The sequence below is a fragment of the Phacochoerus africanus genome, chromosome X, assembly GCF_016906955.1.
Source record: "Phacochoerus africanus isolate WHEZ1 chromosome X, ROS_Pafr_v1, whole genome shotgun sequence".
In the NCBI taxonomy this organism is placed as follows: domain Eukaryota; kingdom Metazoa; phylum Chordata; class Mammalia; order Artiodactyla; family Suidae; genus Phacochoerus; species Phacochoerus africanus.
This window is the reverse complement of record NC_062560.1, coordinates 113,347,228-113,635,585: the sequence shown is the minus strand read 5'-3', so window position 1 is coordinate 113,635,585 and position 288,358 is coordinate 113,347,228. Positions and strand designations below refer to the sequence as shown.

At 47.5% G+C, this 288,358-nt stretch overlaps 1 protein-coding gene across 1 annotated transcript; it reads left to right on the top strand.

Annotated features, from left to right (window-relative positions):
• Positions 1-63,989: 63,989 nt before the first annotated feature.
• Positions 63,990-178,279, top strand: GPC4 (glypican 4). The gene is made up of 9 exons (XM_047764864.1): positions 63,990-64,162; positions 137,325-137,483; positions 152,573-152,964; positions 167,883-168,048; positions 173,179-173,309; positions 173,417-173,563; positions 174,484-174,620; positions 175,488-175,663; positions 175,763-178,279. Exons 1-9 carry the CDS (start codon positions 64,003-64,005, stop codon positions 175,963-175,965), a joined length of 1,671 nt encoding a protein of 556 aa, XP_047620820.1. The 5' UTR covers positions 63,990-64,002; the 3' UTR covers positions 175,966-178,279.
• The last annotated feature ends 110,079 nt before the right edge of the window (positions 178,280-288,358 follow it).

The window sequence follows — 288,358 nt, the reverse complement described above, 5'->3', positions numbered from 1 at the left end:
TTTAGAAGACAGGCCTGGCCTATCTACCAGGCGAACAGACCACACATAGGTCCCTAAACGTCCTTAGTGGGGCGGGGGGGGGGGGGGGACATCTCTGGGTGTCGCTGATGTGTCAGAACAAAAGTCTCAGGTTGTTTCTGTTTTTTTCCTCCTGAGCAGGCTGTACAAGATGGTGTGTGAGAGGTTTGCCTGAGGAATTGGGGTTCCATGTGGGTCCCTTCCTGTAGTCCCCTGGCAGGTCCTTCTATGGAAGAGCTCCTTAAGGCTTGCGAGGTTAGGAAGAGACACGATGCAATGATGCAACAGAGAAAATAATTTGTACGTGAGCAGGAGGTGCAAATCCCCAGAGAGCCCATTGCAAAAAGAAGGAATTCCAAGTCGCTGGGAGGATGTAAATACTAGCACTGCGAGAACACAGGGCCCAGCATATGGAAGAGCTTATCAGAGGCTGGGACACGGCGCCCAGGCTCCAGAGACACCTAGGTCTGCTCAAGGATTAAGGTTGGGACGGGCCGGGGATGGTGAGAGGGCTGAAAGATGTGATTAAAGTAAATCCTCCCAAGATGGGAACACGCTGGGCTAAACGGCTTCTTCCTGTTCTTAATATGCGCTCGCATTTTCCTGGAGGTGGACACGGGCACCCTGGGTGATATGCTTCGTGCCCGCAGCTCCCTGTCCTTCCTCCAGCGCTGGAGAGATCCTTTTGCCTGCAAATCCTGGGCGTGGGTTGCCCCTTTCACAAGCAGTCAGGGCTGTGGGAGGGAAACGCAGCTCTCTTCGAAGCCATGCTGGGCTCGCCCAGGCCAAAGGGGCCTCTGGGCCTGCCTTGCACAGAACCTCGACTGTAAATCACCACTAAGCAGAAAGGGCTTCACCGGGGCTGTTTCCACACCCACGGATCAAGTGCTGAGGAGAATGAGAGCAGTCAGAGATGCAATTGAGGCCCAGTTCACAGGGACCGGGAAGAATAAATGGGGACCAAGAGGGTTTTTTTCCTCTCTTCGGTCTGTCTTTCCCTTTTGGTGTTTTGTTTGGGTTTTGGCCTTGAAGGAGTCAGATAATCCAGTCTCCACAGACCCTCCCTCTCTCCTCAGTTTGCCAGGACGGCCGCCACCAAGGAGAGTCTTGGAAGATAAACAGAATGTGTCAACACATCCAAAATGTTTGCCTCGCATGGCTCCCATCTCGCACGTCTTTCTAGCACTGGAGCCATGCAACGTTTCCATGCGAAGAAAGTCTCAAAATAGCAAGTAGTAAACCGAGCCAAGGGAGCCTGACAGGGCTCTGCCCTGTGCCAGCCCTCCTCAGACAGCTACGCCAGGCTACAGGGTCAGATAGAGACATTGGCAGGTGTCACGCCCTGTAACAAACCTAAAGGAAACAAAGGGGAGCACACCGAACATTCCAGGCTTGACTGCTCAAGGAGCAGTGTTGGCCGGCACGTCCCAAAGCAGCCCCGGGTGGGGGACTGGATCCTTAAATCCCAGGTGCCCTTGGATGGACGGGCACGACGGCGAGGGGCGGACTGGAAGGGGCCCCGGGGACCGCTCCGTCGGGGAGGCTCCGGCCAGCAGTGACTGGGCCGAGACAACAGCCATGTTTATTCAGCTCACGGCTTTCATTCTTTCCGAAGTCATTTCAATGAGTTCAAGAAAAGCAATCATTCTACTGGATGGAGTCCATCGCTAAATATTTGGGACACACGCTGAAAGGTTAGAAGCAAACTCCTGCAAAGAAATGATTGCTGGAATGAGGGAGTTGGCTACCAGAGGAGGCCTGGGATGAAGGCCAACAATGACCCGGGAGGGAATCGAGAGCAGTCAAACGATCCATGAAGTTTCTTGGCATTTTCCAGCACTCCTGGAAAGAGAGCGGGCTCATCAACCTCACTGAAGAATCTCCAAACAAATAGCTCAACTGTCTCCGTGTTTCCCAGCCTCCGAGATGGGCTGGGAAACGCGACCAAAAGCTGTGAAGGGCTTGTTTCGGGTCTGGTGTCTGGGACTTTCTCCTGCGCTTCAGGGGAGCTTCACCGTTTGCCCTGACCTTCGAGGTTACAGGAAGGCCACTTGGTGTCCCCAGGAGGACAGCTTTTCTCAGCCCTGCCTGGAACTACATTCTCTCGGCCTCCACTGTTGTGTAGGAAGGGATTTGATCTCCTTTGCCTCGAAAACAACAAAACAAGGAAAACCAAGCCTGGGAGTTCCCTCAGTGGCACAGTGGGTTCAGAACCCTACTGCAGCAGCTCGGGTCACTGCAGAGGTGTGGGTTCGATCCCCGGCCCGGCACAGTGGGTGAAAGGATCCGGCGTTGCCACAGCTGGGGCTCAAATTCAACCCCTGGCCTGGAAACTTCCCTATGCAGTGGGTGCGGCCCGAAAAAGGAAAAACCTAACCCACCCAAAATACTTCAACTAGGGCTGGACTGATTTTCCCACAGAAACATCACGAAGAAAAGAGGGGAGTGGAGACAAGAGGGGTGAATACAGGCAGTGTGTCCTGTTAGATCAACCTGACCCCAGCGTTAGAAGAAGCATCAAGAGCAAATGTCCCATTTGGGGGCCTCTGTTTTGCTTCATGAGAGGAAAGCTGGTGCCCGCGGGAGCAAGGGGTCAAGACAGCTGTGGGCACTCTCCTCCAGTCCCCAGGGACCCAGGCCATCAGTCCTGGGGTCCAAGGCAGAGGAGGATACACAGGATGGACCGGAGCTGCGACAAAGAGGGGCACCAAGAAGTAGGCTCAGGAACGAGCCCCGCTCTGCCGCCCGCCACAAGCCAACAGGTGCATGAGAAGCAAAGCTGGAGAGAGTCCACAGACACCGGCCCCTCCTGTCTGGGGGCCCAAGGGTGCCGAGAGGGATGCACTCCTGTTAGGACAGGAACATCGCCAACAAGGTATCTCACACGTTGTACCCACGGAGGTGGCCACTCCCACCCCCAGAAAGATCACGGTTTCATCGGCGGGAGCGCAATGCTCGCAAAAGCCCTGGAAGCACCCGACACAAGCCTGGACATATGGAGGGGCAGGTGCAAAGGCCCACTCACCGATACTCCCCAGAGCAGAGCTTGACCGCGGGGCGAATTTCCCACTGAGAGGCTCAGGGGCACTTTTAATCTGCAGGAGCACGACGAAAGGCGCTTCCATCTCAGTTGCAAATCCAGGCTTGAATTTTACTTTCAATGTTTTATGATAAGGGATACAGAGTCTTACTTAGTGCACTTTCTAGGGATTTCTTCCACTGAAGCAATTTGTAAATGTGGCCGGGGGTCAGAAGCATAGGCTTTAGTGACGAAAATAAATTGTGTTTTGAAATCCCAGGTAGCACAGGGCTAGCAGGTATCAGTGGAAACATCTAACAGGAAGGGAACGTCTCTCACTTCCCCAGGTCTCATCAGGACTGGATGACTTCAGACTGGGAGGCCATGAGCAACAGGGCTTTACGGCCTCTTCTCGAAGTACTCTAGGGAACAGGTCTCTCTCTTTGGGGTTCTGCTATGTGGTAACAAGGGGAGCGGTGGAGCATGAGCAGCAGACTCGGAAGCAGAGCGAGAGCACGGGCGGGTCACCCCACTGCTCCCTCCCGGGTCCCGGCCTCCTTAGATGTAAGTCAAGGGGGTTGGACTAGAGCCAGAGTAGGCCAACTTTTTCTGGGACGGACCAGATAGTAAGTAACTTAGGACATGTGGGCCACATATGGACCCTAGCGTATTCTTTTCATATGTTTAACAGCTTTGTTGAGGTAGAATATGTATATCATACAGTTCACTCATCTAAAATAATGAAACTTAGAGGTCTGTCTGGGTATTCACTGTGTGGTACAACCATCCCCCCCTTTTTTTGGCTGCACCTGCGGCACATGGAAGTTCCCAGGCCAGGGATCAAATCCGAGCTGCAGCTGCAACCTATGCCACAGCTGCAGCAACGGATCCTTAACCCACTGCACCAGGCCAGGGATCACACCAGCATTGCCACAGAGTCAAGCTGGGATCATTAACCCACTGCGCCAGAGCAAGAACTCCTAAATTTTTTTTATTAAAGTAGGTAAGAGTATGAGCTAAAGGGTTTTTTTTTCTTTTTCTTTTTTTTTTCTTTTTTTGCCTTTTCTAGGGCCGCTCCCTCGGCATGTGAAGGTTCCCAGGCTAGGGGTGTAACCGGAGCTGTAGCTACCAGCCACAGCATCGTGGAATCCGAGCCGCATCTGCAACCTACACCACAGCTCACGGCAACGCCAGATCCTTAACCCACTGAGCAAGGCCAGGGATCGAACCCGCAGCCTCATGGTTCCTAGTTGGATTCGTTAACCACTGCACCACAATGGGAACTCCGAGGGTTTTTCTTGATAGGGGAATAAAGGAAAAAGATATACAATCCAAAGAAGTCAGTCCTTGTTAATTGGGGCGGGGGGGGGGGGAAGCTACCAAACTATACTTTAATTTAGCTTTCTACTTAATGATTGTTCTATAGCAATATCATCTTTACCCAGAAATAAACCCTCACTTCTATAGTCAGTTGATTTTTTTATTTTTGATGAAGGTACCAAGACCATTCAATAAAGAATAGTCTATTCAACAAATGGTGCTGGGAAAACTGGGTATCTACAAGCAAAAGAATGATATTGGACCCTTACCTTATATCATATACAAAAAGTTAACTTCAACAGAGCAAATACCTCAATTTAAGAGATAACCTACAAAAATCTTAGAAGAAAACAAAATCTGCATAACTTTGGATCTGGTAGTGGATTTTTTTTTTTTTGTCTTTTTGCTATTTCTTTGGGCCGCTCCCTCGGCATATGGAGGTTCCCAGGCTAGGGGTCTAATCGGAGCTGTAGCCGCCTGCCTACGCCAGAGCCACAGCAACGTGGGATCCGAGCCGCGTCTGCAACCTACACCACAGCTCACGGCAACGCCGGATCGTTAACCCACGGAGCAAGGGCAGGCAGGGACCGAAGCCGCAACCTCATGGTTCCTAGTCGGATTCGTTAACCACTGCGCCACGACGGGAACTCCTGGTAATGGATTCTTAAATGTCACCAAAATCATAGGCAAAAAAAGAAAACAGAGATAAGTTCAACTTCATCGAAATTTAAAACTTTTACACATCGTACACTATCAAGAGAGCAAAAAAAAAAAAAAATAACCCACAAGTGGGAGGAAAATATTTGTAAACCACATATTTAATAAAGGTTTGATATCCAGAAGAATATAAGGAAACTCCTGCAACTCAACAACAAAAAGACAAACATCCCCATTAAAATAGGCAAAGGACTGGAACAGACATTTCTCCAAAGAAGATATACAAATGGCTTATAAGTACATGAAGAGTCATCACTGCACTTCACAGAACCTAATAGGATGGCTACAATTTTAAAAATGGAAAATACGTGTTGGCACAGATGTAGAGAAATTGGAACCCTCACACAGTGCTGGTGGGAATGTAAAATGGTGCAGCCTCTTTTGGAAAGCAGTTGAGTGGTTCTTCTAATGCTAAACATAATATTACCACATGATCCAATAATTCTACTGCCAGGTATGTACCCCAAAGAATTGAAAACAGAGACTCAAACAGGTATTTGTACACCCACATTCATAGCATTATTCACAATAGCCCAAAGTGTCCATCAACAGGTAAATGAATAAACAAAACTCATACAATGGAACATTGTTCAGCCTTAAAAAGAAATGCCGTTCTAGCATACACAGCAACTTTGGATGAACTTTGAAAACATTATTATAAATTATAGAAGTCAGACATAAAAAGCTTGTATGATTCCACTTACATGAAATATCTAGAATAGATAAATTCAGAGAGATTAGATACTAGAGGTTACCAAGGACTGGGGGAAGCAGTACTATTTAATGGGTACAGAGTTTCTGTTTGCAGTGATGAAATATTTTGGAAATGACAGTGGTGAGAGTTGCACAACATTGTGAATTTAATTCATGCTACTGAATAGTACACTTAAAATGGCTAACAACAACCCCACTCCTAGGCATATACCTGGAAAAAACCATGATTCAAAGGGATACATGCACCCCTATGTTCACTGCAGCACTATTCACAATAGCCGAGACATGGAAACTAAATGTCCATCGACAGAGGAGTGAATTAAGAAAGTGCGGTACATATATACAATGGACTACTCCTCAGCCATAGAAAAGAATGAAATAATGCCATTTGCAGCATGGATGGACTGAGATTCTCATACTAGGTGAATCTAATCCAACCCCTTCAGTGATCAGCACTTGCCTATGGTCCTAGCTCTGATAGAAGGTACCTTCTTATTCTCAATGGTGACAAAACCAAGCTGTAAGCGCCAGTCTTTTTAAAAGAGAAAAAGTTCCCGCTGTGGTGGAATGGGATTGGTGGTGTCTCTGCAACGCCAGGACGTAGGTTCCATCCCCAGCCCAGCACAGGAAGTTAAAGGATCCGACATTGCCACAGCTGCAGCAGTGGCGTAGGTCACGACTGCAGCTCGGATCTGATGCCTGGCCCTGGGAAACTCTGCTGAATCGTGGAGTGGCCAAAAAAGAAAACAGGTCTCTTAAAGGTTGTTCCAGGAAGCCAAAAATGATCCAGGGATGATGAAAATCCCAAGAACACATTTTACCCCCAGTTACTTCTAGAGACACACATGGTCCCCAAACAATCCCTGGCAACAGCAATGGTTTACCCAACAGACTAATTCAACCCATGCTTGGGACTCCTGTGAAGCGATGCACCCCAAAAAAGTAGATGAAAGCATTTGAGATTTCGGTATTTCAAAAATAGAATTCTATAGTCACTATGGGAAAACCAGAACTTTTGTTGGGCTTCCTTACACTTATTTTCAGTTTAATATTAGTTTTTAGTTGATTTATATATAATATCACGGAGACATCATATTCTCCTCCATATTTAGGGTCTCCTAAGGGTTTTTTGTTTTGGGGTTTTTTTTTTTTTGGTCTTTTTAGGGCTGCACCCACAGCATATGGAGGTTCTCAGGCTAGGGGTCAAATCAGAGCTGTAGCCGCCAGCCTATGCCACAGCCACAGCAACAGAGGATCTGAGCCGTGCCTGTGACTTACACCATAGCTCCCAGCAAGCCGGATCCTTAACCCACTGAGCAAGGCCAGGGATCGAACCTGTGTCCTTCATGGATACTAGTCAGATTGGTTTTTGCTGAACCATGACGGGAACTCCGCCAAAGGTTTTTTTTAAAACCCCGGATGGCCACTTTGTTACAGAGTTCTGTGGATGCCCCATAGTCCCTTTGGGGTCTACCTAGGCCATGGGGACAGAGGAGAAAAGTGATGGAGTTCAAAGATGGGTGAGGTCCAGGTTGAGACCTTAGCTTCAGGCCTTCTCTTGGGTACAGAAGCTGAATAATTGAAATTCAAAGCTCAAGCAAGGCTAAGACCAACAGACATCCAGATTCAGGTTTCAGCGAGTCACAGAAAGGCAACTGAAGTTCAAAGAATAGGGATTTGGCTCCATCTTTTTTTTTCTTTTTAATAAAAAGCTCTTATGAAAAGAGAGTTAATTTCTGTGACTCATAAGCAGAAGATCTCCAAAGCTCCATAAGGTTTCTAGGCAATTATGTCAGAAGGACTTGATGAGAAAGTAAGTAATTCCATGCTTCCTGCAAGTGTGTCCATGTCCAAAACATGCAGTCGTGAGAACAGGGTTAAGAACCAAGGAAAGAAGGGGGTTCGTTCTGGTTAAAATAACTAGAGCATCTCCATGTGCACCAGGGCACCCAAACTTGATTGTGTCTGCAATTGGCTGCTAGCCACATGGCAAGAGCATCTCCGATGTTGCTCATTCTCCAACCCGTAGGTACCAAGTTGGGCTGCTGAGTAATTTCCGAGGTGAAGTCATCTGAAGATTTCTGAGACCCTCGGCATGAGGAAGAGAGGACAGCAGATAATGCCCTCTGGGGACCTCGCGGCTCCAGGATAGAAAATGGAGCATCAGAAAGGAAGATTCCAGCAAATATCCAAGAAAGACTCCAATATTTACACATCATTTTACTTGACTTCTACATGTTGCTACAGCATCACAGGGGGGAAAAATCCCTTCTGCAAATATGAGACATGTCACCTCCAAAGACAATATTAATTGAATGCATAGGTTCAAAGAGCATCCTAATTGCAGTCTTCCCAGCGCTTTATCCCTACAAGTTGTTTCTGAAAGTGATGCCAAGAGCCAGTGACCCTGAGGGAGCTCTAGGCTGACTGCCACCAACCGCCCTCCACCCAGCTTTGGCGTTTAGCCTGTGCCTTCGCTCCCAGGCCTTCCTAAAGGTAAAAGACATGTCAGCGGGGCCTAGAGGTGGGGAACTCTAGAGCAGCCAAAGCAGCACAGGGAGCCTTGGATCTGAGGAAGGCAAACCAAGACAGGCCAAGGAGACAGGAGAGGGAGGAGGAATCTTGGCTTCCTCAAGACTGAAAGATGGATCCCGTGCCTATGTCCAGCTCTAGCCCGGAGAACAGAGGGAAGGAGGAGAGGCCCAAGCGAGTGACTGGGGCCCTGCTCCACAGAGCTGCGTGGGCCCCGACGCTTGGCCAGTCAAAGATCAACTCAATCAATTCTGACTTCATGGAGCCAACTGGCTCGTCCACTTTTCCACTTAAGATGTCCGATCAGTTCCTCAAATTTACCATGCCGACACCCCAGCTCTTGCTCTTGGTCTGCCTCCTTCCCCAAACCCACTCATGACCTTCTCGAGCTCTCTAAATGCAACCTCTTTCTCCAGGGGCAGAGATCAAAGGCCTGGGCATCTTTTTTGCCTTTCCTCTTCCACCTCCAATCCAACCCCTCAGCAAATCCTGTTGGCTCCACCTTCAAACTCTATCCAGGATCTGACCACCTCTCATCTCCTCCACCTCCAGCATCCTGGCCTCAGCCACCATCATCTCTGGCCAGGAATGTGTCAATAGCACCCTCCAGAATTCTACCTTTATTTTCCCATGCTCTCTTCTGAAACAGCAGCCAGCCTGATGCTCTTCGATTTGCAGGTCAGATCACATCACGTCCCTCCCGTGGCGGCACTCCAGCTCACTCGGAAGCAAAGCCCAAGGCCAAAGCGTGGGCCACAGGTCCCCACGCAATGGTACCAATAAGTACTACTTCTTCCCGCTGCATGTGCTACTCCAGCCACGACAACTTCCAGATTGTGCCTCGAAAATGCCAGGCACACTTTTACTTTAGAGCTTTTGCTCAGACTGTGCCCTCTTTCTGGAACTCTCCCCCCCCCCCGACCCCAGATCTCCCAAGCTTGCCTCCTGTTCTCCTTCAGCTCTCCACTGAAATGATACCTTATCAAAACGACTCCCTGACCCTCTGTGTAAATTTAGGGCCCTTTCCACACCACTCCCCTTCCCTTTTTTTTTTTTTTTTTTTCCGGCCACCGCCGCCGCACATGGAAGTTCCCAAGCCAGGAATCGAACCTGCATCACAGCAGCAGCAACACCAAGTTCTTTTTGTCTTTTTAGGGCCACCTGCATGGCATTCAGAAGTTCCCAGGCTAGGGGTCAAATAGGAGCTACAGCTGCCGGCCACAGCCACGTTAGATTCGAGCCAAATCTGCGACTTACACCACAACTCACAGCAACACCGGATCCTTAATCCGCTGAAGGCCAGGGATAGAACCCGAGTCCTCATGGATACCAGTCGGATTTGTTTCTGCTGAGCCACAATGGGAGGTCCGGCGCTGGATTCTTAGCCGGCTGCACCACAAGAGATCTCCCCTGCTTGACTTTTCCCCACAGTGGTTATCATTCATCTCCTTTTTGTTTGTTCTTAGGGTTGCATCCGAGGCACATGGAGGTTCCCGGGCTAGGGGACCAATCGGAGCTACAGCTGCCAGCCTACCCCACAGCCACCACCACGCGGGATCTGAGCCACCGTCTATGACCTACACCACAGCTCACGGCAACGTCGGATCCTTAACCCACCTGAGCGAGGCCAGGAATCGAACCCGCCACCTCATAGTTCCTAGTCAGATTCATTTCCGCTGTGCCACATGGGGAACCCCATCATCTTTTAGTTCATTGAGCTTTTATTTCCGCCGGTGCATTTGGATCCCGAGATGGGAAAAGTTAGGCTGCCTTCTCTGCAGAAGGCATTTCCAGCTGCAGTAAACAGGGCAAGAGGGGCAGGAAACCAACCTTTTCCCCCAGAAACAGTCGTCGGTCTCAGGTGTCTGCTGCGTCTCCTCGCAGTTTGGGGTGGGGTGGGCTCCATTAGCCAGGGCAGATCCCAACTGGGAAGACTGAGCCGAACAACTTCCAGGCTTCAGATCAGCGAGTTCCACAGGTTGGGCAGGCCAGCTCTGGCCCCAGACACCCCGGACCCGCCCCACATTTCCTCTGTCCCCTCTTGTCCTAAGGCTGTAAATTCTTCCGGAGAAGGGTCCCTCGCTGCTTTGTTTGCTGCTGCATCACCAGCACCTAGATCAGGGCTTAGTACGTAGTGGATGCTCACTAAGTATGTGTTAGCTAATCGAAAGAATGACGGAAGCACTGAAATGATCAAGTTTTCCTGCTCCCCGCCTGCCTCCTCCGCTCTACCCTGCATTCCGCCTCATACCCCGACTCTTCCACATGTCATCCCGCAGCTCGGCCAGTCCCCAGCCCCACAGCACAGTTGGCAGAGGCCTTGACAACAGCCCCCATCTCCTGCTTGCTGGAGGGCCTACTGTGTGCCAGGCGCCATACTCTGTGCATCACACACACACTTCATCAGCTCCATAGGATGCCGCATGGACGGAGATTTCCAAGCAAAGCCAGCCACCCTCACATGACGCCTTCTCCCTCCGACCAGGCGAAGGGCGTTTTTCTGCCCTCCGCACACTGAATGTCGAGCGGCCTCACTGCCCCATCCTGGCCTTGCCTTCCACCGTCCCAACTCAAGGGCCTTCACGAGACATCCCTCCGCCCAGCGCCAGCATCCAACTCGCTCTGCTCACTGCAAGGCCCCAGTTCTGACTCCCAGGGTGCCATGCACTGAAGACACCTCAGGGATGACCCGCAAGGCCTGGGTTTGAGCCGACAACTGTAGCCAGTGTTCCCAGAACCCAGACGCCCATCCTGCTCTCGAACAATCCCACCCAAGGGACCCACATCCCTGTACAGCTGGTCCTTAACCAAAGACTTAAAAATCCTTGCCTGGGAATGGAGTGCAAAGCATTTTTGGAAATATTTGAAACATGCGTCTCTGTTCCTCGATGAGAACCAAAGCGGAGGATGTGACGTTTATAGGACATGTCAGTGGAAAAGATTACTTTTCTTAAAATACATTTGTTAAGTGATAGGTAAAACAGCGAACGGGTGGGAACCTACAACGGGGAGACATCACAGGAAGAGGGAAATATGATTTTTATTATAAACATATGCATTTTATTATGTCTCCCAGTGCGGATCGGGATTGGGAATCCGCAGCTGTGAAAGGGCAAGGAGACAGCAGTATTTTTAGACCTGTCACTTTAAAATATACCTTCTCCTGCTTCGCTGCTGCCCTATTTCTCTAAACAAGGCCCTCTTGGAGCCTGAGCACAGGCGAAGATGAATATACACGCGGAACAAATGACTAGAAGGCAGGTCCCCTCGCCCTCGCAGACGACACCCTCAGAAATAGAGCTTGGCTCGGCCCTGTCCCCAGCCAGGACCGGCTCGCTCCCCAGGCTCAGGCACTGGGGCCACTGTTCTTCCCGCCTGGCACTGTGAAGCTCATGGGTGACACCTCCCCGCAGCCTTGGTCCGACCTTGTACGACATCCCGTGGGTTCTTTCTCCAGACGTCACCTCCAAGGAGCAGGAAGCAAACGAGAGAGGTCGCCTCACTTTACAGAGAAGGAGCCTGAGACTCAGTGAGGAGAGGTTTCCGGCTCAAGGCTACACAGATTGCAAGGGGTGAAGGCAGGGGTGGGGATTGGAACCCAGGCAGGTGGCTCCAAAGCCCTTGCCTGTGCCCGAGCTGCATTGTCACCCCATAGTCCCAGCCCCCCCGCCCAGGCTGAGGGCCAATGCGTCTGCATCGCGGCGGCGCCTCCCGCCCCCCGACTCCAAGTCCTGCATACGGAGCCACAGGCCGCTGCAGCAAACGCGTCTTCCTCTAGGAAGCCCCTGTCTCTCCGGGGTCTCCTCTGCTGCCTGGGGATCACATTCCAAAGTCCTAGCCGTGGCACTGACCCCTCCGCCCCAGAGCCCAGCTTCACCTCCAACGTTCCTCCAACCGTTCCCCTCCCTCGCCTCATCCCCAGCGACCCCATACTGGCCATGCTCGTTCCTGCCTCCGCGTCTTTGCTCAGACGGCAATCCAACGGGACCCACCACCTTCCAGCCTCCTCATCTCCTTCCCCAACCTTCACCGATGGCTCCACGAGGAGGCGAGCCCTCTCCCGCTGTAAAGCCCACTGCTTTACGTCTATGCCTGGCCTAACGTTTTCTAATTGTATTGTGGTCTCCCTTCTCCCCTGGTGTCCGACGTCGTATTGGTTCCGAACAAGAGGCCAGTAGACGGTGGCCTCTCCTGACCGGAGTCTCTCAAGCGCCACACTAATGGGGTTTCCCTAAAGAGGGGGGCCTCATAGGAAGGGATATAACTCAGATGGAAGCCACCTTTTTGTCCACAGCAACGCCAGCAGCATCTCGACAGCAGTCAGAGCTGGCTGTTCTGAGAGCGGAAAGCACTGGATCAGGCCTTTCAATCGGTGATTCAGGCCACTTGTGCCCTTGGGTTGAGCAGTCCCTCCTTCCTCATGGCATCCAGAGCCAAGGGCCTGACGCAAGTGGGAGTGACAGGCACTTTATTACTGACATGTCATCGCCTACAGGGGACGGCTCTGCCAACAAGAAGGCGACTTCTCCAGCCACTTTGCGAATGCCTGAATTATGGGTTTACTCAATCTTTCACGCTGCCAGGCTCAACATTTTCATTTACTCCTCTTGTTACCCTTGGCAGGCTTTCCGCACTGGGGAAGGCAGCACTCTCCCAGGCTCACATCTCCCGAGGGACTCTTCAAAAGAAATACCTGGCCTTGAACTTAACATCTTCTCTGGTTCATAGCCATCTCGAGCCCTACCCCGGGCACAGGCCCAGGCCCCTGTTGGGGGCTCAGGCCTGTAGAGAACATTGGAGCCCGCATCCACACATTGGTCCTTGTTTTCAAGCCATTTCCTAGTGAAATATTGTCATTTTGGGAAACAAGGCTGTCAGGAAGTCATTTCAGGCAAAAATCAAATCCACAGCACTCCACACAAATAACAAACAGCCTGCAAAGCCCTTCCGTGGGGCTCCAAGAACTGCCATTTGGAAGGGAGATCCGGACGTGGAGCGTAAACATCTGGCTTCTAAAGGGCTGGCCTGGGAGCTGCATGCAGATGTGAGAAGCCATGGGCCCTGAGGCCTGGCCTCTGAGTGCCTTCTATTCCCCCAGCCCCAAACCGACTTTTGGCCACCAGGGTACAGAGTCACCTAGACCTCAACTAACCCTGAAAATGCTACTCCAGCAGATGGACTCTTTAGCAAGGTGATGGGCCATTTTCACACTGACCACCTCAAGTATTTATTCATTAATGAGCCAACGCGCTAACTTGCTTAGCATTTTTTGGCATGACGGGCCGAAAGGTCTTTGCATCTCCACTTGGTCCCTTTTGTCCCTCACGTTCCGAGGCACGCTGGCTCCTTGGGCGTTTTGCCAAAATGCACTAACCTGGTAGAGTCCAGCACCTTTCTTTCCCAACACCAGTGGGGAAAATAGGCACTTTGGCTTCTGGAGTGTCTCAAAAAGAGGGTGACATTAACAACGGCCGACGCTTCCCAAACCCCCTTTCACTGAACTAGCACAGCGTGCTTCCCAAATGCGAACTACTTAAATCATCTCACACACCTGCATCCTGCACAAGCACCATCCAGCGAGCTCTCCCTGGAAGAAATGTAGTCCCAGCTAGGGTACAATTCCCAGGCGGAAGCAATAATTGCTGGAGTTGCAAGTTGATGGACAGTCTTTGGGTAACATCCAAAACGTTGCTAACACTGTAACGAGATCTTTGCTGGAGGTCTCCCTGGGTCAAGAGCTCTCTTTTTCCCCCCCTCCCATCGAATCAGAAAGATGATGCTTCTAGGCCTGTGTTTCTCAAGGGTAACCTATGGTCTGCACGTTGCCTTCACTTTTGCACCAGCTGGTTTCAAATGCAAGCACAGGATGTGCGGATGGCTGGGTGAGGATCCAAGCCAGCACAAAAAGCCACTGGGAGGTGGAGGCACAGGCTGCCTGAAGGCGTTCTGACTCGACTGCCCAAAAGTCCCCTGATGTCACGAAACCTGGGAGCTCTGCTACACTGCTGCTGGCACTCACCTGGGCAAAAAAGGATGTGGCGGGCTCCCAAGACCTATGGCAAGGTAAGGGAATCCAGCCACAGGGATAAGGAGAGGTGATCAGAGCAGGGACAGAGGAGACACGGAGCTGCAGGACGTCACACCCAGCGGGGCCTCGTTTCCTCTTCCCATCACTCACCACCACACTGAGCCTTCCCCCAGCCTGCCTACCTCCCCATCTGAAGCCACTTTCCCTGGTACTCCTTCAGCAAAAGGGCGGGGCTGGGGGAGCTCCGTAGGAAGGGGAAGCCAAGGATGTTGGCCCCAGGGCAGTGGCTGGATTTGCTCATGGGTTTGTTTTTACCAAGGCTCTCCCTCCATCCTCGGGGAATCTTGACTTACTTGGTAGCTAAGCCTGGAAAGCCTCCAAGGTTACTCTGCAATCTTACCGTTGCCCAGAGTCGTCTGTGTCTCGTATTTGCCACCATGACTAAGCCAAGCCTTGCCACCTTTTTTTGGGGGGCCACACCCACGGCTTGCGGAATTTCCGGGGCGGGGCCAGGGATCAAAACCATGCCCATTGGAGTTCCCGTTGTGGCGCAGTGGTTAACGAATCCGACTAGGAACCATGAGCTTGCGGGTTCGGTCCCTGCCCTTGCTCAGTGGGTTAAGGATCCGGCGTTGCCGTGAGCTGTGGTGTAGGTCGCAGACGCGGCTCGGATCCCGCGTTGCTGTGGCTGTGGTGTAGGCCGGCGGCTACAGCTCCGATTGGACCACTAGCCTGGGAACCTCCATATGCCGCAGGAGCGGCCCAAGAAATAGCAACAACAACAACAAAAGACAAAAAATAAAAAATAAAAATTAAAAAAACAAAAAAAAAAAACCGTGCCCATAACAGAACCCAAGCCACAGCAGTGACAAGGCCACATCCTTCACCTGCTGAGCCACCAGGGAACTCCCAAGTCTTACCACTCTTCAAATTCCCACCCCACCTCTGCCTCCATCACTCTTACTTAGTAGGATGCCTTGCTCACCGAGACACATGCCATCAAGGATGAACGGTTTATTCCTTCTCCTGTCTTCAAATTTATCTATATGTACATGTTTCCAAACCTATGCTTTCTTCATTTTGCTCCAGTGTCAGCAAGGGCTGTCCTACCTCATCTCCAGTTATCTTGCTGTCAATCCTTCCCCACTTCTGCATCCTTGCATCCTGGCTCATCATGTCTACATCCTATGCCTTTGACCTTTTCCTTTCTGCCTGCTGCCCGCCCCCAACCTATAAGCATGCTTAGGTCTCAATTAAGGGAAGGTTGCCTTCTTCCATTTTCCTCTTTTTTTTTTTTTTTTTTGGTCTTTTTAGGCCCACACCTGTGGCATATGAAAGTTCCCAGGCTAGGAGTCAAATCAGAGCTGCAGCTGCCAGCTTATGCCACAGCAACACCAGACCTGAGCCTCCTCTGCAATCTACACCACAGCTTGCGGCAACACTGGATCCTTAACCCACTGAGCGAGGCCAGGGATTGAAACCTGCAACCTCCTGGAGACTATGCCAGGTTCTTAACCCCCTGAGCCACAATGGGAACTCCCATTTGCCTGTTAAATATGGGATTCCACAGGGTTCTGTCCTGAGCTTGCTCACAATCTCCCTATTGATCTCATGCACTCCTGCTGTTCAGATGGTTCCAAAACACCAAATATCCCTCAAGTGATATCCACAGCTCCCTCCCCTCATTTTCTTAGGAGCTCCAGGCCTGTATTTCTAAAGGCCTAGGGATGATAGCCCACCTGGACAGCCCATAGGCCTTGCAAACTCAGCACGTCCAACTTGGAGACATCTTTTCCCACCTCCCACTCTCAACCTCTTTCTTTACCCATGGCCCCACTCTTAGTTGCCAACCAGAGCATCCACTCAGACACCTGGATCCAAAACCTGGCATCACCACTGATAACTCTCGGATTTTCCACGTTCCGTGGGATGCCTCCCTGTGCCTTCCACTCCCTTAGTATCACTGTAATTCCATTCCTTCTCGCCACCTTTTAGGAGTTATTTAGTCACGTCATGTCAATGCCATTTTGCTCTTTTAACAGTGACCTAAGCGGTCTCTTTGCTTCCTCTGGGTCCCTCCAGTCTGTGCCCCAAACTGTGGTCAGAGCGAACTACTCCTTCCTCTTGACTCATGAAGCACATTATCTTTGCTCCACGATAAGTCAAGACTTATAACGGCACATATTGTGTGTTGTAATCGTCTGTTTATATATCAGTGGGTTTCCCATTGGATTTAGAGCTGCCTGACTCACTCTTTAGTTTGACTCACCTTTAATTCAGAGTAAATGAATGCACGTGATGCTCTTTGGCTGTGTCAAATAGGAGGGCAGGAGTTCCCGGCATGGCAGAGCAGAAACGAACCCGACTAAGAAGCATGAGGTTTCGGGTTCGATCCCTGGCCTTGCTTAGTGAGTGAAGGATCCGGCGTTGCCGTGAGCTGTGGTGTAGGTCACAGACGCAGCTCGGATCCCACGTTGCTATGACTGTGGCGTAGGCCGGAGGCAACAGCTCCGATTCAACCCCTAGCCTGGGAACCTCCATATGCCGCAGGTGCGGCCCTCAAAAAACAAAAAACCCCCCAAAAAACAGGAGGGCAGCAAAAGACCATGTTGCCATAACTGCCAGAATGGCTGAAATTTTAAAAGGCAGATAATACCAACTGTTGAAACAACTGGAATTTACATTGCTGGGCAGAGTGTAAACTGTATAAACCCAGTGGATAATTATTTAGCAGTATCATAAGTAGAGATAGGTCTTATGAAATGAGCAAAATTCACTCCTAAATATATTCCCCACATAAATGTATACACATGAGTACTGAAAAGACATACATAAGAATGCTCAAACAGCACTATTCGTAATAGTTCCCAACTGATAACAATACGAATATCTATAAACAATAGAATACTATACAGCAATGAAAAAGGAAAAACCGATTTCTATTTAAAAAAACCCACACATGAGTAAATCTCAGATACTGTTGAAGGAAAGAAGCTGGACAAAAATAATACACATTATAGAATTCCATTCATATGAAGTCAAAAGACAGGTAAAATCAGAGTCACCATTGTGGCTCAGCAGAAACGAAATCTGACTAGTATCCATGAGGACTCAGGTTCGATCCCTGGCCTTGCTCAGTGGGTTAAGGATCCGGCATTGCCATGAGCTGTAGTGCAGGTCACAGAAGCAGCTGGGATCCCACATTGTTGTGGCATAGGCCAGCAGCTGTAGCTCTGATTGGACCCCTAGCCTGGGAACATCTGTATGCCTCAGGTGCAGCCCTAAAAAGACAAAAAAAAGGTGCAGGGGCAGGCACAATTAATCTGCAGCATTAGTTGTCAGGTTAACAACTAAACTTGGAAGGGAACAAGTGACTGGGAGGGGACACTAGGGGGCTTCTCGGATGCTGGTAATGCTGTTTCTTGATCTGGGTAATCGCTACAGAGTGTTCAGATTGTGAAAACTCATCAAACTGATACTTATTATTGTGCACTTTTCACATGTACACTATACTTCCTTTAACAGTTTATTTTTTTATTTTTTGTCTTTCTGCCTTTTTTCTAGGGCCCCTCCTGTAGCATATGGAGGTTCCCAGGCTAGGCGTCTAATGGGAGCTATAGGTGCCGGCCTACACCAGAGCCACAGCATCATGGGATCCAAGCCGCATCTGCAGCCTACACCACAGCCCACGGCAACGCCGGATCCTTAACCCACTGAGCAAGGGCAGGGATTGAACCCGCAACCTCATGGTTCCTAGTCAGATTCGTTAACCACTGCGCCTCGACGGGAACTCCTAAAAGTTTACTTTAAAAAAGTGTATCTTGAACAATATTAGATGTCTTTTCAACTTTTTTCCCTTTGGCCACAACCACAGCATGCAGAAGTTCCCAGATCAGGGATCGAACCTGTGCCACAGAAGTGACCTGAGCCACAGCAGGGACAATACCAGATCCTTAACCCACTGAGCCACCAGTGAACTCTGATCTTTTCAACTTTTTTATAGCTCCACCTGTGACATATGGAAGTTGCCAGGCCAGGGATTAAATCCGAGCCACAGCTGCAGCAATACTGGATCCATTAACTCACTGCTCCAGGCCGGGGATGGAAGCTGCATCTCCACTGTGACCCAAGCCACTGAAGTCAGATTCTTACCCCACCGTTCCATAGCTCCAACTCCTGATCTTTTCAATTCTTAAAAGAGTTCTTCTGGAGTTCCCGTCATGGGCACAGTGGTTAACGAATCCGACTAGGAACCATGAGGGTGCGGGTTCGGTCCCTGGCCTCACTCAGTGGGTTAAGGATCCGGCGTTGCCGTGAGCTGTGGTGTAGGTTGCAGACGCGGCTCGGATCCCGTGTTGCTGTGGCTGTGGCGTAGGCCGGTGGCTACAGCTTTGATTCCAATTCGACCCGTAGCCTGGGAACCTCCATATGCCAAGGGAACAGCCCTAGAAAAGGCAAAAAGACCAAAAAAAAAAAAAAAAAAGAGTTCTTCTGTTTTTGAAAATCTTTACATATTCCCTTCATGAGCTGCCTCCTGAAATCCTCTTCTCCATTTCATATTTCCTGTTCTCACCTCTTACTCCATCTACCCTGCTCTCCAAACTGGACCGTCTGCCTCAGTCTCTTTACTGCCACACACGCATATTTCATGCTTACGAACTCAAGCCTACAGCTCATCATAACCTACCACTCTACTCAAACTCTTTTTTTTTTTTTTTGGTCTTTTTAGGGCTGCAGGTGAGGCATGTGGAAGTTGCCAGGCTGGGGGTCAAATTGGAGCTACACCACAGCCACGACCACAGTGGATCCAAGCCACATCTGCGACCTACACCACAGCTCACGGCAACGCCAGATCCTTGACCCACTGAGCAAGGCCAGGGATCGAACCCACGTCCTCCTGGACACTAGTTGGGTTCATTTCCACTGTGCCACAATGGGAACTCCCTCAAAATTCTTTAGGGACTCCACTTCACCGAACAAAAGTCATTAAGATGCGGCAACCGATTGGAAGAGGGAGGCCTGACAGAAACAGGAGTCAGCACGGATTCTGTCCAAGTGGGCGACCTAGGGGTGGTGGTCTAAGCAAAAACAGGAAAGGCAAGAAGGTGGGTGGAGGGAAACGACGAGCTCAGATTAGAGCATCCCGAGTTTGAAGCCAGTGGCTAACAAAACGGAGCGGAGAGATGGCTCCATTTTTAGATTGTTTGATCTAACGAGCTAATCCAAGATGGGTGAGACGGGAAGAGGCTGGAAGACCTCAGGCCAAAGCTATACAAAGGGGGACCCATCTGAAAGAATAAGGAGCAAATTCTCAGCAGATAATCGGACTCCGAAAGGAAGCTATAGCGGGTAACACCTCAACGCCCCAAACATTAGCCCTGCCCCACTCCTCACCTCCGCCGTCAGGACCTGCAGCTGGAGGGGCCACCCAGGAGCCGCTGTGACTCCCACTGTCCTGCAGGTCTCTCTGTGTGGCCCGCCTAATCCACCGCAAACTCCAGGGCTGGGACTTCCTCCCAACAGAGTCTCTAATAGCCAGGAGTCAGCAGCAGAAACCACAGCCCAATCCCGAATCCTCAGCTCCTCCCCAGGTATTTCGGGCTGAGAAAAGACACTGTTCCCTCTATGTTCTTATGCCAACAAGGAGAGGGTCTTGAGGCCCTTCTGTGGACCCCACCCTCAAAGGCACCACCTCTCACCACCATCCCCCCCCCTTAGATCAGAGTTCTCATTTTTCAGCCAGTCTTCAGCAAGCTCGCCAACCCTTTATTCCTAAACCCAGAATAGCTCTTTCCAGTGTTTTATTATATATTGCTAAATTGGGTTGGGGGGAGAAGCAGGTTATAATATATCTATAGTATGTTCCTATTTTTGTTATAAGAAATATACATATTGCTATGCTTATATAAGCAGATTTGGATATATATACACACATCAAAAACTAGAAGGAAATAAACCAAAATGTTAACAGTAAGGATTATTTTAGAAATGAGATTATGGGTAGTTTTATTTTCTTTGTGTTCTCTGTCCCATCATTTTAAAACATATATATTAATTTTTTTTTTACCTAAGGGTAAATAACCCAATGTCCTTTGTATCCAAAAATTGAAAAGAGTTTCCACTTTCAGGATGGTGGAATAAGGTGATAAAAGAACAACCTTCCTAAAGAGAGCAAAGGTAAATTCTGAGGACAATACTAAAAAATAAAATTAAATTAAAAAAAAAAAAAAGGAGGCGTTCCCATCGTGGCTCAGGGGAAATGAATCAGACTAGCATCCATTGAGGCCATGATCCCTGGCCTCGCTCAGTGGGTTAAGGATCCAGCGTTGCCGTGAGCTGTGGTGTAGGTCGCAGACGCAGCTTGGATCCGGTGTTGCTGTGGCTGTGGTGTAGCCTGGCAGCTGTAGCTCCAATGAGACCCTTTAGCCTGGCAACCTCCATATGCGGTGGGTGTGGTCCTAAAAAGATGAAAAAAAGAAAAAGAAAAAAAAAAGAAACCTAGAGATTCTGAAGAGTTTCAAAAAAGAAGGTGGCATATTTTGGATAGGAGCCCAAACTGGGAGAAAGGACTGAAATGTGGGGTTTCCATTTTCACAGCTTTGAACTGAGCACAGACTATAGTGGCAGCATGGCACAAGACAGCTAAAACTCCAGTAGAAGATGTGCCATCTTTCTAGCCTGAAGAGCCAGGCTAACTACAGCCACTTGAAAAGGCCAGGGGAAGCCTGGAAATGAGACAAGCAGAACAGGACAGCCCCATATTCTCTGCACAAACTCAGCCAAGGTCCCTGGCTGATTCCTGGGCCCTGGAACCGTGCAAGCCTGGGGCAGACTCAAGTCATATTACAGCCAGGGCTAAAAGATTTGAACTGATAAGTGAATTGATGACCTCTGTAGGTGAAACAGAGTCAACAGCCTGAGGCTAACCAAGCAAGCTGCCTACTAAAACACAAGACATCAACACTTTTTAGAGAAATATACTAGAATCCAGAACCTTCACGACCTAACAATTGCAATGCCCAGTATATGATGCAAAAGTACCCAACACAGCCCTCCCCCCCCAAAAAAAAGGAGAGAAAAACCTACCAGGAAAATGGGACCCACTGATTCTCAAAGAAAAGACAATCAGTTGAGCTCAGGAGTTCCTGTCATGGCTCAGTGGAAACACGAATCCAACTAGGAACCATGAGGTGGTGGGTTCGATCCCTGGCCTCGCTCAGTGGGTTAAGGATCCGGTGTTGCCATGAGCTGTGGTGTAGGTCGAAGATGTGGCTTGGATCTGGCATTGCTGTGGCCGTGGTGTAGGCTGGCAGCTATAGCTCCGATTCGACCCCTAGCCTAGGAACCTCCACATGCCGCAGGTGTGGCCCTAAAAAGCAAATAAATAAATAAATCAGCTGAGTTCAACCCAGAGATGACCCAGATGTTGAAATGATCAGACAAGGGCTTTAAAGGAGCTATTTTAACTATAGTCAACAAGGTAAAGAAGGAAATCCCAAGAAAGGAAATAGAAACTTTAAAAAAAAAAATCAATGAAATTCTAAAACTGAAAAATACACTAACTGGAAAAAATAAGTAAAAACCTCAACGGACTCAAGAGGAGAATGGAAAACAATCAGAACAATCGACACAGAACACCAGCAAGAACGATCGATAGGTGTTTTCCAATCTCAAGAAGAAAAGTTCCCTTGTGGCACTAAGCATCTGGTGTTGTCCCTGCAGCAGCTCAGGCCACTGCTCTGGCACAGGTTCAATCCCTGGCCTGGGAACTTCCACATACCATGGGTGTGGCAAAAAAAAAAAAAAAATTAGAAAAGCAAATAAGCGTAGACTCAAGGATCTTCAGGGCAATATCGAAAGATTTAACTTGTAAGTAACTGGCCCAGGAGAGAAGAAAAAAACATTTTTTTAATAAGGACCAAGGGAATTCCTTGACAGTCTCGTGCTTAGGACTCAGCACGTCACAACTGCAGCTCAGGTTCAATCCCTGGTCTGGTAACTGAGACCCCACATCAAGCTGCTCTATGCTGTGCCCCCCCCCCCAAAAAAAAAGAGAAAATAATTTTTTTCTTTTTTTAGTCACACACTGCAGCATATGGAAATTCCTCAGTCTGGGATTAAATCTGAGCCAGAGCTGTGATCCATGCCATACTTGCAGCAACACTGGATTTCCCCCCCACACACACACCTCTTTTTTGACTTTTTAGTGCTGCACCCGCAGCCTATGGAGGTTCCCAGGCTAACAATTGAATGGGAGCTGCAGCCACCAGCCTACACCACAGCCCCAGCCACGCCAGATCTTTGGCCTACACCACAGCTCACGGCAACACCAGATCCTTAACCCACTGAGAGGGGCCAGGGATCGAACCTGCCTCCTCATGGATAATAGTCGGATTCCCTACACCACTGAGCAACGACAGGAACTCCCAACACTGGATCCTTAACCCCATGGGCAGGGCCAGACTTGAACTGGCACCTCCACAGAGACAAGCTGGATCATTAACCTGCTCACCACGGTGGGGGAACTGCCATTAAAAAATTATTGTTTTAAAAATGGCCAAAAATTCCCCAATTTTTTGAATGCTACATAGGATAAATATGAAGAAAACCGTGCCTGATATAGCATAATCAAGTGGACGAAAGCCAAGGATAAAAAGTCAATCTTGCACATCATAGCCAGAGAGAACCAAAAGATTATATATATTGGAAAAATGATTCAAATGACCATAGATTCATTGGAGACCACAAAGGCCAGGAGACCGTGGAGTAACACCTCTAAAGTGCTCAAAGAAACATCGCCAACCTAGAATTCTGTAGCCCGTAACTTCAAGAGTGAACAAGGAGTTCCCACTGTGGTGCAACAGGATTGGCAGCATACTGGGAGCACTGGGACGCAAGTTTGATTCCTGGCTCAGCACAGTGGGTTAAGGACCTGGGCTTGCTGCACCTGTGGCTCGGATCGGATCCCTGGCCCAGGAATCCCATACGCCACGGGCAGGCAAAATAAGAAAAAGAGAGGAAAGAAGAAAAAAGTTCCCTGTGGCACAGTGGATTCAAGCTCCTGCATTGCTGCAGGCCGCAACCGTGGCACGGGTTAGATCCCTTGCCAGGAAATTCGACATGTCTTGGGTGCAGCCAAAAAAAAAAAAAAAAAAAAAACCTTTCAGATAAAAGAAATCAAGAGAACCTATTGTCAGGAGGCCTGCCCTATTTTAAAAAAAAAAAAAATAGAAGTTCTTTAAGACAGGAAATGTCAGAGGGAAACTCAGATATTCAGGAGAGAATGAAGAACATCAGTAATAGCACCCAAATATAAATTCCCCATCAGAGGAGTTCCTGTTGTGGCGCAGTGGTTAACAAATCCCACTAGGAACCATGAGGTTGCGGGTTCAATCCCTGGCCTTGCTCAGTGGGTTAACGATCTGGCGTTGCCGTGACCTGTAGTGAAGGTTGCGGACGCGGCTCGGATCCTGCGTGGCTGTGGTTCTGGCATAGGCTGGCGGCTACAGGTCCAATGAGACCCCTAGCCTGGGAACCTCCATATGCCATGGGAACGGCCCAAGAAATGGCAAAAAGACAAAAAAAAAAAAAAGAAAAAGAAAAAAGAAAAAATTCCCCATCAGAAAGTCTTTATTTAGTCAAGTATCTAGGCATAAAATACTGAAAATGGTTTAAAAGGCTTAAGGAAGTTAGCAAAAGAAGTTACTGAAAAAAACAGCTTCCACAAGATCAGTAAGGCCATAAGCAACATCCTACTCTTGAAGCCATTTTTGTCTCCCTTCTTCCTCACTATAAATTTTTGGAGGCTTTAGCCAGTGAGGAGGATGTCCCCGAGCTGGTCCAGAAGGGATCACTTCCTATGTGCCTCAAGGAGGTCTTGTCTCGTGATGACTGACCGGGGCCAGGATAGCAACTTCTCTCTTCAGGGCCATTTTTTACTAATTGTTAAATACCGCTTTTTGCCCTTGTCCATAGGAGGTACATATGCATGCCTGGACACCTGTAAACTTCTAGATTTATCATCTATGGTTTTTAAGATTTTTATTTTTTCCTTTATAGTTGATTTACAATTTTCTCACACTATCCTCCATCATGTTCCATCACAAGTGACTAGATACAGTTCCCTGTGCTACTCAGCAGGATCTCACTGCTTACCCACGCCCAAGGCAACAGTTTGCATCTATGAACCCCAGACTCTCAGTCCATCCCACTCCCTCCCCCTCAGCAACCCCAAGCCTGTTCTCCATGTCCATGAGTTTCTTTTCTGCAGAAAGGTGCATTTATGCAATGTTAGATTCCAGATGTCAGTGACATCATGTGGTATTTGTCTTTTCTCTGACTTCACTTTAGGATTGAGAATCTCTAGTTCCATCCGTGTTGCTGCAAATGGCATGATTTTATTCTTTATGGCTGACTGGTATTCCTCATCTAGGTGTTTTGTTTGTTTGTTTGTTTGGTTTTTGTCTTTTTGCTATTTCTTTGGGCCGCTCCCACGGCATATGGAGGTTCCCAGGCTAAGGGTCGAATCGGAGCTGTAGCCGCCGGCCTACGCCAGAGCCACAGCAACGCAGGATCCGAGCCATGTCTGCAGCCTACACCACAGCTCACGGCAACGCCGGATCGTTAACCCACTGAGCAAGGGCAGGGACCGAACCAGCAACCTCATGGTTCCTAGTCAGATTCGCCAACCACTGCGCCACGACGGGAACTCCCTCATCTAGGTTTTAAAGTCTGCGTCACATATAGAACTCAAACGTGTCCATTAAATTTTACTGAAATGGAATTGACGAAATAAAGAGAACATTTGCAAGAACAAACAAATAAAAATGTTAAAACACAATACTGACAGAATTGTGGTTAAAATGTCACCGGTATACAATGTGTATACAAATTGATTTAACATCCTTGAGATGCAAAATGTTATCGAGAACTAAAAAAATGTTCATCTCTCTCTCCTGGAAATTGCACTCATTGCAAAAACTAAACTAAGGTATTCATTCCAGTATAATCGTGAATAGTGCGAGGCTGAAAGCAATCATTCCCAGTAAGAGGGAAATGATTAGCAAATGACTGCCCATTAATGGGAGAGAATATTAGAAAACTTTTGAAATAGATTATGTGAAAAATAACATGTAAAACTATATACTGATGCTCAGTGAGAGCAAATTCTAAAATTGTGTATTTATCATGATAACTGTTCACATCCATGTATTAATTCGAGAAAACAGAACACTTCACTGTGTACCAGGTGTGGTGCTATGTACAGGGAACACAAACGTGAAGAGACATGGTCCCCTGCTTTCAAGGATCTTCAGTCCAAGTGGCAATTACGCAAGCCAACTGAAAGGTGCCATGATTCACAGAATGCTTTTGGGGGGGGGGAACATTCAAGCCTCTGAACAGGTAAGGGATATTTCACAAAAGGGGTCGAGACATGTGGACAATAATGCAAGCGAACAGCAAAAAAAAACATCAGTCGTCTTAGGGCAGAGAGATGAAGAGTCATTTTATCTTTGTACTTTTCAATTTTCATATAATGTTCGACGTTTAAATGTTTTTCTAAGAAAAAAAAAATCGAGGATGTAAAAATCAAACCTTCTATATTTGGCCGCTGTGGGAAAGGTTGATGTGAAATAAATATGTGGTAAAAATAAAGAAATTACATTTTTAAAGAAAAATCAAAAGAGACTCCTTGGACCTTCTCCCTCCCGTCTCACTTCCCTCAGGGAGGGGTCAGCACTAAACATCTCCTGGGCCCCCCCACTATGACACGACACTTAAAATAGCCGCCCCAGATGGCCGCTGGCTTACCTCCTTGCACTGGAATTATTATTAATAGTCTAGAGTCTTTGTGGGATTTTGTTTTTCTTTTTTTTTTAAACCTGAAGTTAGGAAGTAGCCATGCCAGAACGCCTCTGATTCCCATGGCAGAATTCCACCACAGTGGGTCAAATGTGCTCTCCCCCCAATATATGTCCACGTCCTAACATCTAGAAACTGAGATGGTGGCCTTATTTGGAAGGAGGGTCTTGGCCGATGTAATTAGGCTAAGCATTTTTTTTTCCCCCCACATGCACCTGCAGTATATGGAGGTTCCCAGGCTAGGGGTTGAATCGGAGCCATGGCTGCGGGGCTGCACCACAGCCACAGCAACGTGGGATCCAAGCCACGTCTGCAACCTACATCACAGCTCATGGCAACACGGGATCCTTAACCCACTGGGCAAGGCCAAGGATCAAACCTGCATCCTCATGGATACTAGCTGAGCCACAATGGGGACGCCCTAGGCTAAGGATCTTGAGATGCGTTCATCCTATATTTAGGATGAGACCTAAGTCCAATGACAGGTGGCCTGATAAGAGAAAGGCAGAGGGAGATTTGGGACACAGAAGGGGAGAAGGCCCTGTGAAGACAGAGGCAGAGATTGGAACCATGCAGCCCCAAGACAAGGAATGCCTGAAGCCACCAGAAGCTGGACAGGCAGGCAAAGAAGGTATATGCTAGTTCATTTTACATGTCACCTTAGCTGGGCCACAGGGTACTCAGACATTTGGTCAAATAGTCTTCTGGGCGTTTCTGTGAGTGTTTTGGATGAGATTAACATTGAAATCAGCGGATTCAGAGGAGAGCAGATTGCCCTTCGTAGAGGAGGTGGGCTTCTTCCATAAGAATCAGCTGAAGGCCCGAATACAGAACCCAACAACCAGGCTCCTCTGAGCAAGAGAGAATTCTCTAGGAGACAGCCTTCAGACCAGATCTGAGAACCCGGCTCTTCTAGAGCAGACTGCCTGCCCACTCACCCTGGAACACGCGATCCCGCGAACCTCCGGCTTGCTGGCCCGCGTTGCTCCCTCGGCAGCCTCCGTACTCCTCATTAATGGATTCTTTGAGAGGTCGATTCAGAGATCCTATGGGTTCCGTTTCTCTGGAGAAGCCCAACTAACACAGAAGGATCTGCCCCCTAGAAGTTTCAGAAGGAGCATGGCCTTGCTGACACCTGGATTCCAGACTCCCGGGAATGCCATGGTGTTAAGCCATCCAGTTTGTGGCCTTTTTTTTTTTTATAGCAGCCCCAGGAAACCAAGCCAGTCACCATGGCGTCTGGCTTTTGAAGGACCTGGGCCAGGGGACCTTTGGAACATTTTCAGAAACATGGACTCCCCTGGGTATCTTTTCGCCCAACACAGGGGTGAGGGGCCTATGCTGAAGTAAGAAAGCACAGTGTCCTAGAAACACCCACACAGACCAGGATTCAAGCGCTTACCATCTGAATGGACCGAGAACCTCACCGCTTAACCTCTAGGAAGCTGTGTCCTCAGCCAAGCAATGAGGCCGCCTCCTATCTTCGCGGGCTCCTGTGACCAACAGAGCCTAGATAAACCAACCGGCCAGCAGCAGCAAATTGTCTCTCCTTCCCCGCCTCACCTCCAAAAGAAAACCCTGCAGACAATGCTTCTTCCAATCCCCTTGAGCCGGACGCCCCTCGACTCCAACCAGAAGGCCTCAATCCGATTTTCCCAGCACGTGCGGTGAGCCCCCTATTCCAGCCTCAGTGCATCATCGTCGAACCCCTTGGCCCCACCTAGCCAAATCCTCAGGCTCCCCTGCTCCAGGAAGTTTTCTGTCAACACCTGGCCCAGGGGCCACCCTCTGTTCTCCGAACTGCTGTGACGCACGTTCTCGGCGCGGCCCCTCAGACTTGGTGAGGGACCACTTCCCACTGCCTTCCCTCCTCTCCCTGCAGCCGGTGCCAGCATGCCACCGCGCACTGCTTGGGAATTGGAGAGCCCTTCCCATAGAAACAGCCTTAGGGATTGCAGTCAGACTAGCAAAACGTATGCTCAATACTCTATTGGGCTTTGAGCTTCTGGAAAGCAGGCCTTGCAGCCATTCCAAGTATTATAATTATGATCCATTATGCACAAGGAGAAGCAACGGAGACGGTGCCCCCCTGTTCTGGCTGCGCCATCCTGCAGAGCTCCCTCCTGGGCCCGCGTCCATCCAGTCCCTCCCAGGAAGCCTGCCTCTTCCCCAGGGCCTGCTGCCAGGCAGCTCCGGGACCAGACCACCCAGACAGGTGGCTACAGGTGTCAAGAGAGAGGCCACCGACCCAGCTGGGTGCCTGGCACAGACTCCAACCAGCGGCCTGATGGGCAGGAAGTGCCGCCCAGGGCCAACCGAGAGGAGGGGGCCTTGTGGCCCTTGTCTGTGGCCTCATACTCGTGGCTGCCGGGTGTGGAAGGGCCCGGAGAAGGGCAGGCTTGGCCCACGTGGAGGCCACAGGGAGCCCGGGCGTCTTTCCTGGGACAGGGCCACCTTGTCAGCCCGACCCAGGCCTGGCCAATCAATCACTTGCCTTGCAGTGTGTGAGGCTGTTTGCTGGGCGGTGGCTCCTCCTGGGGCGCGGGCGTGCAGAAAGGCAGAGAGCAGTACTCTGCGTGAGGCTGGATGGGCGAGACTGCGGTTTGGGCCTGCGTTAGCTCCTTTATCTACCCGATCCTGAAACTAGCTTTACTAGCATCACCTGGGAGTGTGTGCGACCTGCAGCCTCCCAGCCCCCACCTCCACCCCTACTAATTCAAAATCTGCATTTTACTAAGATCCCCAGGTGATTCGTATGCGCGTTCAAGTTTGAGACGCACCGCCTTAATTGTTCAAGGCAGAATGGAATGAACCCAAAGGAAACCTAGATTTGCAACTTGAGGATTTGGGACAGCGGTGGTGGGTTCCAGCCACGGTCAAAGCAGAAACACTGGAGCAGCCAGGCTGGTGTGGATTAAAGCCCAATTCCCTAGAGCCCAGCCCAGCCTTCCCAAACTCCCTGGGTGGTGCTTCAGCTGAGCTAAATAAGGGGTTGTGAGGCCTGTCCGTAAACTGGGGACTGCCTGTGTTTAGAATGTATTGGTTTTTCTCTTCTCGACTAGACTAAAGGGTTAAAAGGTCAGGAATCATATTGCAGATGGACGAGGGTACGTAATGAATAAGCACCAGCTCTTCAGTAGGGAGACCTGCCTCGTGGGCTCCGCCCGTCCACCACCTGAGGGTGTGGTCTCAGCCAGGCCTTAAGATCTTTTAGAGACTTTGCAGGACCCCGTCTCCTCACCCGTAGTACCAGGATTGTTGGAGGACGAGATGAGTAAACATCAAAATTGTACCTGGTAAATAACAGGCTCTCGCGGCAACAGTCACGCCTTCCCCTTTGAGTCTCCTACCCCCCAGCGCCTAGCTCCAGGCCAGCGCGTTTTAAATGCTAAATAAAAATATGCTCGGTGATTGATTACCTTGATGGGCCGGAATAAAATGCTTTTAAAATAAATAACTCTTGCTGCTTTCTTACTGTTTCGCCAAATATCAAAGCAAACCATGCTTGTTATGGAAATGTGGGGAAAACACAGGCACGTCTTAAGGAGAAGTCTAGCCCTTTCCCTATCACCCCGCCCCCCGTCACGCCGAGGCAGAAGCTCCGGCGAGTTCAAGATTTGGCTCCACTGGTAACCCAGCGCCAGGGCCCAGGGAGGTACCGGTGCTGGTGGAGTAATGGACCTTAATACCGCTTTATAACGAGAGGGGCTGACACCGTCCGTGCAGGATGGCTGGCACGGGGACTTCACGCAGCTGCCAAAGCCCATCTTTGGAAGCTTGCATCCGACTGTGATGAGCCTGTGTATGTTGAGTTGGTGGAGGCCCTTTGTGCTGAACACCGAAGCCACTTAATCGAACCTGGTGACTGCAAGAAATGAGAGGCATGTGTGGGTCTCTCTGTAAAACGGACTGAGGCACCCCCTTGGAGTGGTTGGGTGCAGCTGTGAGGTAGTTAAGGACCATGGCAAGGAGTCTTAGGCCAAGGATGTCGTCCAGGGGGAGTACTTCAAATGCAAGAAAGGAACAAACGAAAAACTTGGCTTTTGTTTCTTTAAAAAAAAAAATCTGCAAAATGTTGCTATAATACCACCGCCCAGCAACATAACATGTTGATGCTAACATTTTGGAGTAGTGCCTTTCAGATACAGAGACAGAGTGAATATGAAGGTCATAATAATTATTATTGTTGTTTGGGTGTTTTTTTGGTTTTTTTTTAGGGCCGCACGTGTGGCATATGGAGGTTCCCAGGCTTAGGGGTCAAACTGGAGCTGCAGCTGCCGGCCTACACCACAGCCACAGCAACACGGGATCCTTAATGCACTAAGCAAGGCCAAGGATCGAACCCACATCCTCATGGATACTAGTTGGGTTCAGTTATCATTGAGTTACCATGGGAACACTTCTCACTGTTGTTCTATACAGAAGTGTGTTGGCCTCTGACGACAATGGACCAGCTGGATTTCCTTCCATACTGAGCGCCGAGTGTAGGGGTTCTGGAAACCCAGGCCTTGCAACCAGCCCAGCTAAGACCTTTCCCTGGTTCCGTGGCTCACCTCTGTCACTCAGATCACTAAATGACATGTGCAGCACAACCATACTTTCGAAGACCCTGTGCAGAATAGAAAGGCATGAAATAAGAACACATCTGCATTGGTGACCAGTCCAACATAATCTATGTTTTCAACCCAAGGCCATTTTTTTAGTGAAATAACGAGGAGTGGAAACAAGGGGCTAGGAGACAGTGCCTTTGAAACTTTAATGGGCTTTGTCCACGACAAACCATCTCAACCTGGCAGAGTTGCCACTTTAATTGGGAGAGAGGGAGGTGGTGCTGGAAACTGAGCAGGAGACACATTCTGTCATTGATCTGGGGAAGAGGAAAGCCTGTTAGGCAAAAATCCTTGCAGTCTCTCATTCCCTATGCTGCCCTTAGCGGGGTTGCCATCCTGAATCAGACAGCGGCCAAGTTCTAAGGCACCCGGCCTTCAAATAGCTGAGGGTTTGGAAATCAGCATCCTTGCTAGGCCTTGCTCCACAGTCAGCAGGAATAACCTATTCAGCTTCAGGCTGGGATTCCCGCAGCCCTGCGCCCCTGTTCCCCAAAGCATTTGAGGATGCGGGCCTGACCCCTGGGGCTTTCACGATTGGAGAAACGCTGTCCCTCTTCCCTCCTTGGTCCAAATCTTACTCCTGATCCTAAAGGTGTTAGGTTTGAAGTAGAAAGGCACGGTTTCAAATCCTGACTTCGATCACTTGTAATATACATGAGGCCTGGGCTGCTGCACTGAAGCCCTTGGATCCCGGCTTCCACATCTGTGCAAGGAAGCTCATGATATTACTAGGCCCCTGGATTACTGTGGGGATTCACAGAGACAGCCTCTAAAAAGTGCCTGGGCTCAGGGACCCTGTTCAATCAACGAGAGGCAGAGAGGGGCTTTCCCTCCCCCTTGTACCTGGGGGACTCTGTCCTTTCTTTAATCCAGACTTCACTTCTCTTTCATCTTCTTGCCAAATCCTTGATGCTGATTTCTTATCTGGAGTCCAGCCTCTTTTGTTTTCAACTGGTAGAAACTGCTGCTTCTAAACACTACGGTACCTTTGTGGTTTTTTTTTTTTTTTCTTTTTAAGGCCGCACCTGCGGCCTATGGACGTTCCCAGGCTAGAGGTCGAATCAGAGCTGCAGCTGCCGGCCTACCCCACAGCGACAGCAACACGGGATCCGAACGGCGTCTGTGACCTACACCTCAGCTCATGGCAACACTGCATCCTCAACCCACTGAGCGAGGCCAGGGATCAAACTCACATCCTCATGGATACTAGCTGGGTTCTTAACCAGCTGAGCCACAATGGGAACTCCTAAACTTGGTACCTTTTCCTCATACCCAAGGCTAGGACCTCAACAAGGGGGCTTGGCTCCACGATCGTGCCCCTCCCAAGCTCATGCCCGACTCCCCCGTCCTGTCCATGGACAACTTACCTTCACGTCCTCCCCTTCACCATTTCTCCTTTTTTTTTGTCTTTTTGCCTTTTCTTGGGCCACTCCTGCGGCATATGGAGGTTCCCAGGCTAGGGGTCGAATCGGAGCTATAGCCACCGGCCTACGCCAGAGCCACAGCAACGCGGGATCCGAGCCACGTCTGCGACCTACACCACAGCTCATGGCAACGCCGGATCGTTAACCCACTGAGCAAGGGCAGGGACCGAACCCGCAACCTCATGGTTCCTAGTCGGATTCGTGAACCACTGCGCCACGACGGGAACTCCCATTTCTCCTTTTATTTTTGGGGCTATGCCTGAGGCATGTGGAAGTTCCCAGGCCAGGGATCGAACCCGCACCACTCCAGGGACCCAGACCACTGCAGTGACAGCCAGATCCTTAACCCACTGCACCACAAGGGAACTCCCGCCACGTCTCCTTTAACATCAATCCTGGGACAACCTGCCGGTTTTTATTCACTAAGCCATCTTCTTTCAAATCGCACTTCAAAGGGCTTGCTTAAAAAACAAAACCAGAAAAAAACTAGTAATCAAACTCCAAGGGTGGCAGGTGGGCGGGCAGTGTTTGTTCCTCTCACTGTCAATCAAAGCATATTCACCCTGCAAAAGACAATCAACATTTTTAAAAAGCTGCTAGCCTGTGTTGGGAAGGGTGTGATGAAAGAACAGCCTCGTGTGCTGTAGGTCAGAGTGGGTATTGGTTCAACCCTTTGGAAAACATTTGGGCAAGATTTATGGGGTCAAAAACATGTTCATACTTGTTAACCCCATATTTCAATCTCTAGGACATGACTTTAGGGGAATAGTAAGAAATTTGGGTGAAAGGCGTTATGCTAATGTATGTTCCTTGTGGTGTTAGTTACGATTGAGAAATACTGGAAACCACCTAAAGGGGCAACAACAAGAAAATTATAAAATCAGAAACAAGAAAATTGTAAAAGAAGTGACACTGAATCTCCTAGGTGGAGTCCACAGTTTTAAAATAATAACTACGAAGTAACGACCTAGAAGAGTTTACAGTGTGAAAAGCAAGGTACAACAAGTGTGTGTGTGTGTGTGTGTGTGTGTGTGTGTGTGTGTGTGTGTGTGTGTAGAATGAAATAGGGAGAGACTTAATTGCTTTTGTAAAACAATTTTTTTTTAAAAAGTACTACCAGTGTCTGTCTTAAGGAGCTGTAATTAGGAATAGAGAGGGATTTTCTTCTTTAATTTTCAAAGGTTCTGTAATGTGGTTATATTACTGTTATAAATATATATAAATTACATATGTTATTTTTATAAGTATATGTCTGAAGCCTCCCTGGAATTAAAGAATTTAGAACAAGAACCCAAAGAAGGACCACCACGCACGCACAGCCCTCTACCCAAGCCACGCTGGGCCAACCCCAAAAAGCCAAGCCCCCAAGGGACCCCTATTTTGGGACCCACTAATCCCAAAGCCAGAAGAGCCTGGAAGATGAGCCAGATCTGCGCCCTTCCTCCACGGGCAGCACTTGCTAAATTTTGGGCTTGCAACGCAACACCTGGGGCTTGGGGCCAGGAGGCCGAGAGGAGCTCGGCCGGGCCGGGCCCTCCCCCAGCCCCTGGGGGAAGAGACTTCGACGTGGAGTCCGGGAAGAAAAACCTGTGACTACACACACTTAAGAGACGCTGAATTGGGGCAAACACTTCCCGGGAAGAAAGTTTTAGTGGCCCTTTGGAAAACTGAAAGAAGCAATTCAGGTGTGTGTGCTCCCGCAGCGATTGGGAATTAGGGCTTTTTCCAAGCCGTGGACTGGATCCTGGACACAAAGGAACTGGATTGGAGCCAGAGTGTTTTCGGGCTGGAAAGACTTCAAGAGGATGCCAAAAAGGAACTCAGGTTTCCTGAGCGCGGGCTACTATGTGGCAGACACTTTATAAACAGTATCCCCTTAATCCTCGGGATGGCGCAGACAGGAAGGTATTCTTGTCCTTGATTTTACTGGGGAGGGAACTGAGGCTCAGAGAATAACTGTCCAAGGTCACCCGCCGGCCATCGGCAGAGCCCAGGGGCAGACCTCCAGCTGCCCGGACTCCAGAGTTGTGCCCTTTCCTCCAGGGCCAGGCCAACCCCTTTCTTTTGACGATGAAGAACCTGCAAGTCCGGGAGCTCTTCACGAAGTGGGCAGGACCTGCCAAAGCCCTTGTCCCCAGCCCAGTGCTCTTTCCACTCCCCGCTCCCCGCCCGCCCCCCGCCTTTGCCAGGAGGCTTCTGCCCCGCCTGCTGCTTCTATCTAGGTCCTAACTGGATTGCCAAGTCCAGGCTGACAGCTCCCTGGGTTCTTGGCAATTGGGGACTTGGGAAATCACGATTGTTTTTATTTCATTTGATTGTTCACTTCTGTATTTCCTCCCAGGCTGGGAGTATTTGTGGAAAAGCATTATCTGTGAAGTAGAGAACATGTAACTGAATATATAAAAGCTGTTTGCCCTGGGGGTTTATGTTTGAAACTGAAGTCAGCACGACCATTGAGTGTATTTATCAGGATGATATCTAATACGACCACTTTAGCGTGTGAGAATGAACCCTTTTCTTAAAAGAAAAAAAAATCAGAAAAGAATATTGACCTTCCTAATGTTTCCCAGCACAAAGAAATCCATCTACTGTAGATTCCAAGACAGACCAGACCAAGATGTTGACATGCTGGGCTCAGATTTCATTCCTGAAAATCTGGACCCTTAGGCTGTATAAATAACGTGATCTTTTCCGTGGTTCGAATCAAGGGGGAACACAATTGCTGGCAGATCTCAGGCTTTGGCCCTCCCCGAGTGTCCCCACAAGTCCTAACTTGCTACCCACAAGTCCAGATTCGCATATTTTCACTTGAAGCATTTTGAAACATTCTGGAAATCATAGGGGGAAGAGAACCAAATCCTCCTGAGAAATAGAGTAAGGGGAATTTTTTTTTTTTTTTTTTTTTGGTCTTTTTAGGACCTCACCCGCGCGGCATATGGAGGTTCCCAGGCTAGGGATCTGATCGGAGCTATAGCTGCCGGCCTACACCACAGCCACAGCATCGTAGCGTCCGAGCCGTGTCTTTGACCTACACCATGGCTCACGCCCGGCAATGCCGGATCTTGACCCACTGAGCGAGGCCAGGGATCGAAGCTGCATCCTTATGGATCCTAGTCAGGTTCGTTACTACTGAGCCATGACGGGAACTCCAAAAACTTTTTTTAAAGAAAGAGCATAAAAGGAAATGTCTTGCATATATAAGTGTATATTGAAGCATTTCATGGGACTTGATCAGACATTTTCTAGCATAGCTTTTGTTGGGTAGAGAAGCACTGTTAGATCTATCCTCTTTTTCCAGAAGAACCAGCTGGTGCAGAGAGAGGATACGCCCAAAGCCATAGACAGAAGTGGCTAACTTTCACTTCTGGTCATGTTCTCACTTCTTTGTGCCTTTCAGAAGAGCTAAATGCCAAGGCATTTTCACCTTGGCACAACAAACCTCTGTCTAAACTCCTATTATTTCCTGGTAAAAGCTTTTATATTACCAAAGTCATTATTAGAAGTTGTTATAATTCTATACATGTCCTGGAGTAGTGTTGCATTTACTACTGTGGAAAATACAGCCAAACCCTCTGATCTATTTGTAGATTATTCAAATAACAAAAGAGTTGAGGGCTGTAGCCAAGCCTTATTCTTCTCTGTATTTCCCTGTGCCTTGCACCAAGTGTCATTCCTATAAACCAGTTAAACGAATGGAAATTAGCCTCTTGACCCATTCCTGGGCTGTTACCTGTGATGCATTCTGAGAGACAACGGAAAGTACTGTAGAGATCAACCTTGGTAGGAAGCTGAGTGACCTTGAATGAGTGACTCCCATAAATATCCCGGGAGTACAAGCAGGGTCCCGGACACTCCACTGATTTTTTTTTTTTCCACACAGACTTACTCCCCTCTAGTGCCTTCTCACCAGTATGCCTTTTGGTGTGTCCCCACTGTGATGAAGATCGAGTCCATGGAGTTCCCATTGTGGCTCAGCAGTAACAAACCTGACTAGTATCCATGAGGACACAGGTTCGATCCCTGGTTTCACTCAGTGGGTTAAGAATCCAGCGTTGCCGTGAGCTGTGGTGTAGGTTGCAGATGCGACTCGGATCCCATGTGGCTGTGGCTGTGGCATAGGCTGGCGGCTACAGCTCCGATCAGACCCCTAGCCTGGGAACCTCCATATGCCATGGGAACGGCCCTAGAAAAGGCAAAAAGACAAAAAAAAAAAATCCTATCAGACATTTCAAGATCTGCCAGGAGTCCTCACCCATCCTGCAAAATAGCAGCCTCTCAGAGAGACTAGTTGGCTTATAGAATGATGGGGGAAGCCAGGATCCAGAAAGATGAGCCAAGGTCACTTACTATCTTCAAAGTGGTAAGACCATACTTTTAGGAAATAGGGTTTTATGACTTTCGATCATGTTAAAGATATTTGGTCTCTTGGAGTTCCCCTTGTGGCTCAGTGGCAATGAATCCAATTAGTGTCCATGAGGATGTGGGTTGGATCCCTGGCCTCGCTCAGTGGGTTGGGGATCCGGTGTTGCCGTGAGCCATGGTGTAGGTCACAGACACGGCTTGGATCCTTCATTGCTGTGGCTCTGGCATAGGCCAGCAGCTACAGCTCCAATTCCACCCCTAGACCAGGAACTTCCATAAGCCGCAGGTGTGGCCCTAAAAAAAAAAAAAAAAGAAAAAAAGAAAGACATTTGGTCTCTTTAGTAGGGCCAGTTCACCATTAGCATACACTTGATATAACTTTGACTTCCAAACCTATTATCATAGATATTCTAAAGCAGGAATGTCCAGTAGAACTTTCTGAAATGATGGAATTTTTTTTTTTTGTCTTTTGTCTTTTTAGGGCCGTACCTGTGGCATATGGAAGTTCCCAGGCTAGGGGTTGAATCAGAGCTTTAGCTGCTGGCCTGGGCCAGAGCCACAGCAGTGCGGGACCTGAGCTCCGTCTGTGACCTACACCACAGCTCACAGCAACGCTGGATCCTTAACCTACTGAGCAAAGCCAGAGATCAAACCTACATCCTTATGGATACTAGTTGAGTTCATTAACCACTGAGCCATGATGGGAACTCCTGAAATGTTCTATATTTGCACTGTTCTATATAGTAGCTATATGCACAATTGGTTGATAGGCACTTAAAATGTGGCTGGTGCAACTGATGAAGTGAAATTTAAATTTTTAAAAATTCCAATTAATTTTTTTTAATGAGACCCCATCTTTCTTTTTCTTTTTATAGCCTCACCTGCAGCATACAGAAGTTCCCAGGCTAAGGGCTGGATCAGAGCTGTAGCTGAGGCCTATACATCCCACGGCAAGACGGGATCCAAGCTGCATCTGTGACCTACACCACAGCTTGTGGCAATGCCAGATTCTCAACCCACTGAGCGAGGCCAGGAATGGAACACACCTCCTCATGGAGACAACATCAGTTCCTTAACCCACTGAGCCACAGTGGGAACTCCTATTTTTTAATTTAATTTTATTAGAGTCTGGTTGACTTCACAGCTGTTCTTAGTAGTGGTTAGCATAGTGGACAGTACAATTCCAAAGCAAAGCCCAGTGAAGTCCCCAATCCACTTGACACCTACCGATCCGGATCCGTTTGCCCCTGGCCAATTTTCTCTTAGCAAAGCAATTTGTAATTGCTTGTAGAAAAAGTAATATAAACACCTTCCTGAAAAGTTGGAAAATAAGGAAAAGGGAGAAAAGTCTTTTCCCCTAATCTCAGGATTGTGACAACCACCGATATATTTGGGGACATATTTTCCCCACTTTGCTCAGCTTGCTTATGAGGATCATGGGCCTTTTGTTAGTCGGAAGGTCTTTGTGGGGCAACAGCAGCCTTGTGCTCTTCAGTGGAGCCCAGGGACCCTCGGGGGCAGCCGCGGCTGCTTATCTGTATGAGTGCTTCCAGAAGGGCAAGCAGCGGGGCCGATGAGGCCGCAACCATCACGGCACCCCAGGTTTGATTCACTGGGAGAAAGGTCTTCCGTGTTCCAGTCTCAGGTGCTATCCTATCTTGTAACTTCTAGAAACTCTCCTCAGGAGGTAAATTCTGGAATACAGGAACCAGAAAGGTCCCTAGCAATGAGCTAGTCCAGCCTACTTAGGGTGTCAGTGAAGAAAGACATGGGGCCAGAGACTGGAGGAGCTGGCTCTCGGACTCCTGACTCCCAGCCCAGTGCTCCTTCCCCATTCAGCAGCCTCCCGCATCCAGGGACCAGGGCTGCCGCCACCTCCTCCCCCTGGCACTGTCTCCACCAAGTAGGAGCAAGTGCCCATAGCTACACCTGGCCTCGGTCCTTTGGGAAGCCCGAGCCAGAGAGCGAGGCCGCCACTGCCCCTCCTCCTGGCCCGTTCCCACCATCCCCTTCTCCCTGGGCCTTCTCAGAGTGGCCTGGCTGAAACCTGAGCCCAGCTCTTTCCCACACGGGCCAGCAAGGTTCCCACGGTGGAGGGCATCTTGTGAAAGGCTCCCCGCACCCCAGAGGGAGGGCCGCCTTCCCCCCCCCACCCCCCGCCGGAGGCCAGTCCCGCCCGGACAGGGCAGGGTGCCCGCCCTCTCTTGCCTCTTGGGGGGGAAATCCCTCCAGCGAGGATGCACAGTCACCGCTCTCCCGCCCTCTGAGCTTCTCTCAGAGCCCCATTTGCTCCCAGTAAATTTAAACAACTGCTGGTCCCCACAGTAGGGAAGGAGCGACCTTTTGAATAGGAGGATTAACACATTAGCACATAGATTCCTGCTTCCGGGGAGGGTTGCATTCTAGGATAAGAGCTCCAGCTTGTAGAGGTGCAGGGGGGAGGGGAAGCCAGCACACTAGAGACTCTGTGTTCCCGGGGTACCTGGGGAGAGGCCGAGAGGCCCCCGAGCCGAGCTGCCGAGCAGCTCCAGACCCTCCCCAGTTCAGAGCTGGGCCTTAAACTGCAGACATCCAGGAAGGAAAAGCATCTCCTGTCATCACCTCTTTCTTCTTCGCTGCCAGGTAGCATTGGGGCAGCTGGCATCCTGCAGCAAAGCCCAGAAAACACGGGAGCTCTGAAGCTGGATGCACAGGAGTGCCTGGAGAGCTAGCTGTGTGGCCTTGGGCAGGTGCCTGCACCTCTCCAAGCCTCTATTTCTTCATCCCTAAGCTAGGGGAATTAACATTCCTCTCGCCAGGTTGTTAGGAAGATTAAATGAGATAACATAAGAAAGCACCTAGAAATGAATAAGTAACACCTAGCAGGCTCTCAACAAATGGAAATGCCTCTCTCTTCAACATCCTCTCTGCCACCCACGTTGGCAAGAATTTCTTCCGCAGATTCCCCACTGATTCTGGCCTTTGCCTCTGTTTCCAGCTATGTCCCAGGACAGTTGTCCCATTAATGTCCCTGCCCTGGCCCATTAGTAGAGCAGGCAAAGTAGAGGTGGTTGGGGCCACTCTCCCAGCTAATGCAGTTGGCCCAAGTTGGTGATCAGCTCCATTTTTTTTTTTTTTTGCTTTTTAGGGCCACACCCTTGACATATGGAGGTTCCCAGGCTAGAGGTCGAATTGGAGCTACAGCCGCCGGCCTACGCCACAGCCATGCCGGATCCGAGCTGTGTTTGCAACCCACACCACAGCTCATGGCAACGCCGGATCCTTAACCCACTGAGTGAGTGGTTACTAGTCAGATTTTTTTCCCCCTGCACCACAATGGGAACTCCCGATCAGCTCCATTTTGCTGCTACTCTTCACAGAAACTCATGGAAAAGTTCTTTTTTTTTCTTTTTCCTGCACCTGTGGCATGCGGAAATTCCCAGGCCAGTTATCGAACCCACGCCACAGCAGTGACTGGGCTGCTGCAGTAACAACACTGGATCCTTAACCTGCTGCTCCACAAGGGAACTCTGGAAAAGCTCTTGAAGTCCTCACGGGTCACAGGGAGGTGATGGTGGCTGGGAGGGGACCCACTGGGTCTTTGTACCCATGCATGAAAGTGCACTGAAGTAGGCTCTGAGCCAGCAAGAGACGAAGTCAACAATCAAGGGGCCTAGGTGACAATTATTTAAAAGAGAGCCAGAGGAGTTCCCTGGTGGCACGGCAGATTAAGGATCTGATGTTGTCACTGCTCGGGGTCGCTGCTGTGGCTCGGGGTCACTACTGTAGTGCTGGTTCGATCTCTGGCCTGGAAACTTCCACAAGCTGTAAGCAAGCCCCCCCCCCAAAAAAAAAGAGAGAGAAGTTAGGACATGACTAGTTTTCAACTCTTCTCTATTAGATGAGAAAAAAAAAAAAGAGAGAGAGAGAGAGAGAAACTAAAAAGAACCCCAAACTTAAAGACTTTTAAATAATCAAAAAGAACCTGACCATAACACAGTCTTTCTCAAATCTAACAAAAACAACCACGGAACTCAGGAAAGTATCTGGGTAGTTGAGTTACTGAAATAATGAAAGGCTTGGAGTTCCCGTCGTGGCGCAGTGGTTAACGAATCCGACTAGGAACCATGAGGTTGCGGGTTCGGTCCCTGCCCTTGCTCAGTGGGTTAACGATCCGGCGTTGCCGTGAGCTGTGGTGTAGGTTGCAGATGCGGCTCGGATCCCGCGTTGCTGTGGCTCTGGCGTAGGCCTGTGGCTACAGCTCGGATTAGACCCCTAGCCTGGGAACCTCCATATGCCGCGGGAGCGGCCCAAGTAATAGCAAAAAGACAAAAAAAAATAATAATGAAAGGCTTCTCCTTTACCTCTAGGGTAAGATTTGAAGAGAGCCGCGGATGCTTCAGACTCCAAAGCTGCTGGACAGCCTCAACGCTGCAGCGGAGCGAGGAGGCAGGGTGCAAAGCAATTCGAAGGGACTGGAGCCCAAGGCTGCTTGCCCTGCCACAGATTTGTCTTCCCCAGGGCAGCATGGGGCCAGTTCATGGTCGTGGCGTCTGCTTTCCCTGCTCAGCTCAAGCCTGGCAGATAAGGAGAGAGAAAAACTCGCTCAACATCTGGCAACCTCAGTGTCCTCCTCATCTGTAAACCGTGGGTGGGTGACACCCCCAAGGGACAGTGGGGTGTGCTGAGTCTTTCCGCCTTTAAGTCCAGGTTCTTGAAAATCCTTTGTTATAAAAGGATACCCACTCCCCTAAAGGGAAAGTATTATTATGGAAAGTAGCCCGCAAGAGTCTTGAATGCTTTCTTTAAAATGAATATTCATCTAAGGGCTAAATACACTTAAAACTTAGATGGAACTCAAGAAATAGGATGTAAATCTGCCTGTGCAAGCACACATCCCTAGGTTGAGACTCTGGGACCGGATTGGCTGGATTCTGCTTTGTGAATAGCCACTCTTTTCAGAGAATGATGATTTGTGTAGGGTCAAAGATCAAGAATGCTAATTTCATGTCTTTTACTCTTTGGTACCTTTAGGGGACCAACAAACTAGTGAAAAATGGTTTGGGGTTTGTCAACATCTTGTATTTACTTGCCAGGCTTGCTCCTTGGGGCAGAAGAATGGACTTGCCTTGGAGAGCAACTGAACAGGAGACATGCTATAGCCAGAGGGCCTGCCTGGCACCCGGAAAGCCCAGAAACAGAGGGAGAGCCCAACACCTGGAGTGCCCCGCTCCCTGAGGGTCAAAGCAGGAGCATCGTCGGGAAGTACTTGGTCTGGAGCCACGCCCCCTCCAGGAGACAGGCTTGGGGGACCCTACTTTGATTTCTCAGGAAAGAAACCCCCATTGCACCAGCTGGAACTGGCATTGGCCTTGGACCCAATAGCCACTGAGGTTAGGATGCCCTCTTCTATTAGTATTAGCGTTTAGTCAGTTTGAGTCATTGGGTGGTTAGGACTTTGGTTTTGCAAATTTGGGCGGAGAAGCAGGATATGTGGTTAGGAGGACTCAATCAGAAACTTAAACACTTATCCACATGGAGAACTCATTACCTTAGCAGGCGGCCCATTTAGATTGTAACAGCTCTAGTGGGTTAGAAAGCTCTTCCTTATATAGCCTTGAAATTTGCATCCTGCTAACTTCCACCCTTTGTTTCCAGTTTCTCCTTCAGAAACCACATGGATTCAATCTGCTCTCTTCCCCCAAGAGGCCTTAGGAACATTGTTCCTTGGCTCTCTGATTTGGCTGGGCATTAGCTAGAGTGATCTTCAGTTGGTTAGATAGATGCCTTTTCATCCTTATGCGTCTATGTGGGAAGGAAATTGATCCTAAAAGGAGACATGACAGTCCCGAAGTCACCAAGTATCTCAATGGCTTCACTAAGAATCCTTCCTGACTCCCCTTATGCTCTTTTCCTCTAACCCCTCAATACGAAAAGCTTCCCTGAATTTCCATTATCAACCACAACGTTCTGCTTTGGCAAATATGACCAATGACTCCTCAGCCAACAGAAGCAAGTAGCACACAAAACCCTTTACTGCATTGGGAGCAGCGGCAACCAAAAGATATCTGATGTCTACAGTTTAAACATCCCTGAAAGGGTTAGGCTTGGAGTTCCCATCATGGCTCAGTGGAAATGAATCTGACTAGCATCCATGAGGACGCAGGTTCAATCCCTGGCCTCGCTCAGTGGGTTAAGGATCCAGGGTTGCTGTGAGCTGTGGTGTAGGTTGCAGATGCGGCTCGGATCTGGTGTGGCTGTGGCTGTGGTGTAGGTCAGTGGCTACAGCTCCAATTCGACCCATGGTGCGGCCCTAAATAGGCAAAAAAAAAAAAAAAAAAAAAAGAGGCTTTACAAAATAGACAGCGGTCCCCCCCCACTTCCACCCCCCCTTACCTCCCCTTCCCCCACTCTCTTTGGCATCTATCAGTTTTAATAGACAGTTTGCTGTCCAAGACTCCATTCCACAGAAGGTAATCTGGGCACGTGTGGTAGAGGTAATTATACCCAGCCTATTGGAGGAAATGAATGAACCAACCACTGCTCTTTGCCACTTCCCCACCCCCATCTGTTCACAGCTGGCTTTCCAGCCTGAAGGACCCTGGGCACGTTTGCCCTTGGTGGCTCCTTTTGCACTGTTTCAGCCAGCCAGCCAGCCAGCCATGGTCACCAGTGAAAGCCCCTTGACACAATTTCAGCTGGAGATTCTCACTAGCCTGTCGACCAAATCCCCAAGGTCGGACAGTCAGCAACCCCTATTGAGCCTCTGCCGTATGCTGAGCACTCTTCCAGCAGCCTGGAGAGGGAGAGGGAAACAAAAGAAATAAAAGCTAGGGCCCTTGTCTCCAATGGGTTTAAGGGCCTAATTAGCGACTCTCTTGAGAAAAGACTTAAGGACACTTACAAAACCACAGACAAGTAGATAGATAGGCGAGGGAGGGGAACAAGCCAAGGGGAGATTCTAAGTCCCTTGAGGGAAGGGCTCTGCCTTTGTGTCCCGCTAGGAAGGAACTCTCCACTTCCTCACTGACCTTTTGTTTGGAACAATTAAAAAGACCCTGAGGACCAGCCTCCTCTCTCTCTCTGGTCTCAGGCTCCACGATCAAGTTGACAACTCTGGGAACTTCATTGACTTCCCATGGGGGTATTTCAATATCTTGCCAAGGTGGCTGGATAGGCCTTTGATGTCCTGGGCATCCTTTTGGATCTCTGCATTCCATCAAGGACAGGAATGATAAAGCTTTCCTCCTGAGCGCCTTTCCCTAAGTCTCCTGCTTTATCATAATAATAGGAGCCGCTAATTATTGAACACCTACTCTAGGCCAGCCTCTTTACATATGTTATTTCATTTGGTACAATAGAAAGGATGATTATTAAGTTAAATGAAGACAGTACTATCAGTATTTTGCTTGTTCAGAAACATTAATCTGAAAAAACCACAAGGCCTGAGTCCAACCTGGAGTGCTATTGCAGGATGATGAAAAATAAATCTGAAGAGAATGCAGAAAGAAAAAACACCAAAGGAATAAAAAGTTCTAACTACACAGATGAGCTCCTCCTCTAATACCAGCCATTGCAGCCCCACCTCCCCCCAGCAAAACACTGCCTAATAATCTCGGCAGTAGTACATTTATGAAAGCAATATTTAGATCAACAGAAAATGACATAGATTCTTCATGTTTTTCGAAACAGATTTTAAAAAAATCAGTAAGACACATTGAGATTAAAAAATGAAGGGAGCTAATATTTGTCATCCATCTATGATGTTGAAGACACTGTCAAGCTTCATACGCCCCCTTTGAGGAATGCCTTGTTTTTATTCCCATTTTTCAGATGAGGAAACTGAAGCCTAGAAAGATTAAATATCTTTCCTGAGATCACATATGAACAAACGCATAGGATTCAAACACAATTTGAACTAATTCCAAATCTAGGATTCTTCTCTCTATGTCATGTTGCCCTCTGGCAATGAATGAGTTAACCCACACAAAGAGACAACAGAGGAAAAAACTCAGTAGCATCCATCCAGCCTCAGCAGAATGCTGAGCTGCTCTCTGCCTCTCCAAGCACCCCAGGAGGAGCCCCCAGCCCTCAACTGCAGCAGGAGCCACCGCCCAGCAAACAGCCTCACACACTGCAAGGCAAGTGATTGATTGGCCAGGCCTGGGTCGGGCTGACAAGGTGGCCCTGTCCCAGGAAAGACGCCCGGGCTCCCTGTGGCCTCCACGTGGGCCAAGCCTGCCCTTCTCCGGGCCCTTCCACACCCGGCAGCCACGAGTATGAGGCCACAGACAAGGGCCACGAGGCCCCCTCCTCCCGGTTGGCCCTGGGCGGCACTTCCTGCCCATCAGGCCGCTGGTTGGAGTCTGTGCCAGGCGCCCTGCTGGGTCGGTGGCCTCTCTCTTGACACCTGTAGCCACCTGTCTGGGTGGTCTGGTCCCGGAGCTGCCTGGCAGCAGGCCCTGGGGAAGAGGCAGGCTTCCTGGGAGGGACTGGATGGACACGGGCCCAGGAGGGAGCTCTGCAGGATGGCGCAGCCAGAACAGGGGGGCACCGTCTCCGTTGCTTCTCCTTGTGCATAATGGATCATAATTATAATACTTGGAATGGCTGCAAGGCCTGCTTTCCAGAAGCTCAAAGCCCAATAGAGTACTTGAGTTTCCCAGTCAGTCTCACACACAGAGGCACACACGCACACTGTAAAGAGCAGGCCAAAGTGTTATAAATAAAACTCTAGAACATGAGTGGGAGGAATAAACAGGAAAATTTCACTGTAAGAGATGAAAATGCACCAACTCCTTGTAGGATGGATTTGCTCTGACAGCCCACAGTTGTGCCGTTAATCAGAAAGCCGGTGAGATCTCTATGGCTGCTTAGCTCGGCTTTTTCTCCTTCTCTGTGTCAATGCACGTTAAATAAAGTATAAATCCTGTTGGTTTTCAGGGTAAAGCTAACAGTAAGAGAAAGGAGATAATCTTCATTGGTCCAGGGACAGAACATAACCTGATGAGCGCTATGGAAAACAGTACGGAGATTCCTCAAAAAAAACTAAAAATAGAATTATCATTTGATCCAGCAATCCCACTCCTGGGCATCTATCTATCCAGAGAAAACCATGACTGGAAAAGATACACGTACCCCAAAATGTTCACTGCAGCACTCTAAAACATGGAAGCAACCTAAATGTCCATCCACAGAGGAGTGGATAAAGAAGAGATGGTACATACACACAATGGAATATTACTCAGCCACAAAAAGGAATGAAATAAAGGCATTTGCAGCAACATGGATGGACCCAGAAATTATCATGCTAAGTGAAGTCAGTCAAACAGTGAAACACAGATGTCACATGTTATCACTTATAGGTGGAATCTACAAAAAGGATGCAACGAACTTCTTTGCAGAACAGAAACTGACTCACAGCCTTTGAAGAAATGTATAGTTACCAAGGGGGACAGGTTGGCAGCGGAGGGATGGGCTGGGGAGTTTGAGATGGAAATGGTATAAAACTGGGTTGTGAGAATGGTTGTACAGCTATAAATATAATAAAATTCACTGAATTAACCAAAAAAAAAAAAAAAAGAGCATAACCCAATGTGGGGCATTTACACTGCCAAGCATCCTTTCCTCTCAGCCAGTCGGCTCCACACTACCAAGGCCAGAGGTTCAGCTCACCTGCTCCTCTCAACTGGTTTCCACACTCCCCACAGGTTGAAATGTCCCCCACGCTCCTCCCTCTGCTCCTCATCGTCTAGGCCTTAGTTCAAGGCATCGTGGGTGTTTCTCTGACGCGGCCCCCCTCCTACCCCTTTGGGGCCTCTCGGGTGTGGATAACACCCCCCTGCCTGGACCCAGCTCCAGAAGGCCCAGCCAGCTGACCCCTCCTTTGACCTTGAGGACCACTGCTGGCTGTCGGGATCAAACACAGCCTCCGCTGTCCCCAGCAACAGCAGACGCGCCCGGAGGACTGGCCAGGGCTGTGGCTCATTCCCGCTTCATAATATGTGATTGACATGTAACATTTTTCACAACTTGAAAAGCAGAGGCATTGTCCAGGATATGGTCTTTTTTGTTTGTTTTTCTTTTCTTTTCTTTTTTTTTTTTTCAGGGCTGCACCTGCAGCATATGGAGGTTCCCAGGCCAGGGGTGGAATTGGAACTGCAACTGCTGGCTTCCACCACAGTCACAGCAACACAGGATCCAAGCCACGTCTGTGACGTACACCACAGCTCGCAGCAACACCGGATCCTTAACCCACTGAGCGAGGTCAGGGATCAAAATCACATGCTCATGGATACTAGTCTGATTCTTAACCCACTGAGGCACAACCCGAACTCTCAAGGTCCTTCTTTTTGTGTTAAGTGTGTGTGTGTTTTAGGCCATACCCGGGTTACATGGAAGTTTCTGGGCCAGGAATCTGAGTCACTGTGACCTATGCCACAGCTGCATCAAGGCCGGATCCTTAACCCACTGTGCCCAGCTAGGGATGGAACTCACTTAGCCACAGAGACAATGCCAGATCCTTAACGTGCTGCACCACAGCAGGAAGTCCACGTGGTCCCAGTTTTGATGGCTTTAATCAAAGCCCAACACACTTAACTCATAGCTGCATACACCATTCATAACTCTTTTTTTTTTTTTGTCTTTTTAGGGCCGCACCCACATATGGAGGTTCCCAGGCTAGGGATCGAATTGGAACTGTAACCACCGGCCTATGCCACAGCCACAGCAACGTGAGATCCAAGCCGGGTATGTGACCTACACCACAGCTCACAGCAAAGCTGAATCCTTCACCCACTGAGCGAGGCCAGGGATCGAACCCGAAACCTCATGGTTGCTAGTCGGATTTGTTAACCACTGAGCCATGATGGGAACTCCACAATTCATAACTCTTGTGATAATTCCTCTATCAGTTTATTCTTCTCTTATTCACACAACCCCCCCTCCCCCACCCCTGGCCTTTGGCTTCGTGTTTGTGATAGGCCAACAATTCATATTTTTCAGGCCAAGGTAGTATTTTTTAAAACAACTCAAGAGGAATTCCCGCTGTGGCACTGCGGGATGGGTAGCATCTCTGTAGCACCAGGATGCAGGTTCAATCCCTGGCCCGGCACAGTGGGTTAAAGGATCTGCCATTGCCACAGCTGTGGCACAGATCTGATCCCTGCCCTGGGAACTCCATACGGTGTAGGGTGGACAAAAAAAAAAAAAAAAAAAAAAAAGAAAAGAAAGAAAAGAAAAGAAAAGAAAAAAGAAAATCACTCAAGAGTCAGCTCCACACCTCTAGAATTTCTTTTAGCTCTTAGATTCTACAAGCCCAGGAAATACACACATGGAGATTGCTAGGAAGGAGCGACTCTTTTTTTGTTGGGCCGCCACAAATGAGAAATAAAAGAGCCCATGGGAAAAGACTGGTTCTGGAAGGCTCAGAAGAACTCTTAGAGAATCTGCTAAATAATATTTTTGTCTGCTGTTTGTAAATGTGACTCGCTTTGAAACCATCTGTCATGCAGTCCTTTGCAGAGAGCTGAGAAGTATTTAAATCTGTGAAAATGAGTATATTTTGGTATATACCAAAGCAGTGTTTTAATGGGCCCCTGCTGCATGTCGTCCAGAGCATTCTTTGAAATGTGATTTTATCCAATTGTCAAGTAACATTTAAAATGGAATTCAAAGAAGGGACGCAGCAATGAATGCGGGGGAGGGGGGGCTGTGGAATGAGGGGAGAGGCGGCGGCAACGCAGGTGGGAGAGCCTCGTTTCTTCAGGGATCTGGTGTAAAATTGGAATTTTTGCTGTTTTTTTCTTTCCGTTTAGGGAAGCAGCCTTCCCCGGGCCAGGGGAGGACTGGGGCCAGCTGCTCCTCAGTTCCTAGTAAGGGGCTAGCTTTGGGCCGCCAGCTTTGGGCCGCCAGCTTTGGGCCGCCAGCTTTGGGCCTGCTGACAGCGCAGCACTTCAACCTTCATAACATTTCTCTTTTCACTGCTGCCCTGGTCCCTAGGGGTAACATCCCAACTTAACCGTGCCTAAGATGTCTAAACTACTGGCAGCAGCAGCAGGTGTTGCAGCAAAAAATTGAAAACCAGAGTTCCCATTGTGACTCAGTGGTTAACGAATCTGACTAGGAACCATGAGGTTGCCGGTTCGACCCCTGGCCTTGCTCAGTGGGTTAAGGGGCTGGGGTCGCTGGGAGCTGTGGTGTAGGTCGTAGATGCGGCTCGGATCCCACGTTGCCATGGCTGTGGCGAAGGTCGGCGGCTGTAGCTCCGATTGGACCCCTAGCCTAGGAGCTTCCATATGCTGTGGGAAGTGGCCCTAGAAAAGGCAAAAAGACACACACGGAAAAAAAAAAAGAAAGAAAACCATCAAAAAGGCTTCTTTAGGTTGAGTGGAGAAGGTAGGTAGAAAGAAGTACTCCTTTCTCTGAACACCTGGAAGACTCATTACAGCTCTTTCACACATGCCATTGTGGGTCATCAATTGTCACTTAGGGGACATGTCCTGTTTGCCCAGTAAAACTGTACATTTCTTGAGGGCCAGGATCTTGTCTAGGGCCTGCGTGAGTGTCAGGGCTGGAAGGAAGTCCAGAGCCCAACTCTCGGAGATGAGAAAATGGGAGCCAAGGAAAGTGGTAAGTGGCAAAGTTAGGACGCATCAGAGGCCTTCAGATTCCTAGCCCAGCGGCTTATTGCTACGCCATTCTCCATGATCTGCCAAATATAGACCCAGAGGGCAACAGACTAGAACTTTCGCTTCTAATACCCGGACACGATCCATGATAAAGAACGTCTGTTAACACCCAAAGAATTGGAAACCGGTACTTAAATACATGGGCACCCATGTTCACAGCAGAGAATGAATGAACGAACAAATCTGCAGCACATACACACAATGAATATCTTTATAACAGTTTCTTTACACATCTCCTTGGTTATTTCCTTAGGATAAATTCCTGGGCATGTAAAAAAAAAATGGAAATAACCCAAGTGTCCATCAACTAATAAATGGATACTTAAAATGGGTATATTCATACAATGGAATATTATATATTATCCAGCCATAAAAGGAAAAACGGACTGATGCATGCCACGATATGCTTGAACCTCAAAAACATTATGCTAAATGAAATGAGCCAGGCACAAAAGAACAAATATTGTATGATCCCACTTATACAAAGTGTCCAGTCTAGGCAAATTAATAAAGAGGAAGTAGATTAGAGGTTACCAGGAGCTAGAAGGAGGGGAAAATGAAGAGTTACTGCTTACTGGGTAAAGAGTTTCTATTTGGGGTGATGAAAGGGATTGGACCTAATCGGATGTGGTAGTTGTATACAATATTGGGAATACATCAAATGCTACTCCATTGCTCACTTCAGAATGGGTAATTTCATGTTATGTGAGTTCCAAGTCAATTAAAAAAAAGAAGGACGTCAGGATCTTAGCTCAGAGGTCTCAGCAGTGGCTGACCATCGGCTGCCTCAGCAGCCCGCAGGGTCTTGCTAAGATGCTCATAGTGTCGAATGGCAAGGCTGCTGGTGAGAAGCAGGGTTTCACTATCAGAATCGGGCGTAGGAGTTCCCGCTGTGGCACAACGGGATCAGTAGCATGTCTGGAGAGCTGAGATGCAGGTCTGAGCCCTGGCCCGGCACCGTGGGTTAAGGACCCTATGTTGCCGCAGCTGCAGCGTAGGTCAAAACTGCGGCTCGGATCTGATTCCCTGGCCCAGGACCTCCATATCTGTGGGGTGGCCAAAAAAGAAAAAAAAAAAATTTGGCCTGATTCTCAGCTCTGCCATGGAACAACTAGGTGCCCTTGGGCAAGTGAGTTAATCTCCCTGAGCCTCAGTTTTCTCATCTGTGAAATGGGATTCAGAACCTACCTCATGGAGTTGCCACAAAGATTAAATAACACATAGCAGGTGCTCAACAGGTGGTAAATAGTATTTTTAGGGAAGGTGTATAGATGAGAACTCAATAGGCAGTAGCTGTTAGCTGGGCTAGGGCGGCGACCGCCCACATCAGCCCGAAAGAAGCAGCAAAGGAGCCAGACGAGTTCTGGGCCTTAAATGCAACCTCTAACAGTGTTCAGCTCAGAGGATGTGACTGGCACACTCGAGTATCTTTAAGTAGTTTGACAGCCAGGTACCCCGGTCCTCCCGCTTGTGAAGGATGGGCCCTGCTCAACACAACTTGGAACTTGTACTCTCGACTTTCCTCCTTCGTTTCCAACCAAGTTCTGCACTTAGGTAGTTTCTACCTTGTTTTCCATTTTCAGCTCAGTCCTCAGTAGCTGGGAATACCACCAGTGCAGCCCTGGGATGCGGGTGTCTATACAGCAGTCACTTCCTCATCTTTTTCTCTTTTTTGGGATGCACCCATCACAGGCAGAAGTCCCTGGGGCCAGGGATCGAACCTATGTCACAGCAGTGACCCAAGCCGCAGCAGTGATTTGACTTGCTGAGCCACCAGAGAACTCCTTATTCTGCAGGCTCTCATCTCCCTCCAGGACTTGGTTCATTTACTCTTCCAGCTTGTCTAGCTTCTGAGCATCCTGGGCAGGCCTTGCCTGGATAATTTGTCACCATATTCTAATCATCCATCGGCCACATCCTTGCCTACCTGAGAACCCCAAGGTGTTAGATGTCAAGAGTGGCTGCTGGGTAAATGCTTAAGAATAATGCAAGAAGAAAGAAGACTTTCGTTTCAGTGAGCTGAGATATAACGAACTAACAGCCAGGGAGCATTAGGGAGGAAAGAAAAAAGCAAGTAAGAAAAATGAGAGGAGTTCCCATCATGGCTCAGGGGAAACGAATCCGACTAAGAACCATGAGGTTGTGGGTTCAACCCCTGGCCTTGCTCGGTGGGTTAAGGATCCGGCGTTGCTGTGAGCTGTGCTGTAGGTTGCAGATGTGGCTTGGGTCCCATGTTGCTGTGGCTGTGGTGTAGGCCGGCAGCTGTGGCTCCAATGGGACCCTTAGCCTGGGAACCTCCACATGCCGCAGGTGTGGCCCTAAAAAGCAAAAAAAAAAGAAAAAAGAAAAAGAAAAAGGAAAACGAGAGATTCTCTTCGCCAGGATAGTGATGCTCATTTTAAAAATATATTTATAAGGGAGCTCCCTGGTGGTCCAGTGGTTAGGATTCGGAACTTTCACCACTGCAGCCCAGGTTCAACCCCTGGTCTGGGAACTGAGATCCCATATCAAGCTGCTGCACGCCAGAACCAAAAAAAAAAAAAAAAAAAAGGGAAGGAGGGGTGGAGTAAATTAGGAGTTTGGGATTAGCAGATACACACTACTATATATAAAATAGATAACCAACAAGGACCTACTTATAGCATAGGGAACTATATTCAATATCTTGTAAGAAAGCATAATGGAAAACAATATGAAAAAGAATATATATAACTAAATCACTTTGCTGTACACCAGAAGCTAACAAAACATTGTAAATTAATTACACATCAATAAAAATATGTTTATTATTGTTGAGACTGTAAAATTCACACATATTTACTGTAAAGCCTCCAAAATTTATTATTTATTTATTCTTTTTTTTTTTGTCTTTTTGCCATTTCTTGGGCTGCTCCCGCGGCATATGGAGGTTCCCAGGCTAGGGGTCCAATCGGAGCTGTAGCCAGTGGCCTATACCAGAGCCACAGCAACTCGGGATCTGAGCCGCGTCTGCAAGCTACACCACAGCTCATGGCAATGCCTGGATCCTTAACCCACTGAGCGAGGCCAAGGATTGAACCCGCAACCTCATGGTTCCTAGTCGGATTCGTTAACCACTGAGCCACGATGGGAACTCCTAAAGCTTCCAAATTTTATATATATACACACACACACACACACATATACACACACACACACACACACACACACACACACTGACCTTTACATTGAAAAAAATTATAGTTGTGGTTTGTGGTATCCCCCCTTTTGTATGACACATAAAGTGCATAGATTTTAAATGTATAGCCTGATGAATTTTTACATATGTACACATTCATGTGACTCCCACGTGTATCAAGATATAGAACATTCTAGCTGCCCCAGAAGTTTTTCGTGAATTCCTTTATTCATATTAACTAAAATATTGCCTAACCCCAGCAAATTTTAAAAAGCATATCATTTGTACACATCTCTTAAAGGTAGACAACCTGGAGTTCCTGTCATGGCTCAGTGGTTAGCGAATCCGACTAGGAACCATGAGGTTGAGGGTTCGAAGGTTCGATCCCTGGCCTTGCTCAGTGGGTTAAGGATCCAGCGTTGCCGTGAGCTGTGGTGTAGGTCGCAGACACAGCTCAGATCTGGTGTTGCTGAGGCTGTGGTGTAGGCCAACGGCTACAGCTCCGATTGGACCCCTAGCCTGGGAACCTCCATATGCCACAGGTGCGGCCCTAAAAAAAAAAGACAAAAAGACAAAAAAAAAAAAAAGGTAGACAACCTGACAGGACTCTATACTTCAAAGGATGTAAAGTTACAAGTTAGAATTTGAGACGACTTATGAAAATAAATTTTTCTTGATACTTTTTTTTGGGGGGGGTACATCCATGGCATGTGGAAGTTCCTGGGCTGGGGATCAAACCTGTGCCACAGCACTGACCCAAGCCACAGCAGTGACAATGGCAGATCCTTAACCGCTAGGCCACCAGGGAACTCCCCATTTTTAGCTGCCTCCTTACCTTGACCCTGCGAAGCTGAAGGAAGGAAGGCAGGGTTCTCTTGGAGGCGGTGGAAGTGGAGAAGCAGGGAAAAGCCTCTTTCTCATCTCTTCTAACTTGTGTGCACCTCTCTCTCTCTCTCACCAAGCCCCATGCATGCTGGACCCGACAGTGTGCACTCAGAGATTAAGAAAACGGTGGTTAGAATTCTCGCAAGTCAGTCCGGGTAAGGGAAGCTTGCACCTGTCAGCAGAGAGGGACAAGGGAAAGGCCGAGCCCCTGTGCCGCGGGTAGAGCCTGGATTCAGCGAGATGCTCGGCGTGTCTGTCCAGGTTTAATGGTTTCCTTGCTCATTTGAATGTGTTATTGTTCTAGCAGCAGCCAGAGCAGCCGTTCGTAGACATGACCCATCACTGGTTAGAAAATGACAAATGTCAAACTATGTCTGACCCTAACGCTCTTGAGCTCTTTTTATCTGCGGTATCTCTTTGGAATAAAAATGCCTACTCCCTGCTGGGTCTTCTTAAAAATGCACATTGTCTCATCACATAAAAGCAGGGATGGCGGTGCTAGGGAAAAAGTAGAAGAAAAAGAAGAGGAGGAGGAGATGGAGAAGAAAAGGAAAGAAAAGACAAGAAAAGAAAAGAAGAGAAAAGAAAAGAAAAGGAATTCACTCGGACTTCTCAGGTTTGATGTGCAAGTCCAGAAACCTGTTGGGCCAAATGGTTCTTCATTAAGAACTTCCTTATATTCCTTTAAAACATTCGGTCCCAGAGTTCCCTTGTGGCCCAGCGGTTTAAGGACCTGGTGTTGTCACTGCAGCAGCTTGGGTCACTGCTGTGGCACAGGTTTAATCCCTGGCCCAGGAACTTCCATGCACCGCAGCTGAGGTCAAATAAAATAAAATAAAACATTTTGTCCTTTTTTTTTTTTTCTTTTTGGCCACAGCCAAGGCATGTGGAAGTTCCCAGATCAGGGACTGAATCCCATCTGCAGCTGCAACCTAAGACACAGCTGCAGCAACACCACATCTTTAACCCACTGCACTAGCCTGGGGATTGAACCCATACCTCCCATAGTGACTCAAGCTGCTGTAGAAACAACACCGGATCCTTAACCCAATGCACCAGAGGGGGAACTCCAAGATCCAAATCCTTAAACCACTGTGGGGCCAGGGACTGAACACCCAACAAAGCAGCAACCTGAGGAGTTTTCTTTGTGGCTCAGCGGTTAACGAACCCAACTAGGATCCATGAGGATGCGGGTTCCGTCCCTGGCCTCCCTCAGTGGGTTAAGGATCCGACGTCGCCATGAGCTGTGGTGTAGGTCACAGACACGGCTCGGGTCCTATGTTGCTGTGGCTGTGGCTGTGGCTGGCAGCTACAGCTCCGATTCAACCCCTAGCCTGGGAACCTCCATATGCCGAGGGTGCGGCCCTAAAAAGACGAAAGACAAAAGACAAAAAAAAAAAAAAGCAGCAACCTGAGCCACTTCAGTGACAACGCTGAATCCTTAACCCGCTGAGCCACACGGGAACTCCTGTCCCTTTCTAACTGGGCCCTGGTTTTGTGGTTCCATGTTCTGATCTTCAGGGAAGACTAACAGTTTTCAGAATGTCTGGGGCCAGCACCAAGGAGGGTGGCCTTCAGCTCCTTGGAACCCCATGAAAGTGAAGCTGCTGCCTGACAGCTTGTCTGTTTCTCCAAGCAAGGTAGAGAATGAACGGAAAGTGCACTAGGCAGTACCACGTGTCCCTGGGTGTCCTTCACGGTCTGGAGCCACGGTGTACCTGATACCTGGGGTGGTCTCTGGTGATATCCCGAGCGGAAGCCGCAAGGTTGGAAAAACACCATGACCAGGGCTGCTGTTCTAGTCAGAACCCATGTTTTGCCTGTGACGGTCTCTCACCGGCTTGAAATTTCAAACAGAAAAGGAAAGGTCAAGTTTGAGGTGGATGGACTCGACATATGCCAAGGTCCCTTCTGGATCTCACACTCTAGCAGCCTCTGCTCAGACAATGCTGGCTTTCCTGCCTCCACACCATCTTTTTGCCTGTTCGATTCTCTTATCAGCTAGGTGGGATGTGGAAAGGTAACATGAACAATTTGGAAAAATAAGTGTTCCGGAAGCGCCTTCACAATCTAAATGCCAGCCACAAAGTATTGTATGTACTCAAAACGAAATGAAGAAGTAATTTTCCTTCCATGAATGAACCATTTATGTCCAGTGGGTAAATTAGAGAAGGAACGCTCTCCCAATTACATTGAAATACACATCTTCTATCTAAAGCTGTAGGTCAAACCATGGGCAACAAGCTAGAATAATGAATATCTATGGCAACCGTTTTGCCATCACATGGAAGTGGGCGTTTGTTTCAATAATTAGAGATCCTCCTTATAAACCAGACCATACAAAAGAGCTTAGGTGTGCAGAAGACTAACCAGATCTCTTCCTTTGGTTTTTATTCTCCTTGTAAGGAGGAGACATGAGTCGTGATTTTTACAAACGCTACATACATCATGGAGCCTTGTGCCCCAGTAATAAAGTATGAGAAAATATCAATACCCAGTATGTGATCATTGCATACAAAGGCCCATGCTCCTCTTTGGGTCTCAGTTATCTCATCAAGACCATGCAGATAATGAAAAACACCTTCCCCGTGTGAGGGAGCCATTCGGTACGAAAGTAACTCCGAGCCTTCTCTGTTCTACAACTTGCATGAGTCTATGCTACTTATGGACCAAGACGGATGTAATTCATGTATCCCCATACAACATTATTAGACCAATTTATTAGCATGCTAAATAGCATTCGACCCTGGCAGGGCTGGCTCTGAGCAAATTGTGAAGGAGACGGAATTTATGAGAACCACAGTAACATTAGTATTAGCTACTATTGATTGAGCCCCAATGTTTAGGCTCCAGTTTAATTCATAAATAGATTTCCAAAGCCTAAAAGAGTGCTGACCTTCAAGCAATACTTGTCGAATGAAGGAATGAGCGGATGAAGGCTTTGTGCCAGGCACTATGGTAAGTGCTTTCTGCTTACTTCAGTATAAGTGCATTTTCTCCTCCGTGCCTGGGGCTGGCGGCACAAAAAGGAATTCGACGTGCTCCAGGCTAAGAGGAATGCTTTTTGTATATTTTTCCCCTCTTGGAATCTTCATGGTATAGGCATGACACACGGGAAAAGCAAGGCTCAGAGAGGGTAAGTTACTTATCTAAGGACACACAGACAGGAAATAGAGCCAGGATTCAACTCGAGGTCTGCCTGACCCTAGAGCCTAGCCTCTTTCCCTGGGAAACACTGCCTTTCTTCTGTCTTTTATTTATTTGCTGCTCTTCATGCAGAATCCCCGGATAAGGAAACATTAGGACTTCATCCTTTGAGTGAGAAGACACCAGTGGCCTAACTTTCTTTTTTTGTCTTTTTAGGGCCACATCCGCGGCATATGGAGGTTCCCAGGCTAGGGGTCGAATCAGAGCTGCAGCTGCCGGTCTACACCACAGCCACAGCCACGCAGGATCCGAGCTGCATCTACGACCTACACCACAGCTCACGGCAACACCAGATCCTTAACCCACTGAGTGAGGCCAGGGATCGAACCCGTGTCCTCATGGATCCTAGTCAGGTTTGTTTTCCCTGAGGCATGACGGGAACTCCCTAACTTGCCTCTTTCTATCTCGTGCCTCATTTCCTCACTTCATTCATTTGAATGTGCTACTGGCATCTTTCCTCTCTCTGCTCATGAGCTTCAGTGTTGATAGGCTTAGGATGGCACTGCGCTCCCAGGGTAACGTGCCCTCATTCTCCAGCACCCTGTTTCATGACAGTCTCCCAGATGAACCTGTACTGGGTCAAGATGGTGTCTTCACTGGCTTCCACTGGCCTCATTCACCCCCACTCCTCTCTGCCTGGTGGTTCTGCCCCATCCTTCATGGCCCAAGGCAGTCCTACCTTCTCCATGTCTCTCCCTATCAGCCTTGCCCTGTCTTCGAAGTTTTCCTGGACCTATTTTGGGCTTGGGCCATGGTGAGAAGTGGCTGTGTCAATGACCTTGGACTCAGAGGGCCTCAATTTAAGACTGTGAACCAGTTTCCTTACCCATAAATTATGGAAAATAATACATCCTTCACAGATAATACATGTGGAAGCAACTCCTAAACTCTGCAGCACTAAATGAATGTGTTATTAGTGTGAGCTTGTCTTCCCGTGCAAGACTTTTTTTTTTTACCAAAGGGTGTGACACTTAGAAATCATGCTTTTGGAAGACTGATTTGGTGACAGTCCCTGAGGGGCTGGATAGAGAGAGAGAAGTTGTAGGCCTGAAGATCTCTGCGGCGTTGGCTCTCCAGTCCAGGCCAGAGCTGATGGAACTGGGACAAGGGCTGATGGCCACTGAATGGAAAGGAAGCCTCTGTCCAGGCTGTTAATGAAGAGACAGGAAGTATGGCAACTACGGCCCTGGGTAAAAGTGGACAATAACTGGCACAGACTGGAGAGTGTGGTGGCCAAATACCCAGAGTCGGTGATTAAAGCTGTAACACAGGTGCGCTCTCTGAGAAAGAGAGGGAAAAGCAACGCAAACTTTAGGCACCAGAAAAAGAATTACTTTTTTTTTTTCCTTTGCCTCTTCTAGGGCCGCACCTGCGGCATATGGAGGTTCCCAGGCTAGGGATCGCAGCGGAGCTGTAGCCGCCAGCCTACACCTCGGCCACAGCAACACGGGAGCCGAGCCGTGTCTGCCACCTACACCACAGCTCAAGGCAACACCGGATCCTCAACCCACTGAGCGAAGCCAGGGATCGAACCTGCAACCTCATGGTTCCTAGTCGGAGTCGTTAACCACTGCACCACGACAGGAACTCTGAGAAAAAGAATTCCTAAGGGAGATAAGGGATAAGGAGATAGGAACAGACCACGCACATCAACCTCTTCAAAGGGGCTGATCCTTCGATTACTGGTACTTCTGGAAATTTCCAGAGGGACCAAGAGAAGAGTGGCAGCTGTGAAACAAAGAGCTCATTGCCATGCATGTCCCTTGGGTTATCTTTGCCCATGTCTTTCTCCAGGGAGATATGGATCCTTCCTCCCTCAAGCACGGTGCCAGCTCCTCAAAGGCCTCTGGCCTTTCAAGTTCCAGAGCCTTCGCAGAAGCAACTTTTGTATATTGTAAGTCGTCAGAAGACCCTACTTGCTTGGTTGCTTGAAAAGGAGAGGTGTGGGGCCAGGGGGGGGGGGAAGTCACTTTGTGATATGTAGGCTGAAGACAGGCTGAGTTCATCCTATAGCCTTTTCAGAGCTCTGAAGCCGTCACTAAGATATACACATCAGATTTCAGATAATATTGAATGTCTCCCCCCCCACCTCCGGGAAACTGCCCATCCGGTGAACCTGTATCCTCGCAGGCAAGAGGCATTCAAATAAAAATAAAGCTAAAAAGAGCGTTTGGAGGCTGGGGGATGAGGAATCCTCAGAGAAATCATGGTCTCTGCTAAGCGCAAGTGTGGTGGTCATTCTGCTCTGGAGGCCTAGAAGCAGGAGCGGTTGGCTCTGCTCGGGGGAGTCCAGGAAGGTTTTCCAGAAGAGGTGATAGGTCAGCTGAGTTTTGATGGATGAACGTGAAGCACTTGTCCAAGGAACAGAGGGGAATGGGAAGATAGTCCTAGTGGGGGCAGAGTAGGGGAGTGGGCAGGATGGAGAACGATGAGGCGTTCCGGTGGGCGGAGCACAAAATACAGGGTTGGGAAGGGCCAGTAAGAAAGACAGCAACATAGGAGTTCCCGCTGTGGGTCCTGGCGCAGCGGAAACGAATCCAACGAGGAACCATGAGGTTGAGGGTTCAATCCCTGGCCTCACTCAGTGGGTGAAGGATCCGGCATTGTCGTAAGCTGTGCTGTAGTTTGCAGGCGCAGCTTGGATCTGGCGTTGCTGTGGCTGTGGTGTAGGCCGGCAGCTACAGCTCCGATTCGACCCCTAGCCTGGGCATCTCCATATGCTGCGGGTGCGGCCCTAAAAAAAAAAAAAAAAAAAAAAAAAGATAGCAACAGAGACTATGGCCTGGCAGCAAAGATCCAGAGCTCCTGAATGACCTGGAAATTGATCTGGAAAGCAATGGGTACCATGGGGAGAGAAGGGCAAGCTTGAGCAGGAGAGGGCTGTGGTTCGGGTGAGGTCAGAGGCTCACTCTGCTGGCTGTGGGAGGGCTGGTCTGGGGAGTGGGAGAGACGACAGGGCTGCAAGTCAACCAGGTATCCTAGGGAGGAAGGCACAGCTTCTTCCTCATCTGCGTATTCGGCAACCGAAGTAGGTCCCCAGCAAGCTGAGAGAAGGGTCTGAGAGAGGAGACCTGACTCAACTAGGTCTTGGCTTGGAGGACAGCAGCAGCGAGCACACACTGCGTTCCCTCTGCATCCACCAGCACGTGTACCCCAGCATCAGGTGACATGCCTCACCTGGGAAAACCAACTATACCATGGTCAATCTAGGTAAGCCTTTGCCCATAGGCCTTACCCAGTACATGAAACTGCAAACTCCTCTTGGCTTGTATATCTCCCCTCCCTCTAGCGCTGAGCAGCATCTGGCACATAGTAGGTGCTCAATGAACATTTATTAATCTGAAATAGGGACACTCCTACGGGATTCAGTCAGAGGCCTGATCTTTTTCAGTCTTGGTTGAGCCACTCAAGCTCTGTGGCAATGTGGACAAGCCACAAAACTTTGGGGAGACTCCGTTTGCTTATCTATTTATTTTTTCTTGTTGGGGGGGCCACACCTGCAGCATATGGAGGTTCCCAGGCTACGGGTCGAATAGGAGCTGCAGCAGCCAGCCTACACCACAGTCAGAGCAACGCCAGATCCGAGCCGCATCTGTGACCCACATCACAGCTCATGGCAACACCGGGGCCTTTAACCCACTGAGCAGGGCCAGGGATCGAACCTGCATCCTCACGAACACTATGTTGGGTTCTTAACCTGCTGAGCCACAGTGGGAACTCCTCCATAGCTATTTTAAAAATCACTAACATTTTCTAAAAGTATGAGAGTGTACCTGGAAGCATGTTGCCAACTCTAAAGTACTGTATGGCCCAAAGTGGTATATCCATAAAATGGAATCCTATTCAGCCAGAGAAAGGAGGCGCTGTTATGTGCTACCACATGGATGGATCTTAAAAAAAAAAAACCCATGATGCTAAGTGAAAGAAGCTAGGCACAAAAGGCTACCTATGACATGACCCTTTTTATATGAAATGTTCAGAATTGGCAAATCTCTAGAGGCAGAAAGCAGATTAGCGGTTGCCAAGGGCTGGGGGGGGAGCAGGGATTGGACTTTGCTTAATGTGCTTCCTTTTGAGATGAGGCAGATATTCTGGAACTAGATAGTGGTAATGGTTGTACACCATTGTGAATCTAAGTGCCACCAAATCGTACACATTATTTTTAAAAATATTTTAAACATTTGTTTTCTTTTCTTTTTTGGCTGCCCCGCGGCATGTGGGGTTCCCCCCACCGTACCGGGCCAGGGATCTGAACCTGTTTCAGGGCCCCAGAGACGCTGCCGAGCCCATTGCACCACAGTGGGAACTCTAAATCATACACTTTAAAATAGAAAAATTTGGGAGTTCCCGTCGTGGCGCAGTGGTTAACGAATCTGACTAGGAACCATGAGGTTGCGGGTTCGGTCCCTGCCCTTGCTCAGTGGGTTAACGATCCGGCGTTGCCGTGAGCTGTGGTGTAGGTTGCAGACGCGGCTCGGATCCCGCGTTGCTGTGGCTCTGGTGTAGGCCTGTGGCTACAGCTCTGATTCAACCCCTAGCCTGGGAACCTCCATATGCCGCGGCAGCGGCCCAAGAAATAGCAACAACAACAACAAAGACGAAAAAGACAAAAAAAAAATAGAAAAATTTGTGTATTTTATCACAACTTTGAAAAGCCCCCTCCCCAAGGGCTATATGAGAGTGAGGGTTAATCATCCTGAGAAGTTACTGATTCTTGCATCCTACATGCAGCTCCCAACCCATTTTTCTGGCATTCAGAGTACTTACAGAGTAGGTGCCTCCCCCCCCCCCCAACCCCAGGAGCACAGAAAAGCTGGAGTGGGAGTGGGGGAGGGACGGAGGAGCCCTGGCAAAGGGAAGCGGGATGGTATTTGTTTCGTAGATTGCCAGTTGTTCACCCTGTTTTGTATTTAAATGAAAGGAGGCTTTGAAGTGGGAGCCGCCTCTGAGCAGGGCTTGGGGTTCCTGCCTGGTGCGGTAAAGTTCAGACTTGTCCAGATCCGTTTCTAGCCAGAGGTTACTGTTTTTGGTGGAAAAGACTCAAGTTTTGGTTAATAATACATGAACAGGAAGAGCCAGAGTAAATGGGGCGGGGGTGGGGGGGAGACAAGGAATGGGCTCCTCCTGGACTTGGCATGAAAGGAAGCTTTCTCTGATTTGGGCTTGGCAGTTTTCTCGCTTAAGGTGGCTAAGCTTCATTTTATTATTAATGCTGGTTGTATCTCAGATCGTAATCTCTTTGGTAAAGAACATCTTTAAGTAAATGCATCAATCAATGAAAGTTAAAAGTGCTGGGCTAAAGCCCTAGCAATGCCTTGAGGACCTGATGGTTATCAGTTTGAGGAAAACCTGGACCATTTGAAAGCACCTCGAAAATGGCAGGAAACTCATCTGTAGTTGAGTCTGCATATTTAGAAAGACTCCTCTCCTAGCTGCAGAGTGAAATGTTCTGCCAACCCAGAGAAATTGGAAATTCTAAGTCCCACTTCTAGACGGGTCACAATCTGTCTGTTTACGCTGACGATCTCCAAGAGTTAATAAAATGTAGAAGAGTCTGCAGTGGGCTTTCCAAACAACAGCTACTAGTTTCTACAGCTCCTCACAGCCAACCATGTCAACGCAGTTTACAAACAACAGTGGAAGAAGTCTCAACAAACCCTATGAGGGCGATAATTGTAATGATGGTTCATATCTTCACCCTATGTAATTTTATGGGAATTGAGTGTCTAGCCAAATAATAAGTTCCAGCCCCTTTTATCTGCCCAGTTCCCAGCACACTCCCGAGGTGTCTGAGGCACTTCTCACCCTAACCTCTTACAGCAAGATTGTAACAATAACAACGGTAATGACAAGTTCCCAATCTGCACAGTTCCCTTCATTAAAGGAGCCCTGGGAGCTTCAAAAACACTCATTAATGGACTCTGACAAAGCTTAGAAGGTTGGAAAGACTCACCCAGTTCCAGTTTTCGGGTGGCTAAGTGGAGACGGGGTCCCAGAGAGGTGTGAATCTCTGTCAAGAGGCTTAAGGGCGGAGGGGAATGGAGGGTCTGAGCTACCTTCATTCCAAGGGACCTGGGAGTCAAGTCCCGGATTCTAGACCCGCCCGCCGCCCGCTGTTAGCCTCAGTTTCCCTGAGAACAGGAGGGTTTGGGCCAGAAGGTTTCCAAGGTTAACCGTGACTTTGTCCACCACCTCGTGGTTGGAGTGGGGGTGGGGTTTCTCCCACTTGAGGGTTCGATCAGACTTGCAGCCGCAGAACCAGGCTGCGGGGGGGTGGGGCCGGGGGTGCTGAGCTTGCGGGCCAGGCTCCCGAGCGAACAGGCAGGTGCTCCGTGAGCCCCTTCTGATGGAGAGCAGGTCTGAGGAGGCCAGGTGAGGCTCTAGGGCCAGCACGGAGTTTCGAGTCCCTCTGGTGCCCGCAGGAACAATGAGCGTAATGTCAGCTTGTCCCCTCCTACCCAGGAGCCGGGCGGTTAGGAGCGTCCTCCCGGCTGCGGGGCGGCAGCGGCGGGGGGTGGAGGTGGGGGTAGGTATCTAGGCGGGAGGGCGCCATCCGGCTTTAGCCCGCGGGCAGCGGGTCAGGTGGCCGCGCACGGAAGGCCTAGGACTCTCGAACGTGGGCTTCGGGACAAGTCCCCAGCCTCTAGGTCCCCGGGGACTTGGGCTCTGCACCCCGGAGAAGTTAGCCTGTTCTCGCCGGTGGGGGCGGCGGGCGGGCTCCCCGCCTCCCGGGAGGCAGGGAGGAGGGAGGAGCCCAGCGGGGCGTGTTGCGCGAGGGAGCGCCGCGCGCCCGGTGCGGCCCCCTAGGAAGTGGATTTGGCCGCTCCGGATCCAACCCTGCTTCCAGGTTTTCTCCCGTCCCGGCCCTGCGTGCTCCCGCCTGCCTCCGGCCCCCCCGCCGCCCGCCCCCTCCCCCTGAGTGCCGCCCGCTGGGCCAAGTTTGTCGAGCGTCGCCGCGCACGCCGGCCAGTCAATCAGCGGCGGAGCTGAAGAGGGCACAGCCGTGCGGCCGAGGACAGAGCGAGCCGAGCCGAGTCGAGCCAGCGGAGCGGACCAGCGCCGGGCAGCCCGAGCCGCGCGCCGCGAGCGCCCGCCGTCGCCCACGCCCTCCTCGGCCCCCGCGGCGCCTGCCACCTTCCCCTCCTTCCTCGCGCCCCAGTCCCGCCGCCGGCCAGCTCGCCCCGATCGCTGCCGCCGCGGAGCCCCGAGGTCACCGGCCCGCGCCTCCGCTCCCCTGGGCCGCGCACCGCCTCCACGTCTTCCTCCTTCTTCTCTCCCGGCCGGGCGCCTGGCACCGGGGACCGTTGCCTGACGCGCGAGGCCCAGCTTCACTTTTCGCCCCGCGTCTCCTTCTCCTGCTGTTCTCCAACTCCTCCAACTCCCTCGTCCTCCGTTCGGGAGCCCCCGACTCCGCGCCCGCCCGCCCGCCCCTTTCCATCCCTTCCCGAAGGTGGGAGCGCGTACGCCCCGGCCCGCCCCATGGCACGGTTCGGCTTGCCCGCGCTGCTCTGCACCCTGGCCGCGCTCAGCGCCGCGCTGCTGGCTGCCGAGCCCAAGTCGAAAAGTTGCTCGGAAGTGAGACGTCTCTACGTGTCCAAAGGCTTCGACAAGAACGATGCCCCCACGCACGAGATCAACGGTAGGTGGGAGCCCCCGGGAGGCGAGCGCAGAGACGGGCACCCGGGAGCAGGGGCTGCGGCACCCCCCTCGACCCGCCGCCCCCCGCCCCGCGCCGGACGCAGGTAGCCGAGAGGGAGAAATGGGCAGGCGCGCCGGAGCGAGCCGCGGCGCAGAGCGTTCCCGGGGGACGAGGCGGCCCCCGGTACGCCGCTGGCGGAGGGGCGCCCGCGAGTGGCCCGGTGCCCCTCCCGCGGTCTCCCGGCTCCCAGGAAGCCCCAGAGGACTCTGGCCCGCAAAGTGTGTGTCACCGGCTCCCTAGCCTTTTCCGGGTTGAACTCCTTACTGGGCTCCCCGCTTTGTTGTGGGGGTGACGGGAGTTCGGGTGGGGTGGGGGCGCCAGTGGGGGGCCTCCTAGAGCTTGCCGGATGCCGGGGGGCGCAAAACGTGGAACTCGGCTTGATGTTTCATTGATGTTCTTTAAAAACCCACTCCCCGCCTCTCTCCTACCGCTGACATGGATTAGGAGTTGCAGTAGTTCCAGCGGCTTTAGAAGTCGCCTTTAAAAAGCAAACGACTCCCCTACCCCTCCAGACCCTGACTTTTGGGAACTCTCCTGCTTTCCGGAAGGTGGCGGACGGGAAGAATATTTTTCTCCTCCTTTCTTTTTCTTTCTTTTTTTTTTCTCACCTCATTTTAAGGGTTAATTGCACTTTAAATTGTAAACATTTGAAAGGACTGATTACAGGAAACCTGAATCTCAGTTTGGAGATGGTTATGCAAATGGAGACGGCTGAGCCTGTGAAAAAGTTCTCCGGATTTCGGCGCTCGGGGTGCGTGGGGTGTTTGTGAAAGCCCTTCTGGGAGCGCTGGGGAGGCAGCTTTCCGGCCGGTGCCCTTCGCCCCTCCTCGCCAGGCAGGCGACGGTGGCGGTGGCCGGGCCGGTCCCCTTTGGGTCGCACTCATTCGCAGAGGCCAACTGTTGCGCGCAGCCCCGCGGGCCGCGCTGGGGCAGCGGCGGCGCAGGTAGCCTGTTCGCCCCGAGGGTTGGGCAAGAACCGCGAATCTAGCTGGCCGATGGCCAGCGTAACCTAACGGAGAAGTGAGCGATTGGAGCCCCGGGGGCCAAGCCTCCATTCCGAACCTTTCATGGAAGTGAGCAGAGCGCGCCTTTGCCTCGAGGAGTTGGTCACCCCGGTGCGGCGGGCAGGGGGCCGGCAGCCAGCAAAGGAAATACTGTAATTTCAACCAGGAGCTTCCAAAGGCTTAGGAAGACTTGGGGGTCATTTTTTTGGGAAGGGCTATTAATAACCTTGGAGATTAAGTGCAGTCATCAATTGCATATAAATTACAAAGGTAATTGAGGGAAGTCGCCGGGCACTTTCCGAGTGTGACCAGCATCTATCTCGAAATAGAACCTAGGAAATCGTTGGAACAGCCCAGGAGCCCACGGCACCTTGGCAGTTATCAAGTAACTGGCGCATTACTGATTAGAGACTGTCTGCCCTTGAATTCAGCCTGTCTTTCTGGGAGCTCCAGTCTGTCTTCACAGTGGCATGATTTTATTGGTTGTAGAGCCCTAAGCAGCCCTCTCTCTCCCCCCTCTCCCGCCCCGCCCTAAAAAGTAAAGTTGAACCAGCAGCCACTGAAGCTTGGGGGCTCCACAGGTCAGACCTGGGGTCTTTGTGCCCTGCAAGGCTTGGGCCGCAGCCCAGCCGAGATGATTGGCGTGAAGGCTACAGTTGTCATTCCCACATTTAGAGGGCATAGATGCAGCGATGCACTTAATGGGAATGTGACAGGTTTTCACAAGATGTGCCTTTGAGGTGGACCGCGGTGTTGGGGAGTGGCTTGTGAAATGGCCCTCCCCACTTTGTCCAGCTTTGCTTTGTGCAGCCTGGCAAAGGCAGGCCATCTTCTGCAGGAAGTTGGAAGGGTGCTCAAGGACAGTGCAAGGTGTTCCCTATGATTGTCACGGTCTCCAGAAAACACCTGAGGAATATTTTCGCATACACGTCTCTCTGGACACATTCCCCCAGACAGATGGGAGAGTTATGAGTGACCAGCAGCAGGAAATGGAAGCTCATGTGCTCACACCCAAAACATTTTATTCTTTTTGTCTTGTCCTTCATCTCCCTCCCAGGGCTGCTGCTTTTATTTCCCCTTTTGAATGACCTACTGGACTGCATTCTCCCGAGGAACAAAGGAAGTGCCTTTTTAGCTGGAATCCTTGGAAGACCACCAAGGACTTTAGCTCATGCAGTGCGATTTCGCACCACTTTCAACAATAACAAAAATGCATGACTGAATGGCTCAAAAATGTGGAGTGTTAGAGGCATTCATTTGAGTCTAGGACACTGTCACAACACAGACAGACCCAAGTAAATACCTTTCGGCGGCCCGTATAGAAACAGCGGTAATCCTTTACCATCACCCTGGCCTCTCCAGATGCCGACATTGTCCTTGGCTTCCCCGGGCTCCACTCAGATAATTTCGGTCATTTTGGAGAGCAGAGTCATTGTAGCAACTTGACTAAGTGAATTGCCAGGCACTTTCCTTGGTCGGAGGGGGTATAAGGTCCCAGATTGTTTTCCAGGCACCAGGGTCACAGCGTCTGGGTGCCCAGCTCCAGGCTTAGCCCCAAGTTGAAGGCTTGATTCCCCGTGGCCTTGCACTTGCCTTCCAGAAGCTTGAATGGGCGTTAAGCACACTCCAGGTTCTTAAGGACTCCAAGTCTTTTCAGATCATAATTAAGATAAGTTGATGTGCTCTCAAGGGTGTCAGGGAGTGCCGCCTGTTGACAGGGCCTCCAGCTGAGGTCCTGCCTTGCCTCTCCACTGGACCCTGGTACTTCACCAAATGACAACGGGTGGCCCAGATGCCATGATGAAGAGGGATCTGGAACACAAAACGTAGGGTTTTTTGGTTCAGCTTTCAATGGGCAGATCTTTTGGAGCGCCTACTGTGTGCACCATTCTATGCTCAGCACCGGAGAGGCAGCAAGGACAGGAGGGCCTCCTCGGCCGCCAGGACTTTTCTGGGTCGTAGGGAGATAAGCCACAAGTACACACACACACACACACACACACACACACACATACACATGCACACGATTGGAACAGAGCATGCTGTGTGCTAAGTAGCACACCAGTGATGCAGATGAGAAGGGCGTGCACCAGGAGTTCAAGGGAGAGGGGATTTGGAATAGGGTCCTAACCCGCTAATGGCGGTTCAATAGTAAAATTCATACCAGTGGTAACTGGAAGTGGTAAAATCCTACCCTCATTGTGCCTCGCTCCATAAGGGCAGGATAAAGGATATGACACAATTGGCATTTTATTCTTAATCTAATCTTGGTTTGACATTGTCGGGAAGAGCTAAGCCATTAGTTAGAAACCTTCTTAGAGCTTGCCAAAGGGCCCTACCACAGTGACATTGAATGATACTAGGGAGAACTTTGCATCACAGTTGTGATTTTGGAGTTGTTTTTTTTTTTTCGTTTTGTTTTTGTTTTTTCCCTGTTCCCATTCAGGTTCTCGAGCAGTGCACCTGTGATCGTAGGCAGGCTCGCATGCACACCTGAAAGGATTCTGGGGATCACATAAGCTGTGTTAGGATTTCGTGTGTTGGAAAAGTGGGAATATTTTGTGATACTGCGTCAATTGTTCATTGTAAGACCTGGCCGATGTCTTCACGAATCGTATTCCCTCTTCCCTACTTGAAGTAGATGGGTTAGATTTTGCAGAGAACTTGTGATTTTTCTCTTCTGTTGGAAGCACGGGTTGCTTTGGCTCTCTGTTTCCCTTGAGAAGAGGCTCTAATTGAGCCACAGGGCCTGCCAGTATAGAAATTACCTCAAGGAATATAAGAACCATCGCCTAGGTAGTCTCCATAAAGAACTTGGTAAACGTCCTGGCATCTGCAGTTCAAGCTCTAGTTAGAACATACAACTATAAAATGTTTGATTCGGCATAATTACTCTTTTCCTTTTTTTTATTTGACTCGTACCGGGTTGCATGCAATTTCAGGATTAGCTGGAGACTAGACTGAGGGATGAAAAAGGAAATTTAAAAAAGTTTATTTTTAAAAAACCTTATTGGCGTATACTTGGCTTACAGTGTCTCAGGTGTACAGCAAAGTGAATAGTTACACATAATCTATATATCCACTCTTTTTCAGATTCGTTTCCCATATAGGTAATAATAGAATATTGGGTAGATTCCCCTGTGCTGTGCAGTAGGTCCTTGTTACTTATCTATTTTATCATATATAGTAGTGTGTATAGGTTAATCCCAACCTCCCAATTTATCCCCCCTGCCGTATTCACCCTTTGGTAGCCCTAAGTTTGGTTTCTTAATCTTTGAGTCAATTTCTGTCCTGTAAATTATTTTGTAATAATAACTTTTTAAAAATTAAATTCCTCATATTAGTGATCTCGTGACTTGTCTTTCTCTGACCGCACTCTGTATAATCATTTCTGGGTCCATCCATATTGCTGCAAATGGCATTCCCTCCTTTCTTCTGGCCGAGTAATATTCCATTGTATGCATGTACCACGTCTTCTTCATCCGTTGCTCTGTTGATGGATATTTAGGTTGTTGCCAAGTTTTGGCTATTGTAAATAGTGCTGCAGTGAACATTGAGGTGATGTATCTTTTTGAAATACAGTTTTCTCTGGATAGATGCCCGGGAATGAGATGGCTGGATCATATGGTAGTTCTATTTTTCGTTTTTAAGGAACTTCCATAGTGTTCTCCATTGCGGTTGTACCATTCTCACCAACAGTGTAGGAGGGTTCCCCTTTCTCCAGCATTTATTGATTGTAGACTTTTTGATGATGGCCATTCTGACTGGTGTGAGGTGAACCGAGTTTGTTTTTTTTATCTCATCAAGGGAAACAACTTCAGTGTTCACCTCAATCAGCTGGAAGTGAGTCTCAGGCTCCCCAACAACATGAACTGGTTTAGCACTTAGGTGGTTCCCATATACGTTCCCCTAAAAAGCATTTTTCCTCATGAAAAGAGCGAGTAATTATTTAAGTGCTTTCCCTGGGCCTGGTCCTAAAATGGATATTTAAAGTCCACAGCAAAACCATATGAAATCAGAAGGAGTATACATCGTCACCCCCACTTTACAGATTAGGAAACTGAGATTGAAAGGGATGTATTCTTTTAATTAATTGATTGATTGATTGATTGATTTTTTTTTTTTTGGTCCGTGCCCATTGCATATGGAAGTTCCCAGCCAGGGTCGGAACCTGTGCCACAGCAGTAACCTGAGCCTCCGTGGTGACAGCACCAGATCCCTAACCTGCTGCACCACTGGGCAACTCCCGTGGCGCTGTTCTGATGACTGTAGTAAGCAGGATCCAATCCTGTCCTTTGCAGGCAGAGTGTAGACAATCTGTATAGTGTAGTAGACAACCTTTTTAAAATTGTTTTATTTTGTGATTTTTATTTTTTCCGTTATAGTTGATTTACAGTGTTCTGTCAATTTCTACTGTCTAGCACAAGTGACCTAGTCACACACACGCTCACATATATTCTCTTTCTCACATTATTCTCCATCATGTTCCATCATAAATGACTGGATATAGTTCCCTGTGCTATACAGCAGGATCTCATTGCTTTTCTACTCTAAATGCAAGAGTTTGCATCTATTTTATTTTATTTTTTGCTTTTTAGGGCTGCACCTGCGGCATATGGAGGTTCTCAGGCTCAGGGTTCAAGCGGAGCTGTAGCCGCCGGCCTCCACCACAGTCCCAGCAGCGCAGTTTGCATCTATTAACCCGCCTCCCAGTCCATCCCATGTTAACAGGAGGAGGAATGAAATTGTCTTTCCTGGGTCATAGGGCGCCAAGGATAGTTTCTGAGGACGGGATGTCATCGCTCTTTCAGGAAGATTAACAAGGGGTGCTGCGAATGAAGGGCTGGTGAGGCACAGGGACGTTAAGGCAGGGAAGGTGGTTTCTGGGAGTCACTTCTGAACGCCCCAGGGGAATGAGCCCTCTTCCTCCAAATCTCCTCCCCCCACCTCCCACCCAGCTTGATTCGGATCCATGATCTTTGTCTCATGGTGAATCGCATGAGCAGGCCCTTGGGTGTCTCCTCGCCTTGGCTGTGGGCAGGCTGAGGGCAGATGGCAGCTCCTGGCGTTTTGTGTGCCCAGTAGTACCAAGTGCCCTGGCGCAGTGCAGTATTTGTTCAACAAGTGGGGGGATGACATAGACAGTTCTATCGCATCCTCTGGCAGGAGGAATGGGATTAGACTGCCTTGCTGATAGATTGTCATTCCCCGGCCTTGCTCTCCTGGGAGGCTTTTGGGTCTAAACATTCTGAAGTGAAATAAATTTCGAGTAAATCTCCTAGAAATGTTGTTATAACTTGGAGAATGTTTTTATTCTTTGGGGGGAGAACTTGTCTTTACCACTTCATTAATAACCGAGTGCTACAGGAATTTTCCAGAAGGATTCCGAATTCTGCTTTCTTCCTGCTTTGAGATACACTTCTTTAAGAAACAAACAGCTGAGACGTTTGTGATTCGGCAGTTTAGGGCCAATGTAGAAGAGTAATTTAACACCTGAGATTCAGCAGACAGCACTGTTCAGTGCACACGAGTGACCTTTTTAAAAGTCGTACCTTGCCTGTCTTTCCCAAGGGAAGAACACAGGCTTCATAAGGATAGCAGGATACTTTCTGTAGGGAGACACACTAAAAATACGAGCAGGTTAAAGGTAGCATTTTCAACTCCATGCGCTTAAACATCTGTTGCTTACCATACAGAACATGAAAGTATAGAAAATTCACAAAGCGATTCCGTTCTGGAGGTAATTGGAAATATTATATTTAAGTTCTGATGCATTTAATTCAGCAATCTGGTGGGAGCAAAAAATCAAAGCGATCCATCAGCCAGGTATTCAACTCTTGAAAAAGAAACTCTTAACAAATGTTAGAAATTAGGGGGAAAAATTTGAATGGGAGAGTTACAAAAGTCAATAACCTCCAGGAAACCTGCAAACTATGTAAAAACATCTTATTGGAAGCCCAGATAAATGTGTGCCAGACATCAAAAAGACCAGCTGCTTGAGGGAAGCAAAAAAGAACCGGGCATGACTAACTGGCAGAGTGAAAGAGGCTGCTCAGGGAAAAAGGCATCTTTCACTAAATGGAAAGAGTTTAAGCCAGGAAAAGAGGGAAGTCCACAAGGTGTAGGGCAGGGCAGGTACAAACAAGAAATTAAGTGCCCTGAAAGGGAATCGGAGGTGAACCTTGCCAGGGATTTGAAAGAGGGCCCATGTGATGATAACGGCGCAGAGTGTGATCTGAGTCCAGCTGCTCGGAGGAAGAGCAGTGGGGCTTCTTGAAGGGGAAGCCATGTCCCATTAACCCCCCAGGATTCATCGAGGGGAACAAGAAAAGAAGCCAGGTGGCTGCAGGCAAACAGTCAGAGCTAGGTGAGATTTTCAAGAATGATGCAGTGGCATTCCGCAGCACAGTGTATGCAGAAGATGCATTTACTCCGGGATGAGTGGGGATACTGTTGTACTGAAAAGAGGAAATGATGGGACACGGGGGAGAAACAGGAAATGCCACTGTCCCAGATGGAGTAGGTTACCTGGGGAGGCCATGGTTTCTTGGAAAGAGCAGCTCTAGCCTAACTCCGTGACCCAAGAGTTGTCTGATATCTTTGGTGAGGCTCTTGGTCCTTCATTTGAACCGTGGGAGTGGGGTTGTTGGAATACTGGATTCTCGATCCCGGCTACGCGTTAGAACCACCTGGACAGCTCTTAAAAGTCCACTAATGCCTGGGCACCACCCCAGACCAATTAGATCATACTTTCTGGCAGTGGGGCCAGGTTAATGGTCCTTTTTTTCAAAGCCCCTCAGTGGTTCGCACGAGCAGCCGTGGCTGAGAACCACCACCCTAGAGGATCTCTGAAACCCTTTCCATCCCCGAGAGTTTGGGATTTCTCAATTTTCCGATGAACTTCGCGCCAGTGTTATCTCCGGAGAGCGCCTTCCTTTAGACTCAGTGTGTGCTTGTTTTCATTTTGGCCGACTTGGATTTAAGAGGAAGGTCTGTGCAACTTGGGGAAAAATATTTTTGAATCAAGGTGCAAGTCTGTGCCATAACCAGGGATGCTTTGCCGAGGGTAGAGATATAAGCCTAGGACATTGAGAGTACTTTGGAGAGAATTAGAAAGGAATCCAGCCTTGCGGTTGCTTATTGATTAAGTGTCAGCGTGCTCGGTGCTATTTCTTCCCTCTCTCTTTATTGGTAAAATTTTTAAAAATCTCTTTATCCCTTACTTTAATGTCCTCTTTGCCATGTGTTTATTCTCTTCAAGTATCTTATCAAGAAATAGAAGTACAGTAAATCCCTAGGCTTCTGGCCGGCCCAGCCATCCAGAACACAGCTGGGAATGTGGAAGTGAGCAGAAAAGCTAAATGGATGGAAACAGCTGTCATAAAGCCCATATGCATTCTACTTGAAGAAAAGGCGCTGCAGAAAGTTTATCATCCGCATCCATTGATGGAAGAGCTCTCCTACCCAGGAACAGAATGCTAGGTGCTGGGGATTCTAAGAGCTACTTTAAAACCAGAGAATCCAGCTGTTTTGAGGCACTTAAGATCAAATGAGGTAGATAGGGTTTAAATGTGCGAAGATAAAAAGCTTAGGTTAATAAAAAAAAAAAAAAAAAAAGCTTAGGTTACCTGGCCTCCCAGGCCAAGGCCGATTAGAAGTGTGGCAAGCAGTGCTGGTTGGGTCAGGGGAAGGGATGGTTCCAGAGGCTGGCAGGACTGCACATGGGAGAGGAGCGAGAGATGAAACAGGTTGGGGGGCCAGAAGCTGAACAGCAGGGCCTCTATACCCCTTGAGGGCACTAGTCTAATAGGAGCAGCATTAAATAATCGTGTTGGCTTAGATTCGGATTTAAAAGTTTAGAGGGTGTGTTTTAGAAAGAGTGGACATCTTCAGAATACAAAAATTGCTCTTGGGGAGTTCCCGTCGTGGCTCCGTAGTTGACGAACCCGACTAGCATCCGTGAGGACGAGGGTTCGATCCCTGGCCTCACTCAGTGGGTTAAGGATCCAGCATTGCCGTGAGCTGTGGTGTAGGTCGCAGACGCGGCTCGGATCCCGCGTGGCTGTGGCTGTGGTGTAGGCCGGCGGCTACAGCTCCGACTGGACCCCTAGCCTGGGGACCTCCCTATGCCACCGGTGTGGCCCTAAAAGACAGACAAAGAAGAAGAAATTGCTCTTGAAAGCGCATCATCTTTGGAGAGCACCTAGTTCCCCAACAGTGCCAGCTCAATAAAGAGTCAATTTTCTGTGTCACTTTGTCCTTTTCTTTAAAAAAAAAAAAAAAAAAGAATAGGTTAAAGGCAGTGTAATAACTTCAGTGGTTTACTGGGTGCAGAGCTTTTGGTCAGTGATTTTGTTCCTCTGCACCTTTTCTCCTAAGCCTTCGAGAACATCCCAGGTGGAGTTTTGTTCCCACTATTGTTAACTGCTGTGCTCAGCTTGGGAAACTGACATTCACGAAAGGCAAGGATTGGTTTTTAGTGAGAGGTGCCAGGTTTCAATATGGGAATGTTGATTTCCCTTTTAAACATTTACCAAACTAAGTAAATGTATAATCATATTCAAAGAAACACTAGAGGTTAAGGACAGGAGTTGTTGTATTAAGACCAAGGACACATTCGAAGCTCCTTGTCCCCCACCGTAGTCCCGGGGGCTCTTTGAACCTTGGAAGGAAAAGCAGCCTCCCTGCCGGATCCGCGAGGCCGTGTAGCTCCAGTTTCTATCACACTCCTCGGCACGTGGGAGGCGTTTGAGAAATGTCTGTGGTTCACAAATGAGTTAAGCATGATTTGTGACTCTGGTATTCGTTCTCGGAATGGGTATTTCGATTCAACCCCCTTTAATTCAAGTTATCTTTTGCTCTTTATTTTAAAGTTTCGAATACATTCGATCCCAGATGCCTGAGAAAGAGAAAAGCAAGAAAGCATCTCTCTCTTTTTTTTTTTTTCCAACCTAGAATGTAGTGTTACTACTGCTTGGCTTCCTTGGAGGCGGGGGAGCTATAGGTATTTCATGTGCTTTGTGTAGACACGTGGTTGCTGCTTCTCAGCGCTGTCTGTTCCAGGCATTAGCAGGACCTCAGCTGTACCTGCGGAGGTGCCTTGAGGAGAAGGGGCCTTTGCTCCTGTTCCTTGCTGTAACCTCTCAGCCAGGTGCTCCCTTCTCTCTGCTTCTTTCCCAGGCAGCTGACATCCCCCCTCTCCCTCTCCCACCCCCTCCCCCTGCGGGGTTACTGGCTTTGTCTAGTCTAGCTCAAGGTCACCTGGTTCCCCCCCCACCAATCCCAACCATTCTTTAAGTGCTAGGCCTTTCTTCTCCCAGCAACGTTGCCCATTGGCCTTGGCAAACCTCTTGAAGCCTGGCCTCTTTCTTCTCATTGGGCTTCTGTCTGCAGGAGCAGCCCGGGAAGTGGTTTCTTTGAGAGAGCAGAGGTTTCCTTAGTTCTCCAGACCCTTGACGTCGGCATCTCAGCAAGCATTAAGCCACAGACACATTTTTTTCCCTGCAGTTATTGTTTCGGTTCTACCACCCGGGTTTGTCTCTGTTGAGTTTTCAGTCTGGTGTTTGGTTGGAGCTGAAAACAAAGCACTGTGTCCTTGCAAACTGCAGTGTGAAGCATGTGGTTAGCAGTTACCACTTGCAATGGTCCAGCCTGAGTGGGAGTATCATTTTTCTTGGCAGTCACTTCACAGAAAGTCCTGTTTCTTTGGTGCCAGAATAAGCAGTCATTACATTCCTTACAATTTATAGTCAAATTATTATCTACTATTGTTAAAATTGCCTTAATTATAGAATATTTCCCCATGCTAAGATTTTAAAAAGCAATGCAAGGCACCTTTTCCCTGGTGGACTTCAGAAATGGGCCTTAAAAATGACTCTCTGGAGTTCCCGTCGTGGCGCAGTGGTTAACGAATCCGACTAGGAACCATGAGGTTGCGGGTTTGGTCCCTGGCCTTGCTCAGTGGGTTAACGATCCGGCGTTGCCGTGAGCTGTGGGGTAGGTTGCAGACGTGGCTCGGATCCCGCGTTGCTGTGGCTCTGGCGTAGGCTGGCGGCTACAGCTCCGATTGGACCCCTAGCCTGGGAACCTCCATATGCCGCGGGAGCGGCCCAAGAAATAGCAGCAACAACAACAACACCACCACCACACACACACACACACACACACAAAAATGACTCTCTGACTGGGGCATGGGAGGCCGTTTTTGTGTGTATGGGATGAAGTTTGTTTTGTTTTTAAGGGGGAGGAGTGCAGTGGGTTCACTTTAAAACTGAATTTGAACTCTGCGCCCCTAGCCGGCTGGTTGGTTAATATTCTGCCTTGTTTATCCCCAGTTTGGAACTAGTTTTTCCCCTGCCCCTGCAGGTCCCACGGGCCTGCATACCTACTGGGAAGAAAGCTCTACTGGTGGGAGGTCGATTGATTGATCATTAGCAGGGTGGCGATGCTTGGTAGAATATGTATCTTTCAGGTTGAAGGGCACACGAAGAAATCAGAACTTTCCAGAATAGGAGAGTGTCCTTTTGTGGGGGGGAGGGGGGGGCCTGGGCATATGGGGTCAATTAGAGCTGCAGGGGTCGAATTAGAGCTGCAGCTCCTGGCCTTCACCACAACTCAGAGCAACGCCAGATCCTTAACCCACTGAGCAAGGCCAGGGATCGAACCTGCAGTCTCACGGACGCTAGTCGGGTTTATAACCCACTGAGCCACTACAGAAACTCAGAGACTGTCCGTTTTCTTGTGATTGGAGCGCAAGCGACTGGGTGTGGAATGTTCCTATTTAGCTTTGTCCATTCTCTACCTTTGGACTCTGCTTTCAAGGTGGATCCAAGGATCTGTCCCCCTCTTAGCACCTTGATCACCACCAGCCTCATCTCTGTCTATCACCTCGTACCTGGCTTAGAGCCGTGGCCGCTGACTAGTCTCCGCTCTGGCTTTCGCTCCCTCCTCCCCACCCTCCCACCGACCCGTCTACACTGGCACATCCGCCAGGGCGACCCTGTTGTGTTAAACCCCACTCAGATCACACCACTTCTGAGCTCACAGTGCTCCAGTGACAACCCTCACCCCCCCAGACCGAAAGCCAACGCTTGGGAGGCCTTGCAGGGTCTGCGTCCTGCACCTCCAATGCCCGCCCACCCTGTCCAGGGACATGCAGGGGCCTTTGTGCTCATTCTCAGAGCCTGGACCCCTGCTCCCAGGGAGCGGCGGATGGTCGGATGGTCGGAGGGCTTGCCTGTCGCCTTCCCAGAGAAGCCTTGCCGGACGTCGGTGTAAAACAGCACCCCCTACCCTGATCCGCGTTGTCCTTCTCCCCCGCTGCTCTGTTCCCTGCAGTTCTCACGAGCTGACCTGAGGCCGGGGACTTTGCTCGGGCCCTCCAGACACTCCAGACCGCTAGTTGAATGCATGCGGGAGTGGGTATGCCCTGCGAGGAGGGTGCGAAAGCGTTTTCCTGGAGGGGAGCATCCTGCGTGTGAGGGTGAGGCTACACACGGGACCCTCCGTCTGTAGAAAGAGGGCGCCGAGGCTGAAGGTTCACCCAGCGTCTCTTCACTGGGGCCTCTGAGGCGACAGGCGCTGAGCACGGGGCATAAACGGCATGGGGCTCTCACCCTGGCAATGGTGAGGCCGAGGCCGAGGCGGCCATTCTCCAAATCGCCATTTCCTCAGTGACCCTTGTGTGAAGTCTCTCGGAGAGGGCCTCTTGGTGGACGGTGATCAGAGTGAAGCCTGGTGTTCTGGAATATCGAGACCTCGCGTTTAGGCCCCTGGGGCCCTTCTCATTTCCTAGGAGATGGCGTTGGGCACCATCACCAGCAAACCACCCCCCCCCCGGAATTTGAAGAGCAGGGTGCGTTGCTGTCGGTGGTGCCGCAGCGCAGCACTTGCACGTGGAATGCTCTTCCCCGCTTTTATACCTCGGCTGTCATCATGGGGGCGGGGCTTCCATGGGCACCAGGAAAGGCCCAGGGACGGACCTCTTGCGTCACTTGGCACTGTTGTTTTCTGTTCTCTGACGGGTCTGCAGGGGAAACCAGCCACTGCTGTGCTAACGCAAGCCCCCAGGTTTCTTTGAAAGCTCCGCGTCCACTTTTAGTCCCGTAGAGACCACAGAAATATGAGTGTTTTCGATGGAATACTACTCAGCCATAAAAAAGAACAAAATCATGCCATGTGCAGCAACATGGATGGAACTAGAGACTCTCATACTGCGTTTGAAGTAAGTCAGAAAGAGAAAGACAAATACCGTATGATACCACTTATATATGGCACAAATGAACCTTTCCACAGAAAAGAAACTCATGGACCTGGAGAACAGACTTGTGGTTGCCAGAGGGTGGGGAGGGAGTGGGATAGACTGGGAATCGGGGGTTCATAGATACAAACTATTGCATTTGGAGTGGATAAGCAATGAGATCCTGCTGCACAGCACAGGGAACTCTTATCTAGTCACTTGTGATGGAGCATGATGGAGGATAATGTGAGAAGAAGAATGGATATATGTATGTGTGACTGGGTCACTTTGCTGTACAGTAGAGAATTGACAGAACACTGTAAACCAGCTATAATGGAAAAAATAAAAATCATTTTAAAAAAAAGAAATCTGAGTGTTTTGAACAATGAGTGGCCCCACAGTGACGGTACAATTCAAGATCAGCAGAGATGGACCAGAGCCTCTGGCCACTTGGCCTTTCTCTCCCCAAACCAGGCGTGCCCGTCTGCAAGAGGACGACCCTGGCTGTGGGGGTGAGCACAGAGGCTGGCCGGGGAGATAGGACTGCAAGCAGATGCAGCCCGAGTGATAAGTCTCCTAGCGGTTATCGTGGCACAGGGAAGGGGCCAGCGTTCCTGCTGTACACGGCACCCCTCAGAACAGGGTTGTCCCCATTTCAGGAAAGCTTGTTTTGCAGAATTTTATGTTTTAAAAATTGAAAGAGATTTTTTTTTTTAAGTTTGGATATTAAAAAAAAAAAAAAAGAGTTCCCGCTCTGGCACAGTGGGCTAAGGCTCCGGTGTTGTCTCTGGTGCGATGCGGGTTCGAGCCCCAGCTCGGCGCAGGGGGTTAAGGATCTAGTGTTGCCACAGCTATGGCATAGGTCGAAGCTGGGCTCAGATGCAGTCCCTGGCTTGGGAACTTGCATATGCAGTGGTTGTGGCCGAAAAAGAAAAAAAATTGAAATAGAGTTGATGGTTTATCAGAATTTTAGGTGAGGACTGTGGATAGAAATGGGGCCTTATTTTTGTTAGTACGTTCAGAAATTTCCAGCTCTAATGGAACCCTGAAGCTGAATTATGTACAAGTATCACCTCGGATGTTGGCACTTCTACCTATGAGATCCCAGTATTCCCAGTGTTTCCTGGTTACAAACCAGTGGTTTTTGCCACCTAATCTAGACCACCTCCTGTTAGAGCAAGGGCAGACTATTGCAGGCTGAAGCCTCAAGCTCCCGATTTAAAGCAGTGAACTGACCGCATCTGTAGTACATTGGGTGCATGTGTTTGCATGCAAGGGCCAAGTCTTGCTTAGGTAGGCAGATTAAGGTGTGGCCTATTTTATATGTGACTTGAAATATGAACATTTCGCCATGTCTTTTATTTATTTATTTTAAAAATACATTTATTTATTTATTTTTATTTTTGCCTTTTAGGGCTGCACCCATAGCATATGGAGATTCCCGGGCTCGGGGTCTAATTGAAGCTACAGCTGCCGGCCTACACCACAGCCACAGCCGCGCCAGATCCGAGCCGCATCTCCAGCCCACACCACAGCCCACGACAACGCCAGGTCCTTAACCCACAGAGCGAGGCCAGGGATCGAACCCGCCACCTCATGGTTCCTAGTCGGATTCATTTCCGCTGCGCCATGACGGGAACTCTGCAGATGTCTTATTTGAAAAGTATATTTCAAATATACTTTGTCCTGCCATTAATATAAGGAAGAGTTGCCTGATTAAAAATAGAAATAAGCTTTTCGTTACTTGCTGTTTCAAGCAGTTGGCCCGTGTGCTTCTATGAAGACCAAGATGTGTGCATCAATGCCAGGGCAGAGCAGTGGTTCGCTCTCTCAACATAGCTTTTAAGTTTGGGGAGAAGTGATTAATTGTCTCAGCTTTTATTTTTAAAACGGAGACAGCATGGACCATTTTCACCAGTAACCTCTTAGTGTTTCTCTGGGAGCCCTGAGATCTGTCTTGGTTGCTTCTGAGCTTGAGAATGAAGTTAAAAGACAGTGAGATTCTGGGATAATGAAGCCTGAGGCTAAGCTTGTTTATCTCTGCTGGGTCTGTAATAAAAGGGTTTGCTAAGCAAGTGAAGGATGGAAGTACGAAATTGGGAAATGTTTAACACCTGCATAGGGGAGGCGAGTATTGCCAGGAACAGCCGTTTTAATCGAAACCGTTGTGTTAATTACAAATATATCTCTGTTTATTGAAGTGTAAGTCTCTAAGTTGCGTTAAAATTTTGCCGGGGTTGGGGGGGGGAGGTGGGGAGAGAGGTCACTTTGTGTTTAAAAGTGATAAGTCTGCGTTTCTTGAAAATAATGCATATTTCAACCCATATTCCCTCCAATTAGTGAAATTTATAGAAGGCATTTCTATAATTGACCATAGCAACATGAGCGACTAATGGCAGTTCTGCTGTTAGGGCAGGATATTTGTTTTCCTTCTTGAAGTCCCAGCAGCTGTTGTATCCTCCTATTTTGCGAAAAAAGGAGAAACAACCCCCAAAATTGAGATGTGTTTTTCATGTGAGAGGAATGCAAGCTGATCCCTAAGAATAAAGGGAAATGATTGCCTTGGCACAGTTATTAATTTCAGAAATGTTTTTGAATCTGTACTATATGCTGGAGTGTTATGTCAGTGCTTTGTGACTTCCTGGGGTGACGTTTAAGAAATGTAAGATTTAGATCCTCTGTTTTGCCAAATAGAAATGGCCTCAATTATTAAGTATTTTTCCTAACAAAAAAATCGGTTGTAAAGGAATTTTTCACCATGCTCAAGTTCCTTGGTGTGTGATCAAGCCTTAAATTTTGGTAATAGTGTATGTTTAGTAGGGTTCGCTCTTGGGGAAGACAGCGTATAACCCCCACTGCAGACAGCTTCAGGGGACCATTACAATGTGCTTAGAGTAGTTTACCTGTGATAGTCATTCTTTGAAAGGAAGGAAGATTTTGATCATCAGTTTGGAAATGGAAGAACAGCAGGGCATTGTACTCCAGGTAGTGTAAAATGTTAGCGATTTCTTCAAATCTCACATTAACTTCAGTATGTTTTTTAGTTGTATTGAATTCTGTGCACTGGGGCAGGTGACTTTGTGCTCTTGTTCCTTTTTAAACAATTGCTTGTAACCTTGACTGGGCCTTTTTCATCTCCTTTCTCTTCTCTTCCTTTCCTAATATTTGTTTTGCTTAATCGGTCAATATTGATACTTTTTTTTTCCATTTTACAAAAACAACCAAGAAGAGCCTACCATGATTTCATCAGCCCTCTGATTGCTTGACTAATGGAAATCTGTTGGTCTCTTCAACATCAAGGGTGCAGTTTTAAAAGGAAGGAGTTAGCGATTCTCCAACCATATGTCTTTAATTTTTAAGAATCTGGCAGGGCCTGAAACATGTCTTTTTCTTCCAAGGTTTAAAAAAATCCAACTGTAATATAAACCCTACCTACTTAAGATTATTTACTCCACATTCAATGAGTCCTACAATCATAGTGATTATTATTATTTTAGTTACAATCGATAGCATTCACTGAGCACTGACTGGGGGTCTTTTTAGAAAACATCATGAGGATTAGCCCGTTTAAAAAAAATTTCATAGATGTCTACTTGATGTACACTGTTAACTTCTGCTGTACAGCCAAGTGGCTCAGTTCTACACAGATGTATTTTTTCATACTCTTTTCCACTGTGGCTTATCACGGGATATGGAACACGGTTCCCCGTGCTCTACAGTAGGACCTTGTTGAGGATTAACCCATTTTATTTATTTATTTATTTATTTTTGTCTTTTTGCCTTTTCTAGGGCCGCTCCCGCGGCATATGGAGGTTCCCAGGCTGGTGGGCTCATCGGAGCTGTAGCCGCCAGCCTACACCAGAGCCACAGCAATTCAGGATCCGAGCCGTGTCTGCAACCTACACCACAGCTCACGGCAACGCTGGATCCTGAACCCACGGAGCGAGGCCAGGGATCGAACCCGCAACCTCGTGGATTCTTTAACCACTGAGCCACGACGGGAACTCCGAACCCATTTTATATAAACAGGGGATAAAAAGACATGGTGGAAGGAGGCTGGAATGAGGAATTGGAACGGCGAGGCTCTGCCAGTGAGTGGGCCCTTGACCACTGGGCTTTCCAGGGAGCGTGTATCTGATAAGAAACCTGACCGTTCTTCGGACCAGACATTTTCTTGCAACTAAAGCTAGAAAGAATTTATTATATAGGTTCTTCCATAAAAGACATTAAGCAGTGTGATCGTAATAACAAACATGTCGTAAATGTGGTTTCTTGTGCTGATCTCCCCTTAAACCCAAGCCACACCAGTTGAGAAATTCAGTCCGGCTTTCAGGTTCCTGGCAGTTTCTTCAGCCTGAAGAATTCAGCTCTTTCTGTCTTTATGGGTAACTGCTTCCTTTTCGTGTATGAACTCCTATCTCTTGGTGTGTGAGTCAGAGCTCTCCTGGTAAGTAGCTCACAACGCCTGCAACGTCCAGAAAACCAGCCAGAGTTACATACACACCAAGGGAAGTGCGAGCCTGTGGGCTGAAGCCACCTTAGATCTGGGAATTGAAACCGTTTGGAGGAGCTGGACAGCATCTTTGCTTGACTCTTCAGCCACTTTTCTCCCTGTCCTGATTAATTCTGCTCTCCGGACTTTGTACCTGGCACTTAGAATTGTCACTGTGTCACTTGGCCTCCAGAGATGACTGTTTATGGTCAGTTAAGTTTCTTTGCCTGTTTATGGTCAGTTAAGTTTCTTTGCCAGTTGAAAAGTGATATAACAATAAGAAAGAGTGACTTCTATATCCTTTGCACATCCTAGTCCAGTCCGGATTCACATGTACGTGTTCTGATGGGGTTTATTTATTTATTTATTTATTTTAAGATTTTGCAAGTGTTTTTTTTTATAAACTACACATATTTATTTATTTTTTGGTCTTTTTGCTATTTCTTGGGCCGCTCCCGCAGCATATGGAGATTCCCAGGCTAGGGGTCTAATCGGAGCTGTAGCCACCGGCCTACGCCAGAGCCACAGCAACGCGGGATCCGAGCCACGTCTGCAACCTACACCACAGCTCACGGCAACGCCGGATCCTTAACCCACTGAGCAAGGGCAGGGATCGAACCCGCCACCTCATGGTTCCTAGTCGGATTCGTTAACCACTGCGCCACGACGGGAACTCCCTGATGGGGTTTAAATTGGGGTGCATACTACCTGGCGTGTCTGCTACTTTTAGCATCACATGAAAAATGCTTCTCTCGTTCTTCCAGTTCACATTTTCTGATGGCCGTGTGCTATTCCCTGGAGTTGATGTACCGTAATCTTTTTATGTACCGCATGTGGATGTTTATCCTTTCTATTTCTGGTTTTTTGGGTGTGTTGGGATTTACATTGAGCGCAGAAATGATTGTCTTCATCCCCCTGTATGTTTGACTTCTGCTCAACAGCTTTCCGAAGTTAAATTTTATGTAGGTTTCTGGTGGTTTTTTTTTTTTTTAAGTTTCAAAATTTTTGGTTTTGTTTTAAGAAAGGAAAAACAGGCGTTCTCATCGTGGCTCCGTGGTTAATGAATCCGACTAGGAACCATGAGGTTGCAGGTTCGGTCCCTGGCCTCGCTCCGTGGGTTAAGGATCCGGCGTTGCCGTGAGCTGTGGTGTGGGTTGCAGACGCAGCTCCGATCCCGCCCGCGTTGCTGTGGCTCTGGTGTAGGCCGGTGGCTACAGCTCTGATGAGACCCCTAGGCTGGGAACCTCCATATGCTGCAGGAGCAGCCCTGGAAAAGGCAAAAAGACAAAAAAAAAGAAAAGAAAAAAAGAAAAAACCTCCTCCTTTCTATAGCCTGATCGCAGCACACACCAGGCTCCTCTGTTCCAGGTTTAGCCCAGGGAGTTGGTCAGCTCTAAAAGATCAGGGTTTTTTGTCCCCAGCGTGTCCCAGAAGCACCCTCTCTCAGCTCTTGCCAGGAACCTGCATGTATGTTGGTTTCTAAAAACCTAGTTCAGCAATATTCCCAGACACAGCCAAAATGTTGGCTGCTGGGTCGGGGGTTCTGCCTGAAGGCAAGTACAAATTAGCGCTTGAAGGGCAGTGCCTTTTTCTGTGGTTCTTCTGCCTTTTGATTGGAGGAGACACTTCTACTGTGTGTCTCACTTAAAAAACAAAACAAAGGGGAAAACACCCAAACAAAGCCCTTCGTAAGACATTTGTCATCTATACAGAACTTCCTAGAAAGCAGTGTCCTTGTTTCTCAAAGGAGGGGCTCGTAATAACCCCCATTCTCCCTCCTCTCCCAGTTTTTTGACAATGAAAAGATTTTATGACTGTTAGTTGTGAAATGGCTTGATTCAGCTTCTTATTCTTTATGGAAACTAACTTTGCTATGCCTGGCGTCTGTCTCTAGTCAAAGGGCGGTCCCCGCGTCGTTGGCTTCCACGGTTTGTCTGCTTTCGGCTTTGTGGTCGGGAGGGTACAGTCTCGCCTTTTAAACTGTCCGCTTCATCTTTGATCTTTCAACAGGTCCTGGGATGAAACCGTCCACCGGCTTCTTGGCCAGTGTCCGTTTTTGAAAGATCCGCGGCTTGCTCTATTTTGACAGGTGGCGGGTGAACGAGGTGCTTGCTTGCAGGGTGGGGTGTAAGGGAGGAGGGGGTGCAGGGAGAAGGGAGAGGTCGGCTGCTGCTTTGGGGACTTTCTGACACATGGCGAGTCCTCACGACGCCCTTTCTCCTCCATGGGGTCTGGAAAGAGGAGTTTGCCGAGGCCCGCAGTTGGAAGCCAGCTGTGCCCTTGTTAGGACCATTTCTGGGTCTTTTTCCTGAGAACGGAATCGGGATCTCGAGAAGATGCTGCTGTGTCGGTCATCTCCTGTGATGTTGAACAGGAGTGATACATCATTCAAAAGCGGGGGGCCCTTATCCGGGCGGAGCTCAGCCCCAGAGGCCAAGCCACATGGTGTCTCAGACGGTCTCGGCACCCCTGGTGTTCAGGGGATGTCTTCTAGGAGGCCTGGAGCTTCCTGAGATTGTCCCTTCCAGGGTGAATGGGCCTTGATGGTGTCCTCCGAGTTGCAACTATGTGTGTGTCCCTGCACATCTTCTGGACCAGACCTGCCCTCTCTCTGTCTCCTCCTCTGGCCCTGACTCTTTCGTGATTTCAGCGTCTCCCTCTCTCTCTCTCTCACCCCCGAGCCTTCAATTCAGTTTATGGCTTGTTTCATTTGCACAGCCCAGAATTACACGATAATATTCCCGGTGGTTTGAAGACAAGTCGGAGAGTGTTTTCGGAGTGCCATGCCCCCTTCCTGGGTACTGGAACAATTTTTTTTTTGGTGGTGGTGGTGTTGACTAGAGTACATTTAACAGATTAAAGCCTGTTAATAATTGAGAAGGAGATGTAAGGTTTCAATGGGTTGAAAGAATTAACCCGTAAAACGGCTGAAGCTAAGACCCGTACACAGCCGAAAGGATTTGGGACCCAGGAGGTTCTTTTCCAGACTCCCTTTTCTTGCTCTGCCCCAATCCTGGCTTTCAAGTGGCCTCTCGGGAGGAGACGGAGGGAAGGGGAAGAGTGAAAGCGGGAGCCTTGCCTTTTTGTGCTAGAACACGTTTGGAACAAAGGCTGCTTGGCAAGGGGGCCATCTGCTGAGGCAGAGAAAGCTTTTCTGTCGTGAAGGGGGATGCTTGTCGCCTGGTGTTTGAGGAATCGACTGTAAATGACAGAGCCTTGATATTAAAGAAGATGGCTCAGGCTCCTAAGTGAAGGCAGATGCTAGCAATAACCGCAAGAAATAGCAATTAAAATTTGATTAGGGAGGGGTTTCGAGAAACCTGACAGTATACGTAGCTTTTCATTCCCTCTGCTGACCTTTGCAGAGGTTCTAAGCTACTTCTTGATGCTATCGGATTTCAATATTTACATTAGACTTTAGGCCGATTTGTTTGGTTTTGTTTGGGTCGGGTCGTTCCCCCCGCCCTCCCAAGCAAGCAAGCGGACACAAGCGACAACGTAAACCCAGGAACACAGCACTGCCAGGCAGGGGAGAGCCTCCCTTAGACCGCGCGTCGAGAAGCTTGGGTTCTGCTCCCGGCCGGGCCCCTGACCAGGGGCTGAGGGGCACCCAGTCCGTCACCCCATCGGGCCCTTGTTCTTGGTGTTCAGGAAAGGAGGGTGATGAACTCGCCCCGATATTCCGCGTTTGCCGGCCAATGTGTTGAGAGCTGATGAGATGGTCTGGAAAGATACGGGGACCCTGAGGGAAGCCCATTGCTCATTGCATATGTATTCTTGAATACAATAAAACCTTGAAATGAGCAGTTCTGGGTAACTGAGCTTTCTGAATGGTTTTTGTCTCCCCCTCTGCCGTCAGCTGTCATTCTGTACTGCTGTCAGCGTGCGCTTTTGGCTTCCCTTGTGGTCTTAGAAACTGTAGCATTACACTCACCGGAACTCTGTGCCAAGTAAGTGTACAGAAGGAATGAGGGGAGGGCCTCGCCTGTGGCCCCCAGCCCCTGGACGTTGGCTGATCAGAGCCTTTGGGGGCTGATTTTTAGGTTCCAGATAGGCGATGTGTCCCTCTAACCCTGTTCGTCTCAGGCTAGACGTGAGTGTAGTGAACAAGCACACGTCTTCTGTGTGCTAACCAAGACGAGTAGGTGGCTGAGAGGAGGCACGGAAGCACTTAGCCTGGGGAGGGGGCAGGCTGTGGTGTAGGCCAGCAGCTCCAGCTCCAGTTGGAGCCCTGGCCTGGGAACGTCCAAATGCCAAAGGTGCAGCCCTAAAAAGAAAAAGAAAGAAAGAGCAGCATGTCCTGGGTGTGCCTCTCTGCTTGCAGTAGGATGCTGGCCAGGACAGGCTGCCTGGGCCGGCGTGTGTATGTTTAGGGTTTGCTTGCCTGGCTGGTGGCTGGAATCTGCACGTGGGCTTCCGGAAGGCCACAGACACTGCTCTCCGTGTCTCAGTGTGTAGTCCCGGAGTGGGAATTTGAACCAAACTGTTCTTCCATCAGAAAGCTCTAGGGTAAAGCATTCGCATCCAGATAGGCTTCCTTATTCCGAATTTTCCTTCAGTTCTCACATGACGTACCTTCAGTGCAGTCTCTCTGGCCATCAGGCCAGTAGCGGTGCATAACCCACAGTCCGGAGGCCCTCTACCCCCACCCCCATCTTTCTACCTTTTCTGTCCCCCCTTATCACACCTGCCATGGAGCCAACCCAGACTCCTCAGCCCCCAAGAACAGCTGAGATTGTCATGTTCCCTCCCCCCCCCCAACCTTGGTACATGGGTTCTTCCTTCTGCCTGAATGTACCGCTTCCTGCTCCCATAGCCTTTTGCTAGGAAGGAATAGATGGGCGAATGAATAGACCTTAGAATAGATAGACATTAGACTTATTCTTTTATTTATTTATTTATTTATTTTGTTGTTGTTTTTTGTCTTTTTGCCATTTCTTGGGTTGCTCCCACAGCATATGGAGGTTCCCAGGCTAGGGGTCTCATCAGAACTGTAGCCACCGGCCTACGCCAGAGCTACAGCAACGCGGGGATCCGAGCCGTGTCAGCTCAAGGCAACGCCGGATCCTTAACCCATGGAGTGAGGCCAGGGATCGAACCTGCACCCTCATGGTTCCTAGTCGGATTCGTTAACCCCTGTGCCACGGCGGGAACTCCTAGACGTATTCTTTAAGCATTTATGAAACATCTTCTATGTGCCCAGCAAAGTGTCAGTTCCTAGAGATATAAAAATGAATAAGATGGATCCCCTCTCAGTCCTCAAAGAAATAATCCTCACCTTCTGTCAAAATGGGCTCTGGGTTTTATTACCTGTCCAGGTTTGGAAGCTCCCTGAGGTCCAGCATCCCGTCTTGCTCAGCTTTATAATCCCCCATCATGCCTTGCACACAGTTCAGGGGCTCAACAAGCGTTTGTTAGCTAGATTTGAAAACCACCCAACTTTTTCTCCGGGAAAGAAACAAAAGGGCATACATTCCCAGAAGCCCTTTCCAAAGTGTCACCTTTGGCGTGGCGCTTTGATCTAACAAGAGCAGGCATGTTAGACTTTGAAGCCCCATACTTCTCTCGACATCAAGACCCGTCACTGCCAGGTACAGGAAGGGTCCCCTTTTTCCTGTGAAACCTCCAATGGAAGGACTTCTGCCCATTGATACTCCTGGATAAGTGCACATTCCAATCCGCCACCTCTCTTGTTAGGCCCAGAGTTGCTAAAGTGCTTTAGCTTCCAACAGGTACCTCTGTTGAAAAGATTCCATGCCATCTACTCAGCTGTAGCAGAGCCCAGCAGAAGAATTGTCCCAGGCAGAATGAGGCTTTTAAGACCCACCCACCCCGCACCCCCTGGCCATGTTGGAGAAGAGAGCTTCCAGTGGGCTAGTTCTTGAGCTGAAGTCTAGTGTGAAAAGAACATAGCTTGTGTAAATGGATGTCCAGAGTTAGACACTGAAGCATTTACTGGGGGGATTCGGCTCCAGCATTTTAGCCCTTTGCACCTGTGCTGCACACAAGCGTGAGGAAGATGAAGGGCTGCGACCTCGCAAGTCTTCCGTATCATGTGATTAATAATCAACAAACTTTTCGAAGTATGATGATAAAATTAAATCCAGCTCTCATCTACAGGAAACCCTGCCTCTAGTACAAATTATAGACTTATTGCGTTTATCTGGCAATGCCTGTCCTTTAAGTGCTATGTAATTACTCCTAAACCTTTCAGGAAAGAATTCGAGTAAGAATATTTTAAAGCCGTAAGCTGTAATTCACGAACAAGGTGGAAATCTCATGTAGTTTTTGGTGCTCGCTCGCTTGCTTATGTGTGTATGTATTTATTCAGTCATTTGATCGTCACAAATTAACCTTTACTCGCTAGACGTGCTTCTCCTTCTCTGCCGTTTCCACTTGGGCCGACAACTATAAATAACCTGGAATTGATATCGGTGCAAAGTGCTGCAGGACAATCATTTGCAGCCTCTCATTGAAACCCACGGCTGTTTTCATGCCGTGTTACTACAATGACAGGAAATGCTGGGAGACCAAAGGAGAGACTTTGAACGCACCCCAAGGATCACCGCCAGCCCCCTCCCAGAAAGCCACTTTGCTCTAATGAGCGGAGGCCGGTGTGTTACGGCCGAGGGGGAGAGTGAGGGGACCTGTGCGAAAAGAGGCCCCTGTCAGGACACAGCAGCACAAGTCTCCTCCCTTCAGGACTGCAGACCCCAGCTTCTGCCACCACCAACAGGCCGGGCTGCATGGAATTTCCTGATTGAATCTGCCAAGGGAGGGACCCGAGACTCCTGGCTGCTGCAGTCCCCCTCAAGCCTCACAACAGAATCTGAAGGCCATAAGAATTAGCTTGGGGGTCCAGAAGCACTGGGTAGATGAACGTGCAAGTTATTTTTTATAAAATCGATTTCTGCATAAAACGAGCCCTCGTCTCAAAAACATACACCAAACCGGACTAGAAACAGGGGCGGGGTGGGGGGGGAAGCACAAGTCCTTTGTACTTGGAGAATAGGTGCTTTTCCTTGAAGTATGTCAGCGCGAATTAGGACTATTAATGCTTTGACAACTCTGCTCGCTATTGAGCGGGTCCTTAAAACAAGGGAGGCGAGGGGAGATGTGAATAGACAGATCTCTGACTTAATAGCCACTTCTCAGGTTGTTCTTTAGTCTCTGAGCATATGCACCTGCCTCCCATTTCCATTACTGTCATTAAGAGCCGCGTATCGGGTGTAATACGGGACCATCAGGGGCTTTATTGCTGTTCTTTGAAAAGGAATAAAATCATGTCCCTTTCATTCTCCCAGAAACGTGACGTGTTAAAATGAAGAGCCCTTGGGCTTTGCCCAATTACTTTGCAGATAAAGTTTCTTGATAATGTGCCTGGCCGTAATTTTAATTTAAACAAGCCAATACGTCATCTTCGTTTAAACATTTCCCAATTCCATGTGTGTCCCTGGTAGAATCTTCTGAAAGAACTGCTTCGATTTAAAAAAAAAAAAAAGAAAGAAAGAAAGAAAAAAAGAACCACCCAAACCGAGTAAAAGGGACCCCAGTGCCCTTCCTGCGTTTTTGTAACAGCCCACTCCCTCCCCACGCGGCGCTCACATAAAAAAGCCACTGCACAAAAGAACAAGCATCAGGCCCTTAACAAAGCTGAACTCCCAGGCCTAGCCCTCCGCCAAACTGGTATTATTTTAGGAATGTCCTTTAATTGTAGCATTAGCTTAATACTGCATACACATACATAACCCCTCCACAAACCAAACATTAGTTTGGGCCCCCTCGCTTTGGGGGATGTTATCAGGTGACCTGCGTTTTACTGCACCGAGGACCTGTTCTGAGACAAGCTTTAGTGAATCTTAGCAGCCACTTCACAAGCATCTTAGAAGAGGATTTTTTTTTTCCTTCCTTTTTCTGACCAGAAAACTGAGCCGCAGTTTTCCTAAGTGTAAAATGCAATACTACCTTCAGGGCTTAGGGTGAGGACGAAAGAAAATCATGTATGCGAAGGTCCATTATAGGGATAGCTTCTTGGGAGTTCCCGCTGTGGCGCCTCGGGATCCTTTGGGAGCCCTGGCGTGCAAGTTCGATCCCCGACACAACACAGTGGGTTAAGGATCTGACATTGCCACAGCCGCGGCTTAGGTGGCACTTGGCAGCTCTAGGTTGCACTTGCAGCTCAGATCTGCTCCCTGGCTCAGGAACTCCATATGCTGGGGTGGGGGGGGGTGTGAAAAAATAATGCCAGCTACTTCTGTTCTGATGATCCCTGTATACTTTCAGGTGAAAATCAAACCCATACGAGCCCAACCTTTTGGCTGTTGCTGATGTGTAACAACGGAGCTCTTCCTTGTGTCTGGTATTTCTCCTAAGACCATGTTTCTATTCCTTCTCCCTAACCTGCCGCCCCATAAAAATGTGTTGGTGGACATCACTGCCCGTCCCCCTGTTGGCAGGCGACCTTGACTCTTTGAACCATATGCTCTACAGCAAAGTCAAAAAGGACCTGTTCCTGTGAGGCAGAGGCTGTGTGTTACCCCTAAATACATTTTCTTTATTCCCTCAGGAGTCAGAAGGGTGCAGGTATGGGTAAGGGAGTCATCCTAGGCTCTTGGAGGCATCAGGTACCTGTATTCAGATACATGCTGATATTTTTATGCCCACAGATGTGCACGGCTTCTGAGCCCCGCCTTAGGGGTCTCTGGCCCTGATTCCCGAAGGCAGGTGCTTCCCCAGCCGAGTGTTAGAGACACGAGAGAGAGAGGACCTTGGTTTTCAAGCTGGGTCCAGATATTTTTCCTGCTGGGTGGCAGGTGAGTGGCAGGTCCAAAAGGAGAATGCTTGGCTAGAAAGGGCTTTGCTGGGGCCAGGGTCGTATGGACGTGCCTGAGACGTGACATCTGTGGCCAGTAGCTTCTCAGGGTTCCTGGTTACTCTTAAGGTCTTTGGGGACACCCTTGGGGAGCATTGTCTGACCTGGGACCTCTCAAGGTTCCTGCTTGTACCCGTGGCCCAGGGCCTTCTGAAGCCTTCCGGAAATGCTTTTCCTTGTGCCAGAGACAAGGCCCAGAGCCTGCTCTTGGTTTGGGCTCTCACTCCTAGTCAGGTAATTGTGCATCCTTATGTAACCTTTCAAACCCAAGACCGAGACGTTTATAGCTCCTTTTTTCACAGTTTGAACTTTGAGATCCTGGGGGGTGGGGGATGGGAGAGAAAAAAACTTTTTTTTTTTTTTTTTTTTTTTAAAGAAATGACTAATTCACTGCAGAGTTAACAACCGTGTATGGCCCTGCTCCCAGCTTCAGCTGGAGGACACGGCTTTGTTTGACAGAGATCCTTGAGACTTACTAACTTAAAAAAAAAAATTGATAGCACGATTACTTCCAGGAAAAAAAAGAAAGATTGTACGGCTCCTTTTCAGAAAGGAGTCAAAATTGTCACGATTAGTTAGGCCTTTTTTAGTTTGTGCATGGCCATTTGCTCTGGGTAGTGGGTTCATATGGACACATTCAAGTGCAATTCTCTGTGCATTTTTAGTTCTCTGAAGGAAATTCTCATGTCGCATTGTCACAATAATAAGCATAAATGTTTTTGAAAGGGCTTTTTAACTTTGATTTAAGAGCAACTCTTTTTTTTGGGGGGGGCCCCTAAGTTCCCTGGGCCAAGGATGGAACCTGCGCCACAGCAGTGACAATGCTGAGTCCTTAACCACTAGGCCACCAGGGAACTCCTAAGAACAGCTCTTAATATTTTTTAATGGAGTTTCTTTTTTAGAGCAATTTTAGGTTCACAGCAAGTTTGAGCAGAAAGTACAGAGAGTTCCCATGTCCCTCCTCCTGCCTCCCTGCACGCACAGCCTCCCCCACCATCACCATCCTGCACCAAAGTGGGCCATTGGTTACAGTCAGTGAGCGAGCCTACGTGGTATCTGTCGGTATCACCCCCTGCTCCTCCTTTGCGTTAGGTTCCCTCTTGCCTTGGTACGTTCGGTGGGCTTTGACAAACATACAGTGACCTGGACCCACCACTTGAGTATCACACCAAGTAGTGTCACTGCCCTCAAACTCCTCTGTGCTCTGCCTCTTCATCCTTCTGCCCCCCCTCCCCCTCCCCCTGCCCAGCCCCCTGGCAACCACTGATCTCTTCGCTGTCTCCATAGTTTTGCCTCTTCCAGAATGTCAGATAGTTGGAACCATAGCGTATGCAGCCTTTTCAGGTTGGCTTCTTGCAGTGAGTCATATCATATGCATTTAAGCTTCCTTCGAGTCTTTTCATGACTTGATAGCTCATTTGTTTTTTGCACAGAATACTGTTTCATTGTCTGAATGTACCCCAGTTGACTTATCTAAGGGAGCAGGACCCGGGGCGGGGGGGCGGGGCCCTTCCTGGGTGCATCCCCCATATCCCCTGTTGTAGCGCCTCTGAAATGTAACGTGTATATTGTTGGAGGTTTACAGCAACATCCTGACCTCGGTGGGCGGCTACAAGAACAAAGGAAGGATTTCTGCACCAAGAAGTTTGCAACAACCAATCTCACCTCTCCCTCAGCTTGCCTTTCAAAATGCTTTATTTTGAGCAGTAGCCACCCATCTCCTCGCAAGGCCCTGCTATAAACCTTTCTCTGCTCCACATGGTTTGTTGGGCCTCGTCGAGCACACGGACGTGCGCTAACACTTGGCCATTCGCGTGCTGAAGGATGTACTGGCTGCTTCCAGATTTTGGTAATTATAAATACACCTATAAACGTCTGCGTGCCGGTTTTTGAAGGGACCTAAGTTTCCAGCTCATTTGGCTAAATACCAAGGAGTATGAGTATGTGTAGTTTTGTAAGAAACTTCCAAACTGTCTTCCAGAGTGACTGTGCCTTTTTCCATTTCCACCAGCAGTGAATGAGAGTTACTTTTCTTCCACATCCTTACCAGCATCTGGTGTTGTCAGTGTTGTGGATTTTAGCCCTTCTGACAGGTGTGTAGTGGTATCTCATTGTTTTAATATCTGCAGTTCTCCCGTGATGATGTGGGGTACTTTTTTCAAATGCTTTTTTTTTTTTTTTGCAATCTGTTTATCTTTGGCGAGATGTCTGCCTAGGTCTTTGCTTCATTTTTAAATTAGGTTCCTTTTCTTATTAATATTTTTTCCTCCTATGGCAGATGTTCATTTCTTCTCTTCTAACTGGCATCTGGACATTGTGATTTCAGTTCCCTAGATCACCTAAAATACATAGGGTTTGGAGTTCCTATTGTGGCGCAGCGGAAACGAGCCCAGCTAGGTACCATGAGGTTGCAGGTTCGATGCCTGGCCTCGCTCAGTGGGTTGAGGATCCAGTGTTGCTGTGAGCTGTGGTGTAGGTCGCAGACGCGGCTTGGATCTGGCATGGCTGTGGCTGTGATGTAGGCCGGCAGCTACAGCTCCAATGAGACCCCTAGCCTGGGAACCTCCATATGTCTCGGGTGGGGCCCTAAAAAAAAGCAAAAAAAACCCAAACATATATATATATATAGGGTTTAAGGCAGAGCATGGCCGGTATATGTTCCCCTGGGCTTGCCGAAGTAGTCACTTTTATTAACCTGATTCTGGTGAAAGGGCCAGTAAAAAGTTAGTGATCAGCCAAATGTGCAGCTGCCAATTAACCTACTCGATGTATAAACCAGGTAGGAAAATCTAATCAGTTCTGCTATAACAACATATTCTGAAAAATCACTGGGCTATGCAAAAATCGTGCAGTAAAATCATAGGCCTTATGGGAATGTTGGGGTTAGGGTTCAACGCTAAAAGTCGCCAGTGGCACATTTGAAGAACAGGAAACCTAATAAAATCAGTAGCATAGTTTGGGCCATGCTAGATGGTTAGGAAGGATATAAAAACTACAACATCAATACAATCAACTCTTTACCTTAAAGAACCCCTAAAGTTTGCATGTGGACACAGGGGTCAGGAGGGTGGCAGCCTCTGAGTTGAGAAGTGGTGGAAAGAAGGTTGTCTGGTTTCAGAGGAGAAAAGTAACACTAAATGTGAATGGGTGCGACCTAACAGTGGCCTGGGGAGCTGCTGGAGGGTTGCGTGTGTGCGCACGCGTGCATGTTTTGTAGCAGCCTACATGGTCTATTTCAGCTGGCGGCAGTCTTCTGCTTTTACCTGGTGTTTCTTGAAGCTGAAACCACTGTGAGCTGTGAAATTCACATTCTGCCCAAATTGCTTCCTAATATATCAACCGTAGGGGAAGAAACTCATGTTTTCAAAATCAGCATTATAGCACAGCAGGCTACATAGTTAATATCCTTGGTTGATTTCCTGGGCTGGGCTCCTTTCATGCTCAGAGTAGCTGCTCACACATGCCCTCCTTTGTATGTGCTGCCCAGACGTGCTGCTCTCCAGGGCTCGCTGACCAAGGCTCTTATCACCAATCTGTTCCCCCACAAGGGGCCTCTTGTGCTGCATGGAAGGACCGGTTAGCATTCAGAGTGACTTCTGGTTTTATATTGATGGGAGACGGCTTGCTCAAAATTGCTGGTGTGGGTGAGGCGTTGGCCCGTGTTGAGTGGCAAACAGGCTTCCCTGGAGCCGGTCTAACTAAGGCTGGCTGCATACTTGAGCCCTCAAACGGACTGTCCTCTAGAGTAATTAAAAGCATATTTATTGCAAGCTGGTCTTCTTGCCAGTCGCTGGCATGGATTGGAACAGGACTGGATTCAGTTGTGTTGGCAGCTGTGTGCTCCTTCCCCCTGCCCCTTCTGGATTTACAGCAGTCCTCTCTTGCTAGGGAAACTTTGTATCTTGTCAAAAACTGGTTCTGGAAGGGAAAACAACACCTTAGAGAGGAGTCTATTTTCAAAAATAGACATTCACTTTGCATATAAATATACAGACAAGAGCTCTGATAACAACAACAAGATGCCACCCTTCTGTTCCAGGGAATAAATACATTGTTTCCAGTTTGGAGGGAGGGGTTCTGCACCAAATACAAATGCTTGGTTGCTCCATGTGTGTTATTTCCTAGAATCCCTCTCTCTAAAGATGCTTTGGACTCAGTGGCTCTGTTAGTCTTGGGAAGCTTTGGGTTTTTCTGTAGCTTGGCTGAGATAGATGCTTAACCTTGCTATCTGGGAGTTACATCAAATTTATGGGGCTGCTGGGCTTGATGGGGAATGGGTCCTTGAAATTAGGACCCATTGTTTTTAAAAGGTTTTTGGAAGTAATTTCAGAACTCTCCCATCTCTGGGTCAAATGAGTCTAGTTTTCCTGGAGCCTCATATTTTTTTTGTTATTATTTGCTGTTTAGGACAGCTCTTATCTACAGAAACTCTACTGTTTCAGCTGATTTTCATGTTACCTCCTTTAGTCCTTGTAAAACACTGTAAGATTACTCCCCCTCCCCCATTTTTCTCTTATGGGAATGGACCAAGCAGCATGTGATTTGAATCCAAGACATTCTTTTTTTTTTTTTTTTTTTGGTGTTTTTGTCTTTTCTAGGGCTGCATCTGTGGCACATGGAGGTTCCCAGGCTAGGGGTCCAATTGGAGCTGTAGCCTCCAGCCTACACCACAGCCACAGCAATGCCAGATCTGAGGCGCGTCTGCAACCTACACCACAGCTCGCGGCAACGCCGGATCCTTAACCCACTGAGGGAGGCCGGGGATTGAACCTGCCTCCTCATAGACACTATGTTGGGTTCTTAATCTGCTGAGCCACCACAGCAACTCCTAGAATACTTTCATGTCAAAAGTAAAACCTTGTACCTCTTAAGCCACCAATCTTCATCTGCACCCCCCCCCCGCCGCCAACCCAGCAGTCACTAAGCTGCTTTCTGTCTGCTTAGTGGCTGGAAAATACCCCATCATGTGGATGTACCACATTTTCTATCCATTGTTCATTGGACGGATGACCTGTGGGTAGTTTCTGCCTTTTGGCTCTTTAAATGGTTCTGCCGTGGACACTCTGATAGGCTCCCAGGAGGATGGAGACAGACCCCCCCCCCCCCCCCCCCGCGCCTGTGACTGTTGACCTTGGAGGCCAGCTGCAGACATGGGTGCGGTCCAGCACATGATCTACACCCTTCCCCGGAACGTGGGGCGGAGATTAACCACGTACAAGCATTCACTGCCCTCTGTCCTGGGACCCTCTACCCCTCCCTGGACCTTCCCCCCCTCCTCCTCCATTGCTCCAGCCACAGATTCCCGCCACAGCGCCTTCATGCGCTCAGCCCCTCCTCACCGTCCGGGCGGTGCCACCTTGGGCTCAGGCCGGGCCCCTCTGATGCCTCCATAAATCTCTCTTGCTTTACCAGCTAGGCCTTGCGTGTTCCTCCCTCGGCAAAGCTAACACATTCGTGTGCAAGTTTTGGCCTGAACACGGTTTGGGTTTTCTTGAGTATATATCTTGAAGTGGGGGTGCTGGGTCATATGGTGATTGTAAATTTAACTTTAGGCGGAGCCGCCAAACTTTTCCACGGCGGCTGCACTGTTCGATGTTCCCATCAGCCAGTGTGGTGAACACAGGTCTTTCTGACACCAAAGGCTGTGCTCGTTTTCTTAGGCCACACTGCCTCCTAATAACTCCCCCAAAGCTCCAGCAGCCCCCTGCCAATCTCACCTCCAGCCAACAACAAAGGTACCTTTCAGGGTCTGTCATGTCGCAAGAGGAAGTTGTTGGTTATGTGACTTTGGCGTGGGAAAGAGCAAGTGTTTGCACTATGTCAGGGGACAGTCTCCTCTTCCTTAGTGTCAGGTAGTTGTTAAGAGTGTAAGCTCTGGGGAGTTCCCTTTGTGGTTCAGTGGTTAACGAATCCAACTAGGAACCATGAGGTTTTGGGTTCGATCCCTGGCCTTGCTCAGTGGTTCAGGATCTGGTGTTGCCGTGAGCTGTGGTGTAGGTTGCAGACACGGCTCAGATCCCGCATTGCTGTGGCTCTGGCGTAGGCCAGTGGCTACAGCTCCGATTGGACCCCTAGCCTGGGAACCTCCAAATGCCGTGGGAGCGGCCCAAGAAATGGCAAAAAGACAAAAAAATAAAGAGTGTAAGCTCTGAGCTGCTGTTTTGCCTTCTGATAGCCCACACTCTGTTTATAGAGTGTGTATCTCTCAATGAATCTACTTCTTATTAATCTATTTTGGGAGTTCCCACTGTGGTACAGTGGGTTAATGATCTACCTTGTCTTGGGGGGGGGGGCACCAGTTCAATCCCTGGCCCAGCACCGTGGGTTAAGGATCCGGGGCATTGCCGCAGCTGTGGCATAGGTTGCAGCTGCAGCTCATATTCGATCCCTGGCCTGGGAACAGTCCCCTTCCCCCCGCCACAGTTTCCCTATAAAAACTTCTCCCCCATAACCATTGGGGAGTTCAGGTCTTTGGAGCCACCCGTTCTCCTTGCTTGGCCCTGCAATAAACCTCTCCCTGCTCCAAAACAACACACAAAACCTCCAGACCCCCAGAGTGTAGGCTCTGGCACCACATAGTGTATGATTCCAGATGTAGGAAATGTCCAGAATGGGCAAATCCATAGAGAGTGGGAGCAGGGGCTGCCTAGGGCTTAGGGAGTAATAACTAAGGTACAGGCTTTCTTTTTAGGGATAATGAAAATGTTCCAGTGTCGACTGTGGTAATGTTGCACTAAATAGACTAAAAACCATTGCGTGGTACCCTTTCAGTGGGTGGATTGTATTGTGGGATGTGAATCATGTCTCACTAAAACATTCAAAACTAGTGTCGGCTCTGGAGCCTTAGCTCTGACCTTGGTCCGGTTCCTTAGTGACTCAGCTCCAGGGTTCGCACATGTGCAAGGGGGTAACATAAGAGCTTGTGTACCTACCTCGCCGAGTGGTGAAGATCCAGGGGGCTCATGTAGATAAGAGGGCGCTTGGCGTGATGCCTGACACGTAACAAGTGCTCGGTGCTGGCCGGTAACTGTGAATATTAGCATCATAAAATAGTTTTTGAAGAGCCACCTGATAGATGGTGTTCATGATGGGACACGGGGAAGACAGGAAAGAGGCAGAATCCCTCTTGACATTTAAATTCTGAGTTCAACCCTGCTGCTGAGGGCAACGAGCGATACGGCGCGTGATACAGGATCGCGTAATGAGGCAATAATTCGGATCATGATGGGAGAGGAGGTCATGTGGCAGGGGGGTGTTGGGTAGACCTGAGGGCTAGAAAAAGGATCTTGGTGCTGATGTGGGAGAGGAAATTGTATTAAAAAGGCTGCTCTGCCCTCACTGACAACAGATGTTGGGAGGTCCTGGGCTCCGGGCTCCAGGGCCTCTGACCCCCTTGAAACTCTCTCCGGTTCCTTTGGAGGTCATGATCCCACAGTTGGAGGAGTCCTGGTGTAGATTAGCTCCCTTGGATGTGTTGCCTAATGCCTCCCATTCCCCAGAAATCTGGAGGTAGGTGCTCATGCTTGTAAAGGCGCCAGCAGCTTTTCAAGGGCAACAGAGGAAAAATCTGGGATTGGCTGGAAGGCAGGAGTCAAAAAAGACAGGGATCTGTGAGTGCAGAGAGAGCAGAAGAAAACTGCCCAGTTGCTCTGCTGATCTCAGGCTGAAGATCCCTCTAGAATCCCGGATGGGGCACACAAGAGCAAAGAGAGCCTCCCTCCCCTTGTACTTGAGGAGACAGACCCAGAGCCAACACATGAAGGGAGTGACAGTTGCATCCAGAGAACAAGGTCATGAGTGCAATGATCAGGCTGGAAACCCAGCGTGTAAAAAGTGCCGAGCCAGTCAACATGGTAAATGGTTTAGTGCTTTTCTGCCCTCCCTGCGCCTCCTTTCCATCCACCGCCGCCACCACCGCTGGCCTCGACCGGGACTTGATGGCATTTTACAGCTGGGAGGGAACACCCCTGGCCCGTCTTGGAGCGATTTGTCACCGGGAGGCCGCTCAGCATTGATTGATGTCTGCTTCTGCGGGGGTATTTGTGTGGGATTCTATCACGGGGGTAGCAGTGCCTCTGCCAGCTGAAGTCGCGCCCGCCGCGCCCAAGCCGGTGCCAGATAGGGGGCAGATATGGGGATTTCGTTGCCAGGAGGCCGCGAGTGTGAAATGCCTTTGGCAAAGACTGGGGGCCAGCGTGGGCAGCCGTGTTGCCCTGGGGAGGTGGTTGTGGGCAGCAGGAGAGGGCCCTGGGGTCAGATGTGCCCTGGGGTCCGAGGTGCAGCTTCTCCCTGCTGGCCCGCCCCGCCTCCCCTCCCCTCCCCAGCCGGCTGTCTGTCCATCAGCTGCGGGACCCGAGCACGCGGGCTGCTCTGCTCCTTGGCTTTGAGCCAGGGGCGAGCTGGGAGCCTGTGACTTTGAGACTTGGCCCTTTTCAGTTCTCTTTGTTCAGAAAAAAGTTTCATCCTGGCTCTCCGCAGTGGCTGCCCGGGATTAGGAGAACCCCGGGGAGACTTGGCTCGAGGACAGCCCTCAGAGCTGTGCTGGGAAATTTGAAGAGGGGCCATTTCTCTCTGTCTTATTTCAAGTGACATTCTTCTCTGCCTTCCTAAACGAGTTTTTACTGTTGCAAACCCTACGGCGTAATCCCCCCGTGTACTTTGGTGATTCTGCAGCTCTGGAGGGGATTAGGCCAGTATCTGGACCAATGCAATATGGTCAGGACTGTTGAAATGGACAGTGTGCAGGCAAGTTCACATCTGGGCGCTTGTGTTTAATGGTTGGACCAGTTAGAGCCACTGCTGGCTTTCCTGGGGTAGCAGTTCTCATTCTATTTTTTTTTTTTAAGAAAGTCTGCTTTTCACTGCCTTGGAGAGGAAAAGAAAGAAGGGAGGCTTTGCTCTCCTGAACAGAGCTTGAGAATCGGATCGCTAAATGGCCAAAGGCTATGGGTTCCCAAGTACAAGTGGGCCATTTTCAAGAATGTGTAACTACTTGTACTTTCTCAAGTTTAATATTCTTAAGAAATGGAAATTGCCTCAGTTGTAAAGTGGTTTCGTATTAAGCTTTCTTTTATTGGTGTCGGTAGCTTTTAGCTTTGCAAAAACGCTGTTTATTCCATGACTATGAATAAATTGGTTTTTTCGAGAATCTGATTAGTAAATGAGGTGGATTGATTTTTCCATTTTCCGCAAACTGCCCTTTGGTGTAAATCTACAATAAAAGCCTCTCTCTGTCTTGTTACCACGTTTCTTTTTGGTATCTTGGGGAGAACTTGACTGTGAACTGCTTCCATTAGAATTATTTCCTTGAGGACACATTAACAAATCTAAACGCTGTAGATGACTACATATATACATACCAGGGGCGCATAGTTCGGTTTCTGTAATCCCACAATACACAAATGTTGGCAGAATTTCAATGATTGTATTAATCCTGAGAGCTACTTCGTCATGCATGCTAGCTGATATTTACAAATTGAGGTCTGAAATGGTCAGAAGCTTTGAAGATGCTTTATTATGCAGTATGTGGAAGTGTTTATATTACTCGTTTTAGACTACATCGGCCAACCAGGCAGCAAAAAAGATACAGTCTCTCAATAGGCTGCAACAATTTCATAACAAACCTGATGGTTCCTGGGGAGTTTTTACAGCCTAAACCAACACGTTTTTGTCAGAGGTTTTGCCAAGGTCTTAAAACCCTATGGATGGGTTTTTGGTATCTGCTGTGAAAAGTTAGTCCATTTATATGTCATCCGCATACCCGCTGAATGACTTGCGTGGTACATTTCTGTATCGCGAGCTCAGATGGAATACGATAGTCCTGCTACAAGGAGCTCCTGGTTCGTTAAGCGTGCCGCTTGATTAATGAGAGAGGATTTGAGCATAATTAGGAATCACATTGCGTTTGAAGACTGGAAGTGGAAGCCCAAGAAGGGTCACTGATGTGTTCTCAAGGTCAGAGACTCAGATTGACTCTCTGGGCCTTGCTTTCTCCGAGTGTATATAACCGACTCCATGGAGGATGCTTTGCATGCGCTGCGCCCCCCCCCCCCCCGACTCTCCCAGTTGGGTTCTTGGAAGGTTTTTCCACAATCCAAGATGGTCTTGGTTCACCCGGCCGTGCTCTTTGTGACTTGGTGTGTTTCTCTCTTCTTTCCTCTTCCCACCTTCGCCTCGTTGTCCCTTCATTCCTTCCACTGGGCTTTCCCTTTCATTCTGAGCTGTATCCAGGAGGTTTCGGATAGCATGTGATAGTCTCGGCACATGTGAATCGCCGCTTTTGTGTGGATCGAGGTGGACTTGCAGAGTTCCCTGGTGGCTCGGTGGGTAGTATGTTCACAGAGTTGTGCAACCATTACAGACGGTCTGTTTTGGAACATTTTTGTCACCCAAAGAAACCCTTTTCCTGCCCCTTAGCCCTAGGCAGCTATGCATCTGCTTTCTGTGCCGAGTGACCAGGGCCCAGTCTCCGGTCACTTTCCTGTGATGAGGGGTCATGCGGCTGCTCCCTTGCCCACCTTGACAGTGACCTTCCTAATTTTTGCCCATTTTTTTCTCATTAGCCTGACACGTCACTACTTTAGAGCCCAATAAACTTGGACTTGCGTGTGCTCCGGAGTGGGACCTTGGAGATCTTCTTTGTTGAACTCCCTTTCTGATGTCTCACTTCCTGCAACCTTGTTTTTTGTCAGATGACAGCCTGCCTTTTGCTCCTGAGCCCTGGAGACGGAAAAGCCCAAGACTGGAAGCTTCCTCAGGGCAGGGACTTTTTAACCCCAGCTCTGCGCCCCGTGGCTGCCTGCCGCATAGGAGGTGCTCTGTGTATTGAATGAGTGAATTTATGCACTGGTATTAATGAGGATTAAATTATCCTAGCTTTTGGACACATCCCTGTCACTGTTAACGAATAGAGCTCATTTATGCTGTTTTTGTGCGTGTGTGTTTTTAATAACCCAGCGATGGAATCATTTAAAAAAGAGCATGTAAAACTGATGTCAGAACAAATTTTGGGGTTTGTTTGCCAAGGAGATATATATGCTGTTCTCTCTACCTTTTGTTTCTTGGCTTGTGGGTCTGGTTCCTATCAAGAAAACAGTATGATGCTGTTTGTTTTAAGGGGAAAAAAAAAGATAGAAGGAACACTGTCGGTATGATTAGTGTTATAGAAATCAGTACCCCAGGTGTCTGCTTGGGTTCTGCAGGAGTTTATTTTTTCTACTTATTTATTTTTAAATTTTAAAAATTTTTTAATGGCCATACTCACAGCATATGGAGGCTCCCGGGCCAGGGATCGAATCTGAGCCACAGCTGCGACCTCCGCCACCGCTGTAGCAATGCCAGATGCTTTAACTTGCTGCACCAGGCCGGGAATCAACCCTTGCTGTTACAGACACAACACCGGATCCTTAGCCCACGGCACCACAGTGGAAACCCCTGCTTTGGTTCTTTTTAAGCTCTTTTCTTCTTTGTCTGAGGATGAGCATCTGGAAAGGAATGCTTTTACTTGCAATCGAGTTCGTGTCTGTTGGGCAGTCAGAAAACACGTGGGAGTGAGAGATTCTATCTCAAATCCTTCCGATTGCCATCACAGCGGGTCTGGCGTAGACATTAAGAAAGTGTCAATAAAACATTAATGGGGAGGCTTGAGGAGTTCAGGGCATTTTGAAGCTCAGCATATGTTCACATCCCTCTGGTATCTGAATCTGGCGAAGATTCCAAAGTGAAACCTTGTAGGGTCATTTGGTTTTAATGTTGTCCAGCAAGAGGATATTAAAAGCCACACACTAAGGAGCAGAATATTGAAAATGGCTTTGAACTTTTAAAGCCTGCTATCTCAACTATCCCGGCAACTTTCAAAACGTGATAAGCAGGAAGTGCAGCAGTTTGAGAGACATGTGCTTGCTCTTAAGCACACGCCTCAAACGCTCCTAATTTGTACCAGAGACCTTATCAAAGGGCTTGGCAAAACTTCCAGTTTGGCAATTATGAGTATGAGTTGAGCTTAACCTCGGAGTCGTGGGGCGGGAAACGATCATTCCATTCTGCTCTCTAGCTGTCAAGGCAGGTGGACCTTTTGAAGCCAACAATGGACGGGTGGAAAAGGAATTGGTTAGCAAAGGGGGCGGGGGGGGGGGAATTTGACAGGATCCTGGCACAGCTTTCCTCCCGAGAGCCCTGTCCCTACTGGGCACTGTAGACCGTGAGAGCGCATAGAGCATCAGAATCCCAAACCCATCAGTGAAAACTTGGTTTCATATTAAGCTTTGGATTTTCGCCCCCATTTAGCTATGATAACCACTAGGCACCAAGCCTTCGTATTTTTTTTTTTTTTCCCTTTTTTGTTGTTTCGGCCATGCCCGCGGCATGCAGAAGTTGCTGGGCCAGGGATCGAACCCCAGCCACCGCAGTGACAATGCTGGATCCTTCCCTCCTTGAGCCCCGAGGGAACTCCTTTCCTTTTTAAAACATTAAAAAAATTTTGTTACTGAAGTCTAGTTGGTTTGCAATGTCGCGTTTCAGGTGTACAACAAAATGATTCAGTTTTACATACATATGTATCCATTGTTTTCAGATTCTTTTCCTACAGAGGTTATTACAGAATATTGAGTAGAGGTTCCCGACATATACAGTAGGTGCTTGTTGGTTATCTTTTTTACACATAGTAGTGTGTTTATGTTAGTCCCACATTTGTTATCTATCCCCCCCCCCCAGAATTAAGCCTTTTGAAAGAAATTGCTTTTGTGGTTAATTCTCATTAAAGGATTTTTAACAATCTAGAAAACAAATTGTGTTAGGTCAATAAATAAACAACACGTATCTGGGTGTCTGACCTTGAAGTAATGACCTGTTTTCCTAAAAACAGAATCCTAATTTCCTAACAGATTCTAACAGATCCTAACAGATTCTAATTTCCTAAAATTAGAATCTCTATCTCTCTGTCACCCCACACCCATGGCATGCAAAAGTTCCCGGGTCAGGGATCAAACCTGAGCCCATTGCGGTGACAGTGCTGGATCCTTAGCCCATTGAGCCACAAGGGCACTCCAGAATCTGTATTTCTTGAGATGCTTTTAAGCAGATTGTCAAACACTGGGTCAGAGGGTATTTTATTTTCCAAGATGCAAAGTATTTAACTTTGTGAATGTTTAATTGTCAGCAACCAGACTTTTACAACTTTTACAATAATGCCATCGTCCTCAGGAAAGATGAAGGGGTAGTGTTGATCAGTAAAGGGAGACTACAGCTGTTTTTCTCAAACATGTGGCAATGGAATAAAAATCTTATTATGTTTTGGCATTTAGAAAAATGCTATAATTTGCTTTTTTTTGGGGGGGGGTGTCTTTTCAGGGCCTCACTCATGGCATATGGAGATTCCCAGGCTCGGGGTCGAATCGGAGCTGTAACCACTGGCCTACACCACAGCCGCAGCAACGCTAGATCCGAGCCGCTTTGCGATCTACACCACACAGCTCAAGGCAACGCCAGATCCTTAACCCACAGAGCAAGGCCAGGAATCGAACCTGCGTCCTCATGGATGCAGGTCAGATTAATTTCCACTGAGCCACGACGGGAACTCCTGTAATTTGCTTTTTTTATGTGAGTCAGGAGGGCGACACAGTCCATGTGTCTCAAGTTTTAATCATTTCCAGAAAATGTAAGAAAAGAGAAGAATTCTGAAGGAACTAGTAAGTTGATGGTTTGCATGAACTGTCTCGTGGTGTTTTTGCTACATTTGCGGGGCCGGCCTTGTCAGGAGCGGTCCTGAGGCTGATTGACTGTGGAGGGTCCTTGGTCACAAGCAGGGGTAGATGCCTCTGGAGAGAGGGCTCTAGGTGTTTAGCTTGAGAGTGGGTCAGGAGATTGCTTTCTAGAAAATGAACACCTACACATTACGCTTACCCTTAATTTATACCCTTGGGGCCTCCTCACAAAACAAAAGGGCTTTCTGAAAAGCAGAATTTGGGCTTCATGTAATCTCTTTGGAGCTGTTGAGCCAGGGTCTGGGTGGAGCAGCTGGGGGTTGAGCTGGGTGTTGAAGGAACGAATGTCTCATTTAGGGTGGCGGCCACACTCATGTCTGCGAGGTCACCTGGAACTCTTGGCTCAATTTTATTTTTATCGTTTGTATTTTTTTGGCCACATCCGTGGCACGTGGAAGTTCCCGGACGAGGACTGGAACCCGTGCCACAGCAGTGACCAGAGGCACTGTAGTGGCAAATGCTAGGTCCTTAACCCACTGTGCCACAAGGGAACTCCATTGGCTCAATTTTAGAACGACTTCTAGAATGTCCTGGAAAGTAACTTGTCTTGAGGCCTTAGTGTCTGTCGGGTAAACTAATTGCCTCTACCTGTGAGAAACCTTACAACTCATAATGGCCTGAGGTTTCTTATATTTAACCAATTTGCAAAATAGAAATCAACTCAAGCCTATTTTTTTCTGCTGAAGAAATGGTGTGCCCATTAAGGACAAGCTTCATGTGTAAAGATGGCTTGATTTATAAGTAGAAATGATGGCTGCAGGCTTTTCTTTGATGAGTTTGTTTAGCTGACAAATCGACAGCATGTTTCATTGGGGCAGGGGGGCTACTGATTTCCCCCCAAAGACAATAAGTGATTTGAGTAAAGCGAAAGAGTTTGAAGTAATATGCACATGTGAGTTTTTAGTCCTGAAACTGGAAGTAATTTATTTTTTTTCAATTTATTTTTTCAATTTTTTTTTAGTCTTAATGGTAATCAATTTTTATTTCCCCAATACATTTTTTTCCTACTGTACAGCAAAGTAACAAACACCAGGATTCAAAGGACTATGCATTTAACAACAAGGTCCTACTTTTTTTTTTTTTTTTTTAAAGGGCCATACCCGTGGCATGTGGAAGTTTCCAGGCTAAGGGTTGAATCGGAGCTACAGCTGTGGGCCTATGCCACAGCAACACTGGATCCTTAACCCACTGAGCGAGGCCAGGGATCAAACCTGCGTCCTCGTGGATGCTAGTTGGATTCGTTATCACTGTGCCACAACGGCAACTCCCAAGGTCCTACTTTATAGCATAGGGAGCTATACTCAATATCATATGTATATGACATTGTAATCAACCTTACTTCAATAAAATAATAATAAAACATACACATTACCTAATATAACAAAAAGGGACTGCATATTCACCTTAAGAATATCAGTGAGTGTGAGTTGCTTCTTAGCAACTTGTAGTTATGCCCTGTCTTGTTTGTTCCAGAGGTCATGACAGACTCTGAGAGAAGAGATATTGAGGCTGGTTTAGGCCTAGGCTTTTAATTAACAGTTTTAAAACTTGCCATAGTTTCCAATTACGTTTATATTTGAACAGTAAGAAGGCTTATTAGGACTTCAAGAAAAATGATGCTCATAAAACACACTGAAGAGGAACTTGCTTAAAGACTAATTTCATATATGTGTGTACACACACACACACACACACACACACACACACACACAAGCACACAGAGCAGCTAAATTGGGATGCCACAGCTTGATGAATTTTTCAAATATTTTAGCAAAGGTTTCAGAACACTCATGAAACAAAAGCATTAAGGCTTGCTTGTCATAGCTAATAACGTTTGCTTGGATCTCACTTAATTTTTCTGCTTCACTTCACAAAGTAATTGAAACTTCCTTTTTGCTTCAAGCTCTCTCCCCCCTCCCAAGAGCTACAGTCTTAAAAGAACATCTCTTTGGTTAGCGATTTGATGGGATTTTTCTAAATGTAGTAGTAGGTCCTCAAATAGTTATTGAGCTAGTGGTCACTCAATCCTTAGAAGGGAAATTAGTTAAATCTCTAAGCGAGGCTGAAGAACATCCAAGGAGGGGGTGAAACAAAGCTTACTGCAAGCAGAGCATTTCCAGCATCTCTCAGGTAAGCCTGGAAATGTGACCCAGGTTGAAAAGTAGAGATGATGGAACTGTTGCCCTGGAACAATGAAGGTGTGCAGAAAGAATCTGCAATCTACCAAAAACCTGAAGAACTCAGGTATAGGAACTGCTCACTGACGCCAATCAGTCCAAAGGATGAACTTTCCCAGCGTTCCATGTCTGCTTGTTTGCTCCTTTATTTTAAGTGGTTCTCTAGAAAATTGCTTTTCTCCATCAAATAAACCAACCCGGAACTCTTAACCAACTCTTGCAAAATAGCCTCTCCCTCCCTCCTTTCCAACCAAACAGGAACAGACAAAACACACTGTTGACTTTCCCAGAAAATTTGGCGGGGGGGGGGGGCGCGCATGTTGGCTGCTCTGGCTGCTGAGGTGAACGCAAACCTCAGATTGCATGTCCTGTGTTCTCGGGGCAAAAACCCTTACTTGGAGCGATGTGGGTGGGTTTTGAGGCGCGCTTCTGTTTTTGTTTTAAAGCATTTCGTAAGAAGACACTTGACTTGGAGCTTTTATTTTCGTGTGTCCTGGCTGGAGCGCCGTGACCTCCCACCTCCACTCACTCCACCTTGTCAGCTTTCATTTTTAACTAAATAATCAACGAGTTGACATAACTTGGTCTTATTTTAAAAGCAATCATATGGGAGTAATTTGGCCCTTTTTTTTTTATCAAGTTGAGTGTTAATTACTTTGATCTGCCTCTTGAATGGTGGGTTGTTAATAGTAATATTAGTCACAGCTGGGCCGTGAGTGCTCGACTCCAGATTCCTTGGTTGACTGTTTCATAGGTCACTAAACAATTTTCTGATGAAAATGATTTATTTAAGCCCTAATTCTTGACCTCTGTCTTCCCCCAGTGCCTTAGCATAATTAAATGCTCAGTACTGTACCTCTGGTTTCTTGCTCTTTCAGAATGCCTCGTTTCAGTGTTCGTATCATATGTAGAAAGAATTACTGATCCTGGAAGGAAAGCTTTGTAAATATCGGGGTGTTTAATTCAATTTAATTTCATCTTGAAGAGACTAGGACCATGGATCAAATGACAGCCTCCTAAATCACTGTGCACACGAAGCGCTCGAAAAGTATTTTGACATTCTCTTTTGTTTGTTTTTGTCTTTTTGCCCTTTCTTGGGCCGCTCCCGCGGCATATGGAGGTTCCCAGGCTAGGGATCTCATCAGAGCTGTAGCCACCGGCCTACACCAGAGCCACAGCAACTCAGGATCCGAGCCGCATCTGTGACCTACACCATAGCTCACGGCAACGCCGGATCCTTAACCCACTGAGCAAGGCCAGGGATCGAACCCGCAACCTCATGGTTCCTGGTCAGATTCGTTAACCACTGCGCCATGACGGGAACTCCGTATTTTGACATTCTTGACTAGGTTTCAGGACACTCTTTATCAAGTGCATCATAGTAGTAGGTTCGGTTTCTTCGCTTAGCTCGCACTGTCTACTGTGCACAAGTTGAATCGTACTGAAGACAGACTCTGGTTATCTCAAGCCGCAATGGCTCTGTGAGAACTAGAACTTAAATAGAAATATAAGAAAAAGGGGAAGTAGGGTCCCAAGCCCCCATAGGGTATAAAAACCTTTCTCGAGAGGCAAACTTAAGAGATACGCTAGTTTTTAAAGAGCACTTTATTGGCGTTCCCCCTGTGGTGCAGTGGGTTAAGAATCCCACTGCATCAGCTCAGGTTGCTGAGGAGGCACAGGTTCGATCCCCGGGCCTGTGCAGGGGGTTAAGGATCCGGAGTTGCTGCAGCTCGGATTCAGTCTCTGGCCTGGGAACTTCCACATGCTGCCGGGGCGTCTGTAAAAAAGAAAAAGAGTCCTTTATGTCATGGAGAAAGGTAGTAACCGACTAAAAACAGACAGAAAACACTGATAAAGATGAAATTAATTGTATGCGCTGCGTTTGGGGGGATTAAAGGCTGTGGCCTTACATAAAATTATTTAATTATAAGTAGGATGAAATGTCCTTGTTTTTGGCATATCAAAAGGTACAGATCTTCCTCAACTGAACAGGTAAAAAACGCTTTTAATACACATAACCTACAGAGCATCATGGCTTTAGCCTAGCCTCCCTTCAGCGTGCTCAACACACTTGCATTAGCCCAGAGCTGGGGAAAATCATCTGACACAAAGCCTGTTTTATGATAAAGTGTGGTCGTACGTCTATCAGTGGTTTTGCCTCGAGTGGCTGCCGCTGCCCAGCATCACCGGGGGAGTATCTTACTGCATTTCCCTGGCTCAGGGAAAGATCAACATTCAAAATTTGAAATGCGGGAGTTCCCTGGTAGCCTAGTAGTTAAGGAGCTGGCATTGTCACTGCTGCGGCTTGGGCTCCAGCCATCAGCACAGCCAAAAAAACCCCAGACAAACTGCCCCCCACCCCAAATTTTGAAGTTCGGTTTCTGTTGAATATGAAGCACTTTGACACCTTCATTGAACGTTTGTAGTTCAGGGACCTTCTGTTCTGTATTTTCTGACACATTGCAATGTATCCATCGATGGATGAGTAGGTTTTATGCTTGGGCGTGTGAACAAAATCAAGAAGTCAGGTCACAGTATAAAAAAGTGTCTTCCAGGATTAAGTGTTCTCCATATTATCTCAGATGAGCAAATCCCCACTTTATCTTAAGATAAATTGGAATTTAGACTAAATTTAGATTTTGAAAGTGAAGTTCCAAATGAGTCAACGAGATCTTTGAATTGATAAGTCATGAGCGTAGAGTACAAAACACGTTGAAAGGTGATTCATTTTATCGACAGAGCTTTTGCGAATTGAAAACATCCCCTTAGACCTCAGTGTGGAGGCTGGAAAGAATGAGCTGTGTTTGGCTTGGATGTTGGGAGTACGGCATCACCAGCCCCAGGGTCTCCTTTTCAGGGGGGCCAGCATCCTTATGGAAGGGCCTAGATTGGCCACCCAGATCACTGAGATTAAATTAAGACCTCAAATGTGAGAAAAAGAATGTATGTGTGACTGGGAGTTCCCGTCGTGGTGCAGTGGTTAACGGGTCCGACTAGGAACCATGAGGTTGCGGGTTCGGTCCCTGCCCTTGCTCAGTGGGTCAAGGTTCCGGCGTTGCCGTGAGCTGTGGTGTAGGTTACAGATGCGGCTCGGATCCTGCATTGCTGTGGCTCTGGCGTAGGCTGGCAGCTACAGCTCCGATTGGACCCCTAGCCTGGGAACCTCCATATGCCGCAGGAGCGGCCCAAGAAATGGCAAAAAGACAAAAAAAAAAAAAGAAAGAAAGAAAACTGACAGACCTCTGTACACTAGCTATGATGGAAAAAATTAAAATCATTAAAAAAAAAATTGAGACTTCAGGAGTTCCCGTTGTGGCACAGTGGTTAACGAACCTGAGTAGGAACCATGAGGTTGAGGGTTCGATCCCTGGCCTTGCTCAGTGGGTTAAGGATCTGGTGTTGCTGTGGCTGTGGCGTAGGCCAGTGACTACAGCTCCGATTAGATCCCTAGCCTGGGAACCTCCATATGCCGCGGATGCTGCCCTGGAAAAGGCAAAAAGACAAAAAAAAAATTTGAGATTTCATATGCTGCCAGGAAAAATCATAGCATATCCATTTCATCTCCAATGCTGTTTCACGATGATTCACATGGCATGGAGTTTAACCATGCTATGTGGTTTTTTTTACACTTTTATTTGAAAGTGTCTCAGCAAATAGATACTTTACTTGACATATTAGAGGTAAGGGAAGGGCTCATTGTTCCGGTCTGCTCAGCACAGTCCGGGCTCACACCTGTTGTCCCAGCGTAAATGTTAATAGCGCCTCCCTTCACTCTCAAAAGTGTCCTGGTGCAGACTGTAATTTACGGTCACCCTGAGGACAGGAAACGGTATAGGCACGCAAAGAACTCGGTAATTAAAAATGGTTCAAAGTAGTTTTGCTCCCCCAAATGGGTAAGTGACCTTGAAATGCTTTCCTGGATGGGACTTGGGCTGAGGTGGATGAATGAGGCCACAGCAGGTCCATGTCGTGGCTAAAGGCAGGAAGAGGCCAGAAAGCCCTACAGACAATGTCTAAAAAGAATCAGAATGGGGATTGAGTCCCATTCTGATGGCACTTCAGGGCCACCACACTCAGCAGCACCTCCCCTGGCCCTGGCTGGGCACGCAGGCGCAGTAAGAGTGAGAGCTCACCCCCCCTCCCAGGAGTTTAGGGGACCCTCAGTATCCGCCTCCCTGCTTCCATGTAGCTCCTGCCTGAGCGTGGGATGCAGACTACACAACTGCATTCCTCCAGGGCACGCCAGTGTTTTTGTTTTTGAAATGACCGATAAAGCGAATCTTTTATTCTTTGTGAACCTCTTTCCCGGGAACAACAAAGAGCAGCAAAGGAGCACTCTCTTCTGTTTTATTTGTGCCTTTTCTTTCTTTAAAAAAAAAAAAAAAAAACTGGTTATAGGGCTAAGGGCAAACTATGACTTACGATTTTGTGCCCAGTGATCAAATCTCACCAGCCTAAGCAATACCATAATACCCAAATTGCACAGAAACGTCCAAATAGTGTAGAATAGGTGATTTCCCATCCGATTTATGTGTTTATTATGATGACATGGTGGTTTAGTGGACTTGGAGCTGGGAGACTGATTCCCGGCTCTGTTGGACGACCTTGGATAAGTCACTTAATCCCTCTGTGCGTTAGGTCCCTTTTCTACTTTCTGAGGCTTAACAAGGCCACAGAAATCCTCTTCTGGGGGGAAAGGGGAGAACTGCTTGCTTCCAGGAGATGCAGCCACTGCCTCGGCCATGTGTCTCACTTGCTAAGACAGGACAGGTCATGGAGGGCTTTCTAAGTGCCTTCAGCTCCAGGCGTTACCCTGAGCAGGATGAGGTTGAGAATGCGGAGAGTTCCCGGACAAGAATGTGCAACCTAAGTGTAGTGGGAGGTAGGGAGGCCGGGGACTGGCCAGCCCACAGGCCTGCAGGACTATTTTTAGTTCTGGGGCACCGGGGTGGGTCAACTCCTTTTCCAGGGCAGTGTTTTAAACTAGAGCCTTGAGTGGCAGGCCCCTCTGGGGAAGCTTTAAGTCAGGCCCGGATGGGGCCCCAGGAACGCTTTAGTTATTTGGGCAGAAGTGGCTCGGACAGTTAAAAGCTACCTACCAGTAGAATATCTGGGATGGGAAAACTCCATCGCCTTGCAGCAGTGGGTGCGTGCCGCTTACGCAGTCTGGTTCAGAGAGCGCATGCCAGAGAAACCAGGGCAAGTAGCTAGGATAGAACCATGGATCCCCACGGTTTGAAAGCTCCATAACGTCCAGAATCAGACCATCTCAACCGGGCACCCCACAGGGTATAAATGGAGCTTCACGTGCGGACCTCGATGGTGATGGGAACAGGTGATGTTAATCATGCTGAGGTTTGGTTTCCGTGGTGATGAGAGTACCAATTTCTCAGCATTTTATTACCAAACTCAATTGCAAGTGATTTTCCCTGGACTCTTTTAAATGAAAAATTACATAGAGATAGACCATAGTACATTAGAGCCGAAGGTAGCCTACAGGGGAATCTGAGTCGTCGTCCCGTCCCTTTCCCCCTCCGTCCCGCAAAGGTTAAGTACTTTGCTTGCATACAGTTCATGGACTTGGTCCCAGCCACTTAACCTCTGTCCTGCTAGGCTGGCACTGAGAGTAGGGTCGTCTGGAAGTGGCCCTGAGAAGAATGTTTTGCTTCACTCGATTGATGTTCAATTTGTTACTGCTTCTCCGTCCTTTACCCTTTGATAGAAGGGGAATCATACCCTGTTTGTAGGTGGTAGAAGTTAAAAATTGGCTCCCAAAGCCAAAGTCTGCAAAGGGACCCCGTTGATTACCTTTAGACATGCCCCCCTCCCCTCATTAGCCTTGGCAGGCTTCCAGCCTTGCAGACGTAATGGATTGAAAAGTCTGCTGGTTCCCAGCTTTTGGCATTCATACACTGGGATGTACAGACGGAACCACTGCACAGAGGTAGACAGAACTTTAGTCTCAGAATTTATAAGAATGCAGCCTACTCCGTGTTAGCTGCTCCTAAATGCAGAATGTAGTAGTTGCCATTGAGCCCAAAGAGGCGGAGTTAGGAAGAGGAGGAGGTAGCCTGCAGAAGGAATCCGAAATGCTCAGGAGGCTCATTAGTCAACCTCCATTGACTACGAGATGAGCGCTTTTGTCCACACCTGTTGCTCTGAAGGCCCTTTGCAGCCCTCCTATTCACCCAAGGATTTACGGAGAACAATTCCGCCAGGGCCTGTGGCTCTTGCAACACTCAGGTGAGTAAAATAAACCATTGGCTGCTGGAGGAACGAACACCTGATGGAGGGAGCTCATTTGGGGGCTGATGCTTGTCAGCTCTGCCCTCCACCGGAGGTCCCTGGGTGTCGCTGAGAAACAGAATCATGGAAGCATAAGATCTTAGGGCTCCTATGAATGCTGGAGCCAGAGGGGACGGTGAGAGATCGTTTCACAGATGAGTCATTGAGACCCACGTCACCCAGCTGCCCTGCGGCAGAGTCCGCTCGAGGACCAGGGCTCCTCTGCCTCTTCTCCGTCACTCCCTCTCTGTTTTTGTCTTTTTGCTATTTCTTGGGCCGCTCCCACGGCATATGGAGGTTCCCAGGCTAGGGGTCGAATCAGAGCTGTAGCCACCTGCCTCCGCCAGAGCCACAGCAACGCGGGATCCGAGCCGCGTCTGCAACCTACACCGCAGCTCATGGCAACACCGGATTGTTAACCCACCGAGCAAGGGCAAGGACCGAACCCGCAACCTCATGGTTCCTAGTCGGATTCGTTAACCACTGCGCCACGACGGGAACTCCCCCTCTCTGTTTTTGGCCTCAACAGAATATTGGTTTGGTGTCATCCGTGGTGACCGTTTGAGTTCCCAGTGAGAAGGGCTCACCATCCTTCCCTAAATAAATCCTGTTGATCGTTTGTCTCGTGCAGGAGCTCACGGAGGTTGACCTGCCACGTTTCCTGCCCACACAGTCTCGTGAACTGGCAAGGAACGTTTTATCCCCTGCTGCGTCATGCGCAGCCGTGCTCAGGCTAGAGAAGGCCATCGTGAGTTCTCTTAAGTGGGACAGTATTCAGCGGGCAGAAAGCACGTGGCAGCCCTAGAAATCCATAGATGTTTGGAAATACCTCTCAGACCCAGAGCTTGGGAACCGCTGAACTGAACCATTGAAAACATGTGTGCGTGTGCTTTAAAGGACTGATGGCATTTGGAGCTTTGGGCTTGGAACTTGATATTATGATCTGAAATGCTTTTAAACGTGAATCATCTGCATGCATAGCTGATTCGTGCCTTCATGACATACTTGTGACCTGAAATGCATGAAGCTGATAAGGACTTGAGAAGGCTGCTCTGATAGCACGTGAACACTTGGCGGGCTCATGGATGTCCGGCTATCCTATTATATCCTTTCTGTCCATCTCTTGAGGGATCGCCTATTACCATCTCATCAGCCAATCATTTGCCATTTCTGATCTTGCTGTCTAGAAAGGATGCCCTCTAACCTAACACTCAGTACAGGATGTTGCTCCATCTTTTTGCAGAGAACAGCATGCAAAACAGCTGCAACTATTTAGGAAAGATGAGTAATGCAGAAAATAGTGCATATTTGCAGGTTTTAACAGGCTTGTTTCCTTTTCTGACAAGAAAAGAAAATCGCAGTCTGTACGTTTGGAAGACCTTTGAAAATAAAATCATTCTAACTTTGGTGTATGACGTGAGGACAGAAGTTCTGAAGAGATCCCTATCAATGTTCCCTATCAATATTCCGCATCAAAATAAAGAATTGAGTAATTTGAGTGTGGTCGTCAGAGGGTCTTCTGGGAACTGGGGGGCGTCAAGACAGCCAGATCTCAGATTCAGCAGCCTCTCAAACAGACCGTTTTGACATGGAAGGTGGGTAGGTTATTGTAGTGACGGGGATGCCCATGGCAGTGGCAGGGGGTGGGGGTGAGTTGTGGAGTAATTCATAGTAGACTTCGAGCTCCTTTTTTATCCTCAGGCTCTGTCACCATGCCTGGCATATACTAGATAGCCACTAAATGCTCATTGAGTGACTAAAGAAAGAAAAGGTAGCTGGTGGAGATACAGGTAGAGCCAGCATGGTAGTGGTGAAAGACTGATGACATGGGGATACAAAGGTGAAATTCTAAAAACTCGGTGGAAACTATAGGGTGAGTCTACGGCTGGCCCCCAAAACTGTAGTTGAAATGGAATGCAACCTTAAGGGAAAAGAAATTGGGGAGGTTGTTTAAAAAAAAAAAAAGTACCTGATTTGGCTTTGGGGCTAAAATTCTGCAGCCGAGATCAGGGAGAATGCTCTGCCCAGCAGCCTGAGCAGTGAACAAAAAGAATTTTCAGAATGCAGATAAATCAACAAACTCTGTGACTCTCTACTGAAAGGCCAGTTGCTGCCCCCAACCAACCCTCTTTGACATTGTACCCAGCCAAGCCATTCTCCTAAAATGAGGTGATAATGTTTGCATCAGGGGGATCTTGTTGGAGAATGCGACTTGTCTTAAATTTCTCGCTTACTCATTTTGGAGCTGTGTTAGAAACAGTGGATATTCTTAGATTTTTCAACAGCATTCATATCTGGCTATCTTTGGGCTAATGTGTTGTGTTCTGATCCGGAAAGTTGGCTGATGTATTCATTCTCCCCTTTCTGAAAGCTGTAATTCATAGGAGAGTTGCTACAGAAAGGAGGGGGTGTCCGAATCGTATTTACTATTCCATTCCACTTTTACAATTGTGTGTGTGTGTTGGAGTTCGGAACGCCTTGGCTGCATTTTAGGATGAAAACAGGAAGCAGTGACTATATTTAAGTGTTTTCTTATTTGAGGGATTAAAACCCGTGTTTTGGAGTTTGTTTTGTTTTGGTCATCACTCCCAATTTAAATGTCATTGTTGTTTCTGGTGGCCAGACCAATAACTTGTGTTAAGCTTGTATGTGAGGCCATTTCAGATGGAATTCTTCGGTCCAAGACGTCCGTGGGTGGCATTCGACAAACATTTTGTCCTGTCTGACCCAGCAGTTTCCTAAGAGAATTGAAACCCTTTGGGCAGAAAAAAAAGAAAAACCAAATTGAGATTTTAGTGTTGTAAACACAGGTTCCTATAAATGTTTCTCTCCAGTATCAAGATAAAAATCTGATATTAAATATGGAATTTCTAGTGGAAGTTCCCTTGGTGATTCAGCAGGTTAAGGATCCGGCATTGTCCCCGCCGTAGCATGAGTTCCATCCCCGGCCTGGGAGCTTCAGCCTGCCGCAGGTGTGGCCACGAAATAAAAATAAAAATAGATGAAATATGGAGCTCCTGTTGTGGTGTAGTTAGTTAATGATCCAGCTTGTCTCTGTGGCGTTGCTGGTTCAAACCCCAGCCTGGTGCGGTGGGTCAAGGATGTGGTGTTGGATTCGATCCTTGGCCCGGGAACTTCCATATGCTGTGGGTGTGGGCAAAAAAGAAAAAAAAAAAAAAAAAGAATTTTTTGGGGGGTGAGGGAAATGTTTTAGAATTGGTGCTGATGGTTGCAAAACTCTGAACGGTCCCAAACCCACTGAATTGTACACTTTATTTATTCATTCATTTTTTTAATCTTTTTGCCGCGTTCTCAGCTTGCGGAAGTTCCTGGGCCAAGGATTGAACCTGAGCCACGTCGGTGACAGTACCAAATCCTTAACTGCTAGGCCACCAGGGAATTCCCACTCGGACACTTTAAGCGGGTGAAGTGTATGGTGTGTGAATTATATTTGGATTTCCAGAAGTTGGGGGTGGGAGAGGAAAGCAGTTAATGTCATTTCTTTTTTGTCTTTTTTGTCTTTTTGTCTTTTTGCCATTTCTAGGGCTGCTCCCGCGGCATATGGAGGTTCCCAGGCTAGGGGTCTAATTGGAGCTATAGCCGCCGGCCTACGCCACAGCCACAGCAACGGCTGGGATCCGAGCCGTGTCTGCGACCTACACCATAGCTCACGGCAACATCAGATCCATAACCCACTGAGCAAGGCCAGGGATCGAACCTGCAACCTCATGTATTTGGATTCATTAGCCACTGAGCCACGACGAGCACTCCCAGTTGGTATCATTTCTGATGTCCAGCTCTCCTGTGGTTAATGTCAGGGTTCGCCCGACTGATGGGGTAGGAGAATTACCAGCTGGACAACAGGAGTCCAGAGTTCTAGCCCTAACCAAGTAAGTCGTGCCACCTTGGCCAAGTTCATCCACATTTTCCGGGAACTCCGTTTTCTCTTGTATAGACTGAGGAAATGAGACCCCAACGTCATAACGCCCTTCCAGTTCGTAGTGATTGGAAACTTTGATAGTATTTACTTAACCTGCAACCTTATTTCACTGTTTTGCATCCTCAGAGAATGCAGGCTGATGTTGTGAGGTGAGTAGTGGGGAAAATAGCATATCGTTTCCATAAAAAAGGATGGAGCGAGTCTAGGGAAGGAGGAAAGAAAAAGGAGCTTGTCTTAGTCCAAGGTCAAGGTGCCAGCTGAGTCAATGTGTGATGAGAGCTCTGGGATTTTTCTTTTTCTTTTTCTTTTTCTTTTTTTGTGTTTTTGCTATTTCTTGGGCCGCTCCTGTGGCATATGGAGATTCCCAGGCTAGGGGTCTAATCGGAGCTGTAGCCGCAGGCCTACACCACAGCCACAGCAACGCAGGATCTGAGCCGTGTCTGCGACCTACACCACTGCTCACCACCACAGCTCATGGCAACACCGGATCGTTAACCCACTGAGCAAGGCCAGGGATCGAACCCGCAACCTCATGGTTCCTCGTCGGATTTGTTAACCACTGAGCCACGACGGGAACTCCGGATTTTTCTTTTTTAATCGGGGCACTAATCCCACTTAAGAGAGCAGCACCCTCATGACCTAATCACTTCCCAAAGAGGCCCTACCTCCAGATACCATCGCTTTGGGGATCAGGTTTCAACAGGTGAGTGGGGGTGTGTGGAGGCAGCCTATAGCAGAGCCGAATGTTTCAAAACCAAACATTTCTCAGACCCTTGGCCTGGGACGTGCATGTGAGTTTAATTCCTGTTACTGATCCAGGCCGGGTACTGACAATGATTCACCCCGGCCCCCCTTGGCCTCTCTTTAACGGCATTCCCAGCCCTCAGCTATGCCTCAGCCTTCCGTCCGAACAGCAATCCATCACCCCCATTTGTTTGTTTTTATGGCCACACCTGTGACATGGGGAACTTCCAGCCGGGGATCGAACCCGCACCTCTGTCTTGACCAGGGCCCCTGTAGTCAGATTCCTAACCTACTGTGCCACAGCAGGAACTCCCATCACCCCCATTTGTTTTACCAAAAGGAACCATAGTCCCTGCCCGCCTCCCCTCCTGCCCTGAGCCTGACTTGGCTTACCTGGTGTTCGTGGTGGGAGATGGGAGCTGGAGGGGGACCAGACCCACAGCCACACCCATTCATCGCTCCGAGAGGAAACAAGGAGTTTACAAGCTTTTTACTGAAAACTCATCATTGTGCAGGTTTTCATGGAATAAAGATGGTGTGAGCCATCACAGAGGGCTGTTTTCAGGACATCCCTCACAGAGGATGTTTGTTCCTCTCAGAAATTCTGGCAGCAAGTAAGCTTTTTATCCCTTCTTTAGCAAGGCATTAACTCGAGCGCTTTTAGCGTCTGATCCTGCTAAAGAAGTAGGAAGTGTTAAGAGGGCATTGTTCTAAGGAAATGATCTCTGAATATCAGTGCTAAGTGCCATCTATGACCCACACACGTGTCCATTTATAAAATGCCCTACGAGCCTAGGAGCGGTGATGGGTTTATATTAAAGGTCAGTCTCCAAATCAGGGCCATTTTAAATGGTTCTTAACTTGTCCTTAAAAACGTAGAACATTTGTATTGTGTTTGTGTTACGTGTGGGGTACAAATGTGGCAGGTGACATTTGGTAGCCTGGCACTTTCAGAATGAGGACTGGTGAGCTACTCTTTTCTCCTGCTGCTTCCTTCTCTGTCCGTTCTCTTGCAGGTTTTGTTGTTGTTTTGGTTTGGTTTTGGTTTTCCTGACTTTTATTTTTTAGCAAAAAAAAAATATCCTTTCTCCTCCAATAATTTTTTTAAATTTCCCCAATACATTTTTTTTTCCTCCTGGATACTCTCATCCTGAGCGAAATAAGTCAGAGAGAGAGAGACAAATACCATATGATATTACTCATATCTGGAATCTAATATACAGCACAAATGAACCTGTCCACAGAAAAAAAAAGTCATGGGCTTGGAGAATAGACGTGTGGTTGTCAAGGGGGAGGGGGAGGGACTGGGAGCTTGGGGTAAATAGATGCGGGGGTCTTTTTTTAATTGCATGTTTTTGTTTCCATGATTGTATTTAATTTGTTGAGGGGGCGGGTCTTTTCCTTACTCAGAGTCCTGCCTTGTCACTTGTTCTCTTTTGTGAGAGATGAGCAACTTTGGCTTTGGGGAACCACTAACGTGAATGAATGAATGGTGGAATTTATGCCATTTTGTTTTCCAGAAGCCTTGGTTATTTTTGGTCTTTGATAGTACTCAGATTTTCTTTCATTTTCCTGCAGCACGTCGGAACAGCAGTGGTGCTTTTCTGGTGTGTACAGTGGCTTGTTCTAAGGCATATGGTTTGAAAATTGGCTTTACTTAAAGCATCTTATTTTTGCTTTCTCCTTGGACATTTCAAATGTGTTTTCTTCACCAGGACCAAGTCGTCTTGAGAGAAATAAAAAATGAAGTACAGTTTGCAGAGTCTTTCTTCCCAAATGGAAAAGAATGTGTTTGAAGGGGTAAACAAGCCCATTCTGAGAAATAAACCTTCTGTTCATGCTTCCTTAACTTTTTTCTTCTAAATCTTCTGGGATTAATATCTTTGGTATGAATCAGCTGTTTGATGGTCCTTTTTTTTTTTTTTGGCCTTTTTCTAGGGCCGCATTCGTGGCATTCGGAGGTTCCCAGGCTAGGGGTTGAGTCGGAGCTGTAGCCGCTGGCCTACGCCACAGCCACAGCAACGCTAGATCCAAGCCGTGTCTTCAACCTACACCACAGATCCTGGCAACGCCGGATCCTTAACCCACTGAGCGAGGCCAGGGATTGAACCTGCAACCTCACAGTTCTTAGTCGGATTGGTTTCTGCTTTGCCGCGACGGGAACACCTGTTTGATGGTCTTTGAGAGCAAAAACAACATTAGCGCCTGGGCCAGCTCTCTGGTCAGCTGTGGAGGTGGCAAGAACCCCATACCCAGGTGGAAGGAAAAGAGATATCCTTTGGGGGCACAGAAAATCTAAGGATCTGAATGTATACAAAACAAGCCCGTTTTCCTTAATAAATCACCCCACTGGCTTACTCTCTCTGAGTACATCTAGAACTTTCGTGAAGCTCTTGAGTCGCAACCTCTAACCACTGTTGGCCTTACACCTGTGGCATTAACCTGTTATGTGTCCGGTGTCCTGCTTCATCTGAAAAGGCAAAATTTTGAGTAACAGTTGTTTCGAGATCATTGTTCTTGTGCATAGCAAACGTTGCAAAGTGTTCCAAACAGCTCTGAAAATATTTCTGAAATATTTATTCTCCTAATTAAACAGAATACTAGAAACCATAGTTAATTAGTTAAGGAAGACCCAGGATCATTACGAAAATCACTTCCTAAGTGCCCCTCTGCCACAGTGATGCCCTTAGGGCTTTGTGAAGTATGAAGAACTCTCTGCCCCCAAGCGAAATGGCCCCAGACTGTTCTGCCTCTGTTGCTTCTGCCTCCCTTTTCAGCTGTCACTTGAGCTGTCATTGATTTGGGTTCACGCTTTGTCCCTTTCAACCCAGGGCAGAACCGCATGGCTAGAAATCAGACAGCAGAGGTGATTAAATATGCAACTGGAGTATTTGTGCGCAAAATAAAGGCTGTGTCCCAGAGGGGGGGCTCCAGTATTTTACAGTAAATTTCACAGTCTTTGAAGGTCTCTTTTTTCTTTCTTTCTCTCTCTCTTTTTTCCTATTAAACCAAGGCTTCCCTTGCTCATTGGGTTGTCTCAAAAGTTGAAGCAATGTGTAAGTGAGCGATTGCTGTGCCTCTCGGGTTGTTTCTTTTTGAATAAGTTCAATATGTCAGGAGTCCATAAAAAGACGGCTTTTAAAGCCTCCCCATGTGCGCGCTTGAAAGACATAAGATTCCCATCTTTCCACCCGGAACCTCAATTTATTCTCCTTTGTCTCCTCGGCCTCTCTTCACTTCTTTTTATCTCACTTTGGAGTTTTGCTTATCTCTTTGGTATCTTTTAGGATTCCCTGCCAGTACACAGTAGCAGGGGGACGTGATCACGCTTAGGTTTCTAGCACCCTCCGTAAAGTATATATTCAGGGTCCCGTTTACTCACATGCATGTTCTCTTTGCATCAGCAGCCCACCAGCTCGGGAATTTTCTCCTTGGCTAAAATCCTGGGTGTTTTCTCTCCTCCCACACCTTTATTTTTGACAATCTGCAGTGATGTCACCTTGATACGGACATAAGTCCCACAGGGTCTCAACTTCTCAGCGTCCCTTCTGGAACCCTCGCTCTGAATAGGAATCTCACGGACAAGCACCAGGCTCTCGGGCACAGTGGCTGTTTGTAAAGACCGGCCTACACATGTTGGCCAGAACAATTTCACCCTTGAGTTGCTTCCAAGCTGGCTGGTGGAGGCCATCTGGCCCCAGTGATTGATCTACTTACTCCTGGTTTGTGATTCGATGCCGAGCATCGTGTTTAGCACTATTTGATCTAGTACCTCTGACTTGCCGAGTTCAGTGTTCTGGTTCGGGTGCGCGAGTCTCCTTACGAGACAAAGCATTCATTCAGTGATGACGAGGCTCCTGCGATGCCCTGAGTGGCTTTCCCCTTTTGATAGAAAGAGCCTCTTCCTCTGTTGCCTTTGCAATCTCTTGCAAGTTGCTCCTGCCTGATTTTTATTTTGGGTCTGACCTGCTGTGACCGTGGGGTTTTCCTCTATACCCGGGCTGGGACTAGCTTTTTATTCATCAAAGATACCTCCACTTGTTTTTCCTCTGGCCTTTTAGCCATGCTGGTGGTTCTCTTCGCTCTCCCCAGCCTTCTCCTCAAAACCGAAATAACACTCAGCAGAGGTCTCCCACCCCCTGCTTTCAAGCCAGTCTCCAGGCATCTTGCATGGTGTTTACTTTTTGAACCTTTTTTTTCCTCTCTCGGTAATGCTTGGTTTGGGCATAGCTTCTTACTCTAAAATGGGCCAACTCGGGAGTTGGCGCAGTGGAAACGCATCTGACTAGGAACCATGAGGGTGCGGGTTCGATCCCTGGCCTCGCTCAGTGGGTTCAGGATCCGGCATGGCCGTGAGCTGTGGTGTAGGTCGACGATGTGGCTCGGATCTGGCGTTGCTGTGGCTGTGGTGTTGGCCAGGGCTACAGCTCCGATTCGACCCACATAGCCTGGGAACCTCCATATGCCGTGAGTACAGCCCTAAAACAGACAAAAAATGAAATAAAGTGGGAAAACTCCATGCACTGCGCTTTGAACTTTCCAGTCCCTCTCCAGCCTGTCGTTGAATCTCCGAGAGCTGTGATCCCCGTTACCAGCCCGCTCTCCACTTCCTTGGCGCCTCAGTTCTTTCTATATCCTCCTCAGGACCAAGGCCAGGGGCTCTGAGGCCCCTGCTCTCCCCCGCCCCACCCCGGAGAAACGTTTGTTCGGGAAGCATTTTTCATCTCTCCAAACCTTGGCTGCACATCTCCGCAGGTCAGAAGGACGATGACAGATTTTCCTTTTCTCACTCCTGTCCCTAAATCTTCCACAAAGTTGTAAGGGGGCGATACAGGGAAATCTACAGCCCCCGTCGAAAGCCTAGCAGAGGAAAGACCTATTTGACAGAAGTATTCAAGAAATAAAGAGAGTAGAAGGAGGTGATCAGGTGATAAATTGACAGACGCTCTGAGGTCGATATACTCTCATCAGCAACATCAAAAAGTCAGCACTTAAATGCATCACAATTGTGCAGGGAGCTGTCATTTCCATCTTTGTTCTCCGTTCCTTTGATGTGATAGGGAACAAACTCCCTTCATCTCAGGGTGGGTTTTCTTTTCTTTTTTCTTTTTTTTTTTTTTAACACACATTTATCCTTAGATACTCTAAATTTCTGAATCATCCACCTTTATTTTATAGAGCAGAGACTACTTTCAACAAAATGATTGGCTCTTAGGGAAGAACTGATCATTTGTCCGGATAGTGCCATTGACCGAGTCTGTACTCTCAGCATGCCTATTTTTTAAAAAGTGAGATGCATGTTTAAGTAAGTAAATAGGAGTGTCTTACTTCAATCTTCCGAGTGCAGGGGTTCTAGAATGCAGATGATTTTATTATACATAGAAATACTCAGTTTATATATAGAAACATGCAGTTTATATATAGAAATACTCAGATGCTGATGCAAAGTTGATTCCTCAAAATATTAGGCTGGACCAGGTGCTGTGGCTGATATTTCACCTTTTGACCTGAAATCATGGCAACTTCCTGTGAGTCAGCCTTTATTATTGTGTTTTTCATTAATCTGCCAATGAAAGCCATTTCTCTAGCCTATGACCCCAAAGTGATAATTGCTGTAGCCTGAATTTTTACCAAGGGACAGTTTGTGTTTCTTGGCTAAATAAAGTTAAATGGGGAATTCCTGTTGTGGCTCAGAGGGGTTACAAACCCAAGTAGCATCCATGCGGATGCAGGGTTTTGGTTTTTTTTGGTTTTTTTTTGGTCTTTTTGCCTTTTCTAGGGCCGCTCCTGCAGCATATGGAGGTTCCCAGGCTAGGGGTCTAATCAGAGCTGTAGCCGCCGGCCTACACCACAGCCACAGCAACGCGGGATCCGAGCCGGGTCTGCGACCCACACCACAGCTCACGGCAAGGCCAGATCCTTAACCCACTGAGCAAGGGCAGGGATCGAACCCGCAACCTCATGGTTCCTAGTCAGATTCGTTAACCATTGCACCACGACGGGAACTCCACAGACATTGAGTTTTGCTTCCGTTTGGAGATGGCCTTTCTCCCTTCCCTTGAAACTGATTCCAGAATATGATTTACAATCTTGCCCTGTGCTAATAATGCATGTGCTCCTGTGATACGGGCTATAATTTGGGATTATGCCCGTTACAACGGAAGATGAGGTCGATTTGTTTTTAACATGTGACCTTGCCCGGTAACTATATTATCAAGGCCAACGAGGACAATGTGAGCTATTCTTTATTCCTTTAAGGACCCTGAAATGTTTACTAATGGAACAAGATTCATACGGCACCACCCACTCGTCATCTTTAACACACGATGGACGTGTCACGTCCCTTGTTCTCATTCTCAGAGACAGTTTTAGTGGGTTCCTGTGGGGTCCGGAAGAACTAGGAGCTTGTGCCAACATAAGTGTGTTGGCAAAGAGAAGGTTACTCTCGTTTTTTTTCTTTTTTTTTTTTGTTTGTTTGTTTTCCCCTTTGAAGTATCTCTGAGTATATTCTTAAAATAGATCCTGCACCACATACCATTATTCGTCTTTCACATGGGATAAATCATCTTCAAGGAGAGGAACCGAAGACAAAGCCTATGAACCTGACGGACTCTTTTCTGGCACACAGTCCTGGGGCGAAATTGGGTCCCTGCATTTTCCAAAGCAGGCTGTGTATTTATGGCCTTCCTTTTCTAAGAAGGGCCGTTTTAATAATTTTTGCTATCACATCCAAGACTTTTCACAATAATTATAGGCCATAATTGCAGTCGTAAGGCTGTGTGCCTTCTGTAGGCGCCGGGTAGTGAAACTCGAGAGAAAAATACGTCCCACTGTTTGAGGGGAGGCACCGTGACCTTGGGGCCCTGGTGCCAGATCGCCACTAGCCTCAGCTTTAGGTGGCCCTCCCACTCCTCAGCCCTGGGTCGTATCCCGGCTTCCTTCCTTTCTCTCTCCTCAGGCCCATTTCTGTTCAGCTCGTCATGTGTCTCCGAGACAGATTGAACCTCACTGTCTCTGGTGGTTCTTGCTTCCTCCTGAAGTAGCTGCAGGGTCGCATTCTGGGACTGGAGGAGTAGCTGACCCTTCTTTGGGGTCAGCTCTCTGCCCCGTTCAGTTGCTTTATGAGCGAGTAGTTGGCCCCTGACCCAAAAGACTGATGGAAGGCCAGTTGGATATGGAAATCGTGAAACAGGTACCTACTTCCCCATTGCTCCAGGCTATGGAAGGCGGTCTGATGCTTTGAATGTGTGCGCATCAGGTCTCCGGCTTCTCAGCCCGCCAGATGCTGATTCGCTGCTGTCTCTCTGAGGTCTTGGACCAGGTAACACCATTCCGTAGTGACTCCACACTTGGCCCTCTGGCAGCAGTCTTCCTTGCTTCTTAGGGGCGCAAATCCGAATGGCTCCTCTCCTTTCATCCCCACCCAGAGCAACCCCTTTATTCTTGGTTATCTGCCCTCCAATGCGCTAGTTGCTTCCTGGAACATTCAGATCTACCTCTGTGGCCCTGGGGTGACTTAAGGGGACTCGGATCTGGCAGGGCTGTGTCTGAGGATGATCAGGAACCGAATAGGCCTGTAGGGACTTGAATGCAGAGCCAATGACGGGTTTCTCTCTTCCTTGTCACTTTCTATCTTCTGTGTAAATTTTGGTGTGCGTCATGAATAAGTGATCACGTTAATCTGTTACTTTACTACCCAAGGTCTGCCCTGCTATGTTGCCCCTTCTCTGGGATACTTCAAAAAAGCCAGAGGAAAATGGTAGGTGGCTGGCAATGGCAGCCCAGCTGAAGAATTTCCTAATTGATACCTTGCATTTCACCTCAAATTAAATCGGAGTTTCAGAGCCCAGAACAAACAGGGATTATTGCGAGGGAGGTAGGGAGGAACGGGTAGTAACTCAATTGGAGTGTCAGTCACTTGGGGACATGGAGATTGAATGGGGTCGCACCATGATGTCTTGACTTTTGGAATATGAGGTTAAGGAAACTCATCATCAAGTGGCCGGACTTAGATTTAGACTGGAGGGAAAAAAATCAAAGCATGAACATGGTCTGAAAGATGGGTTTTTTTTTGCCTCTTTTTCTTTTCTTTTTTTTTGGGGGGGGGCAGTCTTTTTAGGGCTGCACCCAAGGCATATGGAGGTTCCCAGGCTAGGGGTCAGATTGGTGCTGTAGCTGCTGGCCTACGCCACAGCCACAGCAACATGGGATCCAAGCCACATCTGCAACCTGTACCATAGCTCACGGCCACGCCAGATCCTTAACCCACTAAGCGAGGCCAGGGATTGAACCCGCATCCTCGTGGATACGAGTCGCATTCATTAACCACCGAGTCATGACGGAAACTTCAGGGTTTTTTAAATTAGAGTGTTGAGTGACCTGATTTGTCAAGCCCAGTAACTAAAGCGTTTGTGTGAGAAGTTTCTGCTTTGTGGATTTTGCTTTGTTGACCAAGAAAGGCAGCAGAGCTCGATCCCCAAGGAATTTGCTCGTTGCAAGATTCTGCTTTGAGTCCAGGCTAATATCTCCTGTTAGTTTTGAAGGACTTCAGAAGGAATGGCCATGGTGTATCTGGCAATGTATAGATTGTATTTGAGTATGTGCATCTCTGCCCTTTGCCCAAAGGCACCTCCAAAGGCAGCCCAGTTATAAGAAGCGTGGGTTGGGTGGATTTGACTGGGATAGTATCACCTCTTCTCCTGTCTTTTGAACTTTTTTGAGTTGTTTTAAGATACGGTCAGAGGACCGCAGAGATCTCTAGTGTTGTAGGGTGGCGGTGGTGGAGGAATTCAGAAAATACATAGTGAGAGGGAGCGAGAAAAAGCCTGTAGAAGGATCATAAAATCCATGTCTGTTCATCTTGTAATTTTCAAGAGGGCAGAGACGAGCCTTTTGCATTTTCTGTACTGAGGGATCACATCTAGCATGTAAGAGGCACTAGATAAATGCCATATTAAGCATCAGCCATTTTTGTGTAGTGCCAAACTGGGTCAAAGGTTAGTTTGGAAGAAGTGAATTACTTCTTTGATACAGACTTAGGGAAAATTTTAGGAACAAGATTCTGTTTCCAGATAATCTCTTGATTTCCTGCTGGTCGAAGCAGTAAGTAAATATACTGAATTTTCTAAGCCTGGAGAGCAAAGCAAATGTAATTAATCAACAGTTCTTAATCCCAAAGGAGAGATTCTGAAAGGTGAGATGGGGGAATTGAATAGCACCAGGGAGATGGCCATGAGAATAAATCCCAGTGCGACCTGTATGCCTCACTTAGAGAGGCAAGCCGGTAGAATCTGTAGTAAAGAATGGGAATCCTCCCTTTGTCGCTCAGTGGAAAGAAACTCAATTAGGATCCATGAGGATGCAGGTTCAATCCCTGGCCTCGCTCAGCGGGTTAAGGATCTGGTGTTGCCGTGAGCTGTGGTGTAGGTCGCAGATGTGGCTGGGATCCCGAGTTGCTGTGGTTCTGGTGTAGGCTGGCAGCTGTAGCTCCAATTCGACCCCTAGCCTGGGAACCTCCATATGCCACAGGTGTGGCCCTAAAAAGCAAAAAAAAAAAAAAAAAAAAAAAAAAAACCAAAAAAAAAACAACAAAAAAAACAAAACACTGAAAACTTCAGCAAACTCAATCTTCTAGGAAGGGCAACATCATTTCTATAAAGGGAATCTGTGCTTGGCTGATCGCCTTGTGTTTTTCAAGGGACTACAGTGAATGTGATTTCTTTGGGCTTCCAAAAAGCTCTTCGTGGGATTGTACAGTGAATGTGATTTCTTTGGGCTTCCAAAAAGCTCTTCGTGGGATTGTACATTTAAGCAAGGAACCTTAAAATAACTGGCATCACCGCAGGATTGTGGGACTATTCCCATCAAATATCATGAGTGATCTTGCGGCCGTGAGCATAGGGAAGGGGGTAAATAGGTCTGTCTGGCCACAAGAACTGTGGCATCCTTTCCAACGTTAGGATGGAGACGCAATTTGTTTAAAACTCCAATAAATGGTCTAGAAGAGGAAAGGGCCATTGAAAACTTTTGTCAACAAGTTTTCAAAATGGGAATGAATTTTCGGGTGTCTGCTGGAGAGGAGCTTTGTTGGAGGGTTGGGGAAACTCAGCCTTGCAAAGTGAGGGCTCCCTCTCTGGGCCTGCTTGCCCCGGCCTAAGGCCTAAGAAGCCTTCTTTTCTCATGTTATAAAAATTAACCCCTGGGGGTTAACGAATCCGACTAGGAACCATGAGGTTGCGGGTTCGGTCCCTGCCCTTGCTCAGTGGGTTAACGATCCGGCGTTGCCGTGAGCTGTGGTGTGGGTTGCAGACGCGGCTCGGATCCCGCGTTGCTGTGGCTCTGGCGTAGGCCGGTGGCTACAGCTCCTATTGGACCCCTAGCCTGGGAACCTCCATATGCCGCGGGTGCGGCCCAAGAAATAGCAACAACAACAACAACAAAAGACAAAAAAAAAAATTAACCCCTGTTCAACCGTGACCCATGTCCCTGTCCATGTCAGTGGAGACACAGTCCTTCAGTGTAGATCTGTGTTAAAGAAAGCCATAACTTATTGGGACCTACTTTGAACAAGAAGGTAAGTGGTGGAGTTCCTATCATGGCGCAGTGGAAACGACTCCGACCAGGAACCATGAGGTTGCAGGTTCGATCCCTGGCCTTGCTCAGTGGGTTAAGGACCCGGTGTTGCCGTGAGCTGCGGTGTAGGTCGCAGATGCGGCTCGGATCCTTGGTTGCTGTGGCTGTGATGTAGGCCGGCGGCTACAGCTCGGATTCAACCCCTTGCCTGGGAACCTCCATATGCTGCAGGTGCGGCCCTAAAAAGGAAAAAAAAAAAACCCAACAAGAAGCTAAGTGTTTCTTTCCCCTTCGCCATTTCTTCGATGCTTGGCTAGGATTTTAAAGAATGGTTCATGCAGCTTGAAGTCTGATGTTAGACGATCGTTTTTCTTTATCTGAGCCAGTGAACTTTGCTGTCATCTCGTGTCAAAGCTTTCTCCGTAGCCATTTGGAGAAATTGTCTTTAGGAGAATTCCTGATGAATGACTTTGTTCTTCTTTAGGTATATTTTCCTAGAAGGTCGATTTACTGAAAACCTCTTCTCGCGCTGTATTTTGGAGGGAGGAATTTTAGGAATGTCATGAAAGGGGGAGTAAAGAGAAGGTAAGGAGGGGTTTATTTTTCTAGTCTCTCAAGCTGAAAAGCAGAATGAAAAGAGGAAAATAATGTTCCAAATGTTCATACCCACACCACCCGTGACGTGTAAATCCCCAAACGTAGTAATATTGGTTTTTTTTTCTTTTTTCATTTGTTTTTTGTCTTTTTAGGGCCGCACCCACGGCACATGGAGGTTCCCAGGCTAGGGGTCCAATCGGAGCTGAAGCCGCCGGCCTATACCACAGCCATAGCAAAGCAGGATCCGAGTTGCATCTGGGACCTACAGCACAGCTCACAGCAATGCGGGATCCTGAACCCACTGAGCGAGGCCAGGGATCGAACTGCATCCTCATGGATGCTAGTGGGGTTCTTTAACCACTGAGCCACGACGGGAACTCCTAGGAATTGCATTAGAGCAAATGTGTGAGCTTGGCAAGCCTCCCCGTCCAACTGCAGTCCTGTAAACTTGGTACCCAGCTGTGGACCTGGACCCGTTCCAACCTTGCTGTGAAACCTAAATGGCTGGGGCAGGTTATCTTCGAATGGGGCTCCTTCGAGATTATTAGGAAGCAATAATAAGGAAAATGGCTCCCAGTTGGACATCTGGAAGGAGGAGGAACACGGTGTTGCCAGGGTTTTTCTGAGGGTCCCTCCCTCCCTTGTTTTCTCTGAGGTCTGATTGTTTTCTGATTGCCCGCAGGAGACTGTAGGCTAAGGGGTGCAGAGAAAGGACAAGAAGCTGGTGGCCAGCATCCGCCCAGCCCAAGAATCCCTGTGACCCTCTGAGCCTGGTCTATTCGCTGTCTTAGAGATGGGCCTTCTGAGGCCCCGGTCTCCCAGGAATTAGGACACATGGCTTAGGTCCCTAGGTTCCAGAGGCGCTATTGAGGACCGAGAGGAAAAAGATGGAGCTAACGGTCTTGGCTCTCCAGGCTCCTTTTTATTTGTAGCTGACCGTGTCACACACAGTCCTTTGGACTCAGGCACACTGCTCCATTACAAGCCCAGTGGAGATGAGTCATTTGCACAGAAAGGCACTCCTGAATCCTTGTCCGGAAAGATCTTCTTTGTTAGTTGTAAGTAAGAGAGCGCCTTCTTTTCCTGCCTGCCCCTAGGTCACCACCACCACCGCCCCTGCCACTCCCTCCCCTGCCCCCCCCCCAAAGGGCTCAGAGCCTTTGATTAGCTCTGAGTGTTGAGGTAGTACTTATGGCATCCTCAGATTGGTTGAAGCGACTTGGGTGAATTGCCAGTATTATTATGCCTGTGGAGTCCTGGACCCGGACTAAGTGGTTGTAAATGTGCAGAATAGATGCGGTTGCTCTAGCTGCTCGAACGCGGTGGTAACCGAAGGTCAAAGCATGCATTTGAGGCCATTGGCTGATGTACCTTACTTTCATAAATCTTTGGTTGTTAAAATAAAGTTTGAAGATGATCCGATAAAAACTTTGCTTCATAATTTGCTTATCAGTGTAAAGCAATAAAGAGCCCTACTTGATTTTGATCTGGAGTGGATTTTAAAACCGTCGCAAGCTCACTGAAACCCAGTGTGGCGTTTTAAAGTAGCAACCCTAACACTTCCAACTACACTTACACGAAGTATTCTTAGAAAAATATACGAAAACTGCTTTTTGAAATGTGTTTCTGATTGGCCTTTGCTAGCCTACCTTGCAGGATTAGTGGACCTAAAAATAATTGGCAGTTAAGCCCTCCAGAGCTATATTTTGGCAAGGTTTTGCAAAACGCTAACTAGCTGCATGTCTCCTACTGATTGGTGGGTGATGGCAAATCATACATCTGCATGATGACTGTAATTTCTGGGCTTTATTATTATGGTTTAGGTCAAACGACTTGAGGCTTTGGATGTACGGAGCACATGACATGCAGTAATTTCACTCCTTTTTTGCAACGGGAGGGAGGATGGACGCATGTATACGTTCTCCCATCCCCACCCAGTGGAATTATTAAAACCCTTAAGAGATTGTCTTTGTTCCCATGAAGGAGAGCTTTGTAATTTCTCCTGAGGGCCTTAGGTAGCTAGAGGGGCTGGAGTTAACAGCAGCCTGTTAGCTCCCTTTGAGGCTGCATGCATTTCGATCTAGAAAGTGAACAGAAACAATTTTGGTCACTCTTAGACCAAGTGGCAAGGAACTCTTACTTTCAGAACAAATAAAAATTAGGCAGAGAGTAAAGTAGCAATTGAGGGATTAGGAAAATTACCCCAGCAAATAATAGCTTAATGCTGCTCCCCAATATTAGAATTACATCAAGTATTTGATATCATGCGGAGGAAAGGACCCCCCCCCCCACCCACATGTATCCTTTTTACTTTGAAAACCCAAAGCTTGCTTTTTTTAAAAATAGAAGAAAATAAACTGTATCCTGGAAGAGTTAGATTTACAGAATTTGGGGAGATAGCGCAGAGTTTTCCTATATACCTCATACCCAGGTTTCCTTATGATTAACACCTTACATTTTTGTGGGACATTGTCACAATTGATAAACCAGTATTGATGCATTATTATTAACTAAAGTCCATTTCATATTACAATTTCCTTTTTTTTTTTACCGTTTCAGTGAAATAGGATTCAGATCCCAAAGGCTTCACACCCATTTGAACTGTACAGTGGCTCTTAATATAGCCAAAGAATTGTGCATTTATCACCAAAATCAAATGTAGAACATTTTCCTTATCCCAGAAGGAAATCTCCTACCTTGTAGTTGTAACCCCTCCCTTACTTCGTTCTGCCAACCACGGCCTCCCCTCCCTGTGGTTTGCCCTAGGCTAGACATTTCATATGAATGGCATCATATAATATGTGGACCTCGGGGAGTCGCTTGTTCACCCAACATGGTATTTGCAAGATTTCGCCATGTTGGAACTTGGTTCCGAACTCCATTCCCTACTACAGCTCGGTGACCTTTCATTTTACCGACACACTAGTGGGCATTGGGCTATTGCAACTATGCTGCTGTGTGTGACTTTCTTAGCTTTCCCCAGTGTCTCTTTCTGTTCCAGGAGCTTGGCCTGGGCACCAGCATCATGTCTCCCTTAGGCTCCCAAGGCTTTGCTTTTGAAGTCCCTTTCGACAATGCCTGTGCTTACTTGTCATCATTCCCCACCACTTATGCTCGCCACTCAACTCCTAATTGATAATGCTCTTTTTTCTGGCTATCTTTACTCCCTCGAATTCCACCTCCAATAAGAAAATGTCCTGAACATTTCTCTGGGAGAAAGAAGATGCTGCTCTCCTGTCCCCTCTCTCACCTGCTGCAAGTCATCAGATAAGTCTCGTCCTGGACAACCTCAGTCACTTAGCGGTTAGAACAGAGGCTCTTCATTTTTGTCTTGGTTTTGTAATTGCACTGAGTTCACGATGCCTCCTTCTTTCCAAAGCGCTTCTTTAGGCTGCAGTGGGACTTTCTCAAGAGCTTACAGCGAATCAGCCAGCTGAGTCTTCTTAGCCCTGGGCTACATTAGGTCTGCAGAATGGAAGACCTACCTAGTATCAAGTATCCAGAAACTTTTTTTTTTGGGGGGGGGGGTCTTTTTAGGGCCACACCCATGGCATCTGGAGGTTCGCAGGCTAGGGGTGGAATCAGAGCTGTAGCTGCCGGCCTATGCCACAGCCACAGCATCGCCAAATCCGAGCTGCATCTGCGACCTACACTGCAGCTCACGGCAATGCTGGATCCTTAACCCACTGAGCATGGCCAGGGATTGAACCTGTGTCCTCATGGATGCTAGCCAGATTCATTTCCACTGAGCCACGAAGGGAACTCCCAGTCTGTTCTTAAAGGCCCCTTGCTGCAGCCCTCACCCATAGGGTCCAGGTTGTGTGTCTGTTATTAACCAAAGGCATGTGGTTGCCTTTTTGGTAAACTCAGTTTGGGGTTCAGGGGATGTCTGCCTTCCCGATCAGCCAGTCCGGAGAGCCTGGGTTCTGTTCATCGTGTCCCATCTAGGACTCGGGTTGAGAACTCCCTCGAGATTTACTTTCTCTCCTACAGGTGGACAACGCTGACCACCCTGGTGCTAACTACAGATATCCCCATCTCCCCCCCAAAGGAGAGCGAACCCCAGAGACATTTCTTGGTTTCTGGTTGGACTTCAAACGAATTTTCCAAGAGAGACAGAGCAAATGATTGTAAGACACAGTTAGAAGCAGTCAGGTCAATAGTAAGTAGACTGCGAGCTGGCCTGAGAACCTGTTCACCATTTATGCCATTTTCTCTGGGCAGGTGGGTTGTGAATAACTGGAAAGAAGTAGACAAGAGCTGCATCCCGTCTGTACATCAGAGCCAGCCTTTGGTGGGAAGAGTAATTGAAATAAAATGAGAAAGCCTGGCTGTACAGTTTGCGGGCCCTCTTAAAGGACAGACTGTGTTCTTCCCATTCGAGGCCAGCTTCTTAAATCATTGATGTGAAGGGCTTCGAGAAAGTAGTCCTTTATAGTGATTGTCTTTGTTCACCTTTGAAAACTCAGGCATTGGTATTAAGACTAGGAGTTCCCGTCGTGGTGCAGTGGTTAACGCATCCGACTAGGAACCATGAGGTTGCGGGTTCAGTCCCTGCCCTTGCTCAGTGGGTTAACGATCCGGCGTTGCCGTGAGCTGTGGTGTAGGTCGCAGACGTGGCTTAGATCTGGTGTTGCTGTGGCTGTGGTTGGTGTAGGCCGGTGGCTACAGCTCCGATTCGACCCCTAGCCTGGGAACCTCCATATGCCGTGGGAGCGGCCCAAGAAATAGCAAAAAGAAAAAGAAAAAAAAAGACTAAAGAGAAATTACACAGAGGTGGTGTGATTGAAAAAGGTTTGGCTCTTTCGAGTGATGTGTGTGTGTGTGTGTTTAATGCCACAGAGTTAAGCTTTGAAAGCACGCTTCGTTGAATCTCATCCATGCCTCCGAGGACAAGGCTAAGGCACCTTTTCTCTTTTGAGGGCCACTGACCCACAAAGAAAAAACCTAATCAAGGGCCATGTACAAAAAGCAACTCAATTTAGGTGCTTGCTTAGAAATCCATAAAGCCTTCCATTCACCTGCTTTTAAAACTATGAACAGAGATCTCTCACTGAGTATAACAAACAAACAAAAAACCCTTCGGTTTCATGTTAGGAGCAGTTTTTACAAGAGGTGGGGTAGGGAAAGAGAGAACAGGATGAGTGGAGTAAAAAGAGCAGGATGCAGACGGGACAGGTAAGGAGCTAGAGGAGGCACATGGAGAAGAAAGTCACAGAGTTCCCATCGTGGCTCAGTGGTTAACAAATCTGACTAGGAACCATGAGGTTGCGGGTTCAATCCCTGGCCTGTCTCAGTAGGTTAAGGATCCAGTGTTGCCGTGAGCTGTGGTGTAGGTCGCAGATGCGGCTCAGATCCCGCGTTGCTGTGGCTGTGGTGTAGGCTGGTACCTGCAGCTCCGATTCTACCCCTAACCTGGGAACTCATATGCTGCAATGCAGCCATAAAAAGACATCCCCCCCCAAAAAAAAAACAAACTAAAAATTGAACGTGGACTCTTAGGTTTTGCCAAAACCAAGATGTGCTCTAGTGTTCAGATAGGAGCAGGTCTCTGGTAGGTCCTGCCGAGGGCCCCCAGTGGGCAGGAGGTGGGTAGGAGCAGGGGCCATGCTGGGCTGTGGGTGCTGGCGGCTTCACTGGATCGCCAGTAAAACTTTGATGGCTGGGACCCATTTTCGAAGGGTTTCTCTTCAGTGCAGAATTCTGGGTGCGCTTAAACCCCTCAACATCTATCACCTTCTTAAACCTTTCTATGTTATTCTTTCCTGCTGCTGTCTCTGAATTTTCTGGCTTTAGGTTGTGTGTGTGTGTGTGTGTGTGTGTGTGTGTGCGCGCGTGCGTGTAGGCATGCACGCGCAGGTACACATGAGTGCGTTGAAGGTGCGGAAAAGTTCGTAGACGCCTATCTTGATACGATCCAATACCTGACCCTCTAGTTGATTATACACACGAACCTTGTTAAGATTAGGTGACCAGAGATTCTTTTCCAGACCGGAAACGCAGATTTTTGGAAGTAGATTCTTTTCCAAAAGTTGTTTTTGGACGAGGGGCTTGCAAACCAGCCAGTGGTGGATTTCAGCCGGTGACAACCTTCAAAAGTAGCTGCTCCCTTCGTATTAGTCATGGACATAGTTTTGTACACCCCAAGTCCTCCTTCTGAGCATTTCATTTCATTTTCGGTGTGGGGTGCGAGTGTCGTGTGGATTACTTCATACAGCTGCACTTTACTAGTTGGGGGCCTTTGTATGCTGTTATAAGGTGTGAGGATTATGCTGGCGGAGATCCTCAGCCCTGAAGCCAGGAGACAACTGGATATTTCTTTGTTAGTTACACGTCCCAGTACCAAAGGCCTCCTGTGAACTTGTTAAGCCAGGGAAGAGGCACTTTTGGTTTGGGTTGTAACAAAGATGCTTTCAGAAAACGGAGCCTTCGTAAGCAGCCCTTCCACTAATGAGATCTAAGATACTCCACAACCTCACAGCTCTAAACTCTTTCACCTCCTCCCCCAAAGCTTTTTGTTAGGATTATCTGTTGCCCAAGGGTTTCCGAAATGGCAAAAGCAGCTTTTTAGCAGTTTCTGGATTAGGAAGCTCCTTGAAGATGGTTGGCCTTCACCACTTCTTTAAATAGTCCTTTAAAGCTGTGTACTTGTTTTTGTGTCTCAGTAACACTCTCCCCACTTTTCAGTTGCCGGGAAGGAAGAGAGATCAGGAGTCTATCTGATTGTGTAATTATTTGCATCCATGAGGCCAAGAAGCAGCAACGGCCGGCTCCTGGCTCTCTTTCCATCCACGGTTAGCGCTGTTAAAAAGATGGGCTGCTCTTCATTCCTCAACCCTCGATTTGTTGAACACGCTCGCCCTTGAGAGGCTCACACATCTTCAGTATACTCCTCTCTCGTGGTCTTGGGTCTTTTCATGGAAGGCGAATCCTCATAAACATCTGCAGAAAACTGCACGAGGCTACCTGTCCCCCACCAGTAAATCGTGGAGTAATCAAGGTGCCAGTACCCTAGTGGGGTTTTTTTTGTTTTTTTTTTTTTGTCTTTTTGTCTTTTTGCCTTTTCTAGGGCCGCTCCCTCCGCATATGGAGGTTCCCAGGCTAAGGGTCTCATCTGAGCTGTAGCCACCGGCCTACACCACAGCCACAGCAATGCGGGATCTGAGCTACATCTGCGACCTACACCACAGCTCACGGCCACGCCGGATCCTGAACCCACTGAGCGAGGCCAGGGATCGAACGCGCAACCTCATGGTTCCTAGTCGGATTTGTTAACCACTGCGCCACGACGGGAACTCCTAGTGGGGTTTATTTTCAAGTGGCGTCCTATCTCTTGGTCTTTGGGAGGGAGAGGTGTGGTCTGTTCAAAGCACATCTTTTGTTCTGTGGCAGAGGAGGAACAGAGTCAGGGTGGAGTGTGAGGTGTGTCATGAGAAGTTCCAAACCACAGACACAAGTGCAGTTGGGTGGGGAGGGAGATGATTTGTGCCTTTGACCTTTCCATTGACCCTTAGGACGACATAGAGATTGCATTTATTGGAAGCTCTCAGTCTGTGTGTGGCTGAATGACTGCATGAACACCAGCGTAAGGTCGACGGGACGGTGGCTGACAGCGGTACCGAAGGCGCTGGACGAGGACGCCTTGCTCCCGAGCGTCCCTCAGCCTCCTCACCCCTTGTGACTTCCCGTAGACTCAGACCCCAGCGTGAACGCTGCGGTTGCCTCTTCACTGCCAACTCCTTGAAGTGCCCTTAATCCTTATCCATTTGCTCCGTTTTGGGTTTTGTTGTCACATATTGTACACATCATTCTGCATTAACAGGTATCCCCTCTTGGAGCGTAAACAGCCACCTCTCAAAAAACCTTGCCTCCTTTGTATACTTTGCACAGTAGTTAGCATCCCTTCTCGAGGAATTCACTCAAGACTTCTGTTGCTATTGAATGCTACGCCCTTCAACTGGCCACACTGAATTTCCTGGTTGGAAAGCTGTTTTTGGTTTGTTTTTTGCAGGTGTCTTTGTTATCTTTTTTTTTGGTTCTTTTTTTGGCCACACCTGCGGCATACAGAAGTTCTCAGGCCAAGGATCAAGTCCAAGCTGCAGCCACAACCTATGCTGTAGTTGCAGCAATGCCAGATCCTTAACCCACTGAGCCAGGCTGGGTATCGAACCTGCGCCTCCACAGTGAGAGGCCGGATCAGTAACCCACTGCACCACAGCAGGAGCTCCTATCTTCTTTTGCCAAGAAGGAAATCAATATTTGTAGTCTTAATGAAACTTTTTAGATACCCACTATGCCTGGGCCATTGCAGGAACATCAGAGACAGAAGCGAAGCCGAACAGGGTACCTAAGATCAGACTCTTCCCTCTTGGACTTGATGAAGGATGATGGAGATTGATTGTCCTACATTTTCTCTTCCAGGGGATCATTTGAAGATCTGTCCCCAGGGTTACACCTGCTGCTCTCAAGAGATGGAGGAGAAGTACAGCCTGCAAAGTAAGGATGACTTCAAAAGTGTGGTCAGTGAACAGTGCAACCATTTGCAAGCCGTCTTTGCTTCCCGTTACAAGAAGTTTGATGGTATGTGTTGCATCTTTGGTCTAAGGAGGTATAGATGTGTATTTGCTCTGTTCTTGAATTCGTTTTCTACCTTTTAATCCAGTCCCATTTACCAGATGCTCTCCTCACTGGATCCCAGGGGCAAGTTAGCCTTGCAGCTTTATCCTTCGGGATCCACAAGAATCGGAATGGTATGGCAGCCGTTATGGAACCAAATAATAGATGAAAGTAGTTTAATTTAAATGCTTTCAGGTATTTTCTCGGCTGGACACAGAAGAGTGTTGTTGACGCAAGCCACTTAAAAAAAAAAAAAAAAGTCCTTCTAAGAAAAAGCAGGCATCTGAAAACTTAGTCAAAATAACCAGAGAGGTTCTGCAGATGCTGGACTTCCAATGAAATTTCAAAATGGATCCCCCAAAGCCAATGAGAATCCCCAGAAGCCCTGTAGAACGCAGATAGGATTAAAACCCCGTTCTTGCATGTCCTTGCACTGGTGGCCCAGAAGTGGCTGCTGGATTCTGGGTTTCATGAAGCCGGGCTCCATCCCTGGCTCCATTTTAGCTGGAGCTTTGGTCCATCCATGTGAAGCCATGGGCAAACCCGTTCCCTTCCCCTGTGCCACACACGGATTCTCACATGCACACTCTTCTTTTCATAGGGACGAAGTGGCCAACATGGGCCACACGAGAGGTGCCCCAGTCGTATCTGGAGCCATGTACTAGATCACATACTTGCAAAACTAGAGTCTGGGGTCCAAAACACCTCGGGATTCTTTTCTCTGGTGCTGTCCCCTCAGTTTGAAGATTGTTATGCAGTAGATTTTAATTTTAATAGGAATGATTTCCTTTGTGTCTGTTTTAAAGGCCACTCTAATTACATCGTACCTTTGAAGCATGCTTTTCTTGACATTCTGGGTGGTGGAGAAGTACAAGGCAACTTTTGAGATGTGAAATGTCTTTGAGTATTTCTGCAAAGGGCTCATTACCATGGTGAGAAGTTGGACTAAATTAGATTTGAGATAGCTGATAAGGCAGTCCCCAGCTAAAGAACGGCTTGTATTTCAAACGTTGGCTTGGGGATTCATTATTTGAAAGTTATATCTGACTTAAGAAGTGTTAGTAGTTTCCCAGGCTAGACCACGAAAGCATATTGAACTTGTAATGTAGTTGAACTAAATTTTTTCTATGTAGGGTACCATTTCCTGTGCCCAGTTTTTCCAACACTTTGTATGCAAGATTGCATTTAGTCTTTATCTCCTTTCCCTGGGTGGCTGGAAATAATTTATATATCCTGTCTTACTATCCTCTAGTGAGCCTCTATTCAATGCACAGGCTGTAACCGTGAAGAGTATTTAACAGGCTGTTAGGAGTTCCCTTGTGGCTCAGTGGGTTAAGGAACCAGTGTTGTCACTGCTGTGGCATGGGTTTGATCCTTGACCCGGGGAACTTCTGCATGCCACAGGCAAGACTCCAAAACAGGGCAAAACAACAATGTGGTGGCCTAGTGGTCACGAATTTCGCCTTTGTCACTGCTATGGTGAGGGTTCGATCCCTGGCCCGTGAACTTCCACATGGCACAAGTATAGCCAAAAAGAAAGGGTTAACATCACATGAGGATGAGTGTTGTTGGCAAAAGATATCATTCAACCACCTCTGTTTCTTGGTCACTAAATTATCAGCATGATTATTGAAAAGAGTGGTATTCTCTTGACTATGGCATGTCTCATTCAAGACAGTAACCGAAACAATTGCTTTTACCTTGACGAGAAATCTTACATAGTCAGGTGACTTTATCTTCGAAAACTTGAGATGCTGATGTGTAAAAATTACCACTTGGAGGTTTAATAATTTAGAGGGAATTTGGAAGGAAAAATTCCTGCTCTTTAGAAATGGCTAGCCTCACAAATGAACCTATCTACAGAAAAGAAACAAGCTCATGGGCCTGGAGAACAGACTTGTGATTGCCAAGAAGTGGAGGAAAGTGGGAGGGACTGGGAGTTCAGGATTAGTAGATGCAAACTATTGCATTTGGAGTAGATAAGCAATGAGGTCCTGCTGTATAACACAGGGAACTCTATCCAATCACTTGTGATGGAACATGATGGAGGATAATGTGAAAAAAAAGAATGCATCTAATTGTATAACTAGGTCCCTTTGCCGTATAACAGAAATTGGCAGAACACTGTAAATCAACTATAATTTTTTTTTTTTTTATTATTAAAGAAACGGCTAGCCTCTTGGTAGCATTTGGGAGAGTGGAGATAAGGCTCTTTCCAAGTTCCAAGGTCACCACCTTCAGGTCACCCCAATTCCTCTTAGACATGTGTCCTCCTGGCATGGGGCCCACAGACTTTAGTGATTTCTCTTGCCTGTGGGCCTGCTGGTTTAGCTCTTTTCCCTCCTCACTTGCCATGGCTTTATAGCATTGCTCGTACAATTGCAGTGTGTAGTTTTTAAAAAGCCATACAGAGAAACTTTATCAGTAAGTGTTAACATATGTTTTGTTTTGTTTTTTTAAAGAAGGACAGAAGAACAATTTCTCATGCCCTTCCTGACCAGGCTTCACGTTCAGTACATGTGTTTAATGTGGTTTCTTTATCAGTTTCAAAACGGGCCAAGAAAGATGATTATGAAACTCCAGCTTGTTTCTTTGGACTTGAGGCTTAAATATGGCATGCATCACAACATTGTCAATCAACTATACCTTCCAAAAATACCAAAAAAAATAGCATAGATTTAAGAAAAAAAAATTTTTTTTGGTCTTTTTAGGGCCACACCCAAGGCACATGGCGTTTCCCAGGCTGAGAGTCAAATCAGAGCTGTAGCTGCCAGCCTAAGCCACAGCCACACCATATCTGAGCTGCGTCTGCGACCTACACCACAGCTCACAGCAATGCCAGATCCTTAACCCACTGAGTGAGGCCAGGGTTTGAACCCGTGTCCTCGTGGATCCTAGTCAGGTTCATTACTGCTGAGCCTCAATGAGAACTCCCCATGTAAATTTTATTTGAAGGCATAGTAGCTGAAATGTGTTTCATCTGGAGATCAGAACATAGCCTGGGTACTCTGTGTATTTCCTCCAAGTTAGGCTTTCTGACATAATCCACCGCTTTTACTTGCTAAAAACCTCAGTTGATTGGTATCCAGCAAACCATAATCCTCGAGTGGGTGCTGCATGTATTGTGTGATGTTTAAGGCTGGCAATTATGACCTGCCAGTACTGTGCAAAGCCTGAAGATGGCGTTGAATGAAATTGTATAGGGCTTGTGGTGGCTCTCAGAAATCCAAAGGCGGGCGCTTTGGTCAAAACACTGTCCAAGCCTTTGTAAAAGCCAAACCCTGGGTTATTGATATGAATGGGAGAGAGGACGCTATGCAGAGAAACAGGATGGCAACCGCGGAACCAAAATGGGGCAGCAAAGGTAGCACAAAGAAGGCTGGGGATAAGCTCTGAGCAAATCACAAGGGACCCGTGGCAACAGACGAGGTCAAACAACCTCAAAGGAGCATCTTTGCCATGTTACAGTATAAATTCAGTGGCGATCCCAAGCTCAGGCGACTTCTCCGCCATCAAAACTTCAGTCACATTTATGTCACACTTAAGTCACCACTTCTTTCTAAGGCAGGAACAAGTAGCATTTTTTAAAATAAACTTTCAAATAAAAATACAGTTTTAGAGGCTTTTAGGGGATGAGCCCTCTTTAATCAGAAGGCATCCCATTATCATGCTGCTTCTGTGGGCTCTGAGCGGGAATGCCAGCTCTGGCATTTTGGAGTCAGCTAGTCCCCTTATCTCTACGATTTTTGTTGTTTTATATGTTTAATTTTCTACCGTTGGCACATCTAAAGAGACGAGACAGCGTCTAAACCAGGTAACTTGTAAAATGCAGGCACATGTGTGTGGTTTCAGATCTGGCTGAAGTACAAAACTTCCTGAAGCAGCAACCCCCACCCCTCCGATTTCCCATATTTTAAAGCTGTACCTCTGAGTTGAAGGACCCACTTCTTTACTTTCCTACACTGTAATCTTTTTTTTTTTTAATCTGCTCTTTAAGAGTGTTCAATACCAGAAATCCACTCTCCTAGGCTTAGAGACATAGAGCCTGAAAATTGGCAGTGACAGAGCTAACTGCTCCCCCTCTCGGCCACTTCTGGGAATTTCTTTTCTTTTTTCTTTTTTTTTTTTTTGAAGTTGAACTCCTCCTAATTAACATAGCTGAATCAGTTGTCTCATGAATATGCTAATCAGATACTCCGTTCAGGGGGCTTTGAAAGACTTGCTTGGCAAAAGGCATAGAAATGATAGAAGCGGGGCATAATCCGTGTTTGGGGACCACAACATAAAGACCCACCCCGAAATGCCGAATTATTGTGTGAGACTGGTTGTTTTTGAGAGAGGCATAGCTAAATCAAACCACACAAATAGATTAAGAAGATTAGAGCTGCCATGGCAAATAGGTTTGTGAATTACTTAGTAAAAACGATGGTAACAACTACAAAGATATATCATTGCGTACAGACTCCCCGAATGAAATTGGTTGAGAGAGATTTGGCATGCTGAAAGAAATGTTTAGGGCAATTCGAGATGTATGATGCTAGTCCCTTGGCCATCTTAGGAGCAAATGCAGCAGCACCTCTGGGCTGGAGGCAGAGCCCCCCGAAGTGTGAGCCCGGTTCTGCTGTGAAGCGACTGTGACCTGGGGCAATTAACTGGTCTCAGTTTTCCCATCCGTAAAATGAAGGGGTTGAGCTCCATGCTCTCTAAAGACCCTTTCAGTTCGACAAATTCTGTGAATCTTCTAAACATGTGAGCAGACCAGCTGCTTCAGTGAAAGGTCTTACAAGCTGTTAATTAGCCGGCTGCATGGTACCCTCTATTTTCCTCTCGTTTCTTAACTCTCCACTACTATCACCGGGTCTTTGAAAACCCTCCCCTGAGCCTGAAGCTTGTTAACTGGAATAATAGTAGAAATGTTCTGAATTAGCTTAAAACGCACATAAAAGAAATAATTGTCCGTCCCATCTATCCGAAGAGTCCTTTGTGACATGATAGAAAACAAGGGCAGCCACTCTGCGGATTTAGCCAAATCTGGGTTTTAATCACCCACTGAAACTTTTCCGTGGCTCCTCCTGGTCATTGCTTCACTAGGCCAGTAGGAAACCAGTGGTGGAGGCTCGGTGAGTTGAAGGTGTTAGAACTCACATGCCCATGAATGACAGAGAGAGCCAACTAAGCCACATGGCTGTTCGCTAAGCTGAAATGTCCAGAATTTTCCTGACCCCTGACTGTAAATATTTGTTCAACGACATGGTTTTGTTACTGGCCCTTGCAGAGTCACACTGACATAACTGAAGACCTCGCGGGTCTTGAAGCCTTAAACATCCTCGAAATAAATGTCACAGAAATGTGTGACACACATACACCACAGGATTGTTTTTTAATCCTTAACTTTGGATTTCATTCGTGAAGACATCTTTTTAGAATCTGCTTTTTCAAACCTCTGCCACGGTGCAGCAGGCAGCCTGAGTAGTCACGAAAAGTACAGAACAAGACACGAGGCCTCTGGCCTTCCTGCAGATGCAGTGGTCTTTCCAGATCTCTGATTTGGTTGGAAAGCACTGCCACTCTATGCTTTATGATTCTATTTTCTTTTGTTTTTGTTTTTTTTCCTCCCCCTGCATGCAAAAGAGACTCAAATGCTGGGTATTTTTGCTAATTCTTGGTTAATCTCTCTGTGAAACTCACTGAGAAGAAGCCACTGCCAGCTTACTGTAATCAAATCAAGAGCTCAGGCACAACACACATTTCTGTATTGACAAAGGTTTTCTGCCGAGTTGTTATCTCAAGTGTGACCAATTGTGACTCGAGCAGTGGCTATCTCATTGAAAATGCTTGTGCCGCTTCCAGGGGGCCCCGCGCACTTTCATTTGGGGCCTCTGCTATTAGCTTTGACTTCTTAAGAAGGCCGGGCCTCCACCAGAAGCAGCCGATCTGTTTGGAGGCGTGAGTAAATACACGGAAGAGCTTCAGCTGAGCTGCTTTTATCTACTTTGTTGGTTCTTGTGCTTTGAGCCTGAGAGTTTAGAGCCTTGTTGATCATCTCTGCTCACCCCTTTTTCCCCGCGACTGTCTGTCCGGGCAAAGAAAAGGACTTATTTGATCGAGCAGTGACTCCAACTGATTGACGGAGAGAATTCCCCAGCTAGTCGGGCCTTTCGTGTTCATTGTCCCAGCCCATCTCCATCACCCTCTCTCTTGAGAGAATTAATGGAACAATCAGAGCTCTTGGAATCAATATGACTCAAGCAGCGAGGGTGCGACACGGCCATACCTTTTCTGGAGGTCATTTTGGCCATGTGTCCGAAGTTTCGAAGAAGTCCTTGGATTTAGCACTTTGGCTTCTAGGTATTGATCTCAAGGAAAGAGCTGCATACAGACGTATGTACAAAAGTGTTCATCCCAGCATTATTTTTAATAGTGAAAAATAGGAGATCAGCCTAAATGTCCCATAACGATTACATTACAATTTATCCATTTGGTGTCATGGTATATGCACTTGTTTAAAATGATGTTTCTGGAGTTCCCGTCGTGGCTCAGTGGTTAGCGAACCCGACTAGCATCCTTGCTCAGTGGGTCACTGCTGCAGCTTGAGTTGGATCCCTGGCCCGGGAACTTCCACATGCTGTGGGCACGACCACCCCCCCCCCAATGTTTCTGAAGACTTTTTAAAAAATCACATCAGAAATACTAACGATACAGGAGTTCCTGTTGTGGCTAACGAATCCGACTGGGAACCATGAGGTTGCCTGTTCGATCCCTGGCCTTGCTCAGTGGGTTAAGGATCCGGCGTTGCCGTGAGCTGTGGTGTAGGTTGCAGACGCGGTTCAGATCTGGCCTTGCTGTGGCTGTGGTGTAGGCTGGCAGCTATGGCTCCGATTCGACCCCTAGCCTGGAAACCTCCATGTGCCGCATGAGCAGCCCTAGAAAAGGCAAAAAGACAAAAAGACAAAAAAAGAAAGAAAGAAAGAAATACTAATGATACAGTGTTAAGTGAGAACAGGGTATAAATACAGTGTGACCTCAACTATGTGACCTTCATAGAAAAAGACAGGAGATTCAGTAAAACTATTGTTGCTCTGTCTTAATGGTGGGATCATGGGTGTTCATGCCTTGAGTTTTTCAAATTGGTACAATCTCAAAGGAATACTTTATAGCAAAAAATGGTATTTTTTTAATGAAAAGTGTAAGAACTGCTTTGGTGATGTTTTGCAGTGTTTTGTTTGTTTGTTTTTTAGTATCCCAATGCTCACTCTAGACAATTTGTTAAAAAAAAAAAAATGGAAAAATGCGTCAAAGCCTCTAGCATTTAAGGTGAATGCACAGAATAAAGGGAAATAAGTCATTTTTGAAAGCACCAGGTAGGTTATTTTTCCGATTATAAAATGTCACTGAAAAATTGGGGTGAACAAAAATTGAGAAACACTGGGGAAAAAAAATCACCCCAGGTCCCCGACACCCACTGGACCACCTCCTCTTTCTTTGGCCATGTAGATAACGTACATTCATACATTCCTGCACATCAGCATCGGAACTGATGATGCTATTTTTCTCTTGTTATTAGACCGTGAGCAGATAGACTGTAGTATGAGAATTGGGCACGAGGCCATACCACGGATCCACGTGGAGGTTGGTGTATGCAGGCAGCGCTGGGAACAGCGCCCCAGCTCACTTGGGCATGCCTCCTGGGTCCTTCTCCGGGAGAAGGAATACGGCTGCGCTCAAGTGACTTGCTGGGGGAGTACCATTTCTAGAAATGGAATGCGGTCCCGGGCTCCCAGGCCAAGTTAGCCTGGGGAGGGAGAAACAGAAGGCACTTGAGCCTTCAACGTGGATGCACGACTGAAAAAGCAGGCTTGGGAAGTAAGGGCAGCTCCTACTTTGGCAGGATCCCGAGTCCCCTTTCATATGGTAACAGCCCCTAATAAGGGCCGCAGCTGGCAATTGACTTGTCAGCCTGGGAGAAGTCCATTGTTGGGCTGGGGTTGAGGAACTTCCAGGCAAGTACTTTGCTAGCAGGCACTCCAGGGAGTGAGATGATTTTATGCCAGGCGAGAGGAAGGCGCCTGGTAAACACTGACACGGACTCGGCCCAAAAAAGCAAGATCGAGGATGATGAGAGAGGCTAGTCAGAAACCAAAGTTTCCGTCCGTAAAACACCTCCTTTCTTTCCTTTTGTTCTTCCATTTGTGGCCGCTTCTGATCGCTGTTCTTCATCAAACACTTGATCTCGGGGGAAGGAACGGATGCCTGTAACCCTTGGAGTTTTCCTAACAGTGTGAGAAGTATGATTTGTAGCATGGACCAGGATGCTGCTTTGTCAGGAATTTGGTTGACGTGGTAACCTACGGTGTCCACGCCGCATCGGGGCCGTGAAATACAGCCTTTACAGTAAAGAGGAAATTAATCCTTCTATGGAAAAGGCAGCTTCCTAATAATATAAATACCAGGTGGTAATTTATAGCACCAAGCAAATGGCTCGAATAGAAAGGCCGCCCAATCTCTTCAGGGCATGGGTTACTTCTAGAAAGCATTCTAGCTCATTAATCAATAGCCGGTCGATTGTTTATAAAGTAGTAACTAATGGCATTTAATAGCAGAACTGAGGGCCTTTTGACCTGTTTTAAGAATTTGGAATGTTTATTTGATGCAAGACAAGTGGCGCTGGGTGGGGGGGGGGAGTAAGAAGTTCCAGAAGCACATCATGTTCCTCTTTTTTTAAAAGACAGGATATTTACATAGAAAACTTTTATATGGAAAAGTTTCGCCTTTTCACTCCAGTTTTTCCCACGTTAAATCGGTACTACTGACATTGAATCACTTTTTAGAGCTGGAAAATCCTTCCAATCTTCCAACTCAACCCTTGCATTGAGAAGCTTCTGGCAGAGAAGTTAGAATGCAGATGAAATACATGGGGAACGTGGGGCATTGACCCGCTGCTTAATTCTTAATTTTCCTTTTTCTGATTCTTGGCCTTGATTTTTTTTTTTTTTTGGTCTTTTTCTAGGGCCGCACCCTTGGCATATGGAGGTTCCCAGGCTAGGGGTCTAATCGGAGCTACAGCTGCTGGCCTACGCCACAGTCACAGCCACACGGGGTCCAAGCTGCATCTTCGACCTACGCCACAGCTCACGGCAACGCCGGATTCTTAACCCACTGAGTGAGGCCAGGGATCGAACCCGAAACCTCATGGACACTAGTCAGATTTTTTAACCACTGAGCCATGATGGGGACTCTGATTTTTTTTTTTTTTAATATACGTGTGCTGCGTATGATACATTCTTTCAATATCACGTAAATCTCTTCCCTGGCTTTGCGGTTCCCCATTTCCTGTTTTTGTTTCTCAGGAGTGGCCCCAGCCTCGTGCATGTCCGGGACCTTTCACAGCATTAGAACCTAGAGCCATTAAGCATTTCCTTGGGCTAAATTGCTCCCGGTTTTACAAAGCCTTGAGTCTTCTCAACCAGTCTCCAGCAGCTTTGGCTTAACTTTATGTTGCCCCAGATGGATAATATTGGACTCTGCCAGGAGAGATTAAAAACCAAGGCTTGAAATTATTTTTTCATTGATTGTAGATCTGAACAAACTCAAAGGTGACAGTCACATCATTTCACATATGAGTAGTATCCATTTATTGAGCAGCTACTGTGTGCCAGGCATTGTCCATATGAGGTGAGCAGTAATAGCCCCATTTGATGCATGAAGAAGCAGCAGGCCCAGAGAGGTTAGATCTTCTGTCAAGGTCACACAGCATATAAATGAGCAGTCCCATGCTTTCCCCGCTGTGTCTTGCTGCGTCAGATCCTAGCACGTTACAGTGGGGTTTTTTTCCCCCCCATGCCTCTGTTAAGAGGTCATTCATGGGCCCTAGGAGCACCAGTTGCTTGAGCTTTAGGACATAAATCCTTAAGCCCCCAAACTGAAGATTGGCAGAGAAATAAACCCTGATCACCGACACCATATTTCAGATGCTTATAAACTCTCTCCTCTCTGACTCTCCTTTCAGACACCAGTAGCATCATTGGAAACGGACACCCCGAGCAGCGTTTTTCTTGAATACAAGCCCTTGCTGCAAGGGAGATGTGATTTTCAGTTAACTCGGCTTCTGATCGGGTTTCCACTGCCCCTGGCTGCTTCTCTCCCAGCTACCAAGTGTCTCATAATTGGCTTCAGGCATCGTGTTTAGGAAGGGATGATTGCTGCGTGTCTCGGGACTGCACAGCGTTTCTTTAGCGCTTAGGATCCAATTCTTAGTTCTTTATAATGGGGGGGGAAGTCGAGGCGAGCACTGCAGCAGCTAATGTAGTTGCTCCTTGATGGCTGGGGACCAGGTCTTCAGGGTCAATTTGTGTTCTTCCCCTCAGGGGAGAAGGACATTCCAGTGGGAAGGAAGGGGGATGGGACGTGTGGGAATTCCACGAGGGAGCTGCTGGTTTGGTGGGAGGCACGGATGCAAAAGGTTTTTCTCCCTTTTTTTCCTTCCAGCACATTCTTAGGCTTTGATTGATGCTGTACCTAACTGGTATGGATTTCAGAATGTACATTAGGTCTGCCATCGTTGAAAGGTCTCTCTGAGGCAAAAAAAAAAAAAAAAAAAAAAAAAACATAGGTAGAAATTGTCCCCTTTCCCAGAACCAGTAAGAACAAGTCTGTGGAGAAAGGAGTCTTTTGGATCCCATCATTTTTGTTCAGTTCACTTGTGTAGGTAAAATAGACGAACATTCAAAGAAAAACCTTGCTATATATGAAAGAAAGGATAAGGATTTGATAGATGCTCCCCAAAGAAAAACAAAAAAAAAAACCTCTGGTGCCCTCATAAAACCACGTGTGGAACGTAGCGTTCTAGTGGAGGTGAATTGGATGGAGAAAATTGGTCTTTCTAGAAATTTTCATGACTGTCTGATTGGGTGGGAAGGTTAAGATGCATGCCAAAACGGTGAGCTTTGATTTGAGCCCATAACAACCACTCAGTTCGTACTTGTCAAATGGCAGAGCCGTTTGGAGAGATTAAATGATCAGATTTGAACGCATTATATCAGGTGTTTTGTTTCTGTTGTTGCTTTGGGCCACACTCGTGGCGTGCAGAAGTCCATGGTCCAGGGGTCAAACACCACAGCAGTGACAACGTTGGCCAGATCCTTAACCCGCTGAGCCATCAGGGAACTCCCACTGTATCAGTTTTAGAGGATTTCTATGTATAATCCACTCAAACAGTCTTTGTATTTGCAATATATATATGGCCATACTAAAGAATCTTTTAGGAGTTTCCGTCGTGGCACAGCGGAAACGAATCTGACAAGTATCCATGAGGACACAGGTTCGATCCCTCGCCTCACTCAGTGGTCTAAGGATCCTGTGTTGCCGTGAGTTGTGGTGCAGGTCACAGATGCAGCTTGGATCCAGCATCACTGTGGCTGTGGCATAGGCCGGCAGTTGCAGCTCCGATTGGACCCCTAGCCTGGGAACCACCATATGCCGTGGGTGCGGCCCTAAAAAGACCAAAAAAAAAAAAAAAAGTGAAGGATAGAAGGTCCATCTTCTGAATGATTAAATGAATTAACATTAATATTAAATGAGTTTAATATGTACATCGACCAAGCTAAACTCTGAAAACATAAGCTAACATCACCCCCCCACCCAGCTTCCTAGACAGAGTTTGAGTCCTGGGAAATAAGTAAGGGTCACGGCAGTGGACAATCATGCCTGTCCTTCGATGGGTCATTGGCCCCCTGTGGTCCAGAGTAGCTGTTTTACATACAGCTGCACTGACCCAGAGGCTCTCGACCTGAGTGAGGAATGTTTTATTTTTTTCCATAGAACCTTCAGCGTCTTAGCATTTCTTTGACCTGAAACACTTTGAAGCCTAAAAACATAAATAGTAGTTTATCATTTAAAACTAAGCTTGGGAGTTCCCGTCGTGGCGCAGTGGTTAACGAATCCGACTAGGAACCATGAGGTTGCGGGTTCGGTCCCTGCCCTTGCTCAGTGGGTTAATGATCCGGCGTTGCTGTGAGCTGTGGTGTAGGTTGCAGACGCGGCTCGGATCCCGCGTTGCTGTGGCTCTGGCGTAGGCCGGTGGCTACAGCTCCGATTCGACCCCTAGCCTGGGAACCTCCATATGCCGCGGGAGCGGCCCAAGAAATAGCAACAACAACAACAAAAAAGACAAAAGACAAAAAAAAAAAAAACTAAGCTTGACATGCCACTCTGCCCCCACCCTTCAAAACACAACCGGGGGAGTTTCCTGGTAGTCTAGTAGTTAGGATTTGGTGCTTTCACCGCTGTGGCTTGGGTTCAATCCCTGGTCTGGGAACTGAGATTCCCCCATCAGATGCTGCATGCTATAGCCAAAAATAAATCAATAAATATATATTTTTTAAAAAAACAGCACAACTGTACATGCCATTCAGGAGACATGCAAGTGAGTCTTCGGGATACATAATGAGTCATGAAAGCACAAGTCAAATCTCAGCATCCTGTTTCTACAGCTAAATGACGTGTGCCAATTTTATGAGCAATACCATGCAAATCCAGTATAGGGAAGGAACTGTGGTGGCCTTTGGAATCTGGGCTTTTGGATGGGGAAGTGTGAGTGATGCCGGATTGGCACAAGGCTTACATATTGGTCTCAGTGACCAAGCTCTATTCTTCCAGTACATGACAGCCAGCAGCACTTGGCAAGAATGGTAGTGATCCAAGGACAGTATGGGAAGTGAACCAGGTGACATTTAAGGTCTTTTCTCACCCTGAGGTGCCTCAGCGTTGAAGTCTAGACAAACACTGCCTGCATCTTGACCCTTCGTTGAGAGAAACTTCCACACAAGAATATTCATGCCCTGGGGAGTTCCCATGGTGGCTCAGTGATAACAACCTGACTGGTATCCATGAGGGCTCGGGTTCAATCCCTGGCCTCGCTCAGTGGGTTAAGGATCCCGCCTTGCCACGAGCTGAGGTGTAGGTTGCAGATGTGTCTCGGATCCCATGTGGCTGTGGCTGTGGTGTAGGCTGGCGGCTACAGCTCTGATTCGACCCCTAGCCTGGGAACCTCCATACATGTGCTACAGATGTGGCCCTAAAATGCAAAAAAAAAAAAAAAAGAATATTCATCCTCCAAATTTCTTCAAGACATGATACCCAAGACTGCCACAGAATTTTTTTTTCAAAAACACAGTTTATTGAAAATATATTTTCCTTTAATTAAAATATGAACCCTTACCCTGAATGCTTCCCATTCAGCACAGCTTGGGAGCTGGTGGTAACTGCTAGTGAGAGGTAAAAACAGGAGAAGCTTCACTGACTAAAACTTTAGGGTATAGCAGAGTCCCTCTCTGGTTTCTGATCCTGTAAGTGTAAAGTGGGGTGGGTGCGTGTCTGTCACGTGGGCCCACACCTGAGAAAATCAGAGACCTTCCCAGGGACCTGATTTGAGTAACTCTTTTCATACGGTTCTCCTAGCTCCGTATGTACTGTGTGGCCGTCTGCCAGGGAGAGAGCTTGGGTGAAAATGCCAGGCTGTGCCGTCGGAATGGAGATTTCCCTTTCCTCCCATTGAAAAAAAGCCCAGAAAATAAAAGGCCAACAGTAGTAGGAAGAAAAACTAGACCAAAGGAAAAAGAGAGAGCTGCTTCCCTTAAAAGCAAAACAACTCCTCTTCCCCCCACCCCAACCCTGCAAACAAAATGCACAGTTTAACAAGCTGGAACCCAGAGGACTCTGCCTGGCCTTTAGCCCCAAGCCTCAAGCAATCAAGGGAATGTCTTGGAAGTAGGTTTCCTCCAAAAGGCCTTGAGAAATGCTGGAACCACTTGCTAGCCTCTGGTCTCTCCACCTGACACGAGACGAGAATGTTTTGGGGGGCTATTACATCTTGATGAGCTCACTCGTGTTCTTCTGGCTTTGAAGGGGTTGTCTTATTTGTCTTGCTGCCCCACGTGCGCTCGGAGGCCTTTCTTGATGCCGTCCTTGTCTTTTGCTTTGGTTATTTCTTACATTTCCTGCTTATAAACTTGATATCGTGGAGTGTTTATCTTTATACCAGGCATCGATTCTTGAAGAATGATTAATGTCACAGATACACTGTTACCTCCTCTCTCCTGTGAACTGCCTGCAAAAAGCCGCAGGAGAAACTCATTTCCCATTTGCATTTAGGAGATTCAAGTCTTGAACATTTAGACCATGGGTATGTGGTGGCCAAAACGTAAATCTGGGAGGGGGGAAAAAAAAAACAGGTATTTTTTTCCCCCAGTTGTTTTTCCATGTTATCTTATAAATAGACTAAATCTGTGGTTGAACCTGTTCCCATTGCATTTCTCTCGCCCTCTCCCGTCCCCCTCCCCCATCTCTCTCCCTCTCATCACCCCCCCCTTCCCCCGGTCCCAACTGGCAAGGATCTCCTGGTATATGAAGCCTTCAGGACCCCGAGGTCACCCTGCATACCCCCAATTTGTGCTCATGTCACAGGGAACACCTGAGACCTGATTTTCGTGCTTATGTAGGGTGTTTCATTATGTTTCTTGGCCTCAAGCATGTCCCAGGCAGTTTTCTTATGTGTCATGTAAGGAGGAGAAAAAGGAAAAAAATCAAGTCTAAGTAAACAGCACCTTTCGAAAACACCTGTCCTGGGGCCAGGTTCCAATTAGGAGGCATTTTTCACTTTGGCTTGGATTCTGGGAAACCATGTGTTGTAGATTTTATGTATCCGTTTTTACCCAGTTCTTTACCTTGTGAGTGAGTGAGAAAAGGAGGGAGACAGTTTTATTTAGACTCCTGAGAAGCTGTTGGCTTAAAATGTCATTTTTCCCCCGCTTCGAGGTAGACACATATGTAGGTGCCGTTGCGACACAGGTGTCCTTTCATTGACAAAGGACCAGAGAGGCCCAACTCCCTCCAAGAAATGCGCTGGCTATATAAGCATGTTTTCCAATTTGATTCCAGGATTTTTGGGGTTGGTTTTTTTTTTTTTTCCCGTTTTCAAATTTACCTGAAAAGCACTCCGTTTAATCACTGAGACCTCTTCCTCTTTGTCTTGTCTTTTTTTGTGGTTTGGTTCTTAGAATTCTTCAAAGAACTGCTTGAAAATGCGGAGAAGTCCCTGAATGACATGTTCGTGAAGACCTACGGCCACTTATACATGCAAAACTCCGAGCTGTTCAAGGATCTCTTCGAGGAGTTGAAGCGCTACTACGTGGCGGGCAACGTCAACCTGGAGGAGATGCTCCAGGACTTCTGGGCCCGCCTCCTGGAGCGCATGTTCCGCCTGGTGAACTCCCAGTACCACTTCACCGACGAGTATCTGGAATGCGTGAGCAAGTACACGGAGCAGCTGAAGCCCTTTGGAGATGTCCCTCGAAAACTGAAGCTCCAGGTCACTCGTGCGTTTGTAGCAGCCCGGACCTTTGCTCAGGGCTTAGCCGTCGCCAGAGATGTAGTGAGCAAAGTCTCCGTGGTAAGTGCCGTTGGGCCTTCCGGGGGTTTTGCTGCGTTTCGTTTGCAAAAAGAACGTTTGGGGAGGTCCCCGTCGTGGCGCAGTGGTTCGAGAATCCGACTAGGAACCATGAGGGTGCGGGTTCGATCCCGGGCCTCGCTCCGTGGGTTCAGGATCCGGCGTGGCCGTGAGCTGTGGGGTAGGTCGCAGACTCGGCTCGGATCCCCGCATTGCTGTGGCTCTGGCGTAGGCCGGTGACTACAGCTCCGATTGGACCCCTAGCCTAGGAACCTCCATATGCCGTGGGAGCGGCCCAAGAAATGGCAAAAAGACAAAAAAAAAAAAAAAAAGAAAAGAAAAAAAAAGAAAGTTTGGGAGGTGTGGGAAAGTAAATCCCTAGAATTCCATCGGCTCAGCCGCAGCCGTCATCTTTCTCTTCTGTGCTGTGCTTTCTCTCCTACGCTTGGTCCTGGAACGTGGACTGTGTATCGTCATAACACGAGGATGAACATCTTCGTGCATCATCCTTCTTTTCTGTACGTTCCTTGGTAGCTATTCTTCAAAGTGCGTTGGAACCTTAATTTTTCAAATGGGTTTAAGCAGCTCCCGTCATGGTTCAGCGGAAACAAATCTGACTAGCATCCATGAGGACACGGGTTCGATCCCTAGCCTCGCTCAGTGGGTTAAGGATCTGGCGTTGCCAGGAGCTGTGGTGTAGGTCACAGATGGGGCTCGGATCCCGCGTGGCTGTGGCTGTGACTGTGGCATAGGCCGGCAGCTGTAGCTTCAATTGGACCCCTAGCCCGGGGACCTCCTTTGGCCTCGGGGGCGGCCCTAAAAAGACAAAAATCAATAAATAAATGGGTTTAATACCTCTGTATTCTTTTCAGCTCCAGAGAAAGAAACATACAGGATAGGCTCCCCATTTGGTTGTTTTGAGTGACTACATTTGAGCCATCTAGTTAGAGTTTAGAAAAGAATTTAACATCCGTTATTCTGTGTTTCCTTGTTACAAGGTGTATGTACTCAGAGCCCTTGAGAAGACACAACTTCCTGTGACAATTAATGTGGGCCACCTGCTCTTGACTTCTGGCCTTGTTTATAGAATTAGCGGGAGAGAGAATGAAATTATAATATGTGGGAGAGAACAGAAGAAATGAACCACATTTTCTTGCATTTGTACGGGAAGGAGTTGGATTAGTTAGACCAGTGTATTTCAGACGGAGCCAGCTCAGGAGGTACCTTCGGGGCCTCCTTGAGAGGCGGGTGAGACTCTGCCTCTGTGCCTTTATCGCCTGACCGCGCTAGGGAAGCTTTGCTTTCCTCAGTTTTAGGTGGCAAAGTCTTGAGCAAGATTTCAAGAGGGGAATGGATCTTTGGCTCCTTCACCCCCCAGAAAGATGGAACTTGAAAGCTTCTTGAAGGCCTTTCCCCCTCTATCCTGTGACGGAATACCAGTGAAGAAATGGAATATTCTGGAGCAAAGTTATCTTTGCAAGACTGATCTTAGTGCTTTTATCATTAGGCCCTCAAAGGAAGAGGCAAATTTTTGGTCCATTTGGTTTTGGGGTTTTGGGGGTTTGTATTGTTTTTTCATTTGGCCAAGCCCATGACATGTGGAAGTGCCCAGGCCAGAGATCAAACCTGTGCCACAGCAGTGACAGCACCAGGTCCTTAACCTGCTGCACCACCAGGGAACTCCTGTTTGGTTGTTCCTTAAGGACTGGAGGAGTAGTTAAAATGCAAACTGGACAGTGATCCAAACACTAAAATAATCAGTCAGTCTGATTACATATCCAAGAGTTCATTTAAAGTTAGGACAACCATATAATTTATTGTCCACACCAGGAGATGCCTAATAACAATCCTATCCGGACAATATGTGCCACGGACTTTTTTTTTTTTTATGGATAAATACCTAAGTCTTTTATTTAATGTTTTCCAGTTTTAGTAAAACGAAGACAAACAGGTCCTAATTCTCTTCTTTTTCCAATTGCTTCCATGGTTAATTTTTTTTTTCATTCTTTCAAGTTTTTTTGAAGCGCAGTTGATTTATAATGTGATCATTTCTGCTGTACAACAAAGTGATTCAGGTATCCATACACGCATATTCTTTTTCAGATTCCTTTCCCATAGAGATGATCACAGAATATTTGGTATTTTTCATAAGCAACCAGGACTGTCTTGGGCAGCCCAGGATTCATGGTTACCCTAATTAGAGTGGAATCCTTGACCAGAGCGAAGATAAAGATTCTAAAGAATTGTGTGTTGTTGGAGGAACCATGAGGTTGTGGGTTCGATCCCTGGCCTTGCTCCGTGGGTTGAGGATCCGGCGTTGCCGAGAGCTGTGGTGTGGGTCGCAGACGCGGCTCAGATCCCGCATTGCTGTGGCTCTGGTGTAGGCCGGTGGCTGCGGCTCCAATGAGACCCCTAGCCTGGGAACCTCCATATGCCGAGGGAGCGGCCCTAGAAAAGGCAAAAAGAAAAAAAAAAGAATTGTGTGTTGTAAACATTAGGTGCTCATCAGATGTTTCATGTTAGAATTGGGCGGTTTAAATAGTAGTCGACTGGTTGCAGTCATTATTACCCTTTTGTGTGTTCTCGCTCTCATCTCCCAGCCACAAAGCATCAGGAGACAGTTCTTTACAGCACATTTTTGTTCAGTCCTTCCCCTCCCGGTATTTTCGTCGTAAAGTAGGAAGAGTTGTTGGGACATACGAGGGGTGGTTGGGACCAAGTGGGGAGGTGATGCTTGTAATTAAGGGAATCGTCTGATCCCTGAGCTTCCGCCAGCCTCCGCTGCCATTGCTCATCACGGAGATGCTCACGTGAGCGTCCCTAAACAGTGCGCAGTTAATCGCGCTCAAAGTTAATTACATTGTAGTTCCCCGAACTCGTCTGCCTGCCTTCAACAATTCCTCGCATTTATCCTGAGCTGAATAGGCAGAAAGGCGCTGCTGTGTGGTTTGCAAGTCTGTGTGCGTGTGTGCATGCTCAGGCCAAAGAGAAAGGCCTTTGCGAGTGTTTGAAAGTGGAAGTGGTTTCTTTATATTAACCAGCCTCCCCCTCCCCCTTCCTTTTTTAAAATTTAAAAAAAAAGGGGGGGGGGCGGGCATGCTCATGGCATGTGGAAGTTCCCAGGCCAGGGATCCAGCGCTCCGCACAGCAGTGACAAAGCCAGGTCCTTGACCTGCTGCACCCCCTGGGAACTCCTTTCCCCCTCTTCCTTTGAGTCGATTCCTAGGAAGAAGGACCAGGCTGACCCAAGCCTGCCTTGAGGTTAGCCTCACTTTGCAAGGTTGGGGCCCCTTTAGAGGATCCAGACCCCCTAACGTAAAGGGGAAAGTAGTGGTCAGAACAAGGAAGCAGGTGAGAAGATCGAGGGCTAGAGGGCTTGCCTTGCTCCACATCACCCCAGCTCCCTGGGGAGGGAGAAAAAGGCAGGTGTGGCTTCTCTGGATTGTTCTCAGAATTAACTGTGGGAAGTCAATAAGATCGACCATTCACCCTTAATCACCTATGCAACAGAGTGTGTCAGAGTTCCCTGGTGGCTCAGGGGTTTAAGGATCTGGCGTGGTCACTGCTGTGGCACAAGTTCTATCCCTGGCCTGGGAACTTTCATGTGCCGTGGGCCCAGCCGGAAAAAAACCAAGGAGTATGTGACCCCAAATGAAACAGTTCCAATTTCTGATGTTTTTGCTATGAACTTGTTTAGAGCAAGAAAGCAATGTCTGTGTCCCTTAGTTTTGTTAAGTTGTTTGAGAAAGTTCCTTTCTAAATATGACGCAGAATTTTTTGAGACTCGATCCTTATTCTGTATTCACTGTATTCTCATGTCTGCCTAAGAGGCATTTGCTTCAGTGTATGAGAATACGATGAACACAAGCTATAGGGTTTAATTTTGAGTAACCATTACTTGCCAGTTGTTTAGTTGGTTTTTTTTTTTAATTGAAGTATATTTGATTTACAGTGTCGTAGTACTTTTTGGTATACAGCAAAGTGATTCAGCTATACTTTTTTCATATTCTTTCCTATTATGATTTATTACAGGATATTGAGTATAGTTGCCTGTGCTATACAGTAGGAGCCTGTTGTTCATTTTATATATAGTGGTGTGTATCTACTAAGCCCAAACTTCCAGGCCTTCCCTCTTCCCACCCCCCTCCTCCGTGGCAGCCACAAGTCTGTTCTCTGTATCTGGGAGCCTGTTTCAGTTTTGTTCATTTGTGTCATAATTTAGCTTCTGCATAATAAGTGATAGCATGTGATCGTTGTCTCTCTCTGACTTACTCCACTTTGTGTGAGTCCATCCATGTTGCTGCAAATGGCATCATTTCATTCTTTTTTATGGCTGAGTAATATTCCATGGTCTGTGGGGGGCGCATGCATCTTTAGTCATTCATCTGTCAATGGACATTTACCTTGTATCCAAGACTTAGCCATTGTAAACGGTACTGCTGTGAACATTGGGGTCCATATGTCTTTTCAATTAGTTTTGTCCAGACATATGCCTAGGAGTAGGATTGCTGGATCATATGGTAGTTCTATCTTTAGTTTTCTAAAGATGCTGGCTTCCATAGTGGTTTTTCCAATTTGCATTCCCACCAACAGTGTAGGAGGGTTCCCTTTTATGGACGTTCCTGGATCAGGGAGCAAATCTGAGTTGCAGCTGTGACCTATGCCACAGCTGCGGCAACGCCATATCCTTAACCTGCTGTGCTGGGCTGGGGATTGAACCCATGCCGCTGCAGCAACACAGGATCCTTGATCCACTGTGCCACAGCGGGAACTCCAAATATGCTTGTTTTAAATGTTGTGTTTGTAATGGGAAACTTTTAAAGTAGTGTTTTTTTTGCTTCACTACTGAGCATCTTTTTGACTTAAGGTCTGATTTGAAATCAAGCCTTCAACAAGGTTGAGTTATATCTAAATTACATAATAACAAAACACTCAGGCAGCAAATCAGTTTCCGAAGATGCCAAAACACAAATTATGTAAAAAACCTATAATGCTGCAAATGGCATTATTTCATTCTTATATTTTCAATCTTGATCTATGTAATGTTTCTTTTTAGAAGCATGTAAAAGAATACTTGCACATTTTTAAAAAATATCCATTGCATTCATTTTTTGAGTATGACTACCAGATCAACAGATTTTTTTTTTTGGGGGGGGGGCTGCACTCGTGGCACACAGAAGTACCTGGGCCGGGGATCAAACCCATGCCACAGCAGTGACAGTGCCTAGTCCTTAGCTGCTAGACCACCAAGGAACTCCTCAACAGACATTTTAAGTTAGAGTGATATGGAGAAACAGTAAATGTTCTGGCTAATAAAAACCATATATCCAACTGAACATGTTGAAAAATCTACACTTGACTAATAATATGGGTAAGCTCTAGCAGTTTGGGGACCCAAGCCATGGTTTTTTTTATATAGCTTCCCACCCCTGCCAGCTGTTGTCCAGCTGTAGTTTGCAGGTGGAACTAGAGAACCCAAGAAGCAAGCATTGCTTCTTTTGGTGTCCAGGAGAATGAATTAACCTTGGGCCTGCAAAAGATCTTTGAGTGTTGAGAATGTGTATCGTAATGAAAGGGAACCACCTCGCCCACTTCATCTACCAAGAGGTCTTTATGGAGTTCCCGTCGTGGCGCAGTGGTTAACAAATCCGACTAGGAACCATGAGGTTGCGGGTTCGGTCCCTGCCCTTGCTCAGTGGGTTAACGATCCGGCGTTGCCGTGAGCTGTGGTGTAGGTTGCAGACGCGGCTCAGATCCCGCATTGCTGTGGCTGTGGCGTAGGCCAGCGGCTACAGCTCCGATTAGACCCCTAGCCTGGGAACCTCCATATGCCGCGGGAGCGGCCCAAGAAATAGCAACAACAACAACAACAAAAAAAAGACAAAAGACAAAAAAAAAAGAGGTCTTTAAAGTGAAATATGAAAACTCCTGTGGTCTTGGGGCTAGTTATTGCATAGTTAACTCGGAGGCCTTCCCACTTTCTCTTCAGGAGTGGATGCCCTGCCTTTCCAGTCTACTTCTGCAAGAAAGGGGTTGCGGTTATGTGTTGAGCAATGATTTGATTATCACTAAGCCTTTTAAAGGCCATTAGCAGCAGCAGGCTTGACTTCAAGAGAAAGTCACTTCTTGCTGGACGTGTACTTGACCTGCTTCAGTATTTTTCTGGGCCCAGCCATCCCGTGATTTCAGCATACCCCTTGAGCTTTGCAAGCCAAACTTCAGAAAAGTCCCTTTACTTAGGAACAGATGGCTGAGAATACCCTGGTGCATGCTCCACATCTTCGTATACCTCATTCCATCGTTACTTGTCATGGTTCATGATATATTTCTTATTTACCTGCTTGTAGCAGCAGTTTTGCCTGGAAGGGGGAAGTCTGTTGTGGTCTCTCAAAAATGCACAAGCGGTTATATGCACCGTGAAAATGAATAGGTCCTATGCCAAAGACACTTGCATCCTCATGGTTTCAATTAACGCTGACATAATGGGGCTATGTCTTCACCCCCACCCCAAACTACAGGGGCTGTAATGAGAACTTGGTGCCTTGGCAATGTGATGTCTAAACGACTGTCCTGCCTGAAAGGATTTCCACTGCTCCCCCTTTCATTTCTGTCCACTCACAGTGCCCCAACACCTACAAGACTACTAAGCAAGTTGTTCGGCCAGGTCCCTAAATCGTTATAAACGTCTGTTTTAAAATGGTCAATACGAAAAGCTTTAAAGGGTAGATATCTAGGAGTTCCCGTCGTGGCGCAGTGGTTAATGAATCCGACTGGAAACCATGAGGTTGCGGGTTCGATCCCTGCCCTTGCTCAGGGGGTTAAGGATCCGGCATTGCCGTGAGCTATGGTGTGGGTTGCAGACGAGGCTCAGATCCCACATTGCTGTGGTTGTGGTATAGGCCAGCGGCTACAGCTCCGATTCGACCCCTAGCCTGGGAACCTCCATATGCCGCAGGTGCGGCCCTAAAAAGAAAAGAAAGGGTAGATATCTATTCAACCCTTAATATTTTTTTTTCACTTACCACCTTATAAAAAGACGAGAATTGCAAGGAGGAGGGTGGGGGGTGTGTGTATTACATATACTACATATATACACCATATGGTACGTACACTACGGAGGCGGGGTGGAGATATGGGCATGGTGGTAGGAGCGCAGGGAATGTCAAGTACTGACCTTGAAATGACATACATACTCTCCAAACAATACGAGATCCCTCTCCACAGGAGCTGATACAGTGATGCTTCACGTTATCATAACTGAGACTAATTTAAAACATTAGACTTGGAGTTCCTGTCGTGGCGCAGTGGTTAACGAATCCGACTAGAACCATGAGGTTGCCGGTTCGGTCCCTGGCCTTGCTCAGTGGGTTAAGGATCTGGCGTGGCCATGAGCTGTGGTGTAGGTCGCAGACGCGGCTCGGATCCCGCGTTGCTGTGGCTGTGGTGTAGGCCATCGGCTACAGCTCCGATTGCACCCCTAGCCTGGGAACCTCCAGATGCCGTGGGTGCAGCCCTAGAAAAAGGCAAAAAGACAGAAAATAAAACATAAGACTTATTTTCGGGTATTTATGCAGCTTCAGTCTTATCTCTAGTGTAGCGCCAGATAATTCCTGAATGAGTCCTAGCTTATTTTATTTTCTTTTTTGTCTTTTTTGCCTTTTAGGGCCGTACCCGTGGCATATGGAGCTTCCCAGTCTAGGGGTCAGGTTGGAGCTGTAGCTGCCAAGCCTACACCACAGCCACAGCAACACGGGATCCGAGCCACGTCTGTGACGTACACCACAGCTCACGGCAATGCCGGATCCTTAACCCACTGAGCGAGGCCGAGGATCGAACCTGCGTCCTCATGGTTGCTGGTCAGATTCGTTTCCACTGCGCCACAATGGGAACTACCTATTTTGTATTTCTTGGTTATGTCTTCAGAATTCTCTCATCAGGGAAGTAGGAGAATCTCTACCTTCTTTCTTTGTGCCTGTGTGTATTGAATTCAAAAGTAGTTCGGAAGTTGTTGAATAAACGCTTCACATCTCACAGCATGTTTGGTTTCCCTATCTTTCTTCTCCCATAATTTTGGGAACAATTTCCTGTTATTTTTATTGGGTGCTTATGTTACCAAGCAACAGATAAAAATCTAGACTCTTCCTGTTTGGTACTATGGGCAGCGCAGGGGAAAAAAAAAAAAAAAAAAAAAGCTTGCAGTAAATGTCTGCTAGGCACTGGAAGAACCTAAAAGGAAATGTGTTTTTAACTTCAGCACCGCATGCTGACTGCCATGTCTGTGTAATGTGGCTTAAGGCTCGTTCTGAATTACTGAAATGAAATCCAGGCTGTGTGAAGAGTACTGCTTTAGCATTTCTCCTTTTTCGGGCTGCTTGCAGTCATTTTTAATGCGGTGTTTGGAAAATGCAGGTTATTTAGAAAGTCCTCAGCTATACTAAGAGAGCCTTTACAGATAAAAGGACTTCTCTGCAAAGGCTTGTTACAGCAGAAATGGCATGCAGATGCCACCGTAAATGTATATCCCAAGCAAGGCAGGCATGGGTATTTTTAGAAATAAGAAAATTTTAAGAAATAAGAAAATTTTAAGTATGTTCAACTTAGACTGTTGAAAAGGAAATGAGGATTCGCCCCCACCCTCTGTGTCCACTGACTTTGACCATGAGACATAAAATCCAAATTCTAAAGCACCTGCTAGAGTTACCTTAACATTTAGAAACGCCTTAGCATCGAAGGATTTCATAAGGCTCGGAAGTTGGCTGTTAATGTACTGTCATGATGCTCAATAACCCACCCACATTGAATCTGATTTGAGGTAATAAAGAAATACTGAGGCCAGACGATGTTCCCTTTCTGTCATATTGGCCCCCCAAGTATCCAAATCAAGCCATCTCATTCTTACAGAAATAATGTCCAAAACTTTCTCTTATATGAATAACATACCACGTTCTAGTAGAAACTGATTCTCTAAATGTTAAAACCTTGGCAAAATGTATATTGTTTTCTGCTTTGTTCAAGTAAACTCTTTTTTTTCCCCCTCCATGTCCAGCAGTGTTTACTTGAGGTCTTGAGTTCTCTGGGACCATCCTTAGGATACGGCATTGGCTGCCTAAGTCATTATTGTTTGGTCAAAAATCTGTCCTTTCATCCGTAATTGTCAAGACAAATATTGTTCCATGTAGAACAGTTGCATCCTAATATGCCCTCCAACAATGAAAAAATTGATTCCTTTGATCATTAAGTTTGAAACCTGGGGTTTCTGCCTTGGTGCAGTGGGTTAACCATCTGTCTGCAGCGGCTCAGATCCCTGTGCGGGTGTGGGTTTGATTTCTGGCCCCGCAGAGTGGGTTAAAGGATGTGGCATTGCCACAGTTACGGTGTAGGTTGCCCCTGTGGCCCAGATTGGTTTCAGTCCCTGGGCTGGAACTTCCCCATGTGCCATGGGTGCAGCCATAAAAATATACGAATGAATGAATGAATGGAGACTTGCAAATTCTCACTACAAAATCCAGCCCCATAGCTGCATGTTCACTGTGTGTGTATCCTGTATCCTAGATTTGGGAATTGCAGAGAAGGTCCAGCCCCATGTGCTGCCCTCTAGGTTCCTATAGTCTGTTACTCAAAAGAAACCATTCAGATAAACGTCTGGTCTAGGATGAAAGAGCCTGAGTTCACACCTCGGCCATTTACCAGAAGGTCTCGTGTGTGTCCCTTCATTTCTTTGGGCCTCTGCTTCCTCGCTGGTTGAATGACACTATAAGCCTTATGGCCTAGGATTATTTTGAAGCTTCAATGAGTTAATATAGAGAGAGTACTTAACCGAGCCTGGCACATAGTATTTGCTCTGTAACTGTATCATAGAAATCAGTATAGTTCAATAGAAGCCATCAGGAGAAACTGTTTTTCTTTGGAATGTTGCCATTCAGACCTTCCTGATCGTGAAACCATAGAAACGAAATAAGCAGTTTCTCTCTGAGACCATGACCCCTTCTTGGTATTGGTGCTTCATGGGGGGAAGGGAGCAGTGTACAATTTTCCTCTCCCTGTTCTTTCTAAGCATCATCTTGAGAAATAACTAATCTCTAAGAGAGGTCTGGAAAATCTGACTTTCATAAGAGCAATCATATCCTTTAACCCGCCATGCGGGGCCCGAATCCTACCCCACCCCCAAAGGATTCTGGAAGTCACATCTGGGCTCAATAGATGCTTCTCGATAAAAGGAAAACACAACAAACATTAGCGAAGCGCTTGAATGATCAGATGGATCATTGTAAGTGGCATGCCCCACCATCGAGAATCAATACGTAAGTGAGGATTAAAGGAAGCTCTTAGAGTTTGGTTCCCTCTTCGGTTAATCCCCACGTGGCGTGATCTCCCACGCAGTCCTTGGTCTTCTGGAGTGTAAATTACTCTATTAAGTAAGTTATTTGGGGACTCGAGAGAAGTAACTGATTTTTCAGTGATCCAAGGGAGTAGAATGGGAATGAGGTTGAATTTATATTCACAGTTAATACATCTCCAGAACAAAGTATGACTTAGTCCACTATTGTACTTGCTTGGGGGTGAGAGGTGTGCCCCTCGTATGGTGGAGAGACCATTGAAAGCTTGTAAAGGAGCCCCCACCGGGCCTGGTTTATCGTGAAGACATGGGAGTAAGAGTCATCAGGAAGATGCTAGATTTTGCTAGAAATCCTGCAAGAAAATAACTTTATCTAAAGGGTGATTGCTGTACAGTGTTTCTTCAATTTCTGCTGCACAAGAGAATTTAAATTGAATATATACTGTTAGCTTTTTCTTCCCTCTGGTGATAGTATTCCTTTGGCTCGTTGACCAGCATACCTTGCTTTTTACCGAGAAGCCCTCGAAGATTCCAAAAGAGAGGCAGCCTTTTTCTTTGTCCCCTGGGATAGCTGTAGAGTCAGAAAATAGGGCTGGTCCTTGGCACCCTGGGTTCACCGTCCTGAGCTTGCTCAGGTCAGCGACCGTGGTGACCTGGGACCTGGGAGACGGTCTCATTATTCATTGGCACTTCTTGCTGGGCAATGAGCATGGCAGGGACCCTGATTTCTTTAGGTCTCATGACTGTTTTACCACCCTTTGTCTTTATAACTAAGGCCTCATGCCATGCAAGGGGTTTATTTCCCAGGTCTTGAATTCCCTTTGTGTCAAATGCCGCCTGGTGGTCTGATTTGTGGTTGTGAGACCAAAGACACATTTTTCTCTAACTTTGCTATCTCACATGTCCCTTCTCGTCCCAGTTTTCTTAGAGCTTCCCCACCTCCCGTCTCAGTTCTGGTATTATTTAATGTTTTCCATAGCATGTTATAGCTGAGTTCCTTGTGATCAGTTTCAGTCGTTACACAACAAATCACGTGCAGAACACGAGCCAGTACTTAGCCAAAGAATGAAATGGAAAAACTCTGCCAAACCCAGCTTCATAATCTTCCTTTAATAAAACTCTACTGTGTCATTTGGTTTGGTCTCTCTTTTGAAACCTTGGGCCTCCATCAACCTATTTTAGGACAAGGTCCTACCACAAGGTCTATTGCATAAATAATTTGACTTAGAATTGAACCAAGAATATGGTGGATAAAGGGGGGAAGGACTTCTTGGGCAGAAAATGTTTCTCCAACACAGTTATAGAGTTTAAAAGTTTTGGCTCTTTCCTAAAGATCTATACCATTTTGATGGTTCTTGGTGTTTTCTAGAACAGGGTCTATATTCTAACATCGAAATTCTTGCTTGCCTTGCTACCTCATCACAGATACATTCCAGAATAATCCCTGGCACATAGTAGGTGCTCAATAACTGCTGACACCATAGCTTTCTTCATTTTTTTTCTTATAAGAGCATTGTTGGAGTTCTCATCGTGGCCCAGCAGAAACGATTACCTGACTAGGAACCATGAGGTTGCGGGTTTGATCCCTGGCCTCGCTCAGCGGGTTAAGGACCTGGCGTTGTCGTGGGCTGTAGTGTAGGTTGCAGACGTGGCTTGGATCCCGTGTGGCTGTGGCATAGGCTGGCAGCTGTAGCTCCGATTGGACCCCTAGCCTGGGAACCTCCCTGGGAACCTCCAGGTGTAGCCCTAAAAAGCCAAAAACAAACAAACAACAACAACAAAAAAAACAAAAACAAACAAAAAAGAGCATCAAAAAATGCCATGTGTTAGCCTGGTTTTCACAGGCATTTACCTAACTCTTTTACCTCTCCCAAATCCACCCGTTGTAGCCATCTCAGCCACGTGGAACCTAACTCAAGATACAGAAGAAAACATCCAGCGCTTAAGATTGGAATTTCAGGAGTTCCCGTCATGGCGCAGTGGTTAACGAATCCGACTAGGAACCATGAGGTTGCGGGTTCGGTCCCTGCCCTTGCTCAGTGGGTTAACGATCCGGCGTTGCTGTGAGCTGTGGTGTAGGTTGCAGACGCGGCTCGGATCCCGCGTTGCTGTGGCTCTGGCGTAGGCCGGTGGCTACAGCTCCATTCAACCCCTAGCCTGGGAACCTCCATCTGCCGCGGGAGCGGCCCAAGAAATAGCAACAACAACAACAGACAAAAGACAAAAAGCCAAAAAAAAAAAAAAGATTGGAATTTCACATACTCTGTTTAAGGAGGCAGAGATACATGCTACATCTGGGCAATCTTTTCAGCGTGGGCTAAGTGCAGTGCTAGAAGCAGATGCAGCAAGGTGACTGTCCACACGCCTATTATCGCTTTGGCTTTGGTTTTCTCGTCTCTGTATTCAGTGGTCTCGAGGCCCCCCTCCAGTTCTCAGACTGCTGGGGTCCTCTGGCCCCCTCCTCTCTCCAGGCCTGTTTGCTCCTCTGTAAAATGAGGGGGTAGGAAAACATCAACATCCTAACTGTGACTTGAAAGGCACACCCTTTGTCCAGAAATTCTCAAGGTTTTACTGTACATTAAGACATAGTTAAAAGGAGTACTTGAGTGCCTAGAAAACATTGGGGGAAAGTCCTGGTTCGTCGTAGCGCGTGTTGCCTTGAGTGGATACAGTTACTGTCCTATTGCACGTCCCTTCCCCTTTTAGGTGCGAGTTGTGTTTGCGGTAAGAGGCGGGGGGCGGGGGGGGGGTGTGCGCATCAGATAGGAGCCTAACGGTGTTAAGTTTTTCTCCTGATAGTGTTAATCCCGCATTCCTCTTCCTAAGGCTACTGTTGATAAGTGGTATCCAGAGTTACACTGTGGAGCAGGTGAAGCGCACTGCTGGACTGCCCGGCATCGCAGCATCTGTTCCCTGCGGTGGTATCTGCTTTCAGGGGTCTGTGTGTGCAGAACTGGTTGGTACTGATAAAGCGGAATGCACTAATCCTCTGATATTGACTCCAGCAGAGGAGGGTGGGGCAGAGAGAAGGAGAAGACAGGAGCGCTTGGTTAGCTGCCAGCCCGGGATCCCGGCCGCGAGCCTGTCTCAGCATTGATGGGAAGAGGTGACAGGAGGAACGGGCCCAAGACAAATGCACCCTATAGAAGCAGAAAGAGGAAACTGAGTCTCAAATCCCTACAGAGAATGGCGAGCCCAATCCCTACAGAGTTCAGTGGCCCTTTCATCCTCGCCGTTTCCCTTCTTCACGAACTTGCAGTGGCTTCGGTGTCCTGCTATGGAGTGTCTTGGTTTCTGCCTGGTGTTTAAGCCTCTTTACATTCTGGCCTCGTTCACAGCCCCTCCTCTGCGCACCCAGCCTTATTTCCCCTAACTCCTCGACCCCATTCTAAGATGCCACACTCTGGTCTTGAGCGTGCGTGGTCTTGTTCATTGCATCCTTCCCATCAGGGATGTTCTCCCTCCATTTGGTCGTTTCAATCCAACCCCTTCTGCTGTCGAGTACAGGGAACGATATCCAATCACTTGCAATAGAATATGATGGAAGATAATATGAGAAGATGAATGTATAAATATGTATGGGTCACTTTGCTGTACAGCACAAATTGATGGAACATTGTACATCAACTATAATACATTTTTTTTAATTTTTGCTTTTCTTTTTAGGGCTGCACCCGAGGCATGTGGAAGTTCTTGGGCTAGGGGTCGAATCGGAGCTAAAGCTGCCAGCCTACCCCACAGCCACAGCAACGCTAGATCCGAGCCGAGTCTGTGACCTACATCACAGCTCAGGCAATGCCAGATCCTTAATCCACTGAGAGAGGCCAGGGATCGAACCCTCAACCTCACGGATACTAATCGGGTTCGTTTCCACTGCGCCACAACAGGAACTCCAAACTCTGGATTCTTTAACCCACTGTGCTGGGCCGGGGATAGAACCTGGGTCCTGGCTCTGCAGACACACTGCCAATCCCGTTGCACCACAGTGGGAACTCTGAAATTAGGTCTTAAAAGGACTTTGAAATCATTGAGCCATTTGAAATAAGTGCGCGTTGTGGGTATGTGTGTGTATGTGTGATATGATGCTTGGTCATTTAAGGCAATGCATCCACACGTCTCTGCCTCTTCCCAGTGTGCCTCTCTTCTTTATCTAATCTTGCTCTAGTTCCTGTCAGGAAGCAAGCCAGGCTGCCTTAATTGTAGTTCATTGAAACCCAGCCTTTTTTTTTGGGGGGGGGGGGTCTTTTTTGGGCCGCACTCGCAGCATATGGAAGTTCCCAGGCTAAGGGTCGAATTGGAGCTAAAGCTGCCAGCCACAGCAACACCAAATCCAAGCCTTGCCTGCAGCCTGCACCACAGCTCACGGCAATGCCGGATCCTTAACCCACTGAGCGAGGCCAGGGATCGAACCTGTGTCCTCATGAATACCAGTCAGATTCGTTACCGCTGAGCAGGACAGGAACTTCACACCTCAGTCTTCAGTTTAATTCATGGCCAAGCCTTCAACGTCAACTTGGTAGACTGGCGATTTCTGTGTCTATCTTTGCCCCACTGTTGTCTTTTTCTTTTTCTTCTCTCAAATTAGGTCAATCCCACAGCCCAGTGTACCCACGCCCTGCTGAAGATGATCTACTGCTCCCATTGCCAGGGTCTCGTGACCGTGAAACCATGTTACAACTACTGCTCCAACATCATGAGAGGCTGTCTGGCCAACCAAGGGGATCTGGATTTCGAGTGGAACAATTTCATAGGTGAGCAGGCGATTAATGTCCTTGCGTCGCTAGAGGTAGCTCAGCCTCCGGCCGCAAGGAAGGTTTTAATGGTCAGCTATGAAATGTCTGTTCGTGGTGTAGTATTTATTTGCCAGAGTTCTGACTCTGCTCAAAGTTCATAGCACTCTACAAGTCAGTGTTCCCTTGCACTGATGGTGGCATTTCTGATGTCGTTAGACACAGCGAACACCAAGTATGAATAACGAGAAAGTGACTTTTTTGACATTTTCCCCCAAGAGGTTAGGTTCAGTTAGGCATCATAGGCTTGTATCCATATAAAAGCTGGAGAACAGCCATCACGGTGCTGCGAAAGTGGCTTTTTAGCTGTTCTCTCTGTTACACTGCAGCCAGATCTTCTGCAGACTGGCCAGATACCCCTTGGATATGTGGATCAGGTCGGATCTGATTGTGGAGATTTTAGGGGTTATGTTTCTATGGAGGATTTAGCAATAGCAGACTTCTGGCGAGAGTGCATGGACTTTTCCCCTGAGGATTTTAGGTGCATGTTCTCACCTGCCCCTAAAACCTAGAAACCCATTATTGGAACCCGGACAGCAATGGCAGTGAAGTGGCTGGTTTTTGAGAGGGTTAATTATGATTTGTGGGAAAGGACAAATTAAGGGTAATTGAAATAGCCAGTCACCAGCTCCCTGGGTGCCTGCTTCGTGCCCGTGGGAATTCTGGAATGTTCATGTCCGGGGTTGAAGCTCTTAGTGCTGAGTGCTAGTGGAGCTGTGCACACATACTAACAGCGCCCCAAAGCAAATGCAGATTTTTTTGCCCATCCCCCCATCACATGTGCGTAATTGCAAAATTTGAGTGTCTTTGTAAGCACCTATTTTTCAGTTATCTGTCCACATCATGGGAACATTTATGCAATTTGCTGTGGGTTTGTGGGGGGTGAGAGGAAATGGGGAGATTAGAGTTGGGGAATGCTTTTTAGTCTGCATGAGAGCTAATTACCATATTAACTCTGTTTGAACGTGCATCAATAAATTGGCTCCAACAGATTCTTGAAAACACTGACACAAGAAAAAAAAAAAAAGATGTGAATATTAAGCACTTCAACACAATTGTAGCCTGAAGAGCTCAAAGCTAGAAGACCTGAAAAAAATCTTCCACACATACACAAGCAGAATCCCATGAAAGGGAAGGCATAAGACCGGCCAAGACACTCAGGCACACTAGCACATCTTGCCCAGAAAGAAGCCGTGGTTGAAATGGTTGCATGAAGACATTTCCCATGGAAATCAAAGCCCATGGCATTTCCAGATCTAAAGTTGATCGTTTTTCCTTCCTTTTTTTTTTTTTTTTTTTTTTTAAGCTTTTAGGGTCGCACCCATGGCATATGGAGGTTCTCAGGCTAGGGGTCTAATCCGAGCTGTAGCCGCTGGCCCCCGCCACAGCCACAGCCACATCACATCCAAGCCGTGTCTGCAACGTACACCACAGCTCGTGGCAACACTGGATCCTCAACCCACTGAGCAAGGCCAGGGATCGAACCTGCAACCTCATGGTTCGTAGTAGGATCTGTTTCCACTGCGCCACGACAGGAACTCCCTTCTTTAATCCCACTCTCATTTCCACACCCAAATGTCATGTTGGCAGTTCACTTTTGCTAAATTCATTTTTAAAAAACGGGTTGGCTCTGCCTCTTCATGTTCTCCTGAAACATCTAAGGCACCAGTTCTCTGGGCCAAGCATGTGCCATGTAATACGAAAAAGGTCTGGTGACAGTGATATAGTTTTGCTGACTTTTCTACAGGCACACCAGGAATAAAGACCACTAGTCTATGATTCTGACATACCTGGCAAAAAAAACCTACAACTCATATCCTTGTCTTCAAATACAAATTCTTCTGCAACTTTTTCCCACGAGTTTGCAGGTCCATATCAAATCCATACTCTGACTGGCTTAATTAATGTCTTCAACCAGGTACTCTGAAAATAAGAAGGACTTCTGTCGCTGTGGTTCTTGCTGGGTGTTTTACAAATTACATTTGTTATCTTTTAAGAAACAAAATTAAATCCAAGTGGAAATGGGCAGGATTTCTGAATCAATTCTCCTCAGTTATTTTAAATGATACGTTTTGGAGGGATGAGGAATATAATTACATCTAAACTGCATTTTTAATGGGCATTTTATTCTTTATTTCTAATAAGCTGATATAAAAGGCCAGGAGTAATAGACATGGTTAATCTCCAGTGCTTTTTCATGGATTTTCACAAGGGTTTAATTAATTTGCTCTGAGGTTATAGAATTCATTCCCAATTCACATGCCTCTGCTATAAGTTCTTTTTTTTTTTCTCTTTGCAAGGATTTTTTTCTTTCCCCTTTAAATGACTGCAGTTAATGAATGGTCAGGGGCTTTTTTTCCCCACCTGCTTCTTTAAATCAGATCTTGGGGTTAAGTTAGGAAACTGCCTTTTGTTCTTCCAATGAGAAGGGGCTGTTTTCTTGCTGGGGGGTGGGGGGTAGGGGTGTGTCCTGAGCCCTGAAATCCTGCAGTTGGACTAGACCCTTTAAGAGACTTAGGGTGGGGAGTTCCCGTCGTGGCGCAGTGGTTAACGAATCCAACTAGGAACCATGAGGTTGCGGGTTCGGTCCCTGCCCTTGCTCAATGGGTTAAGGATCTGGGGTTGCCGTGAGCTGTGGTGTAGGTTGCAGACGCGGCTCGGATCCTGCGTTGCTGTGGCTGTGGCGTAGGCCGGCGGCTACAGCTTCGATTCGACCCCTAGCCTGGGAACCTCCACGTGCCACGGGAGCAGCCCAAGAAATGGCAAAAAGACAAAAAAAAAAAAAAAAAAGAGAGACCAAGGGTGGGTGTCTCCAAATCTGCCTTCTTGCCAGCCCTGCCCTATTAAAACTGTCGTCAGGCTTTACCATGGTCAAGCCCAAAGCGTCCCAATACCTCGGACTGGTAAGAAGAGGTTGGTTATATGCAACCTGTGTTTTGAAAGATAAACCAGATACCACCTCTACCACAAAAGTCACTTTTGGGAGAATCAGAGACGACGCAGAGGCGCAACTTGCCCTCCGTCACATACTGTCACTGTGTTAACATTCATCTGACTCCTCGCCAGCCTTATGAATGTCACATGTCGCTGCCAGCAGGAGTTTAGTGTGAGGGGATGGGGATTGCCGGCCGGGCTGGCAGCCAGTTCCTGGCAGGAGGCAGGACCCGGTCACATAGCCCGCAAGGAGAGACTGCAGCTGAGATCCAGCAGAAGCAAAAACACCAGCCCATCCACGGCTGGATCTCAGCTGCAGTCTCTCTTTGCGGGATGTGTGACCGGGTCCTGCCTCCTGCCAGGGAGGAGCCCAGTCCACAGCCAGAGTGGCGACTCCAGCCCCTGGACCACAGGCTCCTCGAATTCTTCAGTGGCGAGGCCCGCACCGCCCTGGCACAGGCCGCACAAAGGCCTGCCTTGATCCCTTCCCAGGCTCGGAGTTTACAAAGACGCCAAACAGCCAGAAGAATCAGGGTTTCTGTCCCCTTTCACAGATACATTAGTGATCTGGCCTTTCCTCACCACTAGGGGAATCAGAAGTGACAAAAATGCAACTTTGTGTGTGTGTAAATCTCTGCATTTGAGCTGTTTCTATGCTCTGCATGTTCGTAATAATTTTCTTTGGACCCAGCGACTTCTTCTGAAGAAATGTGCTTCCTGGATGTGGCGGCCCTGATGCTTTGACAATGATGAACACATTTAAGTTGTGCTCCACTTGTTTACAAAAGTCTGCTTTTGCACATCAAAAGCATTTTTTCTCTGCTCGAGCACAATGGTATATTCATGCCGGCCTTAGAGCTTGGAAGCGTCACTTTATTGGCACTCACCACCATGCAATCTGAAACTTCATTTGTTATTACTTGAAAAAAAATTGCATTGCACGGAAGTCTATTTGTGGTTTGTGACATTGGACTTGTACTTCAGAGAAATGACCCCGTGCTTGAAAATGTCGGGTTTGCATTTGTTCTGGCTTGAAGGGGAAAGGTGGAAGATTTGGGTTTATTGATGTGCTGATGCTGGAAGCTCTCTCCACCAGGGAGCTTAGGTAGAAGTTCAGCCTTGGCTTCCAGAACTTGAGTTCTTTCCGAGGGACACCCCATCTTCGAGAAGGGAGCCCTTCTTCCTGGCAGTTGTCCTTGGACCTACCTCTCCTTGAAGGGGAAAAAACAAGTTGAAAAGTTCACTGTGCGTCATGAGTGAGGCATCCTTTTTTCTCACATGGAGACTACCTTCTAACTTGACACTATGTGTATCAGGCAAAAAAAATGTGAAATCTCCTAATTCCAAGAACATGGATGACAAGAAAACCAGCACAGCCATTTTATTTAAGCGATTCCGTGTTCTGCGAAATTCTAGACTCCTCCGAAACGTTAACGTGATTTGCAGAGTAATTCGTGAGCACACACATTGTGAACACATGGATTTTGTGTCTGGTGTTGTCTTTTCATTTGAATCAAAAGAGGTACATGTTTTGCTTGAGCTCAAGGACCTTGTATTTGAGATGGGACGTTTGTATTCCTATAAAAGTTGCCTTTCTCCAAATTGCATTATGCGAAAAGTCATTAGAATTCCGAGCCACACTTTCATTTGTATTTGCTAACTGCGTGCTCAGGGATCTGAAAGGGTTTCATTAAAAAAATGAAAGAGCAGAATTGGTATGCCAGGATTTGAACCGATTCATGTTTTTGACTCTTATAAAGGGAACATGAAATGAAAAGATCCGCGGCGGTCTCTGGGAGAGCTGGCGCGTTAATTCTGCTTCCAGCCTTCCGTTGGTCACCTGGGAGCTAGCTCAGAGCTGGACGGTGACAGCCAGTGACACACAGAGGGATGAATCATCAGTGTAACAGAAGGTTCCCCATTGGGTTTCTCTTGTGGAATAGAGCAGAGCCTTCATCTGGCCACTTCACGGTTTTAGAGAGCTAGTGGTACATCGTAAGGGAATGCGGGGTTTGTGTCATGGAAATAGATATAAAGACATGACTTAATGATGGGCATACCTCCCCCTGCCACCAGCCATGGGGAAGTAAGGCAGCACAATAACCAGAGCAGTTTCCTTCTTAATGCTGTGTTGCCCTTCCGCCACCCGCATATTAGATGCTATGCTGATGGTGGCCGAGAGGCTGGAGGGTCCTTTCAACATTGAGTCGGTCATGGATCCCATCGATGTGAAGATTTCTGATGCCATCATGAACATGCAGGAGAACAGCGTACAGGTGTCTCAAAAGGTACGTGAGGCCGGGTCCCGGAGAGGTGCGGCGGGGGCGGGGGGGGGGGGGGGGGCTCCAGCCTGCCCTGTCCCTTCCCGCGGGTGACCGCGCTTATTCCGACGCAGGTGTTCCAGGGCTGTGGCCCCCCCAAGCCCCTGCCGGCCGGCCGCCTCTCCCGCTCCATCTCCGAAGGTGCCTTCAGCGCCCGCTTCAGGCCATTTCACCCCGAGGAGCGCCCGACCACGGCAGCCGGCACCAGTTTGGACCGACTGGTGAGCACGTTGGCAGGACCGGCCGTGTTTAGTGACAGAGACCCGAAAACATTTGCTCAAAATGTGTCTTTATCTGGGAGGCTTCCAAGGGCGGCTCTTTCGAGGTGAACCTTTGCCAGCGTGTTGCCTGGGGATCTCCGTGAACCTGCCCCTCTGGTTTCCTAGCGCAGAAAGTTCATCAAGTTCATCCGCCGGCTAGGAAACGGGGTGCACCCAGGCTTCTCTGTTTCCAGGGGCGGGTACCCCACAGGCTAGATCCTGAGTGAGAAAAGCCCTGCAAGGACAGACAGTGTCTTACCCGTGTGTCTACAGGCGTGGAAACTGGTGGGCCCCAGGTGGTAGTTCTGATCAAGACGTAGAGTGGCCAGTGGATCTAGGCAACTGCCTCAGCACTCGTGTTTCAGCTAATCATTTGAATCATTTTCTTCCTCTTCTTCTTCTTTTGCTTGTTAGGGCCGCTCCCGCAGCATATGGAGGTTCCCAGGCTAGGGATCAAATTGGAGCCATCGCCAATGGCCTACACCACAATCACAGCAACACCAGATCCGAGCTGCGTCTGCAACCTACACCACGGCTCACGGCAACGCCGGATCCTTAACCCACTGAACGAGGTCAGGGATCGAAGATTCATTTCTGCTGTGCCACGACAGGAACTCCTTAAGTAATTTTATGTTTATCCATAAATGTGGTCTGCATTTTTCTCTATTGACTAAAGAGATAACCTCGAAGTGATCAGAAAGCACTTCTGTAGGTAGTGGTGGGTTTGTTTGTTTGTTTTTGTTTTTTTTTTTTTACAGGGGTCTCTTTCTTTTTTTCTGCTTTTATTTTCATTAATTCCCTTCTCTTTCCGTGATTATACTTTGTTTCTCCCTAAATGTCTCATTTCATCTGTTGTCATCCTTCCTCTCTCTCCTAATGAGGTTACTGATGTCAAGGAGAAGCTGAAACAGGCCAAGAAGTTCTGGTCCTCTCTTCCCAGCAACGTCTGCAATGACGAGAGGATGGCTGCAGGCAATGGCAATGAGGACGACTGCTGGAATGGAAAAGGCAAAAGCAGGTTGGCCTCCCGTCCCAGATGCCTGGGGACGATTCAGAGGTTTTCTCGGTTGTGAGTCGAAGCATCAGGAAGCGCTTCACAAGTCAGTAGCAACAACCCGGAAGGCTTCTAGACCTTCTTAGGAATTGGCTTCACCATAGAAGTGTCGGGAAGGCCCCCAGCTACTTGCAAAGAGTCCTGGGGCACAGGTTTGTGACAGCAGTTACATGCTGGCGTTTCTGCTGTACCCAGGGGTCGAGCTGTTCGAGTAGTGCCATTATTTTTTAATGTTTCATACCTGTGGTCCTTTGCCCGTGGCCCGGACTCATGAAGTACCACTTCTCAAAAGGTCTCATTCTCTTACTTGAGGATGCTCTGTGCCCCTCCCCTACATACTCAGTAACTCTGACCCCACTGCCCTCTGCAACGTGGCTGCTTTTCCAAAAGGTTACAGTGAGATTGGAGAAACAAGACGTACACCCAGGAAGAGGAGAGATTCGAGTTACTCAAAAGGAAAGCACTTGCACGCAGCAGAAACACTAGAAACTAGGCAGGCTCTTGTTTTGGTTTGTTTTGGTTTGGTTTTGTTTAGGGCCACACTCTCGGGATACGGACGTTCCCAGGCTAGGGGTCCCGTCGGAGCTGCAGCCACCTGCCTGCGCCACAGCCACGCCAGACCCGAGCCGCATCTCTGACCTTCACCACAGCTCATGGCAACGCCGGATCCTTAACCCGCTGAGCGAGGCCAGGGATCGAACCCGACTCCTCATGGATGCTAGTCGGGTTTGTTAACCCCTGAGCCACAACAGGAATTCCCGAGGCAGGCATCTTTGACCGGTAACTTTTGGTTTTCCCCGGTCATCTTAATGGGATCATTTCTCATTGCAGGTACCTGTTTGCAGTGACGGGAAATGGATTAGCCAACCAGGGCAACAATCCAGAGGTCCAGGTCGACACCAGCAAACCAGACATACTGATCCTTCGTCAAATCATGGCTCTTCGAGTTATGACCAGCAAAATGAAGAATGCTTACAATGGGAACGACGTGGACTTCTTTGATATCAGTAAGTATCCGTGCTTCTCAGGTACCACTTGCTGCCCCCCTTGTGATGAGCACGAGGCAACAAAATCCTTTTTTTTATCTCCCCCCCCCCCCAAAATAGGTGATGAAAGCAGTGGAGAAGGAAGTGGGAGTGGCTGTGAGTATCAGCAGTGCCCTTCGGAGTTTGAGTATAATGCAACTGAGCACTCTGGGAAGAATGCCCATGATAAAGCCAGCAGCGCTGGGGCCCCCACCAGGGCCCAGCCCTACCTCCTCACTGCCTTTGGCATCTTGTCCCTGGTCATGCCGAGAGAGTGGAGATAATTCGCAACCTTAGAGAGAAAGTGTTCATCATCAAAAAGCTAACAAGGCGCCGGTTATCACTTTTATACCATCCTAGTGACTGCTTTTTAAATGAATGGACAACGATGTACAGTTTTTACTACATGGCCACTGGTTTAAAAGATGCTGACTTTGTTGTTGTTGTTTTTTTCCATTCAGTTTTGCGGGCAAAGGGGACTTGGAACTTAAGGTCAGTCCTGCCCCCCTCCGAATCATGTTAAAAGTGGCTAACGGTGTAGGTACAGAACTCTAGTTAGTTGTGCATTTGTGATTTTTATCACTCTGTTTGTTTGTTTGTTTGTTTTTTCTCTTTTTGTTTGTGGGTTTTTTCCCTTCGATACGATCTCACCTTGTTTCTTACAAGAAAACCAGGGTCCTTTCTTGGCATGTAACATGTACGTATTTCTGGAATATTAAATAGCTGTACAGAAGCAGGCTTTATTTATCACGTTATCTCATTAAAAGAAAAAGCCCAACAAGCAGTAACATTGCCATCTATCCCTGTTGCTTTAGCTGCCTTCTCTGGAGAGAAGAGGAGGTGGTTTTGGGTTTTTTTTGTTATTTTTATGAAGCTAGGACAGAATGTGAAGGCACAAGGAGGCTGTGGACCCACTTGTCGGGTTGCACTCGAGCATCCATACAAAACAAAGGCTTTGCTTCATTGAACGCTGGTGACCGGAAGAGACTGCAGACTACCCGTTTTGGTTGAGTCGAATTGCATGAACTAAGATCACAGAGCGGTCCAGTTCTGAAAGCCACTTGTACTCAAAGTGTAACCCATCCAGGAGATTCTTGATGCATTCTCCCTAGAAAGAAAGAAGGCATTCAGAATCTCCCAGTCGCCACATGTTCACACGTAGTTTGGGGATGGGGGTTGTTGTGGTTTTGGTTTTGGTTTTGGTGTTAAATCCAGGCAAATTAGCAAAAGCCGCTGTGTGCTGGTCTTTGTTTCCACACTTGGCCCTCTTGGAACTGATATTCCGATGGCAGAAGTTAAGTGACCAACGATCTCATTGGGTACCACGTGTTCCAGTTTTCAAGTCGGGTCCTAGAGAGGGAGCTGTCTGGGGGCCCTGCTAGAATTGGGGTACTGCCTGGGCGCAGGGAGTCGCTGTCAACACTCAAGCAAATCATACGGATTTGCATTTGGTTTGGATCCCAGCTTGGTTGGTTTTTTTTAAAACGGCGATTCTAAGGTGTCTTACTTGCGTCTTTTTCTTGCCCGGCCTCCTCTCATCAGAACGGCAAAGGACTTGCGGTGGTTCCCAGCTGGGTACCACTCCAGCAGTCAGGCAGCCCACTGGGGGAGATCTGAGTGTCCAGGTTTTTTTCATGTGTTGTTGCTTTTATTTGGGGGGGTGGGGGATGGGCGAGACGGGGGAGTAGGTAGCGCTGAGAAGACAGCATCTTAGTGGGGAGCCTTAGCCACGTGGGTGAACTGACAAAGGCATTGTTTCTTGTCCCAGGCCAAAGAGCAGCCCCTGCCTCGGTCCCCCCTTAGGACCTAGCCCATTCCCTGTATCCTTCCTACCAAATGCCAGCTCATAAAACTAGGAGAGTGTGGCCCATCACTGTAAAAGGAGTTCCCAGCAGTCTGCAGAAAGCATCAAATGCTGCAAGTCTCTTTGAGCTTGAGGTGGCCATTACGATCCCAGCCAGTTCCACAGGAGGCTGAAAGCCACAGAGCGGTTGTTTGTGTTAGTGTTCAATCTTCGGGTGTAAGCGTAATCCTCTATTTTTATATTGAAACATGATTACTTGATAGCTCAGGGTCGACACTTCACTCACCTTTTGACACCAAATTCTGCAGAATGGACAAAATGGAATATCGGGGGCTGTTGTAAACAGAGGCTTAATTTTATTAGAAGTAGCCAGTTATTTATTAAAGCATGGTGTTAATAAAATAGGCATATCCTGGCTGGTGTGTATCAGTGTGTTGGTGTGTTTTTTTGTTTGTTTGTTTTTTAAACAAATCACATTGAAAAGGCGCTCCATTTATGTATGAGGAAAGATTGATTGTAAATAGCTAAGCTGCCTTGTGAGAACTTGGAAAATGTGCTGATGCTTAGTAACTACCTCAGTTGTGAGGCATTTCCTTTTTAGCTTAGACTGCCATTACTTTTACTTGGTAGAAATGAATCTGGTTTCCAAAATGGGGCTCAAAGAGTTATCCCCATAGACCTTGTTAGAGTGTTTTAATTTAAAACCTTGAACTCTGCCCAGCTGTTTTCTTTCAGTCAAGTTCTTGAAACCAATAACATTTTCCGAATTAAATATTCTTGAAGGTTCTTCTGGAGTCTAACTGATTTGTTTTCTTTCTTTGCATTTTTTTTCCCCTGTTCCCCTTTTATTATTTAAATCGTCTCTTGCTTTTGAACTCGAACTATGAAATAAACAAATCATAGATTTTTCCACTCAGGTCTCACTGGATAACTCTTGGCTTCTAACCAGCTGGCAGGCTCACCACCCCCCCTCCCCTAAACAAGAATAAAAGCACGTTGACTATTTTAAAACCTTAAGAGTTCAGAATATGAGGTAGAAAAAAAGCTTTCTTAGGAGACTGCTTTTCCAAAGTCTCAGCATGTGAAAAGCACGTGAGAGGTTTGTGCTTTGGAAAGTCATTTATCAATGATTTTTCGTTCAAACACGTCACCCGCTCTGTATCTTAAGACATTTTACAACTCCTAGATTTCTATTTTGTTTCAAGAATAATAATTGACACCTAGCATTTAGATCGAGCAGTACAAAGAATTGACTTACACTTTTTTTTTTTTTTTGGTCTCTTTAGGGCCGCACCCTCAGCATATGGAGGTTCCCAGGCTAGGGTGACTTAGGTTTTTGAAGTTAAGTTTTTAACACTCAGGACCTAAACAGTTTAGAGCTAACTTTTGTAAAAAAGTAAGTTAAATTTTAAACGTCAAATTTATCATATGTGATTACAGAAGCACAGGAAAAATAGGTGTAGGTGTAACAAAATTCTCCTTCCCCTCTTGTGCTGGCAGACTGCATCTGTTTGCATAGCCGAAAGGTAGGATGTTAAGAACAGCGTCTCCTGCAGGCAGCCTCTTGGGGGTCGGGGGGTGCGTGCTCGCTCTCAAGCAAACACCGAACTACCAAGAATAAAAGCACTGAGAAGGTTCTTTCAACTTAGAACTTAGTGGGGAAACTACAATTCAGCATTTCATGATACACTTTAGAAATTCAAGGGTTTCCCTGGTGGCCTAGCGGTTAAGGACCCAGCATTGTCGCTGCTGTGGTACAGGTGCCATCCCTGGCCCAGGAACTTCCTCATGTCGCGGGCACAGCCAAAACAAATTCCGTTTCTACTTTGGAACTCTTTTTTTTTTTCTTTGAAAAAATCAGTGTGCATGTGAGAAGAAAAGCTAAATAACACGGTCATAGCAATTGGAGTCCATCAAAAGGCAAATGCCATATAATATTGGCTTGTCTAATTTAGTGTTTAAGTAGATAATGTATCGACAGGATTTCTAGTCCAAAATGCGTACTATAAAGGTACAGAGTAGAAGTTCCTGCACCCATCTGCCCAGTTACTCCCCATACCCTGGGTACACATATTAGTTGTTTTTATGTGTACATCTACATATACAATCAAATACGATTAGAGATTTTTCTTTTTTGTCTCTTTACATGAAAGGTAGCATAAGTAGTGTCTTACATGTTTTTAGGTAAACTTTAAAAAGTATTGAGAGGAGGGGAGTTCCCTGTTGGCCAAGTGGTTAGGATTTGGTGCTTTCACCGCTGCAGGCTGGGCTTGATCCCTGGTCTGAGGATTGAGATCCCACATCAAGCCACTGCACACCACAGCCAAACAACAAAAAGGTATTGAGAGGAGGCATCCCTAAAGGTATGAGATTCCTATTTCCTAGGCATAACTTCTACAGGCTACCACAATTTGGATTTTTACTGCATTTTGGCCCAGATGAATCGACGTCATTTTTCAAGAAGCAAGCATGAAATTGATGAGTTGTTTGGCACTATGGTGCTGTCATCCCAGAGTGCACCATTAGGATGCTCTTTGTGGGTGTTAAGTTTCATTTTTGGTACTTTGTCCCCATTTCATCCCCAGTAAAGAAGGCATTGGGAAGATCCTCTCAGAAAATAGCACATTAATTCCACTGTGATTGCTTGGAAAGGGTTTAAAGGAAATGCTGCACCCTAGAATCGGCTCATATGTCTTAGAATAAAGTACTACTCTTTGTGTGTGTCGGGGGGGGGGAGCATGCCCATGGCATGTGGAAGTTCCCAGACCAGGGATCGAACCTGTGCCACAGCAGTGACAATGATGCTGTGTCCTTAACTGCTAGGCTGCCAGGGCACTCTGGAAGAAAGTACTCTTAATGTCCTCAATTTCAAATGCCTTGAAGCAGCAGCAGTTGCAACACAGGACGGAGACGAGAGCGCTGTAGGAAAATGTGTGACTAGGTCGTCTTGGTTACTGCGTGAATTATCTGTCCGGTGGTCGAGAAATTGTTCGGATATGTCCATGGCCGAGTCCAGTTTTTCTGTATGATTGAATTTTAACTCATCCTTGTTCGAAGCAACTTCTACATTCAGAATTAATGGGTAAAAACTACAGAAATCCATTTCTTAGCATGAGTGTCCAGATGTGGAGTTAAATGCACATTGTACTCTTCTTTTGGCATTTCTTAAATGTTAGGAATTCTGAAAAATAGTACGGGGTCCTTGGAAAGAAAAAGGTTTTCATGCATCTATCCTACCAGGTTAAAGCTGATAAAAGGTGACAGGTGTGGTTAAAGAATTGAAAAGTCAGCTTATCTAAAGGGTGTATGGTCTTAAGGACTTTGATCAAATTTCTCTGGAGTTCCTGCAGTGGCGCCGTGGGTTAAGAGTGCCACTGCAGAGAGTCCGCTCACTGTGCAGGCATGGGTTCAATCCCCGGCCTGCCTCAGCGGGTTAAAAGTATCTGGCATTGCCACCAGCTGTGGCTTGGGTCACAGCTGTGGCCCAGATTTCAATCCCTGGCCGGGGAACTTCCATACGCCACGAGTGCCACTATTGAAAACACATTCTCTGGGCTTTGGGAAAGTTTTGCAACAACTTTCTTGCCCTTCTATGTTACTGTGTTTCTTAGAAGACAGAGTTGGAAGTCCTATGTAGATGATGTAGACATAACCCTGTCTACACACAGAGGTGTATTCGTGTGTCTTCAAACACTTAAACCCTGTCCCTTAAGGGTGACATTCCCACCCTTGGCAATGGTGTGTGCCTGGGGAATGCAGACTAATTTTCATAATGGCCTAAGGGAAACATCTTGAGGAAGGTAAGTTTCCTGCCAAGAAAAAAATATATATATACACACATGCACATATAAAATGCATTCCAGATCGAACTTCTGAGATTTATCCCTGCCTGGGATTTGCGTTTCTGCATCACCACCAGCAACCTCAAGCTGACCATAACCCCCTGTTGCTGGAGACGCACGACCAGGGGCAGTTGGTGCCAGGTGGGCCACAAAGACATAACCATGGTCAGCGGGTGATTTGTTTGAACACGCACTAGGATCTCAGCCCTCTTTCACTTCATTCGCCTTTAAAGATCCGCGGTGCCCTGCTCTCAGTTCTCTTTTAAGCGTGAGGACAAATTGTTGGTGCTCTGCTTTTGGTGCTCTGGATTCTTTGCAGCAAGCTCTGGCGGTGGCGGCAGCAGCGAGCAGTGGTTACTAGCACGTATTTACAGTCAAAAGGAAAGGGGTTCCTTGTCGTTGATGCACCTGTCATCTCTCGACTGAGCCGTAAGACAGGGTGACCCCGTGTGCCTGGCACTGAAGCTCAGCCGTGGCGATGGTCTCGCAGGGTGCTGTAGAATAGAAACCCTTCCCCTGTGCAGGTGTGTCAAGGGACCGGAAGGAGTTCGGCGGTAACTTATCCAAGGGGTGACGGGGAAGAAATGCAAGGACCAGCTCTGGAATGATCGGTCTGCCACACGAACCCGTTTGTCTCAAGTGCAATTGTGGAGTTCCCGTCGTGGTGCAGTGGTTAACGAATCTGACTAGGAACCATGAGGTTGCAGGTTCGGTCCCTGCCCTTGCTCAGTGGGTTAACGATCCGGCGTTGCCGTGAGCTGTGGTGTAGGTCGCAGACGCGGCTCGGATCCTGAGTTGCTGTGGCTCTGGCGTAGGCAGGCGGCTACAGCTCCGATTCGACCCCTAGCCTGGGAACCTCCATATGCCGCGGGCGCGGCCCAAGAAATAGCAAAAAAGACAAAAAAAAAACAAAACAAAATCAAGTGCAATTGTTCTTCCTGTTGCCCTTTCCCCCTTATTCCATGTTGTCTGAATCCATAGGAGGGGACGGGGCTCGTCGGGCTTGTTGGACACAGAGCTGTCCTGTCCTGGGAAAGGGCAGGGTAATGGCAGATACCAGTGGACTTGGCTGAGTAGAGACGAAGGCGTCAAAGACCAGCTGGAGACAAACCGTGATGACGTGAAGGTTTTCTAACCACCCCCAGTGGGTCCTTGCTCAGCCACCCTCAGAGCAGCGAGGGCTCAGATGGTCGCGCAAGGAGGACCATAGCGTCTCTCTTTGCAGGCTCCTTGCAGAAGCAACATGAAGTCTCATGAACCTGTCGGTCCAGGACAGCCTCACATGACCCTGTGGGCGGCCTCGCTAGGAAGGGTCAACGGAACACAGTCTGTTGAGAGAAATACCATGTTTATGTAGGGAACATTCATACCTGCTTAATCAGCCAGAGCTTCATGAGGCAGTAAATACACCTTGTGATGAATGAAGCCCAGTGAATACTTTTGCTTTCTAGAGCTGCACCCGCGGCACATGGAAGTTCTCAGGCCAGTGATCTAATCGGAGCTACAGCTGAGGGCCTACACCACAGCCACGGCAGCGCGGGGTCCGAGCCGAGTCTGCGACCTACACCACAGCTCGGGGCAACGCCGGATCTGTAACCCATGAACAAGGCCAGGGATGAAACCCGCATCCTCCTGGTTCCTGGTCAGGTTCGTTACCGCTGAGCCACATCGGTAACTCCTCTTTTGCTATTTTTAAAATGACTGCACCCGTGGCATATGGAAGTTCCTGGGCCAGAGATTGACTCCAAGCTGCAGCTGCAGCAATGCCAGATCCTTAACCCACTGAGCTGGGCTGGGGATCGAATCCACACCTCTGCAGCAACCCGAGCTGCTGCAGTCAGATTCTTAACCCACTGTGCCTCAGTGGGAACTATGATACCTGGGCTTCTTAAAGTGTTAACCAAGTCCAAGCTCATACTGCTTGCCACCCAACAGGCCAATAAATCAAGAGATGAGTTGTTGGGGCAGGACACAGTGACTTTATGCAGAAAGGCAGCAAACTGAGAAGATGGTGAATTGGGGTCCCAAAGAGCCATCTTTCCTGAAAGAGAGTTCAGGTTTCTTTAATTCTAAAAGGAGGGGGGAGTGGTTGGTCATGCAGACTTCTTGGTTCTGGAATCTTTTGTTCTTGCAATGGCCCCTGTAGGTCAGGTCATGATGTTTCTGTAAACCTCCAACAAGACAAATGTTATTCACTGTTCTGCAACTTTGTGTCTCTTTATGAACAGAAAAGTCTGCAGAGCCTTGAGAACGGGCTATTTGTATTTCAGGCTATAGGCAACATTCTTGTAACAAAAGCAATAGAATACAAAAGTTAATGGAAAAGAAACATCCAATATGGAGTCAGGTTTGTTCTCCCCCAACTCAGAAGAGGCCTCCACACCTTAAAAGTTACACCTGCCTGGGGAGATTGGACACAAAGAACCGAGATAATAGGCACTGCTGTAGCCTGGGAAATAAAACAATCAGTCTCTCCTGCCAGACTGGTCTGTGTCTTAGGGTCAAGAGATTTTGACTTGCTATTTCCTACCTCAGGCCGGAGGTGAGGGGAAGAACCTGGGAGTTTTGGTGGGTTGCATCCTGAACACATGTCCTAGCATGCCCATCGGGCAGTGTGTGCTGTACAAATTTGGAAAGATCCTGGCTTGGAGGTATTCAGACTCTGGTATTTGATCTCGCCCTTGACCCAAGGTCCAGAGAAACATTTTAAGACCAGCAGGGACTGAGTGCTCTGCCTTCAAATGAAAGGCAAATGATGGTCCCAACTAGTCTGCAGAGAGAAAACCCGAGAAGCAATCCCCCCTATAGAATCCTGGGTGGTGGGAAGGGTGAATTCCTAGGATGTGTAAATGGTCCCTTTTGAACAAAGTTCTTCCTTTACTCAACGAGTCGTGCTTAAACCAAAGATGCTGTAGGTTGATGGTGAGCCAAATCCCTGGATTTGGGAGGTGGATGAGAGTGAGTGGTGGGGAGGAGGTGGCAGCATCTGTCCGGGATTAGTGTTCTTCAGCCTGGCCGTTGGGCCATTGGGCCCCACACGACTCGGGGCAGGGTGGGTCCTTATGTGCCCCACATGATGTGGTTTGTCTGAGTGCCCTTTTGGAGAACTGTGATTTATGTCCAACCAAAGACTTGGGATGTCCTTGTCATGTTGAAACAGACTCCAAAGACGAGGTACGTACAGAGGCCAGCTCTTGGTGAGCAGGGGTCTTTAAGGGCTCTGGATATGTCAATCTCCAAAACCACATGGGACACGATTTAGGACACATCTGGCTTTGGTGTCTGCCTGGGAGGCCAAGAGGGAGGTTATAAGTTGGACAAGAGCGCTCATCCTCAGGAGGCCCCTGCAGAGAAGTGGGTCACCCAGGAACCAGGCCAGTGGAAACATCAGCTCTTGGCTGTAGTGCCGGGGGGGGGGGGGGGGGCGGTGCACACGGCCACGGTCAGGGTGACTTCCTGTGGGAGCCCAAGCTCTGGTTGGGTTTGATCAGAGGCGAGAGGGCATTCTCCCATGAGTTCTTTGTGGGCAGCACCCATCACTGGTTCTTCGCACCCTGGATGCTACAGATTGCCTCACACACCCAGTAAAGCACCTGCTGTCCTGGATGTGGAGGAGTGAAGGCCGGGATGTGGGATGAACGGGTCTGGGATAGGTGTGGGCAGTGAGGGGGCAGAAAGGAAATGTGTGGGAAAAGCAATAGCTTTGACTCTGCAGCCAATGGAAATCACAGGTAACTTCATATCCCATTATCACTGTTGTTAGATCTCACAGCATCTTTCATACCGTCACTACTTCAAAACTGCAATTATTGGACTAATGCTAGATTTTGAATTGAACGCGTTAGTAAAGAAGCACACCGATTATTAGGTCACGCATTTGCTTTATAAATATTTCGATATCTGTGTTTTGATTATAGTTGGCTTTCTTTAAAATATATATTCTCCATTTGAAAATATTATCCTGAGGAGTTCCTGTCGTGGCGCAGTGGTTAACGAATCCAACTAGGAACCATGAGGTTGCGGGTTCAGTCCCTGCCCTTGCTCAGTGGGTTAAGGATCTGGCGTTGCCGTGAGCTGTGGTGTAGGTTGCAGACACGGCTCAGATCCCGCGTTGCTGTGGCTCTGGCGAGGGCTGGTGGCTACAGCTCTGATTCAACCCCTAGCCTGGGAACCTCCATATGCCTCAGGTGTGGCCCTAAAAAACAAAAAACAAGACAAGGAGTTTCCGTGGTGGCGCAGTGGTTAAGGAATCCGACTAGGAACCATGAGGTTTCGGGTTCGATCCCTGCCCTTGCTCAGTGGGTTAAAGATCCGGCGTTGCCGTGAGCTGTGGTGTAGGTCGCAGACACGGCTCAGATCCCGCGTTGCTGTGGCTCTGGAGTAGGCTGGTGGCTACGGCTCCGATTAGACCCCTAGCTTGGGAACCTCCATATGCCTCGGAAGAGGCCCAAGAAATGGCAAAAAGACAAACAAAACAAAACAAAAAAACCCAAAAAACCAAAGACCGTGGGTTTATAGTATAGGACTAGGGAAGGGTGGAATTATAGTATGAAGCCTTCAAATGCCAGGCGAGGAGATTTCAAATTTAAGTGGGCACACTCTAATGCAAATTATTGAATAGGACCTGACCTGATGCCCAGGGTATAGAAAGAAGATGAACTAATAAGAAGCTCAAGGCCTTGGGTTCAGCTCCCTTTATACCCCATCCTCTCAAGCCTCTCCCACATGATTTTTTTTTTTCTTTTTGGCTTTTTGCCATTTCTAGGGCTGCTCCCGCGGCATATGGAGGTTCCCAGGCTAGGGGTCAAATCGGAGCTTCAGCCGCCGGCCTACACCACAGCCACAGCAACACAGTATCCGAGCCGCGTCTGCGACCTACACCACAGCTCCCGGCAACACCGGGTCCTTAACCACTGAGCAAGGCCAGAGATCGAACCGCAACCTCGTGGTTCCCAGTCAGATTCATTAACCACTTAGCCATGACGGGAACTCCAGCCCCCAAACGATCTTGATTTGGAGCTTTATGGGCAAGTCAAGCCTATTCTACCCAAGGGTACCTTTTGAACGTCCAGGCTTAGAATTCGGTCAGACACATTAAAAGTGGTCCTCGAAGCCTCCCCGTCCGTCACATCCTTACGCTGTGGCCAGCCATCTGCGTGCATCCTCTCCATTTCTTTTCTTTTCTCTCTTTTTTTTTTTTTGGTCTTTTTGCCTTTTCTAGGGCCGCTCCCGCAGCATATGGAGGTTCCCAGGCTAGGGGTCTAATCCGAGCTGTAGCCACCGGCCTACACCACAGCCACAGCAACACAGGATCCGAGCCATGTCTGCAAACTACACCACAGCTCACAGCAACGCCAGATCCTTAACCCACTGAGCGAGGCCAGAGACGGAACCCACAACCCTATGGTTCCTCGTCGGATTCATTAGCCACTGAGCCACGACAGGAACTCCCTCCATTTCTTGAAGCAATGCTTTCAGCCCCCACTGGCCCTCCGCTTTGGCCTCCTGGCTCCTCCCAGGAGCACGCCCTTCCGCTTTGGCCTCCTGGCTCTGGAAAGAAGCTCAGAGAAGGATCCCTGGACTGTGGTTCCCTAAACACTGTCGTGCAGGGATCTGGGATTACAAGGGGGTGGGGAGACCTCTTCAGCTGTTCTCCAGCCAGCTAGCAGGATGAAAGCCAGAGCCAAAGGGGAAGGAGGAGCCGCTCCTGCTGGCCTCCTGCTGTCCCAGGTGGCTTCTGTCACTTGGGTGATCACAGTTTGGAAACTCCAGAGCTCAGCTGGACTTCTTTCTGGGTCTTTCTCTGGTAAACGAAGTTAATCCCCGCCTGGCCTGCTGCACAAGTAGGCCGGTTAGGAGGAAGTGCTGGGGAGCTGCCCAAACCGGGAGTCTGGGAAAGGCAATGGCCTTCCAAGGTAAGGAAGGCCCTTCTAGGGGATGCGGGCATCTGAAGCGGCTTCGCCCATCACAGGCCTTTGCCCAGACAAAGCCTTGCTTTACAAAGCCTTGCTCACCGGGCTCCATGGACTGACTCTAAGGGCTCTGGAGGTGCGCTGACCATCCGCGAGGCCTGATCTGGACAGCAAGGAGCCAGCCCAGCTGCGGGGACTCAGATCCTGGCCCCGTGTGCCCTCTCGGCTCCCTCTCCACGTTCAGAACGGAGCTGGCCTGTACCCCTCCCATTGCCCAGTGATGGCAGGAAAGCTGCATTTAGATCGAAGCCTCCAGGAGTTCTCTTTGTGGCTTAGCGGAAACTAACCCGACTAGTATCCGTGAAGATGTGGGTTTGGTCCCTGGCCTCCGCTCAGTGGGTTAAGGATCCAGTGTTGCCGTGAGCTGTGGCTGTGGTGTAGGCTGGCAGCAGCAGCTCAGATCGGACCCCTAGCCTGGGAACTTCCATATGCTGCAGGTGTGGCCCTAAAAAGCAAACAAAAAATAGCCTCCAGCCGAGTTTTTCTAGAAAATGAGCACGTGGGAGTGTGAAGCCTGGTTCTTGCTAATCAAAAAGGATCCTAACTCTCTAATAAAAACATACTCTTTTTCTTTATTTTTTGGCTGCTCCCACAGCATTCAGAAGTTCCCCAACCAGGATCAAACCAGAGCCACAGCAGTGAGGACTCCAGGTCCTTAACCTGCTGAGCCACCAGGGAACGCCTAATAATGACATATCCTGATTTGAGGGTTCAAAACAGGAGACGTTCCAAAGGGCCCCTTTAGCTGCCCTCTTTCACTGTTCTTCATCCCTAAAACCCACCTCTTACTCCTCAACCAAGGCAGCTAGAGGAGAGTTCCACACACTAAGCCTGGTACCCAGGAGGCAGCCAAGCATGACACTCAGGCGGCACCTCTCCAGCCTCCTGATTGCCCATCCGCACCCCACCTGTCTCCACCTCTCTCCCCAGTTTCCATCAGACTGAGGTCCTGGGGCGTTGCTGTCTCCCTTGCAAAGAAAAGCTCTTCTCAGGACCTCTTGTTGTGGCTCAGGGGTAATGAACCCTCATAGTATCCATGAGGACTCAGGTTCGATCCCAGGCCTCGCTCAGTGGGTTAAGGATCCCACGTTGCCATGAGCTGTGGTGTAGGTTGCAGACTCAGCTTGGATTTGGTGGTGTAGGCTGGCAGCTACAGCTTCGATTCTATCTCTAGCCTGCTGCAGGTGCGGCCCTAAAAAGGAAAGGGAAAAAGAAAGAAAAGAAGAGGTTTTCTCTCCTGGTCACATAATGAAGCTGCACCAGCTCCTCTGGCTCCAGGGTAGACAGAGGGGAAGCAGAAAGCTACGTAGAAGTGTGTCCCACCATCAAATTCCCAGCTGTATTTCCCCAAAGAATCCAAAGTGGTCTTGGAAGGGGCGGGGATAAAGGGATAGCCCGGTGCCAACAAAAAGCTCTCTTGGGCCTTTTAGACATTTTGCATGTTTCTTAGACTGGCCCTGTGGTCTTCGGAGTTCCACAGAGTCAAAGCTTGGGCAAAAACGAATAAAGGAAACTACACTTCAAGATGCATCCTGTGGGGTGGTTAAGAAAAAAAAAAAAGGTTCCCATGGGGGTGCAATGGGATTGGCAGCATCGCTGGAACGCTGGTACACAGGTTCAATCCCTAGCCCAGCACAGTCGGCTAAGGATGCAGCATTGCTATGACATAGGTCGCAAGAAGCAGCTCAGATCTGATCCCTGGCCCCGGAACTCCACATTCCTCCGGGCAGCGAAAAAAGAAAAAAAAAAAAAAGGAAGAAAAGACTCATCATGTAATGAGCAATAGCCAATACCCATGGCTGTTTACATGACAGCTTGCTGAGTGACAGTCACCTTCTGGAGTGATTGTAAAGGTGTCTTCACTGCCGACTTCAAGTTGGGAAAAGGTGACTATCAGTTGTACCCAGCATTGTACAATTTGAACATTTTTTTTTGGTCTTTTTGTCATTTTAGGGCCACTCCTGCAGCATATGGAGGTTCCCAAGCTAGGGGTCGAATGGGAGCTATAGCCACCGGCCTACACCACAGCCACAGCAACGCAGGATCTGAGCCACATCTGCGAACTACACCACAGCTCACGGCAGCGCTGGATCCTTAACCCACTGAGCAAGGCCAGGGATCGAACCCACAACGTCATGGTTCCTAGTCAGATTCATTTCCGCTGCGCCACGACAGGAAGTCCGAAACATCTTAACTAGATAATTATCTTAGGAACTTGCTGAATTTCGTGTGGAGCAAAAGGTGCCATTCCGCAATTTGTGTGGCACAAGAGGGCCCCCTTCCTCACCCATCTTCCGCAGATGGTGACGGGGTCTGTGCTATGTGTTCTAGGTGCTGGGGATAAATAACAAAGCAAAATCGACTTGGCGGCCATCTGGTGGAGCCCACCCCTAGTGAGGGAGACAGACAATCCAGTAGTCACAGCAAGGGAAGTATAATTACAGAGTGAGAAGACACCTCACAGTCGAAAATAGTTCAAGTTAGAGCCTTGGGAAGCCCCCCCGTCCCCAGTTACCCGTCATGGCAGTAGCCAAGGTCTAGGGCAGCGGCTCTCCAACTTGAGCATGTGTCAGCATCTCCTGGAGGGACTGATAAGCTGCAGATGACCAGGCTCCACCCACCCCAGAGGTTCTGATTCAGTAGACTGTGCCCAAGAATGTGCATTTCTACAGTGATCCCAGCTGATGCTGGTGCCGCTGGTCTGGAGACCTGCAAAGCTGTGCGGAGCCTGCCCTTTGATTCGGGACACGCAGCCCTCTGGGGCATTCAGCCAGAGGCAACTCCAGGGAGATACGGGGAAGAAAGGTATCAAGAAAATCGCCACGCCAGCAGGTTCGGCTTTTGCGTTCCCAAGCAGAGCCCAAGCTCTGTCCACCATACATCCCAGACTCCAGAAAAGGCCAGGCGAGCGTGGAGAGTCTGTGAAGTTGATGTACGAGAGGTGGCTTTTTTTTTTTTTTTTTTTTTGGCCGCACCTGCAGCCTGTGGAGTTCCTGGGCTGGGGATCAAATCCGAGCTGCCGTTGCTACCTACATTGCAGCTGTGGCAATGCCGGATCCTTAACTCACCATGCCAGGCCGGGGATTGAACCTGCGTCCCAGTGCTCCAGAGATGCTGCCGATCCCATTGTGCCACATTGGGAACCCCAAAGAGGTGGCATTTTATAAGGGATCAAGGAGTTACCTAAACATGATCACGCCTCTGGGACGCTTGACACAAGTACGGGGCTGTTTCTAGACCTGTACTGAAGGGCATGGGCGATTTTGAGCAATCCCCTGGTCTGTCTTTCCTAAAATCTCTGGCCTTGACCACATAGATTAAAATCCACATCTCCATAACATCCTGAGAGGACAAGATGCCATCAAAGGCTGTGGTATTAGTTAAGACCTTTGTGGCCACACGTAAGGATACATCCAACTCCAAATGATTTAAACAATATGGGACTTAGCATCTCACATAACAGGAGGCCACGATGTAGGGCAGCTGCAGGGATGGTTGTTTCTCGATGTTATTATCAAGGATCCAGATCATCTTTCCATCCTTCAACTTTGCCAACTTCAGCTTGTTGGATAGCTTCCCTCGTGGTTGAAAGAGGGTTAGAAAACTTCAATAAAGCTGAAAAGAGGAAAAACCGTGGCTGCCACAGTGGGAGGAATAATACGCCTTCACACCTGACTTTGTGCTGGTCGCAGGGAGACTCTTTTCTTCCTTAAGCCTGTTTTGAAGAACTCACACCCTCTTCCCCCAGACAGCCCCTCACCGCTCATTGCCAAGGATCAGCTCACATGCCCTGAGGGGATGATGGCCAAGGAAGAAGGGAGTGATGGCTATTGGGTAGGCGAATAACTGGGTTGGCTGCACCTGTGAACTACCAGAGGGCAACCCCAGTAGGCGTATAGGGCACTCTTGCGGCATCTGGGGTGGAGAAGTGAGTTAAGCACCCACAACTTTAGCAGGAAGAGAAAACTCCGTCGAGCTTCAGGGATTCCAGAATGTAGAGCTACACAGGAAGAAATGCATCACCTTCCAGATGTAATACCAGCTCAACGCAACTCCCAAGGTCTCTTAAAGGACATCCGGGTCAATCTTGAACCTCCAGTGACAAGGATCTCACCACTTACAATTGTGTGACTCTAAGCAGCTCTAAATGTTACACAGGGTTTTCTGCCGATGCCAAAGTGTGCACACATGTGATTAGGTGGCGGAGCCTTTGAAGTTGCCGTCAGTGTTTACTGGAAATGGAAGTTTTCAGATGTTTCCAACTAAAATTTCCTTGCAGATTCATATGCTGCGTTGCCACAAGATACTTCAAGATATAAACCACCAAATAACTCTGGGAACATTTGGGCTTGTCTGCAGTAAGATCTTTAGATATTTTTCATAATTCAAGCCCATTTTTGGATTGACTGGTTTAAATTTTAGCAAGAGCTTAGACCATAGCTAAACCTCATAACTAACATTTTGGAAGGCACTGCTGTAAGGCAATGCCTTGCAGTATTAGCTTTGCAAGCAGTCATTGGCTGTGAGTTCCTTATTGCTCCTTCCCCAGTCAGACCAGAGAAGCCAAGCTGAACTCCTGGTCCTCCCTGTGGAGGAGGGGGTCATTTTTCCTTGGCGCCAGCTCACACAATGAGAGTAGCGTGTGTGTTTGGTGTGTGCACGTGCATCCAGGTGAATGGAGAATAATACTGGCTCCTGCCTCGGCCAAGACAGCTTGAACATGGTAGCACTGACTGCTGTGCTGTGGTGGGTGGGGTTGGGGACTGTGTCCCAGGGAGGGCAGAGATTAAGGGACCCTTTGTCCCCCGGTGACTGTTCTTCTCTGAGTACATGAATCACCACGGCCTGACCAGACCAAAGGGAGTTGCCCAGGCTCACCAGCCTCATGGATTCTAGTCAATTGTTTGTAAATCTCAATATGCTGCTATGGGAAGATTTCTCGCTGTCCAGCTGGGAAGACTGCGCATACGTATGTCTGCATAGTCAGAGACATGATATTACTTGTTTTAATGAAGTATAGCTGATATGCAATAATATTATATAAGTTATGGGTGTACAATACAGTGATTTACAATTTTTAAAGGTTATATACCATTTACAGTTATCATAAAATATTGTCTATATTCCCCATGTTGTACAATGTATTTTTTTTGGGGGGGGGTCTTTTGTCCTTTTAGGGCCGCGCCCACAGCATATGGAGGTTCCCAGGCTAGGGGTCTAATCGGAGCTACAGCTGCCCACCTGTGCCACAGCCACAGCAACACCAGATCCAAGCCACATCTGTGACCTACACCACAGCTCACGGCAATGCCGGATCCTTAACCCACTGAGTGAGGCCAGGGATCAAACCTGCCACCTCATGGTTCCTAGTCAGATTCGTTTCTGCTGCGCCATGAATGGAACTCCTCTTTTTTTTTTTCTTTTTTTGGCCACACCCACAGCATGTAGAAGATCCCAGCTCAGGGATGGAACTTGCACCACAGTGGCAACCGGAGATGCTGCAGTGACAATGCTGGATCTTTAACCTGCTGAGCCACAAAGAAACTCCTGTGTGATATATTCTTATAGCTTATTTTCTTATTTTATACCCCATAGTTTGTACTTCTTACTCCTCTACCCCTTCATTTCCCCTCTTCCCCTTCCCTCACCTCACTGGTCACTACTAGTTTATTCTCTTTATCTGTGAGGCTCTTTCTTTTTTGTTATATTCACTAGTTTGTAGTATTTTTCAGACCCCACATGTAAATGATCCCATACAGTATTTGTCTTTCTCTGTCTGACTTATTTCTCTTAGTATAATACCCTCCCAGTTCATCCATGTTGTTACAAATGTCAGTATTTCATTCTTTTTCATGGCCAAGTAATATTCCATTGTGTGTGTGTGTGTGTGTGTGTGTGTGTGTGTGTGTGTGTGTGTATCCCATCTTCTTTATCCATTCCCTTCCATGACTTGGGTATTGAAATTAATGCTACTATGAACATTGGGGTGCATTTTTTTTTAAAATTTGAGTTTTCATTATGATATTACTTTATATTTCAAGGTTGATTCTATCTACAATGTTTCCACCTCTTTTCACCACCCTCGTGATTCATGAGCCACTCCACCACCAACTCTGAAGCCACTACATTGCAGCACCTCTCCTTCTCCCTTCCCCTTCCCTTCCTTGGGCCTGGCCACCCCGTGTTCAGACATGGGCTTTGGGTTTGGTTTTGGCTTTGTCAAATATGGGTAAAGCAGAGTTAAACTTCTCTAACAGTGGCCAAGAGCTTGATATAACCTATGGAATCAACCATCAGAAAATTGCTCCCACCTCCCAGCAGTCACACTTGGCTTTTCTTTTTCTTCTTTTTTTTTTTTTTGTCTTTTTGCCATTTCTTGGGCCGCTCCTGCAGCATATGGAGGTTCCCAGGCTAGGGGTTGAATCGGAGCTGTAGCCACCAGCCTACGCCAGAGCCACAGCAACAATGCGGGATCCAAGCTGTGTCTGCAGCCTACACCACAGCTCACGGCAATGCCAGATCCTTAACCCACTGAGCGAGGCCAGAGACCGAACCCGCAACCTCATGGTTCCTAGTCGGATTCGTTAACCACTGAGCCACGATGGGAACTCCAGGCTTTTCTCCTTTAACAGATGTGCCTTCATTTTTCCAGTGGTGTCTGTGTAGGCTGTCCCCTCCAGAGGTTAGGCACTCACTGCTCCTGTGACTCAGTGGGGAGTGTCTTCCCAGCATGTGGCACACGTGGCATCACCGCTACTTTGGGGCACATCTCCTAACTCCGATGATGGGTATACTTTTTTTTTTTTTATAGTCAAAGGACAGAATGAACTTCTTTGCAGAACAGATATTGACTCACAGACTTTGAAAAACTTATGGTTTCCAAAGGAGACAGTTCAGGGGGTGGGGGGATGCGCTGGGCTTGTGGGATGGAAAGCCTATAAAATTGGATTGTGATGATCATTGCGCAACTATAAATGTAATAAATTCATTGAGTAATAAAAAAAACACATTAAAAAAAAAAAGAAGTTAAGGCCAAGTCTGATGCACTGGCCAAAGGCTTCTGTCGCCAACCAGGTCATATTATATAGGTACCAAGGAAGCCAAGTTCTCGTGGGGTTCCCTCAGTCACAAGGTAAGGAATTTCGTTTAGAAATAAGATGTGGTTGTGAAAGAAGGAGAGAGACTTTCTCACGTGACTCAGAATGGGTTCCGGAGGCAGGTCATGTGAACAGCGCCTCAAGTCATGTGAGTCTCACAATATGGCTGGAGCTGGTCGATGGCCTCCCGTCTGTACTTGGAAGGAGCCAGCGTGCTCGGAAGGGCAAGTCCTGCTCTTTTGTTGAAAGTCACAGGTTTCACGACTGTATGGACGCATGGTGGCGGCGTGAGGCTGAATCAGGAAGTCGCATCAGGAAGTCGCATCAGCTTGGGGGTACATCTCATCCCTCGCTCTCATCGGGCCCTGTCATCCTGACACCTGCTTCTCTGGCAGTCACCTCTGGCGTGCTCTGTACTCAGACCCATTGGAACCTCAATCTGTGTGATCTCTGTGACAAATTCTGAACCTGAAAAATAAAACTTGAGGAAAACCAGGCTTGTTCCAGGCCCCCACAGCCTGTCAGGTATCAGGGTCTTCCTACTTCCCACCGCAAAGCCCCAGAGGCTCCCATGGTGATAGTTGGCTTTCCCTCCTGGAGCATCTGATTTTGACAGGGAGCAAAGTCATGGTCATGTAGAGCTTGGAGGTGAAGGTGGAGAGGAAGGGCAGGGCGTGGGATCAGGCTTCCACGTTGCCCCAATCACTCATGAGCTCTGAAAACCCCCAGCCAACCGATCGTTTCACATCCTCCAGAGAATGTGCCACCAAGATGGTCTCCAGAAGCTTTGGCATGACTGGTCAAGGGGAAGACGGTTTTCATACCATCTATACCTCCATCTGCTCCCCTGACGGAAGGCTTGGCTCATCCCATTCAGTGCTTTAATGCCAGGCAGGAGCCTGGCTGGTGACATGGCCGGACTTTTCGGGTGGTTGCGTGGATCGCAGAGAAGCTGAGTGCGGACTCAAGGTTGAGGGCACCGGAGTGGATGCCAGCCAGACCCCCACGGCCCAGGTGAGCTGATGGGACAGGTGGACCCCTGCTCTGAGGAGGGCTGGGCTGGTGGGGAATTAGAGCCTGGTTCAGCCATCGACCTCATTTGAGGCCTCAGGAAAAATGTGTTTGGTAATGGAGACACTGATATTGAAAACAGGTGGTGTTTGGGCTTTTGCCTTCTCGCAAAAATGGATGGTCTGAGGCCCGCAGTGCTTTTCTGGCTCCAAACTCTCAGTCTGTTGGTAGTTTGCAGCTCTGCCAAGGACAAGGCCTGTCAGAGCGTCTGTTCTGAAGGGGGCTCCTTGAAGGTCACCAGAGATATGGGGTTGTTGTTGAGCTGCACATCTTGCCTCATGGTAAAGAGCAGGAGAAAAACATTGGGACTGAAGTTCCTGTCGTGGCGCAGTGGAAACGAATCCGACTAGGAACCATGAAGAGGCAGGTTCGATCCCTGGTCTCGCTCAGTGGGTTAAGGATCCGGCGTTGTCGTGAGCTGTGGTGTAGGTCACAGATGCGGCTCAGATTCCGTATTGCTATGGCTGTGGTGTAGCCTGGCAGCTGTAGTTCCTATTTGACCCCTAGCCTGGGAACCTCCAAATGGCATGCGTGCAGCCCTAAAAAAAAGCAAGCAAACAAACAAACAAAAAACAAACAAACAAAAAACCCCCAAGAAACAAAACATTGGGGCTGCCCCGATTAGCAGTAGGAAGTCCAACTTCTGTCCCGTCAGTCACCTGTGCGCCTGTGCTTGCTTGGGACAAGGGACTAAGTAGCTGCAAAAATTACTTGGAGCCCCTCCTGTGTGCTAGGCACTGTGTAAGCAGGTGAGAGAGACAAAGCTGGGGCATACATGGTAATACAAGGCATAAAAATAAGAAAATGATAACAGTAGAAGGTAACACGACTGCCAACAAAGCAGTACGGACTAGGGTCTTCCAGACTGTTCTTTCAAAGCTGACTATTGAGCACTTGGGGGTGTGTTTTAAGTAGAGTTGCATATTCCCTGATGCATTTATTTATCCACTCCATAAACTCTTCTTCCCTGGAGAGACAGGTCGGTCACATGATTGTGTGTGTGTGTGTGTGTGTAGAGTAAGAGCTGCTGGTTGCTATTTAAATAATGCATTTCCTTTCTTTTCTCTCTGCAAACCATACTGTCATGTTCACCCTGTAGTGTGTTTATTTTCAAGTGCAGTCAAGAATAAGTCAGGAAGCGATCTGACCAAGTGCTGGTTCCTAGAAATAGAAAGTGTATTCCGTTTGTATGCCCAGCCATCCATAATACCCCTGCTATATAAGTGATCTCATTTCAAATATTTTACCCTTTTAAAAAGAGAACCTGGATAAATAACAAGGGCCTACCATACAGCACAGGGAAATACATTCAATCTCCTGGGAGAGACCATGACAGAAAAGAATATAAAAAAGAATGTATTGGAGATAGGAGTTCCCGCTATGGTACAATGGGTTAAGAACCTGAATGCAGTGGTGCAGGTTGCTGAGGAGACACAGGTTCGATCCATGGCCCAGTGCAGTGGGTTAAAGGATCCAGCGTTGCTGCAATGCTGCAGGATGGATTCTGTCCCCGGCCTGGGAATGTCCATATTGCTGCAGGTGTGGAGAAAAAAAAGAATGTGTGTATATATATGCATAACTGAGTGACTTTGCTGAACAGCAGAAACTGGTACAACATTGTAAATCAGCTATGCTTTAATAAAAAAATTAAGTCAACAGTAAAGTAAATGGATACATAAAAGAGAAAACGCTCACCATTGTATACTGGCAATAACTGGTTGATGTAGGGCTGACCTGGAGTTTTTGTGGGTTGGTGCATTTAATGTGCTGGTTCCGTGGATGTGGAGGCAGAGCTTGGGCCGATTGAAAGGAGGGCGTGGCCAGATTCCCACCACCAGTAGCCCACGCCGGAAGCCTCATTTGGATCAAAAGGACCATTCTGGGAGTTCCCGTCGTGGCGCAGTGGTTAACGAATCTGACTAGGAACCATAAGGTTGCGGGTTCGATCCCTGCCCTTGCTCAGTGGGTTAACGATCCGGCGTTTCCGTGAGCTGTGGTGTAGGTTGCAGATGCGGCTCGGATCCCGCGTTGCTGTGGCTCTGGCGTAGGCCGGTGGCTGCAGCTCCGATTCGACCCCTAGCCTGGGAACCTCCATATGCCGTGGGAGCGGCCCAAGAAATAGCAACGACAACAACAACAACAACAACAAAAATTAAAAAAAAAAAAGGACCATTCTGTTTAGGTAATACTTGGGTGTTTGTGATTTCTAAAGTTTGTACCTGCTTTAACTGTCAGTGATTTGAAGACCACTCAATGTTGGGGGGGCAGCCAAGGGCTTAAGTGTGGCCCCTATTATTATCATCATTGTATTTTTTTTTTTTTTTTTTTTGCTTTTTAGGGCTGCAGCTGCAGCATGTGGAGGTTCCTAGGCTAGGAGTCGAATGGGAGCTACAGCTGCCAGCCTACACCACAGCTCACAGCAATACCGGATCCTTAACCCACTGAGTGAGGCCAGGGATCGAACCCGCATCCTCATGGATCCTAGTCAAGCTCATTAACCACTGAGTCCCGAAGGGAACTCCCTATCATCACTTTTGATTTTGCCTTATATTAAAAGACTTTGGCTACAATGAAGAAGATAAATCTACTGTGAGATTTTCCAATATGTTGGGCCCCTTTGGCTGTCTATGGAATTACTGGGAAAATTACCTGCAAGATTTTCCCCAGTTATTGATCTCAGCTACTCACGAGAATGCGACGAATACAGAAGCATTGACATAGTCAAACCCTGAGGAATTGGCAGGTGGCTATCTGTTGGGGGGATAGCAGGGACCCAGGCGATTCTCTGAATTCAGTTCCTAAACGGGGAGGTTCGACCTTAGCACTTTGTTTCATGTCAAAAATATGGGCCGGGAGTTCCTGTCGTGGCCCAGTGGTTAACGAATCCGACTAGGAACCATGAGGTTGCGGGTTCGGTCCCTGCCCTTGCTGAGTGGGTTAAGGATCCGGTGTTGCCGTGAGCTGTGGTGTAGGTTGCAGATGCGGCTCGGATCCCGCGTTGCAGTGGCCCTGGTGTTGGCTAGCGGCTTCAGCTCCGATTTGACCCCTAGCCTGGGAACCTCCGTATGCCGGGGGAGCGGCCCTAGAAATGGCAAAAAGGCAAAAAAAAAAAAAGACAAAAAATATGGGCCGATGTGGGGTGGCTTTCTGGTTCTCATCAAAATGCCCCGGAGCCTTTCCGCCTCTCTGCCCTCTGTGGGTCTGAGCCTGCAGTTGGACAGCCTGGCTGTGTAGCCAAGGGGGATCTGAGGTTGGAAGCCATTTAGTTTATGACCATTCTGGGGTCTTAAACCCTCACAGAAAGGGTCTTTTTAATTTTGTTGCTTAGCTGGGTAATTGCTTCAAATTCCATTTGGTTTTTGGCTGGGGCCTCATGCTCTTGTTTTTGTTTCTTGAGGACGCTCCCTGATTTCTGTCTCTTGAATCTTATAACGGTGCCATCCACAGTGTCCCTTGGGGGACCTTTCTTTGGCCATGTTCTCTGACAACTCAAAAGTCCTGCTCCTCATCGGTGACTGGGTGCAGTGGAAGTGGGGAAAGTTGATCCAGGTCGTGGACATTTCGGTGGCCTCTCCTGCGCTGCTCACCCAAACGGCTTCCTTGTTTAGGGAAGACCCAGATCTGAAGGGAGTCTGCGTTGGATGTGACCAGAGCGAGGGAAGATGAGGCGGGAGGTGCTTCATATACCTTTGGGGAAGATTTCTCTTTGCATATGTGTCTGTGTAAAAATAAACATTGTGTGGTGTTCCTGCTGTGGCTCAGCCGAAACGCATCTGACTAGCATCCATGAGGACGCAGGTTCGATCCCTGGCCTCGCTCAGTGGGTCAAGGATCTGGCATTGCCATGAGCTGTGGTGTAGGCTGGCGGCTACCGCTCCAATCTGACCCTAGCCTGGGAACCTCCATATGCTGTGGATGAAGCCCTAAAAAGACCCAAAAAAAAAAAAAAGAAAAGAAAAAAGAAAAAAACCACTGTGAATTCACCTTCCCTAGCATCAACTCACCAACGTTAACCTAGTAATATACTTAGAGGCCATTTGAACTCTTTTTCTGGTTTCTTTGTGCTGTCGAAATCCCCATATAATAAGCCATTCACTCCCCTAATCTAGGAGAAATTAGTCATATTTGTAGGTGAAAATGTTGAGAAATAAAGAGTAAAGAGAAAGGGTCTAAAAAGTTCAGGTATAGGCACAGTACACATGTGTCTTTTTTTTTCTTCCCCCCGAGACTCTGAGAAGAGAAATGAAGTTTTGCATTTTTTACCAAGTTGATGAGCTTTTCTGATTTCATCACAGGATAAGCTGGTTTTTTTCCTTCCCAAGTGTAAGCTGGAATCTAAATCAAGGGCAACCTTGCCTTCTTGGACTGAGAGAGTGTTTTCCGGGCAGAGTATTTTAAGGCACAACTTTCCTCGTAACTGATCAGTATATACAGAAATGTTTGAACAAGTGCTTTCTTCATTACATGACAAACAAGGTGCTGATAAGATACAGGAATAAAAATATAACCACCTGTTCAGTAAGGAGGGGAGGAGAATGTGTGTGATCCTGTGTCTCAAGCTGAGGACTTGACTAGTCCAAATGACCCAAGTTACAAAAGAATAGGGGGTGAGTCTCATTCAATATACTCCTAAAGTTTGTTACTTTTCTTAGAAAAACAGCACAACCCCTTGGGCAATGTTCACGGGCTAGTTTGCAAAAGCAAAGCAAGGGAGTTGCTTGAATCTTCTTTGAAAAGTGCTATGTGGGCCAAAGCTTCAAGGAGATGTATCAAAGTCTTCCAAGTAGCTTCTAGAACAAAGGAGGGCTATAATATCCAAATCGTGTAAGCCCAGGCCATGGGGGCTGGAAGGCAGTGGAAGGTAAGGCTGTTTTAGAGGAGGCAGCATTTTCCACTCACAGTTCCTTTGTCCTCCTTTGCCTACCTCCTCAGTCATGGATTTGTCAATGACAGGATTGACCTAAAGAATTTCCTGAGAGCAATGGCTTGTTATCAAGCAAACAATTATAGTAAGAATGTTGAGATTTGTGCTCCAGTTGTATTTTGTTACACTGACTTCCTTCAGACCGAAAGTGAGTCTGGTATGTAGAGCTTTAACGTGAAATGATCTCTATGAAGAATTTCATTTTCCCAGGATCTTTGGATGAACTGGATACCGATCCGCTATTGTCTTCTCCCAGGGCTTACCTGGAGGGAGAACAGAGGGGCTATAGAAGTGTGCGCTCCTCTCTTTCTTTGGGGGAGAGATCAAGCAGATAAGCGCCAGGGATCTTGCACCAGCAGACTCTCCTTCAGAGCAGGAATGCGAGCAGGTCTATTCTTCCAGGCCCTGATGGGTTTGGGTTAGGAGTTTGTGTGTATTTACGTGTGTAAAATTGGACAAGCTAGCCCTCTCAGCTTGGGCTCATAAATAAATTTGATCAAGGAACTCTCTCTCTCTCTGTTTTTTGGCTGCACCTGCGGCATGTGGAAGTTCCCAGACTAGGGAACTGAACCCACGCCACAGCTGCGACCTGTGCCACAACTGCAGCAATGCCAGATCCTTAATCCACCGTGCTCCAGTGGGAACTTCCAAGGAACTCTCTTTACTTGCATCTTTTCTTGACAGAGAATGTTCATCCGCACAGGGCTGGAGGGTCCCAATCTTCCCCCTAGCCGGCTGCAGCCGGCTGCAAACCTCCTTCAGTGTATTGTCTAGCCCACATTTCACAGTTTTATGGATGAGACTATCATGGAAGACAATAACAGTTTAGAACACACAGAAGATCAGCAGAACTTTGAATATGCTGGTAAAGAAGAGTACTAATTAGACCAGAAAATCTGGAGAAGGGGCTTCACACTTTTTGTCAGCGAGGAAGGAATTAAAATTCAGTATTAGAGGAGCTCCCTGGTGGCTCAGTGGGTTAAGGATCTGGCATTGTCACTGCTGTGGTGCCCGAGTTCAAGCCCTGACTCGGGAACTTCTGCATGCTGTGGGTACTGCCCAAAAAAGTATCAGAAACCTAAGCTACTTGAGGTTGATGTTTTTATTTTTGTTGCAGCACTCTGTTGCAAAATATAATCCATGGTGTAGGTTCCATCATTCCAGTGCTTTCCATTATCTTCATGGTGTCCTGTATTTAACACCTCCTCCAGGTGTTGTTATAGAAACAAGAACACTATGGCCTTTCCTGCTTCCCCTCATCAAACATCACTCTTTGACTGGAGCCGCTCAGAGGTTTCCTCTTTAACCTTTTCAAGCCCAAGCGTGTGTGGGCTCCACATTCTTTTCTAAATATGCAAAAGCCACCTGTTTGATAACACGGTCCAGAATATTGCTGAGGCTCAGTGTCAGGTTCACTGCTTTGCAGTTTCCGGAATCCACCCATATGTGTGTCTATATTTAGTTGCCACCATCAACATTTTCCGTCTCTTACATGTTTAGCCAACTTTTGTGTGGGCTGTTGCTTTGACCTTGCAGTGAAGTTCTAAGCGTGTATGAGACCCAAAATAAATAATTAAAAGATCATCTGTTCACGGCAGTCAGCAGCCTCTTCAACCTATCTCATTTCAGCTATGGTTGGTACCCAAGCCAGGCATACTAGACGGATGAACGGCTCATCTCAATGGCTTTGGACAGCTGAGGGTCTTATACCTGCAGCTTGGGGTTTTGCCCCTCAATAGAAATGTTCCCCAGCGTTTCCGCTGTCGTACAACTGGATCAGTGGTGTCTCTGGAGCCCTGGGATGCAGGTTCGATCTCCAGACCAACACAGTTAAGGATCTGGCATGGCCACAGCTGTGGGCGTAGGTCACAGCTGCAGCTGAGATCTGATCCCTGGCCTGGGAACTCCATATGCCATGGGGCTGCTAAAAAAAGAAAAAAATATTCCCTTACAGATACACAGCAGGGCCCCATACACTCTGAGAGGGGTGCGGGCTATGGGATAGGGACTGGTCACAGATGCCTGGACAAGGAATTCTAGAAAAAGCCGAATCCTCTACCTGCTTGAATGGGACAGAGATTGGTGACAGTGGCTACTTCTGGGAGACCCTGAAGGGGAAAGGAATGACACGGCATAGACCGCTCTTGTTTAGTAATTTCCTCTGTAAAAGCTTCTTTAAATGAACCCCCCAGGGCAGATCAGCAGGGAGAGGGGGTGCTACAAACGGTGAGCCTTCAGGGACAGGCAGGGGGAGTTGGTGAGAAGGGCCTGAGGAAAACCGTGTGACAGAGCAATTCTCAGCTTATTTCCGCAGCTCTGCATATGGACCTGTCTGTTGATATCTGGTGCAATATCCCCTGTTTAAGCAGCAGAGTGGGGAAGGGAGTGGTAGGGCAAGCCCTGGATTGTCATCTTAGGAGGGAGGGGCCCAGATCTGTCTTATTCACGACCGTAGCCCCAGTGCCTAGAACAATGCCTGACATGGAGTAGGAAGGAGATCAATGATTATTCGTTTAAATCCATGATGAAAAATAGTGTCATAATGCTGTTGAAAGAACAAAATAAGAGGAGTTCTCGCTGTGGCGCAGTGGGTTAAGCATCCGGATCCAGCGTTGCTGCAGCTGTGGCACAGGTCACAGCTGTGGCTCAGATTCAGTCCCTGGTGCCCGGGAACTTCCATATGCAGCAGGTGCAGCCCCCCCAAAAAAAAGAACAAAACAAGAAAAAAGTTAAACTCACTGGTCCCCTTTGAAGATGTTGGGTAACTAAACCCGCTGAAAGGTGGTGAATAAAAATAAAAGATCAAGCATTTATCTTCCTTTTCTACATAAACCATACTCTAGGGGAACCAAATAGATTATGAGGCAAAAATTCATGTTACTGAAAGCATTACAGCTAATAAATGAAGAGGGACTGACAGGATTGGAGTGTCAAGAGTCTGCATCCACTCAAAGATCAATGGACCAGGGCTTGATCATCAGTTACATTAGCATCATAAGAATGACAAGCAGAAGTTCCTGTCGTGGCGAAGCGGAAACAGACCCGACTGGGAACCATGAGGTTGTGGGTTCGATCCCCGGCCTCACTCAGTGGGTTAAGGATGTGGCGTTGCTGTGAGCTGTGGTATAGGTCGCAGGCGAGGTTCGGATCTGGCGCGGCTGTGGCTCTGGCGTAGGCCGGGGGCTACAGCTCCGATTAGACCCCTAGCTTGGGAACCTCCATATGCCGTGGGTGCAGCCCTAAAAGACAAAGACAAAAAAAAAAAAAAAAAAAAGAATGACAGACAATGTGTGATTCCTGATGACCCACACACCACCACCTGTGAAGGAGTCGGCCAAAAGACTCGAACCTGAACCTGATCAAGCTTCAAATTCTAACTTCCAATTGACGGGAAATCTAGGGAACAAAGGAGAATGTTGCCATGAGTCAAGTCCGGACTGTGGGAAACTGGACAAGACAAACAGGAGGAGAAAAGAAGAGAGAGAGCAAAGGGGGAGCTTAGAGATTTTTAAAGGCTTAATTAATTTATTGATTAATTGTAATGAATGAATTTGAGTTTGATCCTGATGTGAACAAATAAATTGTTTTAAAACGTTTCAGGAGTTCCTGTTGTGGCGGAGTTGTTAACGAATCCGACTAGGAACCATGAGGTTGCGGATTCGATCCCTGGCCTTGCTCAGGGATCCGGCGTTGCCGTGGGCTGTGGTGTAGGTTGCAGACGCGGCTCGGATTCCGCGTTGCTGTGGCTCTGGCGTAGGCCGGTGGCTGCAGCTCCGATTTGACCCCTAGCCTGGGAATTCCATATGCCGCAGGAGCGGCCCAAGAAATAGCAAAAAGACCCCCCAAAATAAATAAATAAATAAATAAAAATAAAATAAAATGTTTCAAAAAAGAGAGAAATATTTGTTGATGGATGGATGGTGGCAGGTTGAAGGTGAAGGCTGCAGTTTGCTGAGCACGGCTGTGCTCAGGGTCCAGCCCAAGCCACAGGGCAGTGGGGGCTAATTTTAGTTCCCACCTGCTGGTGGAAACTGCGAAGATTCTGCCAGGCTTGATGGGAATCAGTATATGCTCCATTTCAAAGCGGTAAAAAATAGTTGGAAAGCTTCGAGGGAGCCAAGACCAAGTGTACCTTATTCGCTTCTGTCTGCCAGTGCCTAGGAAGGTGTGAGGCCCATAGCAAGTGCTCTGAAGGATCTGCTAAGCGGGGAGACCTAGATTGCGCCGCTAACTTGCTATGACCTAGGCAAATGATTGCTCCTTCTTTGGCCTTCTGTTTCTCCACATGTGCAAAGAAGGAACTGGGCCTATTGCTAGGAAAACTCCTTCTGGTTCACATAGTCTGTGATTAAAGAAGAAGCACTTTGTTTCCCAGAAATGTGGCCAAGCTTAACCCCACATCAATCCGTGAGAATTGTTTCAGTGCCGTGAACACCATGACACTTGCTGCCTTACACCATCAAACAGCCTCCTTGACCACAGGAGAAGGACCACTGCCTTTGTGCACTCGCTGTGCACTGACGGGACTTGAGTTTTCTTTGTGAACTTCCAGTTGGCTTTCTGGTAACAGGAAAGGGGCCAAACTGACCCGGAGGCATTTCAGTTTGTTTCCCTCCTGGGAGCCAGCCGAGTGAATGATGGAATACTCCTCTGCCAGGGTGGTGGGAGCTGCCTGGAGCTCATTAGACCAAGGGGTGGGCCTTCAGAGTTTCCAGAACTGCTCAACAGCAGAGCAGGTTCTTCCTGACCCAGGGAGCATGCTCACAGGAGTATCCTTTCCAGAGCCTTAAGACAAGTCTGACTCTGGATCCAGAATCAGCTCCCTGGGTCTCCAATCAAAGGAACTCTCCAAGGAAGAGTGAGGACCGCAAAAGCCTGAGCAGAGGTTTGGAGACACCTCCAAGTTCCACCCCCACCCCCAGGCCAGGTCGCACCTCCCAGCCTGGGAGCTGGGGGAGGGCCCAGCGACCTGAGCAGACTCCTCCAGGGAATAAGGATGCCCTTTGGTGATGGTGGTTGACCTGCACCCCACGAGGAGGCTCGTTCAAGGCCAGTTATCAAATCAACCAGATTAAAGTATTCTTCACTTCCAAGGGTTCTGCTGGAGGATGTGTTGTATTGTGGGGTCCCTCTGCACTGAGGCTTGGGAGGCTGTGGACTGGTGAGTGGCTGAATGCTGGGTACTGTCAGCATCTTTGAGAGTCTAGGGAGTTCCCTTTGTGGCTCAGCAGTTAACGAACCTGACTAGGATCCAAGAGGACGTGGGTTCGATCCTGGGCCTCGCCCTGTGGGTTAAGGATCTGGCATTGCCGTGAGCTGTGGTGTAGGTCACAGAGGCGGTGTGGATCCAGCATTGCTGTGGTGGCATAGCTCCTATTCAACCCCAGGCCTGGGAACTTCCACATGCCGCAGGTGCAGCCCCAAAAAAAAAAATCCCTGTTGGTCTAAAATGGAATATTAAAGTGGGAGAAAGGGTGTCAATATGATGCAGTCAAGCTCACCAGAGAGCTCATTCAGGGTGAGGAGAGAGAAAATGTGAAATTTGTCTGGACTCACTCCACTGATGGAGATGTAATTTAGAGAAGGGTTACCTTCTAGGTTGGTGATGGAGCATAACATGATTTTTGGAATTGTGCAGCTTTCAAATTGATTTCTTACCTCATTTGCTTATTTATCCTTTGGTTTCTACCCCCCCATCTGCTTCCCCCCAGAGAATTGGAGGCGGCTTTCTTCCCTGGTGAAATTTTCAAAGCTGGACCACTTTGAAAGACCTTTTCATACTGCCAGCGGCAGCAGGAGCCGGCCTGGCTGCTGGAGGAGGGCTGGGCCCCCAGTTCTGGCTGCTGAACTATTCAATACGTGGAGTATTTATGGGGCACCTGTGTGCATAGTGCTGCGGGGCTACAAAAGAGAAAGAAAGGCTGTTTCTGTCCTTTCTACTTGGCCCAATCCACTCCCTCGGGCCTTGGGAACTTTAAGGGGTGGGGAGCAAAGGTGAGAACCTCAGAACAAAAGGGGACATGTGGCAATTAGGAACTCAGGAGCCTCTTATAGAAACTGAAAGATGGTGGGGGCCCTTTTAGACATCACCACCTGTGCTTCCCCAACTGAGGGCCGCAGACCCCTAGGGTTCCAAGACAGTGGGTCATGGGGTGGGACTTGAAACCACCAGAGAAGCATTATGTCATCTTAAAGATATTGATTAGAAAGTGGAGGCAGGGAGAGAGATCGTTTTTTTTTTTTTTTGCTTTCCTTTAGACCTGATGTTTTTCTATCAAAACAAGCACACACGCATTTGAAAACCAGAAAAATGAGATTTCAAAGACTCCTCCCCCTCCCCCGCCTTGCTTAAGCAGAATGCTTCAGATGATGCTTTGAACCAGCCTCCCCCAACCCCCTTCGGTGGTAGTTGTATAGGCTTTGAGTGATATTTCTGTGGGAGAATTTAAGCGGTTTTAAGATGACTGTTGCAGCCCAGTGTTGCCCAAGAGAAACACAATGTGTACCACACGGGTAATTTCACATTTCATGTTTAAAAAAAGAAAGGAACAGGGGAACTCGATTCTGGCAATAGATTTCCTTTACCCTGACATACCCCAAAATGTTATCATCTCAACATATAACACATGTGTGAAAAACTAGTAATGGGATGGTTTACGTTCTTTGCAATTTTATTTTTAACATTCTATTTTTTTTTTTTTTCCATACTAAGTCTCTGAAATCGGAGTCTCCCTCCAGACCAGCCTCATTTCCAGGGCTCAGTAGCCACACGTCACCGGTGGCAACTATACTGGATGGTGCGAGTCTCCCTGCTTATCTCACAAATGAAGAAACAAGGCCAGGCCCGGAAGTTACAGTTTCTGGTCCGCCTTCCTAAACCTTCCCCACAAAACTTGGGTTCTCCTCCCAGGTCTTTACTCTTCCTTTAGGGTATGGCTGTTCTTTTAAGCAGAGACGAAGGCAGCCGGACGCACGCACGCACGCACGCACATGCGCGCGCGCACATGCGCACGCAGCACACGTACGTGTGCGCGCGCATGCACACGCACACAGTATTTGCCCATAGGCTTTGCGTTTTGCTTTACATGCTTCCTCAGCACCAACTTCCTGGCCCGGCACAAACGGAAATGCTCCTTCCTGTGGCCTGTTGACCCCCAGGTCCAGCCTCCCAGGCTGACAAAGCAGACGCTCCAACCCCAGGTCCGAAGTTCATGGGTGCTAATGGGTTCACGTGAGAAGCCCTCCTCCACCCCCACCCCAGCTCGCTCCTCATACAGTCCTGCGTTTTCAAAGAGGCCTTCTGGAAATCAGGGCCTTATCCTGACTCTGCTCTGTGGGAAAGTTTACACAGCAGGGCGGCAGCCTTTTGGGGTGGGGTGGGTCAACGCTATTGCAAGAACCGGCATACGGGAGTTCCTGTTGTGGCTCAACGGGTTAAGAACCCGGCTAGTATCATGAAGACGCAGGTTCGATCCCTGGTCCTGCTCAGTGGGTTAAGGATCTGGCGTTGCCGTGAGCTGTGGTGTCGGTCACAGACACGGCTCGGATCTGGCATTGCTACCGCTCCGATTGGACCCCTAGCCTGGGAACTTCCATATGCTGCAGGTGCAGGCCTAAAACAAAAAAAAGCCAGTATAGTCATTGTTTCAATAAATGAGAAATCCAGTGACTAGGAGGAATAAAAGGAAACTCACAGCCCCTCTCCGCAAACTCCTGCACAGGGGCCTTTGATGGGACTGGGACCCCGGCGGCTGTAACCTCCCTCAGTGACTTTCCCTCAGGAAGGGCGGCCGGCAAGGGCTCCCTAGGGCAGGGGAACCCTCCCAGCCCCTTCCCACAGGCATCCCCTCCTTACAGACGTCAACTGCCATTGAGACTGTCCCCCTCTGTCTCCAGCGCAGCCTGAAGCTGTCAGTCGTGCACACAAGGAGCCGAAGCTGCTGGAGCAGGAAGCGAGGCGGCGGGGCTGGCATTGTCCGCCTCCTCCCAGGCAGGGGCAGCCTGTGGAGGTTCCTTGACCCCGGTGGCCCCGGGCTGACCCCCTGCCAGAGGAGAGGAGCCCGACTGCCAAGAATGCAGTGGAATCCCGCTGAGGCTGGAGCCACGGCCCGAGAAAATGTGCGGAATGCCATTTGTTCAGACACACTGGCCTTTGCACAGAAAAGCTCTTTGGGCTTCAACAAAGGTAGGACGCATTGTTTCAGGACTAAGGGGCTGATCCAAGTTCACTTCAGTCGGTCTCAAAAGGAGGACGCCAGCTCATTAAAAACAGAGCAAAGCAGCGGTGCCGCAGAGATGACTTGAACTTGACAAAGTTCCCACCCTGTCTCAATTTTGAGACTGATGTCAGATCTCATGTTAAAAAAAAAAAAAGAAAGGAAAAGAAAAAAAAAGCCCTTGGGCCGTTCACAAAATGGGTATTCTTAGAAGGCTAATCCTGCTGTGACCTACAGTGTAAGGAAAAGATTTAGAAATTACGAGTATTTAGAAATTGATTATTTTTATTTAAAAATGATCATCGTGAGGAATTTTCGTTAACTTGAGGGGATTTTATTTTGGTGGCGGGAGAGGGTGGGTGCTGGGAAGAAGCAGGTGCTAAAGTCACATCAGAATCAGGCTGAGGCTGCCTAACATTTGCCTAATACTTTCCAGTGGGCACACCTTTTTTTTGTTTGTTTTTTTTTAAAGTCATTTTTCCACATAATTAAATCATATGTAACCCTGGAGACAACCAAAGGGTATGGGCTGTTATTTTGGTGAGATGAGGAAACTGAGGCAGGCCACCAGGAGGTGAAGGGAGTAGCCTGTGCTGACAAGGTTTATCCATTAAAAATAGCGTTAGTAATATAATCGCCATCATCATCCTCCCGATGCGAGGTATCCCAGCGGACACCGTGCTCGCTTCATGCCGGTTGCCCATTCTGAGGGCTTGGAAGGTATTTCCTCATTTTACCACTCATAGTCCAATAGGAGAAGGTCTGTGTTATGATTCTTCCCGTTTTATAAATGAGGAAACTGCAGCACAGAGACGTTCAGTACCTTGTCTAGAGTCACACAGCTAATATGTGTCATCAGAGAGCCTGTGTTTGAACCCAGACCTCTCCAACCGCTACCCTGGCTCCCATCACCTTTTCTCCTTAGCAGACTCGAAGGAGCATTTGAGAAACATGGGTACTGGTCCATTGCAGATCTGTCATGTTTGACCCCAATACAGATTTCTTCTGTTAGCATTTATTGTGTGACTACAGCATGCATGATTCTGTGTGTGTGTGTAGGGGAGGTGATGGTGGGGAGAGGCGAGAGAGATCAGATCTTCAAGAAATGTACGTACTATTCATTTATCTAGTCGTTGTTCTTATGCCTCGTTGTGCTTATGCTCCAGAGTGGTAGGCAGATGGGTAAGCATCTAGAAGGTATTGGTAATCTGCTGGGGGCCGAGTGCCTCGGCTTAATTCGAGAAGGGGAGAGAAGAAATGAGCTTCCCCCTGAAAATAGCCTGAGCAACAAGGTGGGGTCATGGGACCCTGTCACCAGAGCAAGGCCGGGGGGAGTAGGAAGCTCCCTGTTTTTGGCACTAAGGTGTGGGGAGGCTTGAAACAGTGAAAGGTGAGTCCAGAAAGACAATTTAGGAAGTTCCCTAATGGCTCAGTGGATTAAGGGTCTGGCATTGTCACTGCTGGGTTTTGTGTTGATGCTCTGCCATGGGTTCGATCCCTGGCCTGGGAACTTCCACATGACATGGGAATGGCCAAACAAACAAACAAACAAACAAAAACTCATGGCGGAGTTCCTGTCGTGGCTCAGCGGAAACCCATCTGACTAGCATCCATGAGGACGCAGGTTTGATCCCACTGGCCTTGCTCAGTGGGTTAAGGATCTGGCATTGCCATGAGCTCTGCTGTAGGTCACAGATGCGGCTCGGATCTGACGTTGCTGTGGCTGTGGCGTAGGCACGACTATCTTGGCTCTCCTCTTGGTACTCAGAGGGAAGTACTGCCAGTAGAGATACTGTACGGGCAGGTCGTGGTGCTCTCCAGGGCCCTCCCCTAACCGATTACCCATGACCCTGAGGATGAGACACCATTAGTGACCCCAGAAATGAGCCACCTGGGACCCTTGAGCTCAGAATTATGAATTTAAGAATTAAGGGAACCTCAAAGGATCTTAATTCAAAGACTTTCCCTGGGCTACTCCCCCCCCCCCCAGGGACTCTGCTAAGGTGCTAGGGATGTTACCATTAATAAAATAACAGCCCTGCCCTCAGGATGCTCCCAATCTAGTGGGGAAGGCAGACAGATGAATAATGCAATGTTGGAAGTTCCCTTCGTGGCTCAGCAGTTAATGATCCTGACTAGGATCCATGAGGACGCGAGTTCAATCCCTGACCTCGCTCAGCAGGTTAAGGATCTGGCATTGCCATGGCTGTGGTGTAGGCCGGTGGCTGCAGCTTCAGTTGGATCCCTAGCCTGGGACCTTCCATGTGCCACACGCAGGTGCGGCCCTAGAAAGAAAACAAAACAAAACAATGTATTGTCATATGACAAGTGTCCCCGTGGCTGCACAGCCTCCAGAGGGCCGAAGCCTCTGTGAAACCCTTCGGGAGGCCTGGAGGCGCTAAGCTGACCCAGTGGGAGGAGGAACCAACAAAGAGCTTATGTACATGGAGACCTTTCCAGTTCACCTGAGCACTTGACGTGTGTGAACTCACTTCCTCCTCATCCTTATCATTACGCCCGTGTTACAGATGAGCAAACTGAGGCCCAGGGAAGTTAAGTGACTTGTCCAAGGTCACACCACTGGCCAGGGGCAGACCTGGGATCCAGGCAGACTGGCTTCAAAGACCCTGCTTTTAACCACACTGTGGTAAGAGTTCCTAAATGAAGATGCCGTGCTTGGCTTGGCTCCCAGAAGCTGGGGTTACTGAGGTGAATCTCCACACCGAAGCAGAGCTGCCTCTGCCCCGAGTCCCTGGCAGATTTGTTCTCCAAAGGCACCTTGCACTGTAGCCCGGGAGCTGGTGTTCCCCGGGCAGCCCCGGAGGTGTCGGCGGCAGCGGGGAGTTCTCAGGGTTCCTGTGAGCGGTTCGGCGGCCTCGTGGCGCACTGAGAACGTTAGGCCTCGGAACTAGGCTACCTCTGTGATCCAGCCCCTCCGGAACTCTGGGACCGCAGACTGTTTTTTCTGACCATGCTCATGGGCATGGGAAACTTCCCAGGCCAGGAATCGAACCCGTGCCACAGCTGCAACCCAAGGCCCTGCAATGACAACGCCGGGTCCCCAACCCGCTAGGCTACAGTGAACTCCAAGTTTTCTTGTTTCACCGAAGGAGGACCAAAAGAAGTGGTAAATGAGATGGTGAAAAGGAAAATCCAGTGATTCTATCTTGAAAAAGGGCAGAGTGCTTTTAGCCCGCTGCGTGAACACTGCTCCTCTTGGAGAGCCCCACTGAGAGTTGACTAGATCTGTGTCTTGGCTGGATGCTAGACCCCCTGATTTAAAGCGCATCCATTTGAATTGCAGACAAGGATTGAGTGAACGCTTCTTTTGCTCTGGCTCTGAATAAAAGGTTTGCTGAGCAAATTCAGAGTGTAAACTCAAACGCCTGGATGAATTAAAGAGAACAAACGTCTCAACCCCCCTCAAGCGCTGCAGACGTGTACACCGATGTCAAAAAATAATATGCTGATTAAAAATCATTCTTACTCATTCAGCGAATCCTCCAAGGAGTTCCATGTAATTGTTTGGTTAGGCTCAACCTAATGACTCTATGAAAATAATCTTGGAACCAGCCTGTGGGGTCTGGCACACCCCACCTCTGCTTTGGATCACTTTGTGTACGCATGTAATAAGCTTTAGGGCTTTAGCATTCCTTGACATTTAGTTTAGTTATTTTATCAACTGTTTTCAAAGGGCTTGTAGTAAAAGGCGTCTTCCCCTCACCACCCTCCCCCAAGCCCCATCATATTTCATGGCGTTATTTGAGCTAAGTGTGTGCTGAAGGGGTTGTAGCCCGGCCTCTGCAAGTAAAGTGGAAGATTTTGAATGGCATCACCTCCGAGGCCTGGACTAACCTTCCCCCAGACAAACACCTCCTGGGCTTTATAATCGGCCGCCCCGTGCCACGCCCCCTGTGACTGCCCAGGAGGAACAGGCCACCCCTCTGCCCCTCCCGTGTGACTGCCCAGGAGGAACAGGCCACCCCTCTGCCCCTCCCGTGTGACTTCTTTCACAGCCCACACCACACGGCCCAGCACATGCTTTGTGTACACGTCTGTCTCCTTCAGAGGCTCTTTAATGCCTCCAGGGCAGGGGCCCTTTCTAAGTTTTTTCTAAAGCTTTGAACAGCTATTTCAGTCACACAGTCACACAAGTAATACCTCAAAACAGTTTCATTGTAAAAAAAAAAAAAAAAAAAAACCAGAGATAAAACGACTTTTCTTTCCCCTATTCCCATTCCGCCCACATCTGTCCAAGTGCTTCTGTTTTGTTTTTAATTTTAATTTTGTCTTTAATTGTGCTTACAAGCACCTGACATTAAATTTACCATCTTAATCATTTTTAAGACTATAATTCAGTAGTGTTAAGTATATTCAGTTTGTTACACAATAGATCTCTAGAGCGTTTTATTCTTGCCAAACTGAAATGTTGTGCCCGTTAAACACTATTTCCCCCCAACTCCCCCCAGCCCTGGGCAGCCACCTTTCTACTTTCTGTCTCTGTGAATATCATTGCTCAAGGTACTTCATATAAATAGAATCATACAATATATACCCCCTTGTGACTGGCTTATTTTGCTTAGCATCATGACTTCACGTTTCACATATGTTACAGCATGTGTCAGAATCTTCTTTCTAAAGACTGAATAAAACTCCGTGATATATGGCTGTACATTTTGTTTATCCATTCATCAAAGGACATCTGAGTTGCTTCCCCTTCTTGGCTGTCAGGAATAATAAGGCAATGAACGTGAGTGTGCAAATATATCTTTAAGATCCTGCATTGAATTCTTTTGTATATCTACCCAGAAGTGGGATCAGTGGATTACTGGATCATATTTTTAATTTTTTGAGGACGCATCATACTGTTTTCCATAGCGGCGGCACTGTTTTACATTCCCACCCGTAGCACACAATTGTTCCGTTTTCTCTGTGTCCTCACCAGCACCTGGTTTCTGCTCTCTTGGTGGTGGCCATTCTGATAGGTGTGAGGTGCTATTTCATAAGGGTTTTAGCAGTGACAGCATTTTAGGCTGCAGGCCACAAGGGAGGTCCTCTCGATGGTTTAGAGGAAGGAAGAGTCTCTGTTGATTGCTGATGTTGAGCACTCTCCCCTGCCCCTGCGGAGACTGAACTTTTTTTAAATTTTTTTAAAAATTTTTTCCATCATAGTTGGTTTGAGCATCTTTTTGATGGTGGCCATTTGTACATCTTCAGAGAATTATCTGCTGAAGTACGTTGCCCATTTTTAATCAGCTTAATTTTTGTGGTTCAGTTGTAATAGATATGTGATTTTCAAGTATTTTATCCCATTGCACGGGTTGCTGTTTGAATCTGTTGATTGTTTCCTTTGATGCACAAACGTTTTTAAGTTCGATGTAGTTCCACTTGTCTATTTGTACTTTGGTTACCTCTGCTTTTGATGTTATAACTAGGAAAGCATTGCCAAATCCAATGTGCTGAAGTCTGTCCCCCCCCCCCCCCCCCCCCCGCCGTGTTTCATAGTTTTAGGTCCTAAGTTTAGGTCTTTAATCCATTTGGAATTAATCGTTTGTATATGGTGCAAGTTTAAGGTCAGCTTCATTCTTTTGCATGTGGATATCCAATTTTCCCTGCAGCATTTGTTGAAGGAACTATTCGTTCCCCTTTGTGTGGTCTTGGCACCCTTGTGGAAGATCATTTGACCAGTATACATAAGGGCTATTTTCTGGGCTCTCAATTTTGTGCCATTGGTCTATATGTCTGTCTTTATGCTAGTACCATGCCATAATGATTACTGTTGCTTTGTTTTAGGTTTTGAAATCAAAAAGTGTGGGGCTTCCAGCTTTTTCTTTTTTCTTTTTTCTCAAGATCATTTTGGTTATTCTAGATCCCTTGAGATTCCATATGAATTTGAGATCCTTAAGCCACTGAGCGAACCCACGTCTTCATGGATGCTAGTCAGATTTGTTTCCCCTGAGCCACGATGGGAACTCCTAGATTTTTTTTTTTTCTATTTCTACAAATAATGTTAGGATTTTGGTGAGGACTGCATTGACTCTGTAGATCCCTTTAGATAGTATGGACGTTTTAACATTGTCTCCCAATCTACATACACAGGACGTCTTCCATTTATTTGTATCTTCTGTGATTTCTTTTAACCATGTTTTTTAGTTACTTTTTTTTTGGTTGGTTTCTTTAGGGCCCCACCTGAGGCATATGGAGGTTCCCAGGCTAGGGGTCAAATCAGAGCTGCAGCTGTAGACCTATGCCACAGCCACAGCAATGCCAGATCCAGGCTGCATCTGTGACCTTTGTGACAGCTTGCAACAATGTTGGATTCTTAACCCACTGAATGAGGCTGGAGATCCAACCTGCATCCTCACGGACACACTATGTCAGGTTCTTAACCCACTGAGCCACAATGGAAACGTCATGTTTTTTAGTTTTTAATGTACAAGTCTTTTGCCTCCCTGGTTAAGTTTGTTCCTAAGTATTTTATTTTTTTTGGATGCTAATGGGAAAAATGTAAATGGGATTTTTTTTAAAGTTCCTTTTCAGATTGGTCATTTTTCGAGCATTGAAATGCAATTGACTTTTATGTGTTAATTCTGTTTCCTGCAACTTTGTTAAATTTAGTTTTAACAGTTGTTTATGTGGAATCTTTAAGGACTTTCTACACTAAGATCATGTCATTTGTGAACAGAAATACTTTTACTTCTTCCTTTCCAATTTGGATGCCTTTTATTTCTGTTTCTTGCCTAATTGCTATTGCTAGGACTTCCAGTACTATATTAAATAGAAGTGTTGAGAGTGGGCATCCTTCCTTTCTCCTGATCGTAGAGAAAAAGCAGGGTTTTTTTTTTTTTTTACTGTTGAGTGTGATGTTAGCTATAGCCTTTATCATATTGAGGTAGTTTCCTGCGGTTCCTAGATTGTTGATTGTTTTTACTATGAAAGGGTATGGAGTTTTGTCACATGCTCTTTCTGTATCAACTGAGATGATCATGTGATTTTTGTCCTTGGTTCTGTTAATGTGGTGTATTACATTGGTTGATTTTCTTTTTTTGTAAGTGATTTTTATTTTTTTCCATTATAGCTGGTTTACAGCCTTCTGCCAATTTTCTACCACATTGGTTGAGTTTCAAATGTTGAACTATCCGTGCATTCCAGGTATCAATCCAACTTGACCATAGCATGTCATCCTGTTAATGTGCTGTTGAATTTGCTTTGTGTATTTTGCTGAGGATTTTTGCATCAAAATTCATCGGGGATATTGGTCTCTAGTTTTTTGTATTACCTTTGGCTGGCTTTGGTATCTATGACTGCATAGAATGAGTTTACAAATGTTCCCTCCTCTTCCAGATCCTGTTCATGCATTTACATAAGTATCTGTTTCTATGAAAATCTATAGTCTTGTTCAGAATATTTATGTAAAACTGAAATGAAATCAGATGAGGCAGATGTCTCTGCTTTTGTGAAGCAGCAGCCTGACTTGGAAAGCTCTCATGGTGGTACATGCTGAGCTCTCCCCATTCTTTAAGCTGCTGCACAGTCTTCAAGTGATGTTTGATTGTCTCCTATATCGAGGCACTGTGCTAAGCTTTAGGTATCAGAGGGGGAAACATAGGTGCCAGGATACAGCTGTGTACAAGGCAGGCAAGAACCTTTACCCTCAGGGAGTTTACTAGTTGGGAGAGAGAGACAATAACCTGAGCAGTAAGGTGATAAAAATCAAAAGATTACAGTAAATGCTGTGAAGGAAATAAAAGGGTGATGTGATGACATGACCTGGAGGTTGGAGGGTTCTTGGGTTGCTCATGGAAGGCTTTAAGGAGACATTCATGTGGCCTGTAAATGTTTGTTGAATGACGGAATGAATAAGTAAATAAAGTACTGACAGGATGAATACATAGAAGTAATTTGGTTTCTAGTATGAATATATGTCTATCAGCCCATAATGTATGTGGCTCTATATAGTTACAGCTGCCTATAGAGAGTCAACTGTCTCCTAAGGCTAGACATGGGGTGGTTAAGACCAGAAGTCCCAAGTTTCGATGCTGCTCTAACTCAAGAAGGGGCCTAGGTGAGTTAGCTGTGAAGAGCAGGATATTTGCTCTTGGGTAACTTGAGTCTTTGAAGCTCGTAGGCTGATGCCCTTCTCCTTAGGGGAGGGTTTGAGAGATGAGGTACCAGGAGCTTAGTGTGGATAAAGTCACCTGCCCACCACTACCTGGCACGGGCAATTACAGGATGTATACCTGCAGGGAAGGTGGACCTGAGAAAGGGGTGAGTCGACAGGTCCAGGGAAAAGGGAGGAAGACCTGGGGTGGCACCAGACCTTCCCAGAACAAGGTCACCCCTGCAGAGCATGGTCTCAGCTCCCTCTTTGTCGCAGGCTCACAGAGAGTGAGCAAGCCTCCGTTTCCTCCCTCGGGGGCAGAGAGTCAGATGGGAACAGCTACGCAGGGAAGGTGCGGGAGCTGGGGGAGCCAGTGGCAGCAGAGCTGATGTCAGAGCCAGGGATACCTTCCTCGGTGGCACCGTTGCCTTGCTGGTAGTTATGCAGTTAAGAGTGACCGTGGACTTTGGGCGGCCGGACAGTCTGCTGTGGCTTTACCTCTAGAAGGGTGACAGTAGGAACTTTTGGCCAGGGATGAAACTTCTCACTTGTTGAGGTTTTGTGTAAAAGCAGCCACGGGGATTTGGCTGGGTTTTCATGAATCACTAACCTGACTTTGGATCCTACGTGGAAGGAGCAGGTCCACAGAGATAGACTATATATTCTCTGAAAGTTGATTGCGTGACTGTGGCCCTTTACATTATTTCCCAATAATCAGGCATGGATTCAAAACCGCTTGAAGGATGATGCCACTAAAAAACCTGGATTGAGAGTTGCAAGTCCTGGGTCTCAGCCTGTGCTATTTCATGGGCCTCCCAACCTCCCTGGACAGCAGTTTCCTCATCTAGAAAATGATGAGGCTGGACTAGATGATGTCAGCTGCTCCTTGCAGCATGGGGTTCAGCGATGATACAACTTTTGCAAAGGTAGATATTCCTCTGGAGCCCCCGATGGTTTTATGCAAACCACAGAGGTCAGGTGAGCCCAAGCCTCTTGGGTTTGGAGGAGGAAAGATAACACATTATTTACAAGATTCCCTAGATTCTGAAGTAGCTGGGTTTGTCAAATATGCAATGAAGAAGGAAATTAGAAAAGCAAGATTAAACGTGAAGGGACAGGACGAAAAGATCAAAGCCTTGGCGCTTTATTCTCCAGTTGCAAAGTGCAGCTGTCGGGGACTTCCCCCCTCCCTCCTCACCCCCCACTTCCTGTCCCTCCTCAGATGGAGACAGGGCCTCAATGGGGCTGCTGAATAAGAGCCCTAGAGTTGGGCCCATCTAGTGGCGCTTTCCTACCCTTTGGGGGCGGTGCTAGAACAGCCAGCTGGATCCTTGGACCCAAGTGAACCCCCCGTCTAATTGCCCTCCCTGCCTTTGTTCCTGATGCTGTAGGGCCAGGCTCCACTCCACAGTCCCACAAAACAGGTCAGTGACTCTGGTGGTCAAAGTTTGGGATATATCAAGTTCTTCCATTTTGGACTCATGTGCTCCCATTGGTATGAAAATCTGCTTTCAAGGAATCTTTCCCTCGAATGTTCTTTCTCTAGTAATAAGAGAAGGCTACAGAGTTAGAGCTGGTTCTCTTTACTCTAAATGCATCTAAAGTAACATTTAATGAAACTATTCTGTCAATGTAATGGAGCAGCAAAACTAGACGGATCTGTATTTCCCACCCCTTACCACAGAGGTCAAGTGCAGGGAGGAGAAATTTCAGAAATAGTTTTTTTAGAGGCTTTTCACCTTTGCTCTATAGATATAGGCATAGATAGGTATCTTTTTTCTTGGCCATACCCGCAGCATGCACAAGTTTCCAGGCCAAAAATCGAACATGCTCTGCAGCTATAACAATGCCAGATCCTTAACCCACTGAGCCACAAGGGAACTCCTGCAATATATTTTTCAAAAAAAGAACAACAGTTGGGAATGTTCTGCTTTTTGTTATGATGTCACTTAGGCCAGGCAGCCAAAGGCGTGGGCCCTCAGCAGGACCCACATCCCACGTAGGCCATGGTGTCTACACTGTGAAATTGAGGAGGGGGTGGCTGGAGGCCCTGGGCTGTGGAGCTGCAAACCTTACTTCTACCCAAGGGGAAGGCCTGACCCCCCCCCCCCACCCCACCCCGCGCCAGAGAACAGTGCGACTCAGAAGATGGAGTTCTGCCAAAGCCACCTGTAATCCCCAGAACAAGCTCTCCTCTGGGGAGGCCTTGCTGCCCAGGGCATGGCGGCCACAGCAAAGGTGAGGCCAAGAGGCAGGACGTGCGTCACCTCCAGGAGCAGCTGTGAAGGCAGGCGCCCTGGCACACCTGCCCTCAGGGCAACAAGAAGTGGTGACTGGAGACTCCATGGCACAGAAAGTACTTTGGGGAACTGCCAGATGGGGAAAGAAGAAAGGAAGAGATGCAGGGGGGCGGGGGGGGTGGACGCCGATGCCATGGATGCACAGGAGGCAGGCAGGCAAGAGGGTCCCAGGAAGGAGACAACGCGAGGCGGAAGGGGGTGGTGATGGACCTCAGAGAGATGGAAACAGTTCACGCAGGGGCAGCCTCCTTTGCCGCTCTCCTTCCTTTGCGCTGCAGAGATGTGCGGGTGTGGCTTCCAAGCCCCAGAGGCCTGGCTGACCCTGGCCTCATGCCTCCCCCTGGCCTGCACCCACCCTGACCCTGAGGCTGCAGTCGGCGGGTCCTCTGGGTTTTGGGCTCTCGCCCTGGCGCCTTTCCTCTGCCCTCCTCCTCTCCTCCTCCTCCTCTCGCTTTGGCTCCCCCTGCCCCCGCCCCACTCTGCCAGCACCACCTCTCCTGGAGCTGGCCTTTGGTCCCCCAGTTGCAGTACCCGGAACCAAACTGAGGATGAGGCAGGACCTGAGGGCGCTGCGTTGTGGTGATAAGGTTCCCGTAGAGGGACACGGACTGCATTGCACGGTCAGCAGGAATGTTGGCCTTTCTCTGCACCACTGACAAACCCTCGAGGGCCTGTGGAGTTTGTCAGAGGTCACTCTCACCTCCTGCTGAGATCCCCTGGGCCTCAGTGGAGACGCTTCTGACCGTTGACTCCCTGGCTCCTTGCACATGGGCTTTAGTAAGGTCGTGCTAATGGTGTTTCATCGGTCGCAGTAAGATTTGTGACCTGCCCAGATGGGCAAATGAAGGGGGGATCCCTTCCCCCCAACAAATTAACATCCACTTCGTGTTTACTAGCCCAAAGCGAGTATGCTGTATGGACTGCCAGTGTGTAGTTCAAGGTCGCCAACTCTTTGTGCCTCCAGCTCCCTTCCCAAGCCCCGACCCTCTTGGCAACCTGTGGCCATCCAGGTCCCGGTGGGCAGTGACAGCCGTGAGGAAATTTGCCAAAGGGTGGCAGGAATAGGACCGTTTATGAGACCTCAGCCCTAAAGCTAAGATGAGCATATTTCCAGTACTCCTCTCAGAAAAAAAAAAAAAAAAATCGGGACCCACAGTGTGACCAGGCCAAGTGTGCTTACATCAACGACCGGGAGAAATATTTGAAATCGGGACTGTTGTATGAAACACAGGATACGTGCTTGCCAGAATCATGACAACCACTACTTACCGTAAACCCAGAGTAGGGTTGGCAGGGTCCCTTTGGAAACCTGGTCTGAGTATCTATGGCTCTGTTTCCCACTCCCACCCCTTCCCGCCCTCACTCCGCTTTTGGTGGCATCAGAAGGCCTTGCTAATCACCGAGGGCAGGTGACAGAAGACAGATTTGGGAAGGGATAGCTTTGCTGTTGCCAACATCATGGGCATTGTTTGTTCGCCTTTGTTGGTTTCGGATGAGGAGTGGAAGGAGGAGGAGGGACTTGATGGGGCCCTTGCACCTAGAACTCTGAGAGCCGCAAGCCCTGGGGCTGTGGCTGGGCCCTCTCTGCCCACTGTTAGGCTGCACGCTGCTGCCGCCGTGCAGGGCAAACACTGAGGTTCGGAATGGTTTTCGGTGCCCTCCTGGCGTTCTTGCCACAGAGTTTACATACATGCTTTAAAAGAAAAAAAAAAAGAGCAAAGTTGAAGTTTCCAGAGAAGTTCTTGTGAGACACTGCATCATAGGCAAGGGTTTTCTGTTACAACAGCGTGTCAGGTGTAGACGAAAGGTCTAGAGAGTCTTCCACTATGGCTATTCTGGGATTTTTTGACGTCAGTATATCCTGTAGACGCAAAAAGCTGATGCTTTCCTCATGGAGAATAGGAAAACATTTGTATTGATGTTTATTTGTGAAGTGATAAAGAGTATTGCGGACTTCCCGTCTTGGCGCAGTGGTTAACGAATCCAACTAGGAACCATGAGGTTGCGGGTTCGATCCCTGGCCTTGCTCAGTGGGTTTAGGATCCGGCGTTGCCGTGAGCTGTGGTGTAGGTTGCAGACACGGCTCAGATCTAGTGTTACTGTGGCTGTGGTGTAGGCTGGTGGCTACAGCTCGCATTTGACCCCTAGCCTGGGAACCTCCATATGTCGCGGGAGCGGCCCTAGAAAAAGGCAAAAAAAAAAAAAAGATTATTGCAAACTTTCCGTCCAGTTGGGATGTCACACATAGAATGTCTATGTGCACTGAGTTATGGTTTGGTTTGGTTTGGTTTGGTTTTTTTGGCCAGGCCCATGGCATGTGAAGTTCCCGAGGCCAGGGATTGAACCAGAGCCACAGCAGTGACAACGCCAGATCCCTAACCATTAGGCCACCAGGGAGTTCTGGTGTACTGAGTTATATTATAACCTGAACTTGAAGTCCTGCATGGGATTGGGGGTATTTTCCTAAGAATCTGGTATTTCTTCAGATAAACACTAGGTGGCATGGAGAACTTAATAAATAGAAAACACTAATATCAGAAATTGAAAAATAGGAGGTGACCCTCTCCTTCATTTTGCAGCAATTACAAAATCTCCCCGTCGAAGTTCAGCAGAAACACAGCAGCAGGACGGCTCGTGTGGCCCATGGAGCCATTCCCAGAGAACACTGTGCTGAAGGAATGCCTTCCCCAGATCTCCTCTTACAATCTTTTCTTGAGTATCGTTTTATAAACATGACGATAAATTCAAAAATATAATTGTTACCATGACCAGATTCCTTAATGGAAAACAGCCTATTTCTGTCAGTGTGGACGTGTTTTTCATTTGAGAAATCTTGACGGACTTTTCTCCTCCCCCTTTTCCTTTATGAAAATCAGCCAAGGGGGCTGGGCCTGGGGAACAAAGCAGACTCACGTCACTCTTTTCCAAACATCCCTTTGGATAAGAAGGCAGGATTTTCCCTGCCATTTTGGATATCCACAGTATGTTCGTTTCCCTGCCTTCAGGGCTAGAAAGAGGAGTGTCTTTTCCGTACTGCCAGGTATGGCAGCATAGGGAACAGGCGTCCTAGTTCAAGAATTAGATCACTTCAGGAGTTCCCGTCGTGACTCAGCAGTAAGGAACCCGACTAGTATCCATGAGGATGTGAGTTCGCTCCCTGGCTTCACTCAGCGAGTTATGGATCTGGCGTGGCTGTGGCTGTGGTGGAGGCCGGCAGCTACAGCTCGGATTGGACCCCTAGCCTGGGAACCTCCATGTGCCGAGGGTGCGGCCCTAGAAAGACAAAAGAAGAACTAGATCACTTCTGACGATATAGCATCCTGTCCTTTCCTTAGCAAATCCTATCAAGAAAGCAAAGCTCCATCACACAAAGACATTCTCTGCCCACCAGGGACTGATTGTCAGAGCCTGGCCTCTTTAAAAAGGGCCTTTTCTGCCCTTCTGGTAGTTGAAAGTCCTAAAAGACACAGTCCTCAGCTGTTTAGCGATACCGTGGTCTTGCCCCCCGCCAGACAAGAGGTTCATAAAGACAGAGGTAAAAATCCTTGCTGCTTAGACCAGTGGAGCACGGTGATCTGCAGGTTGGATTTAGTCCAAGAGTAAGAGGCACAAACTGACTACTCCAAAAGGCTTCGGCCCTGTGAAGGAGAGCTGTCGTGTCATAGCTGACACCTATGCTGCAGTAGCTTGCCATCTGCTTAGTGAGAAGACCCTCCCATCCAGGAGTTCCCATTGTGGCACTGCAGGTTAAAGACCTGACGGTGTCTCTGTGAGGATGTGGGTTCGATCCCTGGCCTCGCTTAGTGGGTTAAGGATCTGGTGTTGCCACAAACTGCAGCATGGGTAGCAGATGTGGCCCAGATCTGGCATTGCTGTGGCGAAGGGTGGCAGCTGCAGCTCCAACTTGACCCCTAGCCCGGGAACTTCCACATGCCACAGTTGTGACTGTAAAAAGAAAAAAAAAAAAAAAAAGACAGTCCTGTCCAGGCTCCATAGAGACCGTGGTCAGGTGCCAGGCAGTACGATTTGTGCCTCCGCTCTCCCCTTGACAGCTGTGTGACCTCTCTGACTCCTGGCCTCTGTGTCCTCATCTGTGAAATGGGCTGATAGCAGGGTTGTGTAGAGGAGCACATCCAATGGGGAGGCCTGTGGGGGGACCCATGTCAACCGCAGCATCGTTACTCCAAGCAGGAAAGAGGGAGACACCAGATCGCGCTGCTCGCTTCTGACTTTGAGCAGAAGCAGCAACAACAGGGCAGTCCAGTTTTGTAGATGGATCTGAGCAGTGTGAAGCTACATTTTGGGGGTTTGTTTTTTGCTTTTTAGGGCCGTACCCGCAGCCTGTGGAAGTTCCCACGCTAAGGGTCGAGTTGGAGCTGTAGCCACCGGCCTACACCACAGCCACAGCAATCGGGATCTGAGCCGTGTCTGCCACCTACACCACAGCTCACGGCAATGCCGGATCCTTAACCCACTGAGCAAAGCCAGGGATCGAACCTGCAACCTCATGGTTCCTAGTCAGATTTGTTAACCACTGAGCCATGACAGGAACTGCTCCTCGCCCACAGAATTTAACAAGCATTTAAAGCAGAAGGAGTATTTTCTTTCTCGAGGGCTTTGGGGACACTGTATTAAAAACCAGTACAACCTGGTTGCGTTTTCTCTGAAATCTGGACACCTCTGTATTTCATGTTCCCTCTTTCCCTGGGAATGAAGAACCTGCTGATATGGTTTCACCAAGGATCACATCCACTTCATTACTCTGCTGCACTGCTCAGAAGAGAAGGACTTGTTTAAAAATTAATCAGATAAATCTTTTTCCATAAAAATGACCATGCCTTGAATTAGCAGTTTTGCAAATGTGGATTTTTTTTTCCTGAGGAAAATTATCCTTTTTTCCCCTGGCAGTCTGTTATGAAAAATCTTCAACATAACAGCAGACTTGAACAGTTTTTACAGGGAAGATCCATATACCTATCGCCTAGATTTTGCCACCGATGTTTGAGTAGATTTGTTTTATCACCTATCTTTGGACCCATTCCCTCTACCATCCACTAATCGTCTTGTTTGTTTTCTCACAGCACAAATGTGGATTTTGGCCTAATCCAAAATTTGAATGTGCTCGAAGTGATATCCACTCTTGGCACTCTTGCAAAACTTGCTCTCTTTCCCCACCTACTAAGAGAGAGAAATCATCGTTCACCTGAAGACTTATTTTCCCTTGTGAGCTCACTCTGCATAGATACAAACATGGTCCCCTTGTGCTGCTCCAGTCGGAGGGTGCAGCACAGCTCTGCTGATGGACTGTTAGCCATGGCTCAGGGACCTCAAGGTCAAATGGCCCCAGTTCTGGGCTGTGCCTGTGGCTCAGACTAAATGAAGGGGTTTCTGGGGCCCCAGCAGCTCGAATTATCATGAATGACTGGGTATCATCATGAACATACTTCCTGTGCTTCTGCTCCATTCCCCTTGAAGTCAAATTAACCTTCAGTCCCACCACCGTTTCTCTAGGTTAGGCGTGGGCAACCCACAGCTTGCACACCAAAAGTGTCAGGCTTTGATTATTTTCACTAGCCTGTAAGGATAGCTGATAACCTATTCTGGGTATCTGAGTGCCCTTCCTCCTCCATTTTTATATTTTGGTCTTGCTTCCTGGTGGCCCTTCTTTATCTTACCTACAGAAAATGTGTGATTTCCGCCCCCCACCCTGACTATCTACTCAGAGCTACCCTTCCCCAGATATTCTAAGCTCTGAAAGTATTGCTCAATAAAAATTTTCATTGTCACATTGTAATAGATCTCAGATAAGAGAATATTACTGAGTACAAACTAAAAACATTTATACTAAAGTGTGAGTGGCTAATAGACTCATCATCTCAGAGATTAACTGCCTTTTAAAAGAATGAGGTACTTATTAGGGCAAATGGATATTGGGATGGTAGTGTATGTGGGATATGATCACGTGGCCTGTCGTAGTGACCCTTGTCTACCTCTAGACCTGTGCTCCCCTGGTTCCCTTACCTTTTTTTTTCTTTTTCTTTTGGCCATTCCTGTGTCTTGGGCCAGGGATCCAACCTGCACAACAGCAGCGACCTGAGCCACTGCAGTGACAACACTGGATCCTTAACCTGCTAGGCCACAAGTGAACTCCCCCCTTTACCCTTTGGTGCACAGAACAAGAATTTGTTATATCTGGACTCTTTTCAGAGAGGTTGGTAACCCTTGCTCCAGACCTTCAGCTAAAAAGGTGTACTTTTCCCTTTGATTTGAGCTTGTTTTCCTCTGCCATTTCCTGAGAAAAGAACATCTTAAACTATCTTAGGTAGTTCCGGGAAAATTTAGGAGTTTTCTGAACGTGGAACAGATGCACAGAACATCTGGGTGGTAGGCTCTTGGCCATGCTTCAAGGGTCCCCTTGTCACTGACAGCTGGGGCCCATCTGCCAGGGTGGGCATTCGGAGGCTCCTAATGCAGGAAAGTCTCTTTTTTATCAGTTTATCTCAAACGAACTTTTGGGAACATAGATGCCCACATAGTGCTCAAAGTTTCTGCCCAAATTTCCAGGTCTTCACAGTGCACCAAGTGTTTGTTTTTGAAACATACCATTTCCACATTAGACATTTGTATTCAGGTTTCATTGACAACAGAACCACAACATATGCTACAAAACCAAAGTAATGATGATAAGCTCTTGCCCTTGTTACAATAGGTGGGTTTTGAAGTACTCTTATGTCTGTGATCTTAGTTGATACTCAGAGCAGCACTGATGGATAGGCAGGGCAGATAGATACCCACTTTATAGATGAGAAAATGGAGGCCCAGAGACTCCAAATGACTTGCTTAGGGTCACATAGCTAATGGGGGTCAGAACTTGATTTCAGATTTTCTAACCCCTAGATTATAGGACCCTACTGATTGAATTGATGGGGAAAGCTAGCTTCTGAGAGTCTTGCCTGTATGAAATGGAAAGATTTGGTTTGGGGGCTGTTGGTATATGGTCTCTAAGATTGAGCTTTAGGTGCTGGTACTTCCTTTCTTCCTCAAGAACAGAGCTTCATAATTTTTTTTTCGGTCACACCCACAGCATATAGAAGTTCCTGGGACCAGGGATCGAATCTGAGCTGCAGCTGCCGGCCTATACCACAGCTGCGGCAGCCCTGAGTCTTTAACCCACAGCAGGAACTCCCAGAGCTTAATAATTTTCAAACTCATTAGACTGCTCCGTGGCTAAGAATTATTACAGAAAGAGAGAGCGTGTTGAGCTCCAGGGCCAGCATGTTATATGAGAGCCGGGTGGAATCTCTGTGCTGTCCACACCCACAAAACAGAATGAATCATATTCCAGCAGATGACTCAGTGCCGCACATCTGAAGACAGCAAGGATTAATAAGCTTGGCCTGAGTCATCCTCAACTTGGGTCACCTTGTGAATCTCAGAACAATCCCTCTGCCCTTTGGAGCAGGCCTGAGGGTTCGCGTTCTTTCTTTCTACCTTCTCTACAAAGCAGTGCCAGCTCTGATCCGTGATAAAATTTGGATGCTAAGAACAAAATGGGGAAAGGCCAATTTCCAGAGTCTTCCCTGAAGACTCCCAAGAGCCTCTCACCTGCCTCCAAGCCAAACATTCATATGGGGCCTGGAGCAGCACCGCCTTTGCTGTGGTTTCAGAGAGAACTTTAGAACCAAACCCAGTCTCCTCCTGATGACCTTTGAACCATTCTCCCGTTGGGGAGGCGAAGTGGAATCAAATACAGGAGTCAGTGCTTATCTTCTGGCTGGATCTACTTGTCATCAGAATAATTGGTTGAAAATAAAAAATGCAGCCAACGCATTTTTTTGGTGTGTCATCTAGCCCAAAACTCACTGAAACAGTCAAGTACCTTCACACAGAATCAGGAATCTGGTTTATGTCCAAAGATGCAGCCTAATTTTAGAATGTGTATAGTCTATCAAATTGGATGTATAAAGGAAAGTTACTTCTTTAGGGGCGGGTCAGCCAAATAATAGATCACACTGGAGAGGCAGACTGCTTTTAAAGAGATGGAGTTATCAAAGGTAATTAAAAGAAGAGATTTAAGCATCCTGCCCAACTCTGAAACCCGGCTCCTCCCACTCAGTATCAGGATCTGTCTTTGATGCGGAAAATCCACATGATCAGAGCTGACCTGTGTCTCAGCACTAAGTGACAACCGTCGAGTCAACCGGTGACCCAGATCATTCGGATACTGTGTGAGAAACCAGTCATGGAAAGCTGCATTTTTTTTTAATCCAAAAATGTCTCAACCTCATTTGGACCGAAATGGAAAATGACATTTCAAACTTTAATCCCTTAATATGTAGTCTGGTGCTTTCCAAAGGTTGCAAGATTTCCAAGTTCTGGAATTCATAACTAACCATATGGAGACAGAATGGTCTACATAGTTTGGCTTCCCAAATATTGTCAGAGTATGAGTGACTCTCATTGACACTGGGCAGGACCGTAGGCACAGCCAGTCATCCCTCTTCAGCTGCGCTCTTTGCCAGGGCACATCCTTTTCTCTCACACGGCTAGTGCCCTTCCTAGGCCAAACGCATTGACTGCGAAACTTCTATCACCAAGATTTTGTCCTTGCAGTTCCCCCCACCCCACCCCAGAAAGAGTGCCTTCTTCCCTCCTCATCTTTCCAGATCCATCTCAGGTGCCACCTGCCCATAAGATTTTCTTTGCGGACTCCAGCCAAGAGAGATGCCTCCGGTTCCTCCCAGCTCACGGGAGGTATTACCTACATCACGCACGTTGAGACTCTGTCAGTCTCGCTGTCCCCACCCGCTCTGCTCCTGTCCATTCTCCCATCACACCACGCTGCCACGGCTCAACTTCCGAACTAGCCTCTCAGAGGACAGGAGTAGGTTGGGGGGTTCCCTGGTGGTCTCGTGGTTAGGATTTGGCGCTTTCACTGCCGTGGCCCACGTTCAATCCTTGGTCTGGGAATTGAGATCCCACATCAAGCCACTGCACGCCATGGCTGAAAAAAAAGGTAGGCTTGAAAGTCAAATGGATGCATCTTCAATTTGGGGGCCCTCCACTTTCTCACTGCAAGCACAGCCTAATCACCTCTCCCAGCCTGCCTCCCTTTCTTCTCCCACAGGAAGCACGGTGTCTGTTTCCAAAGGTTGGGAGAGAACGTTTGTAGTGTGCCAGTAGCACAGTGCCTGGCACATGGTAATCGGGTAATAAACGGTAGAAATGTGTGTACTTCACAGTATCTACCCGGGTGAGGCACATGTGGGCAATGGATCATGATTGGATTACATCATACATTTGTAATGGAGTATCCCTGAGAATTACATCGTAAGATAATAATAATTCTAGAGTTATGAGCCTGGGAAAGGTCAGACGTCATCTTACTGTGATGTATTTATTATATGGAAATATGTTCACTATTATTAAGCCAAAAAGGCAGTTTCTTAAATAGGATGTTTGGGGTCTGTATGTATTTGTGTGTGGATGTATGTGTGTGCACATACATGTATGTGTGTCGTGTGTGTGTGTGGTTTTTAAATTGGAAAAGTATGCCCCAGAATGCTCACAGTGGTTTATCTCTGATCGGTAGGATTGGAGACAGTTTTAATTTTCTTTTTGCTTATCTGTCAATTTTTGTATTATGAATATATACTACTTGTTTAATTAAGACCTGATACATGATTTTTTTTTCAAGTATCATGTGTGTATATAATTAAAGTATAAGTAAGTATAGATCGAGGCTAGGAGTCAGAGAAAATGAAAAAAAAAAGGGGGGGTATGTGGGATATGGGTTTTTTTCTTCCCCCCAAATCCTTTTTTTTTTTTTGTCTTTTTTGGGCCACACCCACAGCATATGGAGGTTCCCAGGCTAGGGGTTGAATCAGAGCCGCAGCTGCCGGCCTACACCACAGCCACAGCAATGCCGGATCCTTAACCCACTGAGTGAAGCCAGGGATCGAACCTGCGTCCTCATGGATACTAGTCGAGTTTGTTACCACTGAGCCTCAACGGGAACTCCATAAATCTGTTATTTTTTATTGTTATCATTTCACTATCTTTATATAAAGTTTTTTTTTTTTTGTCTTTTTGCCATTTCTTGGGCTGCTCCTGCGGCATATGGAGATTCCCAGGCTAGGGGTCGAATCGGAGCTGTAGCCACCGGCCTACAACAGAGCCACAGCAACGCGGGATCCGAGCTGCGTCTGCAACTTACACCACAGCTCACGGCGATGCCAGATCCTTAACCCACTGAGCAAGGGCAGGGACCGAACCCGCAACCTCATGGTTCCTAGTCGGATTCGTTAACCACTGCGCCACAACGGGAACTCCTATATAAAGTTTTTTGTTATAGAAATCATTTTCTAAATCATTCCTATACTTTTATTCCGGTCAAATTCATTTCTAGTCAGTACACAGTTGGCGGTTCCCAGTCAGCAGTGTTCTGAGAGGGGGCTCTTCTCCAGCTCCTAAGAATTGTCTCCATCTATAAAATGGGCAACCTGGGTCTTGACCCATCCATTAATTAGTTTCTTTCTGGTGGACCCCAGTTATTTTGAACTCTGATGCCCTGTGTCATGTGGAGCCTGCCGAGACGTTTCTGAATTGTTCTGCAGCTTTTTGAATTGAGAAGCTTTTGTCCTGGTGGCCAGGGCGGGATGACTTGTGTGTATCCACCCATTTGGGGTCGCCTTTCTGTGAGGCTGGAAACAGTGTCACCAGTGAGCACCCCTGGGATGCAGACTGTCCTTCTCCTCCGTCATGTGATCTCCTATCCTAGGCGGTGCCTCCCTCTCCCATGACCTCAGCATGATGGCCAGCTCAGGACTAGGATTTGGAGCTCAGACTCCTATCTCTTGTGGTCACACAAGCTAGGTTTGTAGCCGAGGTAGAGAAGTAAGTGGGGCCAAGACCAGGAGACACAGGGTAGGGTTGAAGGAGTCTTATTCCTTTCCCTGTTGGCTTTAGGACCAGCTAAGCGTATGCTTCCTGCCATCACCTGGATTTTAAAGTCATATTGTGGAGTTCCCGCTATGGTGCAACAGGTTAAGGATCCAGCGTTGTCTCTGGCAGTGTGGATTCGATCCCCGGCCCAGTGCAGTGGCTTAAGGATCTGGCATTGCCACAGCTGTGGCTCAGATTCAGTCCTTGGCCTGGGACCTTCCATATGCTGCAGGTGAGGCTGAAAAAGAAAGAAAAATAAAGTTACATTGTTTTCCAGTTGACAACAGTAAGAACAGAAAGTATTTACTGAGTGCTTAGGATGCATCAGACACTGTATACAGTGGAGCTAACCAGTGAGAAAAACAGACCCAACTTCCTCCCCTCGTGTACTTCATACACTCCCGGAGACTGTCCAACCCCATGACACCTTCAATTCCAATCAAAAAAGAAAATAACAAAGTTACTGCAGATGAACGCTGGGTTAAGAACTGACCGGCAACATTCCACTCTTCTCAGTGGCGGGGCAGCTCTTCGGGACTTTATCTCCTTGTTTCATCAGGTTGTGATTCTGCCAGAAAAACCACGTCTTCCTTACGAACACTTGCTTTAATCTGCTCTTTATGATCATTTCAGAAAATAACTCCAGGGACCAAAATTTTAGCTTCTGCGACAAGGGTGAGCTATCGGGGTGGACAGCCGTCCTCACTTTCCTGATGAGACGGATGAGAGGGCGGTGGTCCCCCTCGCTCTCGGTGGCCGGGCACACTGCAGAGAGCCCGGTTTCCTAAGGACGATAACAGGACATGCTGTGGGAGACACACGGCCGACTGAAGGAGAGCTAAGCGATGTCAGATCTGAGCAACTCTGTTCTCATGTGATTTGAACACGGTGTTGTGATTGTGTTTCTCTTTTGACTTTCAGACTGCCGAAGAGTAGGGGAGTTTTGGGGGAAAACTTAAGGTGTCCCGTTTTTAACCCGGATCTTTCACAGTGGGGCTTGCAAAATGATGGATCAGAAGGGATAGGTCCATCCGTGGATCTCTTTCCTCCCATAGGCGTGTGCGTGTGTGTGTGTGTGTGTGTGGAGAGAGAGAGAGAGAGAATATATCTAAGGATATGGAGAGTCATTTTGTTTGGAGAACATGGCCCGAAGCTTATTACAGTGCCTTAACAAATCTCCTGGCACTAGAATCCAAGCATTGATTTTCATTAAGCTTTGGAGCGTTTGCAGTTCTCGCTGAACTGAGGTCAGAGCCGGCGGAGCCTGTGCGCCCTCATAAGCGCAGCCTCTGAGTACATATGTGGTCTTAATGGCCAGAGGAGCATCCTCCTCTTCCTCCCCACCGTGACTGTCGGTGCTTCAGAAATGCCCCCAAAATGGCACTAAATGACGTGCAAACACGCCAGATGGATTGCTAATCTCTTTTCGAGGCTTCCTTAATGGTGCATTCACAGCCCCTTGGAGCAAACTCAATTTCTCTTGGTGCGCGCTATTTCCACTTCTGCAATTTTAGAAGAAATCATTTTGGCCAACATATTCTTTGACTCGAAAGAGAGGTAATTTATACAATTGCTTACCTACTATGACAACAGGCAGCAACTCCAGTCACAGGACGATGGATGGCTATTCATCAGTCACAGTGGAGACACATAAATGGACCTGGCGCCTTTTACGAGGCTTGAGGCAGTGAACTTAGGGGCTACTTCAGGCAAATCTGGTTTCCTTGTGGCGAGGCAGGGAATAGAAAAACAAGTCAGCTCTTTGGATCGTCACCTTTACACGGATGACCACAGCCTAAGGGAAACACAGAGGAGTCAAGGAGCCCAACAGAGAGGGTAAAGCTTGAATGGTACAAATGTCAGATGCCACAGAGCTAGAGGTGGGCACTGCCAGGTCATCCGTCTCAGGGACGTAGCTGTGGTCCTGATCTTTGAGGGTAATGAGGAGACGGAGTGATGGGACATGACTATTTTCCCCATGGGACAAGTCAGCCCACCCCTTACCTCTCCTGAGGGAGGCTGTGGTCATCCCCAACAGAATGCCAGATCCGCTCAGAAAACATTGCTCTGTGCTTGAGGCTTATGGAGAATATAAACAAATACACACACGTCCGTGGATGGAGGAGGAGCTCTTCGCCAGGTGGGTCTGTTCTAAGCCATTGGTCTACAACCCCAGCTGCCCCTTAGAATCACCTGAGATGCTTATCAAATTCCCAGATGCCCGGGCCCACCCAAACTGACTCACAATTGCTAGAGGTGGGACCCGGAAGTCGGTATTTTTTCTGAGCTCCCCAGATGTGCAGCCAAGGTTGAGAATCAATGCTCTAAGCAGTTAAGGCTGACTAAAACAATGGGTCTCTTAATTTTAGGGCATACTGGAATCATCTGGGGAAATTGTTTTTTGTTTTCTTTTCTTTTTTTTTTGTCTTTTTGCCTTTTCTAGGGCTGCTCCCGCGGCATATGGAGGTTCCCAGGCTAGGGGTCCAATCGGAGATGCAGCTGCCGGCTTACACCACAGCCACAGCAATGCGGGATCCGAGCCGCGTCTTCGACCTACACCACAGCTCACGGCAACACTGGATCCTTAACCCATGGAGCAAGGCCAGGGATCGAACCCACAACCTCATGGAGCCAGGGATCGAACCCACAACCTCATGGTTCCTAGTCAGATTCGTTAACCACTGAGCCATGACAGGAACTCCCTGGGGAAATTGTTACAATGCAAATTCATGGGACTGGATTTAGGGCCTGAGGGTCTGTGTTTTTATTTTATTTGTCTTTTTGCCATTTCTTGGGCCGCTCCTGCGGCATATGGAGATTCCCAGGCCAGGGGTCTAATCGGAGCTGTAGCTGCCAGCCTACGCCAGAGCCACAGCAACGGAGGATCCGAGCCATGTCTGTGACCTACACCACAGCTCACGGCAATGCCAGATCCTTAACCCACTGAGCAAGGGCAGGGATCGAACCCGAAACCTCATGGTTCCTAGTCAGATTTGTTTCCGCTGAGCCACGATGGGAACTCCCTTTCTCATGCCTCTTGTATTGTTTTATTTCACAGTGGTCCTCTCCTCTTATACAGATTCCCTCTTTGCCTGGGCATATGGGAGAGGTTATGGTCCCAAAGGGTAATCAGGCTATAAATTCAGACACTTCACCTTGTCACTTCCAGAAGTATCAAGTCAATAGATCAAAGGGGTGCTTGGGGTGGAGGGTGGAGGTGCGGAGAGCACAAAGAGAGGGGGAAAGGCTGGCTTTAGTCCAGGAGGTGCTGGAGGGGGAATCCAGATCTAGAGTGGAGAAGTCAGGCTTCGTCGGCCACAGTTGGAAAGCTCAGCCCTGAAGCACCCCCCTTCCCCCCCAAAAAGGAAGGATCTACTAAACCTGGGCCTCCACAAAGACATCCAGAGCTGGAGCTCTGAACATGCCTTCAGAGCTTGTCCAAGCCGTAGCCAGCTCTGCCGCAAGCCCCTCCTCCCCGCAGCCCCCACCAGGGCTGCACTGCTGCCCAGCCCAGCCCATGTTTTCCTCACCCACCTCCCGCAGAAAAGTCTGACGACTGCTGCTGCTTATCTTATAGAAATAAGATAAGGGGAAAGGATGGGTGGTGGGGAGAAGCAGAGCCACAGGGAAGCCATCCCAAGTGAGTCTCCTAGTTGCCTGCGCTCTGTTAGGTAGTTGTCTGTTCTGGGTACCTTACTGCTCATTCCGCAGACTCAGCGGATGTGGGCTTGGAGTGCAGAGCCTTTGATGTCCAGTGTGAAGCAAACTGTTACATGGAAAAGAGCATGGATTTTGCAGTGAAACTAGCGCTCCAATCCTACCTCTGCCACTTAAGAGTGGCTTGGCCTCCCCTTAGCCCCTGTCCTATAGCAAAGTCCCTGTTGGTCACCTCTGTTGGGGGTGAGAGTGCATGAACTTAGGGAAGGCTTCAAAGAGGAGGTCGCCTATACCTGGGCCTTGCAGGACGGGAGAGGATTTCTGTAGGCAGAGATGGAAGAAAGTAACTTTCTAGAAGGTACAAAATGCTAGAAAAGGTGATTACTGTATTGTTCGAATTTGCTGCTGGAACCAGTCCTGGTGGCTGCTGTGAGTTACTTTGTTGTTTTTACCAAGTTTATTTTTAAATTGCAGTGGGCATTTAGCCTCCTCTGACCAATCAGGAGACAGCTATGGGTTACTTTGTTGTTTGTTTACCCTGGACTTTCCAAAATACCTTCAACCTCCACCAAATGAAAAACCAGTACACACCATGAGTCCTTCCCGCCCGGTCCAGCCCAGTGCTAACTGATGCCAGAGCTTCCAACATTGCCCTGCACCCCAGCTCTGAGGTTTCCCCCTATTTCCCACCACACAGCAGCAGGAGAGGGCCCGTTACCTGTGGGAGCGGGAAAGAGAACCAGGAAGGCTTCACGCAGGAGGCGGCCTTTGAGCTAGGTGCTGGGGGATGGGCATTGGCGGGGAAAGGACATTCCAGTGAGAGGCAACAGCACAAAAGGCACGATTACACTAATGATCAGTTAAACAGGAACATGGGTGCTAGGGGGCCATGGGTCAAACTCTTGTGGCCCTTTCCTTGTCCTCCTCACGATCCGGTCCCTCAGTCCCCTCACACCTCACACCCATTCTTCCTGCTGCAGGAGCATGCTCCTCACTGCCCATGCTCAGTGAGGTGCTTGCAATGGCTGCACAGCCGCTTTCACTGGTGGCACTTAGGGCGCGAGGTGAAAACAGCCAGACCGTGACTTACTGGCTCTGAGGTCTCGGGTAAGGTGCTTAGCTTCTATGACCCTTAGTTTCCTTATTTGTAAAATGGAAATGTCGAAACTATACCCTTATAGAGGGTTGTCGTAGTAATTAAAAGGCCGTATATAAAATTCTTAGCGTCCTTCCTAGAATATAGTAAAATTCTAACAAATTATCTCACTATATTATCACTTAGGGTATTAAACTTGTATAATATGAGATGAGCGCATGAATAAAAGTTGGCAGGACTGTGAAAAAGAATCAGAAAAAGAATTTCAAATCCTTTAAAAGCAGTTAGGGAGTCCTTTTGTGGACTCCAAGGGTCAACTCTTTTTATAACTAAGTTCTCACCTCATTCATTCATTCTACGTATATTTATTGAGCCCCTATAACAAGCCAAGGGTCATGCTAACTGCTGGGAACATGGGGAACAAGACAGAGTAAACCCTCCTCTCACATGGGGCTTACGTTCTAGCAGAGAAAGAGCATCACTAGACCAAGTAAATACACATTAAGTCAATTGGAACAAGTTCTAAGAAGAAACTCAAGCCGTGTGGGTGGATGGGGGATTTGGGGGCTGGGACATCAAGTAGTCGGGGGAGGCCTGACGTAGGAAGTGTCCTCTGAGCAGAGGCCTGAAAGCCAGAGAGAAGAAGTCATGGCAAAGGGAAGGGCAAGTGCAAAGGCCCTGAGGCTGGAGAGGGCCTAGTGTGTTAGAGGCCCAGCAAGGAGGCCTTATTTTGTGAATCCAGGGGTCTGCTTAAAGGGACACATGATTCTCAACACCTGTGTGTTTATATGAACGTGCAGAAGACCGGAGGTCCTGGAAAAGAAAGCTAATTGGGAAGTCTGATGATTGCGGATTCCCCAGTCCCTGTCATCCTGCTCCTGTCTTAGTCGTGAGCCTTTAGGTCATGTCTGCCTTTGCTGTATGAGTTTGGTCTGGAGTGCCCGGGGACGGGTGCTGGGAGGCGCCCTTAAAGGAGCTCCCACTATAAGGCTAAGGACCCAGGTGAAGGTACTGGATTTTTATGGATCAATGGCCTTCCCTTACTCATCTCTCCAACTCAATAAGCATTTATGACTCACTTTCTTTACATATAACTGTACTAAATTTTATGAAAGATATGAATAATTCTAAGACAATAGCCCATCCATCTTGAAGCCTCTTTGGAAACATTTGGGATAAATCATAATTTTTTAGAACTATGCAATCCCAGTCTTTTTGGCTTTTTTTTTTTTTTTTTTTTTTTGCTTTTTAAGGGCTGCACCTGCAGCTTATGGACGTTCCCAAGCTAGGGGTCGAATTGGAGCTACAGCCGCCAGCCTATACCACAGCCACAGCCATAGCAATGCGGGATCCAAGCCGCATCTTCGACTTACACCACAGCTCACAGCAAGTTCGGATCCTTAACCCGCTGAACGAGGCCAAGGATCAAACCGGAATCCTCATGTATCCTAGTTGGGTTCGTTAACCGCTGAGCCTTGAAGGGAACTCCCGATCCCGGTCTTTAGGGACTAAATGGAGTGAGGAGACATACATGTATGAAGAGCTAATGAAGGGAGTGCCCCTTGTGGCTCAGCGGTAACAAATCTGACTAGTGTCCATGAGGATGTGGGTTCGATCCCTGGCCTTGCTCAGTGGGTTAAGGATCTGGCGTTGCCGTGAGGTGGTGTAGGTCATAGATGCAACTCGGATCTGTCGTGGCTGTGGCTGTGGCATTGACTGGTAGCTGTGGCTCCGATTCGACACCTAGCCTGGCAACGTCCATATGCTGCAGGTGCAGCCCTAAAAAGCAAAAATAAATAAATAAATAGATAATAATAATGATGATGATCAGAGTTAACATCAGCCCGAGACAACTGTAGTAGAAACAGCACAGTGCAGTGTGTGACGATATGTTAAATAATGTTGTTCAAATGATGAAGCCTATAGCAGCTGGTCAGGGGATGCTTGCTGGAGGTAGAAAGGCTCAGATTGAGCCTTGAAACGTCTGCAAGGGCAGAGAGCAAGAAGGAGGGAACAAGAGAGCAAAAATGCCAACCGTTTTGAAACGATCCCTCCTGGAAAAATGTATGCTAAGTCAGTCATGCTAGTTAGCCCCACCCCCCTCTGCCATTCGAATCCATGGTCTAGAGCTGTCATAACTTTTGTAATACTTCCATTCTCTAAAACCTTAAGTGTTTCTGCATCCCATGTACTAAGTGAATGCCTAATCCTCAAAATAATAGTATCTGCAATTGCCTGAGAGCCCGGGCCTAAGGTAACAACTGGTCTCAGTCTTAATTTGCTTCGAGTTTATGCAAACCATTCCAACTTGCCACAGGAAGATGGATGGCCTCTTCCAACTTGGATAGGCTGTGAAGGCAAAGGTGACTAGGGCATCATTGTTAAGTTTGAGCAGGAAAATATCTACAGAGGCCCAGACACCCAGGCCAAATGGCTTTGGTTGGCTTGATGTAGTTGTTTCTCTCGTGGACTTCCAAGCTGGGTGGGTGCGGTGGCTGTATCCCGTGAGCTCAGCTCTGGCTGCTTTGCCAGCACTGCAGTCTCTTGGACTAGGCTGGAGCTTTGCTTTCAATTACTACAGCAAACTGAGCATGGATAGGAGTCTTACTTTTGTTCTTACGTTAACTCATCCCATGCCTCCCAAGTTCCTGTCTCATTCTTTTCCCTAGAAGGGACTTTTGGAACTCCACACCCTCGGCATGGTCGTGAAGTCCAGAGAGGGGTGGTAGCCCATCTGTATTAGTACTGCTGCTGTTTGTGCCCTTTGGTTTTGAACTATCCAATCTGGGCGAGGAAGCCACGATCAATCAATGACTCCTCAGGTCAAAGCCCTAAGGCCCAGTGGTGGAGAGTTTGGTCACGTTAATAACACGAGCAATGGCTACTATTTACTGCATGCTTACACGGGGCCAGGCTGTCTGCTAATCTGATCTTTCCAACCACTCTGAGAAGACTATCGTCTTTTTATAGATGGGGAAACTGAAGGTCAGAGAGGCTAGGGGACTTGCCTAAATTCTTTTTTCCCTTTCCCCCCGTTTTACAGCCACAGCTGCAGCTGCCAACCTACGCCACAGCCACAGCCACAGCCACGCCAGAGCTGAGTCATTCATATCTGCAACCTACCTACACTGCAGCTTGTGGCAACGCCAGATCCTTAACCCACTGAGCAAGGCCAGGGATCAAACCCACATCCTCGCAGAGACTACATCGGGTTCCTAACCCACTGAGCCTCAATGGTAACTCTGACTTGCTCAAGTTCTTAGAGCAAAGGAGTCCCTTCTGGAGGTTGGTCGGGTTTGAGGCCTGATGCCCAGCTTGGTCTTTCTGATTTGCACAGTAGCTTCATCCCCTTTTCTGCAAAGTCGTATGACAGAGCCCCTACCTCACCCAGTGGCTGTGAGGATGGAAGTAGAGAACGGCGACCGAGTGCCCGTGGGGCCTGGCAGATAGTAGGTGCTCAGGAAATTGGAGCTGCTCTTATGAGGAACCTGATCCCCAGGCTTGGAACCTGAGCTCTATAAGCACCTCAAGGCCAAATCACGTGTGGGTTCCACTGAGCTGCCAGGACGCCCGGCTGTTTATATCCCCTCCATCTCATCTAGCAGGGGTGTGCTCCAGTGCTAAGGTCAGAACGTGGGCCCGATTTGTTGGCTCGGGTAAGTTGGGCAGGGAGCTCTAGACAATGTAAGGCATTCAGGTAATATTCCTTTTGGAATTCATCGTGTGTTTGCACATCGGACCTACGGGAATGTCATTTCTTCAGAAATCCAGGGGTCAATACTAAAGACCCTGAGCTCTAAAACGCATCTGGTGATGCAGACTGCAGGCGAGCAAATGTCTCCTGCCGTGAGACAGACGTAAAGGCCTTTCTGTGTGATGAGGTTCGTTACTTTGATGGGCAGCTCCTGGTCCCCAGAGGATTAAGGCCTCTGTCTCACTCCATCCTGAAAAACGTGTTCTGTGGCACGTTGGCCTGGTGTGAAGGGGGAGTGTGTGTGCCTGGTCTGTGAAGAATAGGATGTGGGGCCCAAAGTGAAGTTCCAGGAGTTCCCGTTGTGGCTTGGAGGGTTAAGAACCAGACACAGTGTCTGTGAGGATGCGGGTTCAATCCCTGGCTTCGCTCAGTGGGTTAAGGATCTTTTCGTTGCTGCAAGCCGAGGTGTAAAGTCGCTGATGAGGCTCATATCCTGTGTTGCTGTGTCTGTGATGTAGACCAGAGCTGGAGCTCCAACTCGATCCCCAGCCTTGGAACTTCCATATGCTGCTGGTATGGCCATAAAAAGAAGAATGAAAAGAAAAAAGAGAAAGAAAATGAAGTTCCATCCCTATTATGAGGGCAATTATGCAAAGTGTCCAGAGAATGACTTTGATTAAGGGTTTAAAAAAAGAAAAGGCTGTTCTGGTCCATCATGTAATGGCAGGTAAAGTCTTGGGGTGTCACGGACTGAATGTCTGTGTCCTCTGAAATCCCTGTGCTGAAGCCCTAACCCCAGTGCGCTGGTCTTGGGAAGTGCGGCCTTTGGGGAGAACTAGAAGGCTCTGGTCTCCAGATCCAAGCATTACGGCGGAGCGTCCTGCAAAATCTAGTGCCTGGAAAGTGGAATGAAGACTCACAATCACATTTTATTTTCCTCCAGCATTGAAATTTCACGTGACAAAAACCATGGGAATGATACCTGACCCTGGGCACAGCAGACAGAATCACTGAAACCTTCAATTACTAACCCCCCTTTCCTAGGGCCTTATTTCACGTCTATCTTCCTAAAACCCTTCGTTTACCAAGTCACTCTTTTGTTCAAGAACTTTCAGTGGCTCCCTGTAGCTTCTAGCGCCAAGTTCAAACACTTCAGCCTGTCTCTGTGTCACGGTTGCACTCCCCACCTTCCCAACCAACTGCAATTCATTAATTTTTTCATCCAGTACATCTTTTTTTTTTTTTTTTTTTAAGACTGTACCCATGGCAGGTGGAAGTTCCCAGGCCAGGGACTGAACCCGTGCCACAACAGTGACTGGAGCCACAGCAGCCAAGTCCTTAACCCCTCAGCCACCAGGGAACCCCCCATCCAGTATATCTTTACTGTGCACCTAGCCCTGTGTGTCCGCACTGGGTGAGGTGCCGAGGACAGGCCTCTGAACCATCCAGATGCCCTCACAGACTGGCTGCTTTAAGCTCTCCTGCCTCCTGTCATTCATTCTGCCGCGTGCACACTCCCGCTCCTCTGTTAGAAATGTCTCCTCTTCTCCTTTCTGCCAACGTATGCTTCTCACCACCTCTAAAACCTCTATTAAAATGCAAGCTTGGGAGTTCCGGTTGTGGCTCAGCGGGTTAAGAACCCAACACAGTGTCTGTGATGATGTGGGTTTGATAAGTGGCCTCGCTCAGTGGGTTAAGGATCCGACGTTGCCACAAGCTGTGGCATAGGTCGCAAATGCGGCTGAGATTGGACTCCTAGCCCTTGAATTTCCATATGCTGCAAGTGCAGCCGTTAAAAAAAAAAAAAAAAAAAAAGGAAAAAAAAGTAAACTTGCCCAACATGCCCCACCCGTAGAAGTAGCTAGCAGGCCCACAGGAGGGGCTGTCTTGTCCAGAAGACTAGAAGAGCTGTAGCCAGACACCATCTGTCTAGAACTTCTGCCTGCAAGCAAAGGAAGAAACTTCCAAAGACTTTATATATGTGCTGTTTCTTAAGGATCATACAGTAGGGATGAGAAACCCAGTTCCAGGCTAGAACAATCTGAAGGTGATAGAAAATACAGCAAAGCTTGGGTTATCATGGATTTTGTGGGTGTCTTGGGGGTGGGGGTGGGGATGTGTGGGTGAGGTTGATTAACCAAAGCTTTGTCCGTCTTTGGTATGCTCTATTAGTGACACGAATTGCTTTGGAGTAAGTAGATAGGACTTATTAATATGCTCACATTTAGGCTCGGTGATAGAAACGTAAATCTGAAATGAAAACAGCCCATGATAGTCACTCAGCCAATTACGTGCTGTGTAGCTACTTTGCTTAAGGCAAGCCTGTCCCTATCCTATGTGGGGCCCAGGGCAAATGTACAAAGGGAGCCCCACATACCACATGGCTGAAGATTTCCAAGTTATAAATTAAGCTAACAGCTGAATAAAATGTATTCTATACTCCTACCTTGACAAGCAAAGCACACCTTCATAACAATCTGGAAGCTCAGGTTCAAGTTTAAATTTTTGTTATTTTGTCTTTTTTATGGCCACAGGTGCGGCATGTGGAAGGTCCCAGGCTAGGGGTCAAATTGAAGCTGCAGCTACCGGCCTACGACAGCTGCTGGCCTTCCAGATGCAACACCAGATCCAAACTGCGTCTGCAACCTACACTACACCTCATGGCAACACCAGCTCCTTAACCCACTGAGCAAGGCCAGGGATTGAACCCACATCCTCATGGATGCTAGTCAGGTTCTTAACTTGCTGAGCCACAATAGGAACTCCACAGGTTTAAAATTCTTGGATTCTTCAGCGTTTCCTGCCAAACATGACAGCACAGATGGATCAGTTACAAGTGCCCAGTACCCAGCCTGACCTCCTGATCGCCTTTCCTGCTCTGCATCTTCATCCTGTACCACGAGGGGCCTTGCCCTCCGGCCCTCCTGTCCAAGGGTGTTGCACACCGGTGGTGTGTTCTACTCCTAGGAGGACGGACAGGTAACAGGGGGCTGCACTGGCCTGGCAAACAGGCACAAGGCTGTTTAGACAGGAAATTCCCGGGGCCTGTGTATCCAGAGTATGAACTGGAAGGGGAGGGCATGGACTCTGGTTAGGCACATTTCTTTGGTCTAGTGGATTCCTGTTCCCGGCGGAGGTACAGCCAAAGGAGGGCCAGAGTGAGGTCTCTAAGGCCGGGGCCAGGTATCTGCCACGTCCTGGGGATTAGGTGATCAAAATCTGCTCGCTCTCCTCCAGGAACTCACAACCTGGTGAAATACACATACAGGTCCACAGCCCAGTCTAATGTGCTGGGGTAAATCAGTTTTCTCTTTGCTGAAACCCAGAACACAGAGAAAGATACAGTAAAAGGAGACGATGAGTGTGAGGAATGGCAAATAGAAGAAGAGCCAGACAGCAAATACCATACCTTTTGTCCTTCTGGTTTTTTGAAGTTTAACTTTTCGTTCATTAAGTGCAATTAACATTCAGCCAATGGAGTTCCTGTCATGGCGCAGTGGAAATGAATCCGACTAGGAACCATGAGGTTGTGGTTCAATACCTGGCCTTGCTCAGTGGGTTAAAGATCCGGCATTGCCGTGAGCTGTGGTGTAAGTTGCAGATGTGGCTTGGATCTGGCGTGGCTGTGGCTGTGGCGTAGGCCAGCGGCTATGGCTCCAATTAGAACCCTAGCCTGGGACTATCCATATGCCATGGGCGCAGCCCTAAAGAAAAAAAAAAACATTCAGCCAAGTGCTCCAATTCCACCTTATAGCGTAATGAATCATTATAATTCCAGCAGATCACAGGCCCTCTCGTGCCCCACCCCTTGCCAGTCAACATCCCTGCCCAAAGGTAACCGCCCCTCTGCCATCCATTGCTGTAAATTACTTTGGTTTCTTTTTCTACCTCATATAAATGCCAAACATTTACAGACAGACAAACATGTAACTGGTTTGGTTTCTTTCATTTGCAGTATGTCTCTGAAATCCAGCCATGTTGTTTGGTGGAGCTGTAGTTTGTTCTTTTTCACTGCTATATAGCATTTCATGTTATTAAAATATGACATTTGGGGAGTTCCCTGGTGGCTCAGTAGATTAAGGATTCAGCATCGTTGTCACTGCTGTGGCTTGGGTCACTGCTGTGGTATAGGTTCAATCTTTGGCCTAGGAACTTCTCCATACTGTGGGCACAGCCCAAAAAATTAAGATATTTTATTTATCCATTTTACCATTGATGGACATTTGGGATATTTTCAGTTTCAGGCTATTATGAATTAGGGCCATTATGAACTTTCTTGTTCATATTTTTTGGTGAACATTTACATAATTCCTTAAAAATACTTCAAATTTTGAAATATGTTCAGGCTTAAATGCAAAAATATTTCAGAGAATTCCTGTATATTCTTCATTCAGGTTTCATTCTTTTAAAAAATAGCTATATAGTATTCCATTATAAATACTTTTTAAAACATTTACCTCTCACTTCCCCAAAACACTTAAAGCTTTTTCATTTCTTTTCTGTTTTCTGTTAAAGAAATTAAAGCAAAATATATACTTTGTGATCTACATTTATTCTTTGAATTAAAAGAGATAGTTGTACTTCAGATTTACATTTTATCAGTGCCTTTTTCAATTTGTGGCCCATAATTTCCAATTGTTTGTTTTTCAGAAACAGCTCTAGCTCTTCACATTTCTAGTTGAATTTTCTTATTGAAATTCCTCTCATTCCTCCCAGATTCCCAAAGCCAGTCTGCTTTCTGCCCTTTCTTGATGTAGGAAAAAATATCTGATTTCTCTCAATCCTGCTTCTGCTCAGCTGAGAGCATCAGAGGCAGCCTGGATTTATGATTTCATGAGCCTCTGTCCAAGACTGACAGTCTGGCTCCAAGACCTACCACCTGTGGTTGGTAAAGGGCTGTGTTTATAAACATCCACTGATGAGTGATCCACCAACACACACACACACACACACACACACACACACACACACACACACACACTCTCTCTCTCTCTCTCTCTCTCTCTCTCTCTCTCACACTCAGAGAGACTGAACCTGAGCTTATGAGGCCTCCAAGGCAGGCACATCTTTGCTTCAGGTAGCTTTAATGCAAAAATACATTATCCATGAGTTCCCTGGTGGCTCAGTTGGTTAAGGACCCGGTGTTGTCACTGCTGTGGCTCGAGTTTGATCCCTAACCTGGATCCTTCCACATGCTGTGGGCATGGCCAAAAACAAACTAACTAAAAAGGATTATCCACAAAAGCTTAATTAGAAAATTGAATTAATGGCAAGCCATTTAACTGAGGGGTTTCCATCTATATGTTTTGCCTTCTTCCCACACTCACCCTTCCCACCCCAACCCTATATTTGTGTTACCCAGTGAGCACCATGGAGGTTGGCTCCATTTCCCAGAAGACAAAGGGGCTCACAGTTCATACTCTGGCCCATTGACACTCCTTATGGCTGTTACTAGAATGAGGTTAGGCCATAGGATATTTTCTTCAGAATCAAGTGACCATTTGACCGAAAACCTACTCATTTCTGTCCTCTTCTTCGTGAACTGGCACTCAACACAACAGGTGCTGAAAACACCGCAGGCCTTCACTACACACTTCTTGCTTAATGGAGACAAACTCTTCGAGGCAAACAAGAAGGTGGAATAGACGGTCGGTCCTTTGGAAATCCCTTCTGCCCCATTATTCAAAGATTCCCTCATTGTTTCCCGATCCAACAGCACCCCCAGCTTTTTGTACATTTAATCCCTATGTTCCTGATGCATGGATGTTTATAAATTACTAAAAGGCGGATTTAGAAAAGTAACTCATTGTCCAAGATCCCTTAGGATCCATCTTGTTAAATTATGAACCAGATGTCTCATTTTCCCAGTAGGAAATAGACTTTGAACTTGGAAAGTTCACATTCTGTTTTCTCCTCACCTCCACACAGTGAGAGGATTTTCATATTGGTCAAGTGAGCCTCTTGGATCCCAGAGCAATGGAGCGTGGTTTGCATTGTGCAGGCTGTCAGTGGAGTTGGGCTTTGAGTCAGGAAATCTGTCTTCTGCTTCAGATTCCCCTGCACATTCAGGATGATCTCTGGGAAGTCACACCTTTTCTGGGGGGGGGGTGCTTTGTTTCACCACCAGTAGAGAATCACACCTTGACTGCAACATCAGATAATAGAAAAGAGATGGCGCAGAGCGTTCTGAGCTGGCTCGGGGAAGGGTAATCACATACTCCCAAAGTGGCCTGCCATCACCATCATTAGATTTTTTTAATACCATCAAATGAGTCCGGCCCTCTGAGATCGAGCCTTCAGTCTGCTTGTATCCCTTATGTTCATACAGACTCCTGCGGTACTAGAAGGACCTTCAGAGAGACCCTCTATCCCAACTGTCCGTGTGGCCAGTGCACGATTGAGTAGCATCCTAACAGATTGACACAAGGCCTGAGCTCCAACACTGTTGGCCCAAGGGGTTACCGCTGTCTGACCAAGCCCTTTCCTTTGTTCAACCACTGTTGTCATCAGCAATGTCTTTCTTACATTAAGCTGGAATCCATGCCTGGGTAACTTGTGCCTGCCGCTCTGAATTGTTTCCTCTGGAGTCACAAAGAGGAAGTCTTTGCTTTCTTCCACAAGGTTGCTCTTCAGACATTCGCAGACAGCTTTCATCATGTCTCCTTCGCCAGACAAAAGTTATTTTCCTTAATATCAAATTCGACCCCCGTGCCAGGACCTCTTGCTGAGATGATCATGGTAAGGCTCCAGGGACTGTGGCCACAGTCCCTGATGTCCCCCAAGAGGAGCTATTGAATCTCATCCAGATAAGCCCACATGTACAGTCCTGAGCCAAGGGGACCAGCAGGTGACACGCCCAGCAGATCCTCCTTCAGAGCGCACCCTCAAGTACGCTAAAGGGCCTGGAGGATTCTGTTTTGACAACTTGCAGTCCGTTTGAACACTGTGGATTCTTTGCTCTTGTTTTCTTTTTATAGCCTCACCTGCAGCACATGGAAGTTCCCAGACTAGGGACAGAATCAGAGCTACAGCTGCTGTCCTACACCACAGCCAGAGCAACTTCAGCAACGCCAGATCCTTTACCCACCAAACAAGGCCAGGGATCGAACTTGCATCCTCACAGAGACTAATGTCAGGTTCTTAACCCACTGAGCCACAAGTGGAACTCCCCTGTGGATTCTTGAGAGGTCCTGAAATTCAGCTGAAGAGAACTTGATAATGGCTGATATTAAACAAAACACCAGGTAAACTGATAAAGCGATTGATGGCCAATCTCTTTTACACAAATGACGGGGTAGATATTTATTGAGCACCTACAAAGCTCACCATTTTGTACATGAAGACACAGAGGCACAGAGAGGCTAAGTGACTTTCCCCAAGTCACACAGCAAGAGCTCAGAATCTGTCTGCTTGCCAGACCCTCATCTGTTCCACAAGGCCAAGCTGCCTCCCCCTTTATGTGACTAAAATATGCATGACTTCTCTTCTGTGAGAATGCATTAAATAACTCATAGCACTCTTAAATGTTTAGCTGTGGGTCTAGGTGCTAAGAGTATAGCATGATTCTAATGGACATTGAATGTTACAATTGCAAATAGTTTTATTTTTATAAACATATGTGATGAGATTGAATCAAATGACAGCTCAGCTCTAGTAATATAATTTTAATTTATTTTTTTGTCTGCATCCATGGCATATGGAAGATCCCAGGCACGGATTGAATCGGAGCTGCAGCTGCGTGCAGTGACACCAGATCCTTTAACCCACTGCTCTGTGCCAGGTATCAAACCTGTGCCTCAGCAGAGATCCAAGCAGCTACATTGGGATTCTTAACCCACTGCGACACAGCAAAACTCCTACAATTACATTTTATTTTGTAATCCTTTGTCAATTTTGGCAAAATATGGCTCACCTGTGAGCTGCTTGTTTTTGTAAAGTTTTACTGTTACATAGCCACGCCCATTTTTTTTTTTTACATATTGTCTATCAGAGCTTTAGGCTGCAATGGCAGTTGAGTAGTTAAGACAGAGACCTTGGAGTTCCCATTGTGGCTCAGTGGTTAATGAATCCAACTAGGAACCATGAGGTTGAGGGTTCCATCCCTGGCCTTGCTCAGTGGGTTAAGGATCCAGCGTTGCCTTGAGCTGTCGTGTAGGTCGCAGACGTGGCTCGGATCCCGCGTGGCTGTGGCTGTGGTGTAGGCCGGCAGCTGCATCTCCAATTGGACCCCTAGCCTGGGAACCTCCATATGCCACGGGAGCCACCCAAGAAATGGCAAAAAAAAAAAAAAAAAAAAGACAGAGACCTTATGGTCTGCAAAGCCTCAAATTGTTACTATCTGGCCCTTCACGGAAAATCTTTGCTGCCGTCTGCTTTAGATCATAAGTGACAATTCCACAAGTTATGTGAAAAATCTTGATCATAATAACATCATATACTACAAATAGTGATTTTGCCAAAATGAAGGCAAGAAACAAATTTTATGGAATAAATGCAGTTCTCCAACTATGTATGTCCTTAAGTTAATACTCATCCAAATATTGTTGGCCTATCAAAAGAACATCCAGGAATTCCCGTTGTGGCTCAGCAGGTTAAGGATCCAACTAGTATCCGTGAGGAAGCAGGTTCAATCCCTGGCCTTGCTCAGTAGGTTAAGGATCTGGTGTTGCCTCCAGCTGCAGCATAGGTAGCAGATGCGGTTCAGATCTGGAATTGCCATGGTTGTGGCATAGGTGGCAGCTGCAACTTTGATTTGACCCTTGGCCCAGGAACTTCCACCATTTGCTCGGTGTGGCCGTTAAAAAAAAAAAAGAGAGAACATTCTGATATGCACACTGTACAATTACATTCAGTCTTTTTTGATATTGGGCTGACTTTCCAAAGTAAAAAAATATATATATTTTGGACATATTCATTGCTTTTGTTGTTATAAATTATAGTTGTCAGAGTTAGAACATATTTTAATAGTTCATTGCCTTGACTTACAGTTTTTAATCATTAGACATAGGTTGTGTGGGCCTCTGTATTCTTGCTTGTAGGTCCCCCGAGTCTTAGGGGGAGGCTTGGTAAGCATGTCAGTAGGTGTCAGGAGCCATCTTTTAGGCTTTTGGAGCCTGGTGCTCTGATCAAAGTCTCTGAAAGGTTCTGCCCGTGCCTCAGAAATACAGCCAAGGCCACCTGTCTGCAGCCAGCTCGAGGCCCTGAGAGAGAACCCCGTAGAGCACAGTGTTTTCAAGGTTCATCCATCCTGCAGCAGAGGCCAGTACTTCATTCCTTTTTATGGTAGACGAGTCCATTGTGCGGCTAGTCCACATTTTGGAAACCCACCATGCTGTTTCCCCGCAGATGTTGCACCGTTTTATGTTCTCACCAGGGCTCTGGGATTTGGCTTTGACGAGTCCTGGAAGCAGGGGCGACACTCGCAACGTCACCTATGTATAGAAGAGATACTGGCCGTTTTTTTTGAGCCAGCTCCCCATGCGTCCTGTGCTCTTGTCAAATCTTGCTAAAAGACAAACCCCGCCCCCCGACCTTTTGAACGAGTCTTACCATGGTGGCCCCACCTTAGAAGTCTTGCAACCCCTGAAAGACTCCCGAGGAACTCGTGGTGCTGAGAAAGAGACCCTGTGCCTCCCAGGGCCAGGTCACATACCTCCACTTGCCCTGCTTGGCAGACTTGGCTTTGAGGAAAGGCCATGCCTGGCACCAGGCGTATCTGAGTGAGCCTGGAGCAAAGCCTTGCCAGCCAAGTGCAGCCAGGCAGCCCGAGACAACACCTCCTCCCGCCTTCTGGCCTCCTAATGTGCTCTGCATTCAAAGCCCCATTTTGGTTTTGCCTTTGAGTCCTTGCTAGGGGAGCAATAAAAGATGAGCCATTAACATGTGGCCCATGGGGATGTAGGGATTGAGAAGTGACTACAATTCATTCAATTCAGCCCTCCCCCCCTCCCCTCCACCAGCATTGCCTACGGTGATGTGTGTTCTGGTTCCAGCTCTGCCACTAACCGGAGGCGCAATTTCAGCAAGGGCCTTCCCCTCTCTGGGCCCGTTTCCCTATGGACTCAACGAGGGGGGAATCTCCAAGGAGCGCTTCCAAGGCTAAATATCTGTGGTTAATATTCAGACAGAGCCTGGCTTCTGATGAACGCCCCAGCCATCCACTCTGTGTGGTGGAATAGTAGGCAGTACTTTGGAAGTTATTTTCTTTCCCGGGGTGAAATGCTATGAAATAAATTTCTTTCATAATGATACCAGTCTCGCACCCTCCAAAAGGGAGTGACACCCTTAGATGTGTTGTAGGATAAGGTTTTCTTTGCAGAATCTCAGTGTGACCTTTTCTGAGGCACAGCGTTGTGTTGGGGTTGAGGGGGGGGAGAGTGGTAAGTGGGGGTGGGAAATGCTGGATCGTGATTAACCAGATAATGAACCCCGTCTGCTTCTAATCAGCCCCTTCCTGTTCTCTCAGACCTCTAAAGTTTTAATATTAATGGAAACAGATTTGAATTCTGGAAAGAGCTATTCTGGAAAATAATTGGATATTTACTAGGTGAAAAGTGAAATTGCACAGGCATTTCATAGGCTTTGGTATTTGACAGGTGCCATTTTTCTTTCCAATGTGTTGCATACCTCTGTTTTATAAACCAATATGGATAGTGGCATAAAAAGATTACAGGTTTACATGGTGGCGAGTCCTAGGAATATGTTCTGGGGGATGTGGGGGGTGTTGGCGGGCAGGGAGAGAGAACTTCCACTGGGGACAAGGCTGAAATGCTTGAATTCGTAGGGCAGAATTATTTGAAGGCAAAGAATGATATATCTTTAAAAGAAAGACAACCCTGTTCATAAATAGAGGTTGCACCCAGAGAAAGAGAGAGATGTCACTTACAGAACTTACTTATGGAAGCCTGACTCCATCCAGGAAGGTAACACCTCCCTTGGCTTCAAAAAGAACTTTGTAGTGAAAGGAGGTCGGAAGGCACTGGAAGGGAGTGGGGAGCTTTTATTAAAACAAAGTGCAGGCCCCTCCAGGGTTGTAGGCTAGCAGAACAAGCTCCAGGCAGATCCGTTAGGAGGGAAAGGAGGGCTGCCCCTGTGGGTCGTGGGTGGACTCAGTCCCTTTGGGTTCTTTCCCTTGAGGGCCTCTCACTTGAGCTGTTACTGCTGTGAGCCTTACCACCCCGGCATGTTCCTCCTTTAATGGTTTGGCACTTGCGGACCGAAGACTCCTTTAGGGGACTTCTTATGGTCGAATCAGGCAGCTACCTTTGAGGATTATTCTTCTCTACATAAGGGAGAGAACCAAAAGGAAATGCTTTACAGAGAATACAAGCAGCCCTCCAAACAGGCTTCTTGGAGCTCCCTGGTGGCCTAGCAGTTAAGGGATCCGGTGTTGTCACTGCTGTGGCGCAGGTTCAATCCCTGGCCCAGGAACTTCTTCATGCTGCGGGTGTGGCCAAAAAACAAAATAAAACAAAACCAAGCTTCCTGAGTAGATACTTTCCTGATGTTGCCATCACTTACTTGCAGTTCCAGACAACTGGTTGGGTTTTAGCAGAGTCTTAGCTGCTTCGGAGACCTGCTCTTTCCCTGTTCGTCCCCACATGGCGGTGGCCATTTTATTCTCTCTCCACCTGGGAAGTGTGGTCATCCAGTCATCTTTTCTGTTCTAGTCCCGAAGTGACTTCTTTTTCTCCCTCAAGTCATTGTTTCTGGTCTTCAGGCTGAAGGAAGCGCTTGTTTACTGGCAGGATGAGGGGTGTCTTTTATCTGGGAGTGCAGTGCTGGCCCCAGGGGAGGCTGGTAGCAAAGTCTGGACGGCTCCGTGCAGATTGAGCGATGAGGCCCTACACCTGGTGATGAAGCAGCACATGTAGGTTTCAAAGGACAGGCAGAACTACTCTTTAGGACTTTATTCATGTCCTGTAGGGAGGACACTGGGGCAGCAGCACGGAATTATTTCATTCATATAAAAAACTTTCTTTCGTGAAGGAGTCTTGGATGGCCGTATATGCTATTCAGTCTTTTAAATTTGTTTAGCTGGTGACTTGGTGCAAAATATTAAGTGTTTCAGCCTCTGAATATTCATGAAGAACATGGTGCACTTTCAGCTCATCTTGAAAACAAGGCCTTTAGACCAGTGTTCTTGCAGATGCGGAAACTTAGGCCAATACAGGCAAAGAACTTATCAGAGTCACTCCATGGATCACAAACAGAGCCAGGACTAGCCTGTAGGCCACCTGAATGCCAGGGCGGTGCACTGCCAGGTGAAGAACTTTGGGGAACCAAATTAAAGCAACAGATTTAAGCCACCTTGCTCACACAGAGATCCAACCAGAACCAAAGACGTCTCAGTATTGCTTTCTTTTAAAAAATGTTTTTGAAGTGTAGTTGATTTACAACATTGTGTTAATTTCTGCTGTAGAGCAAAGTGGCTCAGTTATATATATAATATATATATGTATAGATAAACATGTATATATATAATTTTTCACATTCTTTACCATTATGGTTTATCACAGGATATTGACTATAGTTCCCTGTGCTCTATAGGAGTTAGTATTGCTTTCTTTCTTTCTTTTTTTTCTTTTGTCCTTTTTGCCTTTTCTAGGGCCGCTTCCCATGGCATATGGAGGTTCTCAGGCTAGGGGTCTAATCCGAGCTGTAGCCACCGGCCTACGCCAGAGCCACAGCAACGCAGGATCCGAGCCGCGTCTGCGACCTACACCACAGCTCACGGCAACGCTGGATCCTTAACACACTTAGCAAGGCCAGGGATCGAATCCGAAACCTCATGGTTCCTAGTTGGATTCGTGAACCGCTGCGCCACGACGGGAACTCCCTAGTATTGCTTTCTGATCCAAGTTATAAAGGGCCCCAATTGGTACAGGAGCCCCGAGCAAGAAGAGGTCTCTTCTTTGCCACCAGGTTGAGTCTCGTCACCTGGTCTCCCTGGTTGTAGCTAAAAGCTAATCCCTGGTGGAAAATTCCTATTACTTTCTCTCCCAATTACTGTTTCCACTCTGCTAAACTTATACCAGACACTGTGTTTGTTCCACAAAATTCGCAGAAGTTGTGTCTGGAGTGAACTGGGTGGTGGAAGAAAAGGAGAGGGGAAGACGGAGAGGATGGACTTCTTGGGGTCCGTGGGCCAAGTTCAGCTCAGCCACATGCAGTGCCGTGGGCGCTGTGTCGTGGGGGCTTTTCCTCTGCAACAGACTATCTAGAGAGACTTGCTGTTGACCAGACACCCTCCAAGGACCATGTCCTCTAGTCTGCAACGTCCTTGCCCTGCAGAAACCCAGCTCAAGAAACCACAGCCCTTTTCATACAGTTTATCTCTGTGTCAGAGATTCACTTCGTGGAACATGTACGGCAGCTTTCTTTTGGTGAAACTCACATAAGATGAACCATCTTACAGTGAACCATTCAGTGGCAGTTAGTACATTCATGACACTGTGGACCCACCACCTCTGTCTAGTTACTAAACATTTCCATCACCCCCGAAAGAAAACTCCGCACCCGTTAAGCAATAACTCCTCGCTCCCGTCTTCCTCAGCCCCTGGCAAACACCAGTCTTCAGTTCCTCCTCTATTGATTTACCTCTTATGGAGCTTTCATATAAAGAGCATCACACAATCTGTGACCTTTGCTGTCTGGCTTCTTTCGCTTAACATCTTCAAGAGTCATCAAAGTTGTAGCGTGTGTCAATATTTGATTCTTTTTTATGGCTGAGTAATAGTTCATTGTCTGGGTATACCACAGTTTGCGTATCCGGTCATCCAGGGATTGGACTTTGGGTTATTTGTACCTTGGGGCTATTGTAAATAGTGCTACTTATGAGTATATGTGTGTACATGTGTTTGTTTAAGTAGCTGTTTTTAATTTGGGGGAGCTGTATCTAAGTAGAATTGCTTGGTCATTTGGTAATTCTGTGTTTAACTATTTGAGGTACCGTATGGCAAATTGTTAATATCCCTGGGCTTTTCTGACCATTTCCCAGGCTCTGTGGCCATATTTGCCCTCTCCACAGCTGGTAGATGTCAGGGGATATTAATTCGTTTTCAAATTAATCTCTTTAGTCAGAAACTAACCATATGTAGCTTTTCAAGTACATTTTACTATAAATTCATCGTGAAATGCTTTCAAAATCAAATAGGAGGGAGTCCCCCTTGTGGCGCAGTGGAAACGAATCCAACTAGGAACCATGAGGTTGCGGGTTCAATCCCTGGCCTCGCTCAATGGGTTAAAGATCCGGCGTTGCCGTGAGCTGTAGTGTAGGTTGCAGACATGGCTCGGATCTGGTGTTGCTGTGGCTCTGGCGTAGGCCGGCGGCTACAGCTCGGATTAGATCCCTAGCCTGGGAACCTCCATATGCCGCGGGTGCGACCCTAAAAAGACAAAATCATAAGTTAAAAAAAAAAAATCAAATAGGAAACGACTTTTGGATTATAAACCAGCATTATCTCCCAGAACTTTCCTTCACTGTCCAGGATGGTAGCCATTAGGTACATGTGACTATTGAGCACTTGGCATATGACTATTGAGCCTGAGGAAGTGTATTTTAATTTTTTTTTTTTTAGGGCCACACCCGTGGCATATGGAAGTTAGCAGGCTAGGGGTTGAATCAGAGCTTTAGCTGCCAGCCTACACCACAGCCGCAGCAAATTTGGGATCCAAGCCACGTCTGCAACCTACACCACAACTCACGGCAATGCCAGATCCCTGACCCACTAAGCGAGGCCAGGGATCAAACCCAAATCCTCATGGATACTAGTCAGATTCGTTTCCACTGAGCTACAACAAAAAACTCCCTAATTCTATTTTATTTTTTAAAATTTTATTAAAAATAAAATTTAAAGGAGTTCCCATTGTGGCTCAGCAGTAACAAACCTGACTAGTATCCATGAGGATGTAGGTTCAATCTCTCGCCTTGCTCAGTGGGTTAAGGATCTGGCATTGCTGTGAGCTGCAGTGTCACAGACATGGCTTGGATCCCCAGTTGCTGTGACTGTGGTGTAGTCTGATGGGTGCAGCTCTGATTCGACCCCTAGTCCAGGAACTTCCATATGCCGTGGGTCTGGCCCCCCCAAAAAGCAGAAAAAACATTAACATTTAAATAGCTACATGTGCCTTGTGGTTCCTGTGGTTATAAAGCTGCATCCCCAAGCTTTTCTAGGAGAGCAAAATCTGAAACTTACCCCCAAGTAGTATTTATTTTACACCTTAGTGGAGGGAGATGGCCTTGGATATGCTGCAAAATAAATTGAGTTTTCTTTATAGATATCAAGCATAAATACTCACTGCTGGTAAGGTTAATACAAAAATGGTAATTTTTTTTTTGGCCTTTTTTTAGGGCCACACCCATGGCACATGGAGATTCCCAGGCTAGGGGTCCAATCCAAGCTGTAGCTGCCAGCCTACACCACAGCCACAGCAACACAGGATCCGAGCTGTGACTGCAACCTACACCACAGCTCAGGGCAACACAGATCCTTCACCCACTGAGCAAGGCCAGGGATTGAACCTGCATCCTTATGGATACTAGTCGGGTTTGTTTCCACTGAGCCATGATGGGAACTCCCCCAAAATGGTATTTTCCTGCAGTGCTGGTGCTAGTGTAACTTTTGTTCAACTGAATTTCACTCAGCAGTTCCCACTGTGGCACAGTACGTTAAGGATCCAGTGTTGCCACAGCTGTGTTGCAGGTTGCAGCTGCAGCTCGAATTTGATCCCTGATCCTGGGAACTTCCATACGCCGCAGGTGTGGTGGAGAAAGAAAAATAAATAAAATAAAATTCATTCATTTGTACATTCATTCATTTAGCCATATTCTCCAATAAATGTTTTGACTGGATGCTTATTGTGTGCCAGGCACTGTGCTATGTGCTGGGGACACAGAGATGACCAAGACATGATCTCTCCCAGTCAAGCAGCCTGGTAAGACAAAGATTGAAACACGATGTGATGAAGGGCTTTGTATACATTATTTCATTTAATCCCTCCCCTAGCCCTGATAGTGAGTTAAGTGTGATTATCCCCATTTTACGGACAAGGAAGCCGTGGCTTCAAGAAGTTAAATGAACTGACCAGTGTTGCACAGGGAATGCTGTAATCAAGGTCTGTACAGTGAACAGTTCTTGTGCAAATAAGGGAGTGATTCCCTATGCTTGGAGTACAGATGGGAGTGGAAGGAGGGAAATTTGAGCTGGATTTTGAAAGATGAGCAGAGATATGTCTGACAACAGTCCATTCTGTTCTATGGCTTTAAAAAGTTTTCCCATGATTTGACAAGCAACTCTGTTTAAGGGAGTTTATCTCAAGGAAATACCCAAAGGTAAGGAAAAAAATCCTCCATGAACGAGGGTGTTCATTTCTCTATTATTTATGAGTAAACAATCGGAAACCAGCTACATGCTTAACAGTAGGGGAGTGCGTAAATCAATTCCAGTCCCTCTAGTCTATCGATGCCATCAATGCACAAATTTTAATGATAATTAAGAAAATTATGTAGCAATATCAAAAATACATATAGTATGATGTCAAGAGATAGAAGTAAAATACTACATCGTATATGCGCTTTGAATGCAATTACGGAGCCCATGATTACATATGGACAGGGCTACAAAGGATGGACACACACACGCACACACACACACATACACACACACACGAAGTTGCCATCTGGCTATAGGATCAGGGCTAAGAATTTGTCTTTTTTCAAAAAAAATTTTAATGCTATTTTATCTTTTACTATAAGGGGAAATTTTTTTTTTTTTTAAATGAGAGTTGCAACGTTTATTTCAGGTTCTCTCTTGGTTTTTTTTTTTTTTTTTGTATTTTTTTTTCTTTTTTGCCACACAGGGAAATTCTGGGCCAGGGAATTCCTGGGCCAGGGATTGAACCTATGCCGCACAGCAGCAACCAGAGCCACAGCGGTGAGAACGCGGGAGCCTCAACCCGCTAGGCCATCAGAGAACTCCCGGGAAAATCTTTAATCGTAATTTTTTAAATTTATTTTTTGCTTTTATTAAAGTACAGTTGATTTACAGTGTTGTGCCAATTTCTGCTGTACAGCAAAGTGACCCAGTCACACACACACATATATATGCTTTTTCTCATATACCCAAGAGATTGGATATAGTTCCCTGTGCTGCACGGTAGGACCTCATTGCTTTAAAAGAGACATCAAGCCTGGTTTTAATGTGACTTTTACTTGTTCCAAATAGTCATTTTCACTGGAAAATTTGAGATTCCTTTTAAAATAGATCAAATACGGAAAATATTGTGTGGTCCATTCTGTCTTAGTCAACTCAGCATGAGTCTCTGGGCCATGAAAGTAAGTTGAGAATTGTTTTCTCTGCACGTGTTTTCGTGGCCTTGATTTCATCGTTTTGTGCAACAGAAATCACGTTGCTGTCAAATATCTGCTAATGTCTGTGGGGCCACGGACTTGGAATGCGTGAGCTAATGAGCGACAGTCCTTCCATTTTCAAAATGCCTCTCTTTGAGAAATGAAGTGGGATCATAAGTGTGTTTCTTTTTATTTGATGTGATGACATTAATATAAATCCAGGTCTCAGTTTGGTAATGGGCTGCTGCTGATAGACAAGAGAGGAAGAGAAAAGGAAGTATTGCTGGTCCTTAAGTTGTCGGGCTGAGAGAGCGCTACCAATATAAGCTCGGTGATGCTGCGGCCTTGGTGCCCTGCAGGATAAGCCCTTGAGGCGCAATCCCCATTTACTGATGGGACTGTCGGAGATAAGCAACACAGAAGTACAATTTTTTAAATTCTTTTTAAAAATTTTTGGCCACTCCCACGGAAACAGAAGTTCTCCGGCCAGGGACTGAACCCGAGCCACAGCAGTGACCTCAGCCACAGCGCTGACAATGCCAGATCCTTAACCTGCTGTGCCACCAAGGAACTCCCAGAAGAAGTGTTTTTGTTCAGAGTTTATTTCTCTTCCAACAAACAAGGTCAGCTATTAGACCCAGCATGACCCAGTGGCTAAGAGTTAACACAGACCAAGACGCAAACCTTGGCACCTCCATTTGGGAGTTGTGTGACCTGTGCCTCAGTCTTCTCATCTGTAGAAGAGAACAGTAATAGAGCCTACCTCATCATGTTGTTTTGAGTTTTATCTGAGACCCTACCTACAGTGGAGCCTAGAATCTGACACACAATTGCTTAATAAATGGCAACTGCTGTTATTGGTGTTCATGCTAAGTGACAGCTTGTTCACTTGTCTTGTCCTTTGTTACGTTATAAACTACTTGAGGGCAGGGGCTATGTGTGACTTGCTCAGCATTGTAGCCCCAGTCCCTAGCACAGGCTTTGGCATGCAGTAGTTGCTCAACAAATATTTGTGGATGTTTCATATTCTCTTATGAGATGGTCAGTCAGATGTAGCCATAAGAGGAGTCAGAGGAGGGAGTTCCCTGGTGGTGCAGTGGGTAAAGTACCTGGCGTTGTCACTGCCACGGCTTGGGTTGCTTCTGTGGCGCAGGTTTGATCCCTGGCCCAGGAACTTCCACATGCCGTGGGTGTGGCAAAAAAAGAAAAAGAAAAAGAAAAAAGGATGCAGAGGAGAGACTCAGGGGAGCAAAGTGTATTATACTCACAGGTGCAAGAGACTGGGAAAGACACCAGGATGCTCAGGAGGCAGAAGGCAGGCGGGAGGGGAGGGTTTAGGCCTCAGCCCTTACTGGGGTTTCCCGTCTTTATTGAGGTTTCCTGGGAAAGGCAAGACAGGGCAGAGGAACCTGGTTCAGATTGGCTAGTTTGAATACCTTCCCTGGGCTTTGGGCTATAGGGTGGTCCCTACCTGTCTGGCCCCTGGCCCCGGGGTGATGAAGGCAGAGGAGTATGGTCCCCTGGGTGTAAGGGCCAGGCAGAGGAGACGCGGTTCTGGATCGGTTCGCTGACAGATCAAGGGCATGCTGCCGGCTGGGTTCTTCCCATCGCTAAGAATTGGCTCGCTGCCGGAGGGGCTGTCTCTCCCCAGCCCGAAAGGTCTTGCCAGATGTCAGAACATCACAAGGAACAAAAAAATTAAAATATTTACAATACAGTGGAGTGACCTGAATGACCGACTAGTGATTTTTGGAAACACCAGGAAGCATGAACTGTACACCCCCACCTCTGCTCTTCAGGAGTTTACGGACATTGCAGGTGGGGGCAGAGGGTGTGGGGAGGCATGGCCAGCACCTGGGCCTTCGAGGGAACAGGTGCTTAAAAGTCAGAAAAACAGGTTCCCAATACTAGTTCTGCTTACTAGCTCTGTGGCCTTCGGAATGTCAGTGAACCTTTCTGAGCCTCAGTTTCCTCGACCTTAAAATGGGGATAATAATGATAATAATAAACTGCTCAAAGTAAATTTATATGTGATATGAATTTACATGATCAATGTATGTGAATGTGTTTGGTGAACTGGAAAGCAGCCTATGGAAGTAAAGAGGTACAGGTATTCTAAGTATATGCTGTTCTGGAAATGACAAGTCTCAGCTGTGTGGACCTTATTCTCTATAAAAGCTACAGAAACTCTCAAAAGAGAAAGAAAGACTCCAGAATAAGTGTTAATTAGATGATGCAGGGGAGGAAACTTTTCCCTTCTTCCCTTCTACGGTCTTTGGCTTGTCTAATCATTAAATTGATATAAGACAGATTAACAGGAGAAAAACACATTTAATTTCGTATGTATAGGAGCGCCAAAGATATAAAGCAGGCAGCTTTTATACCTTTTAGACAAAGAAACAATACATTTGTGAGGAATTGGCCAAAACAAAGGAGTTGGGGCTTGGGGCAGCAAATTAGAGAAGTTTACATGTTTGTTTATGTAACTTTCTTGACCTTGAATTCCCTAGCCTTGGTGACAAGGATGTCTCTCTATCTCCTGGCCCAGGGAAGTTACTTTTTATTTTTTTTAAATTTTTAAATTTTTATTTTTATGGCTGTACCTACAGCATATGGAAGTTCCCGGGCCAGAGACTGAATCAGAGCTGCAGCTGCCACCTACGCTGCTGCCATCTACGCCGCTGCCACTTACACCACTGCCACGGCAACACCAGATCTGAGCCACATCTGCAACCCGTGCCACACCCTGCAGCAATGCCAGATCTTTAACCCACTGAGCCAGGCCAGGGATCAAACCCACACCCTCACAGAGACAACATCAGGTCCTTAACTCTCTGAACCACAACAGGTACTCCAGGGAGGGTACTTTTTACCTGGGAGGTTTATTTCTTGCTTTCAGGGGGATAAAGGAGGGCCAGAGCGTACTTACTGCAGCCCTCTGTGTTTCTCAAGCAACTTGAATTCAAAATAATCAATATGCCAAAGCGGCGTATTTCGAGGTGACACATTTCGCTCCCCTTCAATTACTATTATTATACTGGCTTGTCAGTTAAAAATTATATTCATTATTCTTCACCCTTTAGAGAAAGAGGATAAGGGCTAGGAAATGATCTGCATTTCATCATGTCCAATCTTTACTTAAATTGTTTCTAAGATTGAGGCAATTGATTGGAAACTCTTGAGATGGCCAGATTTCCCTTCTGCTACGATAATGGATGATATCAAAACCAATTTGCAAGTGTGGTAGAGAAATTAAAGTTTGGAGTGTCCTATTATCTCCACTTTCAAGTCCTCCCTCTGTCCTCACCCTCCCAGATGCTTTTTCAAGTTGTTTCAGCCCCAGAGCTGTGGTAGAAATACCAAACCCATCTACCTGGAGGATGAGAGGAGCAAGCAGATGCATAAAAGGCACAAAAGCATTAGTTCTAATGTTGACTTGATCAATGGGCAAAGGAAAAGCACAAAGCTGTGTGTGTGTGTATGTGTGTGTGTGTGATTCTTCCTTAAGTAGAAGCTTCAGATCTTTGAACCCACTTAGTGATCTACCATTGCTGTTGGAATCACTAGGTTGGCACCTTGGGTTTGGCCCCAAGGGGAGTGCGTGTAACAGTTCCCCAGCGCATGGCACCGCAGAACCCTGAGCAGGTGCAGAAACCATTTTTCTGATCTGTTCAGAAAAGAAGAAAATATAATTGCAATATACAGATCAGTCTCTGCTTTGAGCGTAACAATATAAAATGCTTGATTCGGAGTTCCCATTGTGGCTCAGGGGAAAGGAATCAGACTAGGACCCATGAGGTTGCAGGTTCGATCCCTGGCCTCGCCCGGTGGGTGAAGGATCCGGCATTGCTGTGGGCTGTGGTGTAGGTTGTAGACTCAGCTCGGATGTTGTATTGCTGTGGCTGTGGTGTAGGCCAGCGGCTACAGCTCCAATTCAACCCCTAGCCCTCCAACTTCTGTATGCTGTGGTGTGGCCCTAAAAAGCAAAAAAGTAAATAAATAAATAAAAATAAAAATGCTTGATTCTGGAGTTCCTGTCGTGGCGCAGTGGTTAACAAATCCGATTAGGAACCATGAGGTTGCAGATTTGATCTCTGCCCTTGCTCAGTGGGTTAAGGATCCGGCGTGGCCGTGAGCTGTGGTGTAGGTCGCAGACGCGGCTCGGATCCTGTGTTGCTGTGGCTGTGGTGTAGGCTGGCGGCTACAGCTCTGATTCAGCCCCTAGCCTGGGAACCTCCATATGCCTTGGGAGCGGCCCGAGAAATGGCAAAAAGACCAAAAAAAAAAAAAAAAAAGCTTGATTCTGTGGGAGAGGAGAAATAATTTTCCCCTTGACCCTTCCAGCTTTTTGGGTGGGACTTCTGTAATAAAAGACAGACTATCAGGAGAAAAACAAACGGAAGTTTAATAACATGGATACCCTGTCCACATAGGAGAGAGCCAGGAAACTGGAATAACTCCCCTCAAAGGCCCAAGCTATCACCTTAAAAATCATCTCCAGCTAAAGACAAAGGAAGACATTGGGGGTAGAGGAGGCCAGTTATAGGAGGTGTTGGGGCGGGGGGGAAGCACAGTAAACAGGATAAGATTATTATGCAGATACAAGCATTGCTTTCTCCACTGATAAGAGTTTCTAGAGGTTCAGATTCATTTTTCTCGTCCTGGTGCAGAAAGAAAACTACCCTTACAAATGGAGATTTCTCTCATGAATGTAAACATGTCTTACAAAAGGTTAGTTTCAACTTGGTTTTCAGAGCTTTTCCTGTGTCCCCTGTTCCTTAAAAATAATCAGTTCAAGGAGTTCCTGCTCTAGTGAAGTGGGTTAAGGATCTTTTTCTGAGGGGCAGTCGAAAAAAAGAAAAGAAAAATCAGTTCAAAATAACCTCTAATTACTTAGGATGGAGCATGATAATGGGAGAAAAAAGAATGTATACATGTATGTGTAACTGGGTTACTATGCTGTACAGTGGAAAAAAAATTGTATTGGGGAAATAACAATTAAAAAAATAATCTTTATCCCAGATACATATTTTGGGAAGTCAAGTTATCCTCCCCTTCAATGTGATTACTTTCATTTTCTTTCTTCCTTTGATTAATTGGGCTGGGAGGCCACTGTGCTGTAAGTCGGGCAAACACAGACTTTGGGGTCAGACAGTTTGGGGTTTGAATCCCAGCTCTGCCCCTTGTTAGCTGGGCAGTGCTGGGGAAGGTCCTTACTGTTGTAGTTTCCATTTGGAAAATAAAAGTTTTGTGAGGATTTAATGCGATACTGTATATAAAGCAACTGACACCAAATAAATGCTCCAGCAAGAGCAGGCAAGGAAAGAAAAAGTATGCTTTGGTTGTCTCTTCAAAAGAAAGAAAACATCACTGGAGCGAGGGGTGGTCTCTGGCTCCTACAGCATTAACTCACGTGCCTTTGTTAAGTCTTTGATGGCAGTGTTTCTCATCTATGCTGATCAACAGACACATTTACACTGAGGAGAGTACAAGTATTTTCACGGGTCTGATTGGAGATCTGTATCCCAGTTGTTTCTCTCCACATTATAAGCTAACTCAGATTTTTTTGGGGGAAATACTTGTTTTTATATGATTTTTTAAAATGTTTTCCTTAGAGTAGTTGATTTACAGTGTTGTGCCAATTGATGCTGTGCAGCAAAGTGACTCATTCATACATATATATGTGTGTGTGTCTGTGTGTGTATATATGTACATTCCCTTTTATTCTTTGTCTTTTTAGGGCCAAACCGGCGGCAGAAAATGAAAGTTCCCAGGCTAGGAGTCAAATCGGAGCTACAGCTGCTATTCTACACCACAACCACATCCACATAGGATCTGAGCTGCGTCTGAGACCTATATGGCAGCTCATGGCAACACCAGATCCTTAACCCACTGAGCAAGGCTAGGGATCAAACCTGCATCCTCATGGATACTAGTCAGATTCGTTACTGATGAGCCACAGCAGGAACTCCCTACATTCCCTTTCTTATATTCGCTTCCATCATTGTCTGTCCCAGGAGACTGGATAGAGTTGCCTGTGCTGTACAGTAGGACCTCCCTGCTTATCCATCCTAAATGGAATAGTTTGCATCTACCAACCCCAAACTCCCCGTCCATGCCACTCCCTCCTCTCTCCCTCTTGGCAACCACAAGTCTGTTCTCTAAGTCTGTGGGTCTGTTTCTGTTTTGTAGGCTTTTTTTTTATATATAATTTCATAACATCATTCTGTTCTCCCCTTCTGCCCAGGTTGGTTCTTCAATCCATTCTAAACAACATCAGCAGATTAATTGTCCTGAAACACCGAGTTGAGAGTAGCATTTCCCTACTCAATGGAGTCCGGTGGCTCCCCACTGCCTGCTTCCCAGCTTGGTGGTCAAGGTCACATCTAGGACCCTTACAGTTTTATTGTATATTGCTCTAAACTAAGAGATCAGTAAATGGCTAACAGTTGATTTGTTGACCTGCAACAAACAGACTGCCGAATATTTCTCCAGCAAAGATGGGTTTATTCAGGATTAGCAGAGTTGCACTTTGGGGTCTGCAGCCACAGTGAGTCACATGCAAGTCCTTGCATGGCAAGAGAAAGAGACCACTTTTATAGATGGGAAAAGGAAGTTTGGGGGAGGGAGCTGGAGTGAACAGAGAGTCCACGGCTTTTCACTGGCTGAGTCCTTGCTGGGAAAGAAGAGGAGACTTTGTTCTTCCTGTTGGGCTGTGCTATTGTCGACAGGGCATGAGAACTCCCCCTTTTGGGCTCCCGACTCTGTTTAACTGAGGTTTCTGTTTATTAATTTTAAATATTTTCTGTATACAACGGGCTTTCCTGGAAAGTGCTTTGGAAGAGAAGATAGGAAAGAAAAAATGGGGAATTACCACAGGGCCTTCAATGTGTGTGCATGTGTGTGTAATCCAGCCAACTTTTCTCACACTCTAGAAGGACTTCTATGAAAAGATAGCTGGAAAGAACCACTTCTGTAGTCTGTGCCCCTGCTTACGGAACTGCCACCATTCCTTCAACTTGCTTCAGTCTGTCTTGCCTCCACCCTTTGGCTCACATTATCTTCTCTGTCTGGGGTGTTCCACTCCCCCCCCCCACACCCCTCCCCATCCCCACCTATGAAAATCCTACTCATTCATCAAGGTCAGGTTCAATTTCTTTCTCCACTTCCTGTTCCTTCCCTCTCTTCAGAATTCTTTTTTCTCTTTTGTTTTTCTTTTTAGGGCCACACCTGCAGCATGTGGACCTTCCCAGGCTAGGGGCTAGAGGTGGAATCAGAGCTGCAGCTGCCGGCCTAGGCCGTAGCCACAAAAATGCCATATCCGAGCCACGTCTGGGACCTACATCGAAGCTTGTGGCAATGCCGGATCCTTAACCCACTAAGCAAGGCCAGGGATCAGATCTGCATCCTCATGCCTACGATGTTGTGTTCTTCATCCACTGAGCCACAGCGGGAACTCCACATCTTTATGTACCGTACGTGCAGTGTTCATCTCTTCTAACCCCGTATTTTAGTGTTTCGTGTTTCTTCCCTGAGAGCGGGGTTGTCACATAGAGTTGTTTGGGTTGTGCCCTGAAGAAAGGTGCCTGGCCGAGGGGGCAAATTGGGACTGAAATCCACCTGTCAAGCCAGGCTTGGCAGGAGCACTTTTTGTAATTTACACAGATCCACAGTGGGTGCTTTCAGCTCTGTCTGTTAGACGAAGAGCTCCTTGTGGGCAGAGACTAGGGCGTGAACATCTTTGGGCCTCCCCCAGCACATTGGCCAGTGCTCGCTGGATGCCTCCTTGCAGGTATCGAAAGCAACTCTCTCTCTCTCTCTCCCCCCCTCCCCCGGGGGTTAATTTTAACATGTCAACCTGACTGGGCTAAGGGATGCCCAGGTACCTGGTAAAACCTTATGTCTCGGTGTATCTGTGAGACTGTTTCCAGAAGAGATTAGCATTCAACTCCGTAGACTGAGTAAAGATCTGCCTTTATCAGTGCGGATAGACATCACCCAGTCTGCCGAGGGCTCCAATAGAACAAAACGGCGGAGGAAGGCAAGTCCTCTGTCTTCTGGAACTGGGCCAGCCAGCTTCTCCTACCCTCAGTCACTGGAATGCTTGGTTCTCCAGCCTTCAAACTTGCACTAAATGCTACCACCTGTTGCCCTGGCTCTGCAGCTTGCAGATCGGAGAGCGTGTTGCGGCACTTCTCGGCCGCTGTAGTCACGTGAGCCAGCTCTTGTAATAATCCCGTTGTCTGTGTCTCTGTATATCCTGTTGGTTCTGTGTCTCTGGAGGCTGCGAATACACTTTCTCACCCACCGTATCCAATGAATCACACTGTCTTGTTGATTCTGCCTCCTACATAACTTCTCTCATCTACTTCTCACTTCTGTTTCCACTGCTGCCCCACCCCGAGACATTGTCAGCTTGCTTGGGATTCCCTAGAAATCCAATGGGACGTTTCTCAGCCTCCTGTCTTGTCCCCTTCCCAGCTCTTCTCCTCACAGCTGCCAGGTCATCTACAAGAAAATTGGTCCCATCCTGTGCCATTGCCGTGCCTTCATCATCTGCGTCTACTCCAGCTTTCCTCCCTCCTTGTCCACCCCCTCTTCTTACCCCCGGGCTGCCTCCTCTTTCCATTCTTCAAAGACCTTATGTTCTCTCTTTGGTCCATACTTTTCTTTCTGCGTAGATTTTTCGTCCTGGCGGCTCATGCCTTTCATGGGATAACTCCTATTCATTTTTCAGGCCTTAGGTTGGACTTTGCATTCTTTAGTATCCTAAACCAACCCCAAGTTCACACACACACCCTGTCTTTCCCTGCCGCACTGTTATCACAATTGTCCATTCGTGTTTCTATCACCTCCACCACACCGTGTGATGTAAGCTGGTAGCTGTAGCTTCAATTCAACCCCTAGCCTGGTAACTTCCATATGCCATGGGTGTTGCCTTAAAAAGCAAAAATAAAACCCAAAAAACAAACAAACGAAAACACAGTGAGATACCACTCTATACCTATAAGGATAACTGTAATATTAATAATGATAATAATACTAATAATAATGGAGTTCCCATTGTGGCTCAGTGGGTTAAGAGCCAGACTGGGGAGTTCCCGTCGTGGCACAGTGGTTAACGAATCTGACTAGGAACCATAAGGTTGCGGGTTCGGTCCCTGCCCTTGCTCAGTGGGTTAACGATCCGGCATTGCCGTGAGCTGTGGTGTAGGTTGCAGACGCGGCTCGGATCCCGCGTTGCTGTGGCTCTGGCGTAGGCCAGTGGCTACAGCTCCTATTCGACCCCTAGCCTGGGAACCTCCATATGCCTTGGGAGCGGCCCAAAGAAATAGCAAAAAGACCAAAAAAAAAAAAAAAAAAGAGCCAGACTGGTATCCATGAGGATGCAGGTTCGATCTCTGGCCTCCCTCAGTGGATTAAGGATCCGGCATTGCCACGAGGTACAGCATAGGTCATCCCACGTTGCTGGGGCTGTGGTGCAGGCTGGCAGCTGTAGCTCCGATTCAACCCCTAGCCTGGGAATTTCCATATGCCACAGGTGCAGCCCTAAAAAGAAAATAATGAGAATAATAATAGTGAAGATAATAAATGTTAATGAGTATGTGGAGCAGTTGGAAGCCTCCTACACTGCTGATAGGAATGTAAAATGCAGCCATTTTGCAAAACAGTTGCTCTAACAATTGAACAGAGTTATCACTTGACCCAACAATTCCGTTCCTGGGTATGCTCCTGAGAGCAATGAAAACAAATATTCAACACAAAAACTCATATATGAATGTCCATAGAAACATTATTTATAATAGCTCAAAAGTGGAAATAAAATATATAAGGAACTCAACAGCAAAAAATAAATAAATAAGTAAATTTGCCCAGTTAAAACCTGTGCAAAGACCTGAATAGACATTTCTCAGAAGACATACGAATTGCCAACAGGTACATGAAAAGATGCTCAACATCACTAGTCATCAGGGAAATGCAAATCAAAACCACAATGGGCTATCACCTCACAGCTGTTAGAATTGTGTTATCAGGGGAAAAAAAGGAGCCTTTACGCACTGTTGGTGGGAATGTAAATTAATGCAGCCACTGTGGAAAACAGTATGGAGGTTCCTCAAAAGATGTAAAATAGATCCACCTTATGATCCAGTACTTCTGCTTCTGGGTATACATCCCAAGGGAAACGAAATCACTATCTTGAAGAGATAGCTGCACTCTCACTTTCATTGTAGCATCATTCAGTCTTAAAGCAGAAGGAAGTCCTGCCATTTGTGACAGTATGGATGAACCTGGGGGACACTATGCTACATGAAAAAAGCCAAATGCAGAAAGACAAATGCTGGATGATGTCTAAATCTAAAATGTCACATTCATAGAAACAGAGTAGAGGCATTCCCGTTGTGGCTCAGTGGTTACCGAATCCAACTAGGACCCATGAGGTTGCGGGTTCGGTCCCTGGCCCCACTCAATGGGTTAAGGATCTGGTGTTGCCGTGAGCTGTGGTGTAGGTCACAGACGTGGCTCAGATCCCGTGTTGCTGTGGCTGTGGCTGTGGCCTAGGCCAGCAGCTACAGCTCCAATTAGACCCCTAGCCTGGGAACCTCCATGTGCCGTGGGTGCGGCCCTAGAAAAAAGACAAAAAACAAAAACAGAAACACAGAACAGAAACAGAGTAGAATGGTTGGTTATCAGGGGATGGGGAGAAAGGGATACAAGGAGATCTTAGTCAAGGGGCGTAGTTTCAGTTATGCAAGATGAGTTAGGTTCCGAAGATCATGTCCAGCCCTGTGACCACAGTTAGCAATAATGTATTGTATACTTGAAATTTAAGAGAGGAGACCTGAAGTGTTCTCACCATGCACGCAAAGATGATAACCATGCGAAGTGATGAATATGTTCGTTTATGATGTATACTATGTCAAATCATGTTGTACATATTAGGCGCATATAATGTTATGAGCCACAGGGGAAGTCCAAATTCATATGATTTAAATTGTCAACTATAACAATAAAGTTGGAAAAAATTTCAAGATATATCTGTTTGTGTATATATATATACATATATGTATGCACATGAATTAAACTACAAAAACAGTGGAAACGATCTAAATGTCCATCGACTGGTCAATAGATAAACAAGATATCATTTCTTCTTAAAATGCCTATGAGAATTTTAAATGTTTAATAGAAATTAAAATTAAATAGAAATGTTTAATACAGTTTACCAATGAAGCCATCTGGGGGCTTGGTGGGTTTTTTGGTAGGAAGGTTTCTAATAAAAAATTCAATTTGTTCTATATATATATATATAGCTATAGGGGGATTGAGGTTAATAACTTCTTTAGTCAGCTTTGATTGTTATCTGTCAAGAAATCTTTCCATTTCATCTAAGTTGTTTAATGTATTGTATTAAAGTTTCTATGATATGAAACAAAACAATGTGGTATATCTTCACAATGGAATATTATTCAGCCATAAGAAATGAAGTACTGGAGTTCTCTTGTGGTGCAGTGGGTTAAGGATGCAGCATTGTCACTGCACTGGCTTGGGTTGCTGCTGTGGCACGTTCGATCCTTGGCCCAGGAACTTCCACATGCTGCAGGCACGGCCAAAAAAGAAAGAAAAAAAAGAAAAAGAAACAACCCCATATAAGGTATTATTCCGTTTGTGCAAAATGCCCAGAACAGGCATATCCACAGGTACAGAAAGTAGAGTAGTGATTGTCGGGGTCTGGGTGGAAGCAGAAATGAGGAGCGAGTGCCTGATGAGGACGTGGTCCTGTAGACGGGGACAGTGGTTGTACTGTGCTGTGAAGGTACCAAACGCCACCGAATTGTATCCTGCAGAAGGATGCACTTTATGGTGTGTGCATTTTCTCTCAATAAAGCTGTTATTTTAAGGAAATGAGGAGTTCCCTGGAAGCCTAAAGGTTAAAGACTTGGCATTGTCACTGCTGTGACGTGGGTTCAATCCGTGGCCAAGCAATTTGTGCATGCCTTAAGTGTAGCCAAAACATTTTTTTTAATTTCAAAGGAAATGAACGTAAATATCTCATCACCCCAATTCACTTCCAGTACCCCTCCGTGCTTACATAGATATTTATTTTTATATCTGTAATCAGTGAGCGTCCAATATTTTGTTACATTTTTCATTTACGGTCGTCTTCTCTTACCTGCAGGGGACATGTCCCAAGACCCCTGAAACAGTGGATGGTACCAAACTCTACATATACTGTTTTTTCCTATACATGTGTACCTATGATAAAATTTAATTTATAAATTAGGCAAATAAGAGATTAACAACGATAACTAATCACAAAATAGAACAATCATCACAGTCTACTGTAATACACATTATGCGAATGTGGTTTCTGTCTCAAAATATCTTACTGTACCGTATCTACCTTTCTTCTGGTGATGATGAGATGGAGTGAGGTGAATGATGCAGACATTGCAACATTAGGCAAAACCTCAGAAAGATCCTCTGCCTCCGGGGATGGCTGGTTGTCGGGAGCAGGTGATATCATGGCTGGAGATCCCCGGCTGGGATGGAGCAGGATGATGTGAGATTTTGTCACACTACTCAGACCAGCTGCCTTTAAAGCTTAGAAGTTGCTAATTTCTGGCTTTTCCATTTAATGTGTTCTGACCATGGTTCACTGTGGTCAGCACAGAAAGCAAAACGGGTTAAGGAGGGACCGCTGTAACATCATTTCACACTTACCCACATCGAGATCCATTAATTAAGTAGTGATTTCTGTTTCAACTACGCTGTTATTTCTGGCTCGATGTATGTTCAGTTATTAATCAGTTCTATTCTGGAATGTTAATATTTCCTTCAGCATTTAAAAATCATACATCATCATATAGTTTTAATAATTTGTTTAAAAATCTTAAAGAATTAATCTACAGTAACTACTCTTCCAAAAGAAGAATATTTTAACAACTTGGGTCTCAGTGGGTTTCATTTGTACTGCATTAAATTTATATGTAGACATACCTTTCTTTATATTTGGTCTCTCAAGTATTACTTCTTCTTCATAAATAGCTTTATTCTCTCAAATTAAGTAAATAACCAAGTATTTACTATTTTGTCTTATTGTGACTCTCCTTTTTCATTATATTATCTAGCTTTGTGTCACTCTTACTAGCAGTGCAACTGACTTTTGTCAGTTATACTATGTTGCTGATCATCTTTTATTATTTTTAATGAATTTTACGTTGATGTCTTAGACTTCTTTATGTAATCCTGTCATTTGAGAGAAGTGATATTTTTATCTCTTCATTCCATATATTTATAACTCATTTCTTTTTCTTCTTCAGTCACATTTTATTACAAAGTTAATTAAGACTGATGAGAGAGACATCCTTGTCATATTTATGTATTTATGGAGTGTCTCCAGTGGCTCTGACTCTTGATTTTTGATGTGTAGATAATGATCCTGTTAAGAAAGAAAATCTTCCATACCACTTTGTTTTGTTTAATCAGTGGAAGTTATGAATTTTAAGGAATGTCTTCTCACCATCTTTTGGAAATACCAGGTCTCAGCTCAAACCGTCCCAGAGAGGCCTTTCTTGATAACCTTATCTAATCTGACCACTCGCCTCTGGTCACAGTTGGTCATATCAGTCTCTTTCATTTTTGGCAGAACTCTTGTCACCCTGTGAAACTGTTTTAGTTAGTTATTGCCTTACAGGTCTCCTCCCCCCGCCCAAAATGGAAGCTCCAAGAGAACAAGGTTTGAGGTTTTTTTGTTTTTTTGTTTTCTTGCCGCACCTTCGTCTTGTGGAAGTTCCTGGGCCAGGGATCAAACCTGCGCCACAGCAGTGATAATGCTAGATCCTCAAGCAAGAGACTACCAGGGATCTCTGAGAATAGGGCTTTTTGACTGTTCACTGCTACATCCCCAGTGCCTAGAACAATGCCTGATACATACTAGGCATGCAACACATGTTTGAAGGCATAAATGAATATCATTTTTTAACCTTATCCATTAATGTGATATGCTAAAGTGTTTCTAAGTTTATGACATCATTGTACGAAGCTCACAGCCGTTTTGTGTATTGCGTTCTTTTTTTTTTTTTTTGTCTTTTTTGCTATTTCTTGGGCCGCTCCCATGGCATATGGAGGTTCCCAGGCTAGGGGTCCAATCGGAGCTGTAGCCACCGGCCTACGCCAGAGCCACAGCAACTCGGGATCCGAGCCGCGTCTGCAACCTACACCACAGCTCACGGCAACGCCGGATCGTTAACCCACTGAGCAAGGGCAGGGACCGAACCCGCAACCTTATGGTTCCTAGTCGGATTCGTTAACCACTGCGCCACGATGGGAACTCCTGTATTGCGTTCTTTTTGTTGTATTACCTAGAATGTTTGTGTCTATATTCATAAAACCAACCTATAATTTTCTTTCTTGATATTGTCAGTTTTGAGCATTTAAATAAAAAACATACTGAGAATGTAAATTGGTGCAGCCATTATGGAAAACAGTATAGAGTGTCCTCTAAAAATTCAGCATAGAAATGCCATATGATCCAGCTATTCCACTTCTGGGTATTTATTTGAAGAAAACAGAAACACTAACTAGAAAAGATGTATGCACCTCTGTGTTCATTGCAGCATTATTTTCTCTCTCTCTCTCTCTTTTTTTTTTTTTTTGCTTTTTAGGGCTGCAGGTGTGGCTTTTGGAAGTTCCCAGACTAGGGGTCGAATCGGAGCTACAGCTGCTGGCCTACGCCACAGCTACAGCAATGTGGGATCCAAGCCGCATCTGCAACCTGCACCACAGCTCATGGCAATGCCAGATCCTTAACCCACTGATCGAGGCCAGGGGTCAAACCTGCATTCTCATGGATACTAGTCAGATTTGTTTCCCCTGCACCATAACGGAAACTTCACAGCATTATTTTCAATAGGCAGGATATGAAAACAACCTAAGTGCCCATCAACAGATGAATGGAAAAAGGAGATGTAAATATGGTGTGTATATATACATATATACACTGTGGAATACTACTCAGCCATAAAAAAGAATGAAGTAATGCCATTTGTGAAAAAATGTATGGTCCTTGAGCATAATCCCCTTGGTGAAATAAGTTAGACAGGAAAATACAAATACTGTATAATTTCACTCGTAGAGAATTTTTTAAATTACTTAATGAATTTTATTGCATTTATAGTTGTACAACAATCATCACAACCAAATTTTATAGCATTTCCATCCCAAACCGTCAGTGCATCCCCCCCACCCCCCAACCTGTCTCCTTTGGAAACCATAAGTTTTTCAAAGTCTGTGAGTCAGTATCTGTTCTGCAAAGAAGTTCACTGTGACCTTTTTTTTAGATTGCACATGTTAAGTGATAGCATTTGAGTTGGTGTCTCACTGACTGACTTCACTTAGCATGATAATTTCTAGGTCCATCCATGTTGCTGCAAATGCCATTATTTCTTTCCTTTTAATGGCTGAGTAATATTCCATTGTGTATATGTTACCACACCTGCTTTATCACTCATATAGAATATTAAAAAACTAAAGAAATAAAACTAGCAAACAAAAGAAAAACACATAGATATAGAGAATAAAATAGCAGTTACCAGAAGGGAAAGGGGGTGGGGGAGGGTGAAATGGGTAAAGGGAGTCAACTGTGTGGTGACAGATGGGAACTAAACTCTTGGTGGTGAGTATGCTCTAATGTATACAGAACTGGGAGTATAATGTTGTGCACATGCAACTTACATAATGTTATAAACCAACATCACATCAATGAAAACTAAATACAAATCGTATCTGCTTCACAAAATACATTTGGTAGTATACTCTTTTCTGTATTTTTGGACAGATTGTTTAACAGAAGGATTGCTTCTTGGAAAAATTCTCCAGTGAATCAATCAGAGCCTGATTTTATATTATTTTATTCTTATTTATTTGTATTTCGGCTTTACTGGGGTGTAATTGACAATATTTAAAAATATTCCCTTTCCTTTTGTTTCCTCTATGAATAGTGTACTCCTGCTAATTTCCTGTGTCATAGTCGGTATTGTCTATTTATGTAGGCCCTCATCCATAGCGACTCGGTTTTCACTTTCATTAGCATGTAGCTGAGAATAACTCAATCTAATCACACACTCATTCGACAAACCCTTTTTGAACTACTGCCCCTAGGTGCTGGTGGCACAAGTGATAAGGCAGTCTCTGTTCTCATGATATCTTTTCCATTTTGCTGATTCCTATTTGGTGAAGCGTGCCGGTTCATCTTTGTTTGTGGCTCCCTTACCCCCACCCTAATCCATTCTCTGCCCTTCTCTGCCTTGCTCTGTGCCCTGGGCGGCTGACCCCTGTGGACGCAATCTCAAGGCTTTCCGGCCTTCTGGTTGCAGGTAGGAATCCATCTTTTGGAGGAATGGCAGGAAGTGAGAGGTCACAAGGTGGGAGAGGCTGGCGTATTTCTTCCGCTGGCTTCCTGCTTCCAGGCTGTGATTTGGCGGCGGCTTCCCTCTTCTCCCTGTGGCCACAGCTCCTGTTGGGCAGCGCCCTCGGTCACAGCTCCAGTTCTTGCCAAGTCCCCTTAACAGTCTTCTTGCTCCTTTGCCCCTAGGGCTGGGGCACTCTTGACCTGTTGATGTTGGTAGCCCCAGGGCGCTGCGACACCCCTTGTTGGCTCCCCTAACCCTGAGCCTATTATTGCAAATAGTCCCTTTATTAGTCTCTTCAGTAAAACCTTTTGGAGTGTGCCATCTGTTTCCTGCCAGGAGCCTGGCTAATACAAGGAGCCAGGCAAATAAATATATAATTAAAATATCACACAATAAATGTTTTAATAGAGATGTGCACAGGGTGCAATAGAAATGAAGAGGGGCACATAAACCCCAGTGTTTCGATTTTCTCGGCTAATCATTGCTAAATCTCCTTTTTCATCTTTGATTATGTTGTGTGTTTTTTTCTTTTTTGTAACTCATTTGTCCAAAAATTCTGCTAAATTTTCAAAGAAACAGCTCTAGATTTGTTTAGCAAATGGTTCTTTTTATCTTTTCCATTTTGCTGATTTTTGGGGGGGGGTGTTTCTGTTTTTATATTTTGGGGGTTGCTTTAGTCTTTTTAAAAGGGATTTAGAAATTGAGTTCATTGTTTCTCTCCCTCTTTCTTATTAATGTTGGCATTTACAGTGTTACGCTCTCCTTTAAGTACTGCGTTGGCAGCATTCCATATATTATGAAATTCTTTATTTATATTTTCATTAAAAAATATTCTGTCCTTTTGTATTGTGTTTCCTCCCTTGACCTGGGAGTAATCTAAGAGAGTGTTTAAAATTCTATATCGTTGTTATTTAGTTTCATTCTTGATATATATTTTTAATGTTATTTCATTGTAGTCTGAGACTGTGCTATGTAGAATCTTTTTTTATATTTACAAAATGAAGTTTTGCATTTTCTGTATGTGACTGATCTTTGTGACGTATCTGTCTTAACCGAAAATTGTGTCTTCTATTGTCTGATCATGAACTTGTCTCCACGCGGTAATGCTCTCCAGCCCAGTGAGGGTCCTTTAACAAGTCATTCAGGGAATTCCCTGGTGGCACAGCGGGTCTAGTGATCCAGCAGTTTTCACTGCTGTGGCTCCTGTCGCAGCTGTGGCTAGAGTTCGATCCCCGGGCCAGGAACTACAGCGTGGGCACAGCTGAAAAAAAAGTCACTCCAGTCCCTGCTTTCCCTCACCAGGTGCCGCCACTTTAACGGAGTTTCCTGTTTTAAAACCAAGATCTAAACAACTAATTGCACAGAAACCTCAAACCTTGTCTTGATTTTTTTCTTCTGGCAGGGGGAGGTTGCTTGTTTGTCTGTGCTCTTCTAGCCGCTGACTTTGTTGTTCCTTTTCTGTTACGCAGTTGGACCTCTGGAACTAATGAATGAATGCCTCTTTCTTCCCTCGGACAACTCCAGCTGCTCTACTGACTCTACTTCAACTTTAGGCCGCGAGTCTCCTAGTTGCATCTGCCATGGACAAATGCTACCTTATTTTCTGTGTTTGACTATTTCATTGTTTGGTCTTTGCCCCTCTGTCGCAGAGGTGGCTGGCCGGCCCATCCAAACTAACACTGCTCCCTGGGAAGTAGCTGCAAAACCAGGCCCTAAATTTCCCCGCTCCCCCTGCATGGGGGCGGGGTCATGTTCTCCCCAAAGGAATGTGAGCCGAGGGGTCTTCATCAGCTCCAGGCTGGGGCCTCCGAGAAGTGGTGGGGGTGTCTCCACCCTCTCTTTCCTCTTCTAATGGCCAGGTGCAGAGGACTCCGGGGTCCTAGGAGAGTGGTAGAAATACAGAATGGAAGCAACTTGGCCTCTTAATTATTACAGGCAAGAAGGCTGCCCAACAATCCGGAACATCCCTATTCAGCTGTTCAGTCAGTGAGAAACTTCTAATGCATTAAGCTATTGAAGTATTGGGATTTATTTTGCTTATAGAAGTTAGCAGCACCCTAATTAATATCCTCTTTGAACGGTCCTATCTCAAATATTAAGATCTTGAATTAAATGAAATGTGAGTCTTCTGACATTTCTGTCAGTTTAGGTTTTATTTTTGTTTTTGTAGGGAGATTATGTAACTGTTATTGAGATCAATTAATTGCAAATATTCTTGATGTATTCTTGAAATAATGTAGGAATGACTTTTCTGTGTTGTATTATATAATGGTTTGCTTATGTTGTGTATCTACTAAAGGCTTTATGTCCTTAATTTAGCAGCTGTTTATCACCTTATATGCAAAACTAAAAGGAACCCAGCTTCATTCCCATCCACTAAAAAAGTAAATCCTTGAGGGGACTTCCCCAGGTGGCAAAGTTGGTAAAGGATCTGGCATTGTCCCTGCTGTGGCTCAGATCACTGCTATGTTGCAGGTTCGATCCCTGGCCCAGGAACGTCTGCAAACTGCAGGCATGCCCCACCCCACCCCCAAAAAAGTAAAAAAAAAAAAAAAAGTAAATCCTTGGGAGTTCCTGTTGTGGTGCAGTGGAAACAAATCCGACCAGTATCCATGAGGATGCGGGATCTATCCCTGGCCTCGCTCAGTGGGTTAAGGATCTGGCATTGCCATGAACTGTGGTGTAGGTGGAAGACGTGGCTCAGATTCGGTGTTGCTGTGGCTCTGGTGTAGGCCGGCAGCTGTAGCTCGGATTCAACCCCTAGCCTGGGAACTTCCATATGCCATGGGGCGGCCGAAAAAGAAAAAAAAATCTGAACCAAATTTTACAGGATGGCTGTGAGAATTAAATGAAATTAAGATGTTGGACTCTGCTGACAATTTGCTTTAGCCTTTATACAACCTAAAATATATAGCTTTCCAAAAGAAACCTCAATTTGGTTGGCTCCTTGTGAGACTAGCTTCAGTTCACTTAGTTTTGTATAGATTTTCCTTCCTGATTTTTTTTTTTTTTTTAATCTTCTCCAGAGCATGATGGGCAAGATTTGGAGGCATTCTTTAAAGATTTTATTTTCCTTGGCAGGTCAGTAACGTCCTTCATGTTAAAGTGGAAATGTTTGCTATGTAGGTAGGCAGCTTTGAACCCAGATTTTCTGACCCTCGAATCCAGAGCTCTTTCCCGTGCCTTAGGGTTGCTGGCAGAAGGTGAGCCAAGAACTTCCCTCATCTCCCACGACCACCACCACCATTAAAGACAAAGCCACAGAAATCAGTGGATTCCAAAAATCGTGAAAGGTGTGGTAGGTGGTTTAAGGCCATTGAGGTTTTATTGAATTTCAGAAGTTTTTTCCCCTTTAGTTAACTTGGTAATCTCTAGATGTGATAGCTTTCTGGATGATTAAGAGGTTTGGAAAGACCGATGCGGGTAAGTCGCCTGAGAGACAACCTTGTGTTGCTGCTGATTCGTTATATAATTGTCCTAAGCCTGAATGCTGGTGGTACCAAACCCTGCTTTGTTGTCCTCTGAGATTTTGAAACAGCAGCTCTGGCATAACATCTTTCCACTTCCCAGAGAAAATAGAGCTTTCAATGAGCAATCCAATTGCGGGTTTAGGGAGAATATTTTCTGGGGACAGAGAATGAGTATCCAGGGTTGTGGTTTTGCAGTGAGATCCATAATTGTGTGTTCCCAAGGGAAGAGGTTCAAGACCAAGACGGGCATCTCAGAGGGAAATTTCAGCCTCTCCTCTGTGGCTCGAGTGTGACCATGGGAGCCTAAAAGTAGATGTATGAAAAGGGCGGAGCCAGGCCTGAGCTTCCAGGAAGATAGCCGGTTGCATGGTGTATTTTGAGAGGCATCAGAAAAGCCTCCCCTTGCTCCCTGTACTGTTCCCCTGCCTGTCCTCTCTCCGCACTGATTCCAGAAACTTCATCTGAGTGTACTCGTGTTGAGTACTGGCCATCTTAAAAAAACCACGCAAGGCGTTCCCGTTGTGGCTCAGTGGTTAACGAATCTGACTAGGAACCATGAGGTTGTGGGTTTGATCCCTGGCCCTGCTCAGTGGGTTAAGGATCCGGTGTTGCTGTGAGCTGTGGTGTAGCTTACAGACGCAGCTCAGATCCTACGTTGCTGTGGCTCTGGTGTAGGCCGGTGGCTACAGCTCCGATTGGACCCCTAGCCTGGGAACCTCCATATGCCGCGGGAGCGGCCCGAGAATTGGCAAACAGAAAAACAACAACAACAACAAAAAAAACCACACAAATCACCCTGGTGCCAGTACCCCTCAGGCTGCTGGCTCCTCCATGTGAATGAGTTTCTCAGCCCCTTTCCTTTCCTATCTGACCACAAAAGCAAAGGAAAGGTGAGTTGGAAGAGGGCCCCAGCCCCCTTGGACCTGGTTCCCTTGGCGTTATTGCAAAGCACCTCTGCACACCATCCACGCCACAGAGGCTGCCAGTTCCTCAGCAGGAGCCCCGGAGGCCTTTGCGGGCGTTGGCGTTTGTGGCAGGGTTGGGTCAAGACCCTTCGTGGGCCAGGGCTGCCTTTCGGGGCCTCTGCGACTCACGCCCAGAAGGCGCCCCGGCTCTTGGGAGGAAGAGACTCTTTGGGCCTTCCTCGAAGGCGCTGGCCACCGAGGCGGGGAAGGGCCAGGCAGCGGGAGACAGATGTCCAGGTTGCAAAGGGCTCAGAAGGGAATCACGGACTTACGTGTGTGCCCTCGTGTGTGTAAGAAACATGTTAGCTGACACACAGCTGGTGGAGGGAAGAGAGGAAGTGGCGGTGGCGCTGGCGGAGAGGGAGGGACACTTCCCTGTCCTGGCTCCTGCGGAGCAAAGGCAGCTGCCTTGTGTGTCTTCCCTCTTGGTTCCTGGGTGGGCCTGGCCAGATCCTGAAGCGGGCAGAGTTGCACTTGGCTGGCTGGCTCTCCACCTCTGCCTTCAGCTCCCCTCCCAGACCCATTCACCCCTTCCCATCCTGTCTCCTCTCAGCACTCTGAGTTTAGTACTTTCTCTCTAGTGCCTTAGGAGAATGAACCTAAGGCCTCATTTAAAATTTAGGGGGTGACGTTTTTCATGTGGCAGCCTACCTAGGAGAACTTCCGCTTTTGTTGTTGCTGGTTTGGTTTGGTTTGGTTGGTTGGTTGAGGGTTGGTTAGTTTGTTTTTCCACTGCAGCATAAGTTCCTGGGCCAGGGGTCAAATTGGAGCTGCAGCTGCGACCTATGCCACAGCCATAGCAACACCAGATCCAAGCACATCTGCGACCTACACTGCAGCTTGCAGCAGCACTGGATCCTCAACCTGCAGAGCCAGGCCAGGGATCCAGCTCGCATCCTCACAAGAGACAATGTCGGGTCCTTAACCCACTGAGCCACAAAGGGAATGCCAAGAGAACTGCTTTTTGTAAAGGGTCTGCGGAGGGAGGGGACACTGGCTCACCCCCAGGCCTGAATCTCTAGTGGAGGAATCAGGACAGGAGCAGAGATGAAGCTCAGTGTCCCTGGAAGGGTGGAGCCTGGTATCAGGGAGTGTGAAGAGCCGCCCAAGAACTGCCATCCCCAGCAGAGGGAATTTGGAGCCATTTTCCAGCCCACAACTCAGTGTCCTGGGCTCCTGCCCACCCCCCAGAACGCACCTCGAACATTTTGGCAACAGCAGCCAGCCTTGCTGGCTGTCGATTCCTGTCAGCCTATATGGTGATAGTTTAGGCTGAGGCTGTGTTTGAATGAAATCCAAACAGTCTTCCCTGCCTTAGATCAGAATTCAGACAAGCAGGAAAACTCTCAAAGCCTCACCTGTTTGTGGTTAATCGCCACCAATCAGGGCCCTGCTTTCTAAATGCTGTTACTGAGAATCAGAGTATCCAAGCAGAGGAGTGATCTCCTAATCCCCCTTCCCCAGTTCCAGAACCAGAGAGAGCCGAGCAGAGAAGACGGCTTTTAATGGAGTCCGGGAAACTCCTAAACACACGTCAGGTTTAACATTAATGTGTTTAGAAAAGTCACCCAAGATCATGCTTTTGAAATCTGCTTTGTAAACTGCCTGCAAGCAGGCCTCCCAGGATCATTTTTAATTTGTTGGGTCTTGCACCTGAAACCTGTCCCTCAGAGATCCCGGACGGCTGGAAACATCCTCCTATTGATGAGGGGGAAAAAAAGGAAGAATCATGAGAAGAGAAATTTTACAGTGAGAGCTGAGTGCATTCAAAGACGAATGAAAATCAGGAGTCAGCCTCAAAAACACATGGCTTGAGAATGACATTCCAGCCTCTGTCAGGGAGTTTTCCATTCTCCATGCCAGCCCTGTAAGTGCATCCCTGTGGAACCAAGCAGGGGCTCCCAGGTCCAGTCTTCAGGCATTTGTGCGAATCCGTTGCCTTCTTGTTTGATGACGAGAGTAAGCCGTTATTTACAGTTGTCTCTCACGAGCCTCTGGGAGATGCAAAATCATGGTAGTTCCCAGCAGTGTGATTCAGTTGTGTGTAAGCCTTGCCCTGCAGCAAGGGCAGAGCCGCAAAGTGAGGAAGTACTTCGTTCCTATGGGTGTTTAAATTGGAAAAGCTCACTCGAGACCTTCCAGCCAAAGGACGAAGCTTCAAGGCCATCCTGGAAGGGCATGGGTGAAGCGTGCTGGGCCTTCGGATTTGGTGTTGCCGCAGCTGGCTGGGGTCAGGGGCAGCCTGAGCCCTGTGAATTATGGGCCCGACTTGCATCTGGGAGGAACCAAGTTTTAGAGCAAGTTCTGTGGCTCCAGGAATGGAGGGGCCCCCCAGGCCTCTGCAGCCAAGAAAAATCCTGGGGGCCCCTCATGAGAGGGACACCGGGAGAGGGGAGAGGGCATGGGAAAAACAGGAAAATAAACATTCCAAAAGGCGTGAAGGACACCTCCAGAGAACTCCTGCTTTTCCCTACATGTGCTACTTGAAATTTAAGTGTATGGGCATTGTTTTTTTGTTTGTTTGTTTTTTCTTTCACTAATTTATTTTTTCTTTCTTTCTTTTTTTTTTCTTTTTGTCTTTTTGCCATTTCTTGGGCTGCTCCCGCCACATATGGAGGTTCCCAGGCTAGGGGTCGAATCGGAGCTGTAGCCGCCGGCCTACGCCAGAGCCACAGCAACACGGGATCCGAGCCGCGTTTGCAACCTACACCACAGCTCATGGCCACGCCGGATCCTTAACCCACTGAGCAAGGGCAGGGACCAAACCCGCAACCTTATGGTTTCTAGTCGGATTCGTGAACCACTGCGTCACAATGGGAACTCCTATTTTTTCTTTTTTTAAAAACAGATATATCTATTCTTTTTTCCTATGTAGGTTATTCCAAACTATTGACTAGATCTTCCTGTGCTATAAAATAGGTTCTCGTTAGTCATGTACTTTATACAGTGGTGTGTGTGTGTTACTCCCACCCTCCCAATTCTTCCCTCCCCATGAAAGGTTTCCCCTATGGTAACCATAAAATTGGTTTTGAAATCTGTGAGTCTGTTTCTGTTTTTTAAATAAGTTCTTTTGTATCATTTTCATTAGATTCCACATATAAGTGATACCATATGATATTTGTCTTTGTCGGACTTGCTTCACTCCGTATTTGCTAATTTCTCAATTGAACACTCAGGGCAGATCCCCTTGCTGTGGACTGAGGACTCAGGCTCAGCAGCTAGAAAGCGCCCCTGCATGAGGGCGGGGCGAGCGCATTGCTTTCCATCAAAATATTTGGCTCTTATTTGAGCAAATCAGGAAAGGAATTCCTCTCAACCCACCTGACTCTGTGGAGGAGAGGTCACCGGGGCAGAAGAGGAGAGAGTGCTTGTCTGACCTCCAGAAAACTTTCCTTCTAGTCTCAGCCTTCCCCCTCCTTCAGGTTTATGGCCTTGAGTCAGTTGCTTCCCTTGTGGGGGCTTTAGTTTTCTCATCTTTAAAATGAAGAGATGGGAGTTCCCGTCGTGGCTCTGTGCTTAACGAATCCGACTAGGAACCATGAGGTTGCGGGTTCGATCCCTGGCCTCGCTCAGTGGGTTAAGGATCTGGCATTGCTCTAAGCTGTGATGTAGGTCACAGAGCGGCTCGGATCCCGCGTTGCTGTGGCTCTGGCGTAGGCAGGTGGCTACAGCTCTGATTTAGACCCCCTAGCCTGGGAACCTCCGTATGCCATGGGAGCAGCCCTAGAAAAGGCAAAAAGACAAAAATAAAAAATAAAAAAAATAAAATGAAGAGATGAATCTTTTTTTTTTTTTTTGGTCTTTTTTTTAGGGCCGCACCTGCAACATATGGAGATTCCCAGGTTAGGAGTCAGATCGCAGCTGTAGCCACCGGCCTACGCCACAGCCACAGCAACGCCAGATCCGAGCTGCGTCTGCGACCTACACCATAGCTCAGGGCAATGCCAAATCCTTAACCCACTGATTAGGGCCAGGGATCGAACGTGCGTCCTCATGGATGCTAGTCAGATTCGTTTCCAATGAGCCATGACGGGAACTCCTAAAATGAAGAGATGAATCATCTTTAAAATTGCCTTCTCCTTCTAGGAGTCTGTCAGCTCTGAGGATAAGAGCTGTCATCTCAGGCCCTGTGTGTTCTACTCAAGTTCATTACCACCTTTCAAAGGTCATGCTCACAGCAGTTTAGGGGGGCCATATTCTAGTCTTGCATTTATTCCCGTCATCCAGTCGGTTCTCCTTGGCAGTAAGCTCTTTGTGAAGACACCAAGAACTTGAACCTATTTGTATTCTAGACCCACTAGCATCTTGGATTGGTCTAGTGTGATTGTCTGGCCAGTCATTTTATGAACATTGACCATTTTTGTAAGACTACTCTTCTACATGAATTACAAGTCCATCTCTTGGGGGACTTGTAATTTGGTACTAATCGGTTTCAAACACACCAGACTTCTGGTTGGGAAGCTGATACAAGCGCATCTGGGGCATGGGCTTTGGACTTTTTAGGCAGAGCCGAGCTTGAATCCAGGACTCTCTGTACCTCTTACCAGCTAGGTGACCTTAAGACATGCAACCCGATCTCCTTAAGCATAACCTTCCTCATTTGGCAAAAGGGTTGTGGTGAGAATTAAACACGTGGACCCACCTGTCCAGTGCCTGGGACAGAGCATTCCAGCAAGGTAGCCATTGTTGTTCTTGTGATTTCACCGGGCTAATGCCAAACCACCGCCTCTGTGTTTGCCGCCGTATTTGGTTGGAAGGGCCTGCTTTCACGTTGTCGAGTGTTTGCTGCTGGATTCTCTGCCTCTTTCCTGCCCCTTCTCCCCCGACCGGCCCTGTCCATTCCTCTCCCATCTTATCTTCCTCTTCCTCCCTCCTCCCTGACCTTTACGTTTTCCTCCCTCCCCCCTCCCCCTTTTCTCTCCCCCCACGTCCCTACTTCTCATACACCCAACTCGCACACAAGCATCCTTTGTACCTGCCTTGGCTGCTTTCCTGGTTCAGTCTAACTCACTCGGGATGTGACCTTGACGTTCGGAACAATAGCCCTTCACTCACACAGCCCACACTGTGTGCTTTACACATAATAAATCAGCTCATCGTCCCAATGCTGAGAGGCAGCTACTATTTAAAATCTCTGCTTCAAAGATGAAAGCATGAAATACAGAGAGATGCCATGACCTGTTCATGGTCACAGGACGATTAGTGGTGGAAATGGGATTTAGGCTCTGAGAGTTTGGCTCTGGGACCTGGGTTCCAGGATCTGTGCTCTTAGGCAATACAGGACACTGCCTCCATGAAGCAAAGAGATGGGCGACTCCAGTGTCTCCACAGATAATCCAAACGGTGAACAATGCGCTTATTGATAATTAAAGAGAGTTTGAGTGTCTGTCCTTTCGGAGGCTGACATGTGCCACGAGTTGAACCTTTACTTCTCTACGTCATAACAGCAGGAAGGGGAGTTCCCTTGTGGTGCAGTGGGTTAAGGATCTGGCCTTGTCACTGCAGTAGCTCAGGTCACTGCTGTGGCACAGGTTCGATTCTTGGCCCAGGAACTTCTACATGCTGTAGGCATGGCCAAAATTTGTTTGTTTGTTTGTTTGTTTTAAAAAAAAAAACAACAGCAGGAAAGGAATGGGGGCAAGATCGAGTGGTGGAGTACGGCGGGTGTCAGTAATGGTCTTGGTGAGAATGAAGGGAGCCCTGCAGTCCAAACCTTCCCTAGGCTGCATCCCTGAGCAGGCCCCAGGAGCTTGCTTGCATCACGAGGAAGCTGAGGCTTCCACTTCCAGGGCCACCTCTCCTGCCCTGCCCTGAATGGACTTTGCCCTTCCTGTTGCTGCTGAGGCAGGTCTTGCTGAAGTAGCTAAGGGTTCTCTTCCCACCAGGGTTAACAGCTCTTTCACTAGGTCACCTGCACCACTCTGTTTCCTCGTCCCTCAAATGGGAACTGTAGGGGAGAATAACTGTGTGGACTTAAGATAGGGAGCATAAAGCACACTTAATGCTGTATACGGCACACAGTGGGGGAGCATAAAGCACACTTAATGCTGTATACAGCACACAGTGGGAGCTCTTAAGAAGCTGCCAAACGGATGACCTAGACCTTTCGGTGTTTATGCTGGCGCACCCTAGCCTCTGTTGGTGCTGACACCACCCCGACTCCCAAGGCCTCGTGGACATTTTGGTCCCTGATGAGAACTCCTTGCCCGTCTTGGGCATCCCCTTCTCCACCTGCATCAGCCCCTTTGTTGGGGCGCTTAATCCAGATGTCCCTGCCTCCCGCACATGGTAAAGTGTATGACCATATACAAGTCCTTTCCCTTTCCTGGTCTTTAGTTCCCCCTATACTTGTTCATGCTCATAATTGTGGGGTACCTGGAGGCTGTGGGACCTCTGTGCACATCTGCTTGCACTGGATTTCACAAACGTCTAATATCTGTGCTGAGACACTGCACATGTCTTTCTGGAAAGTTGTGTGCATCTTTAAACATGTTAGTTGCTGCAGCCTGGGAATTTTCCCGTTGGTTAGTTCTTGAAATTGGTTCAGATTTCATCACTTCTGTCCAGTGTTCCACAGTGTAAGTGTCTCTAATTTATCTGATGATGGACCTTACCTCATTCATTCTCCACATTCATTAATCCCCCCCCAAAATAGTCAGGAATTGGAATTTGAAGGCAAGGGTGATGTTTCTTTGATAGCAGTTTGTTAGCCTGTCAGTTGTCTAAGCTAGTCAGGCAATGAGAAGTCAGGTTATCTGGTGAGGGTTGAGGATTCCTCTTTCTGCAGTGAAACGGCTCTGGGGGAGAAGCTTCCTCACGCACGAGGGGGCTCTGGGATCTCGGGTGCATCACTCTTCACTGGTTAACCTGGGTTCTCAATCATGTACGTGGACCAGAGGTCAGCAAATCATGGCCCATGGGTCAAATCTGACCCACCGCCTGTGTTTGTACACCTATGGGGTTTTTGGGTTTTGTTTTTTGTTTTTTGCTTTTTAGGGCTGTATCCACAGCATATTGGAAATTCCCAGGCTGGGGGTCGAATCGGAGCTGCAGCTGCCTTTCTATGCCACAGCCATAGCAACGCCAGATCTGAGCCGTGTCTGCAACCTACACCACAGCTCATGGCAAGCCAGATCCCTAACCCACTGAGGGAGGCCAGGGATTGAACCCAAATCCTCATGGATACTAGTCAGGTTCATTACTGCTGAGCCACAATGGGGACTTCACATACAACTGTTTTGCAAGCTAAGAACAGTTTGTACATTTCCAAATGGTTGAAAAAACCAAAAGAAGACTAGTTTGTGGGAGTTCCCATTGTGGCTCAGCGGTAACAAACCCAACTAGGATCCATGAAGACACAGGTTTGATCCCTGGCCTGGCCTTGCTCAGTGGGTTAAGGATCTGGTGTTGCCATGAGCTGTGGTATGGGTTACAGATGTGGCTCGGATCCTGCGTTGCTATGGCCATGGTGTAGGCCTGCAGCTCCAGCTAAGATTTGACCCCTACCTTGGGAACTTCTATATGCTGTGGGTGTGGCTCTAAAAAAGCAAACAAAAAGAAAAAAGACTAGTTCGTGACACACGATAATTTTGTAAAATCAAAATGTCAATATCCACAAATAAAGTTTTATTGGAACACAGCCACACTCATCCATTTATATATTGTCTACAACAACTTTTGCACTCAAGGGTGGAGCTTCTTAATTGTGGAAGAGTCTGTATGGCCCACAAAGCTGGTAGTGGCCCTTTATACAAAATGTTTGTCAAACTCCGAGCTGGAACTTATTAAGATGCTTATGAAGGTGATTTTATTGTTGTTTTTCCTTTTGAGAATTTTAAAATGAGATTTCTTGGAGGTCCTACTGTGGCACAGTGGGTTAAGAATCTGACTAGAGCAGCTTGGGTCACTGCGGAGGTGTGGGTTCTATCCCCAGCCTGGCACAGTGGTTTAAAGGATCCAGTATTGCTGCAGCTGTGGTGCAGGTTGCTGCTGTGGCTCAGGTTCAGCCTCTGGCCCGGGAACTTCCATATACCACTGCACCACAGTGGGAACTCCAGTTTTCATGTGTTTTTAAGGGCTTTTTTTTTTTTCCCAGAAATAGATTTTGAAAATATCACTGATGTGTTTGTTTCCATTAAATCCAGAAAAGTAAAATTATAATAAATTCTGTTTGGGGTATAAGTAACCTCCTGAAGCCTAAAATAATGGGAGCTTTGATATACCTACTTTTTCAATGTTTCAGTGTTTTGTGTTTTTTTTTTTTTTTTTTTTTTTTTTTGCAACTCTCTTAGTTTCGATTTTGTGAAATAACTCTCCTGTATCCCTTGGCTGGCTTGACAAAATCAACCAGCAGACATGACTTAATTACTGTTTCTGCAGCACTGGACTCGATCCTGGAGGTGATACAAACGTGGTGGGATCACCAGGTTGCCTGGAAGGAGCTCAGAGCAGGCCGGCAGAGGTCAGACAAGGCACTGCTGGGCTTCAGAAGACGGAGGCGCTGCAGGAGGTTGGTCTGAGCAAGGAGACTTCTGGAAACAATGGCGGTTTAGTTGGAAACAATGTGCAAAAGCCTACGGTCTGGAAGAGGAGATCCACTGGCCACAGCACAGCGTGCATGTGAGGGAACAGGAAGGGGTGAGATGGGGAAGGTAGGCGAGCCCGGAAAGGGAGAATCTGATGGAGAGGTTGAGGATGGGCTCTGGAGACTGACTGCTCTGGGTTCAAGACTCAGCTCCACCCGTCCCTTGCTGACCAAGTTGTTTTGCCTCGTTTCGCTAACTTGCAACCTGAGGGTGGGCTGGGTGTTATCTGCACGCTCCTCCAGGTCCTTCTCCATCCTGCTTGGTTCCCAGGAGAGGGGTCTTCACGGGCGGCATCTGTGGGCCCCCATGCCATCTGGCTTCTGTTTGGATTGCGCCCATAGGAGGCAGTAACAGGAGACCAGAGGTCAAGAGGAGAGTGAGAGGCCGAAGATTTGTTCCCCAGGCTTCCTCCTTGCATCCCTCTCCCCAGAGCCACCCACAGTTTCTTTTCAGGCACAGATGACCTTTTGTCCCCTCAGCCTAAGGTAAGTGTCCCCTGCTGATGTAAGCGTGCCATCCTTTGTTTGTTTATGTATGTATGTATTTATTTATTTATTTTTTTTAGGGCTGCAGGTGTGGCATATGGAAGGTCGAATCAGAGCTACAGTGGCCCCCCCATGCCAGAGCCACAGGCATGCCGGATCCTTAACCCACTGAGATGGAATGGATGGAACCCGCTTCCTCATGGATACTAGTTGGGTTCATTTCTGCTGTGCCACGATGGGAACACCTTGTCTTCCTTTGTTGGTTACTCCAGCGTCACCCATACTTTAGTAAACAGTCTTCATTAAATTCTCCTTAGTTACCTGTTTTGAATGTGCCTTATGTTTTCTGCTGGTTGTTGGCACAGAGCAAGTGCTCAAGAAACATCCGCCTTTTCCTACATGCTTGTCTAGATGAACTCTTCGGGGTGACGGCTCCTGCCGGAAGGCTCCATCCTCTGCAGAGGCCTGCCTGGGGCCCTGCCTTAGCTTACTTGTCAGCAAAATAGAACAAAGGATTCTCAATTCAGAGTCAGCAGCTGTGCCAGGGTAAATGCCAGGACCGGCTTCCCCAACAGACTGGCTCTGTGATGCCAGCCAGATCATTATTCCAGGCAATTTCTCCTGCCATTGTCCCCTTGGACTGGGTCCATCATTTTGTCACCTGGTTCAGAGGCTTCAGTGAGCAGTGTATCAACATTCATTACAAGTGGCTGTGTTTCTGTTGCAGTCTTTGTTTCTGTCTTTGGATTCATGCAGGTCAACTCCCCACTGAACTCACAGTCTCTAAAATAAAGACCTTGGCCGAGGCTCCCTCCTGCTCCCTCCCATTCGCGTGTGGGAGGCTGGAGGGTAGCCCTTTGAGGTTCCCTGAGGCGGCACCATTGGGCATTTTATCAGGGACCTTCCTGGATGGATTTTTCTGTGGTGCTGATCAGTCCGTGGAGAGGAGTTGTGCTTCTGAGGACAGTGTTGCCGAAAGCTCTAATTCCTGGCCTTGGCAGAGATATTACACTGGCTTCCTTATTCCCCCTAAAGTTGCCAGAAATCCCAATTCTGTCCCCTCTCCCTTCACTGTTGGTGTCATCACTGAAGATGCCGTTCCAGGAATGGAGCCTCTGATTTATCCTGCGATGTTTACGAAGGCTACAAGCACTGTCCTGACTGGACGCACATCCATTCTTCCGAGTGATCCTACAGTTACCTGTGAAGTGTGCACCTCGCACCTACTGCACGTGAATTCGGAGAGATGCCTTGTTTATTACTGGTGTGTCTGTTTCAGTCCCTTCTCATTAGAGCAGAGCACAGCAACCTTGGCCGATTAGAACAGGGGGAAGAACACAGTGGCACAGGTGATCTAAACCACGAAGGAGGGAAACGGGATGCAAAGTGCCCTTGAACTCACCCGCATAGCACTAAACTGTTTTTAACCAGGGAAATCCAACCTTCAGATAAAACGCATAGAGAATGTGGCGAGTCTTGCTCTGGAGAAACCACGCAAACCTTGCTGTTGCTGTATCCACTTAGGCAAATGGGTCCAGTGTTTGGGGTGCTGCCTGTGATGCGAAACCGTGGAAGGGGCAGCTGCGGTCCAGGCATGGGAACCACACGGCCTCCCCTTCCTCTTCTTTTCTGATAAAGGTGCAGAAGAGAACAAAGGCCCGAAGGTGGGAAAAGCCAGTAGCAAAAAGGATGAGCTGGTGCTGCATGGCTTCTGCACAGACGCAGCCCTATGTCTGGCCAGGCTCTTCAGACAGAGGATAGACTGGGCCCAGCAATGTGAGTAGTGAAACCACAGCTTCCTTGTCATCGCCCCTGCCTGTCTGTGAGGGGGTCTAGGTAGGCAATGCTCACACGCCGGTGGTGGTATTTGGCCCTGCAGGTCACCCTCGTGTCCTCACCTTCCAGTAGGGCCTCCAGTCCCATCTCCAGGGACAAAGCCAAGGCCTTGGGATTTTGGCCTGACATTTCTCTAAGAATCAAAATTCCTCCTTAGATTTATTTGGGAGGAAAAAAAAAACAAAAAAAAAACAGGTATCTACACTCGTGATTTGAGATGCAGGCATATGACAAGTAAATAGTCCCCCTTAACTCTAGGGAGGGGAATACTGTTCAAACAGAATGCATGAAGCGTGAAAGTGTCCAGCTAATCTACAGTATCATTAAAATTCCGCTTGAGCCCATCACTGTCTCAGTATTGTGTTTCTAGGCAAGTCCCTTTGTTTGCTCTGTCACTGTGTCATCCTTCCACTGTTTGCTCCCTTTCTGGAGTTGATGGATTTGGATTTCTACTGCACAGGTTTGGAACCACAGTGGTATATATTTTTTTTCACCCTTTTCATTTATTCTTATTGTGAGCTTAAACAACTCTACTGGAAAAAAAAAGACTCAGAAGCTCATGCACATTTAATTCTATTTGTGTCACTCCAAGTTCATTTATGATCCTGGCTGATGTAAAGACCGGGTTATTGTGTATACATATCTCCATAACTCAACAAAGCCCGCACACTTGTCATCTTTAATGGCCATAGAGAAGCCCACCATGGAACCACAGCACTTTAAAAGACATCATATTTGCATGTTTCCCTATTTGTGGCTGGTATTTCAAAATGTGCTGGCTGTAAAGAGAGCCCTGCCACTCTCTTTATTGGCCACAAATCAATAACCAGACACAATACGAATTAAGTCACATTGG

Excerpts from the sequence above, each read along its gene's own strand:
- GPC4 (XM_047764864.1), top strand. The coding sequence starts at position 64,003 with ATGGCACGGTTCGGCTTGCCCGCGCTGCTCTGCACCCTGGCCGCGCTC. Across the intron at positions 173,310-173,416 it reads GCGTACAGGTGTCTCAAAAG|GTGTTCCAGGGCTGTGGCCC; the intron begins GTACGTGAGGCC and ends ATTCCGACGCAG. Across the intron at positions 174,621-175,487 it reads AATGGAAAAGGCAAAAGCAG|GTACCTGTTTGCAGTGACGG; the intron begins GTTGGCCTCCCG and ends TTCTCATTGCAG.